Consider the following 216415-nt stretch of genomic DNA (forward strand, 5'->3'; position numbering starts at 1 on the left):
GAAGTCATTGAGTGGGAGTAACGTCCGAATTAGAAGGACATATTTTTCCGTGACCATCTGTTTAGAAGGAAAAATGTAGGGGTTGGGAAAAGCCATTGGGGCAAGGAAAGAATTCGGATTCGTCCAAAGTTTTTCACTCACTAGTATACTGAGGCAGAGTGTTGGACACCTAAAAACAGACGGGATCTTTTTAAACTCTGGCAGGTGAGGCTTTATTTTTTATACTTAACAGGATATTTTTTTTTGCTGTTTTTGACACAATAAAACTGCAATCAAGGATCAGTGGGACCATTCCAAGCTTAAAATTTTAAAAAGTAAGCAATGTTGTTTATCTAAAGAAGCCAAATATTTCTGTTAATAATGACAGACTTTAAGTCACAAAGTCATGAAGTCAATTACATTCCAGTTTTGGGCTTTCGACAAGCCGGATTTAGATCAGACAGTTTAAAAATCTCTGTTTAAAAACAGAGATTTGTAAATGTAATACATGAAACTATTATATATAAATGGGAGCATTGCTCAAAAGATAAATACCGTGCATATTTAAAATAATTGAGCCAGTGTGTAATTTTGCTTATGTAGCAGAACATCACTCGACAGCCATGGCTTTCATAAAGGAGTCTTCATTTTCACTGCTGCTGTTGAAGATGCTTTACAAACATGTTCAAGTCTGGTAGAAAATGATTCACTTGATACACCAAAGAGAAATCCCTTTTCAAAAGTCCATCCAACATATATTTTATCATTTACATTTGCATTTTTTTAATGAAACATGGACAGACTAAACATTTCAAGTACAGAAAGTCAAAGCTGTCATGTTTTTTGTTTTTTTTTAAATATAATCCATGTGTGGTGAATCTGTTTATCCTTTATCTTTAACAAGGACCCTTATCACTTAATGAGGGCTGTTAATGTTTGTCCCTAATTCAAGAAAAGCCTTATTGGTCAGTTCTAGTTAATGAATCAATAAACATGTGATGAATCAGATTTATCTACAGAAAATCACATAATTAATTGTGGTACAATATTTTAGTCATTGTCCATCATTAGTTATAACTAATTTAAATATTTCATTTTCTTAATTGGAGCAAAGCTTTATGGGGTGACTCAGAAAAGGCGGGTCAGACACACCAAAAAGTGGTCTTAAATTTAGTAAGTGAATGCAACTGTACGAGACACGCATGACCCAACAGAAAAAAATGGCTTTGCATGCATATCCAAAAGCTGTGTGTAGCTTTGAGGAACAAATTTGACTCATTTTTAGTCCAGCACTCACACAAAAACATGCCTGCTCCCAGTAACCACACACACACACTCCCAGGCGTGCACAGCTTCCCTCATTAGAACATTATTTTGTCTTGACTTCCATTGATTCTGTAAAGCCAATTGGTCTCTGAAAGGGTGGTGGTTATTCCAGAAACGATCCTAATAAGATATCAAGCAAGGGGCCACACAATAACACACGCACACACTTTTTAAGAAATGTGGTGTTCAATGCAGAAAAAATGTGTCTCCGGCTAAAAAATTGTTTTTAATTGTTTATAGCTTAATACATTGGGTTGCATAGGTCGCTTTTCCTTTACAATGGTTGTCTGGACATGTAATAAATGCAGATATGAATTCTTGAATATAAAAATAAATGCATAAAATCATAAATATTTGCACTTTAATGCAAATGCATTCAATGTTTCTTTCAAGATCATTCCCTTAAATGTAGTTTTTGTATTCAGTTTGGTTTTCCTGGTTCTGTCATGGTTTTTCAGGTCTCGTTTCCCCCCTGTCACTCTCACACCGGGTTGCTAATTTTCCACAGCTGTCTTCATTTAGGTTAATCACACTCAGTGTATTTAAGTGACTGGTGTTCTGGTTGTCTGCTTTGTCTCCCATTTTGTTTCTGCCTTTGTTTCATGAAGTTATGTTTGAATTTGAATGTTTTGTGAAGTTTATTAATCAACTTTTAAGTTCCTTCCTCAAACCCAATTCCATGCAATTGGAGGTTGCTGATACATTCATTTAAATAATTTAGAACGTTTCATCATCTGCATTTTTTTTCTTTTTTTTTTCATATTGTGTTTTATTTTAGATCGCTAAATATTTAATATGTTTTCCTCTTGTATGTTCTAGATAGTAAACTAATATTTTTCAGTAGTAAATTACAACTTTTTAAAATTTATTTTCAAAACTCAAACCAGGAACCGTAGCTTTTCTTTTTTTTTTTTTTTCCTTTTCTGGGTACCCTTTTGAATTCTACAATAACCTAAACCTCTTGAAAATGCAAGACAATGTGCCTAAGGCTGAATTTGAAGTGGAAATGTTGCTTTTTTTGCCATATTAATGTCTTTGGCACATTAAAAACCTGCCAAAAACATGAGATTTAACTGTAGTTATGGTCATCCGACATGATGAAATCCATTAAAGTCCATTAAACAAACTGACTGACTAGATTGAATCCATTTTAAGGATCAAAATACCCAATCAAATGACAATAGATGGTTGGATGGATAAAAAAATCAGTTACACCAAATATAACTTTTTTGTGGAACTTAATTCTTTGGGGTTTTAAAGTGGCAATTAGTTTTTTGTAGCAAGACTGTGTACCAATGTGAGCAACATAATGAGAAACAAATCAGAAGTTCTTCAACTGTTGAGAAATGTTTTCATCTTGGTATTCTTCTGCCTGTGGCAAAATTTGACACCTTTTTAAATGAATTACATTCAGATCCTTGAAACATAGACTAAACACTCAGCATTAGGAATATCTTTCCTTAAAAAAATGTCCAAATGCCAAATGTTGCTTGTGAAATCAAATTGTCTGTGACAAAATGTCAGCTTAAACCTTTGCAAACAAACAGGTTTAGGTATATCTATGTCTGGGGAATGATGGAGATGCGGGTAGTTGTGTGTGAATCCATGCCCTTGAGCTGTTTTCACTAATCTGCATGTGTTCTGTGCCGTTCTGTCTATTTCTGTGGGTACATGCAAAATCTAACCACTTAAAGGAACATTTTGTGTAGGAGCAACATGATTAATACCATCATATATTTAGCTTTAACTTAAAGAGCTTAGGTAATTTTAAAAATGAATTTAAAACAGTTATGATGAATGTGGTTTTTAAATGGATAAAATAAATAAATAAAGAACAAACTGCAGTCAGTTCTGGCTTCTGGATGGAAGTTAAATTATAGGCATTGTAAATTAAAAATTGCTATGATTCCACCTCTATTTAAGGACAAGTGACGTCCACTCTCACACGGATCCATGGTGATCTAATGTTCATAATTTTTCATTATTAGGCTAAAACATCCTGCAGGGCAGCTACAGGGAAGAGACCCTGACAAGCTTTCCATTTCAAAAAGGAATGCTTTTTCTTTATATTTGTGTTCATTCTTTGTTTTGTTCCCCGAAACTGAAGACACCTTAAAAACCACAAGCTGCAACATTCTGCTTAAGCTTTCATATTGTTTATCTTCAGCACACCTCAGCAGAGACGGCAATTGAGACTGTGTCTCCTGCCTAATGAATAATGCACACCAAGACACCCTGAGTTATCCAAAACCAAGTCACTCTTATCCTTGCTTGAGTACATTGATTTCATGGCTCTCAGCAGCATCTGCAGAGGATTAAAGACGTTCCCAGTGTGTGGGATACCAGCAATAAAAGAACAACAGCACGGCAAGCAACAAGCTTGTACGCAGTCTTCTTGTGCTGGATTCCCCTGAGCTTATTACCTGCTGTTTTAATGAAAGCACAGGTCAAGTCATAGTTGTGCTCATTAGTTCAGCAAATTGAATTTCAGTTGTATCCATCTGAACAGAAATGCATTGATTTGGAAGTTTCAATCAGAATAAAAATCATGAATGTATGAGTGTAGGTAGCACATAAAATAAAAAAATGATAAACCTGTTGTTTAAAGTGTGGGGAAAACAATACAATTAATTCATTTCTTTGAAAAAACAAATAACAAATCTTTGAATTTCTTCAGGACACGCATTAAAGAATCATAAAACTGGCTCTAGGGGCTGATTAAGCAACTTCTTAGGTTAATATCGTTTAGAAATTTGAACAAAACAGATTCAATGTGTGCTGACCAGGTTAGATGACTTCACTAAAAAAACAGAATTTTCGTTTCCTTTTGCATTCTTTTTCTTCCCATTTCTGTTTTAACTGCACTCATTTTTCAAAGCAGAATACTTCAAATGATCTGTCCTTTGACTTTTTTTCAAGTTCACTTTTTATGTTCCATATTTTGAATCATCTCAGTTTTGTCTGCAGTTTTTTGGTTGCCACAGTTGGGTTAGGTAAGCAACAGATTTTGCCACATTTAAAGTTATTTGTCATTCTGAGCTAAATCAGTTTTCAGCTGCTCTTTTGCACAATGTCCAATTGATCCCAAAGGCAATGGTGCGATTTGACAGAGAATTGACAGATGAGATCATTTTTTACATCCTTCACTATTTTTTATGTCCTTTTTTAATCAAGAATAATGTTACTTTTTTTGTTTCAACAAAGAAATCACCTGTCCAACATAAAATTTTGATATTTTCTGCTCTTGTGCTGCAGTTTTGAATTCTGGAGAGAGGGAGGTATTGTTAAATGGAGGTTTCTCAGGACTTATACCAGTAACTGGAATTCTTCAAGCTTGTAAGAAATTGCCAATATTCTGATTTTAAACAAATTAAAATTAAATTGATTATGTCTACAATAACCTCTTCATTTTTTTTTCAGTTTCATTTAAATGTAAATGTTCTTTTCTTTGAACAAGGGTTTTTGTTATTCCTGACTGGATGCAAAGGTGCTGCTGTGAAGTGAATTGAAATATTCTGATGTTCTATTTAATAAAAGTTTAGGTTTTTTGGAACAATTGAATTTTAATAGCATTATGAGCTGAGAACTTGCTGTTTTTAAGTGTTGAAGAATGACAGAACTGTTAAAAAATGCCAACAGGAGGCTGAATCTCATTTTCTATAATCGGTAGTTTAAACTCACCCAAGAGAAATGAGTGTGGTAATCAATTCTTACAATAGTCTTAGTTTATTAAATTCTGGAATATCCAAACCCTGTAAAGAGATGTCACTATATTCGATGTGACAGACTTTGCTCGTACACCAAACACAAACTTTGAACACATTTCCAAAACATCTTCACTGTGTCCTGCCTTCAGCATTATGTAGTCACTTAGAAAACTCACTATAACAGTCCCAAGGTGTGTCACTCCAATGCGGAAAGACATAGATTTGTGCGTTATAGGTCAAGGTCGTTTTTATTCTTTTCATTGTCTGGTTGTATTTAACTATTTCAGATAAAATCAATGTTAATCTTCAACTGACAAAAATAATCGACTTTCCCTTTTATTTAAATAAACCAGTCCAATTTGATAAGAGCCAGGCAATTTAGATTAGTGTGTAAGGCAAATCAACACACTACCTTAAAAGCTACTTTCATTTCATTTTGAATGTTGAAAACTGAGTGCGATGGAAACTAGCTTTGGAGTTTCATCAGTGCCATAAGGACAAGCTGTGGAAATGTTCATTTAGCACTCGGCTTACTTTGAAAGAACACAGGAAAGAGGCAAACAATATAATTTCAACTACATGGGGCAAATTGTTATTAAAAAATGATAAGTGGATTTCAGTAACTCCCTATATAATCTATCAGAGGAAACATTTTTCACAGTGTTGGAAAATGTATAGAAATCAATATTTAATCTGCACCAAATATTGAGCAATGCATAAAACTGCCTGAGATACTGAATATCAGACAGCTACTGTGGTTTGATGTCAATGAAAGACAAAGCTTTCAGAAACAATTAGAAATAAATGCTCTGCCACAAAATGCATCCACGATGCACAGAACTATTTGTATTTCTTTTTGACGTATATTTCTTGAGACCTTTTAAAATATGCAGAACAAGTTGACCGCCAGACTTTTTTTTCTGCCCATCTTTTTGATAAGAAACATTTGCATGTTATTAGGAATACAATTCACAGCTAGGAGAAAGCATCCCAGGTGCAGACAGCCCAACTCCACGCCTGTACTCATTTTGATGAAGGTGACCTCCACATTAAGCAGAGCCATGCTTTTTGCATGACATCATGGCTGATGAGAGAGTGATCGAGATGGTAATTTATACCTGTACAGTATGTCTTGTCTGCCCAAATCAAGGCGGTGTGTGTCTGTTTGTCGTTCACACAGAAAGGGATGTGTCTGCTTGGTCTAATAGGCTTTGCTTCATTGAGTGCAGGGCTTACAGGTGTATGTGCACACTCACACAAGCTCACACAGCCTCATCCACAAGCTCACAAAGCTGCATCATATTTAAAGAGTCATCTCTGTTTTTCTACTTTGCATTCCGTCTTGCATGTCCCTGCATCGCCAGGATAGTTGGTTTTGTTTTTTCATTTGGTACACCAGAGGACACAAAAGAACTTCAGAAACACCTGTTGTGACTTTTACCTGCCAGTGATCAAAGATTATGTTAAAGATAATGCAGTTTGGGCAAATTCGAAGTAAAACAAACTCCTAATGACAAGTTAAATTATTGCAATCATAATTGATTTGCATTGTGTGGCCTCTTCAAAAACTGTGCATGGCATATTTCAGCCTGTGGACATAAAAGCCTGACCGCTGACTGAGACACCTGGCAATCCACCTGTCACGAACGCTTCACACACTTCCTGGACTGGAGAACAGATTGAGCACATGATCCGACAGCGCATAATGACCGACGCCCCGCGGGGATCACCTTTTTCTAACAACAGCCACATCTGTTAATCATGATTTGTGTTGTTTACAACTAACACAAGCAAACTTTATGACTTTAATTTAAATACACTAAAGAAGGTGCTGGCAACATTTACAGGTGTGTTACTAAAAAGAGAGTCTTAGTGAGAGGAGGAACAGCCTGTCTCACTGTTGGCCATGAAAACAGCTTGCCAAAGGTACAAAAAGTCATGTACCACATGCATGCTTACCCCAACTGAATGGCAGATGACACAAGACACAGTTCAATATGTATAATCCCCCTACATCAAGGAATTGTAAAAATACATTTCAAACAGTTTATAATTTTGTTTTGATCTCGGTCTCCAATTCCTTTTAAAGACCCACTCCAATAAAAATATATTTTTGGTGGGTTTTTTTCCACGTTTTTGTAGCATTTTTCTCTTGATGAAGGACATACATAAAGAAAATTAATCTTAAAATTGCATTTCTGAGTTATTGTTTTAATCGTTGTGAAGCAGGAGCAGACCAAAAAACTCTGTTGGAAAAATCTTTAACAGTGACGTAGAAGGTACAATCAGCGGGCCACAAGCTTCATGCTCCGGCCCGTTCCGATGCATCCACATGCAGACAGATACATCCATGTACTTTTTCATTTTCCTCATCTGAGTTAGCATCTGGGTCAAAATTGTATGTCTGGAGTGCTCCCATAATCGCTCGCCCTTTTTGTTGCACCGGTAATGTTTGGTTGGGGTGTGAGGGGGTTGTGAGCTAGCAGAAGAGAGTGTAAACATAGGGATGGTGGGATGTGTGCAGGCTTACACTGCGCCAACAGACCCACCCACAACTCGGAGGCAAATCTCTAATGAACTCTTGCTGCTCTGCAGAAACGATATCCAAGAAAACGATAACAGTTTTTTTTGTTTTGTTTTGTTTTTTTGTGCCAAAAAAGGCATTATTATAATTAAAAGACCACTAGGAACACTTTTACAATACATCAAAAGATAATTGAAGTGGGGACTTTAACCTTAACCCTATCATGTCCTTTTGTTTCTATTTTGCAACATGCCATATCATCCACTTAATAACCTTAAACGGGAAAAAAACATTAAAGCATATCTTTTATGTATAACTGAAAATTGTATAAAAATTCAGGCATGAAGAGGCTAAGGCCATTTTTCCTCAACTGTAAATGCTTATTTCTTTATAAAGTCCTTTATACATTCATATTCCAAAGCGATGATGCCTTTGGAACCTTTCACTTTATTTAATATTTTAAAGAAAACGTTCTGCGCTCAGACACCTTTCTAATTCCTATCATATTAAAATAACACATTTTTATAAGTAAAATTTTGGCTTCTAAGTTTAAACATTAAGACCTGACAGATGAATACAAGTGAATCTTGTTTCCTATTAGGAATGAAGGACTAACTGAGAGTTAAAAAGACCGTCATTTCCATATAATAAATGCAAAGATTTTTCCAAATCATTTCATGAGGTTGTTGGATACCATTACTGCTTTTCAGGATAATGTTAAAAGCTTGCTTATAAAGCAAAGCATGTCATGGTTTAAGTAAGTGATTCATTGGAGTGACAGTCAAACTTAAAGCATGCAAACACAGGTCAATGGATAGATGATAGTCAGGAGAGCCCCCCCCCCCCCCCCCCCCACAGGCTATAACATTCAACCAAAGGTAGGGGACTCGTTGAGGGCCATTATAATGATGTTTGTCAGTGCCAATGATTCTGCCTGAGTTGAGAACAAGAGGGGAATGAGTGGCTTTACTCAACAGAGCAGAAGAAAGGCTGATAGAGACGGTGGTGATGGCAGCGCTGGGGGTGAGACAGCAGGATGCAGCTAAATAGGCTGGCACAGTGAACTGGCCATCACAGACTGTGGAGTCAGTATGGGGTAAGAAAAAGATGTGTACCGAGCAATAATCCTGCTGATGATTTCATTAAGTGGTATGCAATTAAGCAGATGTCTGGGATTGTATAATGCACTGGCAAAAGAAGGAATGGTGGAAATTGTCCGTTAATGACAAGGATTTATATTATTACTGCTTGCTGTGCGAAATGCATTCTGGCATATTGCTGGTTCAGTTGCAGCAACAAAGATGCTGTAGACCATGGCTTACTAACCATGTGGTTGATGAGATCTACCAGCACCCTGCTTGTTTCTCAGCCTTCCCTGCCATACACATTATTGATTAGCTGGATTAAGTGATTCCAGACCAAATAGACATCATTCTGATTATCCACAGCACGTAGAGGGATAGATGAAAAGTAGAAAAGGTGGTAATCCCCCTTGCAAGGATTGAACAAGCCTGTAATGACAGGTTGTCGCTGGACATATAGGAAAAAGAAATTGATAGTTTTTCCCAGAAAACACTGAATTTTTTATTCAAAACGTGGCGTATCTTTGATGTAGTTTGGTGAAATAATGGCTTGACCTTAAAAAATGAATAGTTCAAAGAGGTTATCAGATGATAAATTTGCATTGTTTTCCAAGTCTCTCTACCATTGACTGTAAAAGAGAACTGGACTGGATCGCCCCTCCAAACAGTTCCAAACAAGAAGTACCTACTGGTTCAGAGAAGCCTAAATCCAATACACTTCTATTTAATAAACGGCTTTTATTTAATCATTATATTTCCCAGATAACCATTCTTGCCCTGAAACCTTTTAACATGTTCTCGATAATCAAAATTTTCTTTCATGGTACTTTTTCTTGATTCAAGTTATAAACTGAACAATCAAAGGCTTCTATAAAAAGTATGTAGTCCCACAACGAACGTTTGAAATGTTTGACAGATTTTGTGTTGCTAGCTTTTAAGTGGGAGGGGTGTGGACTTTCAACAAGCTCACTCCTGATTGGCAAGAGAGGTTACCATAGAAATGTTAACTCAGACCAATCACTGCTTACTGACGATTTTTGGTTCCAACTTGACGATGAGCGTGCGAAAAGATGTCGACTGAATGGACTTAATTTTGTTGGACCCAGAAGCAAATCATTTTCTATAGGTGATGTCACACTCACTCAATCCATTCCTCATATAGATTCAATGATCTACAAACAGACTACTTTCATTTGCATGTATACAGGCAGCACAAGTAAACACTTGACACTAGCATCAATTAACTGAAAAAATAGAGAAAAGATCAAAACGTCTATCGCATTTGACATAAGCTAGATGCAAGATTTTAAAATGTGTAGCTGATTTCTGTCAACGAGGAAGACCCTTTTTATTTTATGGGATTGGATTGTTGGCGCAAATATCTATCGTGCAGTTGAGGTTAGCTGCTGAGAAGAGGCCACACCTGGCTACTTGAAGTGGACAACTTAAGGGCAAACACACAGAAAGGAAAGTGGGATCAAACACTGAATGATTTAAAAACATCAGAGAAGGTTGCCGAAGTGTTCCTTTGAACTGATGGCTGGTGCATGTGGGTGCAAGTAGGTTATACAAGAGCAACCGTGTTTGTTGTCTTGCCTTTAAGTGTATTACTTGGCGTTTGTGTGAAAACTTAATCGTCATCCCAACTAAGTAAGTTTTTAGCGTCACTAGCGTTTACCTGTTTTGACAGCAAGTTGCAATTGTTTTGCTATTGTTTGCATGTTGCTTCAATGTTTAACGGAGGGATCAGTTCTTTTTTGAGAATTACTTTGTAGCAGTTTGCACCGTACGGCTGCTAGGTTTTTTACCACAGGAGAAAATATGGAGGGATGAGGGAGTGCAGTCCCGGAATTCAGGACAGGATAAGTTTCATTTGTTAGATCCACACAAATGAAGCTGTGCTTTTTACAATCAAACTACATCAAAGTCGTATTCAAATGAGAATTATGCTTTTGGTATTTTTAACATGGAGGACCTGTATAAACAAAATTGAGATTAAACCTGTGTTTTCTTAATATTTAGTCAAACCATGGTGAATCAGGAGCAGACGAAGAAAGCAGTCTAAAAGTTTTATTAGTTGTTGCGCACAAACTACAATCGACATGCCACAAGCTCCCTACTCCCTATTTGCAGACAATCTGGGTACGCTTTCTTATTTTCCTCATCTGAGCTGATATGTGGCTCAGTCATGTACGGCTGGATGGCTCCAATATTGCTCGCCATTTTTGTTGCACCGCTATAATGTTAGGTTGGGGGTGTGAGTGGGTGTAAGCTGCTCTGCAGAAACTATGTCCCTAAACGACTCAGTAGTTTTTTTTTTACTTATGCATAATCATAATATTTTTTGTTTTGTTTAGGCATAATCATAATTAAAAGACCACTGGCAACAGTTTTTAGGACATCTCGAAAGATAATTGCAGTGGGACTTTAAGGGGTTTGAGATCAATGCCATAAAAAAGCCAAGTTGCTCAGAAAGTCAAGGTCACTCAGAAATAACGATGAGTTTTGGAAGTACTTGATAGATACATGTACCTAGATTGAACCGCCTTGGCCTCTTGGATGATACTTAGATTTAAGAATAATGATGAATAATTCTTGATGCACAAAAAAAATGCATTATATATATATAATATAACTTTCAACAAAAGTGCGTAAGACTATCAAAATAATGCAACTGATTTTCAGCTTCAGGCTCGACTTTAAAAATGAACTGCTTGTGGTGCCTTTTTAGGTTTTCCAGCAAAACAATAAATGCCCATTTGAATTGGTACAAAACCTTGTAAAGGATGTAAAATTCAAGGTTTCCAGAGTTCTATTTTAGTTTCAGTTCCATTTAAAATCGTAACAGGAGGCCAAGGTTTATGTCCACATTTCTAAACTCGAAAAAATAAATAAATACTGAAACAACATAAATACAAGTTTTGCCCAACTGACAGTCCTTGCTCTCTTGAGTTCAAATAAGCCAAGAGACTCTTTTGGGTGTGATAGTGTCTGCAAGGAAAAAAAACACATTTTCTTTTAATAAATGGATGTAATATTTTAAATGGAAGTTTTGTGTTCCATAAATTAATTATTTAGGATAGAGCATGATTGTGGTCATGGTCAAATGATGACATTTAAAACATTGACTGCTATGAAGGTGGGAGACAAAAGAGAACTACCAATCTTTGTTACTTTGACATCCTTTCTTGACTGGACTGTGTGATTTCTCATGTTGGTGCAATTGTTGCTTACTCTTTAAAAAATATCAATCTGTATAACTGTCTCAAACTACATTTTCACACCTCAATATTTTGAATTGGAATACGAATCGGAATTGGTTTATATCAAGCAACCTTGGTGTCGCTTTAGCCTCAGCATTAAGGCTAAACCTATTTGCAGTGTGAATATGAGAATTTTCTCATTAAACAGTTAGGAAAAAGTCATTTTTTGGGTCATTATTTGGATTATTGCACACCTATGTGGTGGTTAAATAGATAAATCCTAATTTAAGAAAAAGCAAGGGCACAGCAAGCTAGTTTTCAAGGTTCCCAAATTCCTAAGAAAAAGCTTGCATGGACATACCAAAACAGCTTCCACAGCTTTCCTCTCTAAGAAACAGAAAGTTGAAAAATGACAAAGGATGGATCCACTTTGGGTCACAAAAAGAAGAGAAATCAGAAAAAGAATGGACTTTCATGTAGCCACAAGTCAGCTCAGACTATTCAAGACCTGAAGAAAGTAGCACTTTGCCAAAAGTCGTCCCTGTCTGCCTGAGTTGAGTCCTCCGAGGTAAAGTTATATTGTGTTTTGCATGCTGTGACAGAGGGATTATTCTTTGGAGATGCTGCTGCAAGAGTGCCTCCAGCTCTAAAAAAATATTTAAGTTAATTAAGAAGAGTCTTAATAATATGAAAAAGCAATTTGTAAAATTATATGTCAGACTCCAATTTGGGAGTTTAAAATATAAACACATTATATTAAAAAAATAAAAAAAACATGTTTTGACAGGCCAAAAAATGTAAACTTCCATCTAAGCTTAAACAGGACAGTGGTGGTTTTTCCCGGGCATTTATAGTGCAACATGTTAGGATGAATGTCACCTTTTACCATGGTGGAGTGGTATGTCACTGGTATAATCCATATGTGACAGCTGGTATAAGCTCCACGCACCACCTGACACTACAGAGGATGACATCTTGCAAATAAAAGGAGGAAGGATAAACTTTGAGGGTTTCCTATACACAGATATCTACATTTTTCTTCAGGTATAAAACAAGTTATCAACTGTTAAACTTCCTACCAATAAAAATTGACTTTTTTTCTTCTATTCTCTCTTTTTTGTCATGACCACACAGGCATTGTTATTTTGCAAAGCTTTTTCTACTAAATCTCATATGATATTATCACACACGTGAAATTATCATGTGAGAGTTACTGAAATATATATATACATATACATATATATATATATAGATATATATATATACATATATATATACATATATACATACATGTATATATATATATGTATACATGTATGTATATGTGTATATATATATATATATATATATATATATATACATATATGTGTGTGTGTGTGCATATGTGTGTATATGTATATAGATGTGTATATATATATACATTTTTTTTATTTTATTTTAGTTTACAAGTCCTGCCCAACAGCTGAGCAACAGATCAGAACAGAAGGTCTATTGTGTTGGACAGATTTCACGGTTACAATAGGGTTTATGGATTTTCAGACAGAGTGTATATTTGTATAAACTACTTTTGTATTGGAGACTAAGCTTTTTTTATAATAATTATATTTCTATTCATTCCTTTTTGGATCAGGCAGAAAAAAAAGAAAAGAGAGAGAGAGAGAGTGGGATGTTAGAGATGGGGGATGCGGGGGGAAGATAGGGGAAATATGTTTTTCTATTAGCATTATTTGAGATTGGTAAATCAGAAACACTAGTAGGATTGTTCAGTCGAATCAAGACTTTTTAAATACCCAGTCTGCACTTTGTTTCTCTTCTGTAAGTGTGTTTTAAAAGCTATTTTTGGTTTCCGCTTTCTGTCAGGCATTTGACTAATCCATTATGCAAAAAACCTTAATGGATAATGATTTCCACATCAGAGTTTATGTGACAGATGTTCAGTGCAGAATCAGCGTAACACAGGAAGATTTTATTTAAAATTCATCCATGTGAAATTCTATTATTTCTATTCACAGTAAAATAGTTTCATCTCACATAATCCGTTCTGCATGTCCCCTTTGAATTTTTGTGGAGAACAAAACTCTCCCAAATGATGTCAGAAATTATAAAAATCAAATGAGATTCCCATGAAAGCACAAAGTATGAACTGAAAATAATTTAGAAAGCACGAAAAAAGAAATTACAGCATTTTTGTTCATCTAAAATGTACAGAATTGGGTATTGTTTTCATTCAATCCCACACAATTGCAAACATAGTTTCACAAGAACAGGTAATCTATTCCAATATTAGGTCATATTTGTTATTGGAACATTGCATTTTACAGATGAATGTGTTCAGCCTTGACTAGTTGTGGGGTGAAGTACCGGCGTTTTATAAATGTAAACCAGCTTTCACATTACATTGAACAAAAATCTGAGGTTTGAATTCATGTATATGTATTGGCAAATATTGTTACTGGTATAGTGTGTATTCCCCAGTGCCCCACACTCACAGCTACAGAAGAAAAAAAAACAGAAGATGGAGTGTTGTGTAAATGCAGGGAAGGATGGAGAACATGTAGGACAGTGAGCACAGAAATGGATACAGAGAGTTGGAGAACAGAGAATGCTGTTGGACATCATCCAACAAAAGGAAAAAGAAAGCTCTGTAGAATGGTTGCATGGTGAGATCAGAGAGATTGTTCTGTATTGTGATGGAAGGTAGAATGGAAGGGGGAGACATCAAGAGGCAGTGAAGGGATTATGATGATGGGTGACATCATGCAGGGCAAGAAGTACCATGAAATGAAATGGCTTGTGCTTGATGGAGAGAGGTGGATATTTCATGTACGTGGAAAAGTGCTCAAAAGAGTACACTATGAAGAATATAGGATCCACTTGTCAGGTCTACACACTCACTTTCTTACAACTTATTATTCTAGGAAGATGATTGGGGCTTTAAATCATGGTACAGATTCTAAAGAGTTAGGAAATAATCATTAACGCTATATGGGCAGGATAAGCATGAACATCTTTTGAGCTACTAAAAGTATTTTACAAGAAGATAATCATGATCACCGCCCTCATTCAAGTGACCACTTCCAATGAAAAGCCTAAGTGCATGTAAACTGTGTTTTGGGCTTCAGCATTTAAAACTCTTGGATACATGCAGGTTTCTACAACAGTTTTTGGAAAATGTACAACGTGCAGCTATTATAAGCTTGTTGAAAGTTAAACCAGGTCGAACTTTGACCAATTAGATTTGGGAGTGACCAATGAATAACATCCCCTTTAATTCACAGGAATTGTAATATACATACACAGCAACTTAAAGGAACTTAAAGTCCCCCTCTGATGAAAATCATCTTTTTTTGAGTTTTACATTAAACTGGCTGCCTCTGCAGCACGAAAAGCGTTTGGCGTGAAAATATTTTAACCGTAACCTGTAATCCTAGACTTCACCCTTCCTCGGTGTCTGTGCGGGCAAGAAAAAAGTTCAGCACTGTTAACACGTATTTAAAAAATTACGCACTAATAGTCACTTCCTTTACAACATTTTCTATAATTTACTGTGCAAGGTAATTCAATAAACTGCATGTGCTAGCATCAAATCAGTTATGAGCCACAGCCAGTGCTGCTTGCTGGTGCAATGTAACCTAAATTATACTGTAATTCAAAGTATTTTTAATTTTCTTATCAAAGTTCTTTTTTGCATGTAAACTTCCACTTTCGGCTTCTCCCATCAGGGGTCGCCACAGCGAACAAGTCGCATGGTAAATTTGGCAATGTTTTACGCCGGATGCCCTTCCTGACGCAACCTTCTCAAACCGGGCTTGGAACCGGCAGAGGTAGAGAAGGGAACAGGGAGCAGCCCGGGTTCGAACCCTGGTTTCACGGACGGAAGGCGCTGCAAACCAGCACGAGCTAAACTGGCTAAATGGCATGATCTGATACACACATTCATTTTGTTATCCTGCACATCGTTCAAAAGGTCAAGCTCTTTACTCATGCAAGACACAGAAATCATCATCAGAAAGAGGGGGCCAAGGGCGGGGCTACACAGCTCAGCACCAACGGCCACGCCCGTGTGGAGGAGGTTTTGGAAACGGTGGCTTCAGATAAAGAGGAAATCTGACTTTTTAAGACATTTAGGTTGTGTGATTTTGGTTAAAAATGTCATACTCATAATTAAAACACCACTGGGAATGTTTATGTAAACAAAAATTGTCATAGGGGGACTTAAACTACCTTCTTAGAAGGCCCAAAGCGCATTAACAATCACAATCCCATTCACCCATGTACACCTGCATTCACACACTGACAGCGGCTCCGGACCAATCTATAACCAGCAATGTGGGTTTCAGTGTCTTGCCCAAGGACACTTTGACACATGGGTGGGCAAGGCAGGAACCAAATCTGGGATATTTTAAAGATTGGTCGACCACTCTACCTCTGCACCACTGCTACCCTGGTTTGAATTTTAATCTTGGAGGAGTAATTAATAAATGCGGTTAGTGCCCTGTTGGAATTAAATGACACCAAGTCTTTCAAATATCGGAATAGAGCTGTGAAAGAAAAAGCCTGGAAGAGGAATTGCACTGCTTCAACATTTTGCACCAAGCCCCTTCCAATTGCAGGTGGTGGACATGCGCTAGTAAACAGTAGAAAAAATAAAAAATAAAGGATCCCTCTCCTGCTTGTCCAGTGTGACCACCATGGGTGTTTTCAAGAACTCATGTTTGACGCATTTGTGAACGCCGGTCACATGCCCTCTGTAAACGTAGCATTAAAGATGACACCTGCAGTTGAAATAATATTATTTTCGAACTCATTCTTTTTATTGAATGCAACTGAGTTTTATGCTCCGTACACTGAATTTATCTGAACTTATTTCAAGCCTATCTTTTCGTCCCCCAATCTTCCAATTTTCCAATATTTACATTTTGACTTTCACAGCCTTTGAGTTATTAGTCATTTAAGGGAAAACAATCTGATAAAGAAAAAAATTGATGTGATCCGACTGTTGAGAGCAAGACTTCTGTGATGGATTTACAGAACACCTCTTATCGTCTTGTTCTAATTGGAAATGCCAATAACAGAATACCTAATACCAAAGATGAATTTTCTTCTTATCTTTCTTCAGTTCCCACAGTTGAGTGTAATCGTACATCAAACCACATTTAATACACCATGAAGTTTCTTGGAAAATGACAACTTTCTTGAAAATGAAACTAATTCAAACACATCGTTGTCATAGTTGTGTCACCATGACAATGGCCAGTCTGTTTTTATTGCTATGTATTTAAATGCTAACTATTCACAGAAAAAACAAAGCTTTATTTTACAAATGAGTTGAGAAATGCCAGTGATAAGAACCCAGTGATAAGAACCGTCTAGACTGTAGAGAGAAACATCCATGAATTTAAAAGTAGACATATGATTGTGATTGGCTGTGATAAGAAGGTGGGGATTTTAGCTGTTGGTTTAGAATGAAGGCTTAATTTATATGTGGCATGTAGAGTGAGTGATGCAATAACCCAGTTTTTCTGGAAGTGAGGTTGATCTTCCTTATTGAAAATGTGCCAAAGATTCAACAATGGATGAATGGATTGGAATGCACATGTTGTCTGCCATTAACCCTTACATAATCTACAGTACAGACCAAAAGTTTGGACACACTTTCTCATTCAAATGAAGGGGAAGGTGTGTCCCATTCATTGTGAAGGTCTCGCATACACAGTGAAGAGGAACAAGAATTTCACATCATTTGAAGAGTTTGATTTTTTTTATTTTTATTAAATGGATAACATTTCTTTAAAGAAACCTTTATTTAAATACCAACATGAAAACCTCAAAGTGAGGACACTACATTTCTTATTTGACATGGAAGGATGTGGTTTTGGTTCCATGAGAGCATGTCTCGATTCTGTCAGACAAATAGAAGTGAAAATTGCTGGTGAGAGAGGAAAACAAGTTGGAGGGCTCTTCTGATGTATTCTTAAGTGGCAGTGAGTGGACTAACATCAATTATTCATCTACCCGAACATATGTAATGAGCTGGTTTAATTCACTGGGCAAACAGGCTTACAGCAGCCATGTATCAATAAATGTTAATTATTCTGGCTCCCGGTTGTGTCTCACAGTGCCCCTGCACTGCAGTGTCGACCTGACTGGTGCAGCAAGGAATCCAATATGTTAGATGTCAATGCTGCATCAACGCAGGAATGCACTGTCTGCTCTTAAGACAATTAGGAGCGCTTCCCCTCGAGTCATGGTTTTCACATTACAGTGAACATCATCTCTTGCTGGGTTATGCCAGCAGATTTATGGATTTGACAAAGGATTACTATCCAATTGGCTTATTGTCTTTATTAGGTTTCGGGATTCGAACCTTTTGGTCATCTGAGGGGCCTGAAGAGCCTATATCATTCTAAAGCCTTTGAGAATAAAGTATATGATAATATATTACTTTTGTCACACTAAAGAACTGATTTTTTTAATGAAATATCAGCCGATCACTGATAGCACAGCAGAGAAAGTGCGTATGTGTTCGCCTTCAAAGTAGTGTTAGCCTGTGCTGGCAGTACAGACTCTTCCTGTACTTTGTGACATCACAATATGGGAACCCACTCGTTTATATGGATTGGGAGGGGCTGATGCTCAGAGTGCACGTTTTTTAGAGAAAAACTCAGAAATCATAAATAGATCAGAATTTCATGAGGAATTAACATAATACACTTGCATGATATATGCACCCAACTGATGAAGCTGAAAAAGGGGACACTTTTTGATCATCCCTTTTTGTTTTTTGGAAACAGCCTTTTATTAAATGTTTGTTCATGGGAACTCCATCCATTTTGAAAAATTTCTGTAGGACAAAGTCGATTTCAAGGCCCCACAACTACGCACACTCAAATTTACACAATTTTAGATTCACCAACTGACCTACGGTGCACGTTTTTGGACTTTCGGAGGAAGCCAGAGTGCCCAGAGGAAACCTACAAAACCATGTGGAAAAAATGCAAACTCCTCACAGAAACGTTCAGCCAGGATTCGAATCAGGGCCTTGGTGCTTCTGGCTACTATACCACTGTATAATGTCAGAGTATTCATAACTTGATTTATGAACTGAAAAATGTTCTAAAAATTTGGCTCAAGTCAATCGCAATGTTGTTGTCTTAAAGTTTAAGAATTTTATAAACATGCTAAATACTAAATTTTCATCAACAGTATGACACTTTCTACATTTTAATGACCAACTCCAATGAAAATCTACATTTTCCTTGTTCCAACATTTTCCAAAGGCATTTTACTCATGATGGAGAACATTTATCGAATAAAATAAGCTTAAAACTGCTTTTCTGAACATTTCTTTATTCAAATCATCATGCAGCAGGAGGAGATGGAAAAAGGCAGTTGGAAACAGTTTGCAGCTGTGACGTAGGGGCTACAAACTGCAGGCCACAAGCTCCCTGCTCTGCTCCAGTCTGACGCATCCACTTGTGGACAAATGCATTCATGTATGTCTTCCTTTTTCTCGTCTGAGCTGTTATCTGGCCCAAAACTGTATGTTTGGATACCTCAGCATTTTTGTTGCACCACTTTTGTTATGTTGGGGTTGTGAGGGGCTGTAAGCTAGCAGGAGTGTGTAAACAACTGAATGGTGGGAAGTAGGTGCAGGCTTACTCTGCACCAACATTTCCAAACACAACTCAGAGGCGAACTCTTGCCGCTCTGCAGAAACTATTCTCATTGACAGGTCTGTGATCCAGTTCATTGGCAATGACTGACTCAGCCTTTAGGCACCGGAGTCTCTTAGTGAAGAAGTCAGCTGACACCTTATCAAGCATCCCTTGTTTGTAACGTCTGTCTCAGCCAGAGCTGGTTACAATAAACACAGCACAGCCTTGGTAAACTGACACTACTGTCCACCCAGTTTCTACCAGCGGTCACTGGGTGAGACTTAGTACAACCTGGACAGGTCGGTGTCATAGGACAACACAGAAACAAACAAGAAAAAGAACAGTGTATGCAACTCTGTGCCTTTGATAGGACGCCAGAGTATCCTAAAATAATGAATGCAGGCACATGACTGACCGTCTCAAATTCCGTTCAATTGATTCTGTTTATTAAGTGGCAATTCACAACCAAGATTCACTCAAAGTGTTGCACGAAGACTACAAGAAGTCAAACAAATCTTGATTCATTATGGATGTAATAATGAAATTCAGTCTGGATCATTTCAATAGTGAAATGCCAAGTAATACATCTTTGGGTGAAAAATAGGTTAGCTTTGTTGGAGGTAGTTGTGACAGCATGTCATGCGTGGCAGTGTAGCCAACCAAAAAGCTGGAAATATTCAAGTAACAGTTTTCTATTTTCCCCTGTTTTCAGGCCCCAATGTGTCATGCAAAAACTAAACAACTAAACAGAGAGGCTAAACAGCAGAAGGGAAAACACAATATAAACAGAAAATGGAATTCCCCTTTGTAAGCCATGAAACGAGGAGTTCTCAAATCAAATTAAGGAATTCCGTGATTTAGTTCTTCATTAAGAAAATTGTAAATGCAATTGTAAATGAATTTGTAAATCTGTTTGTGAAAATGCATTTGCAATTCAAATGTAAATGCATTTACAAATCACATTTATTAGGCAACTAATGAAGAAAAATACATTTCCTCTTTAAAAATGCTATTTAAAACCTGAAAATGCAAAACACCTTAGAAATTATTTTATCGATGTATTCAAAATGTATTACTGATCAGCAATAGTTATTATATAGTTTTACTTTTTCAAGACTTTTCTTATCTTCCATATTCAAAAGGCCAAACAGTCTTAACAGTCTTTAATAATTAGTATTATAAGTGACTAACAGATCACAGCAAATGGTTTTCCCTGTAATTTCTTGTAGTCGACAACATCAAGCAGAGCTTTCCTAATTACAATGGTCACAATCCAGTTCATTCAAAACATGGAAGATTACTGTGAAGCGTGTCAGCTACAGTACTTTCTCCAATGTTTCATTTCTCACTAACTGAGAAATTTATAGACATCTCTGAGACCATTAAGGACGAAGTTCAAAACAGGAGTCAGCTGCTGCTTCTTCATCCACGAAAACCCCTTTAGAGATTACATCTGAACACATTTAGGGCTGCATTTCTACACAGGATGGAAAAAGACAAAAAAAATATTGTTGCTTCTGCAAAGTTCTTATCATATTATCATTTTCAACACTGGATAACAACAATAACTGCAAATGCTTCTCCCAGCTATTTGGAATGCTATAGATTTATGGATTTATTACTTCATGGTCGGATATTACACAACATTTATTGATTAATTAACACTGCATGTTAAGTGCTTTACTAAGTTCTATTGAGGAATTGACTGATGCAGTTTTATTTAAATTTTAGGAAAATTATTGATTGACTATTGCATGTGGTTCACTGTTTCACATCCCTGAATGACCAATTAGGAGAGAAAAAACAAGAAAAGTTGTTGTGTTTCTCTTGAGCAGGTTCAGTCTCCTACAGCCAGAGTGCATGAATTGAAGGACAATCTGCTGTTTTGGCTGCATAACCTCTGCTGACTGTAACACTCAGGCCCTCTCTGGTAGTCAGAGTTGACCATGACTTTGACTCTTTCCTACAACTCGGAGTCAAACCTCCAGCTTGTAGTGGGAGGTCTGCACAGATCTAATTTACTTCTGCCTATTTCTTCATACATCAATGGCCAAATAAAACTAGTTTGGGGCCACAGAGTCTGGTATGACAGTCCAAATGGAGCAGAGCTTTAAGTCACATCGTCGAAGAGAATCTTACAGCCCACATGGTCCTGACTTTAGTGGTCTGATGTGGTCAGAAACAGCCAACTTTACTATTGGTGTATGATTTTATTTCTGTTGTTTGTATTTCTTCTTTAAATGTTCTCTTTGAGACATGACTTTCCTCATCCACAAACATTCACTCACTTACCCACAGGCACGCTCATCTACACACTAGTGTTTATTCTATTGCTTGATTAGATTTTCATACTAACTATGTATTAAGTGCTAAAGAGACAGTTGTTCATCTTGTTTTTACCTTGTGATTTGTTAAATTCAGAAGAAAACTTATTTCCTGCAGTGTTGACATTAATAAGCATGATTTGTCCTTCCATTCAATTTTTGAGGTAAGATTGACAAATTAAAATCAATGTGTAATTTCTTTCCTCTAATAAAAGGTAGTTCCCCTTTTAAAAATAAATTATTAAATTAGGCTGATAATATTTAATATTTGATATAATTAAATAATACATAAAGGGGTGGCCGTGGTGCAGCGGTAGGGTGGTCGACCTCTGATTGGAAGATTGCTTGTTCGATTCCCGCCTTGCCCACCCATGTGTCGAAGTGTCCCTGGGCAAGACACTGTACCCCACCTTTCCCGCGGGTGGAAGGTTGGTGCCAGTGCTCGGCAGCAGAGCCGCCATCAGTGTGTGAGTGTGTGTGAATGGGTTTGTGACTGTAAAACACTTTGGGCCTTCGAGGAAGGTAGACACGCCATTTACCAATTATAATGATAGAAAAACTCAAGTTGAAATTAGACACATTTATACCCTACATCTGTAATTAAATTCAAACTAGACCATTCCAAACAAGACAGATTTTCTTAATAGTACATAACAAGATCACAAATGTCTATATAGTTCTATTGTAGAATGAGTTAAAAGACCACTTTTGAAAATAATAAACATTTTACAACCAGGACAGAGTTGAAGTAACACTTTAGTATTATCTTTTAATCCTGGATAAAGTTTAGAATATCAACATTTTAAAAAGTGTCATTTTACTCTACATACAAATCTTTTAAGAATTCCTTTGGAAAATATTGCAACAAAAGTTACACAATATGAAAATGTATGCTTTTCTTTCACATCTCAAAAGAAAATTGTTTGTTATATGCGCTGTCATAAACCAACTCCCAGTCCAAAAACATTCTTTATAAGTTAATTAGTTACTCTAAATTGTCTCTAGGTGTGAATGTGTGTGTATGGATGCGTGATTGTGGCCCTATGACGGACTAGAGACCTGTCTGGGGTGTACCCTGCCTTTGCTCAACAGAGGCTGGGTTGGGCTCCGGCAGCCCTGTTACCCCATAAGGGAAAAAAATGGGTTAAAAAGATGGACAGATGGAAGTCAGAATGAAAGCTTGCTCATCATTTATAATGATATTAGTGCTCTTTTTGATAATGGGAACTTCCGTTTCTGTTTCAATGCAAACAAACACACCAATCTGATAGGTAAAAGATAACTCCATTGAAGATAATATGTTCTACTGCTGTCATCCTGAACCATGTGCACTCCTGCTCCTAAGGAAGTCATGTATCTGGTGCTTTAAATTCTGGGAGAGACTCTATTGTCAATTTTAAAATCCACACTGAATATTTACTTGAATTAAACTTTCACGATTCACACCAACTCCTTTTGAGAAGTCACTTCTAGACTGTTTTATTCAATGAGTTGAATCAACAATATATTACAAACACAGAACACCAGCACTGAAAATCTAACACTTTTGAATTTTCTGTGACCAGTTTATAGCCTATATTGGTAACCAACTGATTAACTTGATTTATTGATATAATTTCCAAATTGATCCAGACTCAGTAACAGTTGCTATCTGTGACCATGAATAGAGTAAATACAGTTAAGAAATGCATGCATGATGGGAAAATCTAATATAAGACAAAATAAATATAAGAGTACCAATTGGGGGCAGATAGATGCAACAAGCAACAGAGAAAATCAAATTAGTAAAATGAATTATTTGATTTTAAGGAAAGTGATCTAAAGGTTTATCTCATACAATAGACAACACTTAGAATGTTTTAAAATTTCTTTAGTGCATAATACAACTTGATAGAGGAAACGATAGTTTTCTTAATAGTTTTCTTTCAGAACTCATGTCATTGAGATTTAAAGCTTGAGTTACAACAGAGCACATACTTCTCCTATTTCATTTAGCAATGTCCTTCCATCTTAAAGGAACAATACCTTCAGTGATTCTTCATTTTCTGATGGAAAGTCATAAACAGAGTCTGGTAAATCTGCCCCCACCTCACCTCCGTAAATTGAGCTGGGTGGGTGACTGTGAATGAAAAAAGGTTAGGGACTACGAAAACCCTTTAAAAATGTTGCAAGGCAAACATGTCAATATCACAACATTGCTTCTGGCTCGTTAGGGCTCTTTTTTTCCTCCAATGTGGGAACAGTTCAGTCTCTCCTTCAGTTAGTCTGTTGATCATTGAGCATGATAAATGGGCCAAGTTGGATGACAAAGAAAAAGTAGAAGTCCATTTAGAAAAGAAAAAAAAAGAGAGTGCAAAGTAAATGAACAGGTTCAAGGATCTGGTGCAAACATCTGCAGGAAACTCCAATTACTTTGGGGCTGTATTTGCACACTTAAACCTACAAGTGAAGCATAAAAAGGAATAAATGCAAATGCTGTTCTGTTGTTGTTTAATCTTTTTAGTCATCTGTCAGTGGTAAGATAGACGTTGTTGTGGGAGGGAAATGTTAAATCTGCGTAGAGCTTTGATTAGAGAAAGGCTACAGAAACACTCAGTTGAGGCTGGGGAAGATAGTTATTACAGGAGCACAGCTTGATGTTCTGTGATGGGATAATGGGTTGAACTCTGCTCCACTGCAAGGAAAGCGATTTCCCATGAAAATGTCAGTTTTGGCTTTCCACTGAATGAATGTATGTGAGTTTTATTGCTCTTTTGCCATAAAATATGAAGCTTCAAACGTTATCTTTTTGACCTTGGCCAAAACTAAGTATGGTTGTGTTCAGGTATTAAACTAAGGTCACTTAGTTATACATTCTCCAGTATTTTTGCTCTGTCATCCTTCCATGTTAACATACAACTAGTCAGTTGTGAGTCGGAGTTCTGACAATGTGTCTCTCATAACTGCAGCTCTTGTCTTTATTTAAATTGTTTTCATGAAGTGAACACGTTACTTTACACTCTTCCTGTTTGATCAAATATGAAGCATGGCAAAGGTGTTTTGGAAAAAGGTATTTTAAAAATAAATATTGTTATTTGCTTGTGTTTGGCAATTAGGAAATGTATTATATGCACAAGAGGTAAAACTTGTTTCTGATAGTAATAAAAACCAGATAACCGGTGTGTTACAATACATTTTTTGGTAGATAAATTAATTTCCTATAAAAGAGTCTGTGGCTGTGGTCACATGGACAAAAGAAATCAGAATAAACACCTGATCAGGTTGAAAATGCGTCATGTAAACACACCGTTCAGAATACTTTGACCCGATCAGACTTGTTCTGATCAAAATTTCCTTCCGATTGTTGATCTGAGGAAACTTTGGAGCATCAGTGGAAAAAGAAGTACTTCTCTGGAAAATATTATGTTACAATCGGATAATGTATTTCTGGACCCTTGTACACAGTTCAATTCTAATCCTAATGTCTGTGATCCAACCGGAGACATTTTGCAAATGTTACCACAGTTATTCACTGATTGAATGAGTAACCACAGACCTTCTGCGTAGTTTCTTACATTATCTTGACCCTTTTGTTTTGCCTTGACACCCCACTTGTTTTTATTAAAGCAAACCTACAACAGTAAATAAAAAAAATGAATTCTTTAAGAGAGAGCCAAATGCATAAGGTGTGAAAACGATCATTTTAATTGTATTAAAAAGAAAACACCAGTGAACTTTTGTTGATTTGTTTCTTAATTAGGGCTCCTAATGATCTACCAACCAGGTGGTTGATATCCCTCCATCGATCCTGGTTAACAAAACTTTATATTACCATTCATTATTCATGCATGTATGCAATGAAAACTGAAGAAAAAAAATCACAAAACCATACAAAACTTAGGGAATTTTAGAGTAAATACAAAACATACTGTACCAGTTCTTGTTGAAATTTTAATTAGCTGTTGACTGATTTGAGTTGGTTCTCAAAATTATCAAGTCTTGAATTGCTTTCTACTCTGTGGCGAGTTACTCTACTGTATTCTTGGATTGTATTGAAATTTAACTGTGTTGGCTCAAATCTGTTTCACATTTTAGCAGCGTGAAAAAAACTCGTGAGTGCTGAGTGAAGTACTGATGTTTGTTTCTATGGTGCTGCACAACAACTGCAGGTCTACCACAAAAGTCCTGCAATGGTACAAAACAGACTAGTGGAATACTGCCGAACATTCTAAAACAATAAAAGTGAAGATTTTATGTTAGGCTTATTGGGTTTTTTATGTTCATTAAAATACTGCAGGGGATTTGTGATCTTTGTAAAGTATAAGGGATTCATCTTTGAGGTTATGCAGTTTTCTTTAACGGTGTGTTTGCTATTCTTGTTTTTTCATTAAAAAACAAATTGTTACATTTCAAAACAACAACTGAGTAAAATGACTTCACATTGTTACTATTTTCCAAGTAAAAAGTAAAGATTTTTGGCACCCAGAGCTCAATTTTACCTACAGCACTACAAAACAGCAATTTTCACTCATGTTTGTTGTAGCTAAGGCAAGAGCAGAAAGCAGGCTTAATTGTTGAACTGGTGTTGCAGGTAATTTCAGACCCTCACATATCACTGCTGCTTTGTCTGTGTACTGTGTTGTTTCACAGAGAAAATGAGACAAGGGTAGACAAAACGTGCCCCTGTAGCCTTTGTAATTATCTGCCAATTTTCCTCCCGTCAGTTGCCTTTATCATCCCCTTCAGATCTCACCTAGGGGTCGGAGACTGTCACAGAGTGGCACCTCCATCCCTCAAAGTGTGTCGCATGAAATGTAGAAGTCCTCCCATTGACCTCTACCTGCCTGCTTTCCTCTTCTCCTTTTTGTTTCCCTGTAACAAGAGACACTTGGAGATTAGGATAAATGACAAATCAACATTTTTCACGGCTGTTTATGCAGTTGGTGGGGAAGAAATAGGGGACAGGTCTTCCTTTAAATTAGACTCAAAGAAGCATTTTTCTAATTTGTGCTTTAAGCTTTATCAACCCCCAAAGTTGTCTTGTTAAAGAAAGTACCTGAGGCTAAGTGCTGACTAAATGAAAATCACTTTTAATGTCACATGGCTCTGAACTTTGTGAACACACATCTTTGTCTGATGAAGGATTTACCTTCATATTGCCAATAAACTTGACATTTTTAGCTGAACCCAGAGGTTAAATGATGTAAGTGGCCTTTGTGTGCACTCTTGTGACATATTGCTTTCATCCAAACATCAAAAGAAAATATTAATAATGATCGTTCACCTCAAGTGACATTTGGACAAGCGGAAAAAAATGGAATGTGAACAAGAATAGAGCATATTACTGCTCTGAACACAGCTTTCCATCCGAGTAAGGGTCACACAGGGGGAGGTACTTTCACCGTAAACCTTAATTGTTTTGCATTCCTCATTTCAAAATGGTGTCAAAACATTTCAGTCAGCCAAAGGGGACGAGGCATAATTAGAAAATATGTTCAAACCAAAGAAAACGTGATTGAAATAAAATGTCTCTTGAGGTTTTTCACATTGCTTGTTTTTTTTCTGACACATAGAAGAAACACAGAGTTTAATCGAAAAAGAGAATGGGTAATTGAATTTGTGAACACATCTTATCTAGGTGTTAGTCAAAACTGTTTTTAAACACCCTCTCCAATGAAAATGTTGTTGTGGGTGTTTTTAACATATTCGTGTGGCGTTTTTCTCACGATGGAGGACACATCAAGAAAATTAAAGGTGTAGTCAGACTGGAAAAATCCGTTGGTCCTGACCCAGTCCGCTTAATTTGGTCTGGATCGTGCCTTAAACACTGCATTTGGTCTGTATTCAGGCTGCCATAAAGACTTTCCTGTTCCGGACTAAAGCTTGTAAACAAACCATGATTTCTTTACTCATTGGTCAGGAATTACGAGGGTGGGTAGAAGCAACTAGAGTTGATGTGTCTTCTCGTTGTGGTGTTATGGCATTGTTTTGAGAGAATTCTGTTAAGGAACTACAAGGTAGCTTTTAGGATAATGTCACAGCAGCGCCTGTAGGGTGCATGCTGCGTAACAAGACACAGAAAAGCATGTAAGAAGGGTTTTTAAAATAACATCAACGTTTCTGCAGTGTTAAAATAAACGTTCTAACAAGTAAACAGTTGGACCCTTTTTCCTATTTGATAAAACGACAATCATGGCTTTATATTTGTCCGCGGCTCATTTGATGCTACATTCCTTCTCAGTTTACCTCTGCCACATTGGCTGTTTTGGTTTAGTTGCTCCACTCCGGGACAGGATTGTTTTCAGACTGAGGAACCTCAGAGTGAACCGAAGCTCAGTCCGATTTGGAAACGAATCTAGGCTACCTACCTGGGTCAGAGAGCAGTTCTTGGTTCCAGACCATGGTCCGCTTAGATTTATTAGTTCTAGATTATCGGGAAAATTCACTATAGTTCACTTTAAGCAAATCAAATGTGTCCAGTCTGAATACACCCTAAGATGAAAGTTGCACTTCTGAGTATTTCTTTGTTCAAATTGATGTGAATCAGGTGCAGATGAGAAAATACAGTTGGAAAAAGCTTGTAGCAGTGACGTAGGTGGTACAGTCGGCCGACCACAAGCTCCCTGCACCGCTCCATTATGATGCATCCACTTGTAGATGATTAGATTCATGTACATCTTTGTTTTCTTCATCTGAGCTAGCATCTGGCTCAAAACTCTACAGCTTGATTGCTCTGATATGCGCCGGTAATGTTAGCTTGGGGGTCTGAAGGGATGTAAGCTAGCAGATGAGAGAGTAGGCAAAGGGATGATGGGAAGCGGGAAGGGCTTACTCTGTGCCAACAGTCCCGCCCACAACTCAAAGACAAATTTCTTATGAACTACTGCTGCTCTGCAGAAACTATGTCCTAGAAAGGATCACAATTTTGGCTGAAAACAGAATAATCATAATTAAGAGACAACTGGAAAATATTTTAAAATAAATGAAAAGAAGATTGGAGAGGGACTTACTCCACTTTATTTTTAATATCTTGTTAATAAAAAGAATACTGTAAATCGTGATTAAATTTACATCAGTCTAAATTGTCATCTTCAAGTAATTTCAACTGCAAAACTGATCTTTGTTGCATTTCTGTTATATTGTAAATTTTCTGGTTTTACTTCATATTAACAGCTGCTTCTCTCTAGAGAAGTACTTCTTTTTCCACTGATGTACCAAACTTGTTATGAAGTGGTGACATATTTAAATAACTCTCTACCTACCTTTTACTGATGACAAGGATGAGCTCCACAGGATCTACATGTGACACTGAACTGACAGAAGAGGGTAAAAATATTATTTAAAAAAATTATTTAGGATTTTTTTCTTTAAAAAAAAGAAAACTGTTAGGAAAAGTCAAATTTGTAATGGTACTCCAAATATCACCATTACATTTGAGCATCATTTTGTTCACATACGGCCCTCATCTCTGTCACCTCCAGTGTGTTGTCACCATTGGTCTTGCATTTGGGACATTTCTTCCTCACAAACGAAAAAAAAAAATGTACTAAATGGTATCATTTATTTTTAGCAGGGCTAATATTAAATGGACTTGACTTTACCATCTCTCATTACATTATTACAACCTTGTAACCCCTGAGGTAATTAGCTGTAGCAAATCAATTAGCCTCCTCAACAAATGCACATGAAAACACCTTGAAGCTTTAGAAGAGCTTAGAAAACATCAAAACCTCTCTTTTTTTATCAGTTACATTGTTTTTCTGCTATTGATGGAAAAGTACATTTGTGCAAAAAGTATTACATATATTTATAACGGAATACTACTGGAATGGCTAATGCATAGTAAGAACCTGAGATCAAAAATCATTAACAAGAAAGCCAGAAGTCAATTGCAAAAGTTAGCAAGAATTGAAAATCTGAGAGAGTGAAAAGCTTTAACAGGGAAACAAAGACTCTCACTCAATGGTTTTTAATCTTCTCTTAAATTCTAGCTGAGTCATTGGACCTCCTGCAGAGTCTGCAGGTTATTGATGCAACAGAGCCTGAAAACTCTTCTTCATGAAACAAAGACAAGTACAGTCAAAATATTCATAATATCTTAACATTTAATGGATTTTTGGGAATATAGGGATAATTATTTGAATTAAATAGTAGTGATAACCATACAAAAATATTATTTTTTTGCTACCTTGTCTATGGTGAGAGTGTTGACATGGATGTAATTATGAGTATTGTAAGTGTATGAAGAGCAGGAGGGGTGGCCTTCCATGAGCTTGGCTTTTGGCCATCCACTTCTTTAGAAATTCGATTTTTTTTATTTTCGTTGTTGATGTTGTTTAAGCTCTGTTAATGAGAATTTTCCCTTTATTTTCTTGTTTGTCATTTGCTTTTTGGAAATAAATTAATAATTAAAAATAGGTGGGGGAGAAATATATGTCTGTTTGAAATATACACATTCTTAGCTCTAAGGAGGCTCTGAGGGTCTCAAACTAGGACAGTATTTTTCATAACAATGGTATGTTCACTTTTTCAGGGAACCACAGTTGTTATTTATTTATTTTTGTCTTCCAAATAGAAATCAATGTAGATAATGGCAAATTTAGCTTTTCCGTGTGACTAAATACTATGCTTTAAGGAAGCATAATTCCTCTGAGCTTACCTGGGAAAAACCCAGTGAATTTGTGCTTTATTTGGAGGTCCAACAGTTGCAAACCACCACTTTATTACAATAATGAAAGGTGCCCCAAACCCCCTTAAACTGTAAGTTGTGATGCGGTTACAACCTGAATTTCCAATCTTAAAGATTTTACATTTAGAGTGCGCATGATCTGAAGAATGTGTTGAGTAGTTAACCTTAGAAAATTGATTTTCTGTCCTAAAAAGTATTTTGCATTTGCCCTCTGAAGGATGTCCTACAAAAAAAGTAATCTCTTTAGAAATACGAACAACATAAGAAATGAGGCAAGAAGAAAAAAACAGGAGGAAAAATGCAGGAAATTTGTGTTTGTATCATTTTTTTTACCTCATTAATCCGCTTAGTACAAAGGATCAAGCAAACCTCTAGGACATAAAAGTGAAATCAAAGCTCATACGCTGAGACTGAAGCACTGCAATTTCTCTGCACATATATGCATTCATCCCCTGTGAGCAGCAGAAACTGCAGAGCTAATCTTAGATGAGAGCTGTTGCTTTGGCTTCCCTCATAGAATCACGGATACATTTTACTTTCTAAAACATCAATGACTCTGCAGCAATGGAACAGTGTGATGACTACCACAAACTTTAAGCATGATGCAGTCAAAGCACAACAACAGAAATGCACCGACTGGAACTGATTCACTGAGCTGCAGCGTCTCTGCCTGCGGATTTTAGAAGGCGGAAACAAACCTTATCAACTCAAATCAATACAGAAATATATTCTATCAATCTCTGGGTGGAAATTTAAAATTGGTTAAACAAAAACCAAAGGCAAAGAAATTGGACTGTAACCTGGTAGAGTGTGATGGAGATCTCACATACCAAATTCACACTGTGTTTACACAAAATTAGTATTTGACTCATAGAAATATCTCAATGTGTCCACAGTTCATTGCCGGCTAAATTTTCATTAAAATGTAACTCAGTCAAAATGTTGTTGTTAATAAACAGACTAATATAAAGGCAGACCAAACTGCTATTTATTTAAGAAGATGGCGTCAGGGACTTTTTGATTCCTGCAATGACGCTCTTTTTTAATAGGATTCTATTTTTCCTCTGAAGGTAAAAAAAAAAAAAAAAAAAATCAATGGTTTATTGTATCATATTTCTAAAGTTCTGCAGCCAGAAACATAAAAGAAAAAGATTGAATATTGACGGTGCTTTTGAAAAATGGATAGCAGTGGCAGGGAAGTCTAGAGACTGATGCAGGGCTAATCTTCTCCTCACCAAGTAATCAGAAAGCTGTCAAATTCCTAATTTTGTCTCGTCAGCACAGATGGACATCATATCGAAGAAGCAAGTGGTTGGCACGTGGAGAAACTGTCATTTCAAGCTAATTGCTGATGGACTATCACCGGTTTGCAAACAGTATTTTGGAAGCAACACTTTAAAAAGGACAAAGTTTGACTGAAAAACTGATTTATCTTCACAGATTCATTTAGTGGTGACATCAGACAAGTGTTTGACAAGCAAAACTTCACAACTGCACGCTGGTTTTTTGCAGAGACTTCTGGAAAATTTCTTTGGCACTCGATTTTGGAATTGTAGATTCGGTCAACACTACAACATGGCGAACGCACTATATACCGCACTATGTTGTGACTAGTGAAGGAATTTGGACACAACCTATAACTTCTACAAACCAATAATGTCATGTCACTTTTTTGTCACTTTCAACATGTAATATAACAAAAACCTTTTCATGAGCTTTTCCAAACTTTTTCTTAGGTACTTAGTGTCCTTGCAAGCTTTTGAATGACTATCCAAATCTATCAGCTGTTCCTTCCTGATGTCCTAATTCTTTGAAGATGCTTATTTTTAAGACACCTTTCCTCACTAAAATTAAGGTAAAAGCTTGATAACTCTGGCACAAGTTAGTAATAGTCAGTGGTATCAAAACAAGAATGACTTGGCAGAGGAAATAGCTTTACTTGTGATTCTGAATAAGCATTAAAGCAAACACAGGTTAATAACAAGGATAAATCATATTATTTTTGAAGCTTGTTCTATATGGCTTTGTGATCATTCTTTGTCAGTATTCTGCCAGCCTTTAAGACCTGAGAAAAATACAAATTTCTAAAGTCTGCCACAAATTCCAAACTGACTAATTCAAGACCAAAGAACAAATGTTTGCCTTCACCTACTCAGAGGTTTGGAGAACTCTCAGAAGTTTTGCTCAGTTGATGGAAAACTATAGTGAAAGTAGGCCAGTCGTAATGAATGTATCGAGTTTCTGTCAATCTGTTAGATACATTTTTATTTCAAAACAGAGGAAAAAGTCACTTTTACTTCTTAAACTCATCATTCTTAAAACAAAACATCGACATGGAAGAAATGCCAATTAGAAAATGTTATGTAATATGCATCTTTACTTGAAATATTATTTCCTAAGTTTCTAAAGTTGGCCATCTGCTTCTGAGCTCAATAGTGAAGTACCTATTAATTTTTTATGCCCTGAGATTCACAGGTTGCAAATTTCACAGCTCATCATTGCAAAGATTGAGTTTCCAGCAGGGGTTGGCTGGAAACACAATAGCTCAGACGAGATGTATTTTCCTCAGGGGCAAACCGAGGTTAATAATGATAAAATGCTGTGGCTTTCGTGAGTCTTCAGGTCAGACTTTGCGCTGTAGCAACAGTAAGGTTCCACTAAACAGATGTATGAGAAGGATTAAATTTCAGGCACAGAACCAATCTGCCGTGACTGACAACTGTGTGCTGCTGCTGCAAAAAAAAAAGCTAATTCACTTGACAGCAACCTCCTGATGTGCTAGATGTCTTGTAGATTTTTGTCTTTCTTCCTGCAAGATAGCCATACTGTCACACCAATATTGGATCTTGGACAGAGTAAGGTTTCTACCCTCTTTGCATTAATCCTTTAAAACATCAAGGTACACAAATTAACTTTATTGTTTATTTTTTATTATTTATTTTGTTGTGAAGTTGACAAAAGACAAGTAACGTACTGAAAATCAAACAGACATACTTGCATACAAATTACCGTGCAAGGGATCTTGAGAACTTCAGCAGTTAATGTCATGATTTAACTCCTCAAACTGTCTTCTTACAGCATGTGTTTGGTTTGGGCTAAAAGCTGCTAGTGCTCCTGCAAAAAGAGACCAGCACAGCTGAGTGAAAAACTCCTCCACAAAAAAATGATGAACTCCATTTTTTCTGAGCTGATGTAACAAACACCTTGACTAATGTGTTTGTGCAAAACCTTGACCCTTGAATAAAAAAGCTTGGAGTCCCAAATAAATCCAATTGTCAGGGGCAGACTTATCATTAGGCAAAGATGGGTGATTGTCTGCGGCCCCCACCATTTTGGGGGCCCTAGCTGAGCGCTTAAAACAGGGGTGCTCATTACGTTGATTGCAATCAACACCCGTCGATGCGCTGTCATCTCACAAACGTGTGTACTTTTACTCTGTAGTTTATTTAAGAGGCTAGGGGGCTCAGACAGCTCCGCTGCAAAACTGCCAAATACCGGAAATCCTTCCTATCAAATACAATAACCCTGTACAATAACTCACAATGCAACAGATAACCTTTGCACATTTTTCCTTTTTTTCTTTTATTTTTTGCACTTTTTTTACCTGAACTGTCTGTAAGTAGCTTTTAAATTTTATCACCTTATTGTTTACATTTGTGTTACATTTTTTTGCTTTTTATAATATTCTCATTCTTTTTTCTCTATTATGTTTACAATGCTGTCATTTGCTATGGTAGCAAACAAATTTCCCACGTGTGGGTGAGTAACGTACTTCTGGTTCTGATTATGATTCCGAGTATTAATACAGAAACATAGCATTTTAGAATAAAAATACAGTTGTTGTCTCAAAAGTAGTTCGCCTGCCAAAAAGGTGTGTGCACACCTATCGTAAAGTATCTCTAAAATAATTTCCACACCAATAACTATTAAACAAAAAGTTATGAATGGCATAAAACTGCTCATTTGAAAGTGTTTCACTCTCCCTGTTCCTGCGTAGCAATGGACTATTCCGTCAACAGCAAGTTACCTAACAGAGGGACTCTTCAAAGAGAGAAAAAAAGCAGTAGGTAATCGAGTAGCTGTGAGAAAATGCAGGAAAAAGAACAGAACCAGAAACAGAAACAATTCCATGGTGTACTGTTTTGTTCCATCATGCAAGTGTTTTTTTTCCTTTAGCCATCTTTAGTAAAACCTGACAAATTAAAGAAAAGAAGAAAAGTCATTTGTTTCTTCTAGAAGGTACATGACTAATAAAGTAGTGCATTCAAAAAATTCAATATTCTTCTCCAAGTAAAAATAATATGTAAAAAATACATTTCTTAATCATTTAAATGTGACAACCTTTTACATGTGTATCAAAACATTTAGATTGATGCTTTCTAATAGTTTTTTAGTAAAGAAGTTATTCGACTGAGGTTTTACCCTAATCACGGATTTTTGGAAAAATCATTAATACAATCGTTGCAGAGGCCCCCATATTGTTGTTTGCCTGGGGCCCCCAGGCCTCTGCTAATCTTAAATGTCTTTTGCATAGGAATAAAATTAAAAACACTTCAGTGGTGAACGTTTTTGTGATGAGGTTTGCAGTGAAAATAAAATATACCAGCTTTAAATATTATTTATTTTACATGTGGTCACAAGTTTTCAAAAACTATTATGCTAATTTTTGCATGATAGGAATATGGCTGAATAATTGTAGCCACATCTAAGTTGATCCCAGTACCCTGCAGATGCAAGCCTCATACTTCAAACTGGAAACACAAACCTGACGGCTCTTTTGAACAATGAAAATCAAATTATTATTTTTTTAAATTCAACATTAAAAGATAAGCCTCTGAATTGATGCCCAAAGTCAAACTATGCACAGCAAAAATGATTAGCATTTTAAGCAGAAATGTAGACATTTAACTAAGACATGCAACTGCAAATTAGGAAAAAAGGTGTCTGGATAAAACCAAGAGGTTGTGGTCCATGTCAAGCTGTAAATAAATGAGTAATTTTGTGTGATAAATGAACAGCAAAACAATGATAGATCAGTAATTGCAACATATTTCATGCATTCTCAGAAGTAAGTGTGTCCACAGAAGCTCTCAGAAATGTCTGAAAAAAGAAAAATGATCTATCAGCCCAAAGAAAAAGGGGGGGGGGGGGGGGGGGGGTAACCCACAGATGCTGAATGGATCAAAAAGAGAAAAAAAAATTAGACAGAAGTTATAGTTTTAGAGGCTTTTAGATGTAAATGCATCCACAGGAACACAGAATTTTGGGTAGAAATTCAGGCCACAGAGACAGGGCCATTCACTTCTACGACGACATCTCAGGGGAGTCACAGAATGTAGGAGTCATTTCTGGCTGCCATGAGCAATTACCATAATGAATGTAAAAACTGAGATATGGAGACATCACAGTGGATAACAGCCAACCCGTAAATGCAAAACAAGAATGACTCCTGATATCCTTAACAAAACTAGACAAGAGAGGCTAAATATACAACTCTGGAATGTTTCAATCGATAAATGTTGCCGTTATTTACAGCAAAAACAACATTTAAAAGCTCCGCTTCATAAAGAATAAGTAACAAAAACAGGTTTCAGTAGCAAACTTATCAACAGCTAACTGTTATTGTTCCTTAGGAAGCTCCTCTGACAAATAGGAACCCTGATAATTACGCCTTGCCATCATTAGAAAAAAGTTAACCCTTGTGCTATCTTAGATGACCCCACCCTTATATTGACGTGTTCTTCCTACCATGACAAAAGTGAATAAAGGTGGAAAGATTTCATGTAATCCATGGACACCAGTGAAGATCACAAATCATTGAAGAGAAAAGGTTCAGAGCACTGTCTAGTGGGTCTAGATGACCCAACTCCCAATGTTAAAGTGCCTAGGATAGGGTTTTAAAGGAGGGTCTGAGGGCAGGGATGCCCAGTTTAGTTTAGCCAATACTAATTGAATCCTATGACTTCATGTTCATTATGATTTCATGTTTAATATGAAGCCCATTGAGACGAATATTGTTGTAATACTGGGCTATATAAATAAAATTAAATTGAACTGAATTAAATATAAATTAACAAAACTTCAAAAGAGTAACAGAAAAAAAATCCTACAATAACACATGACTCCCTTCAAGACCCCCCCCCCCCCCATCAACATTGTGTTTTTAACATGATCTTAGGGCATTTTTGTGATGATTGAGGACATAAATTAAGACAAATATGCTTAAAATTGCATTTCTGGGTATTTTTTTATTCAAATCGTTGTGAATCAGGAGCAGACAAAAAAATCCTATTTGGAAAATTAGCACATTAGTGACATAGAAAATACACTGGGCTGGCGACAAGATCCCTGCTCTGCTCTATTATGATGCAGATCCATGCACGTCTTCGTTTTTCTCATCTGAGCTGACATCTGCCTCAAAACTGTAAGGCTGGTTCGCTCCAATATTATTCACCTTTTTTGTTACATCGGTAATGTTAGGTCAAGAATGGGAGGGGCTGTAAGGTAACAGGAAAGCGTGCAAGCAAGTGGCTCAGTGGATGATGAGAAGGGAAGGGTGCTCCATGCTGACTGTCCTACCCACAATTCAGATGCAAATTTCTGAGGACTGGAGCAAGAGCTTGGTTTGCATTGCTGGTAGTAAGTCAGACCTGTTCCTGGTGCATGTATGACTTTGGTAGGGATGCCCTTAATCTCCAGTTCTGTTCATAGTTTTTATGGACAGAAATTCTAGGCGCAACCAGGTGCCAGAGAGGGGTCTGGGTCTTCCACCATGCATTGGAGCGGTTTGCGGCAGAGTGTGAAGCGGCTGGGATGAGGGTCACCACCGCTAAATCTGAGGCCATGGTTCTTGACCGGAGAAAAGTAGTTTGCCACTTCTCGGTGGGTGGAGTGTTCCTGCCCCAGGTGGAGGAGTTTAAATATCTTGGGATCTTATTCACAAGTGAGGGAAGTGATGGAGTGCGAGATTAACAGGCGGATCAGAGTAGCATCTGTAGTTATGCAGTCGCTGTATCAGTCCTTTGTGCTGAAGAGAGAGCTGAACCAAATAGTATAGCTCTCAATTTACCAGTCGATCTTCGTTCCAATACTAACCCATGGTTATGATTGAATGAACGATGTATAAGCCCGGATACAAGCGGCTTAAATGAGCTTCCTCTGTAAGGTGGCTGGGAGCTCCCTTAGAAATAGGGTGAAAAGCTCGATTACCCCCAGAGAGCTCTGAGTAGAACCACTTCTCCTCCACATCGAGAGGGGCCAGTTGAGGTGGCTAGGGCATCTAGTCCGGATGCCTCCTGGACGTCTCCCAGGGTATGTGGTCCGGGCATGTCCCACTGGGCAGAGGCCCTGGGGAAGACCCAGAACACGCTGGAGAGATGTAGTCTCTCAGCTGGCCTGAGAACGTCTCAGAGTCCCCGGAGAGGAGCTGGAGGAAGTGGGTGGGGTGAGGGAAGTCTGGGCATCTTCACTTGGACTGCTGTCAACGTGGCCTGGTCCCGGATGAGCGGAAGAAGATGGATGGATGGATGGGTGGATGGATTTCAAATAAACTTTTTGATTTGGGTTTAAAATTGCATATTCATAATTAAAGGACTACTGGGAATGCTTTGACAATAGAACAAAAGATGATTAGAGAAGGTCTTTAACTACATTCTTTTCCATTGAATCTAATATTAGTGTCCCATAGTTGCTTCTCAGTCCACTTATGCACCTGGATAGGGTTAACCGTTCACAAGACTGACTGCAGTGTGAACGTAGCTAAAAGAGGACTGCAGTAATCAAACTGAAACTTTGTGACTCTTTTACGGTCCTATTGTGTTTTCTGATTATGCTCAAACTTTCAAGATGGTTGCTTTCCCGAAACATTTGCTTACAGCCCAAGGAGAATTGAAAACACTAGTTTTTTATAACATGCACCGGTAGTTGAAATGATAGTAAGATTTGCCTTCCTTATTATTGTTACTCTTTGCCATTTTTCATAAACGGGGGCTAGATTAAACCACAAATCCCCAGATTCATGTAACTCATTACATTTAATAAGATGCCCAATAGTGCTGCATGGCTGCTGGTGTTCAGTTTTTAGAAGCGCTATAAAATATACCATATGTGAAAAAAAATCTTCAAGCAAAATCTCAAAGGAGTGGTCTTTAAAATGATACTCCTCTATTACAAAGCTACCTGATGCAGTGTGTGCTTACACAACAAAATGCATCACAAGTGTCCCCTGGCACATCCAAAGCTTTTTACAACCACAGCTTATTTTTCAGTCTCTGCATGGTAGCAGAGAAAGGAGTCACCACAGCGCACCCTCAAATATCCCACTGTGCACAGCAGCTGATGGAGGAAAATTGGGCACCGAGGACCTAAACAGCATTAAAGCATTGTAATGTAAAAAAGGTGTACAGCTGCGACTGCAGTCACTTTTTCAAAAGATGACCCCACCAAGGCAATAGTGTTCTTATAAATATCAAATGAGAGCACTCGCTGGAAGATCTCATTGAGATCTAAAAAGCCTGCCTCCATCTAGGAAATGAATGTTTACACCACCTCAGTGAGAGTGGAGCCCTTTGCTGGAGCCGGAAGAGCTCGAGTGTGCAAGAGTCTGTGAGGTCAATGATGCTATCTGAGTCACTCCGTGATCCTTTGCACAATTTGATGTTTGAAATCTGTTCATAAGTCAAACAAATCACACACATTTTCTCATCAATTCTGGTCCTTTATATACAAATGCAACAAAGACAGAAAAAAAAAACTTGAAAAACTTGCCGTCTTTCCAAGCAAATATCCCTACACACAGCAAAAGACATATAGATAAGAGAGAATTTCACACTCCATCCTGTATAGAGCTAAATTAGGATCCATCACAGCTGAGTAAGTCTGATGGGAAAGGACAGCAAGAGGCTTTCTTGTAATCGTGCATGTCAGGAGAGATTTCTCTCAGGCAGAAAATGTGGAGTTAAGAAGAGGAGGGATAAACGAGGTAGGTAGAGCTTGATGGATTTCAGAGCAGGATGACTGACCACTAATTGATGAAGAGGCACCCCTGCTTGTCTCGCTGCATGTCACAGAAAAAAAGGGAGGGCAATTTATGTTTCTTGAAGTCACACAGGCGTTATAAGCATGATGAAATATAATGAAGTAAAACGGGATGAGGCTATTTGGACTGAAAAAAGGCAGAGGATGCGGCTCCTCTGTGGAATTCACACGCATTGTAGTGTGAAAAGAATTTAAGGATCACAAGCAAGATAAGCCAAAGTCCCTAACGTCAAACTATAAGTGGTGGAGATGTCAAATCCCACACTGCAGGTAAGCTTTAAGATATAATTAATAGTAGCAACAGGATGGAAACTCATGGACTTTTGCAATTTAAAGATAGAATGGGTTTCATTTTTGTAGGAGCAGCATGTCCAAACGAAACAAATGGAATTAGCCATTTAACTGATGTAAAATGTTAATGTCTGGAAAGCACGTTCAGTGTTAGCACTTGTCTGTTCTATGTTTTTAACTGAGCTTTATAGGTAAAAACTATTCTTTTAGTGTTAAATATGAGGTGTCACTGTTTTTTTTTTTTTTGTTTTTTTTGGGATTAAAACATTTTTCATCCAGCTAAATTTTTGTGATCTTTGCATAGTGGTTGGAAAAAACCTTTTCCTTTCTAAGTTTACTTTTTTTTTTTAAATAATCTGTTTTCAATGAAAGCAGAATGGTTTTACATAAAATAAATCAAAGTAGAATGCAAGGACGTTACATAAATTGATACAAAATGAAACAATATAAAACAAATTTAAGTGAAATGACTTTATTATTCCAATAGCCAAAAAAGTATGATGTTTTTTGGGGTCAAACTCTCATTTTAAATGTCTCCCTGGCTTCTGTTGAAATGTTTTTTTCTTTAATTTATAGATTTTATTTGGTCATATATTTCTGGCACTTTCACTTGTGAATTTTGTAAAAACCCTTTACATCATTCCTTTTTTTCCCGCCTATTAGGATCAAACATTACAGTGTAATCTTTTGTGTTGTTTCTCTGAGTCAACTTTACAAATAAAAAAAGTTATAAGAATGTGGTGCTAATCCAGCGTGTTCCTCAACAGAGCTGTGGGTCTCAGTTAACGGTTTTAAAACAAACCTGACATTAATCCTGTTTTAATCAAGCAGCTCAAAGTGAATAGACTAAGTCTCGTTCAAGGCTTTTTTAAAAAGGTGGAATTAACTTTTTTTCTAGGCTTTGAAGTGCTCATCAAGTTTTTTTTTTTTGCAAGCTAAATCTTTTTGGAAGTACTAGAAAATACATCTTTAAGGTTTTCTGTGCTCTATTGCAGTAAAAGTTTTTCCAAAAAAGTTAAAGGAAGTGAAATCAAACAAGCTACTAGGTGTGCGGATGGTTTAAAGAAATGTGAAAGTTTTGGTAAAAGTTCCTTCAGTTTGGATGCTGAATGTCTGTTAAATTTGAAAGTTCTTTTATTGATTTATAAATGACTTTTATGGTCTTGAGCCTTTATATTTATCTGTTAGGGTTTTAAAGTATGAGCCCTCGCGGACCCTAATGTCCTCCGATAAGGCCTTCAGATTATTCCAAGTCAGAACTAAAATAGACGGCAAAGCTTCATTCTTTTTTCATGGACCTCGCTTGTGGAACAGCCTCCCAGAGCGCCTCAGGGCGTCTGGGAGGGCCTTTTTAATTAACTTTTAGTTAGACATTAAAAATGTATTTGATATTTTATTCATTTTATGTTCTCTTTTTACTAATATATTTTTATTTACATTTACAGATTTATATCTGTCTATTCAGGTTTATTTATTTACTTATCTTGTTATTTTTCAGTTTTTAACTTTTATGTACTGTATTCCTTTTTCATTTTATTTGTAACTCCAGTGATGTGGAGGGATCCTCCACATCAGTGACTGACCCTTCCCAATGAACGGGGTCGCTGCAATGGGATTTGGGGGGTCCTGTGGTAGTGTATTCTGTGAACTTGAGTGGGGGGTCATTTGTTTAATGTCTTGTCTTTTGTTTTTAAATTTTGATTATGTTTTTTTGTAAAGCCCTTTGAGTAGCATGAGTTGGAATAGTTATACGGAAATAAAGTTTGATTTGATATGATATACAAATTCATTTTCTCAGATTAGGAAAATTGGATCAATAAGTAAAATGTGAAGCAAAAATAATTGCAATGAACAATGAAGTCCTCAAATGTGGCATTGTCAAAAAAAGTATTGAGAGCTGACGTATAATTCAGGATTGAATTAAAAATGCAACACAACAAACAAAAACTGATGTCTTGCTGAAGGACTGAGTCAAAGTAATGGTGAGGCTTTCATAATACTATGCTTTACTGAAAAACAAGAGTTAAACTACTACTTCCCCTGGCCTACACTGCAGGACATTTGAATGTTAAGATGACTCAAGACATGAACAAATCTTTCAATCAGCTGTCACATCGGGTATCTTGAAGCAGAAATGAGGAGGAACGATCAGTTGGTCTTCAGAACAAATTGGTCACTTGGTAGTTAAGCAGTAGGCACTGCCTTTGTGCAGAGTTTAAGGGAATCTCATTTTCTGTTAAACTTGATCCAAAAATAAATTAGAATGTGTAGAATGTGTGATTCATGTTACTGTTTAATAAAAACATGAAACAATGTTTTTTGAGGATAATCAACGAGACATAAGCACTTGATTTGGTTACTTGCACTTGATCTGATCAGAACCAGGTTGTGAAAACAACAAAAAACTATAAAAGGAAATAACTCAGTAGGGGTGGGATTATATAAATTCACACCTTCCTACTCCTTTTCAAGCAATAAATTAAGCTCTACTATTACTTAGGTAATAATGACTATATTAAATGAATCAATGTGAGTTAAGTGTGTCTTTGTTTCTATTTGCCTTTTTAATCAATGCATTTTTTTCATTCTGTAATTGGTTTAATAAACCTTTGATTTTTGTTTCTTGTATTGTCTGTTTTAAATAAACCCAACCAACCAAGCAAGCAAGCGTTTTCGCATATTGTGAGGCTTTTTCAAAGTTCTGCTGCAAATTGAAAATTGAATTGAAAGTTTGACATGACAACAATGTTGCCACACTCAAGAATTGTTGATTATTCTTTGACAAAAGTAAATAAAGGTGTTTCAATCACAACCAAACCCAATTTGAGTTCACCTGAAACAAGACTGGGCCAGTAAAAAAAACACTCAGACGGTTTAGAACTTCTGACGTGACAAAAACCAAGTCTATATGTGTTGGGGTAAACCATGTTCCACAGATAGCTGAACACTTTCTCATAGAACAAGTTGTGTTTCTGGATCAACATTAAAGACCCACTACAATGAAAAGACAATGAAAAAGGTTATCTTGGTGTTTTTAACATGTTCTTATGACATTTTTCTCATGATGGAGGACATAGATAAAGAAAAGTAGCATAAGAATTGCATTTCAGAGTATTTCTTTACTCGAAAAATGCAGTTTCTTTCTTTTATGAAACCACAGTATTGTTTTTACCAATAAATATTCAGAACTCCAATCTGTGGTTGTGCATGATAAAGTAGAACTGTTTAAAGCTATCGGTTCAAGCTAGAATTTGTTTTTGATGTCAGTTTTGGAAAATCACATATTCAAAAGTAAATGCCACATTAGACAGAGGCTGTGAAAAGCAGCTAACTGAATGATGCAGATCTGGGCTTTTTGCAGAAAGCTGCACGTGTGGGTTTCAGTGCGGGAGCTAGTCGGAGTGTGTTTATGTGGCAGTAATGGTGCACAAAACAGAGATCATCTTTCATGGTGAGGCACAGGACAAAGCAATTACAATAATCAGTCTGTGCTGAGTGGAACTGAAATATGCAGGCTTTCATGTCAGCTTCCCACCACGATGTAAGAGTCGATTGTCTGATTATGTGTGGCCAATTTAGGCCTTTTGCACCAATTTTATTTGCCATTTTCATTCATTACGCTCTTGTCTTTTTATAACAAATTGAGGAAACGTCTACATAGACAAAGACAAAAATGGTAGCCTCAAAGAAGTGCTTTACAACAAAAATAAAAGAATCTGCTCAGTGACAGCAGGTAACTCACAAGAGCCTTTAGGTTTTTGGCTTTTTTCAACTATATTTCTTTTTAAACAATAATACTGATCATTCTTTATAAACTTTTATCAAAGAAACTATTATTTTTAAGCATTCCAAGCAAATACTAATGTTCTCCATGACCCAGAATGGATAAGTACACTTTACGACAGCAATTGGTTCACCTAAACAAGAGTTTTAAAGTAGGTTTTAAAGCTCTGGTTTGTTAAAAAATTTCCCTCCAGGGAATCGAAAAAACGTCTATATAAGATTCAATTTATATGGAATGAGGTTTACTCTGACTTGTGTTCTCTCATTTTTCAAGGTGATTTGTTGCAGCCCAAGGCAAATTGTTAAGTTTGGTATTTTCAGGGTAGACAATCTCATCTAATTAAGTTTCCCCAAAAAACTCTAAGTTTAAACAATTGGAAATTAGCACTCAAATCGAATAAGGGTTGCAAAACTGTTTTTATGTGATACTTTTAATTGATACCAACTAAAAATATATCTTGATTGATTTTACAGGCAAACATGAAGCATTCTTGTATGACAAGATTAATCAAAATACAGAAAAAAAAAAGATTTTTAGCTAAATAAACACTTGTGTTTTCTTTATACTTTTAAATTCATATTTATACACAGTATTCTACACATCATTACGCACTGTTAAACAATACTAATTGATGCATTATTTTAAAAAATCTGCACTTCACCTCGAGATCAAAAATCATTAAATATTTTTTTTTTTTACTAAATGCTGTTTATTTTGTCAACTTTGTGCCGTGGTACCGGAAAGAAAATTGGACCTGTGTTTGTCAATAAAAGGAAGATGACATTTTTGGCCTTTTCTGGTGTTATAGGAGTGAACTTGATCCTTATTAATGAACTGAAGTTGGAACCCGACTGGACTTTTACCATTGGATGTCATTACAGAAAAAAGTGTGTTTGACAAAACTTTATATCATAAATATTTAGAGAAGAAGTGGGGTAAATTAACAAAGTCTTACTTGGTTGTGTGACACATGCTTTCAAAATGACAAAGAATGTTTGTCACGACACATTCTCAAATTGCTTGGTTCTAATCTTAAAGCGAGCACGTCCTACAAGATATGTGGCTGCCTGAAGGACAGAAATAGGAAAAAGAGACATGAATCCCGGAAAAATCTCATCATGATAGCACTTCCTATCTTTGCTATTAAAAGTAAACAGGTAGACATAGCTGATTGAAAAACCTTTTTTATCAATTCAATCAAGGAAGCAGCTCAAAGGTGGAACTGTAATCACAAAAAAATCAGGGCGAAACGTTAGTCAGAATTTGCAAGATTTCATTATTATTATTATTATTACTATTATTAGTAGTAGTATTACTTTCATTATCATTGTTATTGCGTTGTTAATCTCATAAATCTAGTTAGACCAAAGCATTTTTCTTTTTCTACAAATACTTTATATTTTATCCTCCCCATGACAAATGTTTGTTACGAGTGTAACAAACTATGTTGGAGAATTTGTATCCTACGTCCGTGTTTGCTTCATTATCTCAAAGTAGAAAGTGACAACCGAGTTATGCAATCAAAAATAAACACTTACTACACAATCTAATAGTCCCTACATCATACTTTTTTCTACAGAAAAAGGGGCTTCTAATGACCCATTTCTGTCTCTGCATGAGAGTTTCTGCTGTTCATAGTTGAGGACAAGTACGGTTTATCATTACTTTTTAACGTTATTTTTGGCCCTGTGTGTTTGTGGGCTCCTCGGTGGTCCATCTCCGTGTTAAATTATTTGACATGTACCCTGGGATCCAAAGCAGTATTGGGTCCCTGAGAGCTATGCAAATTGAGGCGTTTTAATGAAGGTTTTATGAATTATTCAAAACGGATGTTCAATGTTAGACACATCACACAAGCAGAGAAAATAATAAAATATTATCTTTTTTCTTTTTGAAATTATTGATTTTGAAGGGTTTTGCTTTTAGCTTTGATATCCAGAACAGTGAATCATTTGTTAATAGACATCAGTAAACTGACATAACACTTGGTGATTTCCTTTGAAGGTACAGGAGGTGCACTCATTGCATCAGCACCACTTGAGCTTCTGCTACTCCTTTGAAATTCCCATTAAGGCTTTAAGATCTATTCAGGTTTTGTTGTTTGTGCAACACTTGAGTCTGATTGTTACCTACCAAGAAAGGGGGGGGGGGGGGGGCATGCTGCAGATCAACTGAATAATAAACAGGATGTCTGACAGACTAAAAATAAAAGAATATCACAGCCGGTGAGAAAAAAAATTGTCTTCGAATAGGAAATAAAAAATGATTTTGATTCAACTATGCAAGTTAAATAAGCCATTTTTACAAATGGATTATAATATACAATTGTGTACTGATTACTTTCATGCCAAGATGTTGCTTTGACAGCACTGAGCTAAGCGAGGAAGGTGAGAATCGCTCCCCACCTACACAGCACTTACAAGCCTCTTATGTAATCCACCAGCAGCAGACTGGTTAAAATCCTTAGCAGGATCAAAACCAAGTAGACCTTACAGATGGCTCGTTTCAATCAAACACTCACCTGGACAGTTCTCATCATTCATCAAGTTCTGCAGTGTTGATCTACCTGAATGAAAGTGTGAGCTTCAGTCCCAAAACCTGAACCTTGCAGTACTCATTTGCAGATGTCACAAAACATCACACTTTCCTGTGCAGATGTCAGCGCCGCGGCGTCATCCTGGTCACTGCCACAGCTGTGCTGACTTGGTAATCATAATACCAGCGCATGTCTCATTAGTTTCTGCCACAGCTGAGCGTCTCTGCTGCTTTCTGTTCACACTAAAGCCCCAACCGCCACCCCCACCCCGCACACCAGCATCCACTCAATCGCTGGCTGGCATTTAAGAGTGTCTGAGTTTGCATCCAAAGCAGTATACAGAGGAAATAGGAGTCCTTTGAAGGAACTCTCGACTTGCAGAATCATCAAATGCATTTAAAATGTACTAAAGAAGATTTGTTGCTGCTGAAGTGAACAATATGTACAGCCACTGGACACTTTAATAGGTACAACTGCAAAAGCTCACAGTATAGTTCAAAAGGGGTTCCTATATTCTTTATACTCTAGAACAGGGGTTCTCGAAGTTTTAGTAGCGGAGGGCCAAATTAGGAACTTGATATTAGAGTGGGGGCCAATTTTGGTTAAAAAAATGGATAAACAGAACGACCAAGTGTCATTTGTACAATTAACCAGGCCCTCCAGATGTCGGAGGTTACTGCCTGGATTTTCAAGCCTCGTTGTAGTTGTTGAAGCTTATCGTTGCGCTCCTTGCTGTGAAATTTGTTATCGTTTTTATGATTTGTAACATAGTGACGATTTGTATTGAATTCTTTGAGCATTGCATTTACCTACTTGCAAATAAGACACAGGACTTTATTTAGCCCACGAGGAACGACAAAGTAAGCATTTGACCACTTAGCATGAAAGCACCTTTTCTCCTTCCCAACACAACGTTTTTCCTCAAAGGAACCTGCTCTGGCTCTCTCTCTGAATCCCGTTCTGATTCAATTACTTCGCCGTGGTCACGGTCCTTCCTTTTTCGCAGAGGCGGTGACATAGAAAATGTTGTCTGCCCTCTTGTGGTGAAATTAACTGTACCGTTGACACCCAAATGTACCGGTAATTACCTTTTTTGGTCCTACAGATGTAGCCAGAAACCACAAAACAATATTTTTCCAAGCAATCTACACCTGGGATAATAACCATTAATTAGGATTTATTGAGGGTCACAAAAATCTTCCCGCGAGCCCAATTGGACCCCAGGTCGCACTTTGAGAACCCCTGCCCCTGAGGTTCTACCACTACTTCTCTCAGCCAAAGACAAAAAAAATACTATTTTCCTTCACAATAGGCTATATTTTCTTTTAAATTCGACATCCCTTTGTTTGGTAACACAATCACAGAAGATAGAAAACAAATGTGTAATTGCATGGATTGTACTGATATGACTTTTTTTTAAATTCTGGTATAATAGTTTGTGTAGTCATGAGCCGACAGTCTGAGTATAATAGTCTTTGGTTTTTTTTTTTTTTTTTTACTTTTTCCTGTTTGGATCCTATAAAAATTAGTAGTGATTTGTGGAAAAAAAAACTCTGTTTTTTTATTTTTTTATATGTATTTTACTGCATTTCTTCAAAAGACAGAAAGGATCATCTTCCTTTCAGCCTGGTCTTACTGTAAAGCCTTTGACACACCTGTCACAATTACCCTTTGAGTGAACCCATGGATCTTCAATATTGATGAGATACTTCATGGCCATCATGTCTTGCTCTCTGAGTAGCAGTGGCACAAACACAACAGTTAGCACCCATAGTAAACCCCAGACCCTTGTGGTAGTTTTTGCACTCATTCTGTCTGCCTGCAGTTTCAGGGGCTTTAAAAATTGATACAACACTGTCTGGACTCCGAGCATGTTTAAGCATGCTATGGATTGCTACCCACCAGACAATTTCCAGAGCACTTGGCCTAAATATCAGTTTTAATATAATCGACCGACAGATTGATCTGCTTTAAGCTCAAATCAAGATGTTTGTTAGATTGCACCTTCTAGTTCAATAACACAAGGACAAGCAGGGAGATTTCAAGCAGCAAAGACTTGAAGTAATGTCTCGATTATTGTTCCAGCACATGACTCTGAAGAAAGGTCACCTGTTTGTCCTCTAAGCAGATTTGAGTGGAAAAAAAACCTTCATGTGTGACTGGAGTAATCTTTTGTAGTTGTTTAGAGGTTTTAATGTTTCACTGCGAAAGCAATTTTAAAACGGATGAGGAAGTAATCCCCAACAAAACTGGGATTATCTCTTTAAATGACCTTTATCTTGCCATAAGGCATAGAGTGCTTTTCAGCTCCATCAACCATCCCAAGTCTGCTGTGATTACATGCTAAATATCTATTTATATTGACTGGGTTAGAGAGAGGCCACAGCTTTGTGGAACTTCTCTGGTAGCTAAGTACATATGTATGAGGTACAGTGGAACATATTTGCTTTTTGGTGACCTGATTCTAAAACAAAAATGCTTGGAGCTTAATTTAGATAGTGAGGATGAGTAGATTTGAAGAAAAAATTGTGAATTATGTGTTTGAATTTATTCGCAGTTGATTTCTTGGTGTTGCATTTGTGGGGATTAATCTTGGCTCGAATTCTGATTTGCTGAGTCAGTAGCAAACTTTAATCCCTAAAGTAAAGTTATAAACTAACCCTTCAACTTGAGGTTATGGTTTATTATTGAAATGAAAAATGGGGGACAGCAGAAACTTTTAATCAGGTGATAAATAGTACACATTTTTTGTTAAATGTGTGAAAAGGAAGAACAAGAATGAGATTTTAAGAATGGTGCCCTTTTGTTTGGTCTTTCTTTCTTTTTTCTTCCCCGTTAGAAATGCCAGGTTCAAGCTGTTAACTATCCACAGCTTTCTCTATTTAGTTAATTACCCTCTGTATACTTAAGTGTCTGATTTTCAGTTTTTTTTGTGTGTGTGTGTGCTTTGCTACTCATTTGTTGATCTCTTAGTTCATGGTTTTGTCATGAAAAGTTTCTTTTTCTAACGTTTATGTTTCTGCTACACGTCAGGTCTCGTGCATTTTGAGTCTTTAACCACATTCTGACAAAGGCTTGTTCAGATGCATCGATGTAAGTGAATCCATATGAAATTCTTCTGTTTTTTAAAACGACCGCAGGAAAAATAAGCACAAACTTATGTTTTCTACTTAAGTAGTAAGGCTGCGGCATTGCTATAAAGTACTGCACAGGTTGGCAACTTGTGAGTGTAAGTCAGTTTAAGTTCTGTAGTCTGTCAGAATAGGCATTAATATTTACTTCTGATTAAATACGTTTTAACACCTGAGGAGTAAAAGTTTACATCAGAAACAAAAAAATTAGTTACTCAACTCTGGCGCCTCTGCAGGGGACATACATCTACACCAAAACTTATTCATAAAATACAACAAATTTACTTTTAATTGAAGAAGTTAGTAAAATCAATAAAAGCAAAGTTATAAAGAAATCTGATTTCAAGTACTTTTTCTTAAAATTTGTTTTAAAAGCAAGTGACATTAAAAGGATGTTTCTTTTTTTATGTTCTCCCTTTGGGTTGTGATTGTTAATTTAATGTTTGATCTTTTGACCTTATCTTTGTTCTGCTAATAATCCATAGGAACATATGAATAATTTAATTTAACCAAGGATTTTATTTTATTTTGCTATCCATTAAGAATAATTTTATATCCACAACACATCATGTTTGTTTAGAGAACTCGTTTAAAATGATCAAAAAAATTAAAGATTAAAATAACAAATCAACCTTAGTACACACTTAGAAAAGAACAAAAAAAAGACACTTAGAATTATGTGACCTCAATCTGTTGAACAAATGTGCATAAACAAACACAAACAAAAAATATTCTTTATTCAGCAATCCAATATGTTCTGTTTCAGTTGTATTTTGGAAGTTTGAGATTTCATGATAAACCTTAAATGTCGAATTCCCTTCCTAGCAACAGATATTTATTTCTGCTAAAAATCTTTATTGGAATCCATGTGACAGTTTTGTTTTCAAGTTTGTTTCTCTTTTTTTTTTAATAAAAGATAAATCAAGTTAAACAAAAAACTTTTATATCTTTATAGAGATAAAATCCCATCCAAATGTAGGTCAAACTTAAATGAAAAAAACTCAAAACTTCTGCCGACACAAAAAAAACAGACCAAAAGGCAAAACACAGGCAAATTCCTCTGGACAGTGAAATAAAAACATCCTACAGTGCACGTCATGATGGAAATGACATTTGATTCATTGTGCAAAAGTTTGTAAAAAATAGTATTAAAGTGTGTTTCAATATAAAAGATCATAACATTTATTACAATTACATTTTTTTACAATATATACACTGACCCAAATGCCTATCTAAAGATGTGTTCTTGTAAAAAAAAAAAAAAAGACATTTTCCAGTTTAAAAGAATTTTTCCAAATTAAAATCCTATTTCACATTTTTGTCTCTCAAAACATGTATACATATCAAAGAGGCAAATAAAACATTTCTAATGTGACATTGAAATCACGATTCATCAGATTCTGATTTTTTGCAGCGGTTGGGATCAGAATATTCTCCAATAAAAGAGCCATCCTCGTTGAATTCTGCGTCTTCGTCTGTGCAGTTGAAAAGGCTGTCTCTGCTAACTTCATCTTCAAGGGAATCATCCATAGTAAGGAGGATCTTGTCCATCTCCAGCTTTTTATCTCTGGTATCAATGATAAAGATGGATGTTAGAATTTAGAAGAACTTACATAGGTTCAGTTTCATGATAGTTAACAACGCAGCTATAGATATTTACTTATCAAAGTTGAATAAAACAGCTACACAGAAGCAGCAGATTGACTGGTATTTATAAATAACTTTTGTTAAATAGATTTTGTGCAAACAGAAACAGACTTCCAATTACAAAATAAGTTCTTATGGTTTTATACATCACAACAGGATGCGGGGAGGGATGCATGCAGCAGGCAGCACAGCAGGGAAGGAGCAATACGAGAATTGGGAGGGCTTTCTACAATCACTTCACTAATTGCTAATTGCCAAGGCTCCAGTTCCAAAAGCAATCTCAAATCTCTTTACAGCAGCTATGGAAATTGTCTGGGTGCAGTGAGGAGATGTGAAGAGTGGGACGTGTGTCTGTGTGTGTGTTGGGGTAGGCTGGGGGTGATGACTGCAACTGGCAAAAGGTGGAGGGGAGGGTTGGGACATATGGAATCCCAGACAAACAGCCTGTCATTCCTGGTATTCCCAAGGGCTCCAGAGCGGCAGAGATTAGATGCCAATTTACAGCCTGGACTCCAGCCAGCTCTCAGGTATCTCGCCAACCAACAAAGGGTCACCTCAAAGATTAGATGTATTTTTTATGCCTTTTTTTCCAGCTTCTTACACTAGATTTTTTTTTCCTTCTTTGCTTTTTGTGTTTATGACACAAACTGTGGTATTTTCACAAACAATCAGGTGTTTGTGACGGTGAATTAACTCAAGTGGTGCAGGCGTTCTGGTACCTTCATGCAATGTTCACACTGGGCCCAGAAACGGCTACTTCCAATGAAAAGCCTATGCAAACGTGCATATATGCACGTCCGAGTTCAAAAGTCTAGCATTCACGTGTCGCTACACAGTTTTTGGGCCAACATGTGGTCATTGAACACGCATTGAAAGTTAAACCAGTTTAATTCTGACCAATCAGGGACTTGGATTTAGTTGTGACGTATGGGTATGGGTAGCATCCTTTTCATTTCACTAAAGCACCAACCATTTGAAAATTGATCATAGAGGAGAAATTAATAATTGCAGTTTGTGAGGACTGGAATTACATAACACCAAGTCTTTTATATATCGGAATAGAGCTGTGAAAGAAAAGCCTGGAGCAAGATTAATGAGATTTGCACCGCTTTGAGATTTCTAAACTAACCTCTTCCAACTGTGAGTTCATGCGCTACTATCAGGTAGCAGCAGTTCAGTGTGAACACCAAAAGTGTGTCCAAGAAAGCCCGTTTAGCACGTTTTTGAGCGTTCATCACATGCCTGGTGTGTACGTATAAGAGTCACATTACACTTGACACTTATGTCAAACACAAACATTGTCTTTTGAGCAGGGTTATAGAAAAGGTGCAAACTTTAGATTACAAATTGGGTCTCCTTCACAGTGATTTTTAATAACCTATCTAATCTGTCCTATTTCATAAGGATATTTCCTATGCAAGCCACATAGGGTCTGCATTTCAGCTCTTATCAATAGTCCTTTCTCTGACGACTCCAGAGGCCTGACGATAAGTGGCTGTTATCAAAGAGTAGTGGAACGCCACAGCCGCCTCAGCCCGCCCACAGTGACTTTGAATACAGCGATAAGACGGAGTTGAGAGCAGAAGAGCCCCGGCTCACTCCGCACTTTGGTCAGAATTTAGCCCAGTCTCAGCTGTTTCCATAAAAAAATGTCCTTCCTTTTTACAACCGGGTAAGGAGTGATGAAGAGGCACATCACTGAACAGAAAGTAATGACATTTGTTTCAGCATTGAACCAAACTGATTTGCTTTACCGCCAGAAAATCTCAAGTACCATCTGGCTTCCTCCCCACCTCATTGTAAGGGTTGCTAAATTTGTTTAAAGGTATAAGAGGGAGAGCTTCTGCACATCTGCTACATCTGATCACAAACTGAACATAAAACACAACGATTCATCAAGAAAAACTGCTTGAGCAATAATCCCTTGTACCTGAAGTGGACAAAGGGGAAGAGATGTTATTCACAGTTCCCTAAATGGAAAATAATCTGAAGCATAATTATCACTTGTAAGCTCCCCAGACGCATGGCACACCGGAGAGTGGTCTATTGCCTTTAGAGATTCAAGGGGCATGAGAGAGCCCTGAGAACAGGTCCAGGCCAGGAAAACATCATCATAGTAAAGCTAAGGGCACTCTGGAGGGAAAGTGCTGTGAACATCCTGAGCAAACCAACCATGACAAGCATTTTAAGCAGACAGCTGGAGTAAAAATCTGCACTGACTCACAAAAACGTGTCAAAGACCCAACAGTTATATCACAGTATTAATCTTTTCTTCTTTTTTACTATGAATCCTGCTCTATGTGGCTAACAAAAAAACAAAGAGAAAGTTTGCCAAGAAATATAATTAAAAACACAAAATATATATCTGTGACTGCAGATAATTTCTATGATTTTCATCAACTCTAGCTCTTTAAAAGGAAAAAGGCTGACAGTTTCACCTCAAACCCATTCTCTGAATCTAGGTCAGCCCTTTTTCTCTGAAATTAAGACCATTTCCATAAGCAGTAATAGGAATCTCTTTCTGTTAATATGCATATAAAGGACTTGCATGTCACTGACAGTAGCTGTGTATCCTGTAATATGCTCTTTTGTATTCCAAAAAGGAGACAAAAGACAAAAAAATAATCAGGATGTCATAATGGTTTCTTGGCTTTGATTAAACCAGATGTATCTGTGATAAATAATGATGATAATGGTCTGGTTCAGTCTTTTTCTTTTAGCTTTCCTCCATGGTAAATAGTTTAAGTAACAGCTTAAATAAGGCCCACCTTAAAATTCTACATTCATGAGAAATTTTACTTAAAAGTATAGCATTTATGTAAATTCTCTCATCTAGAGGTTTATATAGAAATGTATTATTATCGAAGACTCAAGGTCCATTTGCTACAAAAAACATAAAACAAATAAAAGACTTAAGAATATAGAAATATATTTTAAAAAAGCATATACCCAAACTAAGAGACTTTTCGGTGATATGATAATAAACTTTAGGACGCTTTTCTTTTCTATCTTAATATTGAATCAAATTATTAAAAGGATTTCTAGGATTTGATTTGCCTATTTCTCTATTTTTTACTTGATGTTCCTTAAAGACCTACTCCAATCAGATTTTGATGTATTGTAAAAGCATTTCCAATGTTCTTTTATGTCTAATTATGCTCCTTTTAGCCAAAATCCAAAAAACACTATTTGAATGTTTTTGACAGTCTTTAAATGTTTGACATATCCTTGTAGATAGATAGATATACATTTTTGTTGTTTTTGTACTATTTCTGCTTTCATTGCTTGAAATTAACCAAAATCCAAATTTTCTAGGTCATAGTTTCAGCAGAGCAGCTGTTCATCATAAATTTCCATCTGAGTCGGCCTTCCTCCACTTCCCGTCATCCCTTTGGGTACCCTTTTTTCCACTAGCTTACAGCCCCCACACCCCCAAGCTAACATTACCAGTGCAAGCAATATTAGAGCTTTCCAGTCAGAGCCAGATGCCACCTCAGACGAGAATTGTGTTTTCAAGTATTTGAACAAAGAAATACTCAGAAATGCAGTTTTAAGCTGAATTTTTTTGTATTTGTCCTCCATTCTCAGAATGTTAAATAGTGTTAAACCCAGAAACACTATTTTCATTGGAGTAGGTCTTTACATTTCTTTGCAATGAAAAGAACAGACTCTTTTTTTATTGACTGTAAAGGATAATAGATATTCGAGCAAACATTTCTCCACCATCTTCTTCTTTTCAGTTTGTTGCTGATGACTTCTTTAAATCTAGTGACAATATAGGACGGCACTGCTTTATTCCAAAGAATGAAGAATACTTATTTTCCTAATAATATTCATTCTCTCTATCAAGGTACTCTCAACAGTCTTTCATTTATTGATCTATTATAATGTTGCTAGCTACTTCACATATGGTGGTGTCCCCAGCTTTTCAAAGGTTGTCTGCTTTGACTAGCATCAATCATTGTTTAGGTGCTAATTTTCCGCAGATTATTTTAAATGATTTGACACTGTTCTTGGCTTTAGAGTGTGTCTGAAAGAAAACTACAAAGCTCGGTATATTGTTATACTGAGCTATTTAAAAGAACCAATACCTATATTTTCAGCTGAAAAATATATCCAATCATAGATTTTGTAATCTGACAAATATTTCAAAGTAATTCTTTATGCCTGATTTACTCTTATTTGAATCACTATCAATTAACCTTTTTTAATTCAAAGCAAACCCACACCACGTCTTGACTGTCCCCAACTCAACATGTCACATGTGAGCTACAATGGGCTTGCTTTGATGATTTTAGAATAAATTTAAAATGGATTTTAATATTAGTGTGGCACGGTCAGACGACTTATGTCTCTGAGCTCTTACAAGTTACCTTGCTCTTTTTCTAAGATTTTCAGGTTGGTTTTTATTGGTTGTCTCCTCTATCCACAGATAAACTTTAGGGAATTGAGCTTTTCAGTCCCAAATATGTACTGTTCTGCAACTGACTCTGCTATATATACACGGTAGAGATTTATCTGACGATTTGGTTGTCTTTTTGTGTTTCTTTGATAGTTTGATTTTAGATTTATTTTTACCTTTTTGTTTTATTTCTATTTTTAGTATGTTTTTATCTTCATCTGAATTGAAAACATTTTTTTTATAATTTCTAGGAGCAAAAAAGGCAGTTTTATTGAATTATATGATTTATTCTATTATTTATTGTATAAGAGACTACATGATGGACTTTACTATTTGATAAGGCAGGTAAACAATGTTAAATACTGATAGTGGGCTACTTTTAGTCAGAATGCAGGAGTTATAATTTTTTTCTGGTTTTCTAGACTAATCTAGCTAAAGAAGAAGAAAAATAAAACTACCTTGAAATGAATGCTTGACTGTTATCACCAAAAAGCAACCATGCCAAGTAGGATGTGCACTGCGAGCACGGTCTCCAGGGTCGCCTTGGCCGTTCTGTTTCACCATGACTTTTTCTTCATCTTTTTATCTATTTCTCTCTGTGCTCCACAGAGAGCCACTTTTCCCTCACTTTAAAGGTACCTCTTTCTGGAGTGCACCACTGAAATTATATAGATAAAAAAATGAAATATGGGTGTAAAATACGCCTTGCGGGTTGTTGTTTAAAGTCAGAGCTTCTATGCAGCTTGTAGTAACAAAGCTGCATTGTTCTACAAATCTTTGTCCTAACATTTTATTTCAGTTGATACACAAATACCAAAGTAATCAAGCAGTTCTTGAGAACGTTCCCGCTATTTCTGGGAGAACTGTTGGTATGCTGTGGTCAAAAGTACATGCAGTGGAAGGCTTTTGCAAAAATAAGAATAAGTTGACTCTAAAGTCACAAATGCTAAAAAGGCATCAATGGAAATAAATAGATAAAAATACACATAGTACGTTAACATTAAATAGTGTAAAAGGAGGAGAGCCAAGCACAACTACACGCTGTTGCTTGGGCATTTGTCACAACTGCTCCAACGGGTGGATACAAGCTGTCTGCAGGTGCAAATAGGAAAACTTGTACGATCAAAGTATGTATCAAAGTCATAGACTGCTTGATGAGCCCGGTGAGACGCAAATACGTCATACAGGTTTTTCATATTTTCCACCCACCCCCCCAACCCTGCAAACTGCGCAAGTGTTGTTCAAGTGATAAGTGATGCACCTCCACTTGCCTTAAGATGCAGCTGCTCCTCTCTACGACCCTCCACAGGACTGGACGACCCAAAAACCCATTGCATCTGTAGTTCTCAACCCCCAGTACAGGTGCTAGTGACTAAGACTTTGCAGGAGTGTCAAACTCCAGGCCTTGAGGGCCGGTGTCTTACATGTTTTCCAACACACCTGCAGTAGAAGCTCCTTCTTGGTAAAACACACCTGATCAAGGTAGTATCCAGCAGATAAGGCAGGGTTTCTGGGAAACCAGTAGAAGGGCGGCCCTCGATACATAGAGTTTGACACTACTGCAAAAACTAAATGGGAAGAAAGCTAAGCCAAGATCTGCACACTACTTTAAACCACACCATTGATTACCTATCCCGTTAATTGGTGAGAAAACTGGCTTTCAGGCTGATCCTGGTAAAACTCATGAATGCGTGGTTTGCTTATAGAGTGGAAAGAGAAACATAACTGTAATATTTGTCAACCAGAATATATATTCAAATTTACAATGTTAGGATCAATACAGCATTATGGATTACAGGAGATTACAGGAGAGAAAAATCTCATATCATCACTTTTCTGCACTACAGCTGTTTTCATGCTGTGTGGGCGTACAGCTCACCTGTATTCATCCATCATTCCTTGTGACTCCATGTCAGATTGGGGCTCCTCCTTCGCTTTCACTGCAAAAAGGGCAAGGCCAATGTAAAAGGGAAAAAAAAACTTTTTGTTTTGCTTGTTTAGTAGATACAAACACTTGCTCCAAAATCCATCTCCTACAACAACCTTTACGCTGAACTTTTTAGAAAGTGAAACAAACAGCATCTCCACTGTTAAACATTTCAATGGGCCTTTTCTATTCCCAGTCGGTTTCTGCAAAAAAGATCTGTTATGGTATTTCGGCACAGAAATAAAAACAGGAAGGAGAAAAAGGCGGAGTTCATAAAAAGAATTAAATGCGCAAAGGGGTAATGATATAATGCTGAATAAATAAATAACTTTAAAGTCTTGTCAAAAGCTGGTGCAAATGAATGTCCATAAAATGTGTTTGAAAGGGTTTTTCGTTAAGAAAACTAATCTGCACAAGTTTTCAATACAGTATTTATAGCCCTTATTGTATTGCAGTGGTTTGTTATAATGTTGTATATTGTTCATAGTAAAACTACAGTGTTCCCTCTCTATATTGTGGTTCACCGTTTGCAGTCTTGCTGATTTTCTTTCAGAGCAATTTTGCATGCTTTTTTTAACAGTGCACTGTGTTCTGCATCCTGATTTGCTGTTGACTTTGTCAATCAGTCTCCTCTGCATCATCTCTCCTGTACAGAAAGTGCCAATTCTACATTAATTTTCAATCGCACACAGATCATCATTTTCATTATATAATACTAGACTTATTTTTCTTCAAAGGTTTGAACTTTCAGAGTTTTATATAAGAGCGAAAAGTGTGCAAATGTCCATCACTGTACTTTATGGAAGCGATTCTGTAGCATAATTAAAAATAAAAGTTTCAAAAAGTTCTATGGTAAATGTGTGCCAAAATTCATTTAGAAATATCTAATTTGACAATTAAAATGGATTAACAGAAATGCTTTTTAATTTTCAAAATGTAGCTGCATCAAATGACTCCAAATTAAAATGAAAAATCAATACTTCAAAATGCTTTTTCATTTTCTACTATTCTGTCATAATTCAAACGAAAATGCAAAGAGGGGATTGCATTTTCATTCTAACATCCACCCTGTGAATAGTGTCCCATATCTCAATTCGACATTTCCAAAATGAAAATGCAATCCCTTCTTTGCATTTTCGTTTGAATTATGACAGAATAGTAGAAAGAAGTATTGAAGTATTGATTTTTCATTTTAATTTATTGATGCAGTTACGTTTTAAAAATTAAAAAGCATTTCTGTTAATCCGTTTTAATTGTCAAATTAGACATTTCTAAATGAATTTTGCTACACATTTAGCAGAGAACATTTTGAAAATAAAATGTCAAATAGCATTTTCTTTATCATTTTAATTAAGTGACAGAATAAGCGGTGTTGAAGTAGAAAATGAAAAAGCATTTTGAAGGAATGCTTTTTCATTATAATTTTTAGTCAAAAATGCAGCTTCATTTTGAAAATGAAAAAGCATTTCTGTACTTGACATAGTACTTGACATTCAGTAGTACGAATTCCATGTATTTTAAATTTAATTCAAACTTTTCAGAGAAAAATGTTAGTTGAAGTCCTCAAGTCAGCTGACAATGATCACATTATTGATAAAAGCTGACAAATCTCGTTCATAAAGAGAATATGTAAGCTTACCTGCATATTTTCCAGCTTTTTTCTTCAATAAAAAGTAAACACTGAGTGCAGCAAGGACAAGCATGGCCAAAGCACACATGGTCCCGATGATCCAGCCCTGTATTGAAGCGCCTTTATGTCCTTTCGACTCACCTGTGAATGAAAAATGTTTAAGAGACAGATTTCAATAATTTTCTGGATATTCAGATTTGCATGGTAATAGTAGTTGACCTATCACATACAATTGTAGATTTTGAGAAGCACAGGAACATGAAAACCAAAAAAAATGTTTAATTTATTTTTTAGACTACTTGTAACTAAAATTCTTTTTTAATAGCACAAAACTCTATTTTTTCTCAGGTCTGAATTATACAGAAACAAAAGCTAATTTCAACATCACGATAGAAAATGCTAGTACTATCAACTCTAAACACTACTGACAGCGACCTTTCTTTTCCCTCACCTTTGACTTGTGTCTGGATTACATCTTCAAAAAAGCTAGCATTATCAAGTAGATTCTTGGCCATGAGGCGTACAGTGTACTTGGTTCCAGGTTTGAGGCCATCAATGATGTGGAAACTTTGAGAAGCGTTTACAGCCTCTGAGAAGTGCCATTTACCATCACCTATATACAACCAAGAATGCACAGGGAGCATTGTGTTTGAGCAGCTATACAATAGCAAACTTCTTAAAGTCCCACTCCAATTATCTTTGAGCTATTGCAAAAGTGTTCCTAGTGGTCTTATCATGATAATGCCGTTTAGCCAAAATAAAACAAAACGGTGTTGTTTTTCTAGGACATAGTTTCTGCAGAGCGACAGTAGGTTATTAGAAATTCTCTTCTGAGTTGTGGGTGGGACTGTTGGCGCACTGTGAGCGAGTCTTTTTTTCCCTTCATCCCTTTGTTTACACTTTCTCCAGCTAGCTTACAGCCCTTCACAATCCCAACCTAACATTACAGGTGCAACAAAAATGGCAAGCATAATCAAAGCTATCCAGCTGTACAGTTTTGAAGCAGATCCCAAATCCGACGAGGAAAACCAAGACGTATGCACTAGTAGACGAATGAATTCAGTTGTCAACAAGTGCATGCATCAGAATGGAGCGGAGCACGGAGCCTGTCGATTTTTAGATTTTACGTATTTAGCCATTATTACACGGCTATTCATTATTCATCACGATTTGAATAAAGGAATACTCAAAAAACTACTTTTCTTAACTGTTGCTACCTCTCTCTCTCTCTCTTTCTATCTAGATAAAACTACATATGTATATATATATATATATATATATATATATATATATATATATATATATATATATATATATATATATATATATATAATGTCCTCCATCATTAAAATGATGCTACAAAAACATGTTTAAAAGCACCACAAAAAAAAACAATTTTCATTGGAGTGGGTCTTTAATTGCTTCCATAACACAATCCTTGTTAAATTGCTGTATATTCTTGTTGCATGTTTAAAATGGAAAAATAAAAGGGAAAAAAAATCACAGCTGCTCCAATACACAGAATTTAAAACTTTGCTTCAAAATTCACTGAACATATCACTCAAATTCCCGTAAATATAAAGCAAGTTGGGAACAGCAAAAAGTAGCTTACGGTTATTCATATAAGCCACATAAAGCTGCAACTCCCTCTGCTTTTCTGTGGCAGTCCAGCTGATTTTGGCAAAGGTGTCACTCACGTAAGAGCTTATGTTCAACAGGGCTGGAACTGATAAAGAAAGGAGAAATGGAAGGAAAAAAAAGTCAGGTAGGCAGAGAGAAAAGGAGATGGAAAGCAGGAAAAGAGGATTAGGAAAGGCAAATAGGATCCCCCGCAGCTTGAGAACTGGATCTTACAGAAACCCTTTTAGGCGACACTTCTAAAGACAAGTCTGGGCCTTTGACTTAATTGAGAAGAGGTGGATCTTATTTCATAAAGAAAAGATATATAGATTGTCGACAAGACTGACATCAAGTCTTCAGTCGTTATTAACAAAAGCTGGCATTTCCTGACAACCAACCCACCACCAGGAGATATGAGAACAGATTGAAACCACTCCGCATGTCAAATCCTATTGTGACTTGAGAGTTCACATGTATCAAGATAGGATCACATGAGCATCACAGCCTGTGCATGTGAGGAGTGTACCTGCAGGAGGAGAGAAATAGCATGGCATAGAGATGAAAAAAAGAGAGGTCGGAAAGGGAAAGAAGAAAATTTCTGCTCCAGCTCTGACAGATCCTGGGTGCAACAAGGGAGCTCCATAGACTACATCAAGTCAGAGATGGAAGTGGGAAATATGGGTGATTGGGAGTAACTGCCCCACTAAAACATATTCTGCAGCAGAACACCACTGAAGCAGGGACTGCTCGATAAATCCAGATTGCAAATGGAAAGCATGGCTGTCGCTGTTGCTTTAAAAAGTATAGGTTTTCTCTTTTTCTAAAATTGCCTTCAGGAATCATGGAGATTGTACTTGTACAGCCATAAAGGGCTAAATTTTGCCAAGGCGACAACTGGTTGCACGCTACACTGACACACCAACAACCTTGTCTATCTCTTCCAGCACTGCAATGCTGCATAACTATCAGCTGCCGGTGGTGATATATGCTGCTCTGAGCATAGGCCACAGCTGGAGATTTTCACAGGGAAGGAAAGAAAATTAACTACAACCAAAGATTATAGAAACATTGAAAGTTAGCTTTAGGGTCTGAAACCCCCTCACAAAACAAGACTAATCAAAAAAGATGCAACCAAACAACAAGTGACCACATAATTTATTTATTTTTTCTATGTCTTCTGGTGTATTATTTTCAAACAAACTGATCTTGCACCTAAAAAAACAGCAACTTGGCTCCACATTGCTGGAATTATTACATGCTGTGCCGATCACAGAAAACATGGAACATTAAATTAGTGTTTGATTTTTCCGGCTTTAAATTGAACTTTTTTGAGAAAAATTCCACTACAAGTTTAGAGCTGAAAACAATGTAGGTGTTCAAATGCTGTGCCAGGAAGAAGATAATTTAATCTCTGGAGAGTTTTTTTTTGTACTTTTGAGGTATGTGCTCCTTTGTGCTTTTTGTTTAGTTTGCAGCATGCTTTGCCTTGACTGCTTTGCTATCTCATGAGATCTGATGGCAAAAAAAAGCTTTTTTTTCTCTGTTCTTTTTTAGCTGTTAGCGATTCTCTAACATTTTCATCCTCTTTTTTTTGTTTGGTTCAAACAGTGTTTCAGTGTTTTACTTCTGTGGTTCAGTTTTCTGTGTTTTACACTTTTCGGCTAAAGACTTACTGACACACACAAACTCAAAACTGTTTTCTGATTTTTGTTTCGACAAAAAAAAGTGAATTAGATCTAGATTAGTTGATTTTTTTATATTTTCCTCAAAACTAAAATTCGTTTATTTTAAAAAAAGATATTTTATTTTAAAAACATGAAGCAAGATTTCATAAATTGTATGGATTACTTCTGTCTTACCTTGTCAAACCCTGCCTGTTATATCCCTTGATTCAAGAAGGGCCTTCTTTGTGCTGCTGGGGTCCATAAATCTTTCTGCACTGCATTGTGACTAACATGCCCTGAGGGCAGCTCTTTGAAACGGCTATTTTATCTGCCTATGGAGCCTGTGCTTAACCACATCTGCAAACAATGCAGCTAATGGCTTTCATACTGGAAATCTGCAGATGTAAAGAGGCTGAGCATCACAGCAAAAGATTTAAAAGTCATTTAAAAAAAAAAAAACTGAAAACATAGGGACCCGTGTCAGATGACGCTAGCATAATAGCTAATAGGGATAAAGTATTAGCAAACTATCCTGAGTGAAACATTCATTGCAAATCCCATCACCAGGACATCACCGGGGGTTTTTTTTTGTCTGAATTAACTATGATATTTCTTTTACAGAAAGATTTTTGTATGTTCAGTCTGTTTTAATGTTATAAAGTTATTTTTACAAGCTTTATGCTTTGGTTGTGGTAAAAAAAGTCCCACACTTTAGATGAGGTGCTGCAAAACATTTAATAAACTGTTAACAAAGGTAATTAATACATTTGTTAAGCTTGTAAGCAGTTCAGTAATATGGACTTTGAAGACATTTTAGATATTAATGAATCTTATTAAAACTTTCAGGTATTTGCAAGACACCTGTAATGCAAATAAATATCTTACTAGCATCTTACACATTAATAAAGCCTGTTCATTTGTTAAGTTAGTTAATAAAACTTAAGCTTATTAACACTTAGGCTTTTGTGAGACCTCTATAATGCTAATAAATGTCCCACCAGAACCCCAAACAATAATATTACGTATTAATTTCTTAACAAAGGTTGTTAATAAATCATATTAAGCTTATTAACACTGACACATTTGTTAGGCATCTATAATGCCAATAAATGTATCATTAGCATCTTAAAAACATTCTAATAATAATGCTTGTAAATGTGTTAACTAAATAATTTAATAAACCTTAATAGATTTATTGTACTAATAAATGTCTTACTAACACCCTAAAAATTATACTATAATGCTTGTTAATGCATTAACAAAGATTGTTAAGGAATCTTACTATAAAGTGTTACCGAAAAGGTTTGTTTGTTTAACAGTTTTGTTTCACTTTGGTCACTAAAAAAAGGTGTCACACATACTTAGAGCTACATTAATGAAGATAAAAATCCAGGTTAACATTGTAGCAATTGCTACTCTGGCTCACGATACAAATGCCACAGACACCTATCCTCAATTGGATAAACAGTTTCTGGTTAACATGAGCAGTGAAATTAAAACAAAAATAATCAGAACAGGAGGCACAGGTCAAGTAAAAGTGTTAGAAGTAAGAGCTCTGTCTTCTGCTCTGATCACTGGTGGAAGCTGTCCTCAGAGTTCTAGCCACATTTCCTGGATGCTGCACACCTGACTCTCACTCACTCAATCAACCACAGCAAACCTAACCAAAGTATTGTTTGTGCCACTCTGCCTTCCTACTGAGCGTTACATTTGGACCTGATCTTTTGACCCTGACCCAGACCCAGTTTGGATGCCGCCTGCCCTGACCCTCGCCTGTATTCTGACTTTCCTGTTTCTCCTTTGATATACTAATGCCTGCTATTGACTCCTGCCTGCCTGACCCTGATTTAGCTTAGTGGACTTTTAGCTGAGCTAATAAACCTGTTGCATTTGGATCTGCCTGTTCTTGTGACAAAAAGGAGGTCTTAAAACTGCTGCATCAGCATAGGAATCATTGCTTTTTTCATTGTTTAATAAAAACCAGTTGAAGGTGTAAACCAATTTCACCTTCACTTTTATTGCTAAAGTATACTTGTATACATTGATAGTTGACATAATAAAATTCTAAAAACTGAAATGTAAAGATAAACCTTTTTCCTGCACATCGATTATTCAAAAAACTATGAAATACAGTTGAAATGGTTCAAATAAAATGAAATAACGAAAATTAAACAACCTTGAGAGGCAAAGCTTTTGATTTTCTATTTTTAAAGATTCACGATTCAAGCCTTATAAGGTTTGAAAGGTGGATGGCTTCCATGGCATGGAGCCTGATCACCTGGCGCTTTGCTGTGTGGCGTGTGCATGCTCTTCCTTATGCAAATGTGATTTTTCTTTTCCCAAGAAATCTAGCCTCCTCCCAGTGTCAAAACCAAGGCCACATGTAGGCATGGCCAGAGCAGGGCTGGGCAGGGCTGCCCCAGACGCAAGTAGAAAAAAATAGATAATTAAATGTAGCCCCAATAGCCCCAAAACCAGTCTCCTGATTGTGCTGGTCCCTGCCTGGTAGATGCAGGGGGTGGAGTCAGGAAGAGCATTGAACATAAAACTTTATAGACATATATATACTGTAAATGGATAGATGAAATCATATTATGATAGCATGGTTTTCTTTGTGTTTTAGGCGCTCGTAGGTATATGACACCCCAAACTCTCAACACACCCAGACTTGACCCCAGTTAGTCTCCCTGCAACCCATACTGGAGCTGCCTAAATCCAGGACTGTCAAAAACCATGTTTTATCAGATAATTTGAGATATTTAATGTCTCCTGGAATACTTTTTTGGTTTTACCACTATTTATGTGGTCCAGTGCAAGAGTGACAACCTGTCCAATTACTCAAAAATAACAATGTTAGGCTCCAGTTAGCACTCCGGTCCCAACTAGGAAAAGTCAAATGTAGGAAATAAATATTGAACAAACTTTGAAGTGCACACTAACCCTGCTGAACACCTGGATCTGAGATCCTTACAAACCTGTTTGACAGACACTCGTGCTCGACAATCCACTGAGGTCCAACACATTTTTGATACTCTTTGGGTGGGATTTAAAACTGTGAAGGGGTTTTCTGTTGACAAAAAGTGGCATTGCTTCACAGTGTTACTCAAATTCACTCACCTGTTTCAGGTAAAGTCTCACTTTCTTGGGACAGTGGAGGTCCACAACTTGCTTTAGTGCAGGCCCTGAGGTGAATGCGGTAGCGGCTGCCTGAGTTTAATCCTGTAAGTTGCCACTGGGTGATGTCAGCTCCTGTGATGTTTATCTCGTGAGAATCAATCACCTCCAGTGTACTCTCATTTACTGCAGACAAGAAAAAAAAAATGTCAGGTCAGTTTATTTCAGACGGAGCCTACAACAAATCAACGGCAAAAAAGTCATCATTGTTGGGTCATGGTGTGTACTAATGGAACACAACTGTAGGGGGGTCAATGGTTGATGGGGAAGAAAGGCAAAGAGATGTCAAACTAGCTCATGCGGAAGGAGAACATGGGGAAATACAAGACGTGACAGGTAAACTGAGGAGAAATACATTATGACGAAGTACAGGAGAATAAAAACAAAATGTGGGTGTAAACAGGTCAAATGGATTACAGATCAGAAAAACAATAACAAAAATAATCAACTTTACTTATATAAACTGATGTTTAAAAAAATGACATATAAATGATACCATTATATAAAGCTGAAAAAATATAGTATCTGCAAAAAGAAGTCAACATTTTTGTCTAAAAAATATGAATAAGAATCAAGTGTTTAAAGTAAGATGATTGCAAAACTGCAGGTTGTCCTAAATTCTATGTAGGAACAGTCCGTTAATATCTTATTAATTTATTGAGTTTTAACACTGTTTAATGGATGTATTTGGGTTGTAAGAATCACTGCATATTTCCCAATTTTTGGTGAGAAATCATGTAGGCTGCACTAACACCAATTTATATTTAATTCATGAAACAGCCAGTAACAATGCATTGACTACTCTTAATTCAGGTGGTGATTCAGATCAACCTAAAAAAAATAATAATAAAAACTAACACCCACTGATTGTACACTGTAGGAATAGCGGCAAAGTCTGACATCTGATTTGAAAAGGAAAAAGCGTGAAGAAGGGGACGGGGTGTATTGAAGAGCTGGCCAGACTCCGTGGGTGCAGGTGGGGGCGGCAGCAGGGCTGTCTTTGCCTTCATAGCTCTCACAAAAGACCTCAGAAATGTCAGCCAAAGAGAGTTCAGGCTTTGAAAATGGAGTGTAGTGAAAGCCCACACTTATTCTTTCAACCTAACTGTACACAAGTATGATGCATGAGGAAGTACACCTAACTAAAAAAACAACAACAGTGGAATTTACAATAGGAACAAACACCATTTACTTATTTTTAATTTATGCTGATCCATGCAAAAATGTAATAAAAAACAATGGGGAAAATGTTAATACACAAAGTGAGGCAGCCTCCAATAAGTCAGTGGTTGAGGACTGCAGTGGAGTGTTTGGTGTCAAACAGTGCCACCAACTGTCTAACATGTTAACAGAAAGGAAGAGAAAGGGTGGTGAACTTCAATTGAAGGTTTTAAGACTGAATAAACAGGTTGAAACTGATTTATATAGGGAAAATATATTTTAAAAAAAAGAAAAACCCCTCTTTATTCTCTTTACTTCCTTGGGTTATCTTTCCCTTACATTTTTCCTTATTCAGCATCCATATTGCTCAGCAAAATACAAAACCATTTAATGATAAAAAAAAAGAAAATGTCATAAAAGCAGTGAAATGTGTATTGTCTACTATAAAGACAGGTAGATAGACAGGACTGCGACTACATACAGAGGTGGTACTGGAGGAGATAACCAGAGAGGATGCCGTTTGTCGCCAGAGGTGGTCCCCATACCAGCAGGACTGAGTCAGACTTGTAGTCTGAGGTGGTTAGGATGGGCAGCAGTCCTGGTGCTTTCAAAGGAAAGTAACATTTGTAAGTTTACTGTACTATTCAGATATATCAAAAAAATTCATCAAAGCAAAATTTTAACAATTTATAAAAGATAAGTTTTAATTATATGGCTCTTTTCTTGAAAAAGTTCAAATTAGATAAAACACACACACACACACAAAACCAATTTTACTGGCATGGGTCTTTAAAACGTGCTTTCTACTTGTATTAAGGGAAAAGTGCTTTACAGTAACAATTTCCATTCATCCAGGCACACATCCTCTCGCCCACACACACTAATGACAGCAAAGCTGCCATGCCATGCGCAAGCCAGTCCACTAGGCAGAAGCAATAAAGAATACAGAAGTTCATTGTCTTGTACAAAGACACCTGGACATGCAGAGCGGGAACCAAACCTGCAACAGTCGTATGAAGTTTGCCCTATGCGCTAATATTTTTACATCAAATAAATTAGAAATAAATTAGGAATCAACTGGCAGCACCTTCAGTGAAACCAAAAGCTGAACTTTGCTTTGGATTAGCGGCTAAAATACTGCAGGTTTTGATACGTGGAACTAGAGTTTATAACATCAATTGAATGGTATGTTTACCTCCTTCTGGAGTGCTGAAGGTGACAGGATCACTCGTGGGCCCATTCCCCTTGCTGTTGAAAACCCTGACAGTGAGTTTGTACTCTGAGTAGGGTTTGAGCCCTGGCACGATGGCATAACTCCCGTTTCCAGGAAAAGACATGGACTGCTTTTCATTCAAGATCTTCTCTGGATCCAGGAAACTTCTGGTCCTCACCCAGTGAACCTATGAAATGTTAAACACAGATAATGGTAAACAACTAGACTGACAGAAATGTATAGTGGTCTACATTTGACAGCTTTGTTTGCCACTAACTAACGTACTTTCCCTGTAGTTTTGGCAGTGTTGTTCATAATATATTTACAACAATACACAGAGCATGAAAAAGAGATTCACCACTGAACACATAAATGTTTGGAAAAATGTTAATGTCTTTTTTTTCAAGTTATCAAGGTTTCGGCCAAAGTGCAAGTAAAATCTTAGCTCCATGTGTGCAGAAGAAGAGAAGGTTTTTTTGTTGAGTTTGTCGTCTGCAAATGGTGCACATTTGTTCCAAGACAGCATCATTGTTTTACGGAAAAACGGATAGCTAATATAGAAAATTGACAGCATAAGTAACATCAGGGACAAAACCTGGACGCAACCAAATTAAATTTCAGGTACACAAGCCGTCTCCGGGTGCACGTAACTTTATTACACTGACCCGTGTTTTACAGCCAATATCCATCACATATCAGTTTTGCTGCTCAGCTGTTGTGTGAACAACATGATTATAAAAGCTTTAGTGTAAAAATGTATAATCAACAGCCGATGTCTGGAAGCCTTATAGTATTTCAATGTGGCGCCTAATAGAAACTGTTATAAAGTCAAATGATGAGCATATGTTTCCTTTTTTATATGACCCATTAAAAGTTGGCTTTAAATAGGTCTTAGTTTTAAGTTATGAAACTGTAATGGAAAAAGAAAATGGATTTAAGTGGAAATGAAAAACAAATGAAATCCCTTGTAGTGTGTAGGGCAGGGGTGTCAAACTTCAGGCACGAGGCCCGGGTGTGTTTCGCCAAAAAGAAGCTTCAATGGCCATGTTGGTTGGAAAACATGTTGGACACCAGGCTTCAAGGCCTGGATTCTGGCACCCCTGGTGCAGGGGAATATTTGCATAAAACAAAAAGTGGAGATTTTGATCAATTAAAGACCCACTCTGACGAAAACTGTGTTTTTAACATGTTTTTGTGGGATTTTTCTAATGATGGAGGACATATTTAGAGAAAATTAGATTCAAATTTTACTTGTGTCCTGATTTCTTTATTTAAATTGTGCTGTGAATCAGCAGCAGACAAAAAAAATGCTGTTTGAAAAAGGTTGTATTTGTTACACAGAAAATAAGATGTAAAATAAGACAACTGGGAAAAAGATCAAAAGATGATCAGCGTGGGACTTAAAATGTCTAAATCAAGGTCAGTTTTGTAAAAAAGAAGCTTATTCTCTAGAGGGAACCAATTATTTACATCTAAAATAAGTTTTTCATTAGGCAAGTTTCTGTCTTAAACATTTGCACTTTTTTCATCAGTACTATTTACTAAACCCCTAGATCAATAAGCCAGTATTCCACATTTTTGTACTATTGTAGTAGTTCTCCCTTTTGTGGTATAACTGTTTTCAGGCCAAACTTACTTCATAACCCCCCAGATGACCTCGAACTGTAGCAGGTGGTACCTGGGTCCAGCTAACTCGGAGAGCAGTGGTGTTGATCACCTCAACTGCTACGTCCTGTGGTGCTGTGGCTGGCCCTTAAGAAAGATGGGGGAGGTCAGTATCACGGACATGCTACAAACATCAGAACTCTCCCAACAGGACATGGTAGCACAGCTACAAGGGGTTTAACTGAGCAAAACAGGGAACCACATCACCATTTCTAAATGTGAATTATCGTAATTTCATTGTTTCAGTATTTAAAGCAGAAAAAGGTAGAAGCACAACTGATGGCAGGGGAGATAACATTTTGCTAACAGAGGTCTACGCCAAATGAAGTGTTGTGATCTGTCAAATCTCCTGCAGCTTCACCCAAAGAGTTGAGAATGTGACATCCTTCTCCTATACAAAGGTTATCTGGCACCTGCCAGATTTAGCAGCAGGTTGTTTTGTTTTTTTGGGGGGGGGGGATGGGGAGATGGGAAAAGCACTAAAGCACACAAGGTCAAAACCTTGTGTAACGAGGAAAAAGCAGAAAAGAACTTAACCTGACACATTTTCCCACAGACAATGCCACACGACAACTGAGGATGCAGTTGGAAATGATAACATAGATGTTGAGAGTCACAAGAAAAACAGCAGCCAGGTAAGCTCAAGGTGTAGAACAGGAAAAATAAAAATAAAAAAACAACTTACTATCTTCTCCAGAGTAACCTGTGACCACCTTAGGCTCTGGGGCCCATCCAAAGCTATTCCTAGCTTGAACTTTGATCTCGTATGGAGCAAAGGCAGGCGTCCCATTCACGACATAGGAGGGTCTTTGGACTAGATACTCTGTCCACGCATCTTCCACTTTCAGTCTGCGGTAGCTCACCTTGTATTCAAGGCCTGGTCCATTGGATTCAGTCGGCAATAGTGGCTACAAGATAAAAGCATGTAGATAATTGATAGAACAAGACTCTGTATTTGTTTTCATGAAGTTACCAGTGCACTATCAACAAAAAATAAATCTCTTACATCCCAGCTGATTTCCATTTGGTAAGGGATATGGCCTTGAATTTTAATGTTTTCTGGATTCCTGTCAGGTACTATAACAAAAATGTATGGGGTTACATTGTGTTTCCTCTGAAAAAGCAGATTTAGATCATTTCAGTGAATTATGTTTAATAAAATATGGTGAGTCTCACCAGTGGGGTCTGTGTTGTGTCTCTCAGATGGCTCACTGGGGGGTCCAGGCCCAATGGCATTAACAGCATAAACTCTAAACTGATACCTGAGGTTTCCGTACAGAGCCAGCTCAGCTGTTGCCTGGTTACCAGGAACCCTCTTCAGCTCCTTCCACCCCCCTGGCTCCCATTGGTTCTCCTCATACTCCACTACAAATTCTGCAGAGACACCAACACATTTGGTCATCATTGTACAGCTAACAACCACTGTGGCAGATGCTTTGAAGCATCTGGGTTTTCATAAAGGAAAGAAGTTCAGGGGTAAAGGCTGAATTGCTTTCTAAACGTTAGAAGAAGTGTAATCCCACACACTTTTCAAAAAGAGTAAACATGGAAACCGGGGGCATGCTTTGTTGGAGATGAAATGCCTGCACTGAAGTGTTTTTCTTTTGTGCAGGTTTTTAAACAGAATTGGATTAATGACTGATTTCATTGAAGTTAATTATCATGAACCTTGTCTGTTAAACCTTTGGTATATTTACATATTATTACTCTGTCATTTTGTCCAAAAACTTTCCAGTATTTTTCTGTGTATGTGTGTGTGTTCTCAGCTAAGAAACCATAAACCAACATCCCTATTTTGTAGCATTACAAAGGAAAATTAGTCAACTTTTTCCCCTTTAGTACAAATGTTTTTGCATTTGTTTGGTTTTATGCAGCTTTTATTTGGCATAAATGTCACTAATAATCCTGACTAAAGGGAAAAGAAGATGTACATTTTTTCATTTCTGTTACTCTACTTTGGACACCATGTAGTGTATGTGCTCTTATAGTTTAATCAATGAACAGTGGACTTAGATTATTGTACTTAATGCAGCCATGAGGGTAAACTTTTATGCTTTGTTCTGAAATGCTAAAGATTAAAGCAGCCAGCATGAATAAGAGATACCGGTATATAAAAACATGGCTTTTATTTTTCATTTTATTCTTTTTTTATAAGCCCTAAATTTTACACTCATACAAAAACATATTTCACAAATCCTTTTGTAGCTTTTTGGTTCCAGCATTAAAGGTTTTATGGAACCTTAGCTGCGTTTCCATTACACATTATCCAAAACTTTATCAAAATTCTAAAAATGTTGAAAAAATAAATTTCGCAATTACACAGTTTCCATTAAATCATAATTGTGTGAAACCAAATTACATAATTCAAGAACATGGCAATGGTTGTAAAAAATCCTTTGATTTACAGCAGATGCATTCAATTTTCTGCCACAACACTAGCGCTCATTATCCTCTATCAAAGCAGATGTCACCGTCTTATTCAGCCCATGGAGCGGCAAACTCCTTTCACGTGGGAGGGGCTTTGGATGCAGCGATTTTGGGAAATTGTAGTTGGTGATTTTACAGAGGAGCTGTGGATCCATCAATTCTACATGACACATTCAGCTTTTGATGAACTGTGTGAGTACTTTGGGACCTCTTGTGGCGCCCACTGTGCAGTGCCAAAGGCAGCCAGTTCCTACCAAGAAGCATGTTGCCATCCGGTTGTTGGTCACGCGACTCATTTAATTTGAAAAAAGTGTTTCCATTACAGTTTCGCAAAATATATCAATCTCGATATGCCTTAAAACCACTTCCTCCAAGCGCAAAATCTTTTTTTCGATAAATGCGAGTTTTGTCAATATCACCGTGTTTCCATTGGGCTAATTTATTATCGCAAATACAATTTGCGCAACTGGTGTCTCAAATTTGGTTGCTCCTCTTTAAATCGCTCGGGTGAATTGGCTCCAATTTTAAGCCAGTATTACATTTGCTTTGTCAAATTCAGACGTGTACCTGTGACAGAGCTGTTGTGATCACTTCCAGGCTTCCATGAAATAACAATGTTCCTTGAATCCTTGATTTCAATTATCTTTAATCTCTCTGGAGCATCAGGAACGTCTGCATAAAAAAAGAATATTCACAAAACTTAGTTCTCGTTTTTTTTTTAAATAAACAAGCAAAAATAGGAATGAATTATTAAAAGGTGACATTTTTAAAAGATGGATAAAACCAAACCTAGCACGATAATAAGGGCAGTGGCTCTGACTTCATCCAAGCTGGTTCTGGCAATGCATGTGTACATTCCCTGGTCTCTCAGGTTCACGTTCATGATCTGCAGATTGTGATCACCTCTGATGTATCTGAGAAGAATGTGACAGCAAAGCTAAAATGGTGATTTTAATTATAAAGTCGAGAAAAAAGCATTGAGTTAGCCCACCACCACTTAATTCATGGGGCAAACTCCGCTCTGACTGCAAAAATGAACACACAGTTATGCACAATTGACTCATTCGAACCACAATAAAAAGGAAAATCCACATCTAATATGGCATTGTTGCTTGTGTTTTGGTCAAAAACCACAGTAGAGAGCAGTGCAGGGAAAAGCTCTAAACATAAAGTTGCATTAAAATCTAACAGCACTTGGAGGTGTTACTGCTTTTGTTATTTGAAAAAGCCTGAAAATGGAGCCACGTGATCTCTGCTGCTCTACATGTAACAGGAGCTCCTCTTCAAGTTATTCATCTCTGTTTTCTTGCTTTTAACAGCAACACAATTATGGGATTTTATTGCCCATTTGCTTCATACTGTTTGCCTTTGAGTGCAGAGAAAGCACAAAATACTATTTCAAGTTCCCATGCTTTCATTATTAGGAATAATAGAAAAGAACAATCTACCAGGGTTTTATAACCCCTCACTGTACTAATAAGCTGATATGCAAAAATCTTTTCTACTCTATTGGAAAGAGTGTGACTAAGAAAAGGTTATCTGGCTCTCAGTGCTGCGGTCTGTGTTGAGGAAACAGGAAGCAGGCGGTGTCTGTGCTGTTGGTCCATTAAAGGCTGTTGATTGTCAACAGCTTGGCTTGATTGCAGCTCAACACTAAGCTGTGTTTCTCCTCGTGGAGCTCTCTGGTCGTACCTGATATGAGCCGACTGTGTCTTTGTGTATTCTTCTTGTTTTGATATGCTCATTTAGAAATCGCTCCAAATAAGGAAGTCCTTGTGAAAGCAATTTTTCACAAAGTAATCAAAAAGTAATGCAATCTTTTTTTAGATGGCTAACATAATGTTTTTTGTGTGTTATTTTTCATTTACATGTTTATTATAAGGCAGTGTTTTCAACCTTTTTGAACTGAGGTCCCTGTTTTTTATGTTTTGTAGATTTTTATTTTTACTTGAAAAGGACCAACATTATATTAATGTTTCTAAGTGAAATTGTAACTAGAGAACATAAAGTTGACAAAAATTGAAGTTTTATCTTCATTATTTTTGAGCAATTAGGCAAAACCTGATGATCTTTCATGGCACACTAGTGTACAGCAACCCACTGGTTGAAAAAGACTGATTTAAGGAACAACGGTGAGGTCTCAGCAAGCAAAACAACAACAAAAAAAACCTTACAATCCATCCATCTATCCATTTCTTAACCCACTTTCTCACTTTCAGAGTCATGGGATCGCCAGAGCATAACCTGGCTACAGTTGGACTAAGGCAGGGTATACCCTAGACAGGTCACCAATCTGTGACAAGGTCACACATTCACACATACACACTCACAGTCACACCTAACAACTAATTAACAACATTAAAGTAAATGTCCTAACCTGGAGCTGTTCTCTTCCGACAGTAAGATCTCCTCTCCATCTTTCCTCCACTCCATTACAAAGCTGCCCTCCAGACTTTTATCATACGTCACCTTGCATACTAATTTAGCTGAAGTCCCAATGATGATCTGCTTGTTTTCAGGTGGACTCACTATTTTGGTGGGATCTAGAGAAAGAAGACAAGCATGTCATGATGATGACTTTTCCTTGTGAACTGCAGCCTAAAAATTCTAGATTTGACCCTGTAGATGTTTTCTCTATGAAGTAAATATTTTGGTCTCATTTTAAGAATTTGATTTAGGGATTTTTTTTTATTAGCTAAAACATATTTTTCTTTAGAAATGTTCATATTTGCAGAAAAACTGATATTTTATTACTTTTACCAAATATGTTGAGTAGAAATAAAAATGTGTGATAGCCAACACAAGCTTTACCTAAAAATTCTTAAACCAATTTATGTTAATAGGTATGTTACTGTTATAACCTTCAAAGTAAAGAGGAGGACGGGACACTGTGGCAGGACAAATGCCAATGATTTCCAGATAAGGATGTACTGGATTATGTGTTGAGTTACCTTTGACATCCAGAAGTGCAGTAATACTCGATGTTCCCTCTGTGTTTTTGACCACACACTCATACTTTCCACTGTCACTTTCTTCAGCATTAATGATTTTCAGTGACTGGTTGTTATCAAAGGTAGAAAATCGTTCCCCAGTGATGACTGCCTCCTCTTTGATCCTAGAAAGAAAAAGTTACCATGACTTATTTGGTAAGAATATGAAAGTGGGTTCCTGTAAGACACAGATGGATCAGTCCTGTTTACTAGCTTTGAGTGGCACAAAAAATATTTAATTTCAGATTTCTTTAACTTTGAAACACTCTGATTTTCCACTTACACTTACAGGTCCACTTATGTGGACCTGTAAATGAGCTGAAGTGCTTCTTAACAAGGTGTAATTACATCATTTTCAAGGACAGGAAGAGGATTATCTCATTAAAAAGATCATATCAGACTGATGTACAGACACTAAAAGTAGTGTGGGCTTAATAGTATGAGTCAGTGCATTGATTGGTTCTCTTTAGGCTGTTCTAGATCTAACCTAAGTGATTTTTTTTATGATCTCTAACACAAAAATCAAGAAAAAAGTTCATTGCATTCACTTACCAAGAAATGCTGGCTGGAGGAGAGCTGAAAACACTGCAGTTTATGACTATGTTATCTCCCAGGATCACTGCATACTCTTGGACGTCCTTCGTCAGTATCTGGGGAGGCTTGCCTAAAGTGAAGACAAGTCAAATTACAGCAGCTCCAGGGTGGAGTTATAAAAGCGGGCAAATGTGAGCATCACATGTTCCGTTCTGAGGCTACAGAGATAAGTCAGTTTAACAGTTTACCTGCTGACAGAAAGATGTTGTCATTCACCCCAGTTTATTTTTTAAATGTGATTTATTTGTTAAAGTGGTATTAGTTGTCACGCTCCTGGGTGTGCGAAAACTGTTCTTGGCATTTGACTTGTCCCCTGAGGGAACCGTGAGCTGCAGCCACAGCTGTGCTCAGGAATCATTTGGTAGTTGAACCCCCCCTGCAACCCTGTAAAGCTGAGTGTCGAGGAGGGAGTCTTTGGTATGGATTTGAACCCATGACCTCCCACTATAGCAGTAGGCCACAAAGTTAGTTGTTTTATAATTCTTTGTTTTTACAAACTGTAGTGGTCCTTTGCTATATCACAGTTCACCTTTTGTGGTCTCGCTGTTTTGCTCATTTCTTTTCTGATGCAGGTTTGCTTTTTTTAACAGTGCATTGTGTTATGCGTCCTGATTGGCTGTAGAATGTTGTCAATGAATCTCCTCCGTGCTGCATGTCCTGTACAGACTGTGTGCAGCTTGCCAGATCTACATGAACATTTCATCATGAGCAAATCTTTGGTTTTATTCTGTACTAGTCTTATTTTTGTGCATAGGTTTGAACTTTAACAGAGTTTAAATAAGACAGAAAAGTTTGGAAACAATTAATGCCTTTCTGAAAAAAAGTGTGTAATGACATGTTTTACAGCCTTAGAACATCTATATTATTTGTAAAAAAAATAAAATAATAATAATAAGAAAGTTGATTGCAGATTTGACCCATCATGGTTGAGAACGTAATTCCTGCAAAGAATGAGGGACGGCTAGGTTTGGACCTACAATCTAGACCTACAATCCATGCTACAATCTATGTAGCATGGATTTAAAAATGTAAACCTGTAGCCTTTTTAGTTTTCTCATTTTGTTTTAACCCTGTCTTGAAAGATTTTTGGAGATTGAACAAATTGAGCAAACATTTTATCAAGCAATTCTCAGTTTAGATTGTAATTTTTGTCACTTAATACTCACTCATGACCAGAATGTTTATGTTGGCCAGAATCCTGCCATGAGGGTTGGAGGCTTCACACTGGTAGACGCCGCTGTCTTGCGACTTGGCTTTATGAAGCACCACAGTGTCATCAAGCACTCGCTTGTTATTCTCAGAGTCATCTAAAAGAACACAGCAGTACAACAATCAGAGCTGCACAGGCGACACGTTTGTCGACAGATAATAGGCAGTTCTTCTCCACTCTGAGCCTGAGTGAAGGTTTGCTATCCGGTTTGCATGTTTTGCTTTTGTTCAAAGAAAGCCTGATATTTGAGGGAAAAGAATTCATATTGTGTAAAGAAAAGGGATTTTAATGCCATAGAAAACGGCTGAATGCTTTTGCGTCCGAACAAATGACTCAAAATTTTGCTTTCAACGCTAAAATGTATGTATTGCACAAACTACAAACCAGAGAAAATGTATTTTTTTCAGTAAGCTCTCTGATGTAATAACTATTTTTGTGTCCATTGCTCATAGATGTGCAACCCAAACTTTGAAAACTATTTTTCTTAAACCCAACACTAAAACAAACTCTAGTTTTAGGGCTTCTGTGCTCATTTCATGTTTAATATCCTGTAATAAAACTGTCATACTAAAAAAGGGTCTCTATGAAGTCTTTTATAACACTAAGATGTTGTCTTTAGGCAAAATGCCAAAGATGTTTTAAGATATATCAGTGTTTTTTTCTTTCTCACCTCTAAATAATTCTCCATTCCTTCTCCACGTTATGTCTGGTGGTGGTTTTCCTCCAACTGAGCACTTAATATGAACATCAGATCCGACCGGAGTAATTTGACCCTGAGGAGGATCACCCAGCCACACCGGTGGCTCTAAAAGATGGCAAGAAAAACCATGTTAGTCTCCATATCAACAGCCTTCTGTGTTAGATAGGTAAAACAGCACCAGCCCTTGAAGCTGACCAACCTTCCACTATCACATGAAAGTAGTGGACAGTTTCTCCAGCGGAATTAGACGCCTTGCACATGTATCTCCCCTGATCTGTCTCTTCAACAGCAGATACGGTCAACGTCTTGTTAAAGTTGCTCAGTTTTGCCTGATCCGGCAGTTTTTCCCCCATTTTCATCCACGTTACATCAGGCGTGGGCCTACAAAGTGGAATAGTGATGTATGAAAAATTGTCAAACATGCCAAACATAGTGATGATATAATAATATGGAAGTACACATACAGTCCTGCTGTTATGCACTCAAGCTGCAGTTCCTCCCCCTTCATCAGCACCTTCTCTGTCTGAACACCAGAGGGCAGCAGCATGCTGGGTGCTCTCTCTGGGGGGGCTTCATCTGCATTTAATAAAAAGATCAAACTCCATCACTTTAATCATTGAAAGTCTGAAAAAAGTACACATCCAAATATACTAAAAAAATACTTTAGTTAGTCTGTCAATAGAAAGTGTTTTTTTCAAAATGCAAATCACTGTTTGACTATGAGCTGTATATGACTCACACTCTTCAGCAGAGGAGTCATTAGCAGGTTTCACTGGAACTAAAAGTAAAAAATTGTGACCTTTACTAGATGTTACGAGTACTGAGTAATCTACCACCCATTTTTCTGACACCCATCCTCAACTTAAACATGATAAAACACGACACAATCAATGTCGATAGTGAAAGAGATTGAAAAAAGTGACAATATTTCATCAAGGTAGTAAATGAGTGCTGATTTTCCCATGGCGTGCATTAGCAGGATTTGCGCACATCTTTTTGATGAAGTGCCAAACAAGTCAGTACATTTAAGAAACACACTGTTATGAACTCACTGCTTTTGACTACTACCAGGGCCATGGGACTTTTCTGGACCATGGTGCGAATCCTGGGGAAGGCAGCAGAGCAACAATAATCCTGGCGACTGTCTCTCTGTAAGGCATTAGAAAAGTACAGGTTGCCATCTGTTCCCATGGAAACCCTCTTATCCTGCTTAATATGCTCCAGACCTGCAAAAAGAAAAACGATGTGTTAACTTCAGCATATGACTTTAAAAATATTCCTGTCTCAAAATGAAATTGAGACTCTCTTAAAGACCCACTCTGATCATCTTTTGATCTATTGTAAAAGCATTTCCAGCTGTCTTTTAATTATGATTATGCAGTTTTTAGCAAAAATACAGAAAAAAAACATTATTTTCTAGGACATAATTTCTCAGTAGTTAATTAGAAATTTGCCTCTGAGTTGTTAGCAAGACCGTTGGCACAGAGCAACCCCGCCCCCTTCCCCTCCCTGTTGCTGAGAGCTTGGAGCAGGGAGCTTGTGGCCTGCAGTTTATTTACTGTGTCACAAGCCTTATCAAACTGTATTTTTTACATCTTCTCCTGATTCACGGTTTGAATAAATACATATTCCTAGCTTTCTCCATAAATGTTCTTCATCATCAGAAAAAAATGCCACAAGAACAAGTTAAAAACACCAAATGACATGATAAATTTAGTGGAGTGAGTTTAAAAAACATAAAGTATTTTCCAAAAGGTATGAATAAGCTGAACCAGATCAAGCAAGTATTTTTCAAAGCTAGTTATTTTGTCAACATAATGTGAGAAATGTCTTTAGGACCCAGCATGCATTTGGTGTGCAGTAGAATCTGGTCCATCCATAACACTTATTTATGACTTTTCCCGTAAGAGTTTTGAGACACGAGAGGGGCCAACAGTAGCACCTAATGCTTGTTAAAAAGAGTAAGAACAGAAATGTTTCATGAAATAATGATGGGGTACAAGTGTTTTAATGAAGGTCTGATGATGCAGGAATCCAGTGACCTTAAAAGTTTCAGGGATAGAAAAATTCTTACACAAAAAGCATATTTGATTTGTAGAAATGCACAGGTCAGTGTCCCTTTTGTGTCTTTTTTGACAAGTCCAATAAAACCATTGATTTAAATTCAGAACACAGGGCACATGAGCAAAAGAGAGGTCATTTTTATAAAGAGCACTAGTACAAACTGAAATATATGCTGACGGGGAAGAAAAGTGCCACCAAATATATCTATTCAACTCAAGCTGAAAGCATTTCTATCATTACATTTTAATTAAACAGGTCTGGAGTTTAAGAGCAGACGTTTGAGTCTGTCTGAGAACAGGAAATAGGTTTTTCTTGAATGCCCTCTTCTTCTCAGACCAGTCAGGTATGTAGAGGACCTTCAAGGAGTTGGTCCAAAAAAGCCTTCACCACTAATGAAACACTTCACACGTATCTGAGGAGACCTTTTATACAGTTAATCACTTTTTCCAGCTTTGTTGATGTAAAGTAAACCTGTGCCCCTCAAGTGTAAACCTTTATTGTCTCTTCTAACCTAAACAAGCAAGCAGACTGTTAGGGGAGCTGTGCGCCAGCTCAAATTCACAAAGTGTCGTCTGTTAAAATGAGGTTATTTGATTACTTCTTTCAGAAATAGTAGAACATCCACCTCTGAAAAGCAGACCTATTTCCCTTTCTAATCTTTCACTAGCAAACAGTGAATTGATCTTCGGGGTGATCGAACAAAAACAGTAACCCGTCAGAAATGTTTTATTAGGTATCACCAGTACTAGATTCTAGATTCTAACCCCCTGTCACGATGAATCGAGTGTGAAAAAAAACGCTGAAATATAAAGCTGTAATTTTTTTGTCAAGCCTTTCGCACACCTGAACACACAGGTGTAAAATGCGTGTGGTATCTCAAGCATTCCAGGCTTAGACAGTTTTATGAGCAGTGGCGTTCACTGTGCATCATAGCTTGAATATTTGGGACTACAGTGTGCTGCTGTTGTGCTCTTTGTTTCACCTAAATGTTCTCCCAAACCCCAACGTAGCTTAAAGACTCATTTTGACTGTGAAGTTAATACTAGCACATTAATACCTGAGCACGGATCAAATACAAAACTAAGCAATAGACAAATCCTTGACTAGGCCTTAAGCATCTCATGGCTTACAATTTGAAGTGGTAAACTATCTACTGAGAACTTATTGTAACATCAACCAATTCAAAGTGTCTAGGTTGGACATAAATCACAGCAGAAATATTGATACACTTGGATCAGTTCTGGGAAAACGCACAGACTTCAAGCTTGGAAAAAACAAAACAAAAAAAGAAGCAAGTTCTGCATCAAGTTTAAAGAATTTGTGTTTTCCATTTAGGCAAGAGGAGAGAAAATGAGTACAATCAGCCCTGATCTTCTCTGCCTCTAGCCTCTGACCTTGCTGGGACCAAGCACCTTATATATGGTTGTGTATCTTTCCCTCTTAAATGATTTGATACGTATCTCGATACATGATCCACGAATCACTACATGGAAGATTCAACTAACTTTGTGGCGGTTCAATACAGTCCAATTCTTTTACCTACAAGAATACAATCAATCGTTGTGGTATTAAACTATAATTGAAAATGCCTTTTAACAGAGAAGGCACTTTTTATTTTAAGCATCAAAACAAAATGTTCAAAGGACAAAAACCTGGCATTTTGAGTCTTTCAGAATGTTTTGTTCTCTGTGGCTATTAAAAGTGTGTCATATTAATTTATTCAGGCATTGTTTGAAGTACAGTGAAAAAAATGGGTTATCACGTTTACACAGAATTTGGTTTCACCTCAAGCCAATTGTAATACCAAGACGTCTACTGACTTGGTAGAAGCTAGCTTGTGATTGGAGGTCTTTTTGTTTGCATCGCATGTACTTCAAAAGGCAAAGACAGCAGAGAGCACAACGGGAAGATGAGCTAACAAAATTAGCCAGAAATAGATTATTTACTTTGATCGGTTTTTACCCTTTTACCAATATAATCTGTGGTTTCCAACCGATACTGCTGTTTGCTCCAAGTATTTAATCGATTTTATGATACGTATCTGTATCTTTTACATCCCTGGACTTTCATTGTCCTATGAACTAAACTTTCTGTTTATTCTTTCAGAAACGGATGAATTTTTACACTGAAAACTACAGTGAAGTACTCATTACACAAAGGTTTCAGCAAGAAGGCAACAATGCATTGTGGATATATAGAAGAAATAAAAACATAAGAAAAGCTGCGACTTCTGTCTTTAAAGTTGCAAATGAAATTGAAAAGTTTTTTGTTCTTGTGACTTGACTGTGCCTTGGCCTGAAGATGGCTAGGCTCCAGTAATAGCACAAAGCAGATCAGATCTAGATAAAATAATAATTGATAGATGTTTGTAAAAAAAACAAAATGACTAAATACATATTTAGGAAGTAAAAGAAAGTGTTTTGCAAATCACCAATAGTCATCCAGTAGAGCTGACGTGGGGCAACAGCTTCAGGAGGATTACACTCCAGGATGACCGATTCTCCCTCATTGACAATAACTGGGGGAATCGTTTCCCTCGGAAACTTGGGAAGGGCTAGATAAAAAACAAAAAGAACAATGGAAAAGCAATTACATCTTAAGTCATGATGATAAATAACGCTTTCATGTTTTCGCTTACAGTTACCTACCAGAGACTATGATCTCTATGTCCACGGTCATGGCGGTACCCAGCTGGTTTGAAGCAAAGCATTTGTATTTACCCTCAACCTGGCGAAGGGGCATGCTGTGAAACCTTAAAGTTCCACTTGTTGGGTCTGATGCTATTGATGCAATGTTTGATAAAGTCACATCCTTTCCATCTTTTGTCCATTTGTATCTGTTGGGGTAAAAATAAATGAAAGAGTACTGAAGCATTTTCAGAAACTGAACAGAGATTTGAAGCCATTTAGACATTTAATGTTACCCACGTGGGTGGTGGATTTCCTCTTGCTTGACATGTGATGGTAACAGAGTTGTCGAGGGGAAGCACAATAACAGGAGTTTCTGAATGAGCTACAATGGTTGGTGGCTGCTCCACTGCAACAGGAGAACAGAGTTTAAGCATATTTAGGATTCATTTAAAAAAATAGAACAATAGTTGTTGAATATATAAAAAAAATGATTTTTGTAACAACATTTAAAAGACTTAAAGACCCACTCTTATCACAGTTTGATCTATTTTAAAAATGTCCCTTTCATTATGATTTTTTATGAACCGGTGTCCTTTTTTGGGACATAGTTTCTGTAGAGTGCCTCTGAGTTGTGGGCAGTAGTTATGGTGCAGAGAAAGCTCCTCCACATTTCCCATCATCCATCTGTTTATGTGCTTTCCCACTAGCTTACAGCCCCTCACAACTGCCAAATAAATAATGAACAATAATGAAGCCACCCAATTTTGAGCCAGATGCCAGCTAAAAGCAAGAAAACAAAAGACGTACGTGGATCTATTTGTCTACAAGTGGATGCATCAGAATGGAGCGCTGCAGGGAGCTTTTTGCTTGCTGTTGTAGAATCTATGTCACACCTACAGGCTTTTTTCAACTGCATATTTTTCATCTGCTCCTGATTTACCACAATTTGAATAAAGAAATTCTTAAAATTGCAATGCTGAGCTTCATTTTCTTAATATATGTCCTTCGTCATAAAGAAAAAGCCACAAGAACATGTTAAAAACAATAAAAACATTTTATTAGAATGGGTCTTTGATACACGTCTGCAACTTTATATTAAACTTTTCTCTTTTAGTATTCAATGAATAACAACAATGTCAGTCATCCTAATATTTCTCCTACCTTCCAAAGGAATGTGAAGGCCAGCAGCTTTGTAACTCAAGGTCCAAAGTAGAACTAATGTCAGGCTCTCAACCATCCTCATTCCCCTCTGCTGATTAGGAGGCACTTGAGTACAGGGGTGATGGATGATGAACTGTTGCTACACGGAAGTTGTAAGGCACAGAGAACCTGCAAGATTTAAACAGAAGGTCTGTGTTTAATGACTTAACTTTTAAGGAAAACAGAGAAAAGAAAAAGACCATTAAGGAACCACCACACATTGATTCAGTGAGCCAAAGAGTGGTCATTAAAAACTTGATTCTGTATTAATTTCTTTACAAAATAGTTTTAATTTTTAGTTGGCAAGCCATTTCCTAAATAACGTTTATATGATTTAGTGATCAAATGTTTAAAGAAGTTGGTCTTTCTTTTTTGGCAAACTCTGACCGAAGTAACTAAACTATAAAACAATGAAGTAACAACTTTCAGCCTTCTTTCAATCAGGATTGGGCCACTTGCTCGCCCTTTTCTCTTTAAAATCGGGTTCATTGCCCAACTGTTGCATAAACTTGTAAAAACGTCTATTTTTTCTTTTTGTCAAACTGCTTTATTCTTTCATTTTAGGAAACAGATTAAATTCGGAACCACTGAGCTGAATCAAAGCCTTTTACTTTTTAACAGGCAAGGCTGTGTTTCAACGGCAGTAAACAAAAGGAGTTGTGCTAAAAGAAAAAGTATTCTTATGTGGTCACAGGAAATTTTACCCAAATGTGTGCGGGAAGGAGAATTTAACACGGAACAGAAGTTTAGTAGAACTAATTCATTGGCATACCCAAATTATTGCTTATATATGAGCTATTTTTTAAAGCAGTTTACAAAATAGAAAGCACTTCTCAGTATAAACCTTTACTTTCTTTCGAATACTTGGCCATGTTTAGGTTTTATGTATTCAGTTTTAAGTAGGAGTACCTGAATAAATATGCTCCTTAGAATTGCAAATATAATCAAAGTTTTTGCTGCTTGGGCATATTTAGGGGTTAAATGTGATATCAGTGAGGGTATCTAGTTAAGGAAGCTACAGATGCCCCCCACTGTTTCAAGGCTGTATTGATAACAGAACTATAACATGCGTGGAGATTACTATTTGAGCTGTAAAGGCTACTGGGTGGCATCGTGTGGCTTACTTTCATTAAACCCAAATCACTCGGAGGCTAAGCTGTTGTCAGTTACAATTATCAGATCCAAGATGGCAGTCAGTAAATTGGAGTAAGTCTGTCAGTGTTTCACGGCTTAGTTCTGACAGTGCTAAGAGTGTAGCGGCAGTGTTAGCCTTGCCAAATAGGTTCACTCCCCTCCCCGGCTAATCCTGCTATCAGGAGACTGAAGGCAGGAGCTCCAGCAGTCATCCAGCAGGACGCTGTTTAACAATGGCTGAGCACCACTCTCAGTTCTTCTTATTGCACGAGAGAGGTTAATGCAATAACTTGTATAGACTAGATTTGGAATTAAGCTGCTTGAAGTTGGAATCAATTTAACAAATTAAGCGACTGATGCTTTAAAGGCTTTACGATTATCTTCTGTGGGTTTAAAAAGTAAACATAGCTGGTTTTGTGTTTATTTCAGAGGGTGCACCAACATTTTCATGTAAGATCTTTTGCTTATGTAGTCATTTAGAGAGAGAGAGAAAAAGCAGAAGGTGCGAGCACAAGTCTACATTAAAAAGAGAACTCTACTTAAGAGGGTGCAAAGTTTCTGGCAGGCAGCAAAGCGGAAGTCTTCCAGTGACCAGTGAAGCGTGACATTTATCTAAGTAATGATCTGTGATCATCACTCCAAACAAGCAAGCAAGCAGGCAGTTTTTATTCATGCCCAGCAAATCCACACCCCCCTCTACACTGGAAAAACATTGTGGATTGGGGAATCACATTGCCTTGTAAACATGGAGTTGTGCAAAACCCTCTAATGATAACTCAAACAAAGCTGGCTGAGTCTGCTTTACACACATGAGACAGAAGTGTAAAATGCGGTGAGGTCCTTGTGCAAACAGAAGTGCTTGCTTTTAAAGGTATAAGGGATCTATTATCTGAACGCATGGCAGATTGTAGTCACAAATCCAGAGGGATTGTTACCTAAACCATAGGCTGGCCACAGCATGAACAGTACTACTACTAAATGGCTTATCCTTGGCAAAACACCCAACACCCCCACACATTTTCTACTCTTTTGCAGCCTTATTTTAAAACAAATACAAGCAAATTAGAGACAAAAATGAATTTACTGTGTTCCAATCATGTGTATAGTTAGAACCAGTTTCCCAAAGGAGTTTTACTTTCAAGTGATGATACTCACAGCTATTTGAACCATTGAGAGTTTTTCTCCTCCTGCAGAGGCCCAAAGCAGGTGCAGATGAAGTTCATAAAACCTTGAAGAACTGACATTCCAGCATCTGTTTCTCTTTCTGAACCAGAATCTCTAGGACGCACTTCCTCTTCCTCCTCATATTGCTTTTTTCCTGCGGCACAGACACACCTCCCTCCTCACTCCTCCACTCAAGCTACTAAAGAAGCGACAGGAGAGTCGCTGAAGTGACATATGTCGCCAAAGCCTCTCACTTGGCAAAGAGGCTCTGAAAGCTTGACAATGCCCGGGACAAAGGCTGCACCACAGGGCTACTAAGAGAGCATTAAAGGTTGAGCGCAGAAGAAGTACAGACATCTCTTTTCCTTACTTTCTCCCACTCTTTTGCTGTTAAAAGAGAGTGGGGGACAAAACTGTACACCTACACAGAGCCCGCATGAGACTTAATGCAACACATTAGAACTCAACAGAAAAAAGAAAAAAAAAAAAAACACCTTCTGCTTACCTACAATTTGAAGAAATACTGGCTGGTAAAATTGTTTTACTGCATTTCTCTTTAAAATGATATCAGTAAAAGTTTTAGTCTTGATGTAACTAATATACAGACAAGCTAAGAGTCAAACAAGGACTTGCGATATGAGTAGAAAAGACACTAACTAATCTTTTTAAAGTATGGGACACTGCTCCTTCACTCGTGTTAGGCCTCGTGGAGACATAACGATCACAACACAGGCTGAAGAATGCTCATACTGCTCCGTCATTCAGCTAGGAAAACATCTGACCTTCACTGATAGGGAAGTCTGGATTAAGATGCCAGCAGCACCACAATGGTCCTAAAATGACCTTTTGATTCAATGGGATAACAGTAAACATCTGTAAAGACCCAGTCTGAGGAAAATCGAGTTTTTGGTGTTTTTAACTTGTTCGTATGGCATTCTCCCCATGATGGCACGATGGAGGACATGTAGTAAAAAAAATAAGTTTAAAATTGCATCTCTGAATTTTTTGTTTTTTCTTGTAAATTAGGAGCAGATGAACAAACACTGCTGGACAAAGAGCGTATTTGTGACGTAGAAAAATCACACACTTGGCCGGACCAACTTCCTGCTCCGCTCCATTCTGATGCATCCACTTGTAGACGACTAGATCCATGTACCGGTACGTCTTTGTTTTCCTTATCTGAGCTTGAATCTGGATCAAAACTGTACATCTGGATAGCTCCATCATTCCTCACAGTTTTTGTTTTCAGTAATGTTAGGTTGGGGGTGTAAGGGGCAAGTTAGGACAGGGAAGAGGGCGGGGTTGCTCCACGCCAATGGTCCCACCCACAACTCAGATGCGAATTTCAGATGAACTACTGGCGCTCTGCAGAAACTATGACCTAGAAAACAACACAAGTTTCCTGATATTGGCTAAAAACGATGTTATCCTAATTAAAAGACCTCTGGGAAAGCTTTAAAAATAGATCAAGAGATGATCGGTGTGGGACTTTAATTAATTTAAGTTAAACTAATTTAAATGTTACTTAAAGGTTTTGGAGAATTCTGAAAAAGGTTCTAGATAAATTTATTGTTTATCATGAATTTCTGCTAATAAACAAAATGCCACATCTCACTGCAAATGCTAAAGACCAAACCTTCTCATTTAGTAGAGTCCGCTCATTCCGTCCTTCTAAACTATGAGAAGGGAATGAGCAAATTCCTTTTCTAAAAAAACAATTCCAGTCATTCCTTTCTCATAAACAACTTTCCTTCTCCAGGTGAACACTTGGGTCCATGCATGTAGTCTTACCTTTCCTTCAGTCTACAAAGTTTTGGTGGTTTTCTGAAAATCCTCAAACACAAAGTTTTCTGTCGTGAATTACAGGCTTTGTTTGCTTCTTTCCTTTTTGGCCATGACTTTAGGTCTGCCATTGATTTGTTTTTCATAGTTGTAAAAATGTGCTAACTAGCAGAAACAAGGTCTAACATGAAGAAGTGTCTGCGAAGCATCAATGCAGACTAGAGGGGTTGCAGAAACATGCTCAGGCCCTCGGGTAAGATCCTCTGAGGTTTTTAATTGACTGTCATGCTGCAAAACACAAGGATTCAGATGCATCAGGGCAAAGTAGTGATATAATCTCTAGAACACAGAATATTATGGAACGTGAAGGGAAATATAAACCCAAACCTGAAGTGGGCTGAAAAGGCCCAGTGAAGCAGTCGTGGAGCAGGACCACACATACTTTATGACCTCGAGCTGACATTATCAGACATTATCTGAACATTCAGCCTTGCTTTTTGTTTCTCCAGCTCCCTGTGCCCTTCTGCTTAAATAATGGACTTGTCAGTAAACGTGACAAATACTAGATTAACATCTTTTGCAAATGGAAAAAAAAAACACCTGCGTTTGAGCAAAACAAACACAGAGGTTTAATTTGTATGAGAAGTGAAGAAAAGAAAGAGATTGGAGCAATCGCTGTGACTTGGTCCATAAATGATGTTTATATTTTTGACTTGGCTTTTTGCTTTGAACGCTATCGTTTGTGCTCGTTTGACATGTAGCTCAGTTTTCACTTCTGAAGTCCCTGCCTTTTGTAAGTTCACTTTCAGTGCACTGACTTCCTGTTTTATTTTGGAGGTTTTTTGTTTTTTTTTGCTAGAGTTTCATCTGGTTTCAGTTAATTACCACAGTTGTTTCTCATTTTTTCTCTTAATGTACTTTGTTTTTAGTCCAACCAGATGCTGGATTTTGGCTGAAATCTTTTTTTAATCGTCTTTTCTCTTTGATCATAGAACATGACAAATATGAGGTAGTTTTTATTCTCACGTTGTAGGCCAGTGACACATTTGGATGAGTCTACGTTCCAGACTAAACTCACTGTTGGGAGGTTGCAGGAATAGCCGGACATAATTACACACTTCATTTAAGAGAGCTGTCATTACTTCAAATGAACCCTCGCTGTGTTTAAAACAGCGCTCTTTTAACAAACGCTGAGGGGAAGCTTAAAAGAAAAGCCACTAATGGCCTGGATTTCATTTAAAGTTTTTTTGCTTTAAAGTCACGCAAAATAGACAATCTGATATAAAATAAATACAAGTTACATAGCTGTAACTGCCACACAGGCATGTTCTTCTCATTTTTATAAAATGAAAAGCTGTATCCTTTTACATTTAACTACTGAGCAAAAATAAAGTTTAGACTCTTACATAATACATTCCTGAAAACCAACTAAATATATATTAATGCAGCTTTGTGACTCAAAAGTTGTTTGGTAATATTATTATTACTATTATGGTAGCAGAAGCAATAGTAATAATTGAAAACTCATTTTTAAAGATGCTTCTGCCAGAGCTTTTTTCCATGGTTTAATGTTTTTTTATTCAACTTCAACTGATGATTTTTTATTCTCTGTGAAATAAAATTGATAAATAATAGAAAATTAACTTAAAACCAAATTTGTACAAAAAAAAAATTGTACGTTAAATTGTATATAAGATTAAAAAAACCCAATCGATTTTATCAAGAACTTGACTTAGTACGGAATCCTAAAAGGACATTGAGTGTGCACGAGAAACCAGTACTACTTTTCTTTTCTTCAATGTCCCTTTAGGGGTTTCATACCTTAAAGTATTCCTAAACAAATAAAAGTCAGGCTTCGTTGATAATCCAGAGCTCCGCTGTCTCTTCAAAACGCTTTTAGAACATCAGACAAACGTGAGTCACTTACAAATTCCAGTTTCATGTTGCTCAGCCCTCATAGCTTTGTCATGTTGTCACGCTCATCTGTTGTTGAACTAAATGAACTTTTTTCCCCCACAAAACTAAATGTTCAAAAATGTCAAAAAACAAAACACCTTCTATAGTAACTTCTGGGAACAGAAGCTTCTTAAAGACATAAATAAACAGGTTCATGTAGAAAAAAAAGTCACACAACAGCTTAGAGTATGTAACTGAGATAACGCAACAGATAAAATGTTGAAATAAATGAATGATAACTTACTGACAAAAGCTAATTATAAGCAATGTCATGATGGCCATACTTTATATGTTCACAACAATGTGCCCGATATAAACTGCTTATCATTTATTTCATTGCATTACGTTATTCAATTTTATTGACCAACAGCATACCTGATCTGATAACTTTTCACAAATAAAACAGGCAGGAATGTACATATCCTAAATGGGCTATAATGGCAACAGCTGTCATTTGCAGTTTTGACTAGGGATTTAAAAATCTGACAAAATTTAAAACCCAGTTTTAAATGTATGGTGAAGTATTTGTAAGGACAATGTAAGCTGCACGCACGTTGGACGAACGGGTGATGCTGTCGTATGGTGCCCTCATGCCACACTCCAGTCATTAGTAGGGTGCAAGTAATGGCTCTTTACTGACCGGATGCAAAGGCTGTTTTGCAGGTGATAAGTAGATAGATAGGATGTCTACACAAACTGTGCTCTATTGTCTAATTTCCTAATGAATTCCTAATAGGCAGGCTGCACATAAGCAGTGCACACTTAACATTTGAACACACAGTCCACAGCATTTGGGGGGACTTGAAAACATGAAAAATGTGTACGACACGCATGCTTCTCACCTTTCACCCTTACGTAACCTTACGAGTTGCTCATGTGTTGACTACAACCTGTTGCCTTCAGCATGGCTGTAGAAAAAAAAAATGCATGAACATTTAGGCTCTACAGGCTCACCAAGGGGCCTATGACCTTGATATTTGTCCTGCCAGCCCTGTAGACCTTTGTCAAGTTTTCGCCAACAGACAGCCCGTGACCAAGTCTTAATTAATGTCAGGTGCCATGTACATACAGCCCCCTTTCTTATTAAAGAAAAGTCTTTCCTGATTCATTTTTAAGTTTTTGCACCTTACCCTACACTTTGTTTGCATTTCAGCCCTAGAAACATTTTAAAACGTTTCTTATCTCAGACTCTAATAATCTTCAAACAACTTTGTGACATCAAAGGAGTCAAGGCAAACCTGACTTTCCAGTTTTATGTAAAGGGTACTACATTTGTACATTGAATGCAGGTAGAACAGGTTTAAAATGCAGTTGCATGCTGTAGCTCCTCCCATCAATGTAAACATACAACAAAAAAACAATTCTGACAGACTTGTGGGTAGCATTTAACCTTGCCACCTATTGATGCAAAAATGCATCAAACCATTTCTGCTCCACCTTAGTTACGCATCTACTAACGCATTCGTTAATTTTGTTTTTTTCCTAGCTGTAACTAAATTCATGCATCAAGGCTTTAAGCTCATAAAACAACCCGAACATTTTTTTCCAGAAAAAACTTTAAAACTAAACATAATTTTACCACAACGTGTGGCTTAACTCACGTTTATGACTTAACTCAAATTAAGCCATAAAATCAATTTGTTTATCCATCCTTTCAAGGTTGGTTGATTTTTTTCAAAGTGAATAGAGTGTGTGGAGGTTTGCGTGTTGCTCAACCAAGTTCCCAGGTGGTGGTTTAAATGCTTCCTGCTGGAACACTGTGATTAGTGAAATGACTTGTGAGGAGCTGCCTAAAAAAACAACAGGAGATGCGGTGACTTTGGAACATCTTCCAAGCAAAGACGATTGTTACCTACACTTTTACAGGTTTAGCGTTTCAGGACACAATGATAAATTGCCACCACACCTTATGTCCTTTTTTTTGTGCTAATATTACATGGATCATAAAATATATGTCATTAAAATAATGAGTAGTTTAACATCTGTATTCATTTAAAAGAGAAAAAAAAGAGCAAGAGTCTTGTAACACTCATAGTTGCAGGAATGTGCAACGCTGGCGCTCATGGAGTAATTAGGATCCATGTTCAAGAGTTTAATCAGAATTTCATTGCTAGCAATAGAGACAAGCAGACTCAGCACTTCAGCATCATTTAATGGCATGTTGCAATCATGAGATCTATCTGTGTTCATCCTGACATGCAGTAGCATCATAACAGTCAAAAGGAGGCAGAAAAAAAGGCCGTGCTGCTCTATATGGTTTTAACTCAGCTTTAAATTAGTTTAAGTAAAAATCTTGAAGATCTAAAAAACATTTGAGAAGATTTTAGAAAGAACAACAACCTTTTTTATATGTAATTGTTTTCTTTTTTGTCTTTGTGCATTTGACCTACAATGCCCCATTAAAATATGCAGGGTTATATATTCTTGGGTGTTATTTTTGAATTGGTTTGATTTATTAACGTATTTAAAGCATACAAAATGATGGAAAAATACAATAAAAAATTACAAGCAATATATTGATTTGAAAATTAAGAAAATTAACAAAGATGATGCCATTTTCTCGACAGTGTAATTAATCATAATCATAAATAGACGTTTTTTCCCTAATGCATACAGTTCACACACAGGTCACATTGGATTCATTAAATGAAACGATTATCAAATAAAGTCAAGTAGAGTTTGATTTGTTGCTTGAAAGGGAGTGGGACAAAGCAAATTTATATAATCCCACCTCTGTTGTGTTTTTTTGTTTTCATATACATTTTTACATAGTTACAGCAATCCAGTGCTTATTCAATCAAGTGCAGATTATTTATCAAGTAGCATAATGGAATGTTTATTGATTATCCTCAAAAAACTTTAATACGTAATTTAAGTAGCCACTAATGTGAATCACACTTCTTATAACAGATTTGTAATACTCAGCACTGCAATTGACAGAAATTATCACATTCATTCGATAATCATGGCTACACACTTATTAATGTAATATTTTGAAATCTTTTTTTATTTGCACTTTTTTCAGGGACACATTCTGTAGTTGTCTAACAATAAAGCAATTAAGCCTGTCAGCCATGAAAAATATATAAATGAAGGGTTCTTTTTCTTTTGTTTTGCTTTTTAATAACTTTGTTGGTCTGTTTGTCGCAAAGATTAATTAAAAAATACCAGGACAAATTCAAGCAGAGAAGTTAAGGGAAAAAAATTATTTCTTTCTTTTGTTGTTTCCTAGCCTTGAGGAAGTGATTAAGTTTTTTTCATTTAAATTAAATAAAAATTAATTCAAAATATTTTTAAGTATAATGGGTCAAAATGGGTCTTGACAGCTCAACTGTGAGTGGAAAAAATTACTTAAATTCTTTTACAACAACAAAATAATTAACTAAAAAGGCCTTGCATCAGAGCAAACCTGCCTGGTCTTGTGGTGAGCATGCATTATTGGACAAACCCTTTCTGCCCTAAATGTTTTTAAATAGTTTGCACCTCCTTTCTACACAATCAAAACTAAAACGGCAGATGTAATCTTTCCATCTTATCTTCAGTGTGATGGTGGAAGAGTCTGAATCGACACTGACGCTCCACGCATTTTTATTTAGATTGCAATAAAAAAAACAGTTCCGATCAGTCTATCCTGATGGCTCATAGCGCCTTCCTCTTCATAAAACTGCTATCAGATGAGTTTTTAAAGCATCTGCTGCAACTTCTCAGGTTAATATTTTTGTATGAGTCAACCCAAAATTCATCCTAAGAGCCTTTCCTCCAACATAATTGGATCTGCGGAAAGCTCCAAAAAGGTTCTAAACCAACGAGGCAACTAAAAAAACCAGCCCTTTAGAAAACAAAATCTGAACAGAAATGTGGACTCTACAATCTTGTCAGTAATTATTATAAGAAGCATATAAACATAAGGTCATCTTTGCAATGATGCATTGGAACTGTTGCCATGGTAACTAGCTTCATTTGCCAATGAATATTTTATGCTGTCCTACAAAAAAAACAAAAAGACAACAAGATATAGGAAATGATAAACTAACAATAATCATCATTTGAGCAAAAAATGAGTCTAAGGACTCAATCTTGTCACGTGTGTATGATTTATGGACTTTTACAGTTAGTAGCCACTATGACCATACAATGTAGTGTGCATCTCTACATGATGTAAAGCAGTACATCAAACTTGTGTTTGCAGATTTTTTTCAGATGTCAAATCTTTATAATAATAAGGATAAATATAATAAAAAAAAATACCAGTGTTGTAACGGGGGAGAAGGGAGGAAGCACCCAGGCGCAGAGAAGGAGAGGAGGCAGGAGGTTGCAGGGGAACGGGGGCTTTAATAAACAAAACTAAAGACACAAAACCAAAACCACTGCAGACGGCAGATGGCAGGCTAGAAACTCGAAACACTAAACACTCGAAACACTCGAAACGGGGAGAGCAGACTAACATACTATGGACCAGCACAGGAGGAAGGGAATGACAAGACTTAAATACATACAGACAAACGAGACACAGGTGAACACAATCAGGAAGGATGGGGAACCAAAGTAAAACTCACAACAAAAACGAAACAGGAAACCCTACAAAATAAAACAGGAAGTTATACTCAAAACATGCCAGAACAAAAAGGAAACAAACCACAAGGGCAAGGAAACAGAAACCGTAACAAGTGTTCCCTTGTTTATCACAAGGGTTATGTTACTCCCAATAGGTGAAATCTGCAAAGTAAGATTACCGATGTTTCAAAGCTGTAAAAACTATTCACTACACACTTTATACACTTTTCTTAGACATGAACATTTTCACACTTTGCTCTCTTGTTTGAACTCTCAAAGTTCAAGCTATTGTAGAAAAATAGGTCCGGCAATAAAGAATGAAAACTAAGATCTGATCGCAATCGAAGATTTGTGTAGTAAACTGGACACATACATGAGATACGGTACAGAGGAGATTGACTGACAATGCTCTACAGCCAATTAGGACAGTCCAGTAAAAAAAGAAAAGAAATAAAATATTGCAAAACAGTGTAAGGTGGACCACATGATAGTGTGGTCATTAAACTTTTAAGGACTTTCACGAAGCAAAGTATAAAAAAATTTATGTTAATAAAGTTCAATGTATACATTTTTACTTTAAGATAACATATTGATATAGTTTCTTTTCCTTCGGGCTTGTCCCTTCAGAGATCGTCACAGAGAATCGGCTTCCTCCATCATAGGTCTGATTCGCATATTCAGTTTGGCAAAGATTTTATGTCAGATGCCCTTCCTGACACAACCCTCTGTATTTATCTGGGGTTAGGACCAGCTTATTGAGAACTTGGCTTGGCCCCCCTCATGGCTACATATCACATATTGATAAAGTAATTATGCACAAGTGCTGAAAGCAAATATAAAACACACTAAAATACAAAAAAAAAACTTTTGTTTATCAGGCAAACAGTTTTTAAAAGACCACGAACTGGTGTTTGCCTGGTCTCTGGTCATGCAAAACGGTTATGTAATGACCTTCTAAAGGCCTGTTCACACCGGGACGAATTTCGCCGGCGATTTTCGCCGACGTTTAACGCCTCGTGACTAAACAAAGGGCACCAATGAGAGTGTGCACACCGACGCGAAAAAACGCCACGCGTCAGAGCGTCAAAAAAAAAAAAACGCCTCGGGTTCGTTTTTTTTTTTCGACGCGTCATGTCGAAATCTATTCGACCAATGAGAATGGCGCTTTTGCACACGTGTCTGGAGCTTCTGAAGTTACAGTAAAACACAACTTGGGGGCGCTCAAACACAAAACTGCCTTGCTGAACACACATACCAGCGAAGAAGATGGACGCCGTGTAGCGTCTACACAGCAGCGAAGAAATAATGACGGACATTCTAAAATATCCCTGAACCAAGCACCAGTTGGAGCTACTGGTGCTTGAAATATTCATGTTTTCTTTGTATGATTCTGACAAGCGCGTAAATACTTGCTCTCTTCTTCTGAGGGAAAAGCGACTTTAAGAAGCGTAAAGTTGCGCAGCGCCACCTTGTGTACAGGAGTATTTCTGTTTACATTAAGCGCCATCTAATGTCAGGGAATGAAATTGCATGTTCGCTCGGCTCATCGTCAGCGAAAATCGCCTGGGTGTGAACACAAAAAACGTGGCGAAAAACGCTGGCGAATAACGCCTGGCGAATATTCGTCCCGGTGTGTACGGGCCTTAAGACGTTGTGGACAACACACAAAAGTTGAAAACATTACATTGTCTTTAATGTTGTCCAGATACTACACTAATTTTTCGAAAGATGAGAGAGACCTTTCAGCATCGGCAAAAACTCATCAATGACTCAGACAAAAGGCTTGACATCCTGTAGATCTTCTCAAGATTCCTGGATACCAAAGGATTGGTAAGTATGCAGTGGTATGTTGATAACTACTTGAAATGTGCTGAGTGTTGTGGTTGTATATTGTCTTTCTCATAGGTGAGTCAAGACTTCATTCTTTTGTTTAATGACGAGGTATCCAACCGGCTGCTTCAGAAATGGGACCCAATCTTTAGATGCAATGTTATAAAAGAGGCCAAGCAGCTCACCTCAACACCAGGGCTTCATCAGTTGTTGCATTCAGCAGAGAATCCACAAGGAAGTGATGAGGCAATGAATTGTATTTACAATTCAATACTTTATTAACATAACTTTTTTTGTACTTTGCTTCGTGAAAGTCTTTAAAAGTTCAATGACCTAAAAGATCATGAAGTCTTTTGGCATTAAAGTTTGGTGTGAGTGCTTAAGGTCATCCATTAGTTGATAAATAGTAAAATGCACATAATTTAGGTAACCACGGGAACACTTGAATGCAGGTTTGTTAAATCACATTATTAGGAGCATATTTAAGTTTCCCAGCTATTGCTTTGCCGCCTACTTAATATAGCTGTCATTTTGTTATTTATTGTGGCACATATCTACTCGAGACATGCAGAGTTTGAAATTATTCAACATTTTCAACAGAGTGACTGCCTTTTGCTCTTATGATAATTGTTTTAAGTCTTTACTGTTAAGTCATTCTTTGTCCATAGCTTATGACAGAGAGATGGCCTCGCTTTTGTTGCTGTTATATCTCCAAAAATCAGTGCCTCTGATGCAGTTGAAAAAGTTATTGTCTCTCTCAAGGTAATTTTATATTTGTTAATTTTGAGCATGTTTAAAACTGGTGAAGAGTTAAATGAAACAAATTGTAGGCAAGTTTACTTTAACATAGAATGCTTGTGTTCACTTGTGCAGTGCTATTTCTGACTTGAGTGTCCAATGTCCCTTTTAAACCTCAGTCTTGCTGCAGTTCGGAAGAGCATCTTCAGAATCAGCAGAACAATCAGCCATACCTCCTAGCCGTCGGTCGCGAAAAGAGGAACATCAACAGGTTCTACATCTCATTTGACAAGCGTCTCATCCCTTGCCAGGCAAACTGCTCCCTCTGGGCATTTGATGAAAAAAGCTCATTTTGTTTTCAGTGTGTCTTATGATGGTGCACTTCTGAATTTCTACACCTTTTTGCAGACTCCAGTTTACAATATTGATATGGGTAAAATGAAGGTGTCACCAAGAGTTCGAGACATGAGAGCCAAACTCCTTAGTCAGGAGGTGCTTCTCACAACCCAGATTTAAAGCCAGGGCAATTAAAGGCATTTTGAGCAAAATGCTTATTTGTTTTTTGTGCAAGAAAGTTTTTCCCAGCAGTCAGCAGTTGATTTCACAAATAAAAGGTGAACATGGTTATTATCCTGGACCAAAGTTCAAGTTGTTTTGTTACCCATCAGCTTCAGTGTCAAACTCATGCAGGCTTTAGAAAGCACCTCAACATTATTCATAGCAACGTTGAACAAATTTTTTTTTTTCCACTCTCATCCAAGTTTTTTTTTGTTATTCTGTCATGTAATATGTTTTATTTGACTGCATGGGAGTAAACTATTAAATATTTTTTTAAATTTTTTTATTTTTTTTTTAACTTGTCCTGTCCAACAGCTGGGCAGTCAGATGAGAGCTGAGGGCCTCTTGGGTTGGACATATTTTACTTTAACAAGAGGGGTTATTAATCTTCAGACAAACCAAAGGTATGTCTGAATAAACCCCTTTTGTAATTGAGGCCAAACTTTATTAATTTCAAACATGTCTGAAAATCTTTGGTGTTGGACCGGACGGAAAAGGAAAGAGGGGAAGAAGAGAGAGGGATGTTAGAGAGAGGGGGGGTAGGGGGTGATAATAGGAGGGGAAGGGGGATAAGACCATGAAGCAGCATAAAGCAACAAGTTTACTGGTTGTTAATCATTATGGTAAGGTTTAAATGTAAAAAAAAAAAAAAAAAAAAAAGGGCGGAGCCTGTCCACACACACACTCAAATGTTATAAACACACCTGTTAGTTGCAAAAATGTCCACCTGTCGACATGTAAAAAAAAAAAAAAAAAAAAAAAAAAAAAAAAATTTTTTTTAAATTACATCTTTTGGGAATTATTTCAATGTCGGTTATATCATTTTAACTATTGTATCGTATTATAGTAATGGATAAAAAGTTTTAGCTAATTATTTAATAGAAACACTTATTTGGGTATTTTAGTGTCTTGTTAAGTTTACAGAGTTAAGAAGGAGCTCTGACTGTTAATTTAACATATTTATTGACAAGTGACTCTGACTCAGTGTTAATTTAACATAATAATTGAGTTAAACAAGTGACTCTGACTCGTTGTTGAATAATTTAACTATTTTGAAAATGTTAATTTAACTCAAAAAAGTGTGGAGCTATATAAACCCTGAAAAAATGTTTATATTAACTCTGTGGGAGTTGAATCAACACTCCAGTTTTTGCTGTGTATGTATTTATATAAAGTACTTTCTTATTGCTGAGCATGTATAAAGAATTGGTTATTCACCTGAACATTTGTTGTGAGTTGCATAATGCTGCTGTGTGCTACGAGTCTTTATAGCGGACGTATCTGTTTTTTGACTTGGCGAAGGGTAGTGTTCCACGCTGTTAATTTAACCCTAAATATCCCCTCCTCTCCAAGTCAAGCATCTCTTTAAGGAGGTGTGTGGTTACAGACAGATTGGCCATTCACAAGATCTGTTCAGTTTATTAAGTACATCTACTTAACCCAAGAGTGAAAAAACATCTAGCCTTCCTTGTGAAAACTGAACATGGATCTTTAAAGTTTGACTCATCATCTTATCTGTGACTAATCTACTGTCACAAGCACAACTTGCATGTTAGTCATGAATAACTGAACTCATCTTTTTAGGCTAAAAATACAAGAATAGAACATCAGCACCAAGGAGAGTTGACAAATGTTATGCTGTGTAATTTTAGAATGTACTTCCTTTTCATTTTTAGTTTCAGCTAGTTTTCCAATCTGTGTTTCAGCACCTCTAGGGCTCAGAGCCAATGGCAATCAAAGAGGTGCCTCTTTGAAAGTGTCACGACCACTTAATTTGCATTTCTGGATCACCATGAATGAAAGTGTTTGTTCTGGCTGGCGCAATCATTTGAAAGGTTCATTAAAGAGAGTTTTTGGGATACAAAAGTGTTGCGTCGGAAGTTTAGAAGCTGGTTTATGAAATGTCAGAGGAAATTGTAAAAAACGGATTGGGGCAGATCAATCTGCAAATTATTTAAAACTTGAATATTCCAGTTTGTCGACGAGCCATGACAGCTTCAATCATTGTTTAAATAACTGAAATGACTAAACAATTAGGTGCATCATACATTCAGAGACAAGTATCAGGCAAAGCCTGTTCACAAGAACTGTAACCCGGGATGCAGCATGCCCCTGGGCGTGTCACCCAAGTCTGTCACTGCTTCAGATTCCCACACAGCGCTGCTATTAGCATTAATGAAGTCCAAATAAAACCTATCATTACACAATCTAACAAAAATTACCACAAATCTATACTGTTCATCAAATGTTAAAAAATAAACTGTACTTGTCTTTCCTACATCATTGTTTTTTCTTTTGATAAGATAAACTTATCAGAAAGTTTTCTGAGAGGTGAAACCACCTAAGTAGAAGGGCACACCTGCATTTCAATGCAAAGGTGATAAACACACCGTATTTTCTGCATTAGGTCTAGACTGGGTTATAAAGCACACTGTCAATGAATAGACCATTTCAGTACAAAGATACCCCTTGTTTGTCCAAAGATTCATAACTCCCTATTGTAACATTAAAATCTGTCCAACAAAAGAGGCCTTCAGCTCTCATCTGTTTGCTCAGCTGCTGGACAGGACAAGTTAGTGAAAAAAATAAATAAAGTTGTAGATTTTTTAATTGATGTCATATATATAAGGTGCACCAAACTACAAGGCGAATTAGGCGAGACGAGAGTCAGGGATAAGCTAAACAGTCAGTCAGATTTTATTAACTATGTTTACAGTAAATATAATTCTTGCTTGTGACACACTACAGGTTAGTCACGCTGCAGTATTCACAATACCTGTTGTTCTCAACCTTGTTTGCACACATTCACAATATATCCAACCTCGTTCCCCCTTGTACCTCTCAAAATAGCACTGACATCAGTAAACACAACCAGAATTATTCCATATATAAGGTGCTCTGGATTCTAACGTGCACTGTTGTTGTTGCTTTTTTTTTTTTATTAAGGCTTTTAAGTGCCCCTAATGGTGCAGAAAATATGGTAAAGGAATGAACAAAATGTTGCTTTACTGTCAAAGGATCATTCTGATCAAACCTGCCTTGAAAAATACCATAATGTATTCTAGTGAATTCAAGTAAACCCACATGCCAGGCCATTTTTTCCATCTTTTGAAATCTTTGATGAAGCCTGTGATGTAACCGATTCACAATTTAGCCAAAACATTTCAGCAATGTAGTTTGGGCAACGTCAGAAAGACTTAGTCAGCTGCTATGTCAAAAACTCTGGGTTTTGACATGATCATTGACAGGTTTGTTAAAAATAAAAAAAATGTAATGTTTTATTTTCATAGACCGTGTACTTGTACAATTACGACTTTTTAAAGACTAAAAAAAAAGACTTAATTCTGGTAAATTGTTGCTTGTTATTCATAATTTTGCAGCTTTATTTGTGTAAAATCTTGACTTCTTTCATTTCAAAAGTTAACATGACTTTTATTGTCTTCTTTTATTGCGGCACTCTGTTGTAAATAAGTCACCTGCAAGACTTTTCATGTTGTTTATTAATGTCTGAAAATGAATGTTTCAGATTTTATAGATAGACAAGATTCTCCAGATGCTCCATGCGCCTCAATGTCAGATAAAAATCAGCATCTGGATTGATTTTTGATAAGATTAAAGGGAGCAGGGCTGTGATCCTGACTATGAGTGGGGGGGGCATGAAGGGATTGGAAAGAGAAGTAAAGCAGTAAGGGGGAGGGTGCAGACATTTTCGGGGGTGATATATGTGGCACAGAAGAAAAAAATCCATGGGAATCAAACTCATTAGCATATGAATGAAATTCCATCAGCAGGAAAACAAACTGAGTTCAGAGCCTGTTGTTATGATGTGTATGAGCGGTAGATGAGAAAAATTATGGATACTCGGGTCAAAGTTAATCCCTGTATTATCTAAACTCCGTAACCAAGAGGGCTTGGGAATATGATGAACCGAGCATCATGTACACCACCATGATTCCATTACGTACCATAACTGAACAAAAGATATAGGGTGTGCAGGACAAACTGACAGAAAAATAAACACATAATTGAATTGAAACTGTGACCCATGACTTTATCTGGCTTAAAACTATATTTTTACAGGTATTTGGATAAAAAAATCTGCAAATTAACCAAAAAGATTTTAACTTTAGCAGATTTTTATATAGAATCAATTACAGTGTGGAGCAGGGGTCAACAACGTTGATCAATCAATCAATCAAAGAAACTTTATTTCAAAAGCATTTTGGATTTTTCTCCCTAGCAACTGGGCCATCATTAACTATAGTGCAAAGTGTACTACCAAAAAAATGCTAAAACATTTTCAATATATCTGAAATCTTATTTCATTCACAAACAGCAGGTCAAACAGCTTTTTTAAAACATATTTTAGCATTAACTTAAACAAAGTGCTTACATAACAATGTTGCACAAGGAAAATAGGCCGAAGTATTACAACTATGTTTGTTTGAAAAAAAGTACTGCATTTGTGGTTTGTCATACCTACAACAATAGGATTGGCTACATCAAAACAAAATACCAACAATAGAACTTCACAACCATCAACATGAAAAAAATAGCTGTATGCTTTGGGCTTATGTTACATTATGAGACAAGTCTTGAGTAATTTAATGTAAGTTAATCTTGTGATGATGCTTTTATTGCATTTAAATTAAATGTTTTTCATTAGTTTGCCAATTATAGTCATATACATTTTCTGCTATTGGACAGCGTGATTATAGTAAATAGAGTGGCGATCAGCTGTAGTATTCATTTTAAAACTTGTTCACATGTTATGTTGACGTTTGACAGAACAGAAAGAATGTCTGGGTTTAATCTGACCTTGCTTGGTTATTACTCAACAAACTGAGTGTCATGTGCGGGGGAGGCTCGAGAGCCGGTAGGACCCAGATGCAGAGACGGGAGGCCAACGGGTTCAGGACTAAAGGGTTTAATAACAGAACAAAAAGCGCTGCAGAGCAGGATGACCAAACAAAAACGAAAACTTACTGTGACGTGACGAGAAACAGGGAACAAGGACGCTATGACCAGAGGACGTGAAACACATGAGCAGAAGTTAATGGACCAGCACAAGAGGAAGGCAGAGACAAGACTTATATACAAGCAGGGCAGACAAGACAGAGGTGAACACGATCAGGGCAGATGGGGACCAAAGGAAGTAAAACTCAAAAACGTGACAAGACAGGAACCCTTTCAAAATAAAACAGGAAACAGAACCAAACAAGACAGAACAAGAACTAAAACAAAAACCAAGACAAAACAAACTCAAACCATGACACTGAGTTTATAACTTTATGTCAGCAACATGTGACCATACAGTGTGGTAAAATGTTCTAATAATCTTCCATTTGTATTATTTTTATATGGAAAAACATCAGTGGTCTGAACTTGATGAAAAATGCAATGGAAAAGAAGTGGCAGTATTTATATAGGTGGTAGGGGTCACAGTAACAGCGCTGCATGAATTAGACCCTTTCCTTATGACCCCATACGTGGAAAAAAGCTCATTGTCACCCAAACTAGCGTTTTTTAAATCCGAAAAATACAAGCAGACGACAGATCTGATAGCATGCCACTGTCTTTCCCTCTGCGTGCCCCACGTGCCGACCCCTGATGTAAAGGATTGAAAAGTGTCTAGGTGTTTCCTACAACATGCTTCCTTCATCCAAAAAAAAAATACTTTCAATTGTCTACAGTTACACCAAATCCACAGTACTCACCAAGTCTTTAGTACTCAGGCAGAACCACACTTAACAATCACATCTACCCTCTGAAGGATTTACTGTATTATTACATAAATATCAATACAGTTTAAAATCATTTAAAACCTTTGAAAGAGACACTATACAGAATCGATCTATAACTTTTAAAATAGTTTCAAAATTAAATATATTGATTATAATCATTATTGCAAAATACCATTACGAAAGAGGTACGGGAGATTTTTGTTACTGTAGCGTAAAACCGACCAAGTGCATCACAGCGGACAACACACATGATGGCAGCAAAATATGATCAACCATCATTCCAGTCCAATGTGTGGAAATACTTTGAATTTAGCAAAGACATGACCATACAGTGTGGTAGAATGTTCTAATGTTTTATTTTGATGTGGAAAGACAACAGTGGGCTGAACTTTAGGAAACTAAAATGTGAATGGATTTGCCATTAATTCTTGTTTACTTGTTTGTTTGTACACAGTAATTTACACTTGATTATCTTGCAAGAAACTCAATGAGTTCACATCACCTGCACTGTTAAGTACCTAGGTCTTTATTTAACTTTTGGCCAAAGATGTCCTGGATTAATTTTAGGTGAGGGAATCGGATTGTTCAAAATGAACCAATATCAACTATGAATCATATTGTCAAACTACAAATAATGATATGAATCGAATCGTTGTTCAAATGAATCGTTTCACCCTTAATATAATTGCATGATGACTTCAAGACAACATTACCGGGACGAATGAGAACCTTCATTGCCAAAATAGCTTACACTTTCATGAAAATCTGGACAACATGTACACTGCAACACAGAGGGAATTGCATGTCTGACACCTATTTACTCATTTTGTAGTAGTGGGAACCTGTCATGACTTATGAAGCAATTATCTTAGTTTTTACAGCACTAGAGCATGTATAAACATGGTGGGGATGCATCAAAGCCAAATCCTCCTATCAATCAAGCAAGCACTTGTTTCTTAAGAAGTGCTTGCCATTTAGTTACAAATAGTTTTGAATGTGCAGCATAGCAAAATCAAACAGTTCTCCAATGATACATTTTCAGTATATGCCAGAACAACCTTGTTTTCTTGTGGACTGGCGATCAAGATAACCATCATAGGAAAGAGTGTGACACGGCAGATTTCTGCATTTATGGTTCTTCCACTGAGCGTTTGACATGAAGAGCAGTCCAAACAGTGGTTGCTCTGTTAAAAAGCAACTGTCTTGATGAACCCTGTGAAGAGAGTTTGAAGTGCCAACGGACCGTTCCTCACTCACAGGGAGGAATGCAGTCTATTGTCCAACAAACTTGTTCAAAAGCTCCTGAAGCTGTGACACAAGGGATGGAGGCATGCTGAGGGCGGCACACATGACCGCCCTTAAACCGGATGATCCAATTCAGGCAGGGTTCAAAGTTATTTGTGCCCCCTGTGTGAGGCGCTGATTTACCCAAACATTTGTTGACCCGAGAGGTCGTGACCTTCAATCTCTGGAGCTGTTGGTGCCAAAACGCAGGAAAGCAAACTCCATGGTAACCAGAATGCTTGTTTGTCGGATGAAAGATTTGACTTTGAATTTATCTTAAGAGTAGACACCTAAGCCCCTGACAGGTGAAGCTCAGATACTTTTTATTCAGACAGGACAGGATAGACAAGAAATCCCCTTCTGACAGTAGCATCTCTATTTTGAGATGATGTGCTGAGTGTCTGGAAGTTCCTGTGTGTTAGTAGCTCTGTCTAAATATGTCGAGAGCATTCCAAACACAAACCAGCTGTCCTTGAAGCCCAGCAATAAACACCGTCAACTGGTACAAACATCACAGCTGACGTTTCTCTAAAAAAGCCAGTTTTGGACAAACACGTCACAATTGAAGGGTGATAATTGAAAAGAAAAATTAGGGGAAGGCTCAAAGAGAGAGGGTCAAAGCCCAAGTTGGCCGTTTACACAAAGGAAATTGTGAAAAGAGTTTCAGTCATAAATTCCCATTTTTGTATCTATAGTAGAAGCATTCCCAGAGGTCTTTTTAATTACAACTTTGGCATTCTTAGCCCAAATCCAAAAAGCTTGTGTTGTTTTCTAGGACATAGTTTCTGCAAAGCAGCAAGAGTTCACCAGAAATTTGCTTCTAAGTTTTAGACAGTACAGCTGCCTTGGAATGGGCCTGCCTTCCTTTTACATCATGGATTTGTTTACACTCTCTCCTGCTAGCTTACAGCCCCTCAAACCCCCAACCTAATATTAGTAGTGTAACAAAAATGGCGAGCAATATGAGAGCTATCCAAACGTAGAGTTTTGAGCCAGATACCAGCTCAGACGAAGAAAAAGAAGACATACAAGGATCCAGTCATATGGTGACGTTTACGTACAAGTAAAGGCTTTTTCAAACAGAATTTTTTCCTCTGCTCCCAAATTATAATGATTTTAATAAAGAAATATTTAATCAATTAATAAATAAAAGATGAAAACTTTTATCGTAATTATCTTTATGTATGTTCTCCATCAGGAGAAAAGTGTTACATGAACATGTTAAAAACACCAAAAACACGATTTTATCAGAGTGGGTCTTTAAAGAGTTTTTACTTTAGCTTTTGATAATCAGTTTTTGGTGGATCAAACTCACTGAGATGGAAAAAGAAGAAAGATTCAACAGTTAAGATGACTCAACATGCATGAAAAGTTCTGCTTTCACTTCAAAGAGCAGATTCTGCAGAACAATGATCGCTTCTATTATTCTTCACTATGCTCTATTGCAAGATTATGAGCTTTAACAGCATTAAAATCTCTAATCCACAGATGCTTTCTCTGGGAATAACGATGTGTAAGAGATTGAAAAAAAAATCAAAGTAATCAAATATAATTTTCCTTAGGTTTTGATTATAGTGGAGGATTTAAAGTCCATTTCTCCTTTGCATTAAAGTTTGCTTTTCTCAGTAGCAACCAGCAATTTCTTGTGTCTATTTGACAGCTTTAATGTGATAATGAAAAACCTTTATCCACGCAAGCCACCAAATGACTGGACTGATTTTCTAACTTTTCTTCCCACCTCTTCTAATTAATGAAATATCCAACTCCGTCAACCTCATCAAAAAAGTTCCAACGCAAAAATCAATTTCAGGCGAAAACAGCCATCGCACTTGGTGCACCCCCTGAAATGTCTCAGGAGGGGGAAGACAAGAAAAGTTATTTGCCATCAGGTTAGGTTTATTCGGCCGCTAAATTAGATTATTAACTTATGTTATGTTCTTTCAGTCAGCAGCTTCATGTTGATACCATAATTTTGTTGACAATAAGCGACTGCCAAGGGGTTTGCTCTTGCCAGCGCATCAATGATTAAGTGGCTTAGAGACTCACCCCCTGCCTGGTAAGGCTCTTACACCACACTAGCTGCTTCTAATGGATAACAATGAGCTGCTCAGATGCTGACAGAGGCTAAATATACTCCATTCTGCCACAATACATTTGGTTGCATTGAAATCTTTCTATGCACAAAATTAAAGTGTATTGGTGCAAAGGAGCACATAACAGCATTTTTTTTGTATCGCGTGTAGGCATGAAGGCGGAGCTTTTGTTTGTTTCTCCACCTCTGTAAATTCAGGGTTTAAGCCAGAAACAGCAGTAGGCTCTAATTATACAATTGCTGATGGGCAGAGAGCTATCCGGTGTTTTTGACGAGTGATTGAGGAAGGTGGAGACAGCATGCCAAGCGTGTTGTAACACATTCTGGATATACCTGTCACTGAGAGTAGAATCTCTGTAAAAGGCGCGGGAGGTGATTTACTGGGACCTTGTAACACTTATTTTTCGTCAACAATCCCACTGTGGAGCTATTCGCTTTAGGGCCATTCCATGTGAAGTCACTGCTTTCATTTAACAAGTTTTATAGCTGAAACACTTGCTTAAAGTTTGGGACAGAAAACTCCTCCATACTTTTTTAATTGCAGTTTATTTTGTTGAAAAAGGGGAAGTTAAACACTTAAAGACACAAGGTGTTGTTGCAAATATCTGCAAGTGTCTACTCAGTCAGGAGGGAAAAAAGGATTGTTGTGCCATATTAACCGCTGATCTACTGACACTAAATATTAGCTTTAATAATTACCCTAAAATTATATGCAAAATTTCTTTGAAAGGGTTGATTGCAACTTGATTGTGTCGAAGTTTTAAGATCAGTCTTTTGTAATTACATTGTAAAGTTACAATAGTAGTAGCTGCACTTACACAATGACTTCTTAATTTGGCATTTTCATCTATTTTTGATCATTTTTACACTTTAAACTAGTAAAGGCAGCACAGTAAAGTTTTTCTCATGAGTTTTTTATGAATGTTTTTTGACAGGTTGCACAATGCAGTGTTTTTGCACAGCATCATTGCACAACACAGTCATCGCTGAGTGACAAACATTTATATTCAAATGTGTCATTTTATTCAGCCCACCACAATTTTGCTCTGACATGTTGCTTCAATGGCCCAGAAGGGAAAAGGAGAAGCTTTTCCCATAATTCTTTGTGTTCCAGTGTGCCACCTCTGCTGCCGGATGTCAATGTATCTTATAAAGTACACCTTTAAAAGCATCTGAGAGTTTATCAGTCTTCATTTAAGACCCAGTTTTGCAAGAAAATGTGTAATAGTTCCTTTGGCAAGCAATTTCTTATAAATCTGTTGATAGAAATCATGAAATGGCATTGGCTTTTAGCCGATTTCTGCAACATGGTGGGTCTATTTTACACTATAGTTTATCACAGACAATGAAAAAGTCTAGATAGTTATCTTTTAATGTTATTATTGAAGCTGTACTTTGTAGCAGCTAAACACAGCAGAAACACAATACACTAATGTTTAAAATATTCATTTTTTTGTGTTTTTCATAATATTGGTGTACTTCTAAACCAAGAAAACGGCAGAAAATATATTGTATATATAAGAAGATTTCTAAAGTATTAAAAAAAACATCAAAAGATTCTGTTCTTCGGGATTTTAAACGGTTAATCTAGAAGACGTTTTGCTCCTAATCTGAGTAGCTTCTTCCGTTCTAACAGCTGAGAGGAAATTCCCGTTTTTTATATGCTGACATCTTAGATGAACCTCTTAAAGTCCAGTTGCCCTGAAAAACAAAATCCTGAAATAAAATAGCCTGGATGACTTTTGACAGACAGAATTCAAGATGCAGATTTAGTTTTTTTTTTTTATATAAAACATTACCAATTAAACTTTATTGTTATTTGGGCTAAAAAAAATATAATCTGATAATAATTTTTTTTTGTTTTTGGCCGACAAAAAAAAGTTTCTATTAATTTTTACTGCAAGAAACATTCCATCAGTTTTCCTACTTTACGTTAAAACTGCTTTTCTTCTAAAAAAAGAATTTTTGAATCAATCATTTCTTATTGAGCCATATATCTAACTGAACTTGTGAATCTAAATTAAAATCCAGTCAGAAGTTTGTGAGTGATACCCGCTAAACAACATGCAATTTCATTGTTTTTGTGCTTTGTATTAAACTGTGTACAGCTATGATTTTATATTATTATACATTTATAAAAAAAAAACATGTACATAACAGGAGATGTTAGGGATTCCTGTAAACCTTTTGCCGTAATGAGAAGAACCTGAAACACACCAGACAGGACGCTTATCTAGCAGAACAACCTGTATTCTTTAAAAGCTTCAACTGAAAACTTGAATTAGACATTTAAACATATCAAATGCTTACTGAGGTCATCATATTTCATTTCAGGTATTTAAAAAAAGGCTTAATCTAAAGTTTCCCAGTTCAGAAGAACCAAGTTTCTTTTATAGTTTCCAGATCAATTTTCCCACCAGCATTCCCCTTCACACTCACAGAATGGATCTGATGTGTTTTACAGCTTTGACAGAACTAGATCTAAGCACATCTGATTTTTAATCACCAATCCAAAATGTGTTTTTAAATGCATTTATAGGGGATACCAAACCTTTTTCTGGCAATATTTGTTTGTTCAATTGCTTTACTTTTTTTATTTCCCAGTTGTCATGGAGATATGCACTTCTTTAGTTGGATGTATTACTATTATCATCTCTTTATGATCATGCTTTAACGGGAAAACGTAGTTTGTTTTGGTCTTGAAAAGCCCCCCAAACCCAATACAAACAGTCAAACTCACCCATACGCAGATCAGCAGCAGATGACAGGACTCGCTCGTTTTCCTGCGAGTTTTCAGTCTGCGTTACAGGAGAGTCAGGTTTGTTTTGAGCACACACCCGCACTTCGGAGACACGCCAATGCGCCTGTGTCGAGAAAAAGTTGTGCGTAACTTTGGTGCGTCTTTGGAGCCTCAGCCTTCCGGCGCGTCAAACTGTTGTTTTGAGCGACAGCCGAAAGTGCGCTGGCAGCAAGTAACAGGGAGTCCAGCCTCCACAGGACGCTCTATTTTGGAAGTTAATGGGGTCAGAGGACACGTGATGGCTGCTACAAAGCGTGTCGAGTATTTAAGTACAATATGTGAGCATATATACAAGGTATGGGGAAATATTTTGCCCACGTGTGCACGCAGGAGGGGCGTGGCCCTCCCTGCGTGCACCTTTCAAACGAACTAACACACTGTCGTTTAGAGCTCACTTAAGTTTTAAAACTAAACCTTCTCTGAAGATTGTTTATTATTATTTATATTTTTTATAACATCTCATGACAAAAATATCTGCACAGGGGCCTTTTTCATGTCTGCCATCTGCTTGCATTTAAAGTGCCCAAATACTAATTAGCTGCTTCTACCTGTTCTTTTGTTGTAGAATGCTGAGTGATTGCTATAGACTATGTCACTGTTTGCACAATAATGCTCCACACCCATCTGGGTTCAGTCAATACTCCGGCAGCAGCAGCAGCAGCAGCAGATCCATGTCTGCTCTGTGAACAATTAAACCCAATTACCACAATGGCTGAAAAATGTGTTGTTTATTCTGCTACAGAAGAGCGGAAACATCCTGTCAGTTCATGTGCTTTTGTTCCATTTTTTAAATGCTGATGTATAGACGAAGCTTCACTGAAGGTAGAATACAAAGATCAACCTTCGTTAGTCACACCTCATACAGTTAACACGTGTCACCATGTTTAGGGGGCTTGCTTTTATGTGAATACTCTAATGGACTTTCCATTCTGTCAATACATTTAGCATTTGATCACTAGATCTGATATTCAAGACGTGAAACTATTTTTCTAAAATCATTTTAGGCCAACTAAACACACAGTTTTTGTTTGTGTACCACATAGGTGCACTTTTTTCACAAATACATAAAATATTTTATCCATTCATCCATCTTCAGAAACCGCTAAATCCCCTTTGGGGTAACGGCTCTGCTGGAGCCAACCCAGATATTATTGGGCAAAGGCAGGGCCACACACACATTCACACCTAGGGACAATTTCGAAACATCAATTAACCTATGAAGCAAGCAGGTAGCTGTATAAGTGTATAACATATAAAATAAAAATTCAAACATGCAATATACGTTGTCCAATTATCGATGCCATCCCCCTTTTCCATGAAGCATAATTTAAAAAAAGAATAATCACTGTCAGAATTTGTGTCTTCCTGTTAAATGACGTCAGTGTGTAGTGCTGACCCATAACCTTGACCAGTGTCGTCAACACTAGTCAGACAAGAGACTGATGGAAGGAAAAACATACTCAAGAGTGGAGAAATGAATGAAACAAGGCTAAAATTCCATCATTAAAGTGCTAAATGTATACCAGTGTGCATATTAAAGCTGCTTGCTGATACTTATACAGTGAATTTTGTCCCAGACTTTATCGTTTTTGAAAGGTACAAAGTGCCCTGAAAAGGAAAACCTGTAAAAATGCTGTTGCCATGGCAATAGTTGTATAGTTCATTGTCATTCTTTGCTCCTGTGGTGTAACAATGCCACCTAGTGATAGAGATTTCCGGGGATGGCGGGGCAGAATGTCCGTGTGCAGATGTGATCGTTTCACAGTCTCAATTCAGGAAGATTTCTGAAAACAAGATGAGGTTGGATTTCCAATTCTGCAGCCTTTCAGGAAACACAAGCAGTTCTGCCTAATATCAACTATAAAAATGGAAAACCTGTGAGTCTTAACTGAAGACCTTATTATATTTAATTTAAATTCCAAAAACATTCATAAAATGCAATTGCGTAATTTTATTTCTAACACATCTTGTTGCTTTTTACCCTCATAATTTAACAGCTAACAAGGGAGGAAGTTTTTGCAAATGATTACAGCATGTTTTTGTTAAATATTTATTTGATAGCAAACAAATAACAGTAGATCTCGGGATGCAAAGAGGAAGAGAATCCAAGCTCAAGGGTACAAACACCATTCCACATGTTTATCTGTATAAACAAGTTGTGTACTGCTGTATTGAAGATCATATGTCATTTATTGATCCTTTGTATCGATCCCTTACCATTTATCTTGGATTTGGAAATCTCAACTTCCCCAGCATAACATTTATACATTTTCTTCTAACTCTACAGTGAGATGTTTTTTTCTTTTTCCCAAATATTATCCTATCTCTCATTATACAAGACTGCTTATTCATCTAACTCACTTTTCTTTGCTGGTGTTTTTTTTTTTAATTAAAGATCCAAAAATATCCTCTTATAATAACCAGGAACTTTGGTGTGTCAACAGAAAGCAATATAATTTTCATAGCTCTGCATTTTGATCCTTCTACTCAAAAAATGTTTAAAATAGCAGTTTTCATAGACGTGGCATCTTTCCTCACACAAAAAATAAAAACATTTAAAAGCATTTAAACAGACATTCATGGATGTACAGTTTATTTGTTAAAATAATGCTTTAGCATTGACGAGCACTGTGTTATCCTTAAAAAAACATTTTAACACTTCAAGCTTTCAAGTCTTCTCAGCTCCGGCTAACAATTTAAGGCCATTTGCAGACAAGTGCTGAAAAATGTTAGTCCTTAAGCTTTCTGGTGTTAAAGTGTTCTCAGGTCCTTCCACCAAACTTTGAAGAGCTGAAGAAAGACAGGGCTTTTATTCATCTGAGTTAACTTTTTGAAGTGTATAGGAGTCAAAAGGTTTTGATTTTACATAGAGATCCACAGGAAATGGTCTGAATAGAAAACTTGGCAAATGAAGACATTTCTTCAATTAAAAAACTGACTTCTAAGAACTTTATTTTATGATGTCTTTGTATTTCAAAAGGGATTCCAAAGAATGAAAGTCAATTGAAAGTTGCGGTTTTTTTAAAGTTGTTTTTTTGTATTTATTTACTGTACAGACACAGAATTTAAACAGACAAACAGACCAAAACAACAGGTAGAATGAGCCAGTATTTTATATTTGTGGCGTCTTTGTTACTTTTTATCACCTAAAAAGTTAACCTATAAACCAGTGGGGTTTTATCTAACAAATGATTACCATTTTTGTAGGCTTCTCTTTCTGATTAACCTTTATTTTACCACAATGTACTGTTTTGACTTCAGCCGCAGTCGTGGTTATCAGCAGCGCTGTCCAGAGCAATGGTACATGACAACATCCAGTGATGACAGTTTGCGTTGGAATCTTAAGCACGACTTTCTCCTTTAATATTGTTTTTGTGGCTAAAATGTCAAGAAAATGTGTGAGATAGAAAAGCTAGGGAGATATTTAAGCTGTTCTCTTCCTTAGATTTATGTCTGTACACTTTTCACCTACAACCTCACAAAGCCCAGCGTTTACATGCTTGATTCAAATCACATCCGATCTTAATTAGAACAAACCATAGAGTTAAACAAACACAATTCAAAGTTGTTGGGTTTTTTTTCAAATAGGATGACCTAAAACACCATCGGAAGCCAACCTGGGTTAATAAAGCAGTAACAAAACACTCCTAATTATAGGACCCCAAATCTCTGCACCTTTTTTTGTGGCTTACCTGAGTTTCATACAGCTTTATTTTTTTTGCACTCATGATTTTGCCATTACGTCATCCTGTATTTAAAACCCACAAAGACAACAGTTTTGTCATGGAAGCTTAATGGACCTACCGACTAGGAGTGAATGTTGACTGATAGGCGCAATCAAAGCCATCTGCTTTCACTTATTGACTCAAGACCCAGGGGTGTACACATGTGCAACAATGAGTGTAAGATGTTGTGTTGCAGCAAAATATGAGGAGTTACAGCATCACCACTTAACAGTATTACAGGCCCAGGGGGAAAATTGAAACTGAAATGTTAAATGACTTTAATACAAGTTCACTCTGGGAATATGTGATGAACTGTTGCACTCATGCTCAGTGCTGTTATGATGTTGCATCCTTTTGTGTGCAATAAGGCAGTTCTTAAGCTAGGGACTTTTGAATTTTAGATTTAAGGTGATGCTTGGTGTGAGGTGGAGTGTTGTGCAGGAGCCGGCAGTGGCTGGAGTTTAAGATAAGTCTCAAGAAGCAAAAGAAAACAATTAATTTCCCAGATCCATTGCTCCTTGTTTTCTGCATTTAATTGACAGAAGCAGAGATGTTCCCATTGCAGCATATTGGCGTCCATCTGAGAACAACATGCGAAAAAATTTGCATTAAAAGTGGCAAATGGTGTTTTTAAAAACATGTGACACAAGACAGGGAAAGGGAGAAAAACAGGTTTCAGCAGCAGATAAAAAAGTGCATTCACTATGTACCTGCATGCTTGCTTTGAAGGCTTAAAAGCCTGCATGTTAATCAATAATTTAGACAGGACTCCTGATTAAAAATCCAGAATTAAAATTTGACCAAAAGGAGACAGATGTGTCCATTCTAAACAAGTAATTGATCATGCATGAAAGTCTGAAAGTCGAGCACATCCACTGCTGTTCACAGTGGCCAAGATGTTACTGTTGCCGTTTGGCTCCTTCTCTGGATTATTTGTCACCTAAAACTGTGAAAGCTGACACTTAAGAGCGTCAGAGTGGTCGCCTGAGACCAGCTGTTTGAGGCTAATCGTGCTCTCCCGTTTGATGAGCTCGCCGAGGAGACTGTTTTTCAATACTACAAGTTGTGTATGCAGTTAGCGCCAAACTCCAGCTAAAGCATGCGTGTTGTTTTTTGTTATCAATGCGGCCACGCATGCAGGCGGGTGCGTCATTGATGTGCTGAGAGTGAAAACGCTCATTAGAAGGAGACAAATGAAAATCTATAATCTGCATCTTGGACCAATACATAACTGAAACCCAATCACCTAGAATGGATCTGCTCATTGAACAAGACAGAATAAAGGCTGGAAGCAATAGGTGTTTGTGTTGGCTGAATGTACATGTGCAAGAGGTCTCAGGATGAAACCCATGAGAGATAATCACCTGGGTTATCACTTCTATATTGTTTGTTCCTTTGCACCACAGGGTTCACCTGAGTATAAACCTCTAATGCTGTCAAAATGAAAGTAAGCACCGCTCCCTCCTGCCTCTTTTTCTCATGAAGGAGGCAAACATTTCATTTGAGAAAACACAAGAGTCAGACAGCTCTTTTTGCTAAAATTGAGCTTGGTGAGGCTGGGTTTTGTTTAGATTGCAAAGGCTTTTGAGACACTGCTTCTACTTATATGATTAACCTTGTGTGGCTTTCGAAAAAGAAATTCTAATGTTGCGCTAAAAAAGTAAAGTTAAGTTGACCTTAATTAAATATGAATGAAACAAAAAATATTCTTCAAGCGCTTCATTCCAGCAGAGATAGAGACTTGTATTTAATCGGACTTAGGTCAGGCTCAATTCTCTCAGACGCGGTCTTGACTCAAGACTTAACCTCAAAGACCCATGCAATGGGATTTGTGAAAACTGTTCAATTCTCATAGTCTTTTCTTTTTTTATACCTTCAGGACATCTCTTTCAGGTCTAAAAGAAAATCTTTTACAAGGTTTTCGATTTTTAATTTGCAGGAACACAGAAACACCTACTAATTATTGCGGTGTCTTGGTTCTTTTAGTTTGGTTTTTCAGTTGAGCTCTTGGTTTTGGTCATGTTCTGTTTTTCCCTCCAATAGTCCCACCAGGTTTAGGATGCAAATTATTTACAGCTGTCTTGATTTGTGTTAATGATGCTAAGTGTATTTACCGCTAAGTATCTTTTTTTTTCAGATCTTCATTGCTCTGCTCTGTCACCATTTTTTCTTTCATTTTTTGTTTTGTTTAGTTGCTCTCATAGCTTTGTCATGTTTCAATGTTTTAGTTTTTACCACCATGCCTGGTTTGATGCTTACACCATCGATTCCTGACAGAAGTTCTTAAATTACTATTTATATTAAATTGTAGCTCTCAAGACGAAAGACTAGGCTTGGACTTACAAAAAAAATATAGGATTTTTAAGAGACATGTAACTCAGTCCTACAAGCAATACATCATGAAATGTTTTCCTATGTGAATTTGATGAACCAAAGTATTGGGCTTTATTATGGCACGCACAAGTCCTGGACTGCAAGGACCAGATTGTTTTCCCAATTCTTCCTTCTTTCTGTGGGTTTAGTGAAAAATTTACCCCCACCACATAATTGGGATACACCTAGAACCAGGGGAAAATGAGTTTCTGACATGGAGAACGATCCCCGGAAAAAATGATGACATCACAGTGGGTGAAACCGTTAGAAAAATGAACAGGGCCAAATTCCCTTATAGGGATCATAAATATATTTCAAAATCCACAAATGGAACCCCAAACACACGTGTTGGGGATAACCAAAGGCATTTTTAAAATGATTATGGGATGGCCACAGGACTTTTGTGGGAAATTTTGAAATTAGGCGATTGTCAAATTCTTGCTCAATATTAGAAAAAAAAACTTGGAAATAGGCTGCCATCTTGAGTCTTTCACCAAAAAATGCCTTTACCTTCACAAATTTAAACTAATTAGGGGGAAAAAATTGGTTTTAGAGTTTGTATAATCTGAACGGCGTTGGCACTGCAAATTTGCAAAAGTAGCACTCCCTTGTTTCTTATACATTTTTTAATATCGGAATATTGTAAAAACGTAACTAAACAAAATGATATGGCACAAGATATTAACATATTAGGATTGTGGGCGTGGTTAACAATAAACCTCCAATACCAAACCTCCAAACCTCATGTACCAAGGAAATCCAAAATTTTGGTTTGCATATTCTTTTTAAAAAATACATAAACCTGTTCGTCACCCCCAGGAGACGATTGAATAAAAGGGCTACCATGGAGATAAAACCAACGAAAAAGTCACCATTTTTAAAATATTTCTTTTTTTTTTATGAACTTGCCATGTGCTGCTATGACCAGGGTGGCAGGGGCAAAAGGGGAGAGTGAAGGGCCTTAAGCAGCTGCTCAACCAGTTTAGGTAGTTAGAAATGGTCAAACAAGGAAGCAAAACTTAGTGCTGAAAACTGAATTAAACAAAATAATATAATTGAGTTAACAGCACCAAGTTTGTCCAAAAAAATGCTCTTGAGAAACTGAAGCTTTAACCCACCAACATCACGAGGAAGCACAAAGGCAACACATGAGATGAGTCAATGGAGAGCTGGTGAAATGAGAACTAAAATATTTATAAGTAATGAATATTCAGCTGAGAGTACCTTTATACTCTCATTCCCCTGCAACAGTCATACTTTTAAATATTAATAGCTGCTCGAACAAATAAAACTGCCACATAATGTAAATGCCCGCCATGTACATGTGAATGCAAACATGCCATTTATAGGACTTGGCAGTCCCAATGGATGTTCAAATCTTTCATTGCCAAAAGGCATGCTTTATATGGGTTCCCATTCATTATATCAAATATAATATCTCTGAATATGAGGACAGACTTTTTGTCTAAAAAATGTATAACACATGGCAAGTAGCCCCATTTACCATCATCTCCTCCTGAGTCTTACTGCACTTAACGCCTCCCTTCCCTGGACTAAAAAGAAAGCACCACAGCAACTTTGGTTCTTCTATTGCTTTATCTGTTGCCATTGGCAGAATTTATCTCCAAACCAAGTCAATTGAAAATGTCTGCTGAGATGGTCATGATAATGTGAGCAGTAAAGTCTGGGGCCACCAGCTCTTTCCCCAACGCTCTTTGCTTAGCAGTGCAAGGCCAGCGGCAGTCTAATTCTGTCTGCACTGCAAAGCTCAGGACTTATAGTCCTTTCACCAGGGCCGTAAAAAAGCATCAGGAGATGATCTTTTCAGTGTGAAAGCTCCAGAGATGGCCCAGCTCCCAAACTAATGTATAATATTGAGCTTGGTTGATTCCTGGAAGCAACGGTTGAGATGGACAACCTATCAAATTTGAATGCAAAACCCTGCAAAGTTTCTGCTGTCAGAGGTCACAGAGACCACTTACGAATATACACACTACAATTTCCTACCTCCTGGCATTTTTAAAAACTGATTGCATGTTCAGTCTGTTAAAAAGAGCCTACAAAAAAAATCTGCAAAAACAGAGTCTGCTTGGAATTTACAGTAAAAAAAAAGTCTTTCTCCAAATCAGTTTGAACAATTTGGCCCCCAAAAATAATCGTAAAAAAGGTATTCCTCAGATGAAACTGTTTCTAATTCTGCCTATCCCCATCTCAACTAAAAAACGTCATCATCTTCAACTCTGTCTACTGTTGTCTTTTTAGTTCCACACTTTTCGTCATACAATGTAGCTAATGTCACCGCTGCCTTTTTAAATGCTCCCGTCGACTCTTGCTGCCTTTATCTTCCACACAATACCCTCAATACTCTCCAACCCACTCCACTCTGCCAGTATTGGCTCTTTCACTTCTTTTCACACTCTCTATTGCTCTGAACAGTTGGGTCTGTTCTTAAACTCTTGTGCCTTCTTCATCTACGCTGCGTGACCTCTGATTTTCACCCGCTTCTCCATCTTTCCCACAAATATTCTGGCATGCTGCATCTGACTTTCACTGCTCTTCCTTCCAGAGAAGGTCACCACCTCTCAGCAGCAAACTTAACAGTCCATCTAGATTTCTGCCTGACCTTAGTCTCAGATCTGTCTGTTACCCAATCTCCAAAAGAAAAACAAAAAAAAGTTTAGAATAATAACCACTTTCTTGCTAAGAAGAAATGAATTCTACTCTGCATCATTCTTTTGTTACCACATCACAAAAAAACGTCTGATACGACTACAGATTGGCTAACAACCAAATAAATTTAATGTTGTGCTTTCTCTGCATCAAATTCAATTTTGACAGATTGCAGTATTTTCTGGTAGTTGCTTAAAAAAAAGAGGAAAACCAAGTTTTACCATTAAAATAACTCTAAAATCTGGCAGTAACACTCCAATTTACCAGGTTTACAAGAAGGCATTTGGCCTTTCAACTCTTAAAATTCACACCATATACTGCAATACTTTCCCAGCACGACCACTAGACACAGAGCAGAGTTAACCTAGATGGTGAGTGAGAACGTGGGTTGGACCAAATTCATGTGTTTCACTGAGTAAAAGGGCAAGCACGCAAAAGCTATTTAAAGGCAATGTGATTTCATTTTTTTATAAGATCTGCATACAACTTTTATGACAAACAGTTTTTCATTGCATTCTCTTCATGAGGAGTTAACTTTTAAAATAACTGTTATCTAAGACATTTTTTTTTATATTTCTCCAGAAATCAAATGTTCTTTTCAGTTATTGTTAAATGCCCACTCAGTTGAAAATCGTGTTGTTGGTGTATTTTTAAACACGTTCTTGAAGCATTTCTATAAGAACGGAGGACAGATATTAAGAAAATGAAGCTGAAAATGTGATTTCTGAGTATTTCTTTACTCAAATTGTTGTAAAGCAGACAAACAAGTATGTGTAACATAGGATAAACTACAGCCGCTCTGCAGAAACTATGACCTATAAAACGTGTTTGAAAATTGTTTGTCACCAACGTGTAGCTATGCTGACGAGTCTGGAGTTAAAATAGTTACAACAAAACCCTGCAGGCAACAGGCAAACGCCAAAACAATAATAAGCATACATTGGTTTTCAATGAAGATGCCTTTGTGGCAAAGGAAATACTATTTATGTTTTGAAAAAAAAAAAATACCAAAAAAACCTGCAAAGCTCAGCTTTGTTAGATGTATACATTGAGTGGCGAATAGCCTTTTCTTGTTCAATGCGCCAGGCTCAGCCCTGGCCAGACCTCACAAGCTGGTTTAATTGAAGACTTCTTCTGTAGCCAAGTGAGAGATCTTATTGAACTGAAGGAGGATTCATCTGAAAGCTAGTCTCTCCTTTCTGTTGCCCCAAGCAAGGCCTCCTAATCAGCAGCAGCAGGGAAAAGAAAATGCTTGATCCTTCACAGCTGTGGAACTAAAGTGTGCATGAAAGCTAAGTCTGCCTATTAGAAAGCTGTACTTTTTGAAGGAAGTTCAGCTGAAGACTCAAAAATGTTCAAAGATGACTCGATAAATATCCTACGTGGTACTTCATATATAACAGAAAGCAACATCCTTAATCCAGACATACATTTAACTATAATACAGAACCGTAAACCAGTTGACAAGACGAAACAAAGTAATCATGGTTTCATGCGCAATGATTTGGGTTTTGTGACAACGATGTAAATATTTGAAGCAAAAGCTTTTCAATTTCTCATGATAAAACAAAATAAATTAGGCAGTTTAGTGTTTCCTGCAGTCCTGGCAAATTGGCAAATTACATTTTACTTACAGATGATAAATTGCTTCGCAGCCTTGTGCCCATGTGTGTGTTTCTCTTTTGTGAACAAGGCTTGAAATGCACACACTCACATAGCCTAAAGAATTTCTGTCAGGTGTGCAGTCTGGATAGGAGCAATGTTCTGTGTATGAGAAACATCATAATTAACATCTTAAATCCCATTTGAAGTGTGCATGTCTGAGATTTCCACCGTTACTGTGAGGGAAAATTGCTGTGTTTTGCTGTCGGTTAAGCAACCTGCAAAGTGGGCAAATTAGACGGCGATGTTTCTGTCTGCGAAAGTGGGTTAAACATGGGGGTCGCTGAATTGGGTGATAAGAGCACATCTTGCAACCGTTTGCTCTTTCCTTTTTGCTCTTCCAAAATCAGACAAGTTCAGAGCGATGCGGGAGAATTTATGTTGAGCTCTCTGAATGGTTGAGAAATTGGACCTAATGAGTTTTGCAGCTTAACACACGCATTCAAGGCACAATGCTCATTGCCGTCACATGCACACCAACACACACAGAGGGAATACCTTAAGGGGTTTGCTATTAAGATGGGTAATCCATGGGCCTCAAGAGAAGCAGAGTAATGTATTCCTTAAGAAAGCTCTTCACAACAAACTCTTACAACCATGAATAAATTACAGGCATAATTAAAGGAAATTCCAACAATCTACTGTATAAAACAATATCAGCGATGTTTGAGACATGTTCAAGAAATGGGGGTTGCTCTACAGATAATGCTCTCAGTTGAAAGATAACAGGAGGATGTTGTGGAGATACTGACTCAAGTGTACTTGTCTGTTTGAAAGCTAAAGGGAAAGCATGAATAAAAATAGGGGATTGGGTGTAAAAGTGTGCAGGGAAAATTCAGAGCTAATGACACAAACAAGAAAGCACAGACCAACAGCGTAATGGAAGCTTGTTTATCTGACAGACCAGGAGAGTGTGACTTGAAAGAAAGCAGGGTATCGGAACTGGAAGTCGAGAGTGGTTTCCCTCTGTGTCTTGGGAAATGCATCTTTGTACAATGAACCAAAGCTGTCAGCGGATGCTTATCGAAATACAGCGAAACGTCAGCTCTCTGCAACTCAAAATCTGCCAAAAGCCAGTGTCTTTCATTGAAGTCAGCAATGAATTACAGTCTGGTAAGTGTTTTCCTGCAGTCGGAAGCTTCCGTATACTCTGAACATGTCCTCGTCTGTCCTTCAACCCTCACTTTGGTGAAGCACACACAAAAGCTTTGAGGGATCCTAATTTGGGGGATTGAAGGAGAAATCTGTCTATTGGACACGGTGGTGATGGCAAAAGTTTTTACCATTGATTACTGTATGAATAAACTTCAGTGGGACAATTATAGTACAAAATAATACAATAAATTACATAGCAGCAAAAAATATTGATAACCTGAGTCACTGCTTATGCCGTGGTCACATACACCCATATGGTGCAGTCATGGCCAGGAGGGGCTGCATATTAAGAGGAGAACAGGTGTCTTGCAGTTCCTTTGAGGCTCATGGGGCCACTTTTATGCCATGAAAATGGAACATACCATTGTCATGGGTGAGGTAAGTGTATCGTGTGAAGTATTTGTAAGGATTATGTAAGTTGAACGCACTCATTATGCAGTGTGTCCTTACGCCACACTGCGGGCACAATGGTTTCTTACTGACCAATACTGCACGGCGTGTGCACGTGATACATACGTGCACGTAAGATGCCTTTAGGACATTCACACACCTACACTCTGTCTGATTTCCTAATTTCTACCAGCCAGACTGTGCGCAAGGGACGCCTCAGAAGGCCGCACCTTTCACTTGAATAGCACTTGGAGCACGGTGCGCAGGGTTTGGGGAGGTTGAAAAAATTAAGTGTTTCCTACAACCTGATGCCTTCAGAATGCCCGTAGAAAAAAACATGCACTAACATTTTCACCTTGCGGGCTAATGTCTACGATTTTAAAAGTTCATGTGTCCCATACAGATGGGTCCATAGTTCGCAGCCTGTATCCACCCGTCCCATCTTCATCCAGAATGCCATCTGCAGATCATTTCTTTGTGCATTTTTTTCCTGACAATATTTAGTGACTTATGCAAGCTTGTTTTTTGATTTGTTAGTTTTTTGCAAAATCTAAAGGAAAAAGTTCATAGAAATCTATGGCTTCTGCTTAAAGTAAAAGAAAAAACACATTCTAATTTAAAAAACAAAAACAAAAAAGTTCTCAGAAGTACACATTGTAAACTTAAAATTTTGGAAAAAAAATGGAAATTTAAAACTTTAAAAAGAAAACACTTGGAAACTTCAAAAGTTACTAAATTAAAAAAAAAAATTCAATAATTCCTGAAAACTTAAGTTTACTTTTGAGTTTAAAATTGTTTTCAGTTTAAAAAAAAAAATTCAACTTTACAATGTCTTTTTTTTATTTTATTTAGAATTTGGTTTTCAATCACTTTAAGCTGATCCAAAGTAGACGCCATAGAAGTCTGCGGTATGGATTTGTTTATCATTTTCAGTCAGTCACTGGTTATTTTTTTGCTTCTTCAACAATCTTCTCTCCGTTAGAGTTTGAAGTTTTGCATGAAGAGCCTGTATTATTCCAGACATGAGATTTTTGTCATGGAGGTCTGAGCATTTCAGTATTTGTTTCATATTTTGTAGCGCTTTCTTGTATGAATGTGAGGTTGTTTTTATCCAGCAATTGATTTCTGCCATATTCATTTCCATAGAAACGCCAGACAGATTAATTGTATTATCCTGTTGATCAGACAAGACTCACCTCGGGTCTGACCTCATAAGCTTGTGTGGTCAGACATGTGATGAAGATGGTAATTAACTAGAGCCCCAATGCAATTACAGACAAGGTTAAAATGTGCAAACTCTTTAAATCAATAGAGCTCCACTGATCTGGAGCGCTGCTTTGTGAGTTTTGTTTTATAATTCTTGAGCTGTAATGAGCTCTAAAAATGCTTAAGGTTACACTTGCAACACGTTAATGTAACAACAAAATAAAGGAAAAACGTAAAAAAAAAGAATACCTCAAAAGCATTAAATAATGAAATATCTTATTTGGGATTCATAATTAAAGTATTTGAAATACAGCATACAAATTAATTAATACTCAATACATTTTCTCCCATAATCCAGAGGCCTTGAAAGAATGGTATGATTGGCTAACGCCAACAATGTTGTAAGTGTATTTATCTATCCGTTTCTTTTGTATTTTCTGAAGTTTCCTTTCATCTTCTTTAAAATGTTCACAGGTGCTACAATAATTTGGAGCTTAATGAGACACATGAGTTTTATGAATGGAATGCTATGTTACAAACTAACCTTAAATTTCTTTTAAGTCTCTGTGCAAAAGAAACTGATGCCTTCCCTCAATAAAAAGAAAGAAACCTCTGTACGAGGAAGGTAAAGTCCCTCACTCTCCTTTTATCGAATTTCTGAGATTTTATGCTTTACTTAAACTAAAATACATTAATCCCAATTTTGAAAACACAGTCTATCAAATAACAGAAAACACAAAGGTGGAACTAATGAGATTAACAGGTGTTCATGCAGCAAATCACTCCAGAGAACCATCATGCGGAATAACCAGTTCCGACATTTTCTATTAACTACAGCTTCATCTTTGTCAGCACAATGTGTTAAAAAAAATCTGTTTTACAGGTCTGTGGTGCAGAAAAGAGAAGCAGTGTGACTTATTTTTTTTAATGTGCATATTTGGCAGATCTGAGGACTGTTACTTTCCAGTTACTTGAGCAATTCTGAAGCCCTCAAAACATTTGTTGTATTACCAAAAATAAACCAAGCAGTCTTAAAGGTAATCTAAAAAACAACAACGTAATTGTTTTGCCACATTTCCCCCCAAAAATCCAAATTTCCTTAATAATTTATCGTCAGTAATTAAAGATTAAAGTGAGGAAAAGTTCATTCAGAATTTCAGATTCACATCCAACTGGAAAACATTCAAAGATCTTCTCTTATGGAGTTTATCTTTCATTAATTTGAACTGTGTTACCAATGTGAAGTGTCAAAATTAGCAGTCATAGGGATTCAGTTAAATATGCCTTCAAACTCATTTGAAAGTAAAGTAGTATGCTCCACTAAAGCAAGGAAAAAGTAGCATGTTAATATGATAGCCTCATTGCATCTGTTTAACTGGGTTTTAAATTTAAGACCAGAACATTTTACCGTTAGCGGTGTTGGCAAGCATTGTGAATTACAGAACAAACCAAAATGAAATGCCTTTCTAAGCTCTGAATTGAAGAAGTTTGAGATTCCAGAGCTTAACTGTTTTGATGGCAGATGTGAAGCAATACAGTTAATGAATTGAATCCAACCAGCATCTGAACATTTGCTGCATAAAGGATCAAATCCTGTCAAAAATGACATGAAAGACTGATTCATTTTACTGCCAGATATGTACAGGTAATGTTTAATTGTGGTATCACTGCAGATGCATGCTGCAAATGTTTTTTGGGTCATATTTTTGCACATACAGACCATTTTAGGAGCTTCATAACAAGCACATTTAAAGTGTGGCAGCAACACCCTTTTAGCTTGCAGCACAAAAACTGAACAGACATTTTCAAAGCTTACTAATTAACACTTTTCACCCCCTCCTGTGTTAAATCTGCACAAAAAGCAAAGTGTAAGGGGCTGTTTCTGCTTTGCTCATGGTGACAACACAGTCTCAGTGATCCCAATGAATGTTCTTGGTTAATTGGCACATGTAAGGTAAGTTTTACCTTGAATGTGTGCCAGATTTAAGAAAAAAAACTGTTTGCCAGAATTTTTTCCTCTTTCCTTGGACTGAAGCAACTAATTACCGTAATTTTAGGGGGACAATCCTAAATCTGAAGTTGTTGAATCACAAAGCCAAATCTACAGCCAAAAATCATTGAATTACTTTGTTTAGGTAACCTAGCCAATGTAAAGATATTTAATTAGGATTAATTTTTTTACCTTTTGTCTTTGTCTTTTCTTGGAAGTGTTTCTTTAATATTAGAAAGAGAAAACGTATAAACAGTTTCTCCTATTCATCAAAAACAGATAAAAAATTGTCAAATTATGCAAAGCTGGTATAATTTGAAAATATAAATATGTAAGAGTGGAAAAACCTTTTTTAAGTTTTTAAAATTGATGTCATCCTAAAATCCACTGATTAGTAAGGGTGTAACTTTCACAATGATTCGATTCATAGCACAATTCGGGGTTCATGATACGATTCATAATCGATATTGGTTTATTTTGATCTAAAATCAATCCATTAAATCTTTGGCCAAAATACCTGCTGAACAGTGCAGGTGAAGTTTTCCAGATTTCTTGTATTTCTTGCAAGATAATCAAGTGTAAATTAAACAGGTAAAAAAGAATTGGTGACAAATCAATTCACATTTTTGTTTCATAAAGTTCAACCCACTGTTGTTTTTCCACATCATTATTAGAACATTCAAGCACTCTGTATGGTCACACATCTTTGCAAAATTCAGAGTATTTCCAGACATTGTATACCGTAATGATGGATTGATCCTTTTTTGCTGCCATCACGTGTGTGTTATCCGCTGGGATGGCACGTGGTCGTTTTTCTGTTTCAGTAAAATAATCCAAATTGTATTTTCTATTTCATTTTGAGACGATTTTAAAATGGTTTAGGCTGATTCGATTGACTTGTTTCAGACAGATCGATCTTGTTGGATCATAAAAAATACGTTGATTCATTAATTAAGTTGATTAATTGTTACACCCCCATTCATTTGGGAATATGTATTTTCTACCTCTTATTTTTAAGCACATTGTTTACTTTGTGTTTCTGTATAAAGGTGTATTGTAGAATTGTAGATTTTTAACACTTTACTTCAAATGTTCTTTTTCTGGCCTCTTTTAGTTCAAGCATGTTTGGTTTGTTCATAAACGGTGAATCCTTTGAACTTTACATTTGAAATAATATTTGTGAAACTATTAAACGGCAAAGCAGGGCTGCACAGAAAAATCCCATTTTATGCCAATTTCCCTCGTTCAGATCAAAGAGCCATTTGTGGATCAACTGTTGGAGGTGAACAGGACCTGTCGCAGATTATCTGGGATCATTTTTGCTAGGAAAAACAGCCCATCCTCTTTAGAAAGAACACGTTGTCTTCCGTGATAATGGGAGCATCTTAGATCGTTCCCTGCCTGGCAGCAGTGCTGTGGTCTGACGCAGGGGGGCGCACTTCCCCACCAGGTGCGTCTTCAGTGCACCTTCCCCATCACATCGCTGCTGCTGCTTCCTTCTGCCACAGCCCACTCCTTCTTCGCAGGCAGAGCTGACTTGATGCGCATAATAAATCATCTCTGCAAGATCCCAGTCCGACCCCAGTTTCAGCGCGAGGCGGTCCGGATTGGAGTCGCGCCTCGTGACAAGAAGCGGCATCTTTTAGATGTGATCCACTGCAAACAACGTGGGTGTTGTGTGCGCGCGCGCGTCTGTTTTTTTTTTTTTTTTTTTTTGTAATCTTAATTTTAGTGGGGAGTGAAGGAGAATGAGCCGTGTGTGCGCGCGCTTCCTGCGCTACCCGCTAGTATCTGTGAGTGGCCACCGGCTCAGTTTCACCTGTATGAACGACCTTCAATTGTGACCGAAATTTTCCTAACGAGGTTTCCATGGAGCAGCGATCTGCCTTTTCTTCCGTGAGCGTTGAATTGGGCTCCCGCAGCAGGGCTCCGCATCTGTCAGCATAAGGAGGTAAGGCACAATTACCTAAAATGTTGATCATGCTGCGCGCGCGCGTTTTGCTGTAGTTGGCGTGGACGCGCATCCCATACAGCCAAACATATTTGGCCACTTTTTTGCAGGGGTCACGTGTTCTGGAGTGGCCCTTTAATGAAAGGCCATGCAGTTAATAATAATTGCTTCCTTTTGGAGTACACTCCTAACTGCAGCTAATTCCTCCAAAGAAAAGGGCAAGCATTCATAAATATACTTGATTATTCTTTGAAATGAAGCAGTTTGGCTGTTTGTCAGAGGGATGAGGGGATGCTGTTTTTGTCACATGCTGGGGTTTTAGCCTTTGACTGCTCCTGTGGTTCCTGCTTGGACCTGATGCCCCCACTGCAGCTTGGCTCCACATTACTGTGAAAATGAACCCGGGGGGACATGGCCAATCGTGAGGTGCCAGCATTCTTTTGGATGAAGAGGGGAAACGATCAGACAAGTGTCATCAGTGACGCTCTTTCATTGAGATTTTAAGGCAAAATTGCCTCCACTGAACCTTGAAAAGTATTGGAAATGCAGTGCAGGCAGTGAGGGGGGAAAAAAAATACTTGCTTGCTCACACATTTACACAACTTCTACCTTGCAACATTCTCCAGGTAATTGCCTACTTTGTGTGCCACAATGTCAGCTTGAATATCTCTGATGAATGCAGCTCAGGCCTTCAAACAAAGTGCACTCCCACTCTTCCAGCTGGGCTATTTGTTCAAGCAGCATGTACCTCGGATGCAGTCAGAATGTGACGGAGGTGGAGGTTTCGGTGTTTTTACATTATTATGATGTGTCAGTTAACCCGGTGTCGCTTAACGAAGGGACCTCCTTGATTGAGAGTGAGAGTGATTCACCCTGTGAGGCTTCATCTCCACTTTCCATTACTATCATCCAGGAGCCAGAGTGGACAGTGTTTGTTGCTGTGTCCATGTGGGTGGCTGTGCACCTTTAGGATTTCACTTAATAGCATTTTTTTTTTCCTTTTCTTGCATTGTGTTGATGTAACACTTTTTTTTCTGTCATTTGCTTTCGTTTATGGTTGATTCCCTCTTTATATTTTTCAAAAATATCCAATTTTGATGCATGGAGTGATTCTTGACAAACCCTGTTATAAATTATGACCATAACATTTCAAGCTGACAGGAATGTAATACCCTTTGCGCCCTGCACACACCAACCCTCAATCCTGAGGTGCCAGCAGTTTGCTCAGTGTGGGCCTATCATCACCGATGTAAGGAATGCAGGACTCTTCTGTAGACCAAGCGTACCAATCCAATTTTGCAGACTTTGGGGGGAGAAAAAGACTAAGCAAACATGAAAGGTAGAGAGGGGAGTCCTGGCTGAGACTCCACACGTCTGATTTGACATCCGGGCAGCTGACAAACAATTAGGCTCCCCATAAGTACTTCTCTGAACCAGGCTCGCCTCAGGATTAGGCCACAAATGAGCCGCACATCACAGCTTATGTCTTCTAAACGCCGGGCGGGTGTACGCGCCGGTGTCTGTGAAACTATACGCGTTGCACATGGTTATAAAACAAGTTTGATGAGTTGCTATGTGTGGGCTGTGTGGCATTCAGCAGACGGATGTTATTATCTGTCCCTGGCCTTATCTCGAACACCTCTTGAGGGAAAAAAATGTTTGTGTATTTCTGTGTGTGTGTGTCGATGAGCTTTCTCATTTGTACGCCTTTATGCAGGTGCACACTAATGTACACAAATCTGCATATGTTCCATGCATGCCACACTGCCTACTTAAATGCTGTGCTACAGCAGGTTTTCTATTGTGTGCATGTTTGACATTTCATAATTGCATCATTATTTGCTCAGTGCAGTGCAATTTGCAACACATCCCTTGATTATGAGGCCTGAGTGGAATGGCTTCCTCATCATGCTGTCTTCATTCACCCCAGCATGTGAGGGAACACATGCTGCTCTGGGTGAATCTAATTGATTGGTAGGCACCCAGTTCCCAAGTCCAAGTCTCCTCAGGCAGTCAGAGAGTGAATTCGTCCAAGTGAAGGATGAGCTCAGACGTTGGTTCCTGTCCTAATAGATTGGCATAGATACCCATGCACATCCCTCTGATGCCGCTAAACATCTCTGAGGCCAAGATGACCACAGCTCAGGTGCAAAATGACCCTCACCGGCTAATCTTTGATAGCGAAAAGAGAAAAAAGGAGAGTGATTTGGCACCAAATATGTTTAGAATTATATTCGCTCCACAGACGAATCCAGACTTTTTTGCTCTGAACAGTTTTTTTTAAAAGAATAATATAAAAAAGACAGTTGGGATTTGAGGTATTAAAGGGTAAAATTCTCCTCTCAACAGGTCACGCTCGTCTCCCTCTCCGAGAACACAAGTGCCATTTTAAAGCTTATTGGATGAAAGTCTCATTTACCTCTGGCTGCCAAAGATGACGCTGCCATGGAAACAACTTCTGCTGTTATCAATCATCGACTGTCTGACAGGTAAAGCACTTTTTTTTTTATTTGGGTAATGATTTTTTTTTTTTTCCACGTTTGGACATTCACAAACGCAGGACAGTAGGTGAAGAGATGTCAGAGATGATAGGAGGTCTGGTTTAAAGGAGCACTCCTCTGTATTGACTTCCATTCACAGCCCAGACACAATACTCTCAATCTTTATCCTTCATCCTTTGGGATCAGAGCTTGATGGTGAGATATGACACTTTTATTCTTTCAGATTTTCCTTAAAACATATAGAACAGGCCCTCTATTCCGTCAAAGCTTTTTTCAAATGTCTATAATTCAAATTAGTTTAATATATAATTCATATTTCAGATTAAAGATTGGAATGCATATTTCATAATAAAAAGAAATATTTTTTAATGGTACTACTTCTGGTTTATTTTCTGTTGTGGAAAAAATGACAAAAAGAGGGAGAAACTTTTTCATTTGATTCTTTGCTTTTTAAATTCTTGAAAGACTTTCATCAAGATCATACAAAACACACAAGTCATTTTCCATGTTTTTTTATTTGGATCATGCCACTCTTGAAACAATTCAAAGCTCTTCTATCAGTTCACAGATGATAACTGTTCCCTCAACAGATTGTTTGGACAGTGGATCATATCATGGCCCACGCTGGAGGATGGAGCCAGGTGACTTGTTTATTCCTGTCGATTCCATAGAAGAAGAAGCCACGCTGACGTGTGACGCTAAGGGAACGCCGGCTCCTCAATACAGGTACTGGGGTGGTCACTGGAAACATTCAATGAGCAGGACATATGTCTAAACACCACTTTTTAGCAAAGGTTTTTTGGGGATTTATCCAACTTCTCACAAAAGTTCAAAAATATTAACAAATCGTGGTGCTATTGTGACATCTGACTCCACTGTTACATAAAATCCACAAGCATTTTAAACTGAGGGAGAAAATGATTGGCCCCAAAGTGGCCTTTAGTTTGCCTGGGAGTGTCCCATCAACGATTAATAAGATTTTCACTCTGGAAGTATTTTTTCCTCTCTGAACGTGTTTTTTCTTTTTTGGTGTATATGTAATTTAGCGGGTTAAAGTCCCACTCTGATCATCTTTTGATCTCTTTTCAAAGCATTCCAAGTGGTCTTATAATTATGATGATGCCGTAATTAGCAAAAATAAAAAAACTTGTCATTTTCTAGGACATAATTTTTAGAGAGCGGCAGAAGTTCATTAGAAATCCATCTCTGAGTTGCAGGCAGGACTATTGGTGCGGAGTAAAGGCCCGTACACACCGGGACGAATATTCGCCAGGCGTTATTCGCCAGCGTTTTTCGTCACGTTTTTTGTGTTCACACCCAGGCGATTTTCGCTGACGGTGAGCCGAGCGAACATGCAATTTCCTTCCCTGACATTAGATGGCGCTTAATGTAAACAGAAATACTCCTGTACACAAGGTGGCGCTGCGCAACTTTACGATTCTTAAAGTCGCTTTTCACTCAGAAGAAGAGAGCAAGTATTTACGCGCTTGTCAGAATCATACAAAGAAAACATGAATATTTCAAGCATCAGTAGCTCCAACTGGTACTTGGTAAGGGGATATTTAAGAATGTCCGTCATTATTTCTTCGCGGCAGTGTAGACGCTACTTGGCGTCTAACTTCTTCGCTGGTATGTGTGCTCAGCAAGGCAGTTTTGTGTTTGAGCGCCCCCAAGTTGTGTTTTACTGTAACTTCAGAAGCTCCAGACACGTGTGCAAAAGCGCCATTCTCATTGGTCGAATAGATTTTGACGCGACGCGTCGGAAAAAAAAAACGAACCCGAGGCGTTTTTTTTTTTTGACACTTTGGCGCTTGGCGTTTTTTCGCTTCGGTGTGCACACTCACATTGGTGCCCTTTGTTTAGTCACGAGGCGTTAAACGTCGGCGAAAATCGCCGGCGAAATTCGTCCCGGTGTGAACAGGCCTTAATTCTGTCCCCATTTCCCATGATCCATCTGTTTACACTATTTCCCGCTAGCTTACAGCCCCTCACATTCCCAGCCTAACATTACTAGTGCAACTAAAATGGCGAGCAGTATTGGAGCTATCCAGTTGTACAGTTTTGAGCCAGATTCCAGTTTAGACGACGGAAACAAAAACGTACATACAAGTATTTGTCTACAAGTGGATGCAGAGCGGGGATCTAATGGCCCGTCGATTGTAGCTTCTGCAAGCTTTTTCAAATGGCATTTTTTTGTCTGCTGTTGATTCACGATAGGCCTGCACAATATATCGCAAATTTATCGTTATCGCGATATTAAGCTGTGCGAAATGTATATCGCAAAAACGCGAAAATTGCAATAAATGGTTACCTTAAATGTGCTAAAACAATCTTATGCCAGCTGGAAGTACTTAACGAATCAAATAAAGCCCTTAATCCATTTGACCAATTAGATGTTCGCCCTCAAGTTATTCAACAATCGGACGGAGCAGTTTTATGTTAAGTTTTCACCTCCTATGTAGAATGGACTCATATTTAAATTAAGCTGTTGCAGTAAAATGGTAATTATGTTTTTGGTTGTTTTGCTATATGTTCATGTATAAGAAGTTATATCGTCATCGCAATATTGATCACTTATATCGCATATCGCAAGTTTTCCTCATATCGTGCAGCCCTAATTCACGATGTTTTAAAAAAAAAAGAAATACTCAGAAATGTAACGTTGAGCTTAATTTTCTCAAAATATGTCCTACGTCATCAGAAAAATTTTACACCAAAACCCAAAGCACAATTTTTATTGGAGCAGGTTTTTTAATAACAGCTAGTGTTGACATACAGGCAGGTGTAAAGAATCCAAAGAAGTCCTGATATGATCATTTAGCCATCATCACCAACTACATCAGTGATGAGTTGCCATTTTCAGCAGAAGTTTGGCCAATATTCACTAAGATTTCAGGATAAACCCACTGATCCAGCTGAAGCAAAGAGCTGAAACCTGTCTTCCCTAGTTCCTCAAAGAGTAAATTGACTTGATTTATCGTCAGGGTCTTCTTCCTCATTCATTTTTTGCTCATTACTCTTGCTTGATTTACCTATTAGTGACTTTGCCCAGACGAGGTTTTTCCCTTCACACCAGTTTATGGAAAACAGACACATTCTGTTTAGAATGTCTGGAAGCACAGCTATTGTCAAAAAAGCTACATTAAGTGCTCTGACTGACTGCTTGCATGGGATTACATCATCACAATCTTAGCAGAATTTCAGGAAGTTGAAAATATTAAAATCATTTAAAAACATAATATAGATGTTTCTATCTAGTCCAATCTGTTTTTATTCAGTTTTAGTCCAACCTTCTATTGATTTATTGTACAAATCAAATATATTTATTATAAATAATTAATGAATCAGTTGGAAAAAATAATTGTTTGATGCAAAACATAATAAAACTGAATGGTTTACAAACTTGGCATGAAAGAAAACATAATTTCCGAAAAGATATGTAAAAACGAAATAAAATAAAAAAGGTAAAAATAATGCTTGATTTATCAACAAATGATATTATACTCAATCAAGATTTGTCTTAGCTCTCTAAAACCTTTGTTTATTATGCTGCAATAAATAAGTATAAAAAAAACAATAACCAAATTTTGTAAAATGAAAGTAAGAATACATTTGTGTGAACAATTTCCCAAATTTTTACACAAACCTCAAAATAACATTGCAATCATGCATGTGCTCCATTAATACCCGATTATATTGTTTGACGTAGTGAAAAGACGTTTTTTCTTTATCCTTATGTAATATCTCAGCTATCCGCTCATACAGAGCCATTTGAAATCATTTAGTAGACATAAAAAGAAAATCCCTAATTGCAAGATTATGGTTTTCTTTTAAAAGGAAGGTGCTCTCTCCTCTATTCATTTCCCCCTAATTGGGTTGAATTACATATTGAGACTCCGAGCAGTGGTATCATTATGACTATGCTAACTCATATTGACTAATACGCCACCAATCTGCCTCTTGTCTGACCAGATAGTATCTCAGAGACACATGGGTAGCATCTTAATGACCCTCTCGCCTTTTAAAACACCACGAGAAGAGTGTAGGTTGCTAGACACCAGTTCGCTCTAACTGGCATGGATGACAAGTGTGTGTGTGTGTGTGTGTGTGTGTGGCGTTTGGCATTAGAATGGCTGCAGCACACATGCAGCGCGACAGCGGTGTTCAGAGTGTTGGCTCATTATTTCATGTTTCTCACATTCCCCACCTTAGACCAGGTATTGCCATGTAGTGATTAAAGGTGAGATGAGCATATTTAACTCAATGCCTTATCAGGCTGGCTGTGCTTGCCCCCCCCCAAGCACCTTCCCTCTTGAAGTGTAAATGGGCTGACTCTGCTCTCCTTCTCTGTCCCCTTCATTCCTTCAGCCACTTTTGTCATTGACAAAGAAATGAGACTTCTGTTCTTTGCTCACACCAGAAGCATATTAACTCAAGGGAGAGAAAAAAAAAGGATCGTCCATAGAAGAGTATTTTTGAGCAGCAGGTTATAAACAGAAGAGCACTTGAGCAAAGTTTACTTGACATGAAATTGGGCCTCCGGATCAGCAGAACTATCAGAAAACTCCAGTGTTTGTGAGCGGATGCATCTGGTCTCTGTGAGGTTTTAGTTTTGTAGCTGTAGTCAGTCACCGGCGCTGGGTTCATGGCAGAGCAGCACTTGAGAGCCGCTCAACGAGAGGAGGACATTTTGAGGGTTAAGGATCTGAAAGTGTGCAAATGCAAAACCCGCCACTCACCAGCATGTGTCATCGGTTCATCCACCCAACAAATATTTAGTGAACAACCTTAGATTTGTAAGGTCAAATCCACGAATGTTTGGAAAGTACATGAAAACAATTTTTAATTTTATATTTGTATAATATTTTTTTTAGAAACCACTGAATGTTAGATTTAAAAGTTTCATGTTTTCCTTCCTTTAATTTTTTCAAGTTGTGATTGTTTTCTTTTAGTATATTTTTTAATGTATTTGCTACTGTAGGAGTTGGTCAGTTTCAAATCAATAAATTATGTATTTTTATCTCTGGAAAACGGAATAAAAGATTGTAGCTGGTGAGAAGAAATTGCTTCTGCTCATGGTTCTGTGTAAAAAAAATTGGTGATTCTTTCAAAGTGTTCTGTCCTTGAATCCATCATTGCTCATTTTGAAATGGCATTTAAAAAGTGAAACCGTGCTGCAGTGGCAGTGAATAAAAAAGAATCATTTTTGTCATTGAATAATAGGACTTGTTTAAATTGGTGCCCTAACCTTTTGGTTTGAAAAGATTGTTCTAGTGCCTCATGTATTTCATAACACATCTGAACCTGCTGTGCAAATAATTTTACCCAATGCCTTTGGAGCGCTGTGATGCTGAAAGGAATTTTTGAAAAACTCCCAACCAATTTGCTTTTACAATCACAAGACAAATACTAAAATCTAACATTATCTTAATAAAATTTGGAGGTAAATAAATTGATTACAGATGGACTGACAATGGCCTCTAAAGCTGTCCTACTGCTCCCGTTCTAACAGCAGTGGGTGGCTTTGTGTGTGATACTGTAGGATTAAACTTTAATGATCCCCTACGGGGAGATTGAGACAGCTGCAGAAGCAAATACTGTCAGGGATAAAGAAACCAAATAAAAACGAGAGACCAAACAAATGCTGAAAATAGAAGAGAGAAAAAATGATGTCTGTTTTTATGTTTTGTATGTTTTAGTGGAAACTTCAAGTCCGTTTGTTTTGCCTTATTGGAGCTTTTTATTTCTTTGTATATCTTTTGCTGCTGATGTTCATCAAAAGTTTACATACAGTACTAATTCGTTAGTATTTGGTACTATTGCCTTTAAAGTGCAGTACTTGGGTCAAACGTCTTGGATATCCTTCTACAAGCTTCTCACAAGATTTGGTAGGAATTTTGGCCCAATCCTCCTGACAGAACTGGTGTAACTGAGCCAAGTTTGTAGGTCGCCTTGCATCTACACTGCACTTCAGCTTTGACCATAAAAGTTTAATAGGATTTAGGTCTGGGCTCTGTGATGGCCACTTCAAAACATTGACTTTGACGGATGTTGCTTCAATGTTTCCACACACTGTTCTTTCCTTATGAGGCCATCTATTTTTTGAAGCGCACCAGTCCCTCCAACAAAACGACATGATGATGCTACCACCCCCATGATTTACAGTTGGGATGGTGTTCTGAGGCCTGCAGGCTTCCCCCTTTTTCCTCCAAACATAATGATGGTCATTGTGGCCAAACAGTTCAATTGTAGTTTCGTCAGACAACAGGACATGTCTCCAAAAATTAAAGTCTTTATTCTTGTGTGCATTAGCAAACTGTAATCTAGCTTGTTGTGTTTGTTATGTTTCTTTTGGAGTAATGGTGTCTTCCTGGCAGAGTAGCGTTTCAGCCCATATCTGTACAGTACTCACTTCACTGTTGATAATGACACATTCTGACCATCTTCAGCCAGCATCTTTACATAGTTTGCCTTCGTCTTTGGGTTGTTCTGGACAAAGTACGTTCATCCTTCCTGAGCGATAGGATGGTTGGACGTTCCCATGATGTTTATACCTGCGTACAATTGACTGAACAGATGAACGTAACACCTGCAGGCATCTGGCAATTGCACCCAAGGATGAACCGGACTTGTGCCAATCCACAGTTGTCTTTCTAATATCTTGACAGATTTCTTTTGACTGTCCCATGTGTTTTACAAACAAGCAAGTGTGTTTCAAATGTGCCCTAATAAATATCCACTGGTGTGTTTCTAATGAACTCAAAGTCAATAATTGTATCAGAAGCTTCCACAGAGATGACATCATTGTAATTGACCTAAAACAGGAAAGGTTTACTTTTATTTCATGTCTGACAGTGAGAAAAAAAAACACATTTGTTTTATGTTGTGTATATAAACTTCTGGTTTCAACTGTATTGCACGGATACAAATTGGTCATGCGTAGGTAGAAAATGTGGGAAAAGTTGTGGTCTTTGCGTGTAATTTTTACAGATGCATCACAAATGAACCATGGTAAAATGACAGAAGAAGTAGGAATAAACCATGTAAAAAACACATAAATGAACATAGAGCATGAACCGTACGTTATTATTGTGCTGTTTACTTTCTTACTTTACTACATGTTTAGAAGAAAAGAGCATGTATTCTAAACAGCCTTGGGTGTCTGTTGGTACCCCTTAAGAAGGTGCTTTGTTTAGGTTTAGGGCTGCACGATATGAGTAAAACACATGATTTGCGATATTAGGGATCAATATTGCAATGACAATGTAACTTACGATTCATGAACAAATAGCAAAACAGCTAAATACATCATTTCTATTTCACTGTAACAGTTTAATTTAATTAAAAGTCAACGTAACCTAAAAAACACTCCGAATGACCCTCGTCTACATAGGAGGCAAACATCTAACATAAAAGGGCTCCATCTGATTGGTCAACAACGTGAAGGGGTCCATCTGATTGGTCAAATGCATAAAGGGATTTATTTTATTTGTTAAATACTTCAAGCTGCCATAAGATTGGTTTTAGCATATTTAACAATACCATTTATCACAATTTTAGCCGACTTTTGCGATATGCGTATTACACAGCTTGATATCGCGATAATGATAAACTTCCAATTTATTGTGCAGGCCTATTACAGTTCTTCCTATTTAGTAACAATTAGATGTCACGCATAACAATATTTGTCCTTACACAACACACAAATATATTTTATTTGTTATAATGATTATAGTTTTGTGTTTGCAACCATTTAAGTTGTCCTAAAGAAAATGTTTCTGTAATATTTAAAAGAACGAGATACATTTTAAAAATTGGATTTGCTTAAAAACAATTAGTAAGCTGCTCAATTTCTTCCGATATGCGAAAAATAATTTGTTCTATGACATAATGTTTAAGCACATATATTTATTATAATATGATTCTAAAATATGTTTCTTGACCAATTTCTTTTTGTGTTTAGTGATCTTGTCATTTCAATTTGCAGTCAGTTCATTCAGAAATATTTTTATTTGTTTTTTTCCAAGATAATTTTTTCCTTTCTTTCTGCACCACTGTAATCTTTTCCAAGATGAAATATTTTCCTAATGGTTTATGGAAATTTGACTGTTCACAAAAAAAAAAAAAAAATCAACATTTTACTCTTTGACATTTTAAATTGCATAGTTTGACAGATCCTGCAACTTATAAAGTCGATATAGCTTTTGTTATGTATTACATATTGTAACATGTCATCAAATTTCCTGTGATTTCAACCACTAAAGGTTGAGATGATAAATGTGCAACATATGAAACAGGTGGAACAGATGTGAGGTATGACACTCTGAGACATAATCAGTCAGCAAAATGACTCCAGAGGCCATTAAAATGGCTATCAGTTGATTTACTTTCTCTGAGAGACATTTACCTACACCGTTGTGTCCATAATACCATAATAACAGTTTGTACCATTATAATACCATAATAGTTTTATAAAAGTATGAGCATTAAAATGTTTTTTTTTCCGCTTCTTTGACACAAGCTCACATTGCAATACATCATATTGAAAGTTGGGTCCTGTTCTCATCTCCTGTCACACCACTTTGGTTTGTAGACAGACATGGAGCACTCGTTTTGCCAGAAACTGATGGTGTCTTTGCCCTCGCAGATGGTCACTGAACGGGACTCTCATAAATCTGAGTCTGGATCGGCGGCGGCGTCTGTCTGGGGGCAACCTCATTATAAGCAGTCTGGATCGCTACCAGGATGTTGGGATTTACCAGTGTATGGCCTACAACACTGTAGGAGCCGTCCTCAGCCGGAGAGCCAGTCTACAGTTTGCCTGTAAAATATATATTCTTTTACCTTTGGAAAATATGTAGAGATGACCTTTTTTATTTATTGATGATGAAAAAATATGGCCAACAATGGGCTGGCTTGGATGCACTGTTTGCGTTAATGGAAAAATTGCTTTCTTTTCGCCTTGGCAAAAGGTGTTAGGTAAGTTCAATTATAACACTAACCCTGAATATATTTTGCCATAATAGCTCTTTATATTAATATTAAGGTTTCTGAACTGCATAGATATAATAAAACAACTGGCTCATACTATGGCTAAAATTTGACTTATTGCTATTTCTCAATTGTCGATAAATGATAAAACCATTATAAATGAATAGATAGATGCTGATAGGGCTGCACGGTAGCACAGTGGTTAGCGCTCTTGCCTCACAGCAAGAAGGCCCCCAGTTCACGTTCCGGCTGGGGGAAACAGAACATCAACGGGGAACCTTTCTGTGTGGAGTTTGCATGTTTTTCCCGTCCATGCATGGGTTCTCTCCAGGGTCTTCGGCTTCCTCCCACCGTCCAGAAACATGCATAACATAGGTTAATTGGCAATTCTAAACTGTCCGTGAGTGTGATTGGGTGTGTGATTGTGACCCTGCGAAAGACTGGCGACCTGTTCAGGGTGTCCCCTGCCTTCGCCCCTAAGTGGCCGGGATAGGTCCCGGCAGCCCCGTGACCCAGAAACGGAACAAATGGAAAAAGACTAATGAACGAACAGATGCTGCATCATTGAAAGGTGGAATATTGTGAAGAAGAGTGCGGACAAAGGCTACCTTCAAGCCTATTTAGACCTTCTCAGGTTAATAAGTTTCACTTTTCAGACTTAATAGGGTCACAGTCTTTGTGTAAAATGTGCTTCTATCACACATTCATGTGTTGTATCACATGTCAAACTAAAGGAGACTAAATGATGACTCATTTGCCACGGTGTAAAGGAAACTGAATGGATTTAAAAATGCACAGGTCTTTCATAAAGAGTCGAGTGCAGGAAGAGAGGAAAATAGATGACTTGAAAAGCATTCAAAGGGGTGTTGCTGTCACTTCAGAGGAAGTCATTGGAGAGCAGATGAAGAAACTTCAGTCATAATGTTGTTGTTGTGTGTGTGTGTGTGTGTGTGTGTGTGTGCATACATATATATATATATTTCTTTTTTAATGTGCCTCTTACACTTAGCAATACTATTCATTTGTTTTCTATTCCGTTTTGTCCCTTTCGGGGTCACGGGCTGCCGGAGACTCTCCCGGCCTTTTGTGGGCAAAGACAGGGGATGCCCTGGACAGGTCGCCAGTCTGTCGCAGGGTAGAATGTCCACAATTGCACACCCATTCATTATCACATTCACACCTATGGACAATTTAGAGTTGCCAATTAACCTATGAAGCATGTTTCTGGACAGTGGGAGGAAGCCGGAGATCCTGGAGAGAACTCACGCATACACGGGGAGAACATGCAAACTCCACACAGAAAGGTCCAGAAAGGTTGATGATGTGGATCTTGGGACTTGAACTGGGGGCCTTCTTGCTGTGAGGCAAGAGCACTAACCACTGCGCCACCGTGCAGCCCTTAACGCCCTTAACAATACTAGCTGGCCTTTAATTTTTTTTAATTGAAGAATAATTTAATAATAAATACAGAAAGAATCACTCCAAGGAGATTTTTTGTGTTACCCTGGCGTTCAGTACCAATGTTGTGCTGCCCTTAAATTCAAGACTAAAGAGTTTTTTTTTTCCCTCCTGTTTACTTTTGTCAGACCTAGATCATTTCAAAGTTCACACCAGGAGCGCTGTGTCAGTCCGAGAAGGGCAGGGAGTGGTGTTACTGTGTGGAACGCCTACATCCTCAGGAGGTGAGAATCTTCTTTCTCTCCTCTCTCGCTGCTTTTTTAACACTTTTGGTAGTCTGGATGTAAGCCCTGGATGTAAGATTTGAATCTTCATCTCAGGGATGAACGATTTCGTCACACATAGGTCAAATAGATATCTAAATCATGGCTTTTTCAACGCTTACAGCAGTAGATAACAATATGGATCAGATAGACACCAATTCTAGAGGCACATCGTTGTTTAGATCTCCAGCCGAGGACTTTCCCGCAGCTTATGGCGTTGCGGTCCCATCATGTCTTACATATTGTAAACAAGCCGCTATTTTCCTCCAGGGTGATTGAAGTAAATAGGATAATTAAATGACATAAAAAATAATTTCGAAGATGCATTAATGGTACTTTTGTTCGCTTTAATGGCCATCTTTCAACCTTTTGAGAACACAACGGAGGACAGTATTTGTAAAGAGGCATACAGCATGATCCACAATGCCAAGGGACGATCTGATGGTTTCTAAAAATGGGATGCTTTTTCTGTTGCTATCTGCATTGTAATTTTTGGGGATTTCTTTTGTTTTTAAAATTTTTCAAGTTGGATTTTGGTTGATAAAATTGTTCTGATCTTCCGAATGAATATGCTGTTCACACAAAATGTTTCATACGTATGCTGGATTGTTGTTTTGATGCAAGTTTCTCAGACCTTTTAACCCCAGGTGGATTTCAGCAGAAATGTTTGCTACTTCTTGGAATGTAGAATTTTGTGATTACTATTTTTTGTGGGAAAAAAATCACAAATAAAGCACTTGTAAAATTACATTTTCTATCTACTAAATGTCTAAAAAAGTTATCCAAAGATTAGATTGCTGCAAGGAGATGTATTGGAGCAGTGGTGGAGCTAGAACATTTTAACTTGGGGTGAAGATTTTGGAAGGATGGCAAATAAGAATAGCAGAGTGGAAGGCTATTACAGATGAAAGGTTAAAAAATACAGTGCCTTGCAAAGGTATTCACCCCCTTGGATGTTTGTCCCTTTTGTTGCTTTCATAAATCACTCATGGTCAATACAATGTGTCTTTCTTTACACAAAAATGTACTAGAAAAAAAAACATTCAATGTCAATGTGAAAAAGAATTCTACAAAATATTGTCAATGAAACAAAATTATAAAATTAAATATAGTTGTTTGCATAACTATTCACCCCCTTCAAGTCAGTATTTGGTAGATGCACCTTTGGCTGCAACCACAGCGCTGAGTCTGTGTGGATAAGTCTCAATCAGTCTTGTGCATTTGGACACTGGAATTTTGCTCCATCCGTCTTTGCAAAACTGCTCAAGTTCTGTCAGGTTGCGTGGATACCGGGCATGAACAGCCCTTTTCAGAGCCAGCCACAAATTCTCTATGGGATATAGGTCTGGGCTTGGACTCGGCCACTCCAGAGCATTTACCTGGTTCTTTTTAAACCATACCTGTGTAGCTTTTGCAGTTGGATCACTGTGTTGCTGGAAAAATACCATAAATCTCCCAAGGCGAAGTTCTATTGCAGACCGAAAAAGACTGCCTTCCAAGATTTCAGTGTATTTTGCTGTTTTCATTCTGCCCTCTATCTTTACAAGCCTTCCATGGCCTGCTTCTGAGAAACATCCCCACACCATGATGCTGCCACCACCATGCTTCACAGTGGGGATGGTGTATTTTTGATAATGTGCAGTGCGTGGTTTCCGCCAAACATGTTTTGTTTAATAGCCAAAAAGCTCAATTTTGGTCTCATGAGACCAAAGAATCCAAAGAATCTTCTTCCACTTGATCATGGAGTCTTCCACATGCCTAGCCGAGCTCTAATATGTATTTTCTTCTAAAGTGGCTGTCTCAGTCCCACTCTCTCATAAAGCTTCAGAAGGTGAAGATTCTGGGCAGCAGTTGCTACGTGCACAGTCTCTCCCGTCTCAGCAGCTGAAGCTTGTAACTCCTTCAAAGTAGTCGAAGGGGTCGTGGTGGCTTCTCTCACTAGTCTCACTTGCACGGTCACTCAGTTTATGAGGGCGGCCTGATTTAGGCAGATTCACACATGTCATATTTCTTCCATTTCTTGATGATTGATTTCACTGAACTCAGGGAAATGTTCAATGCCTAGGACATTTTTTTTGTATCCATCCCCTGACTTGTACCTTTCAACAACGCTTTCTCTGAGTTGCTTTGAATGTTAGCCAAGAACACCGCTCCACCAGTATCTGGACCTTTTATAGACTGGTGTTTTTAGAACTGTCACTTGGGACACACCACTAACGTGATCTTCGTTTTACTAATTGTGTGACTATTGGCACTGATTGGATGGACTTCTATTGAATTAGACCATTACATTTAAAAGGGGGTGAATAATTATGCAAACGATCATAATTCATTTCATATGTTTGTTTCATTGACATTAATTTGTAGAAATCTGTTTTCACATTGACATTGAAGGTTTTTTCTAGTACTTTTTTTTGTGAGGTAAGACAAATTTTATTGACCATGAGTGATTGATGAAAGCAACAAAAGGAACAAACATCCAAGGGGGTTCATACTTTTGCAAGTCACTGTACATATTGTAATCTGTTTTATTATTGTTGTTGTTATTAATGCTAAAACAACGATTCTTTTAGCTGAGGTGCTATTGCTAATGCTTGTATTGATGATTTCTTAATCTTTGACAAGTAGTAGTCAAAGTATTAGTAGTTCTAATGATGACTCCAAAAGTGGGAGGGGCAGCTGCCCCCCTGTAGCTCAGCCACTGTGGAGGTGACCTATGTAAGCAGATATCTCCCAGAACAGTTCTGATAGACATCTAATGGAGTAAAATAAGAAAGTTCAGTAGACATTTACAGGAGATGTCTGTACATTAGCTCTCTAATAGACATCTTGTGCCTGTTGGGAATGATCTGGCATTTAACGCAATAACTGTTGGCTCAAATATTTACCTCTTCTATCTTCCAGACCTAACCTATGCATGGGTCTTCAATGAGTACCCATACTTTGTTCAGCAAGACAATCGGCGCTTTGTCTCCCAGCAGACAGGAAACCTTTACATCTCCAAGGTGGAGCCATCTGATGTGGGTAACTACACTTGTGTAGTGATGAACAGCATCACAAAAGGCAAGGTTCACAGCTCACCCACCTCCCTGAACCTCAGGACAGATGGTAAGACACATGACGTGACCAGTGTGCCTTTTAGCTTGCTTTATGGACTAGTTCTTTAAAGGTTGCTGTAACCATCACACATCAGCCATGCTCTTTGTCCCTTCGTGCCTTACTTCAGCTGCTAATGGCTCTAGTAAATAGTTGTTCCTTAGTGCGGGTCAACAAACAAAGCACCCAAATCTTCGCTTTGCTGACTTAGCTCTCTTGTAATTTGCATTTCCTCTAAAAGCTTTACTTGTGCTTACACTAGAATTCTCAGGCTGGTTCTGTGTGCTTTGTTGTTCTGTTGGCTGTCATGCTTTCATAGAAAGAGTGAATAACGATTGCTTTGAATGAATTAAACATGAGTCATACGTCACTGAACCATTACAGAGAGTGTTCTGGTGGCTCAACCAGTTAGTTTCCACTCAGTGTACTGTACATGTGGTTGCATAAATTTGAATCCCATTGCATCACAGTCTGAAGCCATGGTACTGATGTTGACTTTCTTCCCTGAATATTGATATTAATAATAAAACAGGCACTCAGGCTTGGAAACAAAAGTTAGAAAATAAAAAACAGGCTTACAAAGCAAATTCACAATGGCAAAGATTTAAAATAACGTTGGTAATATACAGTCTAGCTAATGCGCTTGTATATGTTTGCCAATGACGGTGTTTGTTCTATGTGTGATTTGTTAAAAATCTGTTTGTTTTGGGATCTGTAGTATACGGTGGTCCTGAAGGGCAAATCCCATCAACTCAATGTTAAAGCATGTTAAAGATCACTACCACATAAAAGAAAATAGTAAAAAAAACATTACATTTTAAAAAATCAAAACAAATTACCGAAATGTAATTCCAAAAATCACAAACACAATTCCAATTGGGCCCGACAGGTTCTGCTGTGATGTCATTCTATAAGTTACCTTGTAGTTCCTTAACAGACTCATCTTAAAAAGAATGCCAGAACACCACAACAATGAGACACAGCAACAATTTTTAACGTGATACACAATGCTTCTCACTGTTATCCCGACAATCTATGCATCATAAACACTTATCAGTGTACCTTCTTAACCATCTTCTTTCCAGTAACCGCCCTGCAGCAACCAAAAAAGCAAGTAAATAGTGTTGATCTTGGTATTGATACAGGCATTTAAAATTGGTCAGCAAAATATAAAGTCTGAAGGAACTAACCCGACAAGGATTGCAGAGCGCAGGACTTCTGTAACTTCTGCCGCTAGTAATTTTTGATCAATGAGTGAAGAGATCTTTATTCATGTGGTTTGGTTTACAAGCTTTAGTCCGGAACAGAAAGTCAGTTTAACGAAAGTCTGAATACAGACCAAACTCATAAATTAAGCAGATTGTGCCCAGACCAAATGATTTTCCCAGTCTGAATACAGCCTAAAAGTAATTCTGTTTTTTTATTTTTTGTTGTTTTTTAATTGTCTTTGTGATCATTAATATTTTTTCACATTGAGTGTTTTGTCGATGTGATTTGCACTTCAGGGCGTCCGTAAAAGTGTGTGTTGTATGGCTCTTAATTCATAAATGATGGGAGACTTTGTTGGATCTTCTGTTTGCTCTTTATAGGAGTCATGGGTGAATATGAGCCAAAAATAGAGGTTCATTTCTCAGACAATGTACCTGCTGCAAAAGGAACAACTGTTACTCTGGAGTGTTTCGCCCTTGGGAAGTAAGCATGAATTCTTTAAGAGTTAAGATTTCTAATCTGTAGATCGTCATTCCAAACGACAAAGCTTTTTTTTATAGTTCTGTTTCTTTGTAAAGTTTGTTTTGGCAGTTTTAGTTCCATAAATGTGCAAAAGGCCAGGCAAGATGTTTGTGGTTGCATTGGGTGTGGTATAAACAAACCATTTGTCTGCAGAAAAATCAAGCGTGTGGGCATTTTGGTGCTGTAACAATTTATTTACTGTCATCTGTGACCAAAGTGACAAGCTAAGATTATGTCTGCTTCTCACAGCCCCGTCCCAGAAATCACCTGGAGGAGAGCAAATGGAATTCCCTTTCCCAGCAAAGTTAAAATGAAGTACTCCAATGCTGTAATGGAGATCCCCAGCTTCCAGCAGGACGATGCAGGCGGCTACGAGTGTGTGGCTGAGAACAAGATGGGCAAAAACACAGCAGCAGGTCGTTTGGCCTTTTATGGTACTGTCCCTTCATTTTGACCTGTTTGGAAAACTGTTTCTGATAGAAATTCCACTGATATGTGAAAAAAAATCAATGTGTTAAAGAAACAAAATACATAATTTGATTTAAAAAAAAAGGCATCCATTACCACAAATATTAAAACAAGATTACATTGCATGCTTTTTGCCTTCTGTAAATTAAATGTGTTTCTCAGAAAAGTTACATTCACAACAGTTAATACTTCCTTTTCTTCTCTTTTTAACTCTTTGACATCATTTGTTCAGCCAGACATGAAATTTGACTAAGCTGGTAACACAAAACAGTAGTCAAATATTAATATCTGCTTAGTTTTGGTGTGACATCTGTTGCTTAATTATTTACTTGTCAATTCAGGTTCCACTAAATCTTCAATGAAACTAGAAAAATGGTTGAGTTTGCAGTATTATCTCTGAGATCTTCTGCAGTATCTGCTCATTATTTAATTTACTAACTTATCAAAGAATTTTTTTTAAATTATTTTTAACTTATCAAAGAATTTGTTTTAATTATTTTTGTTCTTATGTTCTAAAGATTTTGATTTTTTTTTTCCTTTTTTGAGTGTGACTGGTCTGTACTGGATTATGTATCCGTGTATAAGTATTACCAACTGGTCACTGGGCAGGATAATGTTAAATGGACATTTTGTATGGATTCATTTGTGACTTTCTTTCAATACTATCGTGTAACAAAGTTACCTAATGGCAGAAAAGTTCTTGTACAAGTCTTGGCTGACCTTTTTTCTGTGTGGAGTTTGCCAACAGCTGGTTCCATCTCCTATTCCAAAACTGCATTTTTTATTTTTTATTTTTGCATTTATTACAAGAAAGTCAAAACATTTCAAAAACCTGCTCTTTATTTGAGATGTAAAAAAAACCACTGTGTGTCCACATTACTTTTTTTTTCTATTTTTGTTTATAAAACTTTACCCAAATTAGACTTGCATGAAATTCATTATCTTTTCATACCCATTAAAATAACCAGCTTAATTATTTTTGTTTTAATTATATTTAATGACCTGAAAAAATTCATGACTGGATTACTTATTTAAATTCTAACCAAATTGTTCTGTTCAAGTGTTGTGTGTCTCATATAAGTAGCATAAATTATATAACTTGACAACATATTTTTTCTGGGTGTAATTATTTTTTTTAGGCCGTTTGCTCACTTGAAATAATAAAAAAAAGACACCTTTGACACTGAATTGACAATATAGTTAGCATTCATGAGAACTGAGCTTATTATGAGTGCAGCATTGCAGCTGTGACATATCTGGAGAAGTGGTAAATACGTAACGATGTGATGATGTTTATTTCATGTTGAGTTAAGGTGGCAGGTTGACTGGGGATGCTGGGAGCTCATCAGAGTGACACGGAGCTTCTTTCTTTTTTAAATCTGTGTTTAATGTTAATCTCTTGTTGCCACAGGCTTTTGACACATTCAGGTGATGAAATATTCTAATATTCTCTCCTCCTGGCCCTGAAAGATAAACCAATTTTCATCTAATTTTGAGGATTTCTATTTTTTGCTTGGAGTTTTCCTTTGAACTACTTGGGATGTAGCGGTGCAGTGACTCCATGCAGCTTCCTTGAAAGCTGTCAGTTTCTTGTCAGACACATAACTAGGGGATATTTCTGTGCCCCCAGCCAAACCTCAGTGGATTCAGACCATGAAGGACACCGCTCTGGCCATAGAGGAGAGACTGAACTGGGAGTGCAGAGCTAATGGCAAGCCCAAGCCCTCCTACACGTGGCTGAAGAACGGCCAGCAGCTCCTTTCAGATGTAAATATATTCCCTTTTTCTTCCTCTTACAAATGTTTCATTTTAAAGACTTCATCTTCAGCTCATACTTCTATACAATCAAGCTCGGTATGAACATATATGTCTTTGTGTATGCGTGCGTGCAATGCAGATTTAGCTGAGAGTAGAGTGTAAACATGCTGAAGAGGTGTGCCAGTGATGAGACATGGTTGTAACTGTCAGTGCTTCAGCCGCTTTGGCATCTTACGCAGTCATAGAGAGTGGATCAGTGTTGTCTCCGAGAGATTGCTCCATTTCTTCTGAATGGAGTCGAGGGCTGTTTTTCATTATTCATGGTGCATGTTTAAGCTCCTTCAGATTTTGGGACAATGGGTTTAATCTACTGTGAAATTTACTATATAGAGCTGTTCGCTGCACTTCAAACCACGAGAGGAATCCTCACAGTACTCTGCATATTCAGGAGCCTTATCAGTAGATCAGTAGCTTTAAACTTGGCTGACTTTAACAGGCTTTTTGGAATTTATTTTCTTGGCAGCTCTAAAGTTAAGGCGTACCCCATTTAAATAGGACTGCAAGCATAAGCAGTATTATAGTATTCTTAAAAAGACACTTTTAAACTCAATAACTTTATTGTATTTATAATATGCCTCCTGCTGTGAATTTGTGTTTCCCCGTCAAAGAGCAAAGCTTCACAAGATGGAGTAAGAATTCAGCTGTACAACACCAGATTTAAATGACAGAGAAAGAGAAACAAGCAGCTCCTAATACTCTAAACATTGTTGTTGGTGCACATTTATTCAAATGCTCGTGTTGATAATGCAGCATGGGAATTGAAATACACAGGGAATATTTTTACTGGAGTTTCTTGAATATTTAACCCATATTTGTCACATTTGATCCATGCTTTTTGAGACCCCTATGTAATTAGCAAGATCCGAACTTTTCTTAAAAGCCCATTGTATAAACCTTGGTTCTTATTGTCTGTCCTGTAGTTCACTATCATTCCACAAGGGGCAGTAGAAGTGCTTTTCCTGCTTATTTCAAAACGGCCACTTCCATTAAATCTCAGGGTGTATTAGGACTGGACACGTTTGATTCGCTTAAGGTGAACCAGAGTTCGTTTTCCTCGATAATCTGGAACAAATTTTCAGTCTGAATACACCCAAGCGGACCCTGGTCCAGACTGAGTTTACAACGGAATTCCCTTTTTCTTCTTCTACGGCCGTTTTCTGGTATTTTAGATAGCTCTTCCCATGTCAAAATGATTTATTCTTATCAAAAGTGTGGCGTCTGTAAACCTTGTTATAATCGGATTAAGGTTTTCTGGCCCCATGTACACAGTTCAATTCTAATCCGATCTTTGATACGATCAAAGACATTTTACACATGTAACCGCAGCTACTGTTGTGAGCAAATACTTACCAAGTCACCAACAGATCAAAACGTATACTTTCTATAACTCATAAAAAACAATGATTCTGAATTTTTTTTTGTCTCTTTATCTCTGTGATAACTACCGTAAATAGGAAGGTGTCTTATGTGCTGTATTACTTTTTCTTTAATAAAAAATGATTAGAGCGCTCTAAAGTAAAATATTGGGCACAAAAGTTAGGGCTGCTGTGTTTGCTAGATTTTTTATTTTTTTTTTGCTTTTACAAAGCTTCCAGGCAATAAATCAACATTGTAAGAAAGATACATTTGTGGGATAAGAAGCAGAATATGTGTGGTAGACCCTGTTGCTATTGATTCTTACCAATCAGGTGCTGTATAGAACTTAATGGAAGCTGTATATTGGAGGGACGTGTGAAGAAGATAAAATTGTTTCATTTCTTCAAACTTCAATCATCTCAAACATCAAACACGAGTCAATGTCTGACTAATCTGCTTGGCATTGGCAGAGAAGATCAGGCAAATTCTCCATGGATGCTGCCCACATCCTGAGCTCTGTCGCTCATCCCACAAATGCATGTCCCCAACAAATGCGGCACCATTTAAAGACTAATTATCGAGCTGTCTTACGCTATGGATTTAATGCTGAAGCCATTGTTATAACAAAAATCCCAGCAAAAACACACATTTTCATACTTTCTGTGTTGTGTTTTGAATGGATAGCTGCGAGAATTTGTTTGGCCACCGATCAGCTGCTAAAATTTTTTTAACAGATTGTAGGTTGGAATAATAACTAACACATCTGTCCAAACTCATCTCCTGTAGAATCTAGTTTTCTACCTCTGTCTGCCAAATTGGTTGTTTAATATGCAATTGTAGCCTCTGCTTACAGTTTGGATTGAATTGCCAACTTTTCCCGTCCACTGTGATTTCAAGACAAGTTGGCTGCCCGCTTCCTATTCATTTTGAAAGCAAAACACACTTTCGTTTTCATGCGAAGTCTGTACCCCAATTCTGTCTGGATAGCAGAGTTTTCTGTCAAATTGTGTCTTGTTGGCGACACTAGAGAGAGATCACTTTTATCTTCAGCTGATAAGAGCTGAGCTGTTACTGTAGTGAAATTAAACTGTCAGGGTTTAATTGCACAAGACGTGAGGCTGTCAGAACACCACGAGGACTTAAGTGATATACCTCACTTAAAGTACGGTCCAGTCCCACACAAGTGCCAAATATCATGCGCTCGCAGTCGCTCTATCTGTCACTGCAGCAGGGATGTCTTAATAAAGCCGTACATAACATTAATTCCCAACAGCTAAATGTGTTTGCTATAACTAACTGAAGAATTTATTACTGTTGCACATCACATTTGCTGATAAAAGCTCTGAGACTCATCTTCTGCTTCGTATTAGTTGTATTCATCTTACGTCACCCCGGGAGCAATTATCAAACTCCTGGCATGTTTCTTTCTGAGGAATTTCTCTTATATCTTTCTGAAAACATTCCCTTTAACCGTGTGAGGTGGGGATTATTAGACTACATGCATTTTCCAGTTTTTTCTAGACAGACTGTGTAGGAGGTTTTTTTTTTTTGAGATCTTTGTTCTTTACTTTTACTCTCTCTTTTTTTTTACTATTGGCTTTAGGTATTTTATTTTTTCAGAGTTAGTTGATCACATCTAATTTTGTACCTTTGCTGAATACAAAGATTCTCACAGAAACAACACAGGTGTAAACAGTATGACTGAGAGGATGAGCTGAACCTGGTTGAAGCAGGAAATGACATAAATCCGACCCTACAGTTTTTATCAGAAAGGGGAGTCTTTATTTTAACACATTCATCCTGGTTCTTCTTTCCTGAGACCCTGCCTGAGAGGCTGTCTGGTGCTTTTTGTGAGTTATGGTTTATGTCTGCCTCTCGGCCGTAAAGCCTGACTGATGTCGCTCTGCAATGGTTGTGGGGCGGCTTTTCTCATTTTCCCGAAGGACTCTCAATCCAGTTTACAGTGACCATTTGTTTGTTGGTTACCTTTATCCATAATAACTCAATATCAGTCAGCATTAAAGCTTCTGCTTTCTTTTCTCCTGTGGATAACATGCTCTTTTTCAAGCCTGGAGGCTACAGGTTTAACGATTAATTGATGAATAGATTTATTTTCCTATGATCCAACCAGATCGATCTGTCTGAGACAGAATCGAATCGACCTATACCATTTAAAAAAATTGTTTCAAAAGGAAATAAATCAATTAAATTGATAATGGAAAATACCATTTTCAAAGATGTGACCATACAATGTGGTAGACTGTTCTAATAAGGTTCCCTTTGGATTATTTGAATGTGGAAAAACAACAGTGGGCTGAACTTTATGAAAGTAAATTATGAATGGATTTGCTATTAATTCTTGTTTACTTGGTTGTTTGTACACACATTTAATTTACACTTGATTATCTTGCAAAAAATAAAAGGAGTCTGGAATGCACTGTTCAGTATAAAGATAATTATCCCTGAGTCACACTGGTTGATTTGATGTGCTGGATTGATTTTAGATCAGTGAATCGGATGGTGCAAATGAACCAATATTGACTATGAATCATATCATCAACTACAAATTATGAATTCATTCGTTGTTAAAATAAATCGTTACACCCCTAAAGACACTTCTATCCACAACGGGTTTTGATGAATAACAATTTCAAGCAGACACAAGTTTCGTCTGATCAAGTATGATGAATTGTAAATTCCCAGCTGACCTTTGTCCGAAAAGTGCTTTGAATTTAAAAATAATCTTAAAAGTGAGTGTAGGCAACTGTGTACACTTATGTGTCTGGTAAAATGGTAACCAAGCCTCATCTTTTCTTCACAGGACAGGACCGATGTGGAGGATGGGGTCCTGTCGGTGTCGATGCTGACATTAACAGATGCTGGCATGTACCAGTGTGTGGCTGAGAATAAACACGGTGTCATCTATTTTGCTGCTGAATTAATGGTTCTAGGTAGGATGGCATTTATCCTTTAAGTTGTCAAATCATTATTACCAAACAATCTGAAAGGGCATCTTACTGTTTTTCTTAAAGGTTATCTAGATTAGCCGATAAAAGGGTTCGAGAAGGTGACTTTAAGGGTCAAACGCTTTTAAATGTATGTTTCTCTTTGTGACAGTCTTTACTTTGAGGTCACGATGGGAAAAGGGCGATAAATTCTCCATATTCATTCTTCTTTTGCCCCAAAAAAACCCTCTTTGAGTTCAGTAGTGAATGCATTTTAAAATCTTTTTGCATTCACCCGTTAAGAAGAAGCTTTTATTCAGAATAAGTCACGAAAGATAAAACTATTAAAAAAGCAAATAATTTATTTCCTTGCCATCACAAATGTTTGAAATGTCTATTACATTTCCATGAATTTTTCAAAACTCCTCACATGTTTTAAACAACATACAGGCTTCAGCTGACTTAAAGATGTTTCTGTTTTCTGTCAGCTTCTCCTCCAGACTTCACAGGGAACGTCCTCAGATCTTTGCTCAAAGCCAAGGCAGGAACTACCGTGACTTTGGAATGTAAGCCCAAGGCCTATCCCACAGCCAACATTTTATGGAAGAAAGGAAACCTTCCTGTCCAGACCAACGACAGGTAAGCATGGAGACGAGTGAACATTTTAGACTTGGCCATTACGCATCAACACGGATTCCATTTGCGCGCTGAAAAAAGTCTGTTATTAAAATGACTCTTTATCCTACAGGGTCACACTTTCTCCAGACGGAACTCTGAGGCTTGCAAACGTAAGCAAGTCGGATGCAGGCAGCTACACGTGCTTTGCGAGGAATAGATTTGGCATGTCAAGCACAACTGGAAGGCTCCTGGTTACGGGTGAGCTCTGCTGTTAAATGGCAGGCTGCTTAGGCACTCCACTTAGTAAGCAGAATTCACTACAGGTATGGATTATTAGAGGAGGGAGCTATTGCTCTTATGTGCAGAAATGAAGGGTGAAAACTCCAGAACAGGGGTCTGCAACTATTAACACTAAAAAGAGCCATTTAGTCTATTTTTTACTGTCCAAAACCCAGTAGAAGCCACACTTTTGTGTTTTTGTAGCCATTAAGCCATTTATTTATAACTCGGAGCTTTTAAATAGTTACAATTATTTGGATTACTGGACTTTTCTGTGTTCAACAAGTTTAATTTCTTTCATATTTGATAGCAGTACAGACACGTTTCTTTGAAAATAAAATCCACCCGGTGTTGAATAAAATCCTCCTGCTGCAGCAGATTTACTTAAATTATAAATTCAAAAGAAACAAACAAATAAAACTGTATTTTCCATTATTATGGCTTTGGTGCGCCACCGTCCTTCTTCTCCTTTACTAAATAATCTAAACATGTTATAAATCTATTGACGTAACCCAATGTACTAAAAAAAATGTAACCAAAACTATAAACCCGATATTTATTGAAATTCTTAGCATTTTTTCAAAGGCAAAGAGCCACAATGGAGGGTTGAAGGAGCCACAGGTGGCTCCAGAGCCTCAGGTTGTGGACCCCTCGTCTAGAAACATCCTCAGAGGAAAGCCTTTGAAGGAAATGTTAGAAGCAACAAGGGCCTGCTGCAACAATGCATTCAATTGACTGACGGCTGGAATGTGGTTTCTCTGAAAGAGGTAGAAAAGACCGAATTACAACTGCAAATAAAAAAATGTGGAGGCAAGGAAAGCATTAGTGAGGTGGTGTCAAAGATTCTGCTATTGTTGAAAGTGTTTGTCCAGCAGAATGACGGTTTAGTGTTCTCCGAATTACTTATTGGTTTAGTTAATGTGCTGAATGCTATTGTCTGCTGTTGCCAAGGACAGCTCTTTTAAAAAAAAAATGCTCTATTATCCTCAACAGTCGCAGTGGTATTCTTACTAGTTTAATAATTAAGTTGATTTTCTTTTCAAGCTATTATCTCCACTCCACAGTTTTATTTAAGGTATGATAAAAGACTGTCGTAGCATTTTCACTTGATTTCTGCAGATTCATTATCTCGATTTATAAAGCACAGAGCGCTTCACCAGAATATCGCTTCAGAAAGCTTTGAAGCTGCAACCCTCATTTTGTACTTGATGTGCAGAGGGGCCTATTACATGACGTCTTATCGGATCTGCAGTGTTTTGTAATTGCTATCAGGATTTCAGGAGATTATGTGAGCTGTGTCATCCTGAAGTATTACATATTTAAGGGGTGGCAGGCTGCATGTTATCACACATTATTTGACTGAAGCTTTCACGAGACCTTGTTATATATAGACGGCACAGCTTTGCCTCTGAATCACAACACCAGACTGCATGGTTGTTTGTTCCAGAAAGTGCTGCTTGGCTGATTCTATGTCAGCAAACTTATCAAAGGTCTTTTTGTTTGCTGCCTGGTCGAGTCACATGTTAGAACGATTGATCTTCTGCTTCAGATCCAACCAGATTTATCCAGGGGCCGGTGGACATGGAGATCATCGTGGGTGAGAGCATTGTGTTGCCCTGCCAGATCACCAGTGATCCCGTACTTGATGTTTCCTTCTCCTGGGCCTTCAATGGACAGCTGATCGCCAAAGGAGATGGTCACTTTGAGCTTGTTGGAGGGGTGAGTGATATCATCACCTCCATTGATTGATGCTACGTACACACCGGTAATGGGATTCAGCGAGTTTTTGAATGCACTCATAGCCCATGGTGTTCACAGTGGACTGCTGCTACCAGATACTACAGCATGGACCTACAGTTGGAAGAGTCAAAGCAGTGCAGATCTGACGAATCTTGGTCCAAGCTTTTTCTTTCAACGCTCTATTCTGATATATAAAAAGACTTGATGTCATATAATTCCAACCGGACACTTATCGAAATTATTCATTTCTCCTCCATGATCACTTTCAAACATCTGGGACTTCCGTAAATTAAAAGGGATGCCATTTATACCTAAATTCAGTTGGTTTAACTTTCAGTGTTCAGTGGCGGTGCATTTTGGATGTGGAGCCCGAAAATGGAATTAAAATGTGCGTTGAAACACACGAGTGCAAGAGTTTTGAACGCAGAAGCCCGAAATGCGCATTTACATGCGTCTACTTAGGCCTTTGATTGGAGGCGGTCGCCTTGACGCACATAACCGAGGCCGGTGCGAACGTTGCATAAATAAATGTGTACCTCTTTGTTTCATTTTTCTTCTGCAGCCACTGTCAAACAACACTTCCACACTATCTCAAAGGGATAAAAACCAGTGAAAATGTTGCGCCTGTGTCAAAAGACGCTTTAAGGCCCGTACACACCGGGACGAATATTCGCCAGGCGTTATTCGCCAGCGTTTTTCGCCACGTTTTTTGTGTTCACACCCAGGCGATTTTCGCTGACGATGAACAGGCCTTTACACATTATATGTCATTATGGTGTGAGCTATATGCTAATTGCTCAACCACTGTGACAAGCTTCCATTGTTTTAAGTGGTCTTCAATTCTAGCTCTAAAGGCCTGTTCACACCGGGACGAATTTCGCCGGCGATTTTCGCCGACGTTTAACGCCTCGTGACTAAACAAAGGGCACCAACGAGAGTGTGCACACCGACGCGAAAAAACGCCACGCGTTAAAGCGTCAAAAAAAAAAAACGCCTCGGGTTCGTTTTTTTTTTTCGACGCGTCGCGTCGAAATCTACTCGACCAATGAGAATGGCGCTTTTGCTCACGTGTCTGGAGCTTCTGAAGTTACAGTAAAACACAACTTGGGGGCGCTCAAACACAAAACTGCCTTGCTGAGCACACATACCAGCGAAGAAGATAGACGCCAAGTAGCGTCTACACAGCCGCGAAGCAATAATGACGGACATTCTAAAACATCCCCGAACCAAGCACCAGTTGGAGCTACTGGTGCTTGAAATATTCATGTTTTCTTTGTTTGATTCTGACAAGCGTGTAAATACTTGCTCTCTTCTTCTGAGTGAAAAGCGACTTTAAGAAGCGTAAAGTTGCGCAGCGCCACCTTGTGTACAGGAGTATTTCTGTTTTACATTAAGCGCCATCTAATGTCAGGGAATGAAATTGCATGTTCACTCCACTCATCGTCAGCGAAAATCGCCTGGGTGTGAACACAAAAAACGTGGCGAAAAACGCTGGCGAATAACGCCTGGCGAATATTCGTCCCGGTGTGTACGGGCCTTATCTCTGCTTTTTAAAAGATTTGTTGGTCCTAGATTCTGCTTTGACATGGCCTGCTGCATATCCCCCTCGTCACAGCAAGCAGATACACATTATTAGATGGGTCTTCTAAAGGAATCAAAGCACGGCAGATGCCTAAATGACAAAAAGCTTTCAGAAAATCCTCACACCCCTTAAGAACAGCCCTTCTTCTTGTGTGTGTTGGACAATAAGCTTATCTGAAAGGAGACTCCTTCCTCAGAAATGCTAAAATGTCCCCAGTCCAAAGAGATTATCAACTTAACTTTGCAGCTTCAGGATATTTAATTTCCATAATTTTGCCACATTGGCTCTACGACTAGTTCTGTATTTCCCATCTAATGCCCAAAAAAGTGTTTTGCCACTAATCCACTATTTGTTGCAAATTTTAAACAAGTTTTAACAAAGTTTTAAACAACTTTTGAAGCCCTTTTTTTTCCAGCTGATAAGAAACTGATTGAATTGCCTTTTTGAGTGGATAAATACAACTGGTTTTTAAGGGTTACATTAGAAACCTTTGAAAGATGGAAGTAAAAAAAAACAACCCTGCAACCTTGTCAGAAGAGAAAAAGAAATCACTCCAAAAAAAATATTTTTGTGAATAATGGCCTTGAGCTTTTTTATTTCACCTCCTGCAGAGCAGCTGCTTGTCACCTGGTGCATGCATAAATTTTACTTTACTGTTATTTCTCTTGCAAAATAGCTCCAAAATCTGCAAACTGTTCTTGGAGCCACTACTTTTGCACATGCATCACTACCTTGCTTAATAAGCTGCTGAAAGGTCTGTTATCTTTAATGCTACATAAAGCCTCACCTCCTCCTCTGCAGAGAACAGCAGGAGATCTGATGATCAGGAACATTCAGCTTTACCATTCTGGCAAATACATCTGCGTGGTAGATACTGATGTGGAGAGCCTGTCAGCCGTGGCTGTATTGATCGTGAAAGGTAAGGAAAACCTCCTCTCTGCTCCACGCTCAGTAATTAAAACAGGGCATGCTGCCAGAATTGTTAAATTAGTAAAAAAAAAATCCTTCCTGAGCTGTAGAGAGGGTAATTGTTAAAACCTTAAAAGCATGTGTTTTGCCTGGAAGAGCTAACAATCCCAAGCTTTTTGTGTTTAATGAGAATACAGACAATGCCGGCTTCTAGTATGTATAAATTTACTCTATTTTTTCCTCCTCTTGCCCATCGCAGCCATTTATAGTTTTGCTTGACTGTTTGTTGTCTATAATAGCCAGTTGATTCTTTCAAATGCTCTTTGATATTTCATTCAAAGATTAAAACAAAAACCCTGGAAACTACGGCTCTAAATGTTTCAGGACTTGTTCTTTTTTTCTTCTTAATGGACAATATCGAATGTCGTTTCCATGCATCTGACAGGAGATGTCTGTCTGAGCTCACCCACGCTGTGTGGATTCCTCCAAAGATGTGAAATGGTTGAGAAATACGCTTGTAAAAAAAGACAATCTTTTATAGGAGGGGAAAGTTTAATACTTCTGCCCTAGGATCAATGCTCAACAACACACAGCTCATTGACACTGTAAATACACAAAATGTCAGCAGGGGGCGAGGGATGATTTTGTTGTCAGGGTTTGAAAAGGTTGAATCTATATCTTTATCTCCTAAAGATATCCAGCAGTTGTTCAGCTCTGCATATTCAAGATGTTCTTAGCAAATTGTCCTAATGAGCTCTCCTTTCTAAAGGGCTGAGGAGGAACACTGCTGATTTCCTGGAAGAAGCAGGAGCATGCTAGTGGAAATAGATTGGTCTACAACTGACTGGAGACAAATTTGTCTCTGACTCAGACTGTGCATTATTTACACTTCCTGCTCACGGCAGCTGTCACGGATGTCTCATAGTTTGGATCAAATGGCTTCAAAAAGCGTGAAGCTGGATAAGGAGTCGGTCCCGAATGGGGGAAAAGGGCTTTTTGCGATAACCCTTTAACAAACTAGTGGTGTTGCGGGCATATGTTTCACATGGTGTGGGCGTGTTTGTGGTTGCTGAATTTAGAGGATGATTTGTGTTTCAACTGGAGACTATTTCCTTTTAGCATGAAGTATTGAATGGATTTTATTTATCACGGAAAAGGACTCTGGAGGACACTGTCGTCTTTGGTGGGGGTTTCAGCTCTTCCAATGTTGACGAGCTCAACATCACATTTTTTTTCTTCTCTCTAAACACAACCAACTGTTGATTCACCCATTTTAAGACCCACTCCAATGAAAAGGATGGTTTTAACATTTACTTGTGGCATTTTTCTCATTGAGGGCGGACAAACATTAAGAAAATTGCATTTCTAACTATTTTTTTTTTTTGTTCAAATCATTGTGAATCAGGGGCAGATGAAAAAATGCTGCTAGGGTGGCAAAACGCCAGAATGGAAGGCCATTACAAATGAAAGAATCATCAATACAAAGTTTTAACAGTTTTATTAACATTATTGTATTGATTTCATGTAAAAAATATAGATTTTGTCATTTATTTATTTTTTGATGATTTCTTATTGTTTGTCGATAATGATACTTATAATGTCTCAAAAATTTGAGGGGGGAGGCAAGTATGGGGCAGAGCTTTTTGCTGGGGTTGAGCTGCCCCCCCCACCCTTAGCCCTCCCTGTAGCTCCACCCCTTTACCACTTGCAGACAAATCGATCATCTTCGTTTTCCTCCTTCGAATTGGCATCTGGCTGAAAACTGTACAGATGCATAGCTCCTGTATTGTTTCTCCATTTTTGTTGCACCAATAATGGGGGCTGTCAGCTATCGGGAGAGCATGTAAACAAATGGATGATGAGAAATGGGGCGCGCTTACTCCAGTCCCGCCCACACGCAGAGGTGAATTTCTATTGAACTCCTGCGGCTCTGCAGAAACTATGTCCTAGAATACGACACAGGTTCTTCCATTTTTTGTAAGGATGTATCAAAACAAACAATGTTGTTTTCAATATGAAATATGCGTGTGAAATAGCCGGGTTAAGAGATTTTAGTGAAACCATCTGACTGTAGTTAGAAGAACTTAAAAAAGAAACCTATGCAGCTTTGGCTTTTTTTGGTGGGGAGGGGGGCTGCTCTCTTTCAGACTGATAAAAATCACCTTTTGGGCAAAATGATAGCCCGAAAAAAAGGAAAGATTTTGATAGAGTCTCACCAGATGCATCTTCTGTCCTGAATATGGTGTGAATCTGACAGTACTACATATTGCAGTTCCTCAAAAGATGATATCAAAAAGAGACGAACTTTACAAAAATAACAAATGTATGTGTTTTAAATGTAATGCATAGAGTAAGACTTAGAGCTAGGTATCACTGCCAAGCTACTGATTCAGTTCGATTTCAGCTCACAAACCTTTTATTTGTTTCAACGCGATTTGAAAAAAATGTAGATTGATTGGAAAAACTAAGTGAAAATCTGCTTTATTTCCTGAGTAATTACCACAAATTGCTTAAAAACATTGATTTCATGGATCAATAATGCATTTTCTAAGTGAAGTTCACTTCGATTTTGAATAATCAATTTCCTAAACTCGGCCTTAATAAGTCTGATCTTCATCTGTGATGATGAGATATTGCCTCATCTGTCGCCTACAACTATTTATGTTTTCTAATGGGGAATTTCCATTAGGCCCAACCCAGCGCTGCAGCTCTGGCTGGTTTCTTGGAAACAAAACGTTCAATTCATCCTGCTTTTCTAGAGACAAACTGTTGCGATACCAGTGGATGACATTTTAGTCACAAATGTCATGTTTACTGAGACTTTTGTTTAAAGGTTAGAAATTTTAAGTTTGGAGTGTTTCTAGATCAGTTGTTCATTATTAATAATTATCTTGGCTCCAATAAATACCTTAATAGATTGATGATGCTATTCCTTATTGTATTTGCTTGATTTAATCCTGTTAAAACTATTGTTAAGTGCTCGGGACAGAGGAAAAGGCCAGAGCTCCACTTTAAATACTTCATTTAGGAATCTTTGATGTTTGCTCCTAAAAATCCATTTTTTCATTATATGCTCATATTCCTTCTGCATTTAGCTGGACCTTTAAACTAAACTACAGTGAAAGATCAATGTTGAACCAAACTGCACTGGCTGAATTTAAAGGAATAAAATATTTGATAACTCACTGTTCTTTTTTACATTTACAAAAAGCTAGGCAAATACAAAGTATGACAGAACATTAAAATTCAAGGTTGGAAATATCATTTCCCAGGTAATGTACTTTCTTTTAATAGCATTGTATGCCTTTTTTGAATTGCACAGGAAAGAGTGGCTGAACTTTTCACGTATATTGTATGTGGTTCAGATTATTATCTCCTTTCCAAAATGTGTTAATAAATCTGAAGGTTACTCTGGGAGCTTGGTCTATCATAAAAGACTATTTCCCTAGTTGCTATTTTAAGGAAAGTGATCTGGATCTTAAAGGGGTTCGTGGGACATGGAGTTTTTGCAGACAAAAATGAGCCATAGATGGCACTGAATGCTGTTTGCACATGTGCAAAACAGAAAAGGAATTGCCTGTTTATGCATGAAAAGTCGAAGCGTCTTGTTTTCTGCTAAACTGTTGAGGGCTGTTTCTTGTAATAATGTGTGGATTATTCAAAAACAAGAGGGAAACTGTCAACTTTAATTTTGCAAACTGAGTTATTGTAAAGTTTTGCTGCAAGATCACTAGGGAAGGAGGAAGGAACCTGAGACCTGAACCCCATCAAAACTGAACTAAAATGATCATCCTCCATAACTGCATACTATGAGGGACAGATGAGAACACATTAGGCTTGAATTCCTCTTCTCTGTGTCTACCTGTGCTCTCCACTGGGATTCTCCTTTTACTGTGATTACTTTAGTCTGACTGCTCCAACACATACAGACATTTATGATCATACTAATTCAGTTTAATGTTATTGGCAATGGTTCTGAATCAGCTCGGTCATTCCTCAGATTTGGATTTCCAATCTGCTTTGGTTTGCCTCGGCGAGCGATGCTGAAGGTCAATGATAATCGATCCTGACGCCAAGACTCTTGAGGTTCTTGTTTTTTAACAATGGCAGCTGTTAATGTTTGAGGTCCACTCCATGATGCCGCACAAACACTCCACCAGGTGTGATAGTGATTAAGGAGAAGGTCACGGCGTGAGGAAAACATCATAGTCATTAACATTCATACCACTTGGTGAGCACTTTTACCTTGTTTGACGGTAGCACCACCACCATTACCCCAAAAGGGACGCGTGGAAGACTGTCTGCTTTACATGTATTTGTTATGTTCTATTCAGATCAGCATCCCTCTGAGCCTTGCTTGTCCCAACACAGAACATATGAACACTGTAAGCATCTATATGTCCGAGCTTTGAGGACAGTGAAAGTAGTCTCTGTACTCCCTGGTGCTTTTGTCAGTGATATTAGCTGTCAAAAATGACAGAAAAATTAAAACAACTGCATCATTAGTATAGTTTTCATTCACAATTTAATGTGAAAAATAAAATTCCAAGCTTTTAAATTTTAGACTAAAAACAATCACACGAGTCATGACACATAATTGTGATACCCCTTGGAATAAATCCTAGGAAAGTTTATATAATATTTATATTTTGTGCATTTATATAGTTTATTGAAAGTTTGCCTAGTTTTTTAAACATTTTTCTTTTCTTTTATTTATATATATATATATATAAAAAAAAAAAAACTTGCCCCTATCACCCTTTCGTGGGTGGTTTCTCACTCAAGCTCGGGTCCTCTACCAGAGGCCTGGGAGCTTGAGGGTTCTGCGCAGTATCTTAGCTGTTCCTAGCACTGCGCTTTTCTGGATTGAGATGTCTGAGATCTTTCCAGGTATCTGTTGTAGCCACTCCTCCAGCTTGGGGGTTACTGCCCCGAGTGCTCCAATTACCACAGGCACCACTGTCACCTTCACTTTCCAGGCTTTCTCCAGTTCTTCTCTGAGTCCCTGGTATTTCTCCAGTTTCTCATGTTCCTTCTTCCTGATGTTCCCATCGCTTGGCACTGCCACATCCACCACAACGGCTTTCCTCTGTTCTTTATCCACCACTACAATGTCTGGTTGGTTCGCCATTACCATCCTATCAGTCTGAATCTGGAAGTCCCACAGGATTTTGGCCCTTTCATTCTCTACCACCTTCGGGGGTGTTTCCCATTTTGACCTTGGGGTTTCCAGTCCATACTTTGCACACACGTTCCTGTATATTATTCCAGCCACTTGATTGTGGCGCTCCATGTATGCTTTACCTGCCAGCATCTTACACCCTGCAGTTATGTGCTGGATTGTTTCAGGCGCCTCTTTGCACAGCCTACACCTTGGGTCTTGTCTGGTGTGGTAGATCTGAGCCTCTATTGCTCTGGTGCTCAGGGCTTGTTCCTGAGCTGCAAGGATGAGTGCCTCAGTGCTGTCCTGTAGGCCAGCCCTTTCTAGCCATTGGTAGGATTTCTTGATATCAGCCACTTCCGTTATGGTCCGGTGGTACATCCCATGCAGGGGTTTGTCCTCCCATGAGGATCTGTCCTCCAGCACTGTATCCTCTGCTCTCCATTGCCTGAGACATTCACTGAGCACACTGTCATTTGGGGCCTTGAGCTTGATGTACTTATGCATCTTGGATGTTTCATCCTGGATAGTGGCTTCTACGCTCACTAGTCCTCGGCCTCCTTCCTTGCGGCTAGCATACAGTCTCAGGGTGCTGGATTTGGGATGGAACCCTCCATGCATGGTGAGGAGCTTTCGTGTCTTAACATCCGTGGTCTGTACCTCTTCCTTTGGCCATCTTATTATTCCTGCAGGGTATCTGATAACTGGCAGTGCGTAGCTGTTTATTGCCCGGGTCTTATTTTTGCCATTGAGCTGGCTTCTCAGGACTTGCCTTACCCGTTGGAGGTATTTAGCTGTTGCAGCTTTCCTTGTTGCCTGCTCCAGGTTGCCATTTGCCTGTGGAATTCCGAGGTACTTGTAACTGTCCTCAATGTCTGCTATTGTTCCTTCTGGGAGTGAGACCGCTTCTGTGTGGACTACCTTGCCTCTCTTTGTCACCATCCGACTGCATTTCTCGAGCCCGAATGACATCCCAATGTCAGTACTGTAGATCCTGGTGGTGTGGATCAGGGAGTCAATGTCACGTTCGCTCTTAGCATATAGCTTGATGTCATCCATGTAGAGGAGGTGACTGATGTTTGCCCCATTTCTGAGTCGGTATCCATAGCCAGTCTTGTTGATTATTTGGCTGAGGGGGTTCAGACCTATGCAGAACAGCAGTGGGGACAGAGCATCACCTTGGTATATCCCACATTTAATGGACACTTGTGCAAGTGGCTTCCCATTGGCTTCAAGGGTGGTTTTCCACAGCTTCATTGAGTTTCCTATGAAGGCTCTTAGAGTCCTGTTGATGTTGTACAGCTCCAAGCATTCAGTGATCCATGTGTGTGGCATTGAGTCATAGGCTTTCTTGTAATCAATCCAGGCTGTGCACAGGTTGGTGTGTCGTGACTTGCAGTCTTGAGCGACTGTTCTGTCAACCAGGAGTTGGTGTTTGGCTCCTCTGGAGTCTCTACCAATGCCCTTCTGTGTGTCACTCATGAATTGATCCATGTGCCTATTTATCTTGGTTGCAATGATGCCTGACATGAGCTTCCATGTTGTGGAGAGACAGGTTATTGGCCGGTAGTTGGATGGGACTGCACCCTTTGAGGGATCCTTCTGGATCAGGATCGTTCGCCCTTCTGTTAGCCATTCGGGGTGAGTTCCATCTCTTAGCAGCTGGTTTATTTGTGCTGCCAGGCGCTCGTGGAGTGCAGTGAGCTTCTTTAGCCAGTAGGCATGTATCATGTCAGGGCCCGGTGCTGTCCAGTTCTTCATACCTGAGACTCTTTCTTGGATGTCTGCCACTGTGATGGTCACTGGATTCTGTTCAGGGAGGTTGCTATGTTCTTCTCTCAGAGAGACCAGCCACTGGGCATTGCTGTTATGTGCTGTCTCTTTCTCCCATATACTTTTCCAGTACTGTTCAGTTTCTAGCCTTGGTGGGTCTGCTCGGCTGTTTTGACCCTGCCACTGAGCGTACACTTTCGCAGGTTGAGTTGCAAACAGCCTGTTTATCCGTCTGGCTTCATTGTCTCTTGTGTACCTCTTTAGGCGGCTGCTCAAGGCTAGGAGCCTTTGTTTGGCAGTTTCCAGTGCTTCAGGTATGGGCATCTGGCTGTATCTCTTAGGTACTTTCTTTCTCATTGTACCTCTTTGAGCCTCTGTCAGCTTACTCACATCCTTCCGAGTTGCCTTGATTTTGGCCTCTAACCGTTGCTTCCATGGTGGGTATTGTTTTCTCCCATGGTTACTCTTATAGCCAAGCATCTCAAGGATCACTGCTGCTGAAGTGTAAACCAGTTCATTGGTTTCTGTGATGGTTGTGGTAGGAATTGCCCTCAATGCTTCATTCACAGTTTCCAGTAGACTTTCAGGCGGTACATCACTTAACCGTTGTAGCTGGTGTCGGGGTTGCCAAGTGTTCATTCTAGACATGATCTTGTCTTTCAGGTCAGTTGCTGCCTCGCACAGCGTAACTGTGGTTGTTGGGGCTGTGTAATCCCAACCAGCGTGGTTACATGCAGAGAATGTGGAATGAATGGAGATATATATATATATATATATATATATATATATATATATATATATATATATATATATATATATATATATATATATATATATATATATATATATATATATATATATATATATATATATATATATATATATATATTTCTCATAACTGTACTCTGTAGAACATATGTTATAAAAGAAATTGATCTCAATTTTAGTGTTTTTTTGCATTAAGAGAAATAAGACCATTTAATGATTGAAACTTAGGTTTTGGATCTATTGTCTAATTTAATGTCCAACTCCAATCATCTTTTTAATTAATGTAATAGCGTTCCCAGTGATCTTTTAATAATGATATGCAGTTTTTAGCCAAAATCAAAAGCTTGTTTTCTAGGACATAGTTTCTGCAGAGCGGCAGTAGTTCATTAGAAATTCACCTCTGAGTTATGGGCAGGACTGTTGGCGTGGAGTAAGCGCACCCCCTTCCCATCATCCATCTGTTTATACGCTCTCTTGCTAGCTTGCAAAAATAGCGAGCAATGCACTAACAGTTTGCATGACTGAATGACTGAAATATTTCACACTAGTTGGTTTTAAGGCATAAGTATGCGTGTGAACACTATCTGTTTTGTGTACATGTCGACAGGTGGACATTTTTGCAGCTAGCAGGTGTGTTTATAACATTTGAGTGTGTGTGTGGACAGGCTCCTCCCCTTTTTTTTTCTACATTTGAACCTTACCATAATGATTAACAACCAGTAAACTTGTTGCTTTATGCTGCTTCATGGTCTTATCCCCCTTCACCTCCTATTATCACCCCCTACCCCCCCTCTCTCTATCGTCCCTCTCTCTTCTTCCCCTCTTTCCTTTTCCGTCCGGTCCAACACCAAAGATTTTCAGACATGATTGAAATTAATAAAGTTTGGCCTCAATTACAAAAGGGGTTTATTCAGACATACCTTTGGTTTGTCTGAAGATTAATAACCCCTCTTGTTAAAGTAAAATATGTCCAACACAAGAGGCCCTCAGCTCTCATCTGTCTGCCTAGCTGTTGGACAGGACAAGTTAAAAAAAATAAAAAATAAAAAATAAAAATAGCGAGCAATATTGCAGCTTTCCAGCCGTACAGTTTTGAGCCAGATGCCAACGTGGACGAGGAAAACGGAGATTTATTTGGATCGGTTTGTCCATAACTGGGTGTTTCAGAATGGAGCGGAGCAGGGAGCTTGTGGCCTGCCATAGCAGCTTCTACGTTACACTTACAAGCATTTTTACAACTGCATCTTTTTGTCTGCTCCTGATTGACAACAATTTGAATTAGGAAATACTCAGAAACTCAATTTTAAGCTTAATCATGTTAATACATCAGAAAAATGCCATAGGAAACTGTTTTCATTAGTGGGTTTTTAATGAAAAATATATGTAAACAATAAAGAACATAAGAAGGTGTAAATCCAGCATTGTCAAAAAATCAGTTAAAGGTACGGTAATTTATTAGAGCAAGTTGTAAAGTAGCAGAAAAAGCTAAAAAAAAATAGCCCCAAACTACGACGGGTTAAGTTTTAAAGCTTAACCCGTCGTAGTTTGGCCTACATATACCACAGTTTTTTTGTTTTGCCAGATAATTGATTGTTTATTAGGATGATAACTTAATAATTGTAAAATTTTGATTAAGATTAGAACCCTTGTGGAACGGAGGCTGGATGCATTATTATTCTGCAGTCTGACTCTGAGCTCTCCACCGGCTCTATTATTTCTGAAGGGGTTGACACATCCATTTAAAGGGAAGCTGCGGATGAAGTGAAAGTAAAGCATCAAACTGTTTAATTGGTGAGACAATTAAAGGAAGCAAAAAAAAAAATTGGTTTCTTCAGGGCGGGGAGGCCCTGCTTCATTTTTTAATTTGAAACCTGTGCACCGACTGACTGCTGGTGTTTAGCTGATCAAAGACTGAGGACACTATGAAAGACAGGGATTACATGTGTGAAGCCTGAAAGGAAACCCTGAATAAATGCTAATTCTTTATTATGGGGAATTGCTTATAATGAGAGGTTTTTAAAAGTGTTATTTACTTATTGATCCAGAAACTTTAATGTTTTGGCTTTTTGGCTAAGTAGGTCCAGTTTTTTCATGTTTTGTTTGTGTTGCTCATATTTTTGTGCAAAAAGAAAATCCCGACCACACACGGTCTTTCATTGCGTGCACCTTACATCGTCTGTTCCTGTGACTGCGCCAGGCGCCCCCAGTCCTCCAGACTCAGTGACTGTGGAGGAAGTGACAGACAGCACGGCCCAGCTGGCGTGGAGCCCCGGCAGAGACAACGGCAGCCCCATTACCAATTACCTCATTCAAACCAGAACTCCTTTCACTGTGGGCTGGCAGAGGGTTAACACAGGTACTTGAATAAGATGAATTTTCTATCTCAAACCACATGATAGTTTCTTCATATAATTCAAAGATTTCCATTGAGAATTCCTTCCTTTATCCTAGCAGTTTGACTCAAAAAATCAGAATCAAGATTTGGGGTAAAACTGCTGTTTTGTGATTTAATTATGCACATTTGAATAACTCTGCAGTTAAAATTAACTGGCTCCCACCTTTATTGTGTTTCTGTAAGGTTTACAGTCAAACGTTAAAGTCCCATTAGCTTTTGTGTGAAATTGACCCATCGCCTGGGGGAGCTGTGAGATGCTGACACGGCCGCGCTTGGGAACCATGTGGTGGTTTAACCCCCCATTCCAACCCCTTGATGCTTAGTGTCAAGCAGGGAGGCATGGATTTGAACTCATGACCTTCTGTTTGTAGTACCGGAGATCATCAGTGGGAACACTCTGACAGCCACTGTGGTGGACCTCAACGCCTGGGTGGAGTATGAATTCAGGGTTCTGGCCAAAAACAGCGTTGGGGTTGGAGAACCCAGTCCAATTTCCGTCAAGACGAGGACGGAGGATGCTGGTGTGCAAAAATTCATACCTTTAGCACTGCAGATTCCTTTATTCCACATGTGGACATTGCTGAGTTCTTTGTTTCTAGTTCCAGATGTGGCACCGGGAGATGTGGGTGGAGGAGGTGGCAGTAGATCTGAGTTGGTCATCACTTGGGAGGTAAGTCATTAGTCCTATGTTCCACTCTGTTATTCAGCATTCAGGAAGTCAGGGTATTTCATCCTTGAATAAGGTGCTTAGTGTTTCCTGCTGAATCAAAGCCTTGGACTCCCGCTGTGCTGATGTGTGTCATAAATTAGAGGCCAATTGAAGTCTGGCACTGCAGTTTTGTAATTTGCTGTTAAGAGTCTTGCCTCTAAGCCATTGGTAATGTACAGAAAACCACCAGACTGAGCTCCTACACTTAATTTCATTGTTGAAGCCCAGTGTTTACAAAACCGTTACACAATCAAATGCAGTACAAGCACACTGCTTTTGTTTAGCAGTGAAAAACAATGCTGATAATGTCAGGGACTGAGTTATCTTGTTGTGTTCTCATTGTATTAAACAGAGACTAATGCTGCAGCTTTAAAGCTGTTTGTGTCTCCTTTGATAAGCCCAGATGTTTTTGAAATAGCATTTTGCAGCGTGTTTCATTTTATCAGGTGGGTCACAGAAGCAATTTGTGGGTCATCCATTTCCAAGTCTGTTGTGATTGTGTGAGCCCAAGGGTGGAGTGAATGTGAGTGGTTTGTATATGTTTTAATATCACTATAGTTTTGTGTTTCACTCTCAGCCTGTTCCTGAAGAACTGCAGAATGGCGAAAGCTTTGGCTACATCATTGCTTTCCGTGCCTTCGGAGAAGTCAGCTGGATTCACGTGGCCACTTCTGCCCCCGGTGCATCCCGCTATGTGTACCGCAACGACAGCATCGCGCCCTTCTCTCCATTCCATGTCAAGGTTGGCACTTACAACAGCAAAGGACAGGGTCCTTTCAGCCCAGTGGTCACCATCTACTCTGCAGAGACGGGTAAAGGAATGGATTTGAGTGTTTTAGCAAGCCAGTTTTCGTTTTTAGAAGGGCAAAGATCACAAGATAATGCTTTTTCCCAAGCAGAAAAGGCAGACACGATCACAACACATTTATGTAAGACTTGGCGAGTGCTTCAGAAATACCACCACTCTTTTCAGCTGATGTGCTGAAGTAAAAAACCTGTTGATATTTAGATCTACGCCATCCCTCCAGGTGTTGAGTGTGAGGACTGTCTGTTTATGATGATTCATCAGAATAAAGTTCAATAACAAGGCTACACATTTATATATGTAAGAAATGGAAAGATTTGTTCTTCTTTTCTCTGTTGTGTTCAGGAGACAACAGAAGCTTTCAGTTTCATGTCGTCTGATTTCAGAGCCAAGTGGAATGCCAGTGGGAGTTTGGGCCAGAAGTGTCTCAGCCTCGGAGATTGAGGTGAATTGGCAGGCTCTCTCCATCACTCCTGAAAGAGTTCTGGGCTATGAGGTACTCTTTTCTTTCTTTTTTTCCTTTTCTTAAATGGAAAAAGATATCTCACACAGCACAGTTCAGTGTTTGCCATCACCTCTGTTGCACTTCAGAGCCATCGCTTCCTAACGGTGTCGCCATGGAAATGGCTGCATTCGTAGGGTGACTCTTATAGCCAAAATTACAGACTTCTTTGTATCAACATGACAGAAAAACATGTCAGACAGTTTTCACAAAAGAAAGGAAAATTGCCCATTTGCAGCCCATCTTGTGTTGGTGTCATTTTGGAAAGATTGTGATACAAAGTTTAATAAAAACCACCAACCCTCAGCCTCATGTCAGAATACCAAGAAATGCCATCAACAACAGTAAACACTGAAAAAAGAACGCACAGCACTGACCTGAAATTATGTCAATTTTTTTCCCCATATTAAGCTAAATGCTTTTAATTTGGATCACTTAATTATAGTCTTAGTTGTCATCAGGCACTAGAGCAGCACATCATCTGCATATGTCGGAGTAAAATATCAATATGATTAAAGAGCTTTTATCTTTTTGTTCAGTAAGACTTTAAGTTTTTGTCAGTGTGCACATGTTGGTAAACTTCTGCTAAACACACAGGAACAAATTGTGCTGGCTACTTCGTGAAAATGAATTTAATAATGCAAAAAGAGCTCCGCTGCGGACATCGCTGTTGTTGATATCCATTGTTAACGTTAGCTACTTCCAACGAGTGACGTCGTTCACCGTTGAGTACTCTTCTGCGCATGTGGGTCACTTCTGGGTCATTTCACGGTTACACAGGAGATCACAAAAGTTTGCATTTAATTAGAAATGTGAACGGCCTCGCAAAAAAAATCGGATTTTGTCAAAAAATCGGAATTGAGCATTAAGCCCTGCAGTGTGAATGTAGCCTAAGGCATTAAGAAGTCCTTTTTTTTCCCACCATCTACAGTTATCACGTATTGCTACTCACAGACACAGCTTGCTCTTACATGCCAGCTGACATGCTCTCTGTCTGAATTAGGTGGTCTACTGGGAGGACGACACAAAACCGGAGACCATGGGAAAGGTCCGGGTGCCTTGGAACCAAACTTCGGTCACAGTGAGCGGCTTGGCAGGAAACTCGCAGTATTTCCTAACAGTTAGTGCCTTCAACACAGCAGGCACCGGCCCGTTTCTTCCTGCAATCAACGTCACCACAAAAAAACCACGTAAGTTGCAGCACACAAAGCCTTTGATTTTGGAACCACACTGCCTTTGGTATAGAGCCAGAGTTTCTGATGGCTTTGAATAAAATCCATATTATTTTTTGAATGTTTTTTTTAAATTTGTGCATCACAGTTGAAATGTGTTGATAGATGCTTGTATGGATGAGAAGTCAGGCAGAAATTGTACCCTTACATAGTTAGATTGCTCGATTCTAAACCAATGATATTACATTTCCAATATGACACAAGAAAGTCATGTTAAGTCCCACTCTGGTCATCTTCTGATCTATTGTGAAAGTGTTCCCAGTGATCTTTAAATTATGATCAGGCCATTTTTATCCAGAAACCTGTCATTTTCTAGGACATAGTTTCTGCTCTGGCAGGAGTTGCAATTCCCCTCTGAGTTGTGGATGGGACTGTTGGCATAGATTAAGCGCACCTCCTTCCCATCCTTCATGTGTTTACACACTTTCCTGATAGCTTACAGCCCCTCACACCCCCACCCTAACATTACCGGTGGAACAAAGTTAGCGAGCACAATTGCAGCTATCCAGCTGTACAGTTTTGAGCCAAATGCCAACTTGGACAAGGAAAATGGAAGACCTACATGGATCAAGTCGTGCACAAGTGGATGCATCAGAATGGACAGAGCAGGGAACTTGTGGCTCGCCGTAGTAGCTTCTACATTACAGCTTTTTCCAACTGTATTTTTTGTCTCCTCCTGATTCACAACAATTTGAATAAAGAAATACTCAGACATGCAATATTAAGTGTCATTTTCTTAACATCCTCCATCTTGACAGGAATGCCACAAATACATGTTAAAAACACCAAAAATGTAGTTTTCATTGGAGTGGGTCTTTAAAGTGGCTATGTGGAAAACTGTCCAATCTGAGACAGGAGACGGGGTTCAAACCCACAGTTCAGTTTGGTTTAAGCCTCTCTGCTTGACACTCAACATCAGGGGTTTGACTGGGGGGGGGTTAGACCACCAAATGGTTTGTGAGCTGTGACTGCAGCCCACTGCTGCTTCTGACCCATCCCCTCAGGGAACAGGTCGAAAGCAGGGCAGAAATTTCATACAGCCAGTGTGTGACAGTTAATGGAACTTTAATTTGTTTTGTGGTGACATACAAAGAAATGATGTTTGTATCATGCAGCTCCAGCTCAACCTCCACTGAATGTTGAATGGACACTAATTGGCTCTCAGCTGTCGCTTTACTGGGAGCCTGTGGTGGCAATGGAATCGGAGTCTGAAGTTAAAGGCTATCAAGTGAGTCCCAGTTTTGCACCAAGGTCGCTTTTAATAGTATGTGTCAGGCTTAGACAAAGAACCTTACCGCCATACTGTCAGACCGAGCATGCATAGTTACAAGGCATCATCCTGCTCGTTTCTCCTTCTCGTCCAGCTTTCATACAGGAGGCAGAGACACAAAGAGGTAAACACTCTCACAACAAGCAATTCAACAGCGGAGCTGACCCTCCCCGAGGGTGACGATGACTACATCATCCGCATTCAGACCACGAGTGAAGGAGGTCTGGGGCCAGCCTCAGATCCCATACGAATACACAAACTAAGTAAGCTTGTGTTTGATGTTTTACAAAGTTTAAGTGGTAAAAATGTTCTGAGAGCTGCTCTTAAAACGTGTTAATGGACCCCGTGCCTCAGAAAATTTGATGTCGAAAATCCCACAGACCTGCAACTCCTAGAGCCATCCTTTTTTTTTATTTACTGGTTTTAACACTCAACACTTCTTAACTCTGACAGGAGCATTTTGTCCTCCGTTGAGTTTATTAATGTCCCCTGCCACCTCTTTTGGGTTTATGTTTTGTTGAAATATGCAGCACCATCCATCTCTCTGTTGCCGACTCTTTTTGCTAGACCCTATTACTGTCCTGTGGGACTCCAGAAGGGCTCTTTTTCACCTCTAAATGCGCCCTTGCGTCGTTCAAGCACTGTGTTACATCCGTGAAAACAGCAGTTTATACAGACTTAGTGTTCTATAGTGCCTTTTTCTTTAAATTTCCATTGGAAAACAGGCCACTTTTTTCCCCTGAGAGTTTTCATTTAAAACAACATGTGGTTCATGGTAAAATATGAGTTTTTGGAAATGTAGTTCTCATACATTCATTTATTTTCACATTTAAGGAATGCCCTGAGGCGTTTATTATCTTTTTTTTAGTTTAAATATATTTTTTCCAAATATGTTTTCTAATGTAAAGGAGCTTAATTAAGAAGTATGCTTTGGAATGATCCACATCCTGTTTTTTTCAGGTATGAGTGCCCGCGGCTCCAGAGCCTGGAGTGCAGACGTCTCCCCCGTCTCCTTGTTTCTCGCCATGTTAATGTCAACGTTCAGGTCAACATTGTGACACTTGTCTCCAACAGTCAGTATTGTTTTTACAGAATACCTTTACAGAAGTTGTCAAGTACTTTCTTTTTTTGAACTTACAGGCATTACAACAATGCTGTCTCTGAACTGACTCAAGTGCTTAGTTTCCACCTTTTTTGTTTTTTGAAAGAATTTTAAGTAAAAAATTTAACATTGATGCTGATTTAAGAAAAAAAACATGCTTCATTTCAGGTATATATTTTGTAATTAATTTACCTATACATTATTATTTCATTTTCTTCTTACTTAGGAATGCTACAGATGCCTTACTTCCATTTGTGTGCCAAAGTAGTTTCAGCCTTTTTGATGTTTTTACAAAGATGTTTTCTTTAACTTTTAGTTTCTAAAAAGGTTTTGCTGTTCTTAGCTGAGGATTCTGCTACAAGGTGTTTTTTTTTTCCTGCCTAAATGTTCAGTTTTCCATTTCACAGCTGGAAAAGAAAAGTAGAAGATGTTTGTTTACCTGTGCCCGTGCCTTTGGAGATTATCATAAAAGCCTCTCTTGTAACACCGGCAAGTCACAGTGTGACAAAACATACTTCAGCTATTTTTGGTTGATTTATTTTTTTTAGTTTGAGGGGTGGTAAAATGTTGTCATTGTGTTTTCAAGAGATTCATGTTCTCTTGTCTCCAAGCACCAACTTTTACAGATCTATTGATCCGCTTAGTAAGAAGTGCCATACAGTCAACCTTCACTCATTCAAAGATGTTGATTTTCTGTATTAAAGACCCACTCCGATTTCAGTCATTTCAGAAGCATTCCTAGAGGTTTTTAATTATAATTATGCTTTCTTTTAAGCCAAAATCAAAAAACCTGTGTCGTTTTCTAAGACATAGTTTCTGTCGAGCGGCAGTAGTTCATTAGAAATTTACCTTGTGCGGAGAACTGTTGGCGCGGAGCAAACCCATTCCCCCTTCCCGTCCCCAATAACTAACAGTTCCCAGTTTACACGCTCTCCAGCTAGCTTACAGCCCCTCACAACCCCAACCTAATGTTAGCAGTGCAACAAATGGACGAATGGATCTAGTTGTTTATAAGAGGATGTACCGCCCATTGTATTTGTAATGTCACAACCTTTTTCAGATGGCATTTTTTCGTCTGCTCCTGATTCACAACTATTTGAATAAAGAAATGATGTCCTCCATCATCAGAAAAACGCTACAAGAACATGTTAAAAACACAAAAAACACAATTTTTTACCGGAGTGGGTCTTAAAGAAACCAACATGGGTTTTAAATTAAAAAAGGGGGCAACCATGGAATATTTGGTTGTGAAAAAATTCTGAAAGTATTTCTTTTTGACATCAAACTGTTTTGTGAAGGTTCATTGCCTGTGAAATCATTCCTAACCATTTTACTTTCAACTTTTAGTGTATCTCTCTTTTAGTTATCTCTCATCCTTTGGTTTTCAGTCAAAAACCGGAAATCCATCAGCTTCATCATCTCCTTTGAACCAGCAGAACTTGACTTTCTCTAAAAATCAAACATGTGCCGGCTCCTATGAAGCTTGTATATTGTACATTGATGTCATCAAAAGTATTTTACAGGATGACAGTCCTAAAAGCACCTGTGAGCTCCTTTGTGTTTTTGCCTGCTGACAGAGGTTTTAAAACTGAATGGTGGAGGAAATGTTCAGAGCACAGCCACATGTCTTTAGAAAGCCATCTTTGCTCCTTCGGTTATCTAGGAAAGCTCAGACACCTTACTTGACTTTCCTTTGTTACATTGTGACTTGAATTTCCAAGAAAAAGATGCAAATGTGTGGCTTTGATTTGATGCCTGTACTGCTGGCCAGGTAGCATCATAAACTCGATAAGGTGTTAGTGGAAATTATTATTCACAGCAACACAGTTTAGTGGGTTTTAAATAAACAGTAGGAAAAATTATTGTAAAGCATTTTTATTTATCAGGACCCCAGAATTTGTTAATTGACTTTAATGCCGATTTTCTTCTCTTTAGTCAAAGCACAAAACTCTTAGGGTGCGTTTTACACGTCCTATTTAACCCAAAAATGACTTTACTTGTTAAATAGACTGGTTGGTAAAATCCTCTTAGGGATTTAAAACATTTAATTGAGGAAAAACGTAGACTGCAAAGTTTAAATGATTAAGAACAAGCCACAAATTCTGAGGCCAAATTATATTAGGGTATAATTGTACAGCACTTTAACATTTTTCCTCCTCTGAGTTCCCCTCATGCTGTTTGGCTGCTCTTTTTATGAACACAGCAGAGTTCATTTTACAAACATTCAGATGGGATTTGATCTAATTGGTTAATAATATGGCAGCAACTCAGTGCATTTTGACATGTAAACATGTTTTAGACTACAGGAATGTAATAATTACTTTTTTTTTATTGTATTCATGTATATTTACTAAAAGAAATTCAGATTTTCTGACATCATAACAATATTATTTTATTATTAGTTCATGTTTCTGAAAAAAAGTGATTTGACAATTTAGCATTTCTAAATTCGGCCTTCCGTCTGATTAATAGAAAATTCAGACTCAATCGAGAATCCGACCCATTGACTTTTCCCAGCAAAGAATAGTGGCGACGGTTAGGTCAATGTTTCAGACATGTTGTGCATCTGGTGGTGCAAACACCAAACTTGGCATTTTGCTTTTTTAGAAAAGCATGTTTGAAACAACATTTTTACAAAAATATGAAATTTGCCCCAATCTCAACAATATGGCTGTTCGTGCACAAAATGCAGACTTTAAACTTAAGGGGTATCTACAGAATACTATTACATGTATATTGTATTATATATATTTTAAAATCTTGGCTTATAACCGGTTCTGCTAGAAGTCTTTTACAGTCTCTTCTGAATTTGAAAATGCATTTGAGGGCAGCATTTATCAGGAGTTTGTAAGGTTATGGTATGTTCTCATTTACTGTTTAGACTCTACGCTACAGTACATTCATATTTTGAACAATCTTGGGATTGCTCCCACTGGAACTGATTATCCGATGTTCACTTCGCATCCACTTCACACCCCCTTCACACCACTGTTTGCCAGACATGAGGAGGTGAGAAAATAGGCAGGGTTTGAACCTTTTCTTTTCTTTAGGTTTTTGTGTTGTTGTTCATCAATGAAGATGCGAGAAACGTTATAAACGTTTACAGCGAAGCTCTGAAAATATCTGCCACAGTCCCTAATTCTTTTATAAAAGTATTATAATATGTTAAAGTGGTCCTGGCTTAGAATGGTGTCGATTTATCATTGAGGAAACGTCCTAGCGTCTGTTCTGAAGAAATGTTTTTATTCCTCTTTATTCTTCAAAGGAATACAGTTCAGAAAAATACCAATTTGTAACAAAAGAAAAAGGTAAATATTTGAAAACTAGTTTGAATGTTTTTATATGATTTTCACTAATGAATTCATGCTTCAGGGGACTTTTATTTTAGCACACATAAGGCAAGAGCCTTCACAAAGTCGCACATCAATTACTTGGTTGTTCTCACAACAGGGGCACCAGCTGACCAATCAGAATCCAGGATTCTTCTCGTCTTGGTTTGAAAATCACAAATTCCTCAGCTGTTGTCATATTGATCCTACGAAATAACTCTTGAAGATAGCGGTATGGATTTTTTTTTACCCATGTAATGGCATTTTAGATACTGACTGGTTAATGGGAAATACAAGTGACTTATTCTTCAATGGTGAAGGAAGTAATTAGTTTCCGTCCAAGTCTCCATCCATCTGGATGACACACAGCTATTGCCAGTCGACATACATCATCAGCCGCTGTAGTCAGGACAGGAGTTTTAAAGTACTGCCAATTGTGCCAGTCTAATAGTTGAAATCTAGCCACCAGCTCAGACATTATTTGGCTAAATGTATGGTTGGCTGTATTTTATACTGTGTAAATCGGTCCTTTGTTGTCAGTTGTGTTGGCCTTTTCTATGTGGTGCGTGTTACCATTTTTTATTTATGCCTTTCAGTGATACCCAGCTGCTCAGGTATTCAGGCCTGTTTCGCTCTACCTTTCAATGGCTCTGAAAAGGCAGGAGATCAGGAAAGGTGTTAGCACAAAGGGGCTGTTTAATGGTCCTCTGTGATGAATAGATACCCTGATAGATGCCACATTAAAATATCTTAATGAATTAAAATGGGCCTGAGGGGGTTCTGTTGGAAAGGGCAAAGGAGTAATGGTACTAATGATATCCACACAAGACCAATTTATCAGGATTTAGGAAAGTCTGAATCAGCATGACACCCAAAAAAGGTGTGTATGAGGGTGAGTGTGAACAGTTGTTACTGCAGAGTCAGTAGACTAGACTCTCCAGGAGGATCATTTTGAAAATGACTTTAAACTTGTCTTTTCCTAATCCGTGGTTGGAACTTTTTCCCACATTGAAGAAGATTAATAGGTCCGTTTTAGAGGAAGATAAATGGGAATATATCGACTGAACCTTAGAGAAGGATGCAGATTCATGGAGGAGCTTGTGTTAAAATTCTGTTTTATACCTTTCTTCTGATTCTTTTTTTTGTTTTTTTTTCAAGATGGGCAAATTAACTAAAACTGTCTTGAGTTAGTCTTTATGTGCGGTCAATCTGTTCATCTTCTATTCTTCATCACTTTACACATTAAGAAAGCGGATCTTTTGGCTGATTTGTTGATTCTCTAAATTTGAAAGAAGCTTCATTTGTATTTTGGGTAGCAGCATTGCCAGCCTCTTTGTTTTGTATTGTGTCCGTACTGTAAAAACTATTTGCTTTCATTTATGTTAACTATTCTTAGCTTTATTTACATATAAGTATTCTTTACAAAGGTCAAGTGTTGCTAAAGTAAGTGATGAAGAGCTATTGTTTGCGGATACAAAATCCAGTAAAAAAAAAAAAAAAGAATTGCCTTCAGGGGTTAGAATGTCAGGGGTCTGCAACCAAAGTCTTACTTCACCCTCTAGAAAAAATAAGACATTACTTTGTATTTATGTCATTGTACTACTATGATAGATTTAAATGATCTATTCTTCATTTTTGGCATAATTAAAACATAAAGAGAAAACAGTCTTCTGTCAAAATGTGAAATAGTGCATTACTTTCCACAGATGTTCACATGACTTCCTATCAAAAATAAAAGACACCTTGTGCCACTCATCTCAATGCAAATCATGTTGTAGTAGGTAGTGTGGTGTCAGCAGTAATAACTAAAAAACTGTGTATTTTACCATTTGTTGTGCATCCCAGCCAGAAATTCATAAACCTGATGAACGAAAAATTAAATCACAGATAATTAGGTGACCTTTACCGTACGTTTAGAACCATAAGGTGCACATAAAATCCTTGAATTTGTTCTAAAATAGAAGATCAGCCTCGTAATCTGGTGTGCCTTACGTATGCATTCTGTGGTTACTGACTTCACATTGATTTTCTGTGGTACAAGGTGCTCAAAAATCAGTCTGTGTTTTGATACAACTTTAGGGATTGATGGATTGTTGGAGAATTGGGGAAATGTACTGTCCTTCAGCTGTTTGTAAATGAGTTAAATAAAGTTTGAATTATTTTACTTTACTTACTTACTGCTGTAACCCTTGTGCTATCTTAGATGACCCCACCCTTGCATTGACGTGTTCTCCCTACCATGACAAAGGTGGATAAAGGTGGAAAGATTTCATGTAATCCATGGACACCAGTAAAGATCACAAATGATTGAAGAAAAAAGGTTCAGAGCACTGTCTAGTGGGTCTAGATGACCCAACTCCCAACGTAAAAGTGCCTAGGATAGCACAAGGGTTAAACCAGAACTCCCTAAAGGAGGGGGTAGAGGAGCCTCAGGTTGCAGACCCCTGCTGTTTAGTTGTCAATTGAACTGAGGCCCCTCGGGGTTGGAAGATCAAACTGTGCTGTCTTTATAATCTTCAGTTAAGCCCAGATCCTAAAATATTTATGGGCAGAGAGTAATATTTCCTAACTGCTATCACAAACAGCCGTATATTTTTGGTTTTAAAAAAAAAAAAAACACCACCTGTTTGGAGATGAACGACACAACAACCATTCTCTGCTTCTTTTGGGGATTTCGGACAGAGTGGGCTGAACTGATGTTCCTTTAATGCATTTGCAAAGAAGCTCTGGGGGACAACACTTGGCCTTTGTGTTGTGAGTCTGTACTTTACACGTCCGGGTGATCTCTGTGAGATCGTGACAGTAGTGTTTTCACATTGAAAAGTCATCAGCTGGTTTTCATATGCTGAAACTGTGCATGTATGATATTGTTTGGTGCATCTGTGTTTTTTAAGTGAGGGAGTTAATAAAAACAAATCACCAAAAATGTTACTCTGTGACCTTTCTTTTTTCCATTCAGTATTCTGTGAATTTTGTGTGGGATGGTGTCATTTTCAGCATCAGCAGTTTTAGTGTCCTTTACTGCAGGAGGAAGCTAAGTGGAACCTTGGGGTACCATCAGAAACTATAAAATGCACAATATTATGAAAAGCATATAAATGGGAGGAAATGGAAACAGTAAAGCCTGATTCAACAGATGTGGAAGGTCCACAATTCGAGTGCTTCAGTGCAGTCACAAACTGTTGTGACTGCTTAGGAACTATTATCACAGATCAGATGTTTTTGAAAAAGCTATAAATTGAAGAAAATGTATCCCAAACTAAAGCATCAAGCAGGTTGTTTTGTACTTGTTGAAAGAAAACTGCTTTTTTTTCCTCCTCTGGATTATTGGAGCATGTCTTTAATGAAATTCATTTACCTTTCACTGAAACAAGGAATAACATGGAAAGCCACTGTGAAATATTGATCGAGCCAGTGTTGCAGAGATGCTTTTAAGATAATAAGAGGGAGAAGACCCTGTGAAGAGATCAATACAAATGGGAAGTGAAGAAAAGAAAGGTTTCTCCCTCCGCACCACAGATCATCTATAATGAGCTGCTGTGTCGATACTTTGGTTCTTAACATGCTATTGACCACTGAATTACAACACCGTGGTTTTCTTTCTGTACAAGACATGGAAAATTGCATAATTGTGGGAAAATACACCAGCGTATTTAGCTTAATGCAGAAACATTACTTTAACTCCAATAAAGTGTGGGTATGTCTTGAGAAGATATTGGTAATGAGATGATGGGTGCATCTGCCAATGCAGTAGCGACTGCAGGTTACAATGTAAATACTGCCCCCTATTGGTCGGAACGCTCTGGTGCATCATTCTGAACAGGCTCAGAGGAGTATTTCATAAATGTTCATAAACCCCTTGTACTATCCTATGGGGTCAAGATGACCATTGACGTGTTCTCCCTACCATGACAAAGGTGGGTAAAGGTGAAGAGGATTTCATGTAATCCATGGACACCAGTGAAGATCACAAATCATTGAAGAAAAAAGGTTCAGTGCACTGTCTAGTGGGTCTAAATGACCCACTCCCAATGTCAAAGTGCCTAGGATAGCACAAGGGTTACCCGACAAATATTTTTTTTTAAATGCCAGTTTTTATATAATCTTGATTGGAAAAAAGGCAAACAAAAGCAAACCACAAAAAAATAAAATCACTGCAAAAAAGAACAAAGTTTAAGTTTTAATCTCGGGAATAAAAAAAATCGGAGATAGAAATCATAGAAGTCTCAGGACAAGGTCAATGAAACACTCATCTGTATCTGTATCCCCACTATGTAAACGTCGTGACATGGGAGACAGAACTATCTCTATAAGGGATGATTATTGGGAAAACATTTGGCGATGAGCCAACGATATTTCAGTTTATAACAGAATTTGATCTTCAATCAAATAACATTTTCTAAAATATTGAGGAAAAAAATCAGAATTCTGGGATTAAATTGAGAAGTCTGAGGAAAAAATCAGAATTCTGGGATTGAAAACAGAATTTGATGAAATAAAAGTTGGAAGACACACCTGAATAACAAAAACCTGAAACGTCTCATCACCTTTTTTTAAATGACCCTAATTCTATTCCGTAACTATAAGTAAGGGATAATTGCTGAGGAAGTGGGCATTGTCAGAAATTAAAGCATGCCTGAAGTCTTCGCATTGGAAGGTTCAGGCTTCCACGGCGTGTGTTCATTTCAAATAATGCAAACTTCGAATACAATTTTCCCGCTTCTACCATGACTACAGCGGTTAAGTAAAGCGATATTCATGCTGATCATCACAATGGGTATAGCATCAGTTCAGAGAGAAAGTTCACATCTTATCGCTTGTTTTTGTCCAGATGATGAAACAAAAGTTTGTTTTAAAGAAGCATTGATATAGAACATTTATGCTATGTGACCAGAACTTCTTTTTAGGTGTGCATTATCCCTGTGGATTGTCCCATTTAAATGAAACAGCCAATCAGAATCGAGTATTGGTATACTTTTTATTTTAAAGTCCCACTCAGAGAACATTTTAAACTATTTGAAAGCGTTCACAATTAGAAACGCTTTTCTTAAATTTTGGGCAAAACCAGAAAACCTCTGTCGTTTTCACGTAGTTTCAACAGAGCAGCAGAAGTTCATCCGGATATGTAAGTTGGAGTGTTGGTGCAGAGTCTTCTTCCTCTTTTGGCTTTTCCCATCAGGGGTCAGCAACCGGGCTTGGGACCGGCACAGAAGTAGAGAAGGGAACAGGGAGAAGCCCGGAGTTGAACCCTGATTTCACGGAAGGAAGTGTTGGTGCAGAGTAAGCGATAAAAATGGCGAGCAATATCGAAGCTATACAGCCTTACAGTTTTGAGCCAGCTCGGACAAGGAAAACATGGCTATTTGTTTGCAATTGGGTGCATCGGAATGGAGCAGAGCGTGGAGCTCATGGTCTCCAGTGTGACAATGATGTCCCTGCTACAGGCTGTTTCCAAAAGTGTTTGTCTTCAATCGTGACAAAAATGCTTCAAGAACATGCTAAATACACCAAAAACACAATTTTCCGTGGAGTGAGTCTTTAAATCAGTGAGAAAAAGAAATGGTACAAAAAGGCTGTTTTTCCACTCCTTGTCGTCAGGTGTCGCTGTGGCGCTTTCGGTGCCCTGGTAAGACTGCAGAAGAAAGAATTGCGGAAAGGGACTGCTTTCGTGGTCACGCATGTCCACACGACAAAATAAACCATGTCCCTGTCTAAAAGTAAAGATGACTCGAACCGAGAAGTTTTGGACAGCAACTCGGACACAAACGAGGAGGATAAAAATGAGCTATGTCCCGGTTTTAAAGACGTTGACGCCTTCGTTAAAGTAAGGGAACAACAGCAAATGCTAAAGTTTTTAGCTGAGGCTCAGGCTAAGGCTCTTCCAACGTGGTTGATTAAATTGTTGATGAATCAATGACATATATATTTTTGAGTAGATGTGTGTAATACTTATATTGCTTATAACAAGACTGCATTTCACGTTTATTGAAGTTGTGGGTTTCTATATATGCGAGTGCAAGAAATTAACTGAAAGTTGAGTGATTCTAGATGAATTATGCACTTTAATGGTAACTTCACAAATAAATAAATAAAATAAGAGGCTTATTAGGTATTTAAATTCGGTTATTTTCCTCAATTTATTTTGGTGTGATCCTAAACGTTCTTCGTGTTTCTTCGTTACAAACGGTCCCTTAACTGCTAACAGCACAGCTTCCCTCTCCTCTGCAGCATGGATTTGGTGTGGTGTTATCAGCCACCAAAGCATCTGCAGGTTTACCTCAGCCTGGAGATGAATTTGATTTCTATCGAAGCTTCCCAGGCTTCCAGGAGTTTTGTGAAAGTCAAGGAGATCAGATTTTGCAGTGGTAAGTTTTTTTTTTCTCCCCAAAAAAAGTTTATGGTAAACCGGAGACCTCCATATTCACGCTTCAGACCTACCAACTGATGATATGTTTTGTCTTGTCAGCATGAGTCAGATTATGCAGCACCATGGCTGCAGATCTCACGTCAAAGACCGGAACAAGCTGACAGCTGTGGAGGAGAGGTTTGACTTGGTCGTAGACTCCAACGATGTCATCCTTGAAAGAGCGGTACGACCAGCAACCCCAGAATGAAGCAGTTTGCTAAATGAAATGGGTTTTTACAAACGAGGCCTTCACATCGTTCTGCTGTGCAGGGGATTCTTCTTGATGAAGCTGACGGGGTGAACCGGAATCAGAAGCCAGTTATGCCTGCTGGGTTCCAGCCTCCCAAAATTGTTGTTTCCAGCTGGAACCGCAAGGTAAAATAAGTCTCCTCTCTTGTCCTGCTGGGCTCTAATGTCTGCTTTGACCACATTCAGACGAAAAAAAGTGTCAGATTTGGAATTCAGTATCTTCAGTGCTAAAGATGCTTGAAGAGGGTTGACAACCATTCACCACAAAGGGTTGGATTTTCTCAAACGATGCCTCTGTGAACCAGGGTTCCGGCTCCAGCAGTCAATCCGAGACGTTCCGACTTCTCCATGCCAAGAATATAGCTCGGCCTCAACTGAAATTCAAGGAAAAGATAGATAACAGCAACACACCTTTTGTGCCCAAGATCTTCATCAAGCCCAATGCAGTAAAGCCTCTTCCATCCTGTAAGAAACACGTTTGTCAGCTTAGATTCACATCTTCCCCTGTGACTTGTAATAATCAATCTTCCAGCACATGTACATTAATTCACTGCTTCTTTTCCATGTAGATTTTACCAACAAGCAAATACGCAATGAAAGACCAGAGGATCTTGATGTTCCTGCCGCCCTGGCCGACTTAATTCACCAGCAGAGAACTCAGGAACATGTTGAAGACATGTAAGCTTTGTTATCTGAGCAGTGTTGTTTTGTACTGTAAGATTTCTTGCCCTCTATCTGAAGTTTCTGTCCACACAGGTTTTCACACCCATACCAGTATGAACTGGACCATCTCACTGTTCCAGACAGCCTTCTGTCCAAACCAGAGCCTCAAGTAAAAATTATCACATTTCTATAATAACCTGAGTTGGCCTCTTGTCTCACAGGTTTTCTGCCTTTTCTTTATAGATGTACAAACCTATAGCTGAGACAAAGTTATCCTTTATCGACTCTCTGGAGGATCTCGTGGAGCTGAATGAGAAGCTGTGTAAACTGTCTGAATTTGCAGTGGATCTTGAGGTAGAGGATCAGAGTTTAGGACGTCCTCCCTTAGACTGGGGGTCTGCAACCTATCAATCCTTTCTTCTCTTTTTGCTCTGAAGTCAAATTCTAACACTTTAAATAAAGAATGGGTTTGTAGTTTTGGTTCATTAAACTTTGTCATTTAGGCTTAGATTTTTAACATAGTGGAGGAATAATAAGGATAAAAGGTCTGATTGGTTGACCTCTGATCGGAAGATTCCGGTTTTGATTTCCATGTCGAAGTGACCTTTAGCCTCTATAACAGAAAACACTGTTATAATTTATAATTGTAAATATTTAAAAGCTATGTTTAATAAATGAATGGCTTAATGGCCACAAAAACAAAACTAAAGTTTATTTTTCAACTCTATGAAGTGCATCTCTTCCTGGGTTTTGTCAGGAAGAACCTGGACTAAATGGATCTGTTTGTGTTAAAGGTTGCAGGCCCCTGCCTTAGACCGTAACTGTTTGAAATGTCAGCATTTTAACAATGACAGTCTTTTTAATGAACACTTTGTTTTCCATCTCAGCATCATTCCTACAGGAGTTTTCTGGGCCTCACCTGTCTGATGCAGATCTCCACCAGAGATGAGGACTTCATAATTGACACGCTGGAGCTCCGCAGTGAGATGTACATCCTGAATGAAGCATTCACTGACCCGACTATTGTGAAGGTACAGTTACCTCTGTGTTTTTGCTCTGAGTATCTTTAAAAATAACAGCTGAAGTAAAGGATTAAATAACATTTGTTGAAGCCAGATTACTCACTATTATAAATTGGTATCTTTAGATCACTATTTATGCCATGTTATTATTTATTTTTTTATTAAAGAGAAAGGACAAAGCACAACTTTGTCACACATGAATATATATCGCATAAATAAAATCGTTTTTTATTTCTTTTATTTTTTTAAATGAAGTTTACCCAGGAAATCCAACCAGCAGCATTACTTTGATTTGGAGTCATTTGATGCAGAGAACTTACTGACTTTCTTTCTCAAAACAATAAAGATTTTTAATCGTTTAATGCTTGTTTTATTAACGTGTATCAACAAATTCTCAATGGATGTTTCCCTCGATAAAGATGACTTCAACCAAGGGTTAAAACATTTTTTATAAAAATCAGCAGAATGGAAACATTTAATAAACAAACATAGATTTCCATGTTTTTATTCCTTTTGTCAGCAATAAAGTTTTCATGGATGTGCAATTTTTGATTTTTATTTATCGGTATTTATTTTTACTAGTGACTTTCTCCCATGTAAAATTTTTCTGTGTCGCTATTTTGTCTCATTTTCAGGTAAGCATTGATTCTCAAATCTTAATGCTGTTCTTGCTCTTTTTCTTTCATGAAATTTTCATCCTTTTTTTCAAATCCTGTGTTAAATAATAGTCGGATGAAAAAGCTCGGAGCCGGTCTCTGCGTGTTCCCTCAGAGCGTGTCTAACAAAGTTGGTGCGTGTCCTGTTGTGTGTGGGAGCAAACATGACTCACGCATTGTTGGACATCTGTGAAAAGTGTAGTGTGTGTGGGCGTCGGCAAGAAAAAAAGAATTTTGAAGATGATTCAGATAAAATGTCATGTGCTTTGTAGAAAGTTCTAATGTTTTTTGGTAGGAATGGGGGTCGTTCTCTTTTCCCTGAAAGCTGATAAATGTGGTCCGTTGCTGTTGTCAGGTGTTTCATGGAGCTGATTCTGACATCGAGTGGCTCCAGAGAGATTTTGGCTTGTATGTGGTCAACCTGTTTGACACGCATCAGGGAAGCCGAGCTCTCCACCTGGCCAGGAATTCACTTGACCACTTACTCAGACACTTTTGCAATGTGGACTCGGACAAAAGATACCAACTGGCCGACTGGAGGATTCGGTTTGTTGCTCATTTTTTCCCCCTATTTTCCTACGCTGTAAATTTATTAGAAAAAAAATGTATTTTTACCTGTAAAGATGCAATCGGTTTTAGATATACTTTAAAAAAATGTTAAATAAATATTATCCTGTGGTTTGTCCCTGTAGCCCCCTACCAGATGAGATGGTGCAGTACGCCCGAACAGACACCCACTATCTCCTTTATATCTATGACTGTGTGAGGGCACAGCTGTTGGACTCTAACCACGGGCAGCCGGGCCTCCTGCAGTCTGTCTGGAACAAAAGCAAAGACATTTCACTGACGGTTTGCAAAATCTAACTTTTTCTGATAGTCATATTGAAGTGTCAACCAATGACTGTATGGAACAACTGGACTGAGTGAATGTGACATCACCCATAGAAAATGGCTAACTTCCAGCTCCAACAAAAGGAGGTAAAGTGGGTTAACCTATTTTTTCTTTTTTGGGGGCGACATGAATGTCGCCATGTTGGAGCCAGACAACATCACAGAGTTATGACTGGTTGTGTCCCTCACTACTTAGTTCATTATGTAGGGCGTTTGGCATTTTGCCGAGGTGTCCAAATCTAAATTCCAGAATCCAGTGCCCTAGAAATTTCCCAGGCATCTCTTCAAACAACTAGTGAGCCCGGATGTTCACTAGATTGGCAAATATAGACCACAATGCATTGGACAATTTGTTATTTGAGAAAAAAGTAGTTCAATATATTTTATAAATCAGTTTTCATCATCAGAACACGGTGGATTCATAAATAGTCTTTGTAAAATGGTCATATAAAGGTTATTACTTTGGCAAACGGGTAATGTCATATTCAGCATTTCAAAAAGACTGAACAAATGTGTTGTGTTAAAATCCAAGGCACTAGATAATCTTTTAGGGGTTTTTAGGGGTTATGAGGAAGTCAGATTGGTCACTGTTTCTATGGCCACCTCCCTCACCAATCAGGTGTGAGCTTGTTGGAAGTCCACACTCGGGAAAATCTGTCGAACAAGACGTGAGACCGGATACTTTTATTGAAGCATCTCATTAGTCAGTTTACAACTTAATTAACTTGCCATTAAAAAAGAAAAATATTAGGATTAGAAAGAATATAAGTGACTGGATAGCTTAGTTGGAACCGGCAAGTACTATCTGTTTGGAACATGAGGAGGGAGGGGGTCACTCAGTCCTGGTCTCATATACAGTTAATAGGGACACTACAGAACTTTATTCACATTTAAAAAAATCATTTGTGATTTTATTATTTTTTTATGTCTTATTTTTTTGCTGTGCAGCAGGGTTTTTGGAAAAGTTCACAAATGTACAAAATCCAAAAAGCTAAATCCTCCATCCCATTTCTCCCTCATAACAGTCTGATGTGAACCCATGTGTCTCTGGCTTCTCTGTAACAGAAATACATGAAGCCCGTGTTCACGGAGGATTCATATTTGGAGGTTCTGAGGAAGCAGAAAAGGTCTTTTAACACCCAGCAGCTCACTGCCTTTAGACTGCTCTTTGCCTGGAGGGACAAGCTGGCCAGGCAGGAGGATGAAAGCACCGGGTAGGCCGTGTTCAGCTCATCCACAGGATTTTGAAAGAAACAGAATTTTCTAGCAGGTTTAAAAATTTGTTTCTGTTGTTGTTTTTGAGCACAGATACACGCTTCCCATTCACATGATGATTAAAATATCAGAGGAACTGCCCAAGTAAGTCAACTACAATTTAGATTTGATTTTTCGGCTAGTCTTTATTTTTTATGCCCGATCTTTTTGTCTCTATCTCACTTTCTCAGGGAACCTCAGGGCATCATTGCCTGCTGTAACCCCGTACCCCCGCTGGTGAGGCAGCAAGTCAATGAGCTACACCTGCTAGTGCAACAAGCCCGAGAAATGCCCCTCCTGAAGGTGAGGAGAAACTGGAGGCAGCATTGGGACGCAGGGACTGTTTTCATATCCTTCAAAACTTCAGTTGCAATACTTTCTTTAAACACAGGCTGAGATTGCTGCTCAAAAAAAGAAAGGCCTGACACCTGTGAAAAAGGTTGGCAACAATTAAAATGTTTGGAAAATCCGCTTAAACCTAGATGTGATTATTTGAATTTGAAAGATATGATGTGTTTTTCAGCCGGAGGTCACATTGTTTGGCCCGCATGATACATCCAGGGCATCTGAGAGTGAACTGCCATACTTTTCACCTAACGGTAGGCTTAAGTGGGATGTTTGGATGTTGGAAGTCTTTTTTTTTATTTTTCTTTCTATTAAATGTTTTTTGTTTTTTTGACTTGTAGAAGCACTGGTTAAACAGGGCAGACTCTTCTCTGAAAATGAGAGCAAAATGGATGTGGATGAGCAGAAAATGAGTGGCCTCTTAGCGCCAGCTAAAATAACCCTCTTCCAGGTAGAAAGTTTTAGTTCTCCAGCTAATCAATTTGTCTGAAACTGTAGTGGATTATTTTAATCAGTGCTTTGTTTTGAAGGAGCCCGAGGTACACACTGAGCAAAACTCCCTCTCTGTAGCTCAGATGAAGGCCAGACGAATCATTGAGTCTTTTGAAAATCCTTTTAGAATGGTAGGAAATGTCAAGAGCTTAACCTTCACAATTCTTTATTTGTGCTTTGGCAGAATAATAATTTATTGCTTCTTATTCCAGTATTTACCTTCCACCGATGTGCATGTCAACAAGAATGCCAAGTTTGACCCATCCTCCAAAATATTTGAGGTACCTGAAGAGCTTTTTTGTGAAATATATTGACCGCTGTTGTTTTTAATGTGCTTTGCTTACTTTGGCACCCTGACAGATCAGCAAAAGGTGGAAACTGCAGAGCATTGAACAGCAGCAAAAAGAGTTAGAGGCTAAGCAAAAAGCCAAAGAGGAAGCAAAGCAACAGGCAAAGAAAGCCTCAGGTAATTGGCTTTTCTTTTCTACACATTACCTTTTCAAGCATTGTTTCCTCACTTTTTATCTGTTGAATTCTCTCAGAGAAAAGAACGAAGACTAAACAAAGCTACCAGGAGTCTCTTCAGAATGTTGCCACTGTGCGTCAGCAGGCAGCAGTAAGTCTTTTTACATTTCCTCGTTTCTCCGTTCATTTTGTTCTTTTGAACTTCAGACAAGCACCTCAGGTCTGTGTTGGAAGGCATGGCATATTCTTTTAGCTGGATTCACTCAAGGGCCCGCAACAGCGTTGAAAGGACAGTAGGTTTATGACTACTTTAACTCTGTGTGATACTTTATATTTTCCCAAGACAGTGAGTCCCCATCAGATGAACGGGTCTGCAGAAACACAGAATGGGGGCCATGTTAAATATTCTATCCTATAGAGGAGGAAAAATGTACAGCATGTGGGCTGGGTGTTATAAAAGTGTCTCAGATTCATTGGACACATTTTTGTTCCTCTTGAGTAACAAAGCCTCTTTTCTAGGAACTAGCAGCCTCCTGCTGCTAGTTCCATTCCTCAGGGGGTATTACTTGGCTTCCTTTTAGTTAGTTACTCGCACCCCCGCTGTCATATTAAACTTTTCTGATTTCTTTTCTTTCCAGTTTAACACTTCAGTTAAGCCTTTTACCACAGAGCAAAGCTTTTTGTCCAACTGCTACAGATAATCCTGGTGGTCATAAATCAGAAAATTTGGCAGCTGCACTTGAATGTCACAGGTGTTACTGTCCAGACCAGTGTTTTTCAACCAGTGTGCCGTGGGAGATGGTCAGGTGTGCCGTGGGAAACTACCCATTAACTGATCTAAAAACATTTCCCATCTCCAGGATATCAGCTCTGTGTTCATCCAAACAGGCCCTGATAAAACTGAGTAGTTAGGAATGTGAAAGATCGTAAAAGACTTTTACTTTGTGTTTATTTGATTCTTTTAAAGACATTTTGCTAAGAATGACGGTACCGTGATTTAGCCGTAGCTTCAGCTCTGTTTTCGGAAAAGTCCCACCCCTTTAACTGTCTCCACCAATCATTCTTGGAGGCTTAATCATACGTCATCAGTCTGACCAATCAGAAGTGGTTAAAGTCCAGACTTCCTTGTCCCGATTTAGCTCATAAAGTCTCTCAGTTCCAACAAAAATACCAGCTAAAGCTCATCTTAAGCGGTGTAGCTTTCTGCACGATCTGCTGTCAGACCGTGGAGCAAGTGAACAAAACAATGAAGCTCAGAGAGTGTCTGCGATCGGCGTCTGTTTCACACTACACCTCCCATGATGCATTGGGTTAAAGTGACAGCGTCTCAGTGAGTCCTCCCTGTTAAACGTCTTGAAACCACAACGAACCCACATCAAACCGTTTTTAAATCTTCTTGATGAAATCAGAGGTCAACAGTTTAGTTCTCCTTCAAGGTTTGTGTTTATTAACATCCAAACATCCCAGAGTTTGGTCCAAGTCATCTTTCTAACTGAAACACTTTTCTAATGAGGTCTGGATTATTTTATATGTCATTCTTTCTAAATCACTATTTAGAAAGAATATATTTCGTTTTTTGTGGGGTTAATTAAAATTGCATGTCAGTAAACTGAAGGGAAAAACAACTACCAGGGTAAATTTTCAAATAATTTAGTTCAAAATAATTACTGAAAACTAACTTAACTTTTATTACATCTTTTAGAAGAAACAGCTGCAACTTCCAGCTTTTTCTGCCACAATTATCACAACAGTGCATATGAGATTGCAGAGAAACTGTACATCAAACAGACTATAGAGTTTCTCCATTTTTCAATTTTGGATGCTGGTGTGCCGCGGGATTTTTTGTCAAGGATAAAGTGTGCCTTTGCTCGAAAAAGTTGAAAAATACTGGTCCAGACACACACTCACTTCCGTCTGCGGCAGCGTTCAGTAAGGATGCATCGATTCACTTTCCCAAAGGTTCAAACCTCGATTTTTAAATTGCAGTTTTTTTTCGGTGTGATATAAACTAAAACTCAGAAAAAACCTTCGTTTGATTTGCTAATAAGTCACCTGACATGGGTAAAAAAAAATATTTTTTTTCCCACAAAATAATAATTTGTTCCCACACAGTAGGAATTTGTTCCCACAAAATATTTAAATATTTTACTTCAAATCTCGTAATGTTATTTTTTTTGTTTTTGTGACACTAAAACTCTGTTGAAGCCTGAAAGTTTGATGAACACAGAGCTGATGTCATTGCAATAGTGAATGCTTTTTACACTGATTTAGGTGAAATTAGATAACTTCCCATTGCATACATGATGATCTTTCATGGCATACATGTGTACCGCGGCACACTGGCTGAAAAACACTCATCTAGGAAACCAAAGAAGGGCCATAGCCGATGACGTATGTGATGGACGCCAGCAGAAGACGGGACCAATTTTATTTAGTGCTTTCAAGAATACCTGTGTCCTAAAAGAGAAAGAAGTGTAGATGATTTAGTTAAAAAAACAAGCCAAAATAAGAACAGAATGGAAGGTTGACCAACATTATGAAAAAACATGGATGCAGCCGACTCGGCTGTACAGATTGTCTGAATCACCGGCTCCCTTGTCAAGGCTACCTAATTAAAACTACCCAAAAGAACCAATAAAGCTTGTAAATTATAACAACCAGGGTACATACAGTGTGCCACCTGTCAGCCACTTGCAAATATTGGCTGTTAGCACACTAGTACTTTCAGCTAGCACCTCTTTGCCGTTCGGCTCTCATGGCTGGTTTTTCAAAAACACAGATTCACTAATAGCTCAGAAATCTGTTCACAGGCAGCACTTGTTTTGTTGTCCTTGTTGTTGGTTTTGCCACCTGTTACATGAAGGCAAACCTCAAAGGTGAGATGTAGCTCACAAAGCTTCCGAATTAGATTAGGAAGAGAATAACAGCCTGATTTTTTTTTTCCAAAACGTTTTATTCACAGTGACTGTTCTGAGTGTTTTACAGATGCACAAACGAAAATATTTTTTAAAAAATTAACCCATTACGATGAAACAAACTTGGCTAAGCAGCATTTAACAAATAAAAAAAACAAAAAAAATCAGAAAACCCGAATTCCCACCTGAAATTTGTGGTCTGGAAGAGTTTTCTAACATTTTAAATGTTTCTCTATGGTCCACTTGTGTTTTCATTTTTAGATTGTTTCTTGATTTCAACCAGAAATCCCAAACCTACAAAGTATTAAAGCATGAAAAACCACTACACTGATGTGTGTGTTTTCTCCATGAAGCAGATAAAAGATCTACAAAATGTATACATTTTATTGCATCACCCTTGAGCTTGTGTTTATCAGGCTTTGATTACGGTAATGCAGGAGCACAAGACACATTTGTAGGTTATTTACAGAACCGTAAATTGGCTTTTATGGACTCTGGATATAAAAGCATGCAACAAAATAAAAAGAGTTAAAATCCCGGCTAGGACCTTTCTGTGTGGAGTTTGCATGTTCTCTCCATGCGTCTGTGGGGATTCTCCAGGATCTCCGGCTTACTCCCACTGTCCAAAAACATGCTTCATAGGTAAATTGGTTTCTCTAAATTGCCCCTAGGTTTACATCTGAGTGTGGCCTTGCGACAGACTAGGGACCCATTCAGAGTGTTCACTGCCTTTGCCCAACAGTAGCTGGGTAGGCTCCGGCAACCCTGTGACACTGAAAAGGATTCAGCAGTTTAGGAAAATGCATAATATATATATATATACCGGTAAGAGTAATTTAATAAATCTGGTATTGGCTAAACCTTGCCTTGTGCAGGTTTTCTGGTTTAAGTTCTTCAGCTTTGCTCTTTTTCCTTCACCAATTTTTTTCTAACTATTTAAGTCTGTACAGATAATGAAACACAAGTAAATTATAATTTTGCATTTACTCAAACAAATTTTTTTTATTCTACTATTTTCATCAGGAATCTGCAAAAAGTGCGGCGAAGAAAAGAGAAACGCCTGCAAGTGAGGTTGGAGAGGTGACTCCCAAACCAGCAAAGAAACTGAAAGCAGCCAAAAAGACCCAGAAGACTGAAACACCTTCACAGACCAGCTTTAAGCCCTTTGACTACAGTCAGTCTGACCTCAAAGTCTTTGCTGGTAAGAAGATCAAAAAGAATTCCTCATTTCCCTTTTCAGTTCTTGCACATTTTGATAAATGATCTGCGTTCACACTGGCTTTGCAGGTACTAAATCAAAGGACAACTCGCAGTTTGATCCAAATCGACAAGGCCAGGATTTTAAGAAAAAGGTCTTTGTATATTTAATTTTTTATGACTTAATTTCATCATTCACATTAGATAGTGTATTCATGTTTTATGCATCCAATTAATCTGCTTAACAGAAGGTTCCTCAAGGACAAAAGAAGCACACCTCAGCAGGAAACAGAAGCATGTCATACATGGCTGGCAAGTCAGAAAGGCAAGTCTGATCAGGGCTGGTTTCTGTTGTTTCGACAGATGCAAACCCTTGATTCTTAACCATTTTCTCTTTTCATTCTCTACAGAGGGTTCCGACATAACTGGCCTAAAAGATAGGCTATCTTCAAAGTGTTGTTTTTTTTTTATTTTATTTACATCAACGTGCAGTGGTAGGATGTTAACTTTTTCAGGAGAATCCAGTATTTTAGAATTGAAGTCATTTAAAAGCGTATTTTTTCGTCCTGAAACAAGTTTCCTCTGTAAATATGTACCAACAAACCACTCTTTAATAAAGTCCATTTTTGAGGAGAAATGCCCGTCCACTGTCATTTATTTATTCCCATTTATGTGCAACTGTATATTGCTGTTCATTATGATGACATTGGGATACTAGTCATCACAGAATTAAACATTTTATCAATTAATTTTTTTAATGAACTAATACTGAATCAACAGGTTTGGGAAATGACTCTCTCTTTTTCTATTGCAAAAGCAGAAATTCTTACTTTAAAAAAAATACAAGGAGTTTGAGATAGTCTTTTGAAGTTTTAACGCTTTACCTCTTAAGTTCATTAATTAAGTGATCTTTTTTTTCCTGCTACAGTTTTCTTCCTATCTGCCAAAACTCAGTCCCTGAATGTCAGAACAGCTGCTGGTCTTCACGTGGACTCCAGCTTTTTCCAGCCTTCACCTTCACCACTATGACAGAAGTAGTTGGATTGAATTCTGTTTTACAAAATCTTGCATGAAAAGACAACAATCAATGAATGAGCGATAGAACAACTTCAAATAAGTGTGCTTTTTATGTCCACCAATATCACAACCATTGAATACCATTTACTTTAGTTTTAGTATTTTCTTTCAACTTGCATTTGTGAACATATTTTTCAAAACATATGTTCTTTTTATTTTGTTGCCAAGAGTTTAAAGGAGTTGTTAAATTGAAATTATTTTCTCAAAGACACTCAGATTTTAGGAAGATAAATATCCTTCAATGTAATCTGTGTCCATGGTACAAGACTCTTTTGTTGCAGCAATTATGACACAGCAGAAATGACTACAAAGGGTTTGAGTAAACACGTAACACTTGATTTCATATATGAGTAGATGATTTGTGCAGATGACATTGTGGTGAGTCCCAGCAGTGTTAGAAATGCAAATCTCAAACATTTGTCGAGTGAAAGAGGACAATCATCATATCAAGTATAATGTAAAGAGAACTGTTGGAAGGATTTGTCCGAAGAAAAGGATTAAAAAGTAAAATATTTTGGTCATTGGCCACTGATCTTGTATTGGGCATTAAAGTTAAATATCTTTGGCATTAAATTTACTGATAATTATGCCAGCAGTCCTGCTGTATATTTATGTAACTTTTCTGAAGTGCAAGTTTGACTCATGTCCTGATGATCTGAAGATTTTGTAGTTCAAGGTGTTTTGCATTTGTGTGCATGTCTTATCTTTGGACTGGTTTTGACCAGCATGCACATGCTGAAGATTGCTTATAAAAACCTATTTAAGGAAACTTACTCGTGCAAATATTGACTTACTTATTATTTTTTCTTTACTTGTCCTGTCCAACAGCTGAGCAGACAAATAAGAGCTGAATGCCTCTTGTGTTGGCTCTGCTTTACTGTTACAACAGGGGGTTGTGGATCTTCTGACACACATGGTGTGTATTTGTATAAACCCCTTTTGTAATTTAGGCCTTGCCCATGTGTCGAATTGTCTATGTGCAAGACACTGAACCCCACATTGCTCCTGATGGTAATTGGTTGGTGCCATTGTGTTAAACTAAATGATCTTTATATTGATCTCAACAATTTGGCTTACAAAAATCTATCTATCTATCTATCTATCTATCTATCTATCTATCTATCTATCTATCTATCTATCTATCTATCTATCTATCTATCTATCTATCTATCTATCTATCTATCTATCTATCTATCTATCTATCTATCTATCTATCTATCTATCTATCTTTGGTTAGTTGATATTGTGGAGTGTGCACATGCGCAGTGTGATTTTTCTTTCACGTGGGCCACAAGTGTTTCACAGGGGCGGTGCCCAGAGTCGCGTCATCAGTGTCGCGTCAAACAAACTATGCTCCAACAGCGCCATCCTCAAACACTATTGGTTTAAGTGACGGTGAGGCACGTACGTCAGCAGTTCCCGATTGGTCAGGCCTGGAGACAACAAGTTTAGATGTCAGAAGGATTGCCACACTCGCAAAACACGTTAGTCTTACCTGTGGCTTCTGGCAGCTGTCATGGACCACATTAAAGATGGGTGGTTTACGGAGTCGTGCGCGTTGTGGCCCGGGCAAGCGATGAGCCTTCAGGTGGAAGAGGTCCTGTACAACAAAAAATCCAAGTTTCAGGATGTTATGGTTTTTAAGAGGTGAGAACTGCAATGACTTAACTCGGCTAATGTTGCTAGCTTGTAGCAGTAGAAACAGCAGTAACAAGCCTCGTTTCTCCTGCGATAAAGTAATTCATCTGTGAGCAGTCATTCATGTGTTAATTAGAGATATTTAGTGGGCAAACAGCTCAAATTTACTGTAATTTGTGTTTTGAATGCAACTAATACCGTCGATTTGTAGTAAAACCTACGGGAACGTGTTGGTCCTGGACGGAGTGATCCAATGCACCGAGAGAGATGAGTTTGCATACCAGGAAATGATTGCCAACCTCCCCCTGTGCAGCCACCCCTGCCCCAAAAAGGTACCGTTCAATAGATGTTGCACAACGCCATCAAAACTGCTGTCCAGGGCGCCACGTTGTCCGTCATGACACAGCAGCATTTACATATGCTTTCCTCCTTTTTCAGGTTCTGGTGATTGGAGGAGGGGACGGCGGTGTCCTCAGAGAAGTGGTGAAGCATCCTCTGGTGGAGTCTGTGGTTCTCTGCGAGATAGATGAGGTTGAGCCGCTCAATTTGATTTAGATGCAGCTTTGATGTTTTACTGCGTTGGTGCCAGTGATCATTGTTGAAATATTGATTGATTTTGATTTACAATTCAGCAGGACCCAACCAAATATTAACACATTTTTGTCCAAAAATTCTATTCTAAAAGAGTTTTCATCTAACCAGTGATGTAAACGAAACAAAAATACAACTTTTGTTGACAAAATAAGTTATTTTTACATTTGAAAAAGTGTTTTTATACTTGAAAAAATACAAGATTCCCTACTAGAAACAAAAGATTAAGTTAAAATCATTCTGTGTTTATCATTGAAATTTTTATACATATTTTGCACATATATTATTTTTTTAATCAATGTTTTATCAATTTCTAAAACTGAATCGACAGGTTTGGCAAATGAGCATCTCTTTTTTTTATTATAAAAACAGAAATTCTTACTAAAAAAAAGTTGAAGAATAAACAGTTAAGGCATTTTTGTCACCATTAGCAAACATTTTATTTTATTTTGATGATTGGCATACGTGTCCCTTCTTCACCGTTCATCTCAGTGTGAAGTTTTCGATTTTTTTAAGACTTTTTTACTTATTCTCCTGACCCAGAACCCAAACTTCTTTATCCTTAGAAGAAAATGATGTTTGATAAGCCGCAAAACACATTTCTGATGTTCTTCTGTTACACTGATGTCCCCATGGGTCGTTTTCATCAAATTGTTTATTTTAACTAAACAAAATATAATTTTTGGGGAAAATTTAATACATTCTTACGCTTTAAAAGAGTTGGATACAAACAAATAGAATCATAGATTTAAAGGGAAATCAGTTTTACAGATTAGCTAGTTGCAATTGAAGAATAATATGATTAAATAAAATTTTAAGATGTGTTACTGTTGTTACTGAATGTCCATATGTGGAACTCACATTTATTTAAAAAAGAAAATCTTATTTTTAATCTGTTGTTTGTTTCTAATTATCCATTACATTCTCTTTTTGTGTTTTTTGTCATTACAAAAATCTTAAATGCTGCTAAAAGGATGAATGATAAATCGAAAGTTTTGCACACATGTCTTCTGTTAATTCATGTGTGGTTGTTGAACTGTTTTGACCGCTGATTCTGCAGCGAGGACGCTTCAACTCGATGTCACTCGATTCTTTGCTGCTTCTTCATCTGAATTAGGCATTAGTGGTTCATTTAAAAGGATCTGAGAGTAATCTCTGACATTCAAACCAGACAGCTGTTTTCAGTTGTTTTGGACCTCTCTCATGTGCTGATGCCTCTGCCCTTTAGGATGTCATTAATGTATCAAAGAAGTTCCTCCCAGGCATGGCCAAGGGCTTCTTTAGTCCCAAGCTGACGCTCCACGTTGGCGATGGCTTTGAATTCATGAAACAAAACCAGGACGCCTTTGACATCATTATTACCGACTCCTCAGACCCCGTGGGTAAGCGATGATGTTTACCAAATGCGTGACTTTTTTTTTTGTTTTGATTTGTTTTGCAAATGTTTTGTCTTTTGATTGTTGCAGGACCTGCTGAGAGTTTGTTCAAGGAATCCTACTATCAGCTGATGAAGGCAGCTTTGAGGAGCGGAGGAATTCTTTGCTCCCAGGGTTTGTAGCAGTTTTCTGACGATGGGGGACACGTATAAGGAAATGTAATCCTAAAATCAAATTCCTGAGTATTTCTTTATTCAAATCATGGTGAATCAGGAGCAGAGAAAATGTTGTTGGAATAAAATTGTAGCAGTGATGTAGAAGCTACAGTGGGTGGGTCACAAGCTCCTCTTGTTTTCGTTGTCGATTGAGTTGGCATTTGGCTTTAAACTGTACGGCTTGATAGCTCCAATATTAGTCACCATTTTTGTTGCACTGATAATGTTACGTCTGGGTTATAAGGGGCTGTAAGCTAGCGGGTGAGAGTGTAAACAAAGGGATGATGGGAAATCAGGGGAAGCTTACTTCCACGGCAATAGTCAGAGGCAAATTTCTACTGCCACTGCAGAAACTGTCCAAGAAAACAACACAGGTTCCTAGATTTTGCTTAAAAACTGTACAATTGTAATTAAAAGACCGCAGGGAATTAATTTAGAATAGATTTAAAGATGATCGAAGTGGGACAATATATTTTAGAATGACCTTTTTCCTAGTTTAAACGTCCAAACCTTTTGTCCATTTTTCAGGAGAGTGTCAGTGGCTTCATTTGGAGCTGATAAAGGAGATGCGTACCTTCTGCAAAACCCTTTTCCCTGTGGTGGATTACGCTTACGGCACCATCCCAACTTATCCAAGTGGCCAAATTGGATACATGCTCTGCAGTAAAAATCCTGTAAGGGGCATTCCACCCTTTATTCTTTACCCGTCTTCTGCTTTTCTAACCGCTGCTCGTCTCAAAGATCCTCACTTCTTTGATGAGTTCTCTTTTCCTGTCATAATTCTACAAAAAATGTGTTATCCCACCAGGAAACAAACTTCAGAGAACCGGTGAAAGCACTGTCAAAAGAAGAAATGGAGACTATGAACTTACAATATTACAACACTGAAATTCACAAAGCCTCATTTGTTCTACCTGAGTTTGCTAGAAAGGTGAGATATTTAAAAATATTTAAAAATATTATGTAGTGTGTGTGTGTGTGTTGTTTCACACAGGTTCACTCTGTGTTTTATTGATCACCACCAGGTACTCAGTGATGTATGACCAGCAACAACAGCTGACCTCCACGTTTGTCCTCTACCTGGCGCTCCGAACTCGGACTCAAGCAATCTAACTTGGGGACTCCATCTCTTCCTCCTCCGAGGAGTCGGTCTCCTCAGAGAGATCAGTTTGTGAAAACCTGCTAAGTTTGTGATCTAGCAGCAGCGTTTCCTTTCCTATGTCGTCCCTCGTGTTTCTTTGTTTTTTTATTTTCAATTGTCTTATCAGTATTTTGTGAAATATGGGCCGAAAAGAAAGAAAGAAAGCAAACGTTATCAAAGCTGACCTCATTCTGAAACGTTGTTTTTTGTCATTTGCTGCACGCTCCACAGCCACACACCAGTATATTTACCCATACTGAATACGTCTTGCTGCACATTTTGTGTTTTCTATCTGTTGTTGCTTTTGGAAAACACACAGTATCCATGACTGCCCATTCAAGTCCTTGATCTCCACAACAAATCCTATTGTGCCTGATAATGATTTTAAAAACTCCCTTTCAGTTTATATCACAATGTGCTGTAAAAGTAGTGTCCTCAACGTTGACTTAAGGGTCAAGAGTTGAAGAAAGTTCCTTTCAAATGTGTTACTAACCTAAAATGAAATGAAAAATGGATTCTAGTAATAATTCTTGCATTAAAACACAATGATTCTTATACAATATTATGAAAAAAAAATTATGATTAACGATGACCTTAAATGAAAGGTTAAACATTTTTTCCCCAAGATATGAATTTATTATTCAATGATAGTTTACAGGATTCTGTATTGACCTTTGTTAGTAAACCTGCTGTAGTTGAGTCACAACTATTCCAGTCATGACACTAATGTCTCACTTTTATTTCTCATGTCAGTATAAAGAAAATATTGTGTCAAAAAATCAACCGTTGTAACCTGAGATGTAAACAGGTGTTTTTATAAGAATTCTGAACTATAATAAAAAGCTTAACACAAAAAAATCGTTTTTTTTCTTTTCTTTTCTTTTTTTTAAATATTATATAATTATAAATAATTATAAATAATTCCAAACTGAGAGCAAGAATATCATACTTTAGAGGATTCTTACTTTTGTTGATGTTATCAAAGAATTGGGTAAAAAAGCAGTTAACTGGACTTGGTTTGTATTTTACTATAGAAGATGTTTCACCTCTTTCAGAATCTTAACCCTTTTCTAGAATAAAAGATGAATCCAGTCCAGTGTTTCCTGATCAAATCTACCAGGAAGAACCAGAATCTAGACATCTCTTGGTGATCCGTTGTTGCAGTTTCAACTGTCGGCCAGAAGGTGGCATCCTTGAACTTGTTCTGTGTTCACATTTCCTTTTTTGTCTTTTGACTGAAAAAGCCAACGAGGTCCCCAAAGAAAAATCAAAACCTACCATGTGGTTTTAAACAGTAGCTGACTATTAAAGCTGTTGCTGCTTAGTTGCATCAACTGCAGTAATTGCCATGTAAGATTGCTCCACTAGTTTATTAGAAGTTGGCCTGCCTTCACATTTTAAAGGGGTTTGGTAGCCGTGCTGTCATCTGAGTGACAGAAGTCTGTTTCAAAACGCCAGCAACGTTTCATTTGATTGAAATATATTTGGTAATATTTCAACTCTGTCAAGTATAATGTGAAAGATTGTTTGTAAAGTTGTTATCTAAAGGTATTTTAAAGATATTCAGTCTGGCTATATTGTCATAGTTTAAACAAGTCATTCAAGAACACAAACAGATAAGCAGAAACCCCTAAGTATCCATTTCATCTTTGTGCTGAATGATGCCAAACTAAGTTTATGTGGAAAAAGCTACCATCTGCTGTTCCTATGGAAGCTTTTAAATCGCTAAAGTCTTCTGCACACTTGATTCCACATGCCTTAAAGGCAAAAGCTGCTGATTCTTCAAACAAGCTGAAATACTAATACTGTTAGCGTTTCAACAGTCAGCTAATCTTTGAATTTGGGCTCCAGGACTTTTACAGATTAGAAAAAAAAATAGCCAAAACTGTTGTGAAAGCATGCCTCATGCTGCTGAACATATCAAACAAGGAGTGATTTAGTGCAAATGCTCTCTTACCAGCCCGCGGCACTAAAAAAGTGGAGGAAACTCTATTAATTGTTCTTTTTAGAAATACATTTCTGAGAATGATGCCAACTTTTCAAACATTTCTCTAGGAAAAAAATGATATTTCAGGCTGTAATAAGCTTTATTCTGTCAGTTAGAAAGAAAATTTCATATCATTTAAAGGATGACTTTCTTTTTAAAAACTTTAATTGCAACAATATTCTTGATTTACCAGAATATAAATGCTAAACTTCCCTGAAATGTCAAAGCTTTTAAATGACAGAGCTACATTGATGAATGGTATTTATCAATAAGAGTTATTTTATTTTAATCATGAATAAAGATAACAAGCACGTCTCTTAGGAAGCCAACAACCTTTGTGGGCATTGATGGCATTTTCTATCAGTTATTTCGAAGAACACAAGAGAAGAAGAAGATGCCAAAAAAAAGAAAAGAAACACAATGTCATGTAAGAGTCATCACAAGAAAATGTTATCGCATACTTAATCACATATTTTCCTCTTTGAGCAGAGACATCTGGAGACCCTGAAAAGAACACGCAGGCACAGGCATGAATCCGTCATGTTTGGCTGTGTGGCTCACAGTTTTTCACTGATGATGCATTTGATTCCCTTCAGAAATTCTTGTGTCAAGCCTTCCAGACTGTTATTTTAATAACCAATATGCCTTCTAGACTCTCTGAACTGCCTGTTGAGACACCTGTGTTGTGATTTTGAACTGGACGCTCCAGAGGAACAACTCACAAAAATCCCCCAAACTAACATTTTTCTATGTTCATATTTACAATGAAGGAAACTGGAATTTTACTAATCCTTTGTGAAAAGCCTTTAATGAATTTGTGCTAAAGAGGAAAGCCTTGAGAAAAGGAGAGCTTGATATCTTTTTCAACTTTATTTTGACCAAGAAGAAATTGCTTAGTGATTGCTCTCACCTTCAACTTGTCCTTGTTCTGTTTATTTGTTCTGTTAATTAAGAGGACTGTTAACAATGCACAACATAAGTATACATATCTTCATGACAGGAAAGGAACAGTGAGAAGAATGAAATTCTCATTTTATTTCTGCCCCTAAATCAACATTTAAAGGAAAAAATAGAGGGGAAAAAATCCCATTACCGCCTGCCACCATGCACCATTCCAAAAATTACTTTCTGCAGAATTGGTTTCACTTGTATTAGCCCACACTTCAACACAATACTGAAAATAAGGCAACAAGATTGAACAATATAATATTCAAAGTACTAAAAAGGATAAATAAAACTTAACATTATTCAAAACAAATAACGTTTTAAACACTTTAATTTTATTTTATGATATATGAGGCTTCCAAGACAAATTGACATCAAAATTTACCCAAAGGAACCTAAACTTGTTTAATTTTTACTCCATCAGTAAACAGTTTTACTGTCTCCTTTTTTATTTTAGCAAAAACCATAAATTCAATGATTTCTTATTAATATTAAACCAAAATTAAAGGGGGAACGTTTCAATTTCGATATTTTCTATTGATGTTGTTTGATGTTTGACAATGGAGTCTCCATAACCGGGATGAAGTTTGCTGCATTTGCCAAATTTAAAGCCAATCCTTGTCTGATATGTCCTTACCCAGTTTCCTTTCCCATTTAACAATCATTCAAATTCTAAACCTGTTTTCTCCCATTATGGGTCACAGGGGAGCCTGCCAAAGGCTATCCCGACCACTCATGGGCAAAGGGGACATCCTGGGGCCACACTTCACACACCCATGCACACCTAGGGACAATTTAGAGTAACCGATTAACCAATGAAGGATGTTTTTGGACAGTGGGAGGAAGTGAGAGTCCCCTGGGAAAACCTTTGCATGCACGGGGAAACATGCAAACTTCACAAAGAAAGGTCCCCCATTGGTGTTCTGTTTCAGATCCCCCAGCCGGGACTTGAACCGTGGGCTTTCGGGAGCCAAGATTAACCCTTGTGGGAAACCATATTCCATATCCAAGTATTTTGAGGTATGGCTTGCAAACTGTACATGTTGTTGCCTTTAATGTAAATAACTGCTTAAGCAGTTAAGGGCTACTCCTTTAACCCCAACTTTGAAATTAAAATAGTATGATTAATAATATCAGATGCCTTTTTTAAATTATAAAAAATCCTGTTGTATATTTTTCTATTGAATATTTCTGTTGAAATGTCTTCTATTCTGTATTATCTTCAACATAGTGGTCTAACAGGCAGACTGTCTTTGATAAGAACAGGCTTTTCCTTCGTTGTTACATATCCCTCCACCACAGACTACATACTGCTCAATAAGTCCAACACTGAATCAATGATGATGTGTATTTGCTATTTTCTGAAGACACTTCCTTGAGTGTCAGACTGTTCAATTGTAATCTGAAGGTGTCAAAGACGCCATGCGACATGGATCGCCCATATTTTTGGGTCAATATCTTAAAACTCGAGGTAGGATTGTAACAAGCTGAGGTTTTTCACACCAGTTTGATGGCTTCTAAAGAAGACACGTTGATTCCACTGAGGGTTACAGTAGATGTGTAGACGTCATAGTTGGAGTCAGACCTGAATCCTGCTCGGGGCGTTGTTGCCTTCAGCAGATGTGTGTTTTTTTGGTCAATCGTACTAACAAATTGTGTCATAATGTGTCGATAAGGTTAACTTTCAAATGATTTCACGGTCTGCCTCCTGACCCCTTCATCTCCCCTCCTCTGTTTTGCTCACGCACTACCAACTCCAATGACATGCACTTGTACACCGTCATACACCCACCGCCCTCAACGTCAACAGCAGAGGGGGGAGAGGAGTATAAAAGAGTTGGGGACTTCGGAGGTAGAGCAGTAGAAACATCTGGGGTCTCCAGAACTGATGAGAAGCTGCCAACCAGCTGCACTGCACTTTCTTCTTCTTCCCACTCTTCTGGACCTCTGAGTAGTCAGAGTCGTTCAGACTCCAGCTCACGCACGCACACCCTTTCCTGTGTGAACCTCCTTCTCTTGCTCCTGTAGCGCTGGTAGTGCACTCTTGTCACAGCATGCAGCTCCTGGTGGTGTTAGCAGCTCTCATGGGGGTTCTGTTCAGCGTTAGAGCAGCTGCCGTGCTTCCTGTGGAGGACAGAAGCTCCATCCATGTGAACAGGGTGAGAAAAAAAGGATCATTTTCCAATTATCATTTCAAGAGATTATAAAAACCATTTTCATTGCAATTTTTAGGACTATTTGTTGTGTTTAAAAGTATCTTTAAATAGTTATTTTTCCTATCAAAAACTATTGATTGTATTTATTTTATAATAAATTCTGAAATGGATTAAATAATATATTTATTATCCATCAATTCATGTGAAAATTATGTTTAACCTATATTTATGAGAAAATTTACACTTTCATTTTTTCCCCCAACAATTTTGTATGAAAATAAATTTTTTCCTCATGTCTGACCTTTTTTGGTTAGGAGCTGAGCAAAGAGCGTAAGGAACTGATCCTTAAGCTGGTGTCTGGCTTGCTCGATGGATCTCTGGACACCAACATGCTGCCCGGGGAAGCGGCACCTGTGGACTTCGAGGAGCCATTAGAGTCTCGCCTGGAGGAGAGGGCTGTCTATAACAGGTTATCGCTGCCTCAGCGTGACCGAAAAGCCCCTTGCAAAAACTTCTTCTGGAAAACGTTCACCTCGTGCTAACAGCACCGCAGACCACCAGGCTCTGCCCACATCTTGTCCTCCTTCCAGCCCCAGCTCCCCATGAACTGTAGTAGACCTCGGCTGTGCGAACCATCTCCACCTGTGCAGCATCCATGGACTTTAATGAGACAATGTATCTGTTTGAATATTAACTATTTATCTATACAATGTATGTATTTATGTATCAGTGCCATTCCCTTTCGGGGTCCACAATAAAGCATGGATACGATGTTTGAGATTGTAAGCAGAGTTGATTGCTTTTTGAAAATTGTCCAGAAAAACTGTTCAGCAAATTTCTGTGATATAAATGCAAAAACTTAGATGACTCAAATTGTGTCAGGGGGTTTTTCTGTGCACAAATATATTTCTGTGTCCCTAAAAAACAGTGTTTGTCGTTCATGGTGCACGGAGAAGAAGTTCCTAAATTCCACTCAGTCAAATGCATTCTCTGATTCTTTATTTGCTGCATAAAACCTAAACGTATGGTAAAACGACAAACATTCTTCCAGCTCAAGAAAATATTAAACATTAGGATGACAGTGCAAAAAATATCAGCTTTCTAGTGTAACTAAAAACCAAACCACCAAATCCAAGGTTTTAATGCTTTTTGAATTTAAATGGGCACAAAATGAAGATCATTGAAACGGTTTCAATAGCCGTCAGTTCGTGCTACTATTTTATTCTTAGTCACACATTGAGGGAGGAGTTTCAGTGACTTATCACAGGTCATTAATGCCGTCAATGATAAATAGATCAGAGTCTTCCTGTGTGTCAACGCAGTGTTGCAACAGCACCAGGAGCTGCAGCAAATGAGCAGCCTTGAAAGTGACAAGTGGCTGTGCAATCAAACCACGAAAGCATGGATTCTGAGAGAAAGGTTCAGCATGGGAGCGACGGAAAGCAGGGAAGGCATTTGTTCAAGTGATTTTGATGTTTGTCTGTTTGATAAAGTAAGCACAGCGGAGGCTTCGCCTGCATGAGGAGATGATGAAGCCTTGCCGGCATGACCCAACCAACACGCTTTATGGGTCTCGCTGTAAACAAGACACAAGTCACCAACCGGCTGCTTTGTTCTCAATCAGTCACACTACTATTACTGCACACACAGAGCCCTTCTGGCATGTTCAACCCGAGCGCCATGAGGGATTTTAGTGAGGGCCACAATCAAAGCTGATATTCAGCACAGATCCAAAGTCCTTATTAGTGACCTGATGGATTTTCTGCAGGTGAAGTGTCTTGCTGTTTGCACCAGTTGAAATAAATGGCATTTTCTTTCATTTGTGAGAAGCGCTGGATTAAAAAATATTCTCTTAATGTGTCACAAAGCGCTTTCAGAACATTAGATCTGTGAAAGACGCCTGCCTCACTCATTGCACCAAAGCACAATGAGAAATGTGCTTTTACATTGCTAATTTTTACACATAAACAGCATAACACAGCAAACCTGTCATTTTGTCTACCACTCCTAGCTGCTTGTAGTGTTCTTGGTAAGTAAAAAATAGCTTCAAGTAGGTTATTTAAGCACTTCCTAATGCTTATCTGCTTCAAATTTCAGCCCATTATAATGAAAAAAAAACACATTTCCAATCAACAGTGACCCCCCCCCCACTCACACACACACACACACTTAAGAAAAACATCATGCAGCTGGTAGAAAGACAAAGCAGCTCTCAGTGAGGTCTCGCCATCTTTCTGTGCAGAAGAATAGCTGTTAATGATCCACGATGGTGATGATTTCAAACTCCATGTTCTGATTCAATTGCAGGTTTTACAACAAAGGTCAAGTTTCTCACATTGCACTATTTTTACTCGAGCATAAGAAAGCTGGGAAATAATGTCATTGGGCAAAACTGTTTTTTTCTTTTCTTTTAACGTTCTGAAAATCTCCCTTGATGGTAAGTAATACTGTCGTGAATCTCCAAGCCAAATAATTATACGCTTCTCATATCCACTTGGAACTCTGCTCTTTTAATGATGCTGAGCAGACAAAGGCTCTGGTGGGTTTTCATAATTACAGCTCATCACGCAGCATCTTTTCTTCTTAACATATTAAAAAACACAGATTTGCAGATGGAGAATGAGACGAGCTGCAACAGGTAGAGCTCCAGCTGAAACGTCTTCGGTAATGTGGAGCTTGCTAAAGATTTTTCGTTCAGTGATCGAAAGGTGGATCATCACCTGCAAGTTGAAATGGGAAACACTGAACAATTGGATGTCGGTGGAGATCCTGTCCACCCCTTGACTTCATGCCTCAGAGTTTAAATGAGCATATAGAGGAGCAACATCAAAGCAAATGGCTGCAAGCAAAGCATTTTATTGGTTTCCTTTTGATCTGAAGGAGGAGGGGGAGCAGGGGTGCTCGGGCCTAACTGTGTAATCCAAATTTAAATGGGTCTCCATACCAGCATGTGTTTAAAAATAACAAAAACCTTGGCATTGATGCTTCACCTCATTGAAAGAAATAAAAAACGACTTCAAAGAGAAATCAAAATTCAGAAAATAAAGTTTTTGACTTTATTTGGTGTTGAGTTATGAATTTTGAGGAATGTAGTTTTGTTTTGGACGGACGATGTGTTTTGGTGTAATTTATGAAAAGGCGACACAAATTGATCACTATAATCATTGCAGCATCTGTATCCTATCCTGTTAGGAGGAAAGCACAGTTGTTCACTTGAAATCTGAAAATAAATAACATTTCAAAATTGGATTAAAAAAAATTTTGTTTTATGATTACTGAGCTTTTCAAAAATGTGAAATTCTCCTGAAACTCTTGAGCTTCTATAATCCACTTTCTAATTTTGTATTCAAAGTACTTCATAGGCAGATAAATGGAAGTCAGAGTTACCTCTAAAGAATACCGCTCCTAAAATACATTTAAATTCCAGAGAGGCTGTGACATTTATATCAGCATCTGGTAAATCTCAGGCAGAATGAACTCCAGACATATTAGCTCTGCTCCAATGACTTTCTGAGAAGCAACACATTTTAAAAAGGTAGGAAATTGAGCAATTAAGCACTAGCAATGAATTGAGAAATACAGTAGATAAACAAAGACGTCCAACAGTGAATACCATCTTGTCATGGTCCTTTCTGTTGAATTGCAGAGGGCGGCTAAAGTTACTTTGCCAGAATTCAAAAACAAAATGTCCGAAATGATGAGGAGTTTCTGTCCTGATAAAACAGGAAAGTTTTCTCTTTTTCTTTTACAAAATCAAGTATTGTCATCATGTTGGTAGTTGTGTGCATTTCTGAAGACATAATTGTAAGTATATTATTGCTTTTTGTTATTTTATGTTGTTCTTTAAAATGTTCTTTTTTACTTTTTTTTTTTTTACTTTAAAGCACTTTGGTACCCTAATGTCATTGTAAAGTGCTTTATAAATTACGTTTCATTCATTCATTCATTCATTCATTTAGCTAATGATTTTATTATTAGAACTGAATAACTGCAAGGTAAATCTTGATGTCTAGGTAAATGTTAAAATAATAAATGAACCTGCTATTAATGAGTTACTTCAGTTAAACGAGTGAATTTACATAATTTTAAAAAAAATGAGGATTGTGCCATTTATTTATTTTTAATCTCAGTTGCATTTTCTTAGTTCTTGTCACATTCTGTTTGTTGGTTTCCCCTGTCAGTCACATCAGGTTCAGATTTTCAATTATCCACAGCTGTCGTAGTTTTGGTTAATGAGTCTCAAAGTTTTTAGATGGTGTCGAGTTTTCAGTTCATCCTTGCCTGGTGTTCTGCTTTGCCGCACGATTGTTTCCCAGGTTTGTCATGCTTTGAGGTTTTTTTAAATGATGTTTTAGTTTGTGTCTGAATTCCTTCACTACATAGTTCAGGGTTTTTAGGGTTTTACTTCAGGTAATCAATGACATCATATTTGCCATTTAAAAGGAAAAGTTGCTTGTTCTTTTCCTTTTTGGCTTGTTCCTCCATTTAAGCCTGTCTTGTGCATCCTCTGCCCTAACACAAGCTACCTTCATGTCTTCGTTCACTGCATCCATAAACCTCCTCTTTGGTCTTCCTATAGACAGCTTTAAAGTCAGCATCCTTCTACTATTATATACTTACTGTCTCCCCTCTGGACATGTACGAACCAAAAAAAAGTAGCGAGCATGGCGTCCAAATAGCTTTTAAAATCCAGGGAACGAGATAGTCCTGCACCATCTACGGTAGTTTTTTTTAGTAGTCAGGATGTAGGGAGGGAATTTGTACACGGCCTCTATGTCTTGGTCATCTGCATTTATGGATCCTCCACCACCAGTTTGTCACAGAAAAGATTGTTTTCTTCATCACCTTAATATAAACATGGAGAAAGTGCATATCTACCCTTCTGCAGCAACATAATCATATTTGGTCTCATCTAAGTGCAGAGTAGAAAGTGAAGTAGAAAATCTAATTTTCACATAGAAATATTTTGTTTATTGGTAAATTGACTTTTAAATGTAGTCACTAACACTGTCCCAATGTGGGAGGGGCAAAATCACACTCTGAAGACAAGGTAAAGTCTGTCATGTGGATCAGAATTATAGGAAGAGCTCTTGAGTTTGGGTTTTCCTCAAAGGATTTCTTTGCTCACACAGCTCAAAGTTTTGGGATTTTTGGCCGATTTGAGCCCCCATAAGTAACATGGCTTTACGTTCAGCTGTATTCCAAGACAAACATGCTCACACATTCTACGGTTGGAAGGAAACACTAAGTGGATGCTTGTTGCTTCTGTTAACCAGAGCTTCTAGAGCTTCTGTTAACAGTGCTGCCCCAACAAACACATGACCCGGCTGTGAGATTTGCCTTTCCACAGCAACCTGCATAGAATGACACCAGTGCAGCCTAAATATTTTCAGACTGACAGAATTTTCAAAGAGACATTGAAGGCCTTGTAAGTTAGAATTACACAACGACAACATAACAACAAAATATCATAAAATAAGAGCAGTTCAAATTCCTGTTAAGTATAGAATGAAATAGTAAAATTTAGTGAAAATTAGTGCTAGGGAAACTATGGGTGGAGAATTTTTTTTGTGGTTATATTTGTATGTGAAATAGTTGAGCTGTGAGGACATAAAGGCATAGTTTTCTTCTCATGTTCTTCCACAAAACAAAGTAAAGCTTAGATTGTTTTTTTTTTGTTGTTTTTTTAGCGTGAGCTCATCAGGAATGAAAGGTTAAATCATTTGGTGCTAGAGAGGCCAAGAAAGAGACACCAATGAAAAGAAAAGTACCAGAATAGATGCTAGAAGGGTGGTGATTGCAATCATTACATACATTCCTATAAAGTGAATTATTTCTCTACATTGTAGCCTCAGGCATAGATAGACAGATTGATTTATTCCAGACTCATAGTCCAATTATTAAAAAGGAGTACACAGACCCACTACATTAAAAAGGCATACTTAGGACTAGTAATGTAATCGTCCAAACGGCTTTTTGGCTGCACTTTGCTCATGCTTTAGTCGTCAGGCATTTTACAAGTTACAAATCAGGTGTGGTCGTAATTAACTGTACTGGAATTAATTTGCTTTTAACGGTTTTACAAGTTGTTGGACTTGCTTTTGCTGTATACCTCAAGATAACTCTATAAATTAAATGATTTATTTAAAATAAAAACTGAACTGAACCAGACTGAATTACTGCCTCTATGTTAGCTAATATTTACTCAAATAAGTGTCATCTGCCTCTCTGGATCAAACGAAGGGGGCTCCTCAGGCTGTGTGATGTCCCATTTACACCTGTGACCCTGTGGCCACCTGAAGTTCCAACGTCCAACATTGTGAAGTCTACTGACAGTGCAGCCTAGCAGTTAGATATCACCCATCTTGTGGTCCGGTGTCAGAAAAAAAAAACACCTCTTTTCAAATATATAGTTCAAAAAAAGCCAGTTTCTAGTTCAGAGTTAAATCAACATTGCATGTTTGCTGTAACCCACATCATACTATTAAACATACCTTTGCAGAAATGTTGGGTTGACACAAACAGCGACACTATGATTGTTCGTCTTGTTAGCAATGGATTTCCTGCTATAGATTTCCGACTTCTTTACAGTGTTCACACTTTTTACTCATTCACTCCCTCATTTTATGTACCGGTGTATATATAAATATATAGAGTAGAGCTAAAAGAGGCAGCCAGCTGCTGACGCATTTGGGGACCGGAATGCAGCAAAGCTTTATAATTACACACTGGATATTCACAGACGTGTGCAAAGATAAGTTACCCATAAGCATTTGCTAACGGATTAGATCACTAAACTCTAAGGGAGTTTTGTGAACTCTATGAAAAGTTTTTGTAACAATTTGCAACTTAGATAAAGGAGAAACAACGTTGTCATGCTTTAGTTACAATTTACCCTCACCAATGTTAGAGTAACTAATTCAACCTATGAAGGATGTTTTTGGACTTATGGGAGGAAGCTGGAGGGCCCGGATGCATCATGCATGCATGGACAACATGTAAACTCCACACAAAAAGGTCCCAGCCAGTATTCCAACTAGGACCTTATAAAAAATAAATAAACTTGCACTGTAACTCATAAATGTGATCTGACAAAGGTAAAGGACAAAAATTAGCAATGTTTGCTGTTCATGTGACTTGTAATTAGGACAAAGTAAAGATTTGTCAAGCATGTTAACATTCGTTTGAAAACCCCAAACTCCAGCGTTCCACAAGACCTATGAACACCCATGCACACCATACGAGGGTTAAAATGGCCATGGCCAATGCAGGCTATTCTGTAGTTTTCCAATAAAAGATATAGGAACATTTGTATCAGAAAACAAAACAATTAAAAAAAAGTCAATATGAAAACTACTGTATTTTTTTGTGTGAATTTAACAGATGATTCAAAGAAAAATTTTATCCAGCATTTGTAAACATATATAGATAGATAGAGCTAACATCACAGCACATGAAACCCGAATCTGACCTCTAGCAGCCAAAAAAACAAGCACCAAGTGCTCCGTTAAATACTTCTAGGTAAAGTGCGAACACGAACCTTTACTCAACAAAAAGCTTAATTCTACAGACAAAAGCACTGCCCACACAGTGATAAGAAACCATGTACATAAAAGGGGTCTGAATGGTTTTAACTGTTAAAAGTATTGGTGCTAACCAATTTTATAAAAACTAAGGGAATATTTTTGCATTTAATGGCATACAGTAGGAGTCTATGTTTTGCTTGAAAAGCAGAGCTGGTAGTTTATTAGTGGAGTTATGGAGGCATTGCTACTCTTTCTGAACCCACATCTATGGGCAGGCAGCCTGCAGCAGCCTTATTCACGTCAGCCACACTCCGTTTGGTTTAGTTGTTGAGTTTTAGATTTAACTTTGATCCAGAACACTGAACACAGTATGGTTGATTAGCTAAAGTACCAGGGAAGTAACATTTTTATGCAAATTTTCATTTTGAAAGAATATTGCTCTTTGGACAAGCTATGCACAGAGGAAATAATGGCACCGTCTCTGCATGTGTGTGGCAGACTTGAACCTTCCTGTTGAGAAAACATTAGTGGCGTTATGGGGAATGGCGCCATCTTTTCATTGAAATTTTCTGTCGTTTTAGCTTCTGATCTGTCAGTTTTCTGTTCATTTTTAAAGGATTTTTGTACAGATTTGACGTAAGGTGAAAACCAAATACTTACACAAACATTATCATGCTTGCGAAGGCATTAGAAAAGACGCATCGTCAGGAAACTGTGATGTTTTTTGACGGTGGCGTAGCAAAACTCACAGCACATGATAAATTGCCTGTGTGAGTTTCTCTCAAAGAGTTCTCTCTGTTTGGGAACGCCAGTAGAAATGATAATATTGTTTTCCCCAGCAGGGCCTAATGCGCCTGATGGCTTATTCAGCTGTTGAGGGCCAGCGCTAAAAGCTGATCATTATATGGGTCCTCTGCTCTTTTGCCAGTAAAGTCATGCCTCGCAAAATGAGCTGTCACCAACCTCAGCAGGGAGGCAGCCCACCAGATACTGCTGTGACCCTTTTCAGGCTGCATGCCAACACTTTGGAAGGTAAGGCAGGTCTTCATGAAGAAGCACCCGAATTCTTTAAACTCTTAGAAAATGATGGTGTTTAATTAAATACAGACTACAGGTCAAAAGAAAACATTTTGACTGAGTATCCTCAGTGAAATACTCACACAAAAAGCTGTACCATGATGTCAATGCATGATGTTTAACCGTGCTACAGTAAAAAAAAAAAGAAAAGTTTTTTCTTGCTTTGTATTGTTCTTAATTTATTCACTAAACCAACTTAACCATAATTCTTACTTTCTGCTAACCTGAGCAGTAAAAATGGCAACACCCACCTACAAATGTTGTCTTTGCATTTACAAAGACCTTTAAAGAAAATAATGTGGTTAAAATACAATTATATTTGATATTCTGATTTTTTTTGTCTTCGATGCCGATTTTAAGAGTTCTTGCCAACACTGGTGCATAACCTGATCAACAATGATCTTGTAGATTAATGACTTAGACGACTGACTGGACTGACTGGAAAAATGAGGCAAATTACCCCCATTTACATGCACGATTATTTTTTATTCAACCTTTATTTACCCAGGAATTGTCCCATTGAGATTAAGAATTTTCAAGGGAGTCCTGGATGGGAGGAAACAATAAATTAAATTTACAATAAAAATGTAAAGGTTCAAATCCTAAAATAAATAAAAATGACCGCTTATGTAAAACCAGTACCAGTTCATTTCCAGTTTTTTTGTAGAGTGCTCCATGTCTTCCATTTTCTGATCAGTATTGAATATTTTAGGTAAAATGTTGATGTTCTGACGTTCTACATAGCAGGAGTTTCTCCATGAAAAGTCAAGACATCAAGGCTTCTATCTATCTTTATTCAATAAAGTGTGTAGTTTTATAAATTCTTGTATTACTAAGTATGAGACGGAAGAGAAATGAGACCCTCTGGAAGCATTACATATGAAAGGCTTTTTTTTTTACAAACAGAAAGCAGAAACATGTTGGTTTTTTTTCAGACACCATCAGTGTCGACATGTTTGCTAAGAACAAGCCTGTGGAGGTTTTCAAAGAAACTGGAGTTTTAAACGGATTTAACTTTATGTAGTTGGTCTGAGGAAGTCCAGAATTTTGTGATTTTGTGAATTTTACGATCACACCACCAGAGAACATTTGCAAAAATCTATGGATTATGATTGATATCTCCATGTCACTAGGTTAAACGTTTATAAATGCAGTTCTCCAATGCAAATGGTTCTTGCAAATGCAAAATCTTTTGTTCAATATGACAAAGCTGAGGCTGAATCAAAGACATCTAGGAAAATTGCTTTTATTTAAATCTTAAAACCATTGTTTTTAATGTTGTTGTCATTTCTCTTCACTTTTGAAAGTTAAACCATTCTGAAGGAATTTTGTATGCCTTCTGTGCTCAGCAGTCAACTAAGCTAAGTTATAGGGAAAAAATACACAATTAAAATACACGTAAACCCGTGTTCTGTCTTGTGTTGCTTCTTTTTGATGCCCTTTGAGGAGTATGCACTGGAATTTGGATTATTTGGTGATACGTCCTTTGTTTTTGTCGTGTTCTGTTTTGAAGTTTTCTCTGTCAATCACACCAGGTTAAGGTTGTCAATCTGCTACAGCTGTCTTGATTTGGTGATGATCCTCAGTATACATAAGTGTCAGGTCATCTGCTTTGTCACTCTTTTGGTGCTCCCTTGGGGTTGGCATGTCAAAGTTTATTTATCCCTTGTGCTATCTTAGATGACCCCACCCTTACATTGACGTGTTCTCCCTACCATGACAAAGGTGGATAAAGGTGGAAAGATTTCATGTAATCCATGGACACCAGTGAAGATCACAAATCATTGAAGAAAAAAGGTTCAGCGCACTGTCTGGTGGGTCTGCTCTGCAAGGAAGAGGGGAGGGGGGGGAGGGGGGGGGCAGGAATGCTCTGTGCAACGGTCCCACCCCTAACTATGCAACTATGTCCAAAAAATGACACATTTTAGCTAAACGACATCCGGTCACAACGACATTTTAGCAAAAAATTGATGCAATGATGAATGATGTATAAAGACCACTGGGATTGCTTTTAGCTCAGAATATGATCAGGGTGTGTCTTTAACAGGAAGGAGAAGCTCCAATGCCGTTTGCCAGTTTAACTCTAATTAGGTGTCATGAACAAGAGTCATTCATGTCGACTTCATCATTACAAGACCAGATTTATGAAAACATCATCACCAGATCATGAGTGTCCACTTCAAACATTGAGAGAGAAACTCTTAATGAAAACTCGTTTCAAAAGTGACATTCCTCTGTTTATATAGCTACAAGAACTTTCCCTGTTTGCCTAAGCCTTTGAACCTGTAATAGGCTTGTTGCCACAGCAGCACATAGGCAGCACACAGGCATCTAAAGTAATGTTATTTTCCACTGTAAATGATGTAGCCTTTAACTATTTTTGGGACAAAAGGGCCCTTGTGGGATGCCAATAAACCAGTCTGCAGTTGATCTAACATGAAATTTCCTCATGTCAGTGGTAAGAAAAATGGGATATAGGCTGCTGAAAAGCTAAATGTCACCACACATCATTGCTCCTGTAGGAAATCCATGTGTAAAACTCAGAACTGCTCTCATTATTCTCCAGCTTAACAGACTTGAAAATGTTGAATCAATAATTTTTTAAAAATTACCCCTGTCAACATTTTTATTGATTTTTTTATTTTATTTTATGAGGCATCTTGGTACCATATGATCATTTTCTGCATATATATGTCTACAATAGCTTGTTTTTTTTCAATATTATTCTTTGATATTTCACTTATTATCGTATCAACAACTGACAGAGGAGTGGGTTTATTTGCTTCCTTTGATTTATTTTTCAGATCGTAAGAGTGCAGGAAAAACTTTTCTTCCATTTAGTCAACAACATTTCTTGCTGCTACATTGTACTCTGGCATGCTTGTTAAAAACAGGGCTTCTCTGAAATATAATGAAGGAAAAAACACTGCGGCACTGAAGCCACATAATGAAGGAAGGAATTGAGGTGCCAGAGCAGCACCTGCGTGCCGTTTCTCATCACTGCTTTCTCACACCAGCATCACTGACTGTTTTACCGGCCTGTGGCAGGTCACCAGATTTCTAAAGCAGAAGCCTGTTTGAATTAGAAAGGAAATGACCATATTTATTTGCGAAAAAGAGCCACGCCTGGCCAAATTGAAGGAGTAATGGGCCTGACGTCAGGAATAAATTCCAGCAGAAAAGGCTCAGCATCAATTCATCAGCGAATGTTGGTGTTGATCAGCATCAGGGTGTTTAAGGCTGTAGTTACAAAAGAAAAAAAAAAAAAGTTTGGCATTTAGGACACTTAGCAGTAAACCTAAAGAGGCAAAGAAACTTTGCCTGTACTGTTATTGATTTTTCCCCCCTCATTTTTTAAAAGCAATTTTACTACAGTCCCCAAAATAAATAAAAAAAGTAACATTTAAAATTCATATTTATTACACGTATGTCTGTAATCCTAGCACCTTGAGAGGCAGCTCAGTGTGTGAATGTGTGTGTGCGAATGGCAGGTATGACTGTAAAGCAATGTGGGCCTAATGAACGCAGAACCAGCTTCATAAGTTTACCCTGCTCAAAGTCAACAAAACAAAAATGCATCAGTGTTGCACACGTGTACATTTTCATTGTGTTTGCGTTTCACTTCAGCAGAAGTGGTAAAATGATTTAAAGACAAAATTGCTGTAAGACATTCTCAGGTGTGTTTTCATTTTCTTTTATTTACCTTATTCTGTGTGCCCATGTACAATACATAAGAACAATAGCAGCGATAATAGAAACATGAAAATTTATCAACTGGCCTCCCTCAGAGCAAAGGAAAATACAAAACCGTACTGACGACATTCAATCAACTCCTTTTCTTCAGCTCATGAACATTCGGCCTTCAGGCTCAAATCCAACATTTCTTGGAACTGAGAAACCAGACCGTCAGGAGTTGCAGCATCCAATGAACAGTTTAATTTTCTATATTTTAAGGTAGGTGCACATGTTCTCGTAACCACTATTTACAGTTGTTAACCTTTCCTCATCCTCAAGCACTGACAAATGACTTAAAGCTGTCAAGAAACGCATCTTGGTCTTTTCAGTTTACCATATGTAGTTGATGCAGGTTTTGTGCCTTTGCAGTCTGCAAAACTGCAGCAGAAAGAAAATTAATGTTCAATAGTAAAAGGTTGGCCAATTTACTTCTTAACGTCCACTTCCCTGCTTTTTCAAGTCCTTAATTACAGTTTACAGCCTGTGGGTGATTAGGAATGCCATCATCGCAGCCGGTGGAAAGGACAAAGAATGAAAATAGTAGGATGTTGGAGTAAGGGTAAAATGTTGTAGGCCAAAGTGAACATCAGCACTCCAAGCAAATGATGCTCAAAAAAACAAGCAGACCGTCGAGTATCAGAGACACCAACAGAGAGGTGCAAGTTCTGAAAAATAAATGAAAGAAGTGTTCCCATTTCCTACAGGGCATCTGTCCCTGCATCATCCTCACTTCCTTCTATTGAAGCTCAGATGCAACCAGTCACCATCTTTTCTTCAGTTTCAACTGATTTGAGCTGGACTATTCTTCCTTTGATGACTGACTGACTCTCTTCCTGAAAGGAAGCGCTTCATTACCACATGGCACAGCAAGCAGGTGGAGTGTGACAGGGCAGCATCAGTGTTGCACACGTGTACATTTAACATTTGATCATGCTGAAAGATCAACAGGCAACGCCTTGTGTCTTTGCACGTTTTAAGTGCATGCTTATGTCTCTGCATGTAAGTCAATCCTACGCAGGACTTGCGTAAACACAACCCTAAAAGATGGTCTTGCATATAGGAAAGCAAGAATATAAAGGTTCATGAAGGTATAAAGGATTCATTTCTGCCTCTCTGCAGAAACGATGTCCTTTCTGCATAAGGACATAGTAAACACGGCGAAATTATAATTAAAAGACCACTGGGAATGTTTTCACAATAGGTCAAAGGATGATTGTAATGGGACTTTAAAATACATTTGAAAAGCGATGTAACATCTATGAACGTCTGGAACCACAATATGTACAGTTGTCTAATCTTGCCCTTCTTTCATCGTTGAGATCCCAACATGTTAGCAAAAACCCAGACAATTGGAAATGATTTCTACTCTGCGAGAAAGGAAAATAATATCTCACATGTGATGAAAGTGTCAAACGTATACCTATCCTTCTCCGAGTGTGAGGTCATATTTTCAGGGATGTGTCGTTTTTTTTTCTTTTCTTTTTTTTATATCGGCGGCATTCAGCTCTTATAATGAATGAGGGTGAATCACAAAAGCCTGAGAGAGCTGGATGACGTTCGAGTGGAGAACAGTTCACATTAGTTTACTCCTGAGTGTCTCAACATCCCACCAATCAGAGGAAATGCAAGGTTATGTCAGCGAAAATGTTCCATCAAAAAGGTCTTTTGAA

At 37.8% G+C, this 216415-nt stretch overlaps 5 protein-coding genes across 10 annotated transcripts; 4 read left to right on the forward strand and 1 right to left on the reverse strand.

Annotated features, from left to right (window-relative positions):
• Nucleotides 1-49748: 49748 nt before the first annotated feature.
• LOC101160163 (neural cell adhesion molecule L1-like protein) lies at nt 49749-109027 on the reverse strand. Of its 6 annotated transcripts, XM_020704548.2 has the most exons (29): nt 108744-109027; nt 83129-83296; nt 82265-82373; nt 81986-82173; nt 81769-81891; nt 78326-78499; nt 77738-77849; nt 77473-77654; nt 77244-77378; nt 76530-76670; nt 75322-75433; nt 74731-74894; nt 74157-74322; nt 72569-72693; nt 72347-72451; nt 70529-70726; nt 70359-70429; nt 70038-70260; nt 69890-69925; nt 69324-69439; nt 67670-67874; nt 66956-67078; nt 65257-65439; nt 60468-60581; nt 59307-59468; nt 58865-58996; nt 57178-57238; nt 56928-56997; nt 50705-50816 (listed from the first exon to the last, which is right to left on the reverse strand). In XM_020704548.2, the coding sequence occupies exons 2-28, from the start codon at nt 83208-83210 to the stop codon at nt 56928-56930; spliced, it is 3612 nt and encodes a 1203-aa protein (XP_020560207.1). In that variant the 5' UTR covers nt 83211-83296; nt 108744-109027; the 3' UTR covers nt 50705-50816. The 6 variants fall into 6 exon arrangements, with proteins under 6 accessions (XP_020560204.1, XP_020560205.1, XP_020560208.1 ...); XM_020704545.2 differs by lacking the exon at nt 56928-56997 and having other exon boundaries at nt 49749-50816; nt 108744-109025; XM_020704546.2 differs by lacking the exons at nt 56928-56997; nt 108744-109027 and adding an exon at nt 85457-85658 and having other exon boundaries at nt 50492-50816.
• A 16404-nt stretch (nt 109028-125431) lies between these two features.
• LOC101160409 (contactin-3) lies at nt 125432-176226 on the forward strand. The gene is made up of 23 exons (XM_011476944.3): nt 125432-125925; nt 128275-128414; nt 129017-129152; nt 137074-137249; nt 139004-139099; nt 142043-142246; nt 143824-143926; nt 144215-144399; nt 146064-146200; nt 150429-150558; nt 151041-151191; nt 151301-151428; nt 152999-153168; nt 155573-155690; nt 165580-165738; nt 166149-166298; nt 166377-166447; nt 167064-167298; nt 167678-167787; nt 168797-168983; nt 170141-170253; nt 170390-170558; nt 171256-176226. The coding sequence occupies exons 2-23, from the start codon at nt 128360-128362 to the stop codon at nt 171351-171353; spliced, it is 3081 nt and encodes a 1026-aa protein (XP_011475246.1). The 5' UTR covers nt 125432-125925; nt 128275-128359; the 3' UTR covers nt 171354-176226.
• Nucleotides 176227-180333: 4107 nt separating this feature from the next.
• On the forward strand, nt 180334-191918 carry exosc10 (exosome component 10). Its single transcript, XM_011476945.3, has 25 exons — nt 180334-180550; nt 180955-181091; nt 181193-181316; nt 181403-181507; nt 181687-181846; nt 181951-182059; nt 182138-182213; nt 182288-182398; nt 182932-183075; nt 184078-184268; nt 184415-184571; nt 185679-185827; nt 185922-185972; nt 186059-186170; nt 186259-186306; nt 186391-186466; nt 186554-186663; nt 186743-186835; nt 186917-186985; nt 187065-187170; nt 187247-187320; nt 191108-191285; nt 191372-191436; nt 191530-191606; nt 191692-191918. Exons 1-25 carry the CDS (start codon nt 180428-180430, stop codon nt 191720-191722), a joined length of 2676 nt encoding a protein of 891 aa, XP_011475247.1. The 5' UTR covers nt 180334-180427; the 3' UTR covers nt 191723-191918.
• A 1896-nt stretch (nt 191919-193814) lies between these two features.
• Nucleotides 193815-198177, forward strand: srm (spermidine synthase). The gene is made up of 8 exons (XM_004070378.4): nt 193815-194005; nt 194208-194328; nt 194435-194527; nt 195816-195969; nt 196054-196137; nt 196707-196852; nt 196987-197109; nt 197204-198177. Exons 1-8 carry the CDS (start codon nt 193875-193877, stop codon nt 197219-197221), a joined length of 870 nt encoding a protein of 289 aa, XP_004070426.1. The 5' UTR covers nt 193815-193874; the 3' UTR covers nt 197222-198177.
• Nucleotides 198178-202093: 3916 nt separating this feature from the next.
• LOC101173302 (somatostatin-1B) lies at nt 202094-203332 on the forward strand. The gene is made up of 2 exons (XM_004070379.3): nt 202094-202410; nt 202722-203332. Exons 1-2 carry the CDS (start codon nt 202306-202308, stop codon nt 202947-202949), a joined length of 333 nt encoding a protein of 110 aa, XP_004070427.1. The 5' UTR covers nt 202094-202305; the 3' UTR covers nt 202950-203332.
• Nucleotides 203333-216415: the final 13083 nt, after the last annotated feature.

Source organism: Oryzias latipes, chromosome 7 (assembly GCF_002234675.1).
Source record: "Oryzias latipes chromosome 7, ASM223467v1".
NCBI lineage: Eukaryota > Metazoa > Chordata > Actinopteri > Beloniformes > Adrianichthyidae > Oryzias > Oryzias latipes.

What these genes read in the sequence shown, in the direction of transcription:
- LOC101160163 (XM_020704545.2), bottom strand. Translation starts at nt 83,210, where the DNA reads ATGAGGATGGTTGAGAGCCTGACATTAGTTCTACTTTGGACCTTGAGT. An exon ending in TGTGGCTTATATGAATAACC is followed by an intron (nt 59,469 to 60,467) that starts GTAAGCTACTTT and finishes GGTTGTATATAG; the next exon opens with GTGATGGTAAATGGCACTTC. An exon ending in AAAAGCTGGAAAATATGCAG is followed by an intron (nt 57,239 to 58,864) that starts GTAAGCTTACAT and finishes CCCTTTTTGCAG; the next exon opens with TGAAAGCGAAGGAGGAGCCC.
- LOC101160409 (XM_011476944.3), top strand. Translation starts at nt 128,360, where the DNA reads ATGACGCTGCCATGGAAACAACTTCTGCTGTTATCAATCATCGACTGT. An exon ending in AGCCAGTCTACAGTTTGCCT is followed by an intron (nt 137,250 to 139,003) that starts GTAAAATATATA and finishes TACTTTTGTCAG; the next exon opens with ACCTAGATCATTTCAAAGTT. An exon ending in GCCAGCAGCTCCTTTCAGAT is followed by an intron (nt 146,201 to 150,428) that starts GTAAATATATTC and finishes TTTTCTTCACAG; the next exon opens with GACAGGACCGATGTGGAGGA.
- exosc10 (XM_011476945.3), top strand. Translation starts at nt 180,428, where the DNA reads ATGTCCCTGTCTAAAAGTAAAGATGACTCGAACCGAGAAGTTTTGGAC. An exon ending in AATTTGCAGTGGATCTTGAG is followed by an intron (nt 182,399 to 182,931) that starts GTAGAGGATCAG and finishes TTTCCATCTCAG; the next exon opens with CATCATTCCTACAGGAGTTT. An exon ending in GAGAAATGCCCCTCCTGAAG is followed by an intron (nt 186,171 to 186,258) that starts GTGAGGAGAAAC and finishes CTTTAAACACAG; the next exon opens with GCTGAGATTGCTGCTCAAAA.
- srm (XM_004070378.4), top strand. Translation starts at nt 193,875, where the DNA reads ATGGACCACATTAAAGATGGGTGGTTTACGGAGTCGTGCGCGTTGTGG. An exon ending in TTCTCTGCGAGATAGATGAG is followed by an intron (nt 194,528 to 195,815) that starts GTTGAGCCGCTC and finishes TCTGCCCTTTAG; the next exon opens with GATGTCATTAATGTATCAAA. An exon ending in AGGAATTCTTTGCTCCCAGG is followed by an intron (nt 196,138 to 196,706) that starts GTTTGTAGCAGT and finishes TCCATTTTTCAG; the next exon opens with GAGAGTGTCAGTGGCTTCAT.
- LOC101173302 (XM_004070379.3), top strand. Translation starts at nt 202,306, where the DNA reads ATGCAGCTCCTGGTGGTGTTAGCAGCTCTCATGGGGGTTCTGTTCAGC. An exon ending in GCTCCATCCATGTGAACAGG is followed by an intron (nt 202,411 to 202,721) that starts GTGAGAAAAAAA and finishes TTTTTTGGTTAG; the next exon opens with GAGCTGAGCAAAGAGCGTAA.